This window comes from Dermacentor andersoni, chromosome 3, assembly GCF_023375885.2.
Source record: "Dermacentor andersoni chromosome 3, qqDerAnde1_hic_scaffold, whole genome shotgun sequence".
Classification (NCBI taxonomy): Eukaryota; Metazoa; Arthropoda; class Arachnida; order Ixodida; family Ixodidae; genus Dermacentor; species Dermacentor andersoni.
Genome location: NC_092816.1, coordinates 58,300,630 through 58,569,180, shown reverse-complemented (window position 1 = coordinate 58,569,180; position 268,551 = coordinate 58,300,630). Strand labels below are relative to the sequence as shown.

At 48.9% G+C, this 268,551-nt stretch overlaps 1 protein-coding gene, 1 long non-coding RNA gene and 4 other non-coding genes across 7 annotated transcripts; 2 read left to right on the top strand and 4 right to left on the bottom strand.

Annotated features, from left to right (window-relative positions):
* The first annotated feature begins 95,492 nt into the window (after positions 1-95,492).
* On the top strand, positions 95,493-262,926 carry LOC126547409 (calmodulin-B-like). 2 transcript variants are annotated; one of them, XM_055063080.2, is made up of 5 exons: positions 95,493-95,610; positions 238,215-238,248; positions 258,101-258,244; positions 260,864-261,106; positions 262,610-262,926. In XM_055063080.2, exons 3-5 carry the CDS (start codon positions 258,118-258,120, stop codon positions 262,639-262,641), a joined length of 402 nt encoding a protein of 133 aa, XP_054919055.1. In that variant the 5' UTR covers positions 95,493-95,610; positions 238,215-238,248; positions 258,101-258,117; the 3' UTR covers positions 262,642-262,926. The 2 variants fall into 2 exon arrangements, with proteins under 2 accessions (XP_054919055.1, XP_050051354.1); XM_050195397.3 differs by lacking the exon at positions 95,493-95,610 and adding an exon at positions 112,228-112,791.
* On the bottom strand, positions 101,912-101,983 carry TRNAE-CUC (transfer RNA glutamic acid (anticodon CUC)). Its single transcript has one exon. It is a non-coding gene; the product is annotated as a tRNA-Glu (tRNA).
* Positions 105,609-105,680, bottom strand: TRNAE-CUC (transfer RNA glutamic acid (anticodon CUC)). Its single transcript has one exon. It is a non-coding gene; the product is annotated as a tRNA-Glu (tRNA).
* Positions 110,211-110,282, bottom strand: TRNAE-CUC (transfer RNA glutamic acid (anticodon CUC)). The gene has a single exon. It is a non-coding gene; the product is annotated as a tRNA-Glu (tRNA).
* LOC129380889 (uncharacterized) lies at positions 179,480-181,548 on the top strand. Its single transcript, XR_008609089.2, has 3 exons — positions 179,480-179,801; positions 180,609-180,702; positions 180,897-181,548. It is a non-coding gene; the product is annotated as an uncharacterized lncRNA (long non-coding RNA).
* LOC126520979 (U2 spliceosomal RNA) lies at positions 205,980-206,163 on the bottom strand. The gene has a single exon (XR_007597168.1). It is a non-coding gene; the product is annotated as a U2 spliceosomal RNA (small nuclear RNA).
* Positions 262,927-268,551: the final 5,625 nt, after the last annotated feature.

Genomic DNA, 268,551 nt, shown 5'->3' with positions numbered 1-268,551 from the left:
CATCCCGTGACCTTCCTTCTGGCCCGCGACGCCGAGAGTATAAGAGCAGCTGCCCCCGGACGCCGAGGGAGAGGCTCCGATTTCTTCTGTTGAGTTACGTGCTCTCCCGTCTCTCCACTTCGGTCGACCTGACCGGCCGCTCTTTTGCAATGTTAGAATAAACAAGTTGTTCTGTTACCAGTCTACTCTTGCTTCGCCGGGACCTTCGGATGCTTCCAGTGCCCCAGGCCGCCAGGCCAACGCTACCCTTGGGGCTTGCGACCCATTTGCAATAACGGGCGTCAGCACCGAGACCCCAACAGCTGGTTGCCAGCGGTGAGATCGCGACAACGGAGGCCAGCAGCGAAGAGATGCGGTTGAATGTATGCTGAGCAGCACAACGACCATCCGGGAGCAGTGCAACGAGCCCTGTGTGATGACTGGTTGCCTGCAGCGGAACGACTGCGCTGAATTCTTGGCTGCGAGGTTTGGTGAGTGCGGGACTTTCTTCTTCTGAGTTTTGCCAGGCTTTTGTTAGTGTCAGAAACAGAGCTGGTAATTGTGGTTGTCGTTGCTGCCGGGTTAGTTTGCGGCAAGACAATAGTAGGCAGTAGAGAAAGCAGCATTCAGAGCAGCCATGGATTTGAAGTCGTTGCGCAAACCGAAATTGCTGGAGCTTGCAAGAGAGTTGGGTCTGGATGTCTCAGACAAACTCAGAAAACCAGAACTGCTAAGGGCTATTCTTGAGTTAGAAGCTGAGGATGACGAGCTGTCGGAATGCCTTGAGACCATTGAGGTGAGGGAGACGGCAAAAAGACAGGAGCGCGAACTTAAAGAGCAAAAAGAGAAACAGGAGCGCGAACTAAAAGAACAAAAAGAGAAAGAAAAAGAAGAGCGCGACCGTCAACACGCTTTGGAAATGAAGCGTCTCGAGTTAGAGATGGAACGCGCTCGTAATGGAAGTCAGGCACACGGTGCAGGAGAACGAGTATTGTTCAAAATGACTGACCTGATGCGGCCGTTTAAGCTTGGAGAGGACATTGGTTTGTTCCTGGTTAACTTTGAGCGAACGTGCGAGAAGCAGGGGTTCTCTCGGGAAACGTGGCCACAGCGCTTGCTCACTTTGTTACCCGGCGAGGCGGCCGACGTAGTCGCTCGCTTGGAAAGAGAGGAGGCAGAGGATTTCGACAAAGTAAAATCGAATCTGCTAAAAAAGTACCGGCTGTCAGCGGAGGCGTTCCGTCGGAAGTTTCGGGAAAATGAGAAAGGCAAAAGTGAGTCATATACAGAGTTTGCCTACAGGCTTATGTCAAACATGCAGGAGTGGCTCAAAGAAGAGAAAGCGTTTGGTGACCACGAGAAAGTTCTGCAGTGTTTCGGGCTAGAACAGTTTTATAGTCGGTTACCTGAGAACGTGCGGTACTGGGTCTTGGATAGGCCAGACGTTAGTACGGTGGCTCGAGCCGCTGAGCTAGCCGAGGAGTTTGTGACGCGTCGGGCTCGTGGAGCTAAGGACGGTCAAAAGGGTGAATTTGGCTCCAAGTTTGAGAGGCCAAAGTTCACGCCCATGAGTGCAAAGGGGGACACACGTAGTGCGGATGCGAGTGAAAGCAGTCCGACCGAACGTAAGGAGACGGCGGCAGCCGAAGCCGAACGCAGAAAGCGGTTCGAGACGAGGCAAGCGCGCGTTTGTTATACGTGCCAGAAGCCGGGTCACTTTTCGGCGCAGGGTCCAGAAACAAAAACAAAAGTCGTGTTTTTGTCTTTATGCAGCACTGACGAGAACATGAAGCTTCTCGAGCCTTACATGCGAGACCTCCTCGTGAACGGGAAAGAGTGCCGAGTGCTTCGCGATTCCGCAGCTACAATGGATGTAGTTCACCCCTCTTACGTAGAACCCGATATGTTCACGGGCGAGTGCGCATGGATCAAGCAAGCAGTGGAAGCTCATAGCGTGTGTCTGCCGGTAGCAAAAGTGCTTATTGAAGGACCTTTCGGAGCACTTGAGACGGAGGCCGCAGTGTCATCTATGCTGCCCCCCCAGTACCCGTACCTATTTTCGAACAGGTCCGATCACCTCCTGCGCGAGAAGGGGCTTTTGTTTGGTGAGGCTAGCGTTCAGGCCTTAACCAGATCGAAGGTTCGGGAGCTCGCTGCAAAGGCGGTAGTTGCGGGACCGACGTTGTTGAACGATGAGAAAGGGTCAGAGGCGCAGCAAGCTGGTATTCAGAGCACGCCCGAACTGAATAAAATTGAGCCTGTAGCGTTAAAGGCACCAGATACTGGAGAGGAAAATCCCGACACGGGAAAGTTAGAAGAGCTGTCTCCAGATTTGCTCATCGCGCCTACGTCAGACGGACTTAACAGGTTGCTAAAAGTCAGCCGGTCGGCTTTGATAGCCGAGCAAAAGAAGGATGGCAGCCTAGAAAACATACGCTGCGTTATCAAGGAAGGTATCGCCAAGAAAAATGCTCGCTTTGTGGAAAGAGGTGGGGTCCTGTACCGGAAGTATCTAGACCGCAGGGGAGTGGAGTTCGATCAGCTGATCGTGCCTCAATGCTATCGTCAGGATCTGTTGCGCTTGTCGCATGGGGGTTCGTGGTCCGGACACCTAGGAGTTAAGAAAACTAAGGACCGTCTCTTGCAAGAGTAGTATTGGCCAGGGTGTTTTCGGGACGCAGACCACTTTGTGAAGACATGCGACACCTGTCAGCGGGTGGGCAAGCCAGGGGACAAATCGAGGGCGCCGTTGAAGTTGGTACCTATCATTACGGAGCCTTTTAGACGGCTCGTTATTGATACAGTGGGACCTCTGCCGGTAACAGCCACGGGGTACCGACACATTTTGACTGTGATCTGCCCAGCGACAAAGTTCCCTGAAGCAGTGCCGCTTAAAGAACTCAGCTCAGTTGAGATAGTCAATGCACAACTGTCCATATTTGCGCGAGTTGGTTTTCCTGCAGAAATCCAGTCAGATCAGGGCACAGTGTTTACTAGCGCTTTGACGACAGCCTTTCTCGAAAGGTGCGGGGTAAGGCTGTTACACAGCTCAGTGCACCACCCCCAGTCGAATTCCGTTGAGAAGCTCCACTCCGTCATGAAGCGCGTGTTGAGAGCATTGTGTTTTGAACATCAAACTGACTGGGAGCTGTGTCTGCCTGGAGTGATGTTTGCATTAAGGACCGCGCCGCATGCGGCTACGGGGTTTTCGCCAGCTGAACTGGTGTACGGTCGCTCGCTGCGATCTCCGCTTCGCATGCTTCGAGAATCATGGGAGGGCAGGGGCGACGACCCAGTCGTGGTAGAGTACGTGCTTAAGCTCCTCGAACGCTTAAGAAGGGCACAGGAGTTGTCAGGTGAAGCAATGGCAAAGGCCCAACAGAGGGCCAAGGTTTATTATGATCGGACAGCCAGGGCCCGTCGTTTTGAGGTGGGCGATGAGGTCATGATATTGCGCACATCGCTAAAGAACAAACTCGACGTGCAGTGGGAGGGCCCAGCACGGATTGTTCAAAAACTGTCGGACGTTAACTACGTGGTGAGTCTGCCAGGAAAGCGGAAAGCACAGCAAGTTTACCACTGTAATCTGCTGAAACCCTATAAGCAACGGGAAGCAGTGGTGTGCATGATGGTAAACGTTCCCGAAGAGCTTCCGCTCGAGCTTCCGGGACTAGGCTCAGTGACGAACAGGAAAGACACCGATCAAGTCATTAGTGACTTAATAAGTAAAGCATCGCTGTCGCCTGAGCAGAAAACCGAACTACACCAGCTCTTACAAGAGTTTCAAGGTCTGTTCTCTGAGAGGCCTGGTAGGACTTCTGTCCTTACTCATGACATAGAACTTACCTCCCCAGAGCCAGTACGATCCAAGGCGTACCGGGTGTCACCCCGCCAGAGCGATATTATGGAGGCTGAGGTAAAGAAAATGCTACAGCTCGGTGTTATTGAGGCGGGTGAGAGTGATTATACCTCCCCTTTGATTTTAGTTGAGGTACCGGGCAAGGAACCTCGTCCTTGCGTCGACTACCGCAGGCTTAATTCCATCACTAAGGATCAAATTTATCCGATCCCTAACATCGAGGAGCGCCTTGAGAGAGTGAGTAGCGCTCAGTTTATTTCCACCCTAGATCTTGTCAGGGGTTATTGGCAGGTTCCACTTACAGAAGAGGCTAGTAGGTATGCGGCGTTCATTTCACCAATGGGGACATTCCGTCCTAAAGTTTTGAGTTTTGGTTTGAAGAACGCGCCATACTGCTTTTCAAGCCTCATGGATAAAGTGTTGCGGGGACAGCAAGAATTCGCTTTACCGTATCTAGACGACGTAGCGATATTCTCCGCCTCCTGGCCTGAGCATATGGCGCACTTGCGGGCAGTGCTAACCCGCCTGCGCGATGCGGGCTTGACAGTCAAGGCTCCCAAGTGCCAGTTAGCACAGGCCGAGGTTGTCTACCTCGGACACGTGATTGGTCGGGGTCGTCGCCGCCCCTCTGAAATAAAGGTGGCCGCTGTGCGAGACTTCCCGCAACCGCGCACGAAGACCGATATTCGGTCGTTCTTAGGTGTCGCCGGCTACTATCAGAGGTACATCCCCAGGTACTCTGATATCGCGGCTCCCCTAACGGATGCTCTAAGAAAGACAGAGCCGCAAACAGTCGTCTGGGACGAGACAAAGGAAAGAGCTTTTAGCGCCCTAAAGAGCGCCCTAACAAGCCAGCCTGTGCTACGATCGCCCGACTACACAAAAGGGTTCGTTGTTCAGTGCGATGCTAGTGAGCGAGGCATGGGCGTTGTACTGTGCCAACGGGAAAATGGAGAAGTAGAACACCCCGTCCTGTATGCTAGTCGTAAGCTGACGAGTCGTGAGCAGGCGTATAGCGCCACCGAGAAAGAGTGTGCGTGTATCGTGTGGGCCGTTCAGAAATTGTCATGTTACCTAGCTGGCTCGAGGTTTATCATTGAGACGGATCACTGCCCTCTCCAATGGCTGCAGACCATCTCTCCCAAAAATGGCCGCCTCCTGCGCTGGAGCCTCGCTTTGCAACAATATTCCTTTGAGGTGCGTTACAAAAAGGGGAGTCTCAACGGTAACGCCGATGGCTTAAGTCGAAGCCCCTAACGTGGGAATCAGCCTCAAAATTGCTTGTTACTGATGTTTTTCTTCCTGAGGCAGGATTTTTAACCTATTGCTTTCGTGTAGTGTTTCAAAGTGATGATGTGCTTTCTAGTGCAATTTTCCGATTTGTGGACGCGTTCTGAGTGCTGCTAAACTACTGTAAGGAACTAGGCAGCAGTATAAAAGGGGAAAGAGCCTGGCAGGGCTTAGTGAGGGTTGTGCCGTGCTTGCTGACTGAGCGGTTGACTTTCGGCGTAGTTCTAACGCTTGCCGGAAACGAGAACAAAAATGTCAACTCTCCCGAAGTCACTTTGCAGTGTCCTGTGTGAACCTGAACGTGAGAACGAGGCCTTCTCTGTGCGCTGCGCTCGAGAAACGCCAAAGGACGCCCGACTTCGGTTATGAGCATCATCGAGCGACATCCCTCCGGACAGCGGATGCAGTCCCCTGACCATCGGGATCTCCTTCCCCCGGCGGGGCGGTCTGTTACGTTTCGCCTACAACGCGCGGTAATGCCGGCGCGGATGCAACGGACGCCGGGGCTTCGTTCAAAGCGGCGGACATTTTGGCCCGTTCGACGCCGCCGCAACGCCTCCCCGCCAAGCGTGTCCAGGCGTGTTTCAGTGCCACGTGTCTTCGTGTGTGCGTGTGTGTGTGTGTGCCCACGCTTGTCAAAGCGCGGCAGCCGGGGAGCGGAGCTCCCCAAGTGAGGAGCCAGGAGGTCTGTTCGTCGGCGGGTTGGCGATGCGTCACTACACTCGTCTCAACATGTCTCTCAGCTCGTCCGTGCTCCGCCGTCGCGTGGGCTCCGTGCTCCGCCGTCGCGTGGGCTCCGTGCTCCGCCGTCGCGTGGGCTCATCCCGTGACATTCCTTCTGGCCCGCGACGCCGAGAGTATAAGAGCAGCTGCCCCCGGACGCCGAGGGAGAGGCTCCGATTTCTTCTGTTGAGTTACGTGCTCTCCCGTCTCTCCACTTCGGTCGACCTGACCGGCCGCTCTTTTGCAATGTTAGAATAAACAAGTTGTTCTGTTACCAGTCTACTCTTGCTTCGCCGGGACCTTCGGATGCTTCCAGTGCCCCAGGCCGCCAGGCCAACGCTAACCTTGGGGCTTGCGACCCATTTGCAATAACGGGCGTCAGCACCGAGACCCCAACAGGACACAACATTATCTTTCAATGGCTTCCAGGACACTGCAACATCAGCGGGAATGACCACGCCGACGAAGCCACCTGATCTGCCCATGAAAGTGGTCAACGTGTCTTGATTCCGCTTTCGCGAACAGACGCTGCGGCTGGGCTGCGATCGATGTCCCTTGAATCTACTTTGCCCCTGTGGGACTCGAACGCTTTTATCATGTGTCGTTTGCGTTCGTTGCCTCCGGACATGCAGACGCACATACCACCTGGGTTACCACGACGTGAACAGACCATGCTGTACCGTCGGTGGCTAGGCGTTGCATTTACGAACTCATATGCTTTCTTTATTGGAATGGCCAACAGCCTCACGTGCGACACATGCAACAGCGATGAGACTGTGGATGTTATCTGTGTCTGCCCGCGATATAGCGCCCAGAGACAAGTGCTGTGCAGAGTACTGGACCAGTTGGACAACCCTCCACTATCTGAACTAAAAGCTTTAGGTCAGTGCTCCCAAAGAACATCCACGCTGAAAGCATTTACTCGCGTTATTAAGGTTCCTGCGGTCTACGGGGCTTCACGGCAGACTTTAAGAACGCCGCCCCCTACCGCTCTATAGTGTACGCGGTTTGTTTGTGTTCATCTCTCTGTCTCCCCTTCCACTCTCTTTTTATCCCCCTTAACCCTTCCCCCCCGTGCAGGGTAGCCAAGCGGAACTCCCTCTGGTTAACCTCCCTGCCTTTCTATGCATCCTTTTCTCTCTCCCTCTCTTTGAATTATGTTAAACATTAGGTATTCAACTTTTTTACCGATAAACAATTAACCAGGCCCTATAGCAGACGCCATCAAAATCCAGGACGTCCCGGCGTGCTAATGCAGGAGCCTCAGACGGCGTCGCCACAGGCGTCTCCTTTGTGTGCTTTTTTCTGCCTAACTCTGCTCTACTCGCGCCAAGAGTAGCGTTTTTGGTATTATAGAAGGGTGTTTTGCTAATACAGGTGAAATCACTTTTACCTCAAGTTTCGAGATATACAAACAGGGTCGTACTCTAACCTAACGTGCTAAATAAATTGCACCCCACACTATATAAGGACAAATGTCCATGGTGCTATGAGAAGCCCAACTTATACCACATAACATGGGCATGTCGACAAACTGACGTAGTCCCAATCATATCACACCCGAGTGCGGAGCAATGGGAGGAACTGCTGACCAGCAACCGCTGCGAAGACCAGCTATAGGTCTAGTGCGGCGTACACGACGGGCAGCAGAGGCCAGCCGAGCCCTGTACTAAGGGCAGCCGACCATTGCGATAGAGGACGGACGAAGCAGCGGGTGAAGACCTCCGGGGAAGAGACAAGGAGGAAGACTCCCCTTAAGAATCCGCCCCAGCCGCAGAAAAACACAATTACTATAGCTCAATAAAGTTTTCACTCCCTCACTCGCGGTATTAATTTACAAGGTGTCCGACAAGATGCGTTGGCGTTCCAGTTACTTTCGTGCTTCAATGCATAACACAGTGTTTCCTTAAGGAAAGGAAGTCGAACAACAGTGCATTTTACCGCACGTTTGACGGCACGTATCTCGAAACCGGTGCCGTCCTCGGAATTCTTTCCAAGTCGATAGGCATTGCGAATTCGCCGGCTACAATTCGTAGTGTTACGTTTCGCCTACAACGCGCGGTAATGCCGGCGCGGATGCAACGGACGCCGGGGCTTTGTTCAAAGCGGCGGACATTTTGGCCCGTCCGACGCCGCCGCAACGCCTACCCGCCAAGCGTGTCCAGGCGTGTTTCAGTGCCACGTGTCTTCGTGTGTGTGTGTGTGTGTGTGCCCACGCTTGTCAAAGCGCGGCATCAGGGGAGCGGAGCTCCCCAAGTGAAGGCTGGCGATGCGTCACTACACTCGGTTCAGCAGGTCTCTCGGCTCGACAGTTCGCGCCGTCGTGGGGTCATGCTCCGCCGTCCCGTGACCTTCATCCCGTGACCTTCATCCCGTGACCTTCTCTTTTGGACCGCGACGCCGAGGGTATAAGAGCAGCTGCCCCCGGACGCCAGGAGAGAGGCTCCGATTTGTACTGTTGAGTTACGTGCTCTCCCGTCTCTCCACTTCGGTCGACCTGACCGGCCGCTCTTTTGCTATGTTAGAATAAACAAGTTGTTCTGTTACCAGTCTTCTCATGCTTTGCCGGGACCTTCGGATGCTCCCAGTGCCCCAGGCCGCCAGGCCAACGCTACCCTTGGGGCTTGCGACCCATTGGCAATAACGGGCGTCAGCACCGAGACCCCAACAACTCGGGCCAGCGGTGCGATTCCAACATCTGGTTGCCAGCGGTGAGATCGCGACAACGGAGGCCAGCAGCGAAGAGATGCGGTTGACTGTATGCTGAGCAGCACAACGACCATCCGGGAGCAGCGCAACGAGCCCTGTGTGATGACTGGTTGCCTGCAGCGGAACGACTGCGCTGAAGTCTTGGCTGCGAGGTTTGGTGAGTGCGGGACTTTCTTCTTCTGAGTTTTGCCAGGCTTTTGTTAGAGTTAGAAACAGAGCTGGTAATTGTGGTTGTCGTTGCTACCGGGTTAGTTTGCGGCAAGACAATAGTAGGCAGTAGAGAAAGCAGCATTCAGAGCAGCCATGGATTTGAAGTCGTTGCGCAAACCGATATTGCTGGAGCTTGCAAGAGAGTTGGGTCTGGATGTCTCAGACAAACTCAGAAAACCAGAACTGCTAAGGGCTATTCTTGAGTTAGAAGCTGAGGATGACGAGCTGTCGGAATGCCTTGAGACCATTGAGGAGAGGGAGCGTGAACTTAAAGAACAAAAAGAGAAAGAAAAAGAAGAGCGCGACCGTCAACACGCTTTGGAAATGAAGCGTCTCGAGTTAGAGATGGAACGCGCTCGTAATGGAAGTCAGGCACACGGTGCAGGAGAACGAGTATTGTTCAAAATGACTGACCTGATGCGGCCGTTTAAGCTTGGAGAGGACATTGGTTTGTTCCTGGTTAACTTTGAGCGAACGTGCGAGAAGCAGGGGTTCTCTCGGGAAACGTGGCCACAGCGCTTGCTCACTTTGCTACCCGGCGAGGCGGCCGACGTAGTCGCTCGCTTGGAGAGAGAGGAGGCAGAGGATTTCGACAAAGTGAAATCGAGTCTGCTAAAAAAGTACAGGCTGTCAGCGGAGGCGTTCCGTCGGAAGTTTCGGGAAAATGAGAAAGGCAGAAGTGAGTCATATACAGAGTTTGCGTACAGGCTTATGTCAAACATGCAGGAGTGGCTCAAAGAAGAGAAAGCGTTTGGTGACCACGAGAAAGTTCTGCAGTGTTTCGGGCTAGAACAGTTTTATAGTCGGTTACCTGAGAACGTGCGGTATTGGGTCTTGGATAGGCCAGACGTTAGTACGGTGGCTAGAGCCGCTGAGTTAGCCGAGGAGTTTGTGACGCGTCGGGCTCGTGGAGCTAAGGACGGTCAAAAGGGTGAATTTGGCTCCAAGTTTGAGAGGCCAAAGTTCACGCCCATGAGAGCAAAGGGGGACACACGTAGTTCGGATGCGAGTGAAAGCAGTCCGACCGAACGTAAGGAGACGGCGGCAACCGAAGCCGAACGCAGAAAGCGGTTCGAGATGAGGCAAGCGCGCGTTTGTTATACGTGCCAGAAGCCGGGTCACTTTTCGGCGCAGTGTCCGACCGAACGTAAGGAGACGGCGGCAGCCGAAGCCGAACGCAGAAAGCGGTTCGAGGCGAGGCAAGCGCGCCTGTGTTATACGTGCCAGAAGCCGGGTCACTTTTCGGCGCAGTGCCCAGAAACAAAACCAAAAGTCGTGTTTTTTTCATTAGGCAGCACTGACGAGAACATCAAGCTTCTCGAGCCTTACATGCGAGACCTCCTCGTGAACGGGAAAGAGTGCCGAGTGCTTCGCGATACCGCAGCCACGATGGATGTAGTTCATCCCTCTTACGTAGAACCCGTTATGTTCACGGGCGAGTGCGCATGGATCAAGCAAGCAGTGGAAGCTCATAGCGTGTGTCTGCCGGTAGCAAAAGTGCTTATTGAAGGACCTTTCGGAGCACTTGAGACGGAGGCCGCAGTGTCATCTATGCTGCCCCCCCAGTACCCGTACTTATTTTCGAACAGGTCCGATCACCTCCTGCGCGAGAAGGGGCTGTTGTTTGGTGAGGCTAGCGTTCAGGCCTTAACCAGATCGAAGGTTCGGGAGCTCGCTGCAGAGGCGGTAGTTGCGGGGCCGACGTTGATGAACGATGAGAAAGGGTCAGAGGCGCAGCAAGCTGGTATTCAGAGCACGCCCGAACGGGATAAAATTGAGCCTGTAGCGTTAAAGGCACCAGATACTGGAGAGGAAATTCCCGATGCGGGAAAGTTAGAGGAGCTTCCGGTCGAGCTTCCGGGACTAGGCTCCGTGACGAACAGGAAAGACACCGATCAAGTCATTAGTGACTTAATAAGGAAAGCATCGCTGTCGCCTGAGCAGAAAACAGAACTACACCAGCTCTTACAAGAGTTTCAAGGTCTGTTCTCTGAGAGGCCTGGTAGGACTTCTGTCCTTACTCATGACATAGAACTTACCTCCCCAGAGCCAGTACGATCCAAGGCGTACCGGGTGTCACCCCGCCAGAGCGATATTATGGAGGCTGAGGTAAAGAAAATGCTACAGCTCGGTGTTATTGAAGCGGGTGAGAGTGATTATACCTCCCCTTTGATTTTAGTTGAGGTACCGGGCAAGGAACCTCGTCCTTGCGTCGACTACCGCAGGCTTAATTCCATCACTAAGGATCAAATTTATCCGATCCCTAACATCGAGGAGCGCCTTGAGAGAGTGAGTAGCGCTCAGTTTATTTCCACCCTAGATCTTGTCAGGGGTTATTGGCAGGTTCCACTTACAGAAGAGGCTAGTAGGTATGCGGCGTTCATTTCACCCATGGGGACATTCCGTCCTAAAGTTTTGAGTTTTGGTTTGAAGAACGCGCCATACTGCTTTTCAAGCCTCATGGATAAAGTGTTGCGGGGACAGCAAGAATTCGCTTTACCGTATCTAGACGACGTAGCGATATTCTCCGCATCCTGGCCGGAACATATGGCGCACTTGCGGGCAGTGCTAACCCGCCTGCGCGATGCGGGCTTGACAGTCAAGGCTCCCAAGTGCCAGTTAGCACAGGCCGAGGTTGTCTACCTCGGACACGTGATTGGTCGGGGTCGTCGCCGCCCCTCTGAAATAAAAGTGGCCGCTGTGCGAGACTTCCCGCAACCGCGCACGAAGACCGATATTCGGTCGTTCTTAGGTGTCGCCGGCTACTATCAGAGGTACATCCCCAGGTACTCTGATATCGCGGCTCCCTTGACGGATGCTCTAAGAAAGACAGAGCCGCAAACAGTCGTCTGGGATGAGACGAAGGAAAGAGCTTTTAGCGCCCTAAAGAGCGCCCTAACAAGCCAGCCTGTGCTACGATCGCCCGACTACACAAAAGGGTTCGTTGTTCAGTGTGATGCTAGTGAGCGAGGCATGGGCGTTGTACTGTGCCAACGGGAAAATGGAGAAGTAGAACACCCCGTCCTGTATGCTAGTCGTAAGCTGACGAGTCGTGAGCAGGCGTATAGCGCCACCGAGAAAGAGTGTGCGTGTATCGTGTGGGCCGTTCAGAAATTGTCATGTTACCTAGCCGGCTCGAGGTTTATCATTGAAACGGATCACTGCCCTCTCCAATGGCTGCAGACCATCTCTCCCAAAAATGGCCGCCTCCTGCGCTGGAGCCTCGCTTTGCAACAATATTCCTTTGAGGTGCGTTACAAAAAGGGGAGTCTCAACGGTAACGCCGATGGCTTAAGTCGAAGCCCCTAACGTGGGAATCAGCCTCAAAATTGCTTGTTACTGATGTTTTTCTTCCTGAGGCAGGATTTTTAACTTATTGCTTTTGTGTAGTGTTTCAAAGTGATGATGTGCTTTCTAATGCAATTTTCCGATTTGTGGACGCGTTCTGAGTGCTGCTAAACTACTGTAAGGAACTAGGCAGCAGTATAAAAGGGGAAAGAGCCTGGCAGGGCTTAGTGAGGGTTGTGCCGTGCTTGCTGACTGAGCGGTTGACTTTTGGCGTGGTTCTAACGCTTGCCGGAAACGAGAACAAAAATGTCAACTCTCCCGAAGTCACTTTGCAGTGTCCTGTGTGCACCTGAACGTGAGAACGAGGCCTTCTCTGTGCGCTGCGCTCAAGAAACGCCCAAGGACGCCCAACTTCGGTTATGAGCATCATCGAGCGACATCCCTCCGGACAGCGGATGCAGTCCCCTGACCTTCGGGATCTCCTTCCCCCGGCGGGGCGGTCTGTTACGTTTCGCCTACAACGCGCGGTAATGCCGGCGCGGATGCAACGGACGCCGGGGCTTTGTTCAAAGCGGCGGACATTTTGGCCCGTCCGACGCCGCCGCAACGCCTACCCGCCAAGCGTGTCCAGGCGTGTTTCAGTGCCACGTGTCTTCGTGTGTGTGTGTGTGTGTGTGCCCACGCTTGTCAAAGCGCGGCATCAGGGGAGCGGAGCTCCCCAAGTGAAGGTTGGCGATGCGTCACTACACTCGGTTCAGCAGGTCTCTCGGCTCGACAGTTCGCGCCGTCGTGGGGTCATGCTCCGCCGTCCCGTGACCTTCATCCCGTGACCTTCATCCCGTGACCTTCTCTTTTGGACCGCGACGCCGAGGGTATAAGAGCAGCTGCCCCCGGACGCCAGGAGAGAGGCTCCGATTTGTACTGTTGAGTTACGTGCTCTCCCGTCTCTCCACTTCGGTCGACCTGACCGGCCGCTCTTTTGCTATGTTAGAATAAACAAGTTGTTCTGTTACCAGTCTTCTCATGCTTTGCCGGGACCTTCGGATGCTTCCAGTGCCCCAGGCCGCCAGGCCAACGCTACCCTTGGGGCTTGCGACCCATTGGCAATAACGGGCGTCAGCACCGAGACCCCAACAACTCGGGCCAGCGGTGCGATTCCAACAGTAGATTGAAATATGTGGCGTAAAGTGATTACAATAGGATAGACAGTTGGGCGAGTTGGATAGACAGTTGGACGAGCGCTCGTCCTCTCTGCTCCTTTCTGTGTCCGTGTTCACTTCGCGCTACAAGCCAAAAAAAAAAGTAAGGTGATTAATTTAGAGATAAAGGATGACGAAGCTGTAATGACGACGATGGAACAACCACGACAGCATGACGATGGTATGACAACGGACGCATGATTTCGCCAATATGGCGACGACGCAGTCATATCTAGTAGCACGCGCTGGTCGATAACTTGGGCCATGGGGTTGGCCTAAGAGGATAGATAGATAGATAGATAGATAGATAGATAGATAGATAGATAGATAGATAGATAGATAGATAGATAGATAGATAGATAGATAGATAGATAGATAGATAGATAGATAGATAGATAGATAGATAGATAGATAGATAGATAGATAGATAGATAGATAGATAGATAGATGCTCAAAACGCCTGAAGTATGCAAAGAATGCTAATCACGTTATTCTGAGCAGCGTTTTGCGCCGTACCAATTACGAGCCTACCAGTGGAGACGGCAGTACGCTGAGACTCCACGTGAACGTGCACCGGGATCGGGCCCCTTTGCTATGACACGGTAGAGCGGGCCGATCCTGGAGATTGTGCAACAGTGAACTGTACTTCACTTGAGAAAAGACCGACCAATGCAGATGCTCCGAGGGCCATAAGCCTATCTAGAAAAGTAGGCTTAGAAAGGTTCGCCTAATTTAATAAAGGAATATTGCTCTTTATGACGTATGTTTGTTGCAAGGAGTATATTTGGGCATCATTTATTGTAATCGTCAAACAGTTCCCTATAAAACAAGGCCGACAGCCAGGACACCTGTAAAATTCGTTACAGTGTTACGTTTGTCTTGCGTCCATGTTTGGGTGTGCGCGCCGCAGTATCATAATGATATAGCTATACCAACTCGCCCAACTTTGAGTACTTTTACACCTTCACGAGTATAGTACTAAAGATGCTGTTCTGCGGTGGGAGCCATTCGGCAGAGCAGCAGCAGCGCCGTGCAGCCGCGCTCACAAAAGCCCAAGAGGGTTGAATGGATGGATGGATGGATGGATGGATGGATGGATGGATGGATGGATGGATGGATGGATGGATGTTATGAGCGTCTCCTTTGGAACGGGGCGGTGGGTTGCGTCCCCGAGCTCTTGCTATTATATTACCTAATGCCTTAGCTTGGTTAAAAAAAAAAGCACGATGAACTCCCACAACCAAATTTCCTGACTCCCTATTGTGAACTGTGCTTTTGTAGGTCTCCATTTTTTGTCGTTTCCCTGCTTTTATTCGACCAATCTTCCAATCGCATCTTACTAATCTCTATTGCGGACATGTTTACTTTTCTTCTGCTCTCGCTGAAACCAAGGGCTTCAAGGAGGCCAGTGGTGCCTAAATCGACCGCTGGGCAGACGTCTTCACATTCTAACAAAACATGCTTCATCGTTTCCCTAGCTTTGCCGCAGCCCAAGCACATGCTTCTTCTTCCTTCTTATATATCTGTTTATAGGTGGGTGTTCTTAGGCATCCTGATCTCGCTTCGAAAAGTAATGAGCTTCCCTTTGAGTTATCATAAATTGTTTTTTTACCTGATTTCGTTTTTTTTTTCTCTGAAGTAGTTGCTCATGGCAGGGTTCGCAAAGGAAGCTAGCGCCCCCTATCGGCCGCCGTCAAAATCCATGACCCCACGGTGAGTCGCGGGGCATGCGGGAACTGCAAAGGCGTGATCACATTGCGCCTAAACCCCCTTAAACTTCGTAAAGTAGTGCCACGCTTTGAAGAATGCCGCCTCCTCCTCGCGCGCTCTGGCCGACGCCGCGTCGCTATTGGCCTAATAGCATCATGTGGGCCCTCGAGCCGTGCATCAGCGCCATTTTTGCTTGAGAAGCGTCTACGGAGTGGCGAGGAGCCCCTGCTGCCACCGTTGCTACGCTCGAGCAGTGTAGGCGGCGCCACGGTCGAGAAGACAGCGTGAAAGACAGGAGAAACGAGGAGGAGTGAAGTGTCGCTACTTCACGAAGTCTAAGGGGTTTTAATTGCGCACGTCTTTCCCTTCTGCGCTTTCCATTGTTTCTTCCCTATATCATTTTTTTTTATGTGTAGAAACTTTCCTTCTCTGTAAAAGTGATTTCCTTTTCTTTTTCATGTGCATAACGGTAATTTACTAACACACCTCAAATATTCTTTTATTTATTTCTTTAGTGTCCCTGAAAAGGGACACTGAAAAGAAATACGGAATCAGTTTAGATTGATAAATTATTCCCAAGAACTCTACTTTAGTTGATTGCGCGGTAATAGGTTGATTATCAGACTAAAAAAAATTGTCGTCAACGTTTTTTTTTTTTTAATTTCGCACCAAAAGCACAGGGCCGTTACGTCAGTATTACGTCAAGGATTGCAAAGTGAAATATTGCAAAGGTTCAGTAAAAGTTCTCGAAACTTCCTACGTTTGGTGATTCACTCTTTTCGAATGCAACGCAATCGATGACGTCACGGCGAGGTGGTGCTGGACCACCACCCGTTCTTCGTTCTTGCGACTTTTGTGGTTTATCAGGCGTCTTCTCGCGGTAAGAGAAAGGAGGCTCCCCCCGTCGCGAACTTAAGTTGGGCTCAAAGGGGCCGCTGAGGGCAAGGTCCGTTCTTGAAACGCGTTAAGGAGCCGAAAAGGTAAGGAACACTAAAGATAAGGGTGAGGTTGGTTTGTGAATACGGCGGTAAGAGCAGCCCCTTTTTTTTTAAGTGGTGAATATCGCAGAGTAACGTCAGGGGATACATGAGAACGCCGTATATGTCTGGAGTGGGTGGGGAGAGGGGAGTGCTCCGGATTACCTTGGCACACACAACTTTCTTTATGTAAACCCAAGTACGCGAGCGTTTTAGCATATCGCGCCTACCGAAATATGGCCGCCGCGGCCGGAAGTCGAACCCGCTACATCATCCTCAGCAAGCAGAACGCCGCCGCCACTGGAGCAGGTGGTGGCGTGATATACTAGGGGAACTATACAGAATGGGTTCGGAGCAGGCGGACGCCTAGAAGATATGCTTGTACTAACTCAGTGCACAGTGATTTCAGTAGCTCGGAATAGACCTTGATGAATAGCATGTCTAGATATTAAGGGAGCCTACGACAACGCAGACAGGAAATTGTTACTGGATATTCTAAAGCACGAAGACATATAGATGCCGATTAGGAAGCGATTTCCGGAAGCTGATCGCTGAGCGAGTTATACGCTAGAGCAGAAGACTGCTCGACTGTGCCGAAAACGCCAGGATTATGCGGCCATTCAAGAAGGCGACAACGCCGCCACGGACTACGGCCACCTGCGGTCGTTCATTTGCAGCCAACCATTTCGACGAGACAAGAAAAAGTAGCGACAGACGCTGAGCGCGCTGCACTGTTGGAATAAGAAAATCGGTCGAAGGCTGCAACACAGGCAGCAAGATAGGCCATATGGACGCATTTGTTTCCTCCTACTGTCGGTGACCGGAAATCTTAACAGTCGCGTCCATATAGACCAGCGCGCAGTATACGGCGTGGTGCGGTGTGGTGGGGTGTGCCGTTGCCAACATACACTGCACCCATTTTAAGATTGTGGCTAATATCATCAACAAATCTACTTCCCCTGTAGCCATTCCATGCTTACATCTGCTCTCCATTACGCGAAAGCGAGCATCCCCCCCCCCCCCCCCCCCATATTTCACGGGCTTTGTCAAGCACTCCTACGTCACGCTACTTTACCCGACTGCCATAGAATCTAATGGCGATGTCCCCAGCAAGCCGCAGTTATTTTGACGTCACCGATTTCGGCGTGTTGCAGGCTTGACAGTGGAAATTTCGGTCCAGTGGCATTACGTCCTAAAGCAGAGTGCTCAGGCCTGCCGGTTAAGAGACGATAGCTTTGTTTATTTGCCGAAAAAAAAAAAGGTAAACTAAGCACGCGATGCGTGTATCTTGCCGGACCAAAACTCATTTGGACGCCTCTTGCAATTTTCTATACGAGCGCTCGTGTTTCGCGGTCCTTTTCTTACATCGTCTCTCTCTGTTTCATTTGTGATGTGTCGGTGAAAAGACGCAACTCTGCCGTCTCGCCCAACTAGCTACGGATGTTCTATACAGACGCCTAATTGACGTCTCGATAATAAGAAAAGCAGTTCGGAAGTTAGACAATTACTTTTACCTAAATGATGGCATATCCCTCAACAAACAATTACTGGTGGTTGCTCAAGAAGAGACTGAACTAACATGCACTTGGTGTCCTTTTTGTTGTTGTTGTTGTTTTCGAGCAGATTAAGCCGTAAGTTCTTTTTGTAAACTCGGTGCACGATAGGTGGAAAAGCCGATATATAAAGGGCATTTATACACAAACATGTGTAACTTCTTTCTTTCGCGTGCCGAGAACCCAATTCCATACACACTCGAAAAAAAAATAATTTTTCTGGCTCTGGACTCATTCACTTCCGCAGCAGCCGGCTCCTAAACACGGCACACCGCCATTTTGTCAATGATGACAACCGCTCCCTTGCAACGCGCGCATCGTATCATCTGTGGGGTTCTCATCCGTGCTCTTGGAACAAATGAACGACAACACAGTAGTGTAAACAATCACAAGGACATTTATTGCACCTTTCATAGATCAATGCCTGCTAGCCGAGTTGCTATCCACAAAACATGCCGATGGGCGCGCGACAAATCTAGAAGTCCGACTCACCGCGACCGGATAGCGAGCGAATATGTTCGCCCCATGCTGGATCCCAACGCCTGGTCGTTCGCGCGTACGGTCGCGCGAACGGTGGTGCGTTCGAAGGAGGCCACGCGAGACGGTCTCGCAGAAGCATGGATCGGCGCACGCGCGGGACATCCGCGGCACTCGCCGGCCCGCAACCCAAGAGGAAGCGCGTTCTCCCTTGCGCCCCCAAGTAACCCTGCCGTGAGGCGGCGTTAGCAGCGCAACACTCGCGCCATCTCTCGTACTGCGCTTCAACCACACCGACCGCCGTGGGCTCCAGGCGACGCGGCGAAGCCGCACTGCAGGAGACGGAAGCTATGCGGGAAAAACAGCATATCAGAGGACGCGCGAGGGTCGCGCATCCCCACACATCCGATATACAGCATTGGCCACGACGGCCTCCGAAACCCACGCAAGACGCCACCATTCTCACAGTTTACGTGGATAGCGAAACATCGCGCAGATAAACTGAAGCGAAAATGCTGCGCCCTATACATATAGTACAACTCAGAGTTTGGTAGCGCGTATGGATGTGAACTTCACGTTGTGTAAATGGCTGGCAGAGTTCTTTCTCTGTCTCTCTCTATCTCTTTTTTTTTTTAAGCAAAGCTTTCTTGACCAGTCCTCCTGATCTTTGATGACAGCGGCTACTCCTATAATTATCTTTCAAAATAAATCTACACAGGCGATCACGGATGTAACAAACCGGCTCATACTGGGTGTTCCAGTGGCAAAATTTGGAATTCTGGGATTGTGCCAAAACCAAGATGCAATTATGACGTACCCCATAGTGGAGGATTGCGGGTTAACTTTGACCAGCTGGGGTCCTTTAACGTGCACCCAATACCCAGTACACGATTTTTTTTTTTGCGTTTCTTTTTCATCGAAATGCGGCCGCCGGAATCGCGATTTGAACCCGCACCTTGGGGCTTAGCAGTGCCATGGCAAATCATGTACGGTTACATGGCGGGTGCGTTAAAATTTAAATATAGGCAAGTTCCACGTAGCTGGACAGAACAAAACTAACGTTGTTTGCAGTCGGTTGGAGGAAGTCCTAGACTTTGTTTTTCTCTTTTCCCTAATTGCATAATTACATAAATATTATATTGAGACAAAAGCGTCGATGAGAAAATTACTAATCCATCCTGAAACATTTCTGATCCAGCTTTCTGTTGCTTCATACGTGTTATAGAAAAGTTTTTTTTTTCCAATGCTGAAATGCAAAAAGAAGTACTGCGTCACTATTCGAGCGGTGCTTTTATCGCTGAATAGTGGGAAGGAAGCGCACGGCCTTCCGTCGCGCGCGATGCATCGGGGTGAGTGGAGGGACAGGAAGGGGGGGGGGGGGGGGTCTAGAATTCTGTGAATGTGTGAAACAAGGCATATTTATTTGCCTTGTTTGACGCATTATATACAGTGACTTTTTCTTAGATACGTAGATTTATTGTAGACTTATGCGTATACTTAAAGATATTGTAGAGCGGTTTTGTGTATACGTGAGGTGAACTTTGTTTCCAGTGACACATTCTTGCACTTTATCAATCTGTATCTTCGCATTTGTATATTCCATACCATCCTCGCATTTCTAATGTACGAGAGCGAGTCAAATGAAAGTGAGCCTGCCCATCCCGCGCAATAACGGTTCGGTGCATTATCTGCGAGCAAGCGCGTGGGACACAGACATCTCTCATTTACAAAATTGACACACAGGTGTGAGGATAAATGTTCTTTAATGCTCTCATACACTGCGTTGAACAACGTGGTTTCGTGAAGTGCTTCACAGCTGAAGGTGTTTCCCAAAAAGAAATTAGTCGCCGTACGCTGCCGTGTACGTTCAACATTGCATTTCATTAGCCACTGGGAAGCGTTGGAGCAAACTGTTCGAAGAAGGACGTGAAAGTTCCAAAGACGATCCCAGACCGAGCCAATGTCCAACCAATTGCAAAGGTCCAACCAATGTCCAAAACCCCCCAAAAATTGCAAAGGTTGATGAGCTGATCAGACAACAATGGAGGATAAGCATCGATGAACTGGCATAGCGTGTGAACATCAGTTCACACGCTAACATCCGTTTACACCACAACTCATGAACATCTCGGTTATTGGTTCTTGTGTGCGCAATGGATGCCCAAGATTTTGAACCACTGCCAGAAGGCGGAGAGGTTCGGCGCTGCCTTGTCTCATCTGATCCGGTATCACAATGAGGGTGACGACATTTTGCCTGCAATGGTGACCGTGGACGAATGATGATTTCACTACTACGAGCATGAAACACCACGGCAAAGCTTACAGTGGAAAAGTTCGAATTCACCCCGAAATTCACCGCAAAAAGAAAGAAAGTGCCGTCATTTCCGCCGGGAAGGTGTTGTTGACTTTTTTTTGTTTCGACCGTCAGGGGCCATTACTGATCGAATTTGCTAAACCTGGAGAGACGAGCAATCGTTTCCGATATGGTGAAACGCCGGATCGGCTGCGTATCGCAATCAAGGACAAACGACGTGGAAAATTGACGAATGGGGTCATCTTGCTCCCAGACAATACCCGTCCCCCCGTCGGTGTTGTGGGTAACACAAAACTGGTAATGTTCAAGTGGGAAACGCAACAACATCCGCCATACAGCACAGATTTGTCGCCTTGCGACTTTCACAATTTGGGGCAATTGACGAAATAGCTCAAGGGAACCAGATTCGTGTCGGATGAGGACGTGAAAGAGTCACTTACAGACTTTTTGAAGCAGAAACCCAGGGAATTTTATGGGACGGCAATCACGCGGCTCGTCAGTCAGTGGGACAAATGTGTAAATGCTCATAGAGACTATATTTAAATAAAATACTCGGCTTGTCATATATTCGCATTGGCTCAGTTTCATATGTCTCGCCATTGTATATTATGCATAACTCCTGCTTTTTATATCCTGCAGCTCTCTGTTGCGACCATAATTTTGTTGCAATTCGAATACACGACCGGTGACAGCTGCTCCTGCGGAATACATTGGAACAAAGGACAGCGTCATTGAGATTTTTCCCTGGCCGTTGCATATGTACAAACATATAAAGAAGGTTCTTGAATGACAAAGCTTCATTAAAATATTTGTCCACAAATTGTTCATTTCACGGCCTTTACATCTTTGAAACCAGCGGCATGCACTGCTTTGCTGGTTTCGAACTTATATAGTTCTAAAGTTCGTGTGGTATTTTCTTTACCTATTAAATAGACAAAAAACCTGGAACCACTTACATAACTTTTTTCGGGCGCAATTTTTGGGGCAGACGAGTATATTCTTCTCCGAAAAAATACATATTTGACTTTTCTTGACATTGCGTAGTGTTCAAGAATTCGTTTACAGCATCTTTGGCAATGACAATCTAGTTATTAGTCACATTTGATCCCTCGACAAATTCTATAAGGAAGAGGCCGAGTCATGCGAGAAATGATACAAGGAAACGTGAAAACAATGCTATTACGTTTCGTAAAACGAGTCGTCAGCAGGAAGACGTGGCAATGCATTCTCATTTGTGCACGTAGAGGTACCGAAGCGGTACTGCAGCACAACTTCAACGTGAGGTGCTCATCGCTAATGGAGCCAAGTTTTCATTGATTGCGAACGTACGATATTTTGGAAAGCCACCGCAATTGCTCTGGCTAGTCAGTAAATTTCATCTTCATATCTTATTGGCACTGCAAACAACATTGATGTAATAATTTCCAGAAAATAATTTTTGCCATTCCTTCATGTTGTTTAATATAACAACTCCAGAAGCAAGTCGAGTATGCCTGCAGATATATGTTTTAACGAAAAACGTCTATCAGCATGATCAGCAAGGCGTCGCTTGCTGAAACCGCAAGTAGCGAAAACGTAATACTGAGGCAGCCTGTACGTGCACGTCTCGGCTCCCTAGTTATACTATTGGTACGCACTTTTCTTTATTCAATCTAAGGACTCGAATGCATTACATAAAGAAATATAGGGCGCAGGCACGTTCGCGGGATAAAATTATTTGTTAAAAAAAAAAATATCTGAAGACTTAGCTTGGTTAAGCCTGGACGATTGCGAAAGCCAAGCGCCGTCGCTTGGACGCAGCAGATCGTTCCAGCCTCGCCTTGCACACATCATCCGACATAGCGCAAGGCAGCGCGCCGACCACTGCGAGGAGCCGTCCTAGCGTCCTAGCGTCCGTGCATGACGTCCTAGCGTGACGTCATGCCAGCGAGCGCCCTCTCTCGGTAGCACCGCAGCAGCGGCGCGCAAGGCTTCGCCTCCACCACGGAGGAAGGAAACTAAGGAGAGGCCCTACCCCCTCCGCGCGCTAGGAGAAAAGTGTGGCGGAAATGACGTAGTAGGTTCTCATTTTTTTTGCTGCTTTTTTGTTTTTTTTGTTGTATAGCCACGCCTTTTGGGCCACAATGGCGGCGTTGTTATGGTTTTGAGCGCTCACACGTGTTGCTCTGGTAGGTTTCGGGCCGTGGCAAAGGCGCTGAGTGGGCGGGTTTGCGTTAGTCACCGTGTCTTGTTGCGCTGTGTTACCTGCACCGTGCTCTGCCAGATGTTGCGCGAGCGCGCGCGACACCACGCGCAACGCGGCGTGGTTTCGCGAAAGATGTAAACAAGAGAGGAGGGTGGCCCAAAAGGCGGAGCATCGCCATGAGCAACGCCAAATTCCGGCTTCACTTTTGCTTCACAAAGAGTGACGTCAGGGCCTCTCCTTAGTTTCCTTCCTCCGTGGCCTCCACCATCGATGCCGCGAGCTGGGGCCCCGTGTCTCGGTCTGGCGTGACGTCACATGGTCACGTGACGCGCAGCTGTGTAAGGAGGCGCCACGACCACCGTTGGGCCGAAAATGCGACCAGCATTGCTTTCGCAATAAAAAGAACTAAAGAAACAATCAGAAAATAAAGTATAGGGAACACAAGGAATCCCGAAAATATGCGGAGTATTCCCAACATACAATTTATATATCTACTGTTGCGGGTGGAGGTGCCGTTTTGGACACGAATTGATCAAGCCCATTGACGAGTTCGTCCACCAGTAGGAATGAATATATTGGATATATTGACGGCATACGACAGCCGTGACGGAATGTGAAATGTTACCTTGCCCGCTCCGCTCGAAGCTTTACGCGAGCCTTCGTTTTGTCGGCACTTAGTGCACGCTTCGGCTTTGTAGCGGTGTAGCTCACAAAACTGCTTCTTCTCGCGCTCATTGTAATCCCTCGCTAACATTCTCCCCACCTCCTCCCTCTACTGTCGTTGCTGTTGCGGGTGAGCACGGAGACAAGCGGGGGAGCTCGTGCACAGCACATGATAGGGGTCACGCGTAGTTAGAAGTCCAGAGGGCATTCTGCATATGCGACGGGGCGCAAATCTTGACACGAGCTTCTTTGGTCCTCTCTCCTTTGTGCCGCACTCCTGTCGTGTACTAGCGCGATGGCGTTAACGTCCCCGTGTCGCAGGAAATCCGGCGTCGACGCCGCGGGCTTCGCTTGGCGAATAATCATTCTGAGCCACAACCGCGTATGCCCTCCACGTGGCGCGTACCTTGTCGTATACGTTCTTTACAAAGTTATTCCTCGGAATTTTGAGACTGACAGCTCATAAACGAATGTCACGAAACCGAGAGTTTTTGTGACATGGCCACGTCTCGACCACTTTGCGACGCGGCCGGCGTTAGCGGCGTGGCGGACGCCAGCAGCAGCAGCAGTGCGAAAGTCGAAGAAAGAGGCAAAGAGAGTTTCGCTTTAAAATGAAAGTCTGTGGTTTTACGGGCCAAGGCCACGATCTGATTATGAGGCATGCTGTAGTGGGGAGCTCCAGAAATTTGGACAACCTGCGGTTCGTTAACGTGCACCCAACGCACAGTACACGGGAGATCTTTTTTTTTTTTTTTGCATTTCGCCCCCATCGAAACGCGGCCGCCGGAGCTGAAATTTCAACCCGCACCCTGGCGCTTCGCAGTGAAACGCCAAAGCCCCTATGCGCTTCAGTGGCGGGTGCGCTAAAATTTTAAAATAGGCAAGTGCCACGTAGCTGGACAGAACAAAACTAAGGTTGTTTGCAGTCGCCTGGAGGAAGTCTTACAGAATTTTCTTTTCTCTTTCGCATAAATACATAATTACATAAATATTATATACAGACCAAAACGTCAATGAGAAAATTGTGAATCCCTCCTGAAACATCCTTGATCCAGCTTTCTGTTGCTCCAAGCACGCTATATAAAAGTTTTTTTCCGGTGCTGAAATGCAAAAAGAAGTTCTGCGCGTCGCAAGTCGAGCGGTGTTTTTGTCGCCCGTGAAACGCGAAGGTGGCCTTCACGACGCGACACGACCGCGTGCGGAAAAACACACACTGCAGGCTCGAGCACCGAGCCAAGAAACCACCATTGCTCCAGCCGCCCGAGTACGGAGCTCCCTCCGAGGGAAAGCCGGACGCCTAGTACATTGAAAGCATTTACTCGGTAAACTCGGCGCGAAAAAAGAAAAAGGCTGAAGTTAAACTAACGTGAACCTCGTTATCACGAGAGAAAGGTCGTTTGGCTTGGTTTTGCGAAGACTATTCACACAAGGTTTCATTAAACTTAGGTCATAATCTTTGACACAAGTTACATGCGCTGCCGAACGGGTTGTCCGTGAGGTGGCAATGAAACCTGGCCGTCGCAGTCGAGCTCAGCACCATCCGAGGGATGTGGTTATTCAGAGGTTCGTGGGTGCCGTCGTTTGCATCGACACTTTCGCCTCCTTCGCCTTGTTGTTCGTATTGCTGAACGACAGCGGCGGTTGCAGTAGCTTCGATCTTGGCACGCTTCCGCGCATGGTGAGCTTCTCTATAACTTGCTAATCTGGCCTGCCTTTGCTCCGGTGTTTCAGTAGACAACTTTACCTTGCCTTGAGATTGCGAAGCCTGCCTTCTAGCTATGTCTATCGAATGATTGGATTCAGCCTGTCTCTTGCGCTGAAGTACATGTACAGACGACTCAGCCGGCGCGCGATCCATGGCGAGACTGAGCGACCAAGCGCCGACGAAGCAGCCGTTAATAATTAACGCTCGCCTGACCACGTGGTACCGCAGCGGCGAGGCCCCGAACGAGCGCAGCTGCGGTGCCCCTCCTAGCCCCTCCGCAGCGGATCACGTGGCCTGACGTCATACCTGCCACACTTGCGCTACGGTGGCTCAAGGTCATTGCGACGCGATGAATGACATTGCGAGACATGGCGAGTAGAGCTTTCGCTTTAATACAATTAACACGGCAATATGATGCACGAAGCACACAACTCAGCGCCCGCTGCTCCCAATGGCGTAGAAAGGCAGGTGGTACGTCACGTCGGGGCTTAGATGCGGTCACAAGCTCCTATAGCTATAGAGCCTGCCGCCAACGACGCTGGTAAGCGACGGTTCGGACATAAGGAAAGTGACGCACCGAGCGCCTGCGAGGATCACCAAGTGCGACGCGCCGTCTGAATCAGCCGGCCACGTTGACGCAATCTGGCAAACCACACGAATCGCCTGGGGCCGTAGCCTTGAGGACAGAGCCCTGAGCGACCGAGATGGACCCTCACACATACTTCGCCGCTCGCATCTCGTGTCCTGCTTTCGACCCTGCCGCCGCTCGACCATCGCTACTACGCTAAGGGCTCCTTTCCTACGTCACCGCCCACGACCCAATCAGAGCGTTGCGTGGCGTGAATTCTCGAATGCGTCCGCGACGCTCTCAGAAAACAGCATGGAGCTGAGAGATTGACGATGGTTCGGGAGTTTCTTTGTATAGTCGAAAGGGTTCGGATTCGGAAGGCACCGCAATTCTGGGCCCGGCGGAACGAAGAAACCTCCACGCAGTTCATGCGGGCATTCTCGTGCCTGAAGTTGATATTGTGGTGAAGCAGATAAAGTTCAACGTTCAGGGGACAGCCGCCGTCTTGGCCTCCGCTGCACGAGGCTACAGAGCTCGAGCTGTTGGTTGCCCCGCGTGCGCGTGACAGCCGTTGAAACTGCGGGTGGTTGATCGCTGGTCATCGCGGAAGGTACTGTGCGGCTGCGCAGCCAAAGAACCTCAGTCTTGACTGCGGGGCCCCGCACCTCCACTAATTATAATGAGCGTTTTACTGCCAGAGTTCAGCCGGCGAATATCAATGTCTAAACAGTCAGCGAGGACCAACAGCTCGAGCTCTAACCTCCTGCAGCGAAGGCCAAGGTGGTGGCTGTCACCTTTAGCATTCAACTTCATCTGCTTCACTACAGTGTACTTACATTTCAATCGCAAACTCGTCCCAGACCCTATTTGAAGTACGGAGATATATACAGGGAGATATCCGGTGGCGTGGCTGGAGATGGTACAGAAAGTCACGTGGTCACAGAGACGCGCTCGTGGCACTGCTCGCGCGTCGGTCGTCATCGTCGTCGTCGTCGTCTTCCACAGCTGGCTCCGATGCCGCTCTTCATGCCAGCGTTCCCACACTGCCCCTCCATCTGGAAAGGCGCTGACTGCACTGGCTCACTGCAAGTTGGGGCGGTGATTTCGGTGAGTTCTGTCGTGGCGCTCCGATTGACGAACCTTCGATTTCTCATTCAGTAGCTGCGCCCGGCTCCTTTGGACGTCCACGCAACTACGCGAACGCGGCCGAGGCACGTGATCTGAGAAATGATAGAACGAAACGTGAAAACAATAGTGTTACGTTTCATAAAACGAGTCGTCAGCAGGAAGACGTGGCAACGCTTTCTCATATATGCACGTAGGAATACCTAAACGATACTGCAGCGGAGAGAGAGAGAGAGGGAGAGAGACAACTTTATTTATCCCATCTTCAAGGGAAAGGGGCTGCGAGGTCATCCTACTCGCGGTAGGCCTCCATTACAACCTCTGCCCACCTCAGGATAGCTTCCTGAAGGTCGAGGTTGTGGCTGCGCATGGCAGCCTCCCACAGCTCCCTACTACTTAAATCTCTACAAAGGTTAGGGGGAGGGGAGTGGTTCTTGCATTGCCACATAATGTGGTTAAGGTCGGCTCTGCTAGCAGGACTAAACTTGCAGGCTGAAGTAGGGTATATTCCCGGGTGAATTTTGTGACGTAAGGCAGGAGATAGAAAAGTGCGAGTCTGTAGTTTACGCCATAGTACCTCGTGTATGCGTGACGACCGAATCATTAAAGGAGGAAGGGTTAGGCGACCCAGGCGGTAATATCCGCAAATATCATGGTATGTAAGTAATCTGTCTTTGGAGGTGAATGCTTGAAGGAGATTACTGGCGCTTGAACCATCCCCTAGTCTAGCCTGCGCTCGGTTCGTGAAAGCTCGAGCACTTAGGTGGGCCGCTTCATTGCCGATTAGGCCTGCGTGAGCAGGTGTCCAGAATAAACTCAGAAGTTGGGTTGGTGAATTGGGACATAGAATGGCTAGGGCTGTGCTGCAAACCCTACCCGCTCCGAAGTTGTGTATGGCAGTTTTAGAGTCACTTACTATGAAGGAGTAATTGGGTATTGTAGCGGCGAGTGCCACCGCCGCTTCCTCTGCCTCCTCCGAAGAAGAGGCTATAACGGATGCTCCCGTTGAAACACTGCCAGTGGAGTCAACGACTGATATGGCGAATTTGTGCACACGGATACTCTGCGGCATCGACACAGACCACGTATTTCTAGTTAAATAACTTTTTCTGCAGGGCTTTAGGTCGTTGTTGCCTTCTATGTTCGTGATGAACAGGGTGCATATTCTTAGGGAGAGGAGGGATATGAAAGTGCTGATGTATCGGCTGGGGAATATTGAATTATTTCTCATTGGTCATGGGTGCTGGGGCAATACATAGGGAGTTTAAGATGTGCCTACCAGTGTGGGTATTCGATAAGCGCTGGTATTGAGCGGTCAGGTGGGCTTCTGCAAGCTCACTGAAAGTATTCAAGGTACCTGTAGCCAAAAGTATCTCAGTGGAAGCTCTACTTTGCACTCCAAGGGCAAATTTGTAGAGTCTGCGTATCAGCGAGTTAACCTTGTCTTCCTCGGCCCTAGTTAGGTGGACAAAAGGAAGAGAGAATGTGATTTTACTTACAGAAAACGCCTGTACCAGTCTTAGCAATTCTGCCTCGCGGAGACCTCCGTGCCTATTGTACACCCTTCCTATAAGCCGTGTGGTGCGACCTACGCTGGCAGTAACTGTTTGAAGTGTATACGTATTGAGTCGGTCAGATTGAATATGCATGCCAAGTATACGGATTTTGTTTACTACGGGAACTTGCTTCCCTTTAATGGTATTCTGAAATTTGGGCGTAACGCGTTTATTTGCGGATAGAAGTAACAGCTCAGACTTGGCGGGCGAGCACTCGAGGTTCATGAACCCGACTCTCGTAATCACTGCATCTGCAGCCTCTTGTAAGGTAACTTGAATGTAGCCATCCGAGTCACCCTTAATCCATGGGGTAATGTCGCCTGCATATATATAATATTGGAGATTCGGTATTTCTGCCAGCTGCCGAGCAATAGACCTCATTTCTAGGTTAAATAGAAGCGGCGAGGGCACAGATCCCCGAGGAGTGCCAAAGCTACCTAGGATGATTGAGGAGAAGTTTGAAGGGAAGATATAGATTTGTCGTCCAGATTTCGGAGTAATTTATTATTTACATTATCTATACCGGGAGCAGATGTAGTTTTAAGGGAAGCTAAAGCATGTCGAGCTTCTGTCTCCGTTATTGGGGCGTCGAGAAGTTCATTAACCTAGCCTGTATAATCTGAATCCTCAGGAGTTGTGGTAGAAGGGAGGTGTAATCGTGCAAGCTCCTGAAAAAGATGGGGAATATTATCCTTGTGTTTGTGCAATAATTGAGTGATGTAGTGACTGTCTTGCTCGCGCGAGGGATCAAGCAAATGTCTCAGCAGTTGCCAAGTCTTTTTACTACTGAGATTACCATGCGTGCTCTCACCTACCTGGCCCCATTGTTGATTAACTAGTTGGGTCGCATATGCTTGGATGTTATCAACAAGTCTAGCTTCACGGATGCGAAGCTGCGGTTATGGCGGCGTTTTTTCCACCGTTTTAATAGTGATTCCTTCGCTTGCCACATGTGTAGTAGTCTGGCATCAGGAGGCATAATTGTAGTATGTTTGTCAGCGGATCGCTGCGGGCATGGTCCACTGCAAATGGAGCCAAATTTTCGCAGACTGCGAACATAAGACACCTTGAAAAGCCCCTGCACTTGCTCTGGATATAGTGCGCAAATTTCTTCTTCATATCTAATTAGCACTGTAAATAACGTTGATGTAATAATTTCCAGAAATAATTTTTACGATTCCTTCATGTTTTCAATGTAGTAACTCCACAAGCAAGTCGAGTATCCCTGCAGCATTATGTTTCGACGAAAAGCGTCTATCAGCATGGTCAGCAGGGAGTCGTTTGCTGAAAACGCACGTAGTGAAAACGAAATACTGAGGCAGCCTGCGCATGCATGTTTTGGCTCCCTAGTATGGTGTCTGACCGATGGAGGCAGCGTCAGCGGCGGAGGCAGCGTCAGTAGCCATAACAGCGGAACCGATGTAACGACTCTGCGAAGATCCAGGGCCGGCTTGTGGCGAGAGTACCCCGCACGTCCACCAAAATGTTACGGGGGAATAAAATATTTGTATTTACAATATGTACGGTTATGAGGTTGTAGCTCAGTAGTCAGGGTACCACCATCTGACGAGACACTGCAACCTCCTCTCCACCTGGGAATGTCCTTTCGCCCACAGCGGCACAAAATCGTACGTGACAATTTTGCAGCACGGTTTTGTGTACACGTGAAGTAAACTTTGTCTCCAGTGACACCTTTTCGCGCTGTATCAAGCTGTATCTTCGAATTTGTATATTCCTTTCAATCTTCGCATTTGTAATGCACGAGGGCGAGTCAAATGAAAGTGAGCCTACCCATCTCACGCAATAATGGTTCCGTTCATTGTCTGCGAGGCGCGCGCATAGCAGACAGGCATATCTCATTTACAAATGTGACACACATGTGTGAGGATAAATGCTCTTTAATGTTCTCATACACTACGTTGAACATGGTTGTGTGACATAATGGACGCTCCAAAAGTCGAACAGCATGGTGTCGTGAGGTGTTCGACAGCTGAAGGTGTTTCTAAAGAAGAAATTAGTCGCCGTATGGCTGCGGTGCACGTTGAACATTGTATTTCTTTAGCCACTGCGAAGCGTTGGAGCAAACTGTTCAAGGAGGACGTGAAAGTTCCAAAGACGTTCCAAGACCGAGCCAAAGCCACCGTGCAATCACCCCCAACACAATTTGAAAGGTTGATGAGCTGATTAGACAAGAATGGAGGATAAGCCTCGATGAACTGGCAGAGCATGTGAACATCAGTCACGTTTCAGTTCACACCACAATTCATGAACATCTCGGTTATCGGTTCTTGTGTGCGCAATAGATGCCCAAGATTTTGAACAACTCCCAGAAGAGAGGTTCGGCGCTGCCTTGTCTCATCTGATCCGGTATCACAATGAGGGTGACGACTTTTTGTCTGCAATAGAGACCATGGACAAATCATGCTTCCACTGCTACGAGCCTGAAACACTGTGGCAAAGGTTACATTGAAAACGTTCGAATTCACCACCCCTAAACGAAAGCAAGTGCCGTCATTTCCGCTAGAAAGGTGTTGTTGACTTTCTTTGTTTCGATCGTCAGGGGCCATTGCTGATCGAATTTGCTAAACCTGGAGAGACTATCAATCATTTCCGATATGGTGAAACGCCGGATCGGGTCCATGTCACAATCAAGAACAAATGACGTGAAAAATTGGCGAATGGGGCCATCTTACTCAACGACAATGCCAGTCCCCCCGTCGCTGATGTTGGTAACAAAAAACTGCTAAAGTTCAAGTGGGAAACGCTACCACATCCGCCATACAGCCCAGATTTGTCGCCTTGCGACTTACACAATTTGGGGCAACTGAAGAAATAACTCAAGGGAGACAGATTCGTGTCGGATGATGACGTGAAAGAGTCACTTACAGACTTTTTGAAGCAGAAACCCAAGGAGCATTATGGGACGGCAATCACGCGACTCGTTAGCCAGTGGGACAAATGTGTAAATGCTCATAGAGACTGCATTTAAATAGAATACCCTGTTTGTGATATATTCGCATTGGCTTAGTATCATTTGACTCACCATTGTATGTTTTGCACAACACCTGGTTTCTATATGTGCTCTCTGTTCTGTTGCGACTATAATTTTGATGCAATCACAATGCACGACCGGTGACGGCTGCCCCTGCGCAATACATTGGAACAAAGGACAGCGTCATTGGGATTTTTCCCTGGCCGGTGCATATGTACAAAAATATAAACATGGTTCTTGAATGACAGAGTTTCATTAAAATATTTGTCCAACAAATTGTTCATTTCATGGTCTTTACATCATTCATACCAGCGGCATGCACTGCTTTGGTGGTTTCGAACCGATATAGTTCTATAGTTCGTGCGGTATTTTCTTTACTTACTAAATAGACAAAAAAAAAACCGGAACCACTTAGATAAGTTATTTCGGGCACAAATTTTGGGATATACGAGTATATTCCTCTATGAAAAAAATACATATTTTACTTTTATTGACATTGCGTAGGGTTCAAGAATTCGTTTACAGCATCTTTGGCAATGGCGATGTGGTTATTAGTCAGGCATTTGATCCCTCGACAAATTCTGTGAGGAGGAGGCCGAGCTGCAACTTCACAACCGATCTGCACTAATCATAATGAGGGTATTAATGCCAGCGTTCAGCCGGCGGAAATCGATGGCTAAACTGTCAGCGAGGAGCAACAGCTCGAACTCTAACCTCCTGCAGCAAAGGCCAAGGCGATGGCTGTCCCATTTAACATCCGACTTCATCTGCTTCACCCCGCTGTACTTACTGTTCTACAGAATACTCGTCCTGGACCCATATTGTTCGAAACTCTATGCTGGACCCTGCTAGATACAGGGCGATATCCGGCGGCGTCACCGGAGTTGGTACAGAATGTCACGTGGTCACACAGACGCGATTGTGTCACTGCTGGCGCGTCCGTCGTCGTCGTCTTCCACAGCTGCCTCCGATCCCGCTCGTCATGCCAGCGTTCCCAAACTGCCCCTGCCTCTGCGAAGGCGCTGACGGCGCTGCCCCACGGCCAATCGGCGCGGTGATTTCGGTGAGTTCTGTTGCGCGCTTCTATTGACTAACCTTCGAGATCGCAGTCAGTAGCTGCGCCCGGTTCCTTTGGAAGTCCACGCAAGTACGCGAACGAGGCCGAGGCGCGTGATGTGAGACATCACGACACAATGAAACGTGAAAACAATGGTATTACGGAAGAGTACAGGTTTGTGCTGGTAGGTAATACATAGTTACACTGGAAGGGTAGCGCGGTAAGGACGATAGACAACTAGACAGGACATGTGCAAGACAGACAGGACATTGCGTTTCGTAAAACGAGTCGTCAGCAGGAAGACGTGGCAATGCTTTCTCATTCATGCACGTAGGGATACCTAAGCGGTACTGCAGGCGAAACGTTACCCGGTAAATGGCCAAAGGATCCAAATACATAGTTACACTGGAAGGGTAGCGCGGTAAGGACGATAGACAACTAGACAGGACATGTGCAAGACAGACAAGACATTGCGTTTCGTAAAACGAGTCGTCAGCAGGAAGACGTGGCAATGCTTTCTCATTTATGCACGTAGGGATAACTAAGCGGTACTGCAGCGGAAACGTTACCCGGTAGATAGTCAATGAATTGCACACTGCAAATGGAGCCACGTTTTCACTGACTGCGAACGCACGATATCTTGAAAAGCCCCCTCACTTGCTCTGGCTAGATCGCAAATTTCGTATTCATATCTAATTGGCCTTATGTATAGCTACAATGTAATAATTTGCAGAAAACAATTTTTACGATCCTTTCATGTTGTTTAATATAACAACTCCACAAGCAAGTCGAGAAAGCCTGCAGCTATATGTTTCGATGAAAAACGTCTATCAGCATGGTCAGCAGGGGGTCGCTTGCTGAAACCGCACGTAGCGAAAACGCAATGCTGAGGCAGCCTGTGCGTGCACGTTTTGGCTCCCTAGTAATACCATTGACACGCACTTCTCTTTATTCACCCCAAGGATCCGGAGGCATTACATAAAGAAATATAGGGTGGAGGCACGTTCAGGGGTTAAAATCACTTGTTTCAAAAGAAAAAGAAACTAAAGAAACAAACTGAAAGTAAAATTGGCTGTGGTTTATCTCTGGTCAAACCTGGTTGAATTGCGAAAGCAATATCTGCATGGCTACGCTTGTTGTTCTGCCTGTGGTGTAACTTGTAACTTGGTGTAGCTTGGACTTGCTTTGTTTAGTTTGGTTATACTGATGTTAAACTATGTTCTCTATTAAAGACAAAGACTTGTTTCACTCATGAAATCACTTTTTATTGACTCCAATGAAGACGCTTTTATGGTACGTGAAGAAGTGGGACTTGGTTTCCACGTTGTTGACGTTGTATTTAGTGTCTGGTGTGAGTCTCTGTATGACTAAGTCCAAGCTTCTTCTGTTCCTCTGTTTCCTGTGCACGTTGCAACCTCTTTCTCTCATTCTTCCTAGCTTGCTTAGCTTTCGCCTTAGAATTTAACTGTTCCAAAGCAGTAGAGCAACTAGATTCAGATATAGACTCTTCGTCGGTAGCTTCCATGGCGAGACTGATAGCCAACGCGTAGCGCACCGCTATATATCCCAGTGAAGCCGACACGGAGCGAGCGCAAGTGGAGGAGGTCGTCATATCGACGGGGAGACCACCTGTTAGGCGCGGCGCCGGCTCGGGGGCCACGGCACACGCAACGAGCGGTTAGACCTGGAGTAGTATTGCTTTCGCAATGAAGTATAGGGAACCCAAGGCGGGGGCGTTTTGGACACGAATCGAACAAGCCCATTGACGAGTACGTCCACCAGTATGAATGAATATATTGGATATATTGAGGCATACGACAGCCGTGACAGAATGTGAAATGTTACCTTGCCTGCTCAGCTTGACGTTTTATGCGAGCATTCGTCGCGTCGGCACTGAGTGCACGCTTCGGCTTTGTAGCGCTGTAGCTCACGAAACTGCCTCCTCTCGCGCTCACTCTATTCCCTCGATAAGATTCTCCCCACCTCCTACCTCTACTGTCGTTGCTGTTGCGAGTGAGCTACTTTAGAGTGAGCACGGAGACAAGCGGCGGAGCTCGTGCACGGCATTTGAGAGGGGTCACGCGTAGTCTGGCGTCCAGAGGGCATTGTGGAGAATGCGACGCGGCGTAAATCTCGACACGAGCTTCACTGGTCGTCTTTCTTTTGTGCCGCACTCCTGTGACGTACCAACGCGATAGCGTTAAGGGCCACGTGTCGCAGGAAATACGGCGTCGACGCCGCGGGCGTCGCTTGGCGAATAGTCATTCTGAACCACAGCCGCGCAAGCCCTCCACGTGGCGCACACCTTGTCTTACATTCTTTGCAAAGTTATATTTCGGAATTTCGAGAATGACAGCTCATAAACGAATGTCAATGAAACCGAGAGCGCGTGCCTTTTGTGTTTTAAAGCGAAAGCTTTACTGGCCACGAACTTACGATTTCGCCGTGGCGGTGCGCCGAGGAGCCGCATGACGCCACAACGGGCGCTTCGCCGCGGATATTTCTCCCTCTCTCGCTCGCTAGTCACTACTGCGCATGCGCCACTAGTAGCACCGAGCCGCAGGTATTCCGCTGCCGCGCAGCGTCGCGCCTTTCCACCGCCGCCGTTTGGTATGACGTCACACTGCATTCTTCGTCGTTGCGCTCGCCTCCGCTCGCTTCGCCAGCTGCGTCGCATGCCTGATAACATGTCGGAGGATTGAAAAGGATAGCTCGCGCGCGCCGCAACCACAGTTGAGGCGGCAGTATGAACGGCGACAATTCTGATAAGCAGGAGGAGGCCTGGAATCGACATCGGAACGAGATGAAGAGGAAACGAATCGCCCAGGAAACAGACGAACAGGAAACGCTGAACGACTGGCTAAACACCGCAACATAGCTAGACAACCAGACTAACGCGGACTTGCAATCAAGATTAACCAAGGCTAGCCATGCTATGCATTAGCTTTCACTACGTATATTCTGGCATAGCCGAACTAAGCCACTGCCAATTTTTTTGTGACATGGCCACATCTCGACCACATCCCCACGCGGCCGGCGTTCGTGGCGTGGCGGACACCAGCAGCAGCAGCAGTGTGAAAGTCGACGAAAGGAGGCAAAGAATGCTTCGCTTTAAAATGAAATTCTAGGGTTTTACGAGCCAAGGCCACGACCTGATAATGAGGCATGCTGTAGTGGAGGGCTCTAGAAATTTGGACCACCAGGGGTTCTTTAACGTGCACCCAATGACGGGAAAGTTCTTTGCATTTCTCCCACATCGAAATGCGGCCGCCGTCGCCGGGATTTGAACTCGCGCCCTGGAGTTCAGGAGTGAAACGCCAAAACCACTATACGCTTATCTGGCGGGTGCGCTAAAATTTTAAAATGGGCAAGTTCCACGTAGCTGGACAGAACAGAAGTAAGGTTGTTTGCAGTCGCTTGGTGGAACTCTTACACTGGTTTCTTTTTTTTTCTCTTTCGCCTAAATACATAATTACATAAATATTATATTCACACAAAAGCGTCTAAGAGAAAATTGTGAATCCTTCGAGAAACATTCTTAATCCAGCTTTCTGTTGCTCCATGCGCGCTATATAAAAGTTTTTTTTTTTTTCTGGTGCTGAAATGCAAGAAGAAGTGCTGCGCATCGCTAGTCGAGCGGTGCTTTTGTCGCCCGTGAAACCCAATGGTGGGCTTCACGACGCGACACGACCGCGTGCAGGAAAAACGCCCACTGCAAATTCAAGCACCGAGCCGTGAGGCCAGCCAGCATGGCTCCAGCCGCCTGAATACAGAGCTCCCTCCGAGGGAAATATAATACAATACAATACATTTTTATTCGCCCATTTTTTCATACACATGATTCGTCTGGCCACCCTAAGCGCATAGCGCTTGTCGGCTGACCTGGCATCTGGTGGATACATCGGTAGTTACAAGGCTCAATGATATACTATACAAAGACAAGATTGCAGGATCCCGTCCTGCGCGACATAAAAAATAAATCTAAATAAAGAAAGGAATCGATGAACAGAAAAGCAAGTATGACTTGACAAGCTGCGATAAGTAGACTAGACACATGACGTAAGTGTAAACATGGTCTGGATCACGGCCCTAAAGCCACACAGAATTGTCATTCTTGCATTGTTTCTAAGCACCACTTTCTTATCTTTTCCACCAGTGTTCTTCTCTTTACAATATTGCATGAATCGTCAATGACATCCTTAAGTACCGCTGGGACATAATGCTTCCTCGTTTTTTTACCATAGCTTGTGAAAACTCTTGGCTTAACGTATCTGTCCGTTTTCCTTAGTGTCACTTCTTTGTGGACAGCTACCCTGTAATCTCTTGAAAAATAGTGACGCAGAACCACTGAAAACCGAAACATTTCGCTTACCTTGAGTATGTCTACTTTAGAGTATTTCTCTTTTGCAGAAGCCGTGTGTAAGACTGTTCCATAAGGTATACTATTTAATATTCGTTCGATAAGGTTATTAACCGTTTGCCTTTTGTTTTCTGAGCATGTGCCATATAAAGTTATTCCATAGGGCAAAACGGATTCCACTAATGCTTTGTATATTGTAATTCTTAAATTGAGAGGACATTTCCCAAGCAAATTATAAATTAAAGCTGCCAATTAAAGCCAGACGCGTCGGACATTGAAAGCATTCACTCGGCAGAACTCAGCGCGAGAAAGAAAAAAGAAAAAGAAAGGCTGAGGTTCAACTCTCGAGAACCTCGTTATCACGAGCCTTGCGAAGACTATGCACACAAGGTTTCATTAAAGTTAGGTGCACAGTCTTTCACACAAGCTACACGCGCTGCCGAAACGGGTTGTCCGTGAAGTGGCGATGAAACCTGGCCGTAACAGTCGAGCTTGCCGAAATCCGAAGGCTGTGGTTATTCAAAGGTTCGTGAGTGCGGTTGCTTGCATCGACACTTTCACTTCCTTCGCCTTGTTGTTCGTATTGCTGAATGACAGCGGCGGTTGCAGTAGCTTCGATCTTGGCACGCTCCCGCGCATGGTAAGCTTCTCTGCAACGTACTAATCTGGCCTGCCTTTGCTCCTGTGTCTCAGCAGACAACTTTGCATTTGCTTGATATTGGGCAGCATGCCGTCTAGCTATGTCTACCACATTATTGGATTCAGCCTGTCGCTTGTGCTGAAGCGCACCTACAGACGACTCAGCCGGCACGTGATCCATGGCGAGACTGAGCGACCAAGTGCCGGCGAAGAAGCCGTTAATAATTAACGCTCGCCTAAGCACGTGCTACGGCAGCGGCGAGGCTCCGAACGAGCGCTGCTGCGACGCCCCTCCGCCGCGGATCACGTGGCGTGACGTCATACCTGCCACACTTATGCTCTGGTGGCTCAAGGTCATTGCGACGCGATGAATGACTTTGCGAGCCTAACGACACTACTGCAAATCACCAACGACACTGGTAAGCGACGGTTCGGACATACGGATAGTGACGCACCGAACGCCTTCGATAACCGCCAAGGGCGGCGCGCCGTCTGAATCAGCCGGCCACGTTGACGCAATCTGGCAAATCACACGAATCGCCTGCGCCCGAAGCCTTGAGGACAAAGCCCTGAGCGACCCTCACACATACTTCGCCGCTCGCCCCTCGTGTCCGGCTTTTGACCCTGCCGCCGCTGGAGCATCGCTGCCACGCTAAGGGCTTCTTCCCCGCGTCACCGCCCACGACCCAAGCAGAGGGCTACGTTACGTGAATCCTCGAATGCGGCCGCGACGCTCTCGGAAATCAGAATGGGGCTGAGAGATTGTCCGTGGTTCGGCAGTTTCTTTGTACGATCGAAGAGGTTCGGAGTCGCGAGGTACAGCAATTGTAGGCCCGGCGGAATGAAGGATCCGCCACATAGTTCATGCGGGCATTCTTGTGCCTGAAGTTGACATTGTGGTGAAGCAGATGAAGTTGAATGTTCAGGGAGCAGTCACCGCCTCGGCCTCCGCTGCACGAGGCTAAAGAGCTCGAGGTGTTCGTTGCCCCGCATGTCTCGGCGTGTCGGAGCAGCGTGTAGATTAACCGCCGTTGACATTGCGGGTGGTTGATTGTTGGTCATCGCCGAAGGTAGCGTATGGCTGCGCAGCTAAAGAACCTCAGTTTTGAGTGCGGGGACCCGAACCTCCACTATTCATAATGAGCGTTTTATTACCCGAGTTCAGCCGGCGAAAATCGACGTCTAAACAGTCAGCGAGGGCCAACTGCTCGAGCTCTAACCTCCTGCAGCGAAGGCCAAGGCGGTGGCTGTCCCCTTTTGCATTCAACTTCATCTGCTTCGCTACAGTGTGCTTAAATTTCAATCGCAAACTCATCCCAGACCCTACTTGATGTACGGAGAGATATGTCCGGCGGCGTGGCCGGACAAGGTACAGAGATTCACATGGTCACAAAGAAGCGCTCGTGGCACTGTTGGCGCGTGAGTCGTCGTCGTCGACTGCCGCAGCTGGCTCCGATGCCGCTCTTCATGCCAGCGTTCCCATACTGCCCCTCCCTCTGCAAACGCGCTGACCGCCCTGGCTCTCTGCAAGTTCGTGCGGTGATTTCGGTGAGTTCTATCGTGCGCTTCGATTGACGAACCTTCGAGTTCTCATTCAATAGCTGCGCCCGGCTCCTTTGGATGTCCACGCAACGAAATGATAGAAGGAAACGTGAAAACAATAGTATTACGTTTCGTAAAACGAGTCGTCAGCAGGAAGACGTGGCATTGCTTTCTCATTTATGACTCATTGACCGAAAGGGCTCCGGCCAATTGCAAATGGAGCCAAGCTTTCCCTTACTGCGAACACAGGATATCTTGAAAAACCCCTGCACTTGCTCTGGCTAGACTGTAAATTTCGTCTTCACATTTAATTGGCACGGCAAACAACATTGATGTAATAATTTCCAGAAAACGTTTTTTATGATTCTTTCATGTTTTTTTAACATAACAACTTTACAAGCAAGTCAAGTATGCCTGCAGCTATATGTTTCGACGAAAAAAGTCTATCAGCATGATCAGAAAGGGGTCGCTTGCTGAAACCGCACGTAGCGAAAACGTAATACTGAGGCAGCCTGTACGTGCATGTTCTGGCTCCTTAGTAATACTATTGACACGCACCTTTCTTTATTCATCCTAAGGACCCGTAGGCATTACATAAAGAAAAATAGGGATTGGGGTCTCGTTCAGGGCTAAAATCATTTCTTTAAAAAAAAGAAGAAGAAACAAGAAATAACACAAGGAATACGGAAAATATCCAGAGTGTTCACAGCTTCTAGTTTATATCTACTCTTGCGGCTCGAAGTGGCGTTTTCGCCACGAATCCAACATGCGTATTGACGAGTACCTCGGCTAGTAGCAATGAAGGAAAAAAAAAGAGGTTTATTACGCATCATTTACACTGGCTTCAGATACGGAAGCCCACTCCACGTAGGAGCATAATAAACGTCCGAGTTCCCATCAGGACACGTCATCACCTCGCACTGCACCAAAAATATTCGCTTTTAATGCCGTCGTCTTCCGTACGTTACTAGACAATGGAATATGTACTATATCGCGGCCGGTCAAAATCATCGAATGGGTCGCAATATCCCGCCCACGATATCGCGCCATTCCCCCGAAATGCGCCTCCTATGTTGCAACTTCGGCGCCGCATATTTAGCAACCTGGGAATCCGAGGTTGAAGCCGTTCCCACAGTAGCATTCGAAATTGGTACTTTTCATCAATTAGTTCGGGTTGTGAGTTTCATGTAGAGGGGTCTTTTGTTGACCCGTCAACCATCGGCATCAACACTGCGCTGACTTCTGGATAAACGGTGACGAATTGGCGGGGTTGCATCGTGCTAAGCGTCTGCTTAATGCCCTTGGCCGTGTTGAGACGTAACACTACTGTAGGGGATTTTCGCTCGCAGCAAATGTGAATTGTAAATTCAGAACGCGATATTTATACAGTAGCAAACGTAATAAAGACAATGCAGCAAATAAATAGATAGAATGCGCTGCATGTGATTTGTGATCAATGAGCGATGCACCTATGTTTAGTGTGTGTTACGAAAGATGATAGTTTAGCTCGGCGCGAGATCTTTGACAGTCAGTGCATGAGTATGTTAATATAAAAAATGGCTGTGGCTTAGCTAAGGTTAAGCCCAGGATGCGAAGCATACTAGCCTTTATTTTAGTTGTTCAAGCACTGTTTAGCCTGGTGAACTGCTGTTGCTTGGCTATATTTGGTTCGACTAGTAGAAGAAACAACTCATGCGTTACTCTGCTTCGCCTTCAAGAGTGGAACGCGACAGCGTTCCCGTCGACCCGCCAAGGGGTGTAAGACAATGGGCTACGGCGCAGCGACTACGCGCCCCACATTGGACGCGGTGAGCGTCGAGCAACGCAGCGTTCGGCGCGGCAACGAAATGTGCGCCTGAGCAAGCGACGCACGCCTGAGCCTTAGAAACAGCTGGTTTCTAAGGCAACACCGCATTCATTAGAGGCGCTTTTGTACCGCTTCGAAGCATCGTACTCGTGGCTCAGTGGTAGCGTCTCCGTCTCACACTCCGGAGACCCTGGTTCGATTCCCACCCAGCCCACCTTGCAAGAGTTGCCGCGACGCCGCGAGCGACGGCGCGAGTTGGAGCCCCGTTTCTCCTCTGTCGTGACGTCATGGTGTCACGTGGTATTGAAGGCGACACCGCCGCGCCTGAGGAGCTGGGTTCAGCTCTAGTAATATGCTTCGCATAAAACTCACTGCCCTTCCACCATGTGAAGTCGGATGACCGACGAAGCCTTGTGGGCCCCTCAATGGCCAATTGCACCTCCGCCGCGGGTCAACCCGTCATTGCACTATCTTCGCGATCGGCCCACGTAATGACGTTTTATTCTAGTAGGGCCGCGGCAATCACGGCGCGTACTCAATGGCACGAACGCAGTTGGCGTCTGACGCGGATTCCGGAGGAGAAGACCCGGCGTTTGCTGGATAAACAGGACACGATCCTGGAGGAACTAGCCCTTAACAGCTTCGCTGCAAAGCTAAGATTGGCTAATTAAGTTTTCTTATTCTCAACGTTAGGTAGTCAATGTCACTAGCTCGTTTGTAGGTAACGTCGAGCTCACACCACGATCCCCGGGAGTCCTAACTATGCGTTGCCTACCCATAGCGTTTCTGCAACAACAGTGAAATCAGTTTCTAGGCTGGCTCTTTTATATACGAAGGGCTAGTGACGTCACTCACCGCGTTGCAAGCTGCCCTCGCCGCGGCAGATTGCGCAACACTAATCTTCAACCGGCAGAGGTATGCCGGAAGCGCTACGTGCTTCGCATATTGACACGTGTACTTATCTTTATCGGGCAACCACGTTTCGCCGCTTAACAACTGTAATCGCACAGCGAGGGACGCGCCTGCATGTATCCGACGTTTCTGGAAAGTTATCGACGCTTCTATCCGCGTGTCTGTTGTCGCCGAACCTTGTGTTATCAGATTTCATCGCGTGACACGAATGGTGTAGAACTTTGTGGAAGACACGCGGGTCCCATCAGTTAATCTGGAACATTCGACGACTGATCTATAAAAGCCGACGCGCTTGACCCGCTAATCAGATTTTCGACGATCGCCGAGCGTGTTCGCCGCTATCGTTGCGCTATAAGTGTAGCCTGTTTTGTGGGCACAGGTTCGCCCAATAAAAGTTAGTTTTCTTGTTCACAGTATTGCTACTGTGTTCTTTCTCCAACGTCACCACCACGTGACATCTGGTGGAGGTGCTTGTGCGTTCATGTACCGAACGCCCCCGCAAAGCCGCGATCCAAGCCCGAAGCCCGAGGACAAAACCGACACCGCCGAAGACCAGCGTGCTAGCCGCAGACTGCAAGGCCTGCCCCCAGAGCACGGACTTCTACCTGAGGCGACAAAGAAGATCGTGGTCAAGACAACCTCAATGGCTGCCCCAGCGTCCCCCGTTATCCTACAACAACCCCGGGACCCACCGACCTTCCATGGAGCAGCGACTGAAGACCCGGAATCTTGGCTGGAGACCTACGAGCGAATCGCGACATTCAACAACTGGGACTCCGACGACAAGCTGCGGCATGTCTACTTCGCCTTAGAAGACGCCGCCAGAACGTGGTTTGAGAACAGGGAGTCGACCTTGACTACGTGGGACCTGTTCCGTAGCGGCTTCCTGTGCACCTTTACAAGTGTCGTGCGCAAGGAAAGGGCCGAAGCTATGCTGGACGCCCGAGTGCAGCTACCAAACGAGAACGTTGCCATCTTTACGGAAGAAATGACCCGTCTGTTCCGCCACGCCGACCCGGATATGGCCGAGGAAAAGAAAGTTCGCCTACTCATGCGTGGTGTGAAGGAGGAACTTTTCGCCGGGATGGTAAGAAGCCCACCGAAGACCGTCGAAGAGTTTCTTCGTGAGGCGACGAACATCGAGAAGACACTCGAAATGCGGAACCGGCAATTCAACCGCCGTACAAGCTCTACCCCCTACGCAGGAATTCAATCACTGGCCACGGACGATCTGCGCGAGACCATCAGGGCCATTGTGCGCGAAGAACTGCGCAAGGTCTTGCCTTCGTCGCAGCCTCAAGTGGCTTCGATCGCCGACATCGTAAAAGAAGAGGTGCACCGATCGCTTGGAGTTCCTGAGGTGCAACCAGAACCACCGCAGCCTCAGCCGCAAGCGATGAGCTACGCCGCCGTCGCCCGCCGTCAAGGTCCCTTTCCACTACCGCGCCAGGGCCCCGTAACGCCGCAATTCCGTCGACCACCACCGCCGCCGCCAGCACGCCCACCCGTCGCCCAACGCAGCTACCCGAGGAAGACTGACGTTTGGCGCGCTCCTGACCACCGCCCGCTCTGCTACCACTGCGGAGAGGCAGGTCACGTCTACCGACGATGCCCATACCGAGAGATGGGACTGCGAGGTTTCGCCGTTAACGCGCCGCGTCTACAGTTTGGAGAGCGCCCACGTGACATCGCCGACTACCTCGCCGCTACTCAATGGAGCTCTCGACGACCGTCGCGTTCGCCATCACCAGGCCGCTACCTGTCGCCGCAGCGCCGACCATACAGTGGCCCAGCCCGGGGTCGGTCAGCGAGCCCATATCCGGAAAACTAAAAGCAGCAACCGATGGAGGTGCGGTTGCTGTTCGTCGAACTGACGAAGATCCTCCGCCGCCGACGAAAGCGCCGAAGAAACCATCTCGACGACATAATGACGACGCGCCGCCGTCCCGAGGAATTCAGGAAGCCAAGACTGCACCGACGAAAGACGACTTCACGACGCGACGTACTAGCTTCAATTCAACACGACGCAGCCGTGATCCGACGCCAAGACCCAACTGCAACGCAAGACAAAGAACCACCGACCTCGACGTGCTTCTAGACGGCCACGCAGTCACCGCCTTAATCGACACAGGCGCCGATTACTCAGTCATGAGTGGACACATCGCCGTCCAGATGAAGAAGGTTAAGACTGCATGGGAAGGCCCTCAAATTCGGACCGCTGGAAGACACCTGATTACGCCGACAGGAATGTGCACGGCAAGAATTACCATTCACGACCGGACTTACCCTGTCACCTTCGTTATCCTCCAACAGTGTTCACGAGACGTCATTCTCGGTATGGACTTCCTGGACCAACACGGCGCAATCATCAACCTGAAGTCGAAGTCAATAACGCTGTCGGAAGATAAAACGATACCGCCGGAGAGCCCTCGTAGTCACCACGCCTTGAATGTGCTCGAAGACCAAGTGAGCATCCCGCCCCGCTCCAGCATTGTTATTTCGGTCGGCACCGAAATACCCGCTGACGTAGAAGGCGTCATCGAAGGCGACCAACGTCTACTGCTAGACCGTGAAATTTGCGTCGCAAGAGGGATCGCTCGACTGCATGGAGGGAAAACTGAAGTGTTGCTGACAAACTTCAGCCAGGAGTTCAAGCACCTCAACAAGGGCACGACGATCGCGTACATCGAGGAAATTCTGGAAACAAGTAATGCGTTTGTCCTCTCGGATTCCGCCGCATCTACCCCGACGACCATGGTTCCCGAACCAGACTACGACATTAATCCAAGTCTCCCAGTGATTAAGCAACAGCAGCTCAGAAGTCTGCTCCGACGATACAAAAGCTGCTTTTCGACGACATCGAGGATTCGACAAACACCAGTCGCCAAGCATCGCATAATCACCGAGGAGTACGCTCGACCACTCCGCCAAAGCCCTTACCGAGTTTCGCCGCGAGAACGCGAAGCTATAAGAGAACAAGTCGACGAAATGCTGCGCGACGACATCATCCAGCCGTCGAAAAGCCCATGGGCATCCCCTGTTGTCCTGGTGAAGAAAAACGACGGAACCCTACGTTTCTGCGTCGATTATCGTCGTCTGAACAAGATCACGAAGAAGGACGTATACCCCCTTCCACGGATAGACGACGCATTGGATCGGCTCTGCAACGCTAAGTACTTCTCCTCGATGGACCTCAAGTCTGGCTATTGGCAAATAGAAGTCGACGAAAGAGATCGCGAAAAAACCGCCTTCATCACCCCAGACGGCCTCTACGAGTTCAAGGTTATGCCATTTGGACTGTGCTCGGCGCCTGCAACGTTCCAGCGCGTGATGGACACGGTTTTAGCGGGATTGAAATGGCAGACCTGTCTCGTTTACTTGGATGACGTCGTTGTATTCGCCGGAAATTTCGACGATCACCTTAGGCGGCTTGCCACAGTACTAGAGGCCATCAAGTCATCAGGGCTCACTCTGAAGCCAGAAAAATGCCGCTTCGCTTACGACGAGCTTCTGTTCCTAGGCCACGTCATCAGTAAATCCGGAGTACGCCCCGACCCCCAGAAAACAGCTGCCATCGCAAAGTTCCCGCAGCCCACCGACAAGAAGGCAGTGCGTAGATTCCTTGGCATGTGTGCCTACTACAGGCGCTTTGTCAAGGACTTTTCACGCATCGCCGAGCCGTTGACACGTCTAACTAAATGTGATGTTGAGTTCAAGTGGGAAACGCCGCAGGCCGACGCATTTGAAGAACTCAAACGACGCATGCAGTCGCCGCCGGTACTTGCGCACTTCGACGAGTACGCCGATACAGAAATCCATACTGACGCCAGTAGCCTAGGCCTCGGTGCCGTTCTAGTCCAGAGGAGAAACGGAGTCGAACAGGTGATAGCTTACGCTAGCCCGTCGCTGTCAAAAGCGGAAGGCAACTATTCTACAACCGAAAAGGAATGCCTCGCCATCGTTTGGGCTACAGCTAAATTTCGCCCTTATCTTTATGGCAGGCCATTCAAAGTCGTCAGTGACCATCACGCGTTGTGTTGGCTAGCGAGTATAAAGGATCCTTCAGGACGACTGGCACGGTGGAGCCTCAGACTACAAGAATACGACATCACTGTAACCTACAAGTCAGGACGAAAACACTCAGATGCCGATTGCCTATCACGCGCCCCCATTGACCCGCCGCCGCAAGATGACGAAGATGACGCCTTCCTTGGCATGATAAGCGCGGAAGACTTCGCTGAACAGCAACGGGCAGACCCGGAGCTAAAAGGCCTGGTGGAATATTTGGAAGGGCACACCGACGTTGTCCCCAGGGCATTTAAGCGCGGATTATCTTCCTTCACGCTTCAAAACAATCTCCTCGTGAAGAAGAACTTTTCACCAGTCCGCGCCAACTACCTTCTTGTTGTCCCGTCAGGACTTCGTCCAGAAGTATTGCACGCCCTACATGACGATCCGACCGCTGGACACCTCGGTTTTTCCCGGACACTATCGAGGATACAAGAAAAGTATTATTGGCCGCGCCTGACCGCCGACGTCGCCCGTTATGTCAGAACATGCCGAGACTGTCAGCGACGCAAGACACCGACGACAAGGCCAGCCGGATTACTACAGCCAATCGAGCCTCCTTGCCGACCATTCCAGCAGATCGGGATGGACTTGCTGGGACCCTTTCCGACGTCAACAACCGGAAATAAGTGGATCGTCGTGGCGACAGACTACCTCACCCGCTTCGCTGAAACTAAAGCACTGCCGAAAGGTAGCGCAGCCGAAGTGGCGAAATTCTTTGTCGAAAACATCCTGCTTCGACATGGCGCCCCAGAAGTCCTCATCACCGACAGAGGAACGGCCTTTACAGCGGAGCTCACCCAAGCCATTCTGAAATACAGTCAGACAAGGCACAGGAGAACCACGGCCTACCACCCGCAGACGAATGGTCTTACGGAGCGGCTGAATAAGACCCTCGCCGACATGCTAGCGATGTACGTCGACGTCGAACACAAGACCTGGGATGCCGTCCTGCCGTACGTAACATTCGCTTACAACACGGCGGTGCAAGAAACAACACAGATCACGCCGTTTAAGCTGGTTTACGGCAGGAACCCGACGACGACGCTCGACGCCATGCTGCCCCACGTCACTGACGAAGAGAATGTTGACGTCGCTAGCTATCTCCAGCGAGCCGAAGAAGCCCGACAGCTCGCCCGCCTACGGATCAAGAACCAACAGAGGACCGACAGCCGACACTACAACCTCCGACGACGCTTTGTTGAGTACCAGCCCGGCGACCGTGTTTGGGTTTGGACCCCGATACGTCGGCGAGGACTCAGTGAGAAGCTGCTGCGACGCTATTTCGGACCCTACAAGGTCATCCGACGTATTGGCGCACTAGACTATGAGGTCGTGCCAGACGGCATTTCGCACTCACAGCGGCGCCGCGCACGATCTGAAGTGGTCCACGTGGTGCGCCTTAAACCATTTTACGGACGCTGATGAACTTCCTTAGTTTGTTGTTTTCTTTGCTACGAGTGCTTTTCTTTGTTACTTTCGTTTGTTAGCAGCATCGGGTCGATGCTTTTTAAGAGGGGGGTAATGACACGTGTACTTATCTTTATCGGGCAACCACGTTTCGCCGCTTAACAACTGTAATCGCACAGCGAGGGACGCGCCTGCATGTATCCGACGTTTCTGGAAAGTTATCGACGCTTCTATCCGCGTGTCTGTTGTCGCCGAACCTTGTGTTATCAGATTTCATCGCGTGACACGAATGGTGTAGAACTTTGTGGAAGACACGCGGGTCCCATCAGTTAATCTGGAACATTCGACGACTGATCTATAAAAGCCGACGCGCTTGACCCGCTAATCAGATTTTCGACGATCGCCGAGCGTGTTCGCCGCTATCGTTGCGCTATAAGTGTAGCCTGTTTTGTGGGCACAGGTTCGCCCAATAAAAGTTAGTTTTCTTGTTCACAGTATTGCTACTGTGTTCTTTCTCCAACGTCACCACCACGTGACAGGTAACGTCGAGCTCACACCACGATCCCCGGGAGTCCTAACTATGCGTTGCCTACCCATAGCGTTTCTGCAACAACAGTGAAATCAGTTTCTAGGCTGGCTCTTTTATATACGAAGGGCTAGTGACGTCACTCACCGCGTTGCAAGCTGCCCTCGCCGCGGCAGATTGCGCAACACTAATCTTCAACCGGCAGAGGTATGCCGGAAGCGCTACGTGCTTCGCATATTGTAGTCAGGAGCACCTTATCATCAATTATGTGGTTCGGATGCTTGTTTTGTGCTTCTTCATTAGTGAAAAAAATGTTCTTCTGTATGTTTTAAGCGTGATTCCAAAGAATGCTTGCGCTTTTCGCTTCATTTTACAGAGTGATTGAGGCATGCCTCACCTCCACCTCTTGTTGGCCCGGTATTACATTGGCTCTGGGATCGGCCCAAATTTATACCCACGGACAGCGACACGAAAAATGCCGACCTACGAGAGGCTAACAATAAAATTCAAACAGCGCTAGACGACAGGACCAGAAAGAGGAGGAGACAGCGCCGTGTTTATCTCCTCCTCTTTCTGGTCCTGTTGTGTAGCGGTATGGTATGGTATGGTATGGTATGGTAAAACTTTAATGAAGTCCTGCAGGTCGTGAGTCTTCACGAAGCGGGCCGCTTCCACGTGGGAACCGGAAGGCCGAGCCTCTCGGCCGCATCGTGGGCCTGCTGGACAGCCCAGAGTTGGTCAGCCAGAAGAGGGCTGCGGAGAACCGCCTTCCATCTGGCCGAGCTGTTAGCGATGATAGAGTGTGACCGGGCACACCGCCAGAGCATGTGGTCTAACGTGGCTATTTCTCCACAATCGTGGCAGGTAGCATTGGTGTAAATATCCGGATAGATTTTATGTAAAAGCGACGGATTGGGATAGGTATTCGTTTGTAGTAGACGGAGCGTTAATGCTTGAGCTCTATTGAGGCGCGGATGAGGAACAAAGTAGGTTCTACGGCTGAGATAGTAGTGTTTAGTAATTTCGTTGTAGGAGGAGGGCGTGTCCCTGTTCTCTGGGAAGTCGGCTTCCGATGGGTCGAGGGTAGCGCGGTGGGCAAGTTCACGCGCAGCCCCGTGAGCCGACTCGTTGAGGTTGGGAGGAGCACCCTTTATCTGACCCTGGTGTGCGGGAAACCAATAAATGAAGTGGTGCGTGATTGCCTTGCCCCCAATAAGTCTGAGGGCCTGTTTGGAAATGGTGCCTTTTTCAAATGCTCTGACTGCAGATCTTGAATCACTATAGATGACATCCCGTGAGCTATCCAGCAGGGCTAGTGCAATAGCCATTTGTTCAGCTATTTCGGAGTCCTTCGTCCGAACCGACGCAGCATTGGTGATTCCTTGCCGACCATCAACAGCGACGATGGTGAACGCCCGACGTTCCTTACAAGAAGCGGCATCCACAAAGCTGACCTGTCGCTGATCACTGTATATTTGCTTAAGGAGGTTGGCCGCCCTTGCCCTCCTTCTACCGCGATTATGATCGGGGTGCATGTTCCTAGGTATTGGCGCGACCGTAATGTTCTCACGAATCGACGGAGGAACGTCAGAGAACTCCTCCGCTACTCTATCGGGGTGATATCCGAGTTCCTCCAATATGGATCTCCCTGCCTTCGTCGTTGTGAGGCGAGTTAGCTGTGCGCGCTCCTGGGCCTCTGCAATTTCTTCAAGAGTATTATGAATGCCAAGCTGCATTAAGCGCTCTGTACAAGTGTATACGGGTAACCCGAGAACCCGCTTAATAACCTTCCTAAGCTGTGCATTCAATTTATCTCGCTCTGCCCGTTTCCATCGATGCATGGCTGCCACGTATCTAAAGTGGCACAGAACGAAGGCATGCATTAGTCGAATGAGGTTATCCTCCTTGAGTCCGTGATGCCGATTTGATACCCTCCGAACTAAACGAAAAGCACTTTCAGTTTTAGCAATTAGCTTGCGTATAGTCTTGCCATTTGTACCCCCTGACTCAACGATCATGCCCAAGATTTTGATTGAATTGACTCTGGGTATACGGCAACCGTTTCTTGTATATAGGTTAATGTCTCTGTCTTCCAACGATGTCCACCCCTTGGGCCTTGGACCGCGTTTCTTGGGACTATACAGCAAAAGTTCCGACTTCAAGGGGGAGCATCTGAGACCGCTGGGTTCGAGATAGGTTTCGATAGTGTCTATGGCCTCCTGTAAGGCGCCCTCAACCTGACCGTCATTGCCTCCTGTGCACCATATAGTTATATCGTCAGCATACATAGTATGTTTGATGCCTTCATTCTCGAGAAGTTTTCTGCTTAGGTCGACCATGGCTATATTGAACAAACAGGGGGAAATGACTGACCCCTGTGGGGTGCCCCTCTCGCCAAGTTCCAGTAGTTGTGATTCGAGATCGGCTACCCGGAGGGTAGCCTTCCTATCCGAGAGGAACGATCTAACGTAGTTATGAAATCTCTCACCCAGATTGAGTCGAGATATCGAGGCTAGGATATGCGAATGTAGAACGCTGTCGAACGCCTTCTCAAGATCAAGTCCCAAAACGGCCCGAGTGTCGCTAGAGTCGTTGTCTATGATTTGATGCTTAATCATTTTCATGGTATCCTGTGTGGATAGGCCTGGTCTGAATCCTATCATACTATAGGGGTAAATGTCGTTATTCTCCAGGAACCGGGAGAGTCGATTCAGGACCGCGTGCTCCGCTACCTTACCCACACAGGATGTAAGCGAGATGGGCCTCAAGTTGTCAACACTAGGTGTTTTGCCAGGTTTGGGGATGAGTACTGCGAGAGCAGTCTTCCAAGGTAATGGCACGGTTCCATTCCTCCAAATTTCATTAATGTCCTCTGTGAGGTATGCGATTGATTTTTCATCCAGATTTCGCAACGCCTTGTTGGAGATGCCATCAGGTCCTGCTGCGGATCTACCATTGAGTCCATGTAGAACGCTACGAATCTCCTCAACGCCAAACTCTGCATCCAGGTAGGAATTGGCCTGGCCCTGGTAATAGAGATGTACAGGAGACCGCCCTGAGCCGACTGGAAGATATTTGTTAGCAAGCGTGCGGATTAATTCGTCCTCAGAGGTCATTCGTGCGGCCTCATGTATGGTTCTACCAATGACTTGCCTCTGATTAGACTTAGTATTGGTCTCGTTAAGCAGATGGTTAAGCAAGCTCCAAGCTTTACCGTTGCGCATTTGGCCGTCTATCGAATTGCAAACCTCGTCCCACTGCTGTTTAGAGAGGGTTACACAATGCTCCTCAATGTGTTTGTTAATCTCAGATATCTTTTTGCGTAGCCTACGATTAAGCCGTTGACACTTCCATCTGTTGAGAATGGACTGTTTGGCTTCTAACAGATGGGCTAACCTGCTGTCCATTTTCTCAACAGGAAGGTCGGTGCAGACCTTAGAGGTTGCACGCCGAACGTCCTCTTGGACCTGAACCATCCATTGCTCGATGGTAGGTCGGGAATCTGGGGGAGGCCTGTCCTCCCGAAGCTTGCGGAATTTATCCCAGTCCGTGTACGAGAATTCGCGCTGTTTTTTACCCACGATAGGAAGCTGGGTCTCACAAATATAGTGGTCACTAGCAAGGTTCTCCGCCAAGTTATTCCATTTGGCTTCAGTCACGTTCTTGACGAAGATGAGATCAGGTGTAGAGTCTCTACACGTGGATGTCCCGATTCGTGTTGGAAAGTTAGGGTCAGTGATCAGCGTCAGGTCCAGATCCATGACATTCTGCCAGAGATGCTTACCCTTATTGGTATCATATTTATAACCCCAGACATGAAGCGGGGCATTAAAGTCCCCTGCGACAATAAGAGGGCTTGAGCCTGCCAGGTCTACAGCCTTGCGGAGCAGAGTCTTAAATCGTTGCCTTTTTTCATTGGGACTACTATATATGTTAAGAACGTATATGCTGCCTCGGTTGACCCGACCAGGTATGATCTCAACCATAACATACTCAATATTACTACTAGACAATTTAAGATCATGTGTCACATGAGTGAGTTTCTTATTAACGAGAGTACATACCCCCCTTCCCCCCGACTGCACGGCGACCGAGCAGAACCCAGTCATCGAGATGCCAGGCGACAGAGTTTCCTGTAACAAGATAACCTGGGGGCTCTTTTTACAACTGCGTAGATATTGCTGTAGGGGAGCCTTCTTTCTAGAGAAGCCCCTACAGTTCCATTGCCAAATTCGGAATGTCTCAAGGGGCGGAGCCATCTCTTACGAGCTGGACACCGACCTTAGGCGGGGCTAGAATCGGGGCTACGTTGCTAGCTGTTGGGTGTAGCGGTGTTTGAATTTTATTGTTACCATGGAACACCAACTCGCCCAATCCGCTGCCCATCTCGAGAGGCTAACTACTGCGCTGTAAGGTATCGCAGTTTCCCCATAAGGTCGAAGCGACGAATGTGACAGCAACACATTATTTACACGAAGTGCAAGAGTCGTAGCTGTAGTGGCAGCATGAATTGAAGTAAACGTAAGCTGACTAAGTAAAAACGAGCTGTTGTGCTAGGTGTCCTCTTTTTGAATCCTGTCATCGAACAGGCTTCACGCATTAGTCAACTTCCTGGCTGGATTCGGGCCTTGGTTGCGTACGCTCTGAGTGCTCTCGCCTAAGACGGAGCCCCCTTAGGAGCCCGCACCACGTCCAGGCGGACGTGTTTCTCTCTGCCGCCGCCCGATGGCGGTTTCCTGGCATCGATGGGCGGCCGCAATCTTGAGTCGTCTCGATGGCCTGGGGCAGCGCCCTCCGATCGTGCACGTTAAAGAATCCATGGAAGTTGGAAATAATGAGAAGTCGCCAATTCCACGTGCCTCATTAAAGATTGTGTGTTTGGCACGTAAAGCGCCATAGTTTAATTAAATTCGAACACTTCTGCCATGATTGGATGATGCGATGCGCCGTGTGAGGCAATGACTGTGCTAATCTTCGCATGGCGCAATCAACAATGGAGCACAACGACGCCTCAAGCAAACACGTCTGACTGTGTGTTATGTGTGTGACGTACACAAAGACAAGTGGCGGACGCAAGGTAACGTTTGTGGGGAGGCGCGATTATCACACCGCCACCCGCCGTGGTTGCTCAGTGGCTATGGTGTTAGGCTGCTGAGCACGAGGTCGCGGGATCGAATCCCGGCCACGGCGGCCGCATTTCGATGGGGGCGAAATGCGAAAACACCCGTGTACTTAGATTTAGGTGCACGTTAAAGAACCCCAGGTGGTCGAAATTTCCGGAGTCCTCCACTACGGCGTGCCTCATAATCAGAAAGTGGTTTTGGCACGTAAAACCCCATAATTTAATGTTTTAATCACACCGCCCCTGATAGGTTGTTTTCCCCGCACGTCTCGCGTCTCCTGTAACCCAGCTTTTCCACGTAGCTTAGTGCCGGTGCAGTAGGTCTGTTTGCAGCGCATTACGAAAGATGGCGTGATTGTGGCGCTGCTAGCGCCAACTAACGGCGGGGTTGGTCGGGCGCGACAGACAGTAGGCCTCTTTGGCGGTTGGTCGGAAAGCGGTAAGGGACGTTCCGCGCGTGCGCCGATCCATGCATCTGCGAGGCCATCCCGCGAGGGCTAGGAGCAGGAGGGCGGAATGGATGAACACGATCGTTTGAACGCGCCACCGTTCACATGACCGTACACGCCAATAACCAGGCATTGGTGTCCAGCGTGGGGCGAACATATTCGCTCGATATCCGATGGCGACGAGTCGGACTTACTGGATTTGTCGCGTGCCCATCAGCGTGTTTTGTGGATACGTTTTCCTTCATAATCCTTGCTGTTTTATAAAGCAGATATTGCCCCAGGCCTCCCGTACATCGGGCGGGAGGCCCGGTACTTCCTCGTGGCCTGATACCCGGGCGCAGGAAGTATCTCTTCGGAGGTTTCGGGGTGAGCAGCCCTGCACTCAAGGACAAAAGCAAGCTGATCATCGCAGAATCACCGTTCAGTGGTCAGCAGTTCTTTGTTGTAGCAGAGTATTATGTCGGGCGAGTTGATGCAGAGTTAATTCGATGTGTACGGTGGCGCAAGGTTCAAAAACCAGCCTCGTTTTTTTTCCCTAGGGTGTTATACTTTGCACCACAGCAATTCCGATTTATTTGATCCTGATAGATGCAATAATCGCCGGGAAGCTATTCGCGGGACGTGGAAAGAACACGCGCTGTGCAATCGCCGCGGCTGGGCCCAATAACAGAAGTAGCAGCTTGCCTTCCCACTAGAGTGTATTCGACTCTACACTGACACCTTTTGATGGTGTGTGCTTGCCCGTGCGCACGGGTGCGCAGTCACGCGGTACTTTTTAAAAGTGTCAGCATTTCTACACTTCCTCATCGGAAAAAACGTCCCTGAGGATACTAAACATGGGCATTTCAAACACCCTAGAAGAGTTGATCGAAGCCACACTAGTCTCCCAGCAACAGAGACTAATGCGAAGCAGAGGTGGTCTGAGAATTCTAGCGAAACTAGGATACAAAACTAACAACAAAGTAAGAAACACGGGAGCCATCCCGTCACAAATCAGAGACAGGATACGCATACCACCACTCCCGAAGAATATGCATCCCAGTCACCACCAGGACAGGAGGAAAGACAGGGTTAAAGCGTTACAAAAATCACTAGATAAACAGCAAGGGGTGTTCTACACGGATGCAGCAGAATATGAAAGCAGACCAGGTTTTGTCTCAGTGACGACACAGGCTAACGGTGAGAACTCAAAGAGCTGCAGTACCCCGCAAAACAGTGTGGAGGTTGCAGAGGAGGTGGCCATAGCTCTAGCTTTGACTCAAAAAGGGGTGAAAATCATAGTGTCAGATTCCAAAACAGCTATCAGGAATTATACCGCAGGGAGAATCTCCAAGGAGGCGCTCAACATATTGGAGAAAGGACCAATTCCAGAAGAATTAGTGAACCTTATATGGACTCCTGCCCACGAAGGCTTGCCCGGCAATGAGAAAGCGCATGCATTGGCCCGAGAGCTTATTTACCGGTCCACCAATGCAGCCTCTACAGCCAGGGAGCCCCTACAAAAAGAGGAAGGTATAAACACTTACAGCGAAATTCTCGATTATTATAGAATGGGAAGGAAAACACTGCCAGAGGCGCATAAGAACCTAAGTAAGCAAGAAGAGATAACATGGAGGCAACTCCAAGCGGGGGTGATCTGCAACCCCTACATTCTGAAGAGATGGCACGATAGCATTGAGGTCATGAGTTGCAAACACTGCGGGGCAAAGGCGGACATGATCCACATACTATGGACATGTCCTAGATACAATAAACCAGATAGGGATAGACAATCCTGGGAGACTTTAATGACCAGCTCGAAGGAAGATGACCAAAGAGAAGTCATCCGCATGGCCCTGGACACCGCTGAGCTCCAAGGAGCATCAGCCAGCTGAAAGGGGAGGAGTAAGCCGAAGAGACAGGAAGACTCTTGCCTCCTCGGGGCTCTTTTTGCGGGTGCAAATAAACGTTATTTCTCTCTCTCTCTCCCTGCGCCCGTCCGTCCAGCAAAACGATCGCTTTCAACATAGCGCCCGCAGCAGCGAGCGAATTCACCTGCATGCTGGCTCTCGTATCAACGCCAACGAAGCTGCGAGAACATTGGGCCTGAGCCTATCAGCAGTCGGCACTCTCTGTCGGCATCGCGCATCGCTTTAAATATAGCGACCGCGCCGCCGTACCAGACGTAACCGCCGCCGCAGCACGGTTCGTAATAGTTCAGTGTACAGTCGACCGATTATTTAGCAGTACCGCGCGAGCCTCGACTGGTCAGCCGGTCAGCGCCTACTAACACCACCGCTAAGACCGCGAAACGACGAGATGATCTCGTCGTTCCTCGGCGCGAGTCAAGTAAGTACGTAAGTAAGTAAGTGGGGCTGATCCCTTTTGGCTCAAGGCAGGCGTTTGCCAACGCCCCAGGAGATGTCGAAAACACGAAACGGAATTAAAGTAAGGCATAGAAAGTAAGGAGAAAGAACATAAAACACAGTTTCGTCACAGTCGCAATCTGCGAGTCCGTCTGGTTGTTCCGGTTCATTCTACTCTAGGTCCCAGTCGCTTCGAATTTCACCAAAGCCACGACCATCCAATCCGCCAGCCATGCCGGTTCAAGTCAGCGCGTCCCAGCCGCGTCGCTGCCTGACCGGGTGTGATCTGTCGCAGTAGCTCGCGTAGCTGAGGTGGTCGGCGTCGGCGGCCGCTCGCTGTCGGAGTTCACTGTTACTGCGATGGGGTGGCTCTAGCCGGACGATGTCTGACTGAGGTTTTCCGCCAGAATTTCGGCTCGCCTGCCCCGTCGTTCCCACTCGTCTAGCCGGGTCTTCGTGGTTTCACGGCGTGCACTTCGGTCCTCCTCGGTGAGACCAGTCAGCGCCAGGCTCTCGGCCAGGGGGCACGATCGGGGATTCGCGGGAAGCCTCGGACGTTGTTGTAGCACGTGGAGAAGGGCTTCTTCTGCTGCATCGCACAAGCGACACGTCGGATCCGCGCCGAATAGTTCATGGCGGCGTTGGTTTGTGACGAGAACGCCAGTGCGGGCTTTAAACATTAAGCAGGCCGCGGGCTCGAGAGATGACGCCACGCTGCGTGACAGGGCTTGCCAGATGGCCCCAACAAAATATAGCCAAATGATCTGAACATGTAGCCCGAAAATAGCCAGACCCAAATTTTTCGTGAGGCAAAGTAGCCAAAAACATAGCCAAAACGTTTGATGATGTTCTTCAGGTGTCTTACAGATGGTGCAAATGACGTCGAAATCTCACCACATATTTCCAGCTCTAAAATCACTTCCGCCGCATGCAACCAGCACAACACTGGCCTCAAGGTCTGCGTAAAGAATTCTATTGAGAGCTGCCACTCCGACGTGGATTTCGACACCACTTATTGTTACAATGAACCGAAGGGTTTCTTTCCCGAATTACTCATGACGTTATTGGTACTTACTGGGCCACGTTCTCAGCTAACGTTTGTCCACGCCTCACTGTACCCGGAACATTTCAAGAGTCGGGCAAAATATGGCCAGCTCCAAGCTCGAGCATTAGCTTCGACTGTTCACGATCGTCTGCCCAAGAGGCGGCCCGAGTCTAAGGCATTAAAATATGGATGCCTTTCCTAACCCTAATTCATGAAATAAACATGTTGTTTCCCTCCCGCTCTCTCTCTTTCTTTTTCAATATACTCGAAAGCAGCTCTATGCTGAGGTAAGCAAACGCTGCCACTTGGAGGCATAATGGACTCTGGAGAAAACTTGAAACTTTCTCGCATTTTCCTCGTGTGAAAAAGCGGCAGTTGTGACTGCAATTCGCCTTTCAGTGGGAACAAACAGAACGACTTGCAGGCCCATAGCAGAAGAGGTGAATTAATGTTCATACTTTTAAATGCCACCGGGGTTACGGCACCGGCAATGATCCAGGTGGTATTAGTATCGAAAGGAGTTGAACTGCGCTATGTCTAAGCAGGTATTCGGTGGTAAGATTCGTGCAGTAGGAAAACGTGTACTTTAGTTTCTATGAATGGAGGCACGAATGCGTGTGTTTCTAATTTCGGAGGGGGCTGTGTACCTTACTCTCAGGGCGACTTGAAAAAAATAATAAATGTACTTCCGCTAGGGAATTCACAAATTCCATTTATATGGGCCGCGCACGGCTGTCATGAAGTTCAATAGAATTAAAGGAAAGCCCTTTGTATAAGAAATTCAAGCACACTATATGAGAATCGGAAGTCAGTAGAACACTACATATATCTTTACAAACTAGGATGAACATTTTGCCCAACCACCACTGCGAAGTATGAAGAAATAATAAAATGTGGACGTAACAGTACCGCAAGCACGTTTTCTACTCTAAAAGAAGTTTACACCCTTTGGGGTGTATATCTGCCACGCAACAATAATCGTCATCTGCCTTGCTTGCGTTTCCTTTCTTGAAAACGCCGCGCCCGCCACTACTTTCCTGTCGGCACTGCTACGTCATGCTGATAACGCGCATGCCGTTCGTTACTGAGAAGTACCGGGCTCGCAGAGTTAAATAAAGGAAATGTGGACAAGACAGATAACGTTTATTTTTGTTGAGGCAAGATACGGCTCAAACGGTGTAAACTTTTATTAGAGTGTACGTACACTCTAAGAACAGTTTACACCCTTTTTTTAAAGAGCTTGTCATTGTAGTAATATGCTACGTTGAAGAAATACAATGAAACAATCACAACTTTCACGTAATACGTAGCTGCTTTACTAAAAAACAAAGTACAAAGAAAAAAACATTGCGTAGAGTCCCAGTTAATACTTCTCACACTAGGGATTTGCGCAAACGGAATAAATATACAATCTAGCCCCATTTGAATTAACTCCCATGGCCACTTGGACCATATAAAACTTCAGAGTTGAAACGCCACAGAAATTGTTAATCTGGCTGAAAATCTTTGCAGCAGTCCCCATTCTCTGCCAGACCAAACTTAACGTGAAAGAGAACTTGCAATGTCTCATTCGACACGCGGTTTGTCAAATCATTCTTTGTCAGCAAAACCTCGCTGAATACGTGTTCGACGGCTGCGTTCGAAAGATACAGTGCAAGGGGGGACGAAGCAAGCTCAGACCAGTACGGGGAACGTTGGATTTCTGGCACTCTTTTTGCATTACTAAGGCTCGATGATACTAGACTAGAATGCTTCGTTCTGATCGACAGTGGGGAATACTGCGCTTCGCTGAGCATGTACATAAAGACTCGAACCGTCACGTTTCTCGTTTAAAGGAACTTACGAATTTTCCCTAAAGTTACCGGGTAAACAAATAATGCGGTGCTTTGCCAGAAAACGAAGCAATAGGCATCGAGCAACCCTTGATAAACATTGAAGGACCACGGGCGAGAATGACTCGCCATGACATGCGTTTGAATAATTCAGCGGTTGTGTTGAGTTGCTGTGTAGCAGCCGCCATGGAACACGTTACGCGACAGCTGTCAGCCCCACAGTTTTCCTCACTGACCCAGGCGTGAACCGGCCGCCGATGCCGCCGAAACCAAAACAAAAAGAAGAGAACTTAGCGCTTGAAATGACGTATAAACATGGCAGCCATGACTTACCGCTATCCTCCAAGCGCCGACATTGCCTAAATACACAGCTTTCGAGATTGCTCACATATTTTTGTAGCAGCAATGAGTTTTGGGTCTTCATGAGCTGGTGTTCGCGAATTTTGTCAGCGTTGGCCTGTCCTCGGGACTCGGAACTTCTTAAGACAAAAAAATAGCCCAAATATTGCCATGTAGCCAACTCGGAATTTTCGACGCCAACCGCATAGAAGTAGCCCAATCTGGCAACTCTGTGGGTGACCAAGCCGGCGGCGTCCCGCGCGCCACGGATGGTTGTTTGAAGCAGACGACACTTGCAGTGAGCTTCAGTTCAAAACAGCTTCAATTCGACCCAGAACGCTTTCAGGTATGCTTCGCGTCGTGGCCACATACGATTGTGCATCGTTCTTCATTTCGTTGAGGTCGCCATCGCGTGTGCTTAACCCCAGCAATGCAGAGCAATGACAACAGAAGTAGGAAGCGATTTCCGGAAACCGATCGTTCTGCGAGTTATACGCCAGAGAAGTAGATTGCTCGACTGTGCCGACATCACGAGGATTATGCGGCCTTTCACGAAGGTGAGAATGCCGCCACGGACTACGGCCACCTGCGGTCGCACATTTGCAGCCAACCATTTCGACGCGACCAGAAGAAAAAGCAGCGACAAACGCGCACTGCACTGTAGGCAGAAGAGAATCGCTTGAAGGAGGCGGCAGACACAGGCAGCAAGGTAGGCCACATGGACGCAATTGTTTCCTCTCACTTTCGGTGACCGGAAACAGTCGCGTCCATATGGACCAGCGCGCCGTCCGGTGTGGTGATATGTGGTGGGGTGTGAGGTTGCGAACATACACTAAACGCATTTTAAGATTGTGACTAATATAATTTCCAACGAATCTTCTTCACCTGTAGCCATTTCATACTCACATCTACTCTCCATTACGCGATAGCCAGCATTGTTTTCCCCCCATATTTCGCAGGCTTTGTCAAGCACTCCTAGATTGCGTAAGGCCTGTCCACTTCGATCCAGTCGTCACGCTGCTTTACCCGACTGCCATAGAATTACAGACTTTTTGAAGCAGAAACCCAGGGAATTTTATGGGACGGCAATCACGCGACTCGTTAGTCAATGGGACAAATGTGTAAATGCTCACAGAGACTATACATTTAAATAAAATACCCGTTTGTCACATATTCCCATTGGCTCAGTTTCATTTGACTCGCCATTGTATATATTGCAGAAGTCCTGCTTTTTATAAGCGCTCTCTGTTGCGACCATAATTTTGGTGCATTTACAATACACGACCGGTGACAGCTGCCCCTGCGTAATACATTGGAACAAAGGGTAGCGTCATTGAGATTCTTCCCTGGCCGTTGCATGTGTACAAAAATATTAACAAGGTTCTTGAGTAACAAAGTTTCATTAAAATATTTGTCCACAAAGCTTTTCATTTCACGGCCTTTACATCTTGCATACCAGCGGAATGCACTGCTTTACTGGTTTCGAACTGATGTAGTTCTAAAGTCCGTGTGGTATTTTCTTTACTTATTAAATAAACAAAAACACCTGGAACCACTTGTTTAAGTTATTTAAGGCACAATTTTGGGACATTGGAGCATACTCTTCTATGAAAAAAAATAACATATCTTACTTTTCTTGACATACGTAGCGTTCAAGAATTCGTTTACAGCATCTTTGGCAATGGCAATGTAGTTATTAGGCATTTGATCAATCGACAAATTCTATGAGGAGGAGGCCGAACTGCAACATGAGCATCCCCCCCCCTTCCCCCCATACGAAATTTCTCCGTACACCACTGCCTCTCGTGTCCGGCTTTCGACCCTGCCGCTGCTCGACCATCACTGCCAGGCTCCTTCCCTACGTCATCGCCCACGACCGAATCAGAGGGCCACGTAGCGTGACTCCTCGAATGCTGCCGCGACGCCCTCGGAAAATAGCATGGGGCTGAGAGTCTGAAGATTGTTCGAAATTTTCCACGTACAATCAAAGGGTTTCGGATCCGGAAAGCGCAGCAGTCGAATTGGGCCCGGCCGAGCGAAGGAGCCCCCACGTGGTTCAGGTGGGCATTCTTGTGCCTGAAGTTGACATTGTGGTGAAGCAGATGAAGTAGAACGTTAGGAGGACAGCCACCACCTCGGCCTCCGCTGCACGAGGATATATATCTCGAGCTGTTGGTTGCCCCGCATATATCGGCGTGTCGCAGCCGCGTGCACGTGACAGCCGTTGACATGCGGGTGGTGGATCGTAGGACACCACCGAAGGTTCCGTGCGGCTGCGCTGCTAAAGAACCTCAGCCTTGATAGCGGGGTCCCGCACCTTTACTAATCATATTGAGGGTCTTACTGCCAGCGTTCAGGCGGCGACAATCGATGGCTGAACAGTAGGGAGCACATACAGCTCGAGCTCTAACTTCCCGAAGGCCAAGACGGTGGCTTTCCCATTTAACGTTCAACTTCATCTGCTTCACTCCATTGTACTTATTGTTTGATAGAAAACTCGTCCTGGACCCATATTGTTTGAAACTCTATGGTGTACCCTACTAGATGGACAGAGAGATATACAGGGCGATATCCGGCGGCGTCACTGGAGACAGCTGGCTCCGGTCCCGCTCGTGATGCCAGCGTTTCCAAACTGCCCCTCCCTCTGCGAAGGCGCTGACGGCACCGGCCCACGCCAAGTCGGCGCGGTGAGTTCAGTGAATTCTGTAGTGCGCTTCGACTGATTCACCTTTAATTTCGACTTCTCATTCAGTAGCTGCGCCCGATTCCATTGGACGTCCCGCGCAAGTAGGCGAACGCGGCCGAGGGGCGTGATGCCAGAAATGATATAAGTAAACGTGAAAACAATAGTATTACGTTTTGTCAAACGAGTCGTCAGCAGGAAGACGTGGCAATGCGCTCTCATGTACGCACATAGGGACATTTAAGCAGTGCTACAGCGAAATTTTACCCGGTAGACGCCACGAACGGTTGTTCACTGCACATGGAGCCAAAGTTTCGCTGTCTGCGAACACACGATATCTTGAAGAACCGCCGTACTTGGTCTGGCTAGTCTGCAAATTATAACTTCATATGTAATTGGCCCTACAAATAAATATAATGTTATAATTTGCAGAGAACAATTTTTAGAATTCCTTTATGTTTTTTAATATAACAATTCCATAGGCAAGTCCGATATGCATGCAGCTATATATTTCGACGAAAAATGTCTATCAGCATGGTCAGCAGGGGGCTCGCTTGCTAAAACCGCACTTAACGAAAACGTAATACTGAGGCAGCCTGTACATGCACGTTTTGTCTCCCTATTAATACTATTGACACGCACCTCTCTTTATACACCCTAAGGATCTGAAGGCATCACATAAAGAAAGATGGGGGTGGGAGGCACGTTCATGGGTTAAAATCGTTTGTTTCAAAAAAGAAAAAATAAAGCTAAGGAAACAAACGGAAAAAGTAAGGAACGCAAGGACTACCGAAAATAACCGAAGTATTCACAACTTACAGTTTATATACCTACTGTGGCGGCTCCAGGTAGCGTTTTGGCCACGAATCCAAGAAGCCCATTGAAGAGTACGTCCACTAGTAGGAATGAGTATATTGGATATATTCACGGCATACGACAGTCGTGACGGAGTGGGAAATGTTACCTTGCCTGCTCCACCCGACGCTTTATGCGAGCCTTCGTCTCGTCGGCACTGAGTGCACGTTTTGGCGCCATTCTGTGTTGTAGCGCTGTAGCTCACAAAACTGCCTCCTCCCGCTGCAGGCTTTTCTAGCGCTGTGTGGCTTCAAGAGGTGACGGAGACAGACAGGTAGACCAGGCCGCAGGCGTGCTACAGTCAACCGTGGTTCCCTATCAGGCCACTTCCAGCGTGGCGGGGCCTTCTGCGCAACCGTATAAGCGGCGCGGATTCCCGGCGATTCATCAGAGTGGTTCGGCAGCCGTGTCAACAACACGACGTGCTAAAAGCACCGTTTTTTCATCGCTGCAGTTCGGCCAACGGCCATTTTATTTACTGTTTCTACTTAGAATATTGCGGCTGCTGAACGATGTCGCTGAGCTCTCTCTCTCCTAGAATAAATGAATTCACTACTGGATTAGGAGCGCGAGGAGTCTCACTATTTAGCTGTAGTAGTTGAGCGGCTAGTGCTGGACGTACAGAAGTAAAATACGTGTGATGTGAGTAAAATACGTGTTGAAATACGTGCAGGGGATGCCTTTCAATTCGATTTGTTTCTACGACTGTACTGTTTCCATTCGGACGATTCAATGGGCCAACTTCAAATCTGTTATGAAAGATGCCTGCCGCGAGGGCCTACCCTCTGGGTTAGAGCAAACAATTAAATATACGATGCAATACGCCACTCGCATGATGACGATCTCTTACACGCGAAACGACTTCGACATAGAATTAGAGCCACTTCGAGCACTTCGTCGCCGGGCGGAACGTCGATACCAGCGTACAATATCAATCCATGACCTTAGGGCAGCCAGGAGGATGCAAAAGAAGATTCAGCGTCCTATGGATGGATTAGCGTCAGAACGCTGGGCAACGTTTTGCCAGACACTCGTTCCCCGGAAGCCAATGTCTCACATTTGTAAAACGGTGCAGGGTCTGCGTTGCCTTCCGGAACAGCGTTTTCCATTCAAGGCGCTCTCGCTTTTCCAAGGGCGGTGTTGGAATCTCAGCGCTGACGCCTGTTGTTGCAAATGGGTCGCAAGCCCCAAGGGTAGCGGTGGCCTGGCGGCCTGGGGCACAACTGGAAGCATCCGAAGGTCCTGGCAAAGCATGAGTCGACTGGTAACAGAACAACTTGTTTATTCTAACATCGCAAAAGAGCGGGCGGTCAGGTCGACCGAAGTGGAGAGACGGGAGAGCACGTAACTCAACGGATGAAATCGGAGCCTCTCTCGGCGTCCGGGGGGGCAGCTGCTTTTATAGTCTCGCAGCTGAGGGCAAGGAGGAACGTCTCGGGGTGAGACCACGTGACTCTGGGCCCAGACAGGCTGAGAGACATGTTGAGACGAGTGTAGTGACGCATCGCCAACCCGGCGCCGATCAGACCTCCTCGCTTGACACTTGGGGAGCTCCTCTCCCCGGCTGCCGCGCTTTGACAAGCGTGGGCACACACACACACACGCACACACGAAGACACGTGGCACTGAAACACGCCTGGACGCGCTTGGCGGGGAGGCTTTGCGGGAGCTCCGAACGGGCCAAAATGTCCGCCGCTTTGAACGAAGCCCCGGCGTCCGTTGCATCCGCGCCGGCTATACCGCGCGTCGTAGGCGAAACGTAACAGACCGCCCCGCCGGGGGAGGGAGATCCCGATGGTCAGGGGACTGCATCCGCTGTCCGGAGGGATGTCGCTTGATGATGCTCATAACCGAAGTCGGTCGTCCTTCGGCGTTTCTTGAGCGCAGCGCACAGAGAAGGCCTCGTTCTCTCGTTCAGGTTCACACAGGACACTGCAAAGTGACTTCGGGAGAGTTGACATTTTTGTTCTCGTTCCCGGCAAGCGTTAGAACTACGCCGAAACTCAACCGCTCAGTCAGCAAGCACGGCACAACCCTCACTAAGCCCTGCCAGGCTCTTTCCCCTTTTATACTACTGCCTAGTTCCTTACAGTAGTCTAGCAGCACTCAGAACGCGTCCACAAATCGGAAAATTGCACTAGAAAGCACATCATCACTTTGAAACACTACACAAAAGCAATATGTTAAAAATCCTGCCTCAGGAAGAAAAACATCAGTAACAATCAACTTTGAGGCTGATTCTTACGTTAGGGGCTTCGACTTAAGCCATCGGCGTTACCGTTGAGACTCCCCTTTTTGTAACGCACCTCAAAGGAATGTTGTTGCAAAGCGAGGCTCCAGCGCAGGAGGCGGCCATTTGTGGAAGAGATAGTGTGCAGCCATTGGAGAGGGCAGTGATCCGTCTCGAAGCATGCGAAGCGGAGATCGCAGCGAGCGACCGTACACTAGCTCAGCTGGTGAAAACCCTGTAGCCGCATGCGGCGCAGTCTTTAATGCCAACGTCACCCCAGGCAGACACAGCTCCCAGTCAGTTTGTTGTTCAAACCACAATACTCTCAACACGCGCTTCATGACGGAGTGGAGCTTCTCAACGGAATTCGACTGTGGGTGGTACACTGAGCTGTGTAACAGCTTTACCCCGCACCTTTCGAGAAAGGCTGTCGTCAAAGCGCTAGTAAACATTGTGCCCTGATCTGACTGGATTTCCGCGGGAAAACCAACTCGCGCAAATATGGACAGTAGTGCACTGACTATCTCAACTGAGCTTAGTTCTTTAAGCGGCACTGCTTCAGGGAACTTTGTCGCTGGGCAGATCACAGTCAAAATGTGTCTGTACCCCGTGGTTGTTACCGGCAGAGGTCCCACTGTATCAATAACGAGCCGTCTAAAAGGCTCCGTAATGATAGGTACCAACTTCAACGGCGCCCTCGATTTGTCCCCTGGTTTGCCCACCCGCTGACAGGTGTCACATGTCCTCACAAAGTGGTCTGCGTCCCGAAAACACCCTGGCCAATAGTACTCTTGCAAGAGACGGTCCTTAGTTTTCTTAACTCCTAGGTGTCCGGACCACGAACCCCCATGCGACAAGCGCAACAGATCCTGACGGTAGCATTGAGGCACGATCAGCTGATCGAACTCCACTCCTCTGCGGTCTAGATACTTTCGGTACAGGACCCCACTTCTTTCCACAAAGCGAGCATTTTTCTTGGCGACACCTTCCTTGACAATGCAGCGTATGTTTTCTAGGCTGCCATCCTTCTTTTGCTCGGCTATCAAAGCCGCCCGGCTGACCTTTAGCAACCTATTAAGTCCGTCTGACGTAGGCGCGATGAGCAAATCTGCAGATAGCTCTTCTAACTTTCCCGTGTCGGGCATTTCCTCTCCAGTATCTGGTGCCTTTAACGCTACAGGCTCAATTTTATTCAGTTCGGGCGTGCTCTGAATATCAGCTTGCTGCACCTCTGACCCTTTCTCATTGTTCGACAACGTCGGTCCCGCAACTACCGCCTTTGCAGCGAGCTCCCGAACCTTCGATCTGGTTAAGGCCTGAACGCTAGCCTCACCAAACAAAAGCCCCTTCTCGCGCAGGAGGTGATCGGACCTGTTCGAAAATAGGTACGGGTGCTGGGGGGGCAGCATAGATGACACTGCGGCCTCCGTCTCAAGCGCTCCGAAAGGTCCTTCAATAAGCACTTTTGCTACGGGCAGACACACGCTATGAGCTTCCACGGCTTGCTTGATCCATGCGCACTCGCCCGTGAACATATCGGGTTCCACGTAGGAGGGGTGAACTACATCCATTGTAGCTGCGGAATCGCGAAGCACTCGGCACTCTTTCCCGATCACGAGGAGGTCTCGCATGTAAGGCTCGAGAAGCTTCATGTTCTCGTCAGTGCTGCATAATGACAAAAACACGACTTTTGTTTTTGTTTCCGGACACTGCGCCGAAAAGTGACCCGGCTTCTGGCACGTATAACAAACGCGCGCTTGCCTCGTCTCGAACCGCTTTCTGCGTTCGGCTTCGGCTGCCGCCGTCTCCTTACGTTCGGTCGGACTGCTTTCACTCGCATCCGCACTACGTGTGTCCCCCTTTGCTCTCATGGGCGTGAACTTCGGCCTTTCAAACTTCGAGCCAAATTCACCCTTTTGACCGTCCTTAGCTCCGCGAGCCCGACGCGTCACAAACTCCTCGGCTAGCTCGGCGGCTTTAGCCACCGTACTGACGTCTGGCCTATCCAAGACCCAGTACCGCACGTTCTCAGGTAACCGACTATAAAACTGTTCCAGCCCGAAACACTGCAGAACTTTCTCGTGGTCACCAAACGCTTTCTCTTCTTTGAGCCACTCCTGCATGTTTGACATTAGCCTGTAGGCAAACTCTGTGTATGACTCACTTCTGCCTTTCTCATTTTCCCGAAACTTCCGACGGAAAGCCTCCGCTGACAGTCTGTACTTTTTTAGCAGACTCGATTTCACTTGGTCGAAATCCTCTGCCTCCTCTCTCTTCAAGCGAGCGACTACGTCGGCCGCCTCGCCGGGTAACAAAGTGAGCAAGCGCTGTGGCCACGTTTCCCGAGAGAACCCCTGCTTCTCGCACGTTCGCTCAAAGTTAACCAGGAACAAACCAATGTCCTCTCCAAGCTTAAACGGCCGCATCAGGTCAGTCATTTTGAACGATACTCGTTCTCCTGCACCGTGTGCCTGACTTCCATTACGAGCGCGTTCCATCTCTACCTCGAGACGCTTCATTTCCAAAGCGTGTTGCCGGTCGCGCTCTTCTTTTTCTTTTTGTTCTTTTCGTTCGCGCTCATCTTTCTCTTTCTGTTCTTTAAGTTCGCGCTCCTGTTTCTCTTTTTGCTTTTGCCGTCTCCCTCTCCTCAATGGTCTCAAGGCATTCCGACAGCTCGTCATCCTCAGCTTCTAACTCAAGAATAGCCCTTAGCAGTTCTGGTTTTCTGAGTTTGTCTGAGACATCTAGACCCAACTCTCTTGCAAGCTCCAGCAATTTCGGTTTGTGCAACGACTTCAAATCCATGGCTGCTCTGAATGCTGCTTTCTCTACTGCCTACTATTGTCTTGCCGCAAACTAACCCGGCAGCAACGACAACCACAATTACCAGCTCTGTTTCTGACACTAACAAAAGCCTGGCAAAACTCAGAAGAAGAAAGTCCCGCACTCACCAAACCTCGCAGCCAAGAATTCAGCGCAGTCGTTCCGCTGCAGGCAACCAGTCATCACACAGGGCTCGTTGCACTGCTCCCGGATGGTCGTTGTGCTGCTCAGCATACAGTCAACCGCATCTCTTCGCTGCTGGCCTCCGTTGTCGCGATCTCACCGCTGGCAACCAGCTGTTGGAATCTCAGCGCTGACGCCCGTTGTTGCAAATGGGTCGCAAGCCCCAAGGGTAGCGGTGGCCTGGCGGCCTGGGGCACAACTGGAAGCATCCGAAGGTCCTGGCAAAGCATGAGTCGACTGGTAACAGAACAACTTGTTTATTCTAACATCGCAAAAGAGCGGGCGGTCAGGTCGACCGAAGTGGAGAGACGGGAGAGCACGTAACTCAACGGATGAAATCGGAGCCTCTCTCGGCGTCCGGGGGGGCAGCTGCTTTTATAGTCTCGCAGCTGAGGGCAAGGAGGAACGTCTCGGGGTGAGACCACGTGACTCTGGGCCCGGACAGGCTGAGAGACATGTTGAGACGAGTGTAGTGACGCATCGCCAACCCGGCGCCGATCAGACCTCCTCGCTTGACACTTGGGGAGCTCCTCTCCCCGGCTGCCGCGCTTTGACAAGCGTGGGCACACACACACACACGCACACACGAAGACACGTGGCACTGAAACACGCCTGGACGCGCTTGGCGGGGAGGCTTTGCGGGAGCTCCGAACGGGCCAAAATGTCCGCCGCTTTGAACGAAGCCCCGGCGTCCGTTGCATCCGCGCCGGCTATACCGCGCGTCGTAGGCGAAACGTAACAGCGGCAAGACATCGATGTCGTAGAAGACTTTTGTGCGCGGATCGCAGACTAAGCGACTCGTCCAGATCCTCCAGCCCGAGGTGACATCTCCCATTCCCGTGATTGCCGCATGGACCTTCCTTTTACAATGGAGGAGCTCGAGGCGGCACTAGCTCTCTGCAGGCGCTCATCATCTCCGGGTCCAGATGGTATATCATACCGAGCCTTGTGCTATCTCGGAGAATCCGCTCGGATAAAATTGTTGAGTCTTTACAATACCTCATCGCAGGAGGGAAATGTTCCTGACGAATGGAAAGTAAGCCGCCTGGTGCCATTCTTGAAGCAGGGCAAATCTCCGCTAGAGCTCACCTCTTACCGCCCAATAGCGCTGGCCATCAGCGTAGGAAAGATAATGGAACGGATGATCCTTGGCCGCCTGGAATGGTGCCTTGAACACTACAAGATTTATCCGAATTCCATGGCTGGTTTCCGACGTGACCGCTCTTCCATCGACAATGTAGTTGATCTTGTTTCATATGTCCAGCACGAAAGGTCCCGTAAGCGTTTATCTGCAGCTTTATTCTTAGATGTGAAAGGGGCATACGACAACGTATTACATGAGGCCATTCTCGACGCTCTTGTGATGGTTGGCGTAGGTGGTCGAGTCTTTTTGTGGAGTGCAAGTTACCTATCTGCAAGATCATTCTATGTGTTAACTGATGATGGCCCAACTACGCGACGCTATACCAGCAGGGGCGTTCCTCAAGGCGGTGCTCTCAGCCCGACGCTATTCAACCTCGCTCTTATCGGACTTGCTGAATACTTGCCAACTACCATCAAAATTTCAATATACGCAGGCGACATCTGTGTCTGGACTTCGGCAGTCACACGTCCTCAGATACGTGCACGGCTTCAAAGAGCGGCTACTTTGACAGCGAGCTGCTTGTGTAAACAAGGTCTCAGCATATCACCAGAAAAATGCGCACTAGTGGCATTTACTCGCAAACCAATGACGCCTTATGTAATCTCAATCAATGGGCGGACCATTTACTATGTCAGAACCCACGGATTTTTTAACTTAATTATCGACCGAGACCTCTGTTGGAGCCCGCACGTGGCCTACATGAAACGGCGCCTGACAGCAACCTCCCAATTGTTTAAATACTTGACAGGAAAGACGTGGGGGATGTCAGTAGACGCAATGCTGAAACTCTACAGAGCTCTCTTTCTCGGTTTTTTAGGATATAGTCTACCTGTACTGAACAACACCTGCCAGACAAATATTTGTGTTCTGTAGGCAGCACAAGCTCAAGCACTCAGAGTTTCCCTTGGTTCGCCCAGACTCACATCAACAGAGGCAACGATTGCGATTGTTCATCCAATGCAAACTCACACTACGGTGGAAGCCCTGAGAACGCACATCAGACATTTTGCACGTGCCTCCTATCACCACCTTGCAACACTACCTTCAGACAGGCACCAAGCATTATTCTCCAGAACTATCGTCAATTACAACGACAAACTTCCCTCGGGCTTCACCGCTGCATCTAAACCATCGATACCCGCTTGGTGCCTTATCAGCCCCACAGTCCATCTCAGCGTACCAGGAATCGGGAAGAAGTCTGAGCCGTCGTCACCTGTGCTGAAACAACTGTCTCTGCTACTTTTGGACGAGAGGTACGCGGACAGCGTACATACTTATACTGATGGTTCCACAAACATCCAGTGTTCGTTTGGTGCTGTGTTGTCTTTCTTTCTTTCTTTCTTTCTTTCTTTCTTTCTCTGTATTCTCTCGCTAACAGCTCGTGCACATCACTTGAGAGGGGTCAGGCCTAGTTAGGCGTCCAGAGGGCATTGTGGAGATGCGCAGATCTTTACACGAGCTTCCCTGGTCGTCTTTCCTTTGTGCCGCACTCTTGTCATGCACTAACGCGAAATCGTTAAGGGCCCCGTGTCGCAGGAAATCCGGCGTCGACGCCGCGGGCGTCGCTTGACGAATAATCATTCTGAACCACAGCCGGGGAGGCCCTCCACGTGACGCATAGCTTGTCTTACATTCTTTACAAAGTTATTCCTCGGAATTTTGAGAATGACAGCTCATAACCAAATGTCATGAAACCGAGAGCGCATGCCTTTTGTGTTTTTGTGACATCGACACGTCTCGACCACGTCCCGACGTAGCCGGCGTTAGTGGTGGTGAAAAACTTTTACTGCTCTCAGAAGAGAAGCACATGGAGATACACATAAGCGCCCCGCCCTTAATATACTAAGTGGAATCCCTAGTACGGGACCCCAGTGGCGTCGGCCGCTGCCCGGGCGCGCTAGACCAAGGCCCTTAGGGCCTGCAGGTCACAGCAGCCGAGCAGGGTCGCCTCCCAGTCGTCCCGAGTGGGGTTGGGGTGAGGGGAAATAGCTTGGTTAGATGGGCAGGCCCGCACCATGTGGTAGATGTCCGAAGAATTCTCCGCACAGTGCGGACAACTGCCCGTGAAAGAACGATCAAAATGTTTGAGTGCTGCCGGGCACAGCAGTGTGTTCTTATAGAGACGGAGTAGAAGCCGCTCCTCCGTCTTAGATAGCCCTTTACTCAAGCGAGGGTAAAGTCTATGGCGAAATTGATAATGCAGGACAATGTCTTTAAACAATACGCGGGATCGAATTCGAGATCCTGATGTAGGGGGTCGAGAAAGGAAGCACAGAGATAGAGCGCGCGGGCGGCAGCATTGGCTGCCTCATTCCCCTCGAGACCCATATGAGCAGGAGGCCATACTATGCTCCGGTGAGCGGGGTCCCCGGTGTAGGTGCAAGTTTGAAGTAGTGGTAGGCTAAGTATGGAGCCCAGCTTTGCTCGACGTTCGGACAGGCCCCTCGCGAGTCGGAGATAATTGTTTTGTAATCAGAGTGGGTAGCAGCCACTGAAACGGCGACTTCCTCCGCATGTGTTATGTCGCGGGCGCGAAATGTAAGCCCGTTAACTGTTTTGGACTGGTGGACGACTGCGGCCGTGTAGCATCCCCCACGGTGGGGGCCGGAGACGTCCACGTAATAATTGCCGGGTTTTACCCATAATGGCGGCCCAGGGCTTCCACCCGCGCCAACCGCCGACCATTATGGTCCTCACGTGTCATGTGGTTAGGAAGAGGGCGTACGTGGAGGGCGCCTCTCCGCTCGAAAGGGAGTCGTACTCGCTCTTCCATAAGGGTGGTGTGTTGGATGTGTAGTCGGGCAAGGAGGCGGCGACCCGACCGTGTCTTAGGCGTGTGTATTGGTTAGTTAAGTGAGCCTCTCGGAGCTCCCGGAACGTGTTCACCATGCCTAGAAACAGGAGACGCTGGTTGGAGGTGTTCGCGGGGAGATCGAGGGTTCTCTTAATAATTTTTGCTGAGGATGACTTCGAGTGCATACTCGTCTTGTTTCCGAAGGTGGAGGTAAGGAGTCAAATATAAGATTCGACTGGTCACGAATTCATGCGCCAGCCGCAAGGCGTCTTTGCACCGCAACCCCCCGCATTTGTTGGAAACCCGGCGGACCATGCGGCCCACCTGGTCCCCCACCTTACGGAGCTTGGCCAGGGTAGTGTCCGACCGTCTATGTTGATCAATGAAAAGCCCCAGTACTCGGACTTCTGTGCGTTCAGGAATTGGTCCTGTCTCCAGAAAGAGCTCAATTTTGGCAATACACTTTGGTGAGGGGCGTATGTGTGGCTTTTGAGGAGAGCATAGCAGGCCACAGTGGCGAGCATAACGGTCCACTATGGTCGCCGCTTGTTGCAGGTTGGCCTCCATGTCTCCGAGTGAGCCCTGCGTGGCCCACAGGGTGATGTCGTCGGCATACAGCGCATGCTATACACCAGCGACGGCACCCAATTGGGCCGGCAGGTGCATCATAGCCAGATTGAATAGGAGAGGAAACAGCACTGCACCCAATAGGAGAGGAGACAGCATTTGAACCCGCACCCTGGCGCTTAGCAGTGAAACGCCAAAGCCACTATACGCTTCTATGGCGGGTGCGCTAAAATTTTGAGATGGGCAAGTACCACGTAGCTGGACAGAACAAAAGTAAGGTTGTTTGCAGTCGCTTGGAGGCAGTCTCACACTATTTTTTTTCTCTTTCGCCTAATTACAGTTGCTGGCACGGCACGCATGCAAGCATGGTTTCCAACGTGTTCGTATTTGCTTGTCTGTAGGTGAGACACGAATCTTCCTCACTTAGAAGTAATCATTTGTCACCGATCATCGTGCCGTGCCGCCGCGCTCTAGCGCTGCGTGCATGTGATTGTTGGTCTGTATGTCTCAAGCTCATCACAAGTGGTGATGTCGAGTTGAATTCGGGTCCCGGTTGACTACAGATGAAAAACTTGAACAGATTTTGCAAACGTTGAAAGACCAGAGCAAGACTTTAAGTTACATTAAACGTGATCAGAGAGTAGTTCAAAAAAAAAAGTGAAAGTAAATGGTGCCGCCAGAAAACTTATCGAAGTCCGCTTAGCTAAACTTGACTCTTCTTTTTCGAAACTTGATGACAAACAGCGGGCGGTGTCTCGTCTGAATGAAACAGTCATAGTGTTATCTAGAAAAGTTGACGATATGGAAAATCGCCAGCGCCGCAATCGCCTTATCATCTTCGGTTTGCCTGAACAAGACAATGAAACACAGGCAGATTTATCGAAGCTGATGCAGGACAAAATATTTTCTGTGATTGGTACTTCTCCCCACAGCACTGAGCGCATGCACCGTCTTGGAAAAAAAAACTGTCAAAAGCACGACCAGTTATTTTCCGGCACTATGACTTGAAGGAAAAACAGGAAATTATGCGCAATTGTCCTCAGTTGAAAGGCGTGATCGTTTCGACAAGCGATGACTTCTCAAGGAGCGTTGGTGCACAGCCGAAAGTTCCTTTGGGAAAGCGCTAAAAATGAGAAGGCGGGTGGAAAGCGCGTGCGCCTAGTTTACACTCTTAGGCAAAGTTACACCCTTTGGCTTGCCCCTTCTGCCACACAACAATAATCGTTATCTGCCTTGATGCGTTTCCTTTCTTTAACGCTGCGAGCCCGGAACTTTCCAGTAGCGAACGGCACGCGCGTTATCAGAGGGGGCACTCCAAAGGGTGTAAACTGTTCTATGCTGATAACGCGCGTGCCGTTCGTTACTGGAAAGTTCCGGGCTCGCAGCGTTAAAGAAAGGAAACGCATCAAGGCAGATAACGATTATTGTTGTGTGGCAGAAGGGGCAAGCCAAAGGGTGTAACTTTGCCTAAGAGTGTATGGCGGGCTTTATGTGGACGACAAGGCGTATTACTGGGATGACCACACCTCCACACGTATAGGACCTGTCGGGAGCGGCGTCGTCATGACAAAACTAGCAACATAGGCGGCAGAGAAAAGTCCTACGAGAGCGGAAGCAACTCTGACGAGAGCAGTGAAGAGTGTCCCCGACAGACTAGTAGTTTTAAACGTCAATCCACGGAGCATATGCAACAAATCTTCACTTTTGGAAGCTGTCCTCTCGGAACATGAACTGGATGTCGTAATTGTAACTGAAACCTGGTTAAATAAATTAATAGAGGGTGCTGATTTCCTTCCTCCTAACTATACGGCTTGTCGCAAAGACCGAGGATCCAGAGGAGGAGGTGTTGCTATTGTTTATAAAACTTCAATGGTCCTCGTTGAACTTTCATCCCCTCCAGAACTGGATTGTATTATGGGTACCATCGAGATCGGTGGTCTGTATATTGTAATTGTAACTATTCCTGAATGATTTCTTGCTTGAAAAGTTTGGCAACAGCAACTGTAAGATTATAATGGCCGGAGATTTTAATTTACCGCATATTGACTGGGTATATTATGGGAAAGGTCAAAACTATCAGGCCGTGTCTCTTGTTCTTGTGAATCTGACTTTTTCCCTTGACTTAACGCAAATAGTAACTATGCCCACAAGAACCCACGAATCAGGAGAATCACTACCTTATTTGGTGTTCTTGAGCAGATCCGTCACGCAAACCAAATACTGGTGTGAAGTCTTAGAAGGAATTTCTGACCACAAAATGGGGCACACGTATGTCTCTACCACATAAAACCGAACCGAAAAGAATAAAACTTTGCTAGTCTCTAAAGCAGATGATATTCTAGTATTGGACCATTTAGAGGAAGGTTATGGTGATTTCAGCCATTTTATTTCGCTAAATACTACGTCAGTAAATGGTGCTTGGGAGAAGTTTAAAAGTGTGGTATTGGAATCAATAGACCTATTTGTCCCCAAGCGCATAGATTACCCATAGATTATGCGGAACTCATAGATTACGCGGAAAAGAATTCGTATAAAGCGTCTGCTGCAACGAATGAGGTCTAGAAAATTCTTCTCTACAAGAACACGTCATTGTATTCATTCCGTTTCACAGAAACTTAAAATGGAAATTATTAAAGCGAAACATTGTTATATAAATGAAACACTTACCAATTTCATTAAATCCTCTCCGGGAACACTTTGGAAGTACATTTCAGGGCCCAAATCCGGCATACAATTTCTGGCAAGTGAAAATAAGTCTATCACAAACAGCTCTTAAATGGCTTGCCTCTTCAGTGAATATATTGAATCAGTATTCATATGGGATGATGGTTCTACACCCCAAACACCGCTTTCCATTACGCACTGTATAACTGAACCAACCATTAGACAAGACGGCATTTTGAACATGCTCCTTAAACTAGATGAGAAAATATGTCCTGGCCCTGACCAAATCCCCAACGCTTTTTTAAAGAGATACACCCAGAGGTGATCATGTTTTCTTTCGGATATCTATACTAAATCTCTAGAATCTGGCGACGTTCTGAGAGACTGGATTTGGGCTAAGGTAGTACCGATTCACAAACAGGGTTCCAAACATGATATCACTAATTACCGACCAATCTCTTTGACAAGTACATGTTGCAAAACGCTAGAGCACATCGTAACTACCCACCTAACTAAATTTGTGGAAGAAAACAACATTTTGCGTAAAACCAGCATGTCTTTCACCGAGGTTACTCCACAGTCACTATCCTCACTGAAGTTGCACATGAAAACGGGTCAATGTATTGGTGAGAGGGGTCAAATAGATATTATCTTTATCGATTTCCGCAAAGCATTCGACGGATTATCCCATAGAAAGCTGCTTATGAAGCTGTCTCATTTCTTAGGTAATACTCAGCTATTAAAATGGATTGAGTCATATTCGTCAGAAAAGCAACAATTTGTTTCATTAAATTCTGTTTGCAGCACCAATAAATCAGTTCGATCGGGTGTGCCGCAAGGATCTGGTATAGGCCCCTAACATTTTTCCATTTATATTAGTGATATGGGAGCAGGTTTTCGCCACAAATTAATCAAATCAAGCATTATGCAGATGACACCATTATATATGCTAAAATATACACTCCTAATGGTCAACAGGAGCTTAGTAACCATTTACAAAAAGTCACTCTCTGGTGTGACGAGTGGCAAATGGAACTGAATGCATCAAAAACTGTTTGTATGCGTATGACGCGTAAAAAGCATCCTTTAATTTTCCCCTACAGCATCAAAGGAACCGAATTAGCTGAGGTTAAGGAATTTAAATACCTAGAGATTCATCTCACACATGATTTGAACTGGTCGGTACATGTCGACAACATCTGTAATAAGGCCATGAGATAACTTTGATCATTACGACGAAAACTTCACGACGCCACCCCAGAGGTTAAAACAGTGGCCTACAAAATGACTGTACTTCCTGTACTGACTTATGCAAGTCAGGTTTGGGAGCCGTACACTCAACAAAACACACTAAAATGTAAGCGCGTACAAAACAGGGCCTTGAGGTTTATTTTTAACACATCCGCTAGAACCCGGTCCGTCACCGAACTTAGAAATAGAGCTGGCCTCATGACTGTCAAGTAGAAAATGCAGCTTAACAGGCTAACACTCTTTTTTTCACATATTAAGCAGAGTATATAAAGTAGAGTCAGGTAAACACATCACATTAGAGAGATCTGCTAATCCCAGAACAAAGCAATCAAAACACATTAAACCACTTCATTATAGAACAGAACCATTAAAATTCGTTCCTGGTTCGAAGCATAGACGATTGGAACAACTTGCCACAAGATATAATAAAATGTACTGATTTACAATCTTTTGTAAAGGCTGTTACCAATTATTTGTAAACGGTTGAGAATACGTTTTATTGTTAGGTATTTGTCGGTTGAAGTTGTTTTGGCGCATTGCTTTTTCGTTAGGCCCATATAGTGATATAACTTGTTAATTTTAACTCATGTTGTTTATTGCTTCATATTTGTTTATATGCTGTGCCTTCCTATCCTGATTGCTTTCTGTTGAATTGTTTAAACATCTACTATGTCTAGTTTGATGACAGCAATGTAACCGCAACTCTTATCTTGGCTTTTGCTGACAGAATGAATAAATAAATAAAATAAAAATTACATAACTGCATAAATTATATATTCAGACAAAAGCGTCAATGAGAAAATTGTGAATCCCTCCCGAGACATGCTTGATCAGCTTTCTGTTGCTCCACGCGCGCTATATAAAAGTTTTTTTCCGCTGCCGAAATGCAAAAAGAAGTGCTGCTCGTTGCTAGTCGAGCGGTGATCTTGTCGCCCGTGAAGCCCAAAGGTGGGCTTCGCGACGCGACACGACCGCGTGCGGAAAAAACCCCACTGCAGGTTCAAGCACCGAGCCGAGAGGCCAGCACGGCTCCAGTCGCCCCGAATACGGAGCTCGCTCCGAGGGAAAGCCAGAAGCGTCGGACATTGAAAGCATTTATTTACTCGGCAGAACTCGGTGCGAAAAAGAAAGAAAGAAGGCTCACGTTAAACTCTTGACAACTTTGTTATTGCGAGCGAAAGGTCTGTTTGGCTCAGCTTTGCGAAGACTATACAAACAAGGTTTCATTAATGTTAGGTCACTGTTTTTAACACAGGTTACACGCTCTGCCGAGCGGGTTGTCCGTAAAGTGGCGGTGAAACCTTTCCGTCGCAGTCGAGCTTGACGCCATCCGAAGTGTGTTGTTATTCAAAGGGTCGTTGGTGCCGTTGCATGCATCGACACTTTCGCCTCCTTCGCCTTATTGTTCGTATTGCTGGACGACGGCGTTGGTTGCAGTAGCTTCGATCTTGGCACGCTTCCGCGCTTGGTAAGCTTCTCTATAACGTGCTAATCTGGCCTGCCTTTGCTCCGGTGTTTAGATAGACAACTCTGCGTTTCCATGAGATTACGAAGCCTGCCGTCTGGCTATGTCTACCGGATGATTGGAGTCAGCCTGTCGCTTGCGCTGAAGCGCACGCACAAACGACTCAGCCGGCGCGTGATCTATGGCGAGACTGAGCGACCAAGCGCCGGCGAAGAAGCCATTAATAATTAGCGATCGCCTAAGCACGTGTTACGGCAGCGGCGAGGCTTCGAACAAGGGAAGCTGCGACGCCCTTCCTCCGCGGATCACGTGGCGTGACGTCATGCCTGCCACACTTGCGCTCCAGTGGCTCAAGGTCATTGTGACGCGATGAATGACCTTGGGAAACATGGCGAGTAGAGCTTTCGCTCTAATACAATTAACACGGCAATATGATGCACGGAGCACACAACTCAGCGCCCGCAGATCTCAATGGCGTAGAAAGGCAGGTGGTACGTCACGTCGAACAATGGCTCGTACGTGCGGAGCTTAGATGTGGTCACAAGCTCCTATAGCTGTAGAGCCTGCCGCCAACTACACTGGTAAGCGACGGTTCGGACATAAGGAAAGTGACGCACCGAGCGCCTGCGACAACCGCCAAGAGTCGTGCGCCGTCTGAATCAGCCGGCCACGTTGACGCAATCTGGCAAATCACACGACTCGCCTGGGGCCATAGCTTTGAGGACAAAGCCCTGAGCGACACAGATGGACGCTTACACATACTTCGCCGCTCACCTCTCGCGTCCGGCTTTCGACCCTGCCGCTGCTCGACGATCGCTGCCACGCTAAGGGCTTTTACCCTGAGTAGCGGGAATCCTCGAATGCGGCGGCGACGCTCTCAGAAAACAGCAGGGGGCTGACGGATTGACGATGGTTCGGGAGTTTCTTTGTACGATCGAAGGGGTTCGGAGTCGGAAGGCACATCAATTCCGGGCCCGGCATAACGAAGGAACCCCCACGCAGTTCATGCGGGCATTCTTGTGCCTGTGGTTGATAATGTAGTGAAGCAGATAAAGTTCAACGTTCAGGGTACAGCCACCGCCTCGGCGTCCGTTGCACGAGGCTAAAGAGCTCGAGCTGTTGGTTGCCCCGCATCTTTCGGCGTGTCGCAGCCGCGTGCACGTGACAGCCGTTAACTCTGCGGGTCGTTGATTGCAGGACATCGCCGAAGGTAGAGTGTAGCTCCGCAGGTAAAGAACCTCAGTCTTGACTGCGGGGTCCCGCACCTCCACTAATCATAATGAGCGTTTTATTGCCAGAGTTGAGCCGGCGAAAATCGATGGCTAAACAGTTAGCGAGGACCAACAGCTCGAGCCCTAACCTCCTGCAGCGAAGGCCAAGGCGGTGGCTGTCACCTTTAACATTCAACTTCATGTGCTTCACTACAGTACACTTACATTTCAATCGCAAACTCGCTCAGGACACTACTTGATGTACGGAGAGATATTCAGGGAGTTGTCCGGCGGTGTGGCCGGAGATGGCACAGAAAGTCACGTGGTCACAGAGACGCGCTCGTGGCACTGCTCGGGCGTCCTTTGTCGTCGTTGTCTTGCACAGCTGGCTCCGATGCCGCTGTTGATACCAGCGCTCCCATACCGCCCCTCCCTCTGCAAAGCCGCTGACCGCACTGGCTCACTGCAAGTTGGTGCGGTGATTTCGGCGAGTTCTGTCGAACCTTCGACTTCTCATTCAGTAGCTGCGCCCGGCTCCTTTGGATGACCACGTGACTACGCGAACGCGGCTGAGGCACATGATGGGAGAAATGACAGAACGAGTCGTGAAAACAATAGTATTACGTTTCGTAAAACGAGTCGTCAGCAGTAAGACGTGGCGATGCTTTCCTCTCATTTAAGCACGTATAAAGGAACGTTACCCGGTAGATAGAAGATAGTCTATAGGGAAAATCTCAATCGCAAATGGAGCCAAGTTTTCGCTGATTGCGAACATACGATATCTTGAAAAACCTCCGCACTTGTTCTGGCTGGTCTGCAAATTTCATCTTCATATCTAATTGGCACTGTAAACAACATTGATGGAATTATTTCCAGAAAACAATTATTGCGATTGTTTCTTGTTGTTCAATATAAGAACTCCACGAGCAAATCAAGTATGCCTGCAGTTACAAGTTTCGACGAAAAACGTCTATCAGCATGGACAGCAGGGTGTCGCTTGCTTAAATCGCCCGTAGCGTAAATGTACTACTGAGGCAGCCTGCACGTGCACGTTTTGGCTTCTTAGTAATTCTATTTGACACGCACTTTTCTTGATTCACCCTAAAGACCCGAAAGCATTACATAAAGAAATATAAGGTGGAGGCACGTTCAGGGGTTAAAATGATTTGTTTCAAAAGAAAAAAAAAACTAAAGAAACTAACTAAAGAAAATAAAATATAGGGAACACAAGGAATACCGAAAATATCTGGAGTATTCCCAACTAACAATTTATATATCTACTGTTGCGGCTGCAGGTGGCCTTTTAGACACGAATCGAACAAGCCCATTGACGAGTACGTCCGCCAGTATGAATGAATATATTACGGCATACGACAGTCGTGACGGAATGTGAAATATTACCTTGCCTGCTCCGTCCGACGTTTTATGCGAGCCTTCGTCTCGTCGGCACTAAGTGCGCGTTTCGGCTTTGTAACGCTGTAGCTCACAAAACTGCCTCCCCTGGCTCTCTCTGTATTCCTTCGCAAAGATTCTCCCCACCTCCTCCCTCTACTGTCGTTGCTGTTGCGGGTAACACGGAGACAAGCGCGGAAGCTTGTGCACAGCATTTGAGAAGGGTAACGCGTAGTTAAGCGTGCAGAGGGCATTGTGGAGATGTGACGCGGCGTAAATCATGACACGAGCTTCCCTGGTCGTCTTTCCTTTGTGCCGCACTCTTGTCATGTACTAACGCGATAGCGTTAACCGCCCCGTGTCGCAGGAAATCCGGCGTCGACGCCGCGGGAGTCGCTTGGCGAATAAGCATTCCGCACCACAACCGCACAGGCCCTCCACGTGGCGCATAACTTGTCTTACATTCTTTACAAAGTTATTGCTCGGAATTTCGATAATGACAGCTCATAAACGCACGACGTGAAACCGAGAGCGCATACATATTGTGTTTTTCGTGACGCGGCCACGTCTCGACCACGTCCTGAAGCGTCCGGCGTTAGCCGCATGGCGGATAGCAGCAGCAGCAGCAGCAGTGCGAAAGTCGAACAAAGAGGCAAAGAAAGCTTCGCTTTCAAATGAAATTCTGGGATTTTACGGGTGCAGGCCACGATCTGATTATCAGGCATGCTGTAGTGGGGGACTCCAGAAATTTGGACCACCTGCGATTCTTTAAAGTGCACGCAATGCACAGCACACGGGATATTTTTTTTGCATTTCTCCCCCATCGAAATGCGGCAGCCGGAGCTGGGATTTGAACCCGCGCCCTGGCGCTTAGCAGTGAAACACAAAGAAACTATACGCTTCTATGGCGGGTGCGCTAAAATTTTAAAATAGGCAAGTGCCGCGTAGCTGGACAGAATAAATTAAGGAAGGTTGTTTGCAGTCGCTTGAAAGAAGTCTTACACTATTATTTTTTTCTCTTTCGCCTAATTACGTAATTTCGCAACTATTATATTCAGACAAAAGTGTCAATGAGAAAATTGTGAATCCCTGATGAAACATTCTTGACCCAGCTTTCTGTTGCTCCATGCACGCTATATAAAAGTTTTTTTTCCAGTGCTGATATGCAAAAAGAACTGCTTCGCGTCGCTAGTCCAGCAATGCTTTGGTCGCCCGTGAAGCCGAAAGGTGGGCTTCACGACGCGACATGACTGCATGGGGAAGAAGACCCACTGTAGGTTTGAGCCCCGAGCCGAGAGGCCAGCATGGCTCCAGCCGCCCGTAAACGCAGCTCGTTCCGAGGGAAAGCCAGACGCGTGGGACATTGAAAGCATTTACTCGGCAGACCTCCGTGCGAAAAAGAAAAAGAAGAAAAAAAAAGCTGAGGCTTAATTCTTGAAAACTTCGTTATCACGAGAGAAAGGTCTGTTTGGCTTCGCTTTGCCAAGACTATTCAGACAAGGTTTCATTAAAGTTAGGTCACAATCTTTCACACAGGTTTCATGCGCTACAGAACGGGTTGTCCGTGAAGTGGCGGTGAAACCTGGCCGTCGTATTCGAGCTTGCCGCCATCCGAAGGGTCTGTTTGTCAGAGGTTCGTGGGTGCCGCTGTTTGCATCGACACTTTCGCCTCCTTCGCCTTGTTGTTCGTATTGCTAGACAACGGCGGCGGATGCAGTAGCTTCGATCTTGGCACGCTTCCGCGTATGATAAGCTTCTTTGTAACATGCTAATCTGGCCTGCCTTTGCTCCGGTGTCTCAGTAGACAACTCTGCGTTTGCTTGAAATTGCGAAGCCTGCCGTCTATAGCTATGTCCACCGGATGATTGGATTCAGCCTGTCGCTTGCGCTGAAGCGCACGCACAGACGACTCAGCCGGCACCTGATCCATGGCGAGACTGAGCGACCAAGCGCCGGCGAAGCAGCAGTTAATAATTAATGCTCGCCTAACCACGTGGTACGGAAGCGAGGAGGCTCCGAACGAGCGCAGCTGCGACGCCCCTCCGCAGCGGATCACGTGACGTGATGTCATGCCTGCCACACTTGCGCTCCGGTGGATCAAGGTCATTCCGACGCGATGAATGACCTTGCGTGACATGGCGAGTAGAGCTTTCACTCTGATACAACACGACGATATGATGCACGGAGCACACAACTCAGTGCCCGCTGCTCCCAATGGCGTAGAAAGGCAGGTGGTGTGTCACGTCGAACAACGGTTCGTAAGTGCGGGGCTTAGATGTGTTCACAAGCACCTATAGCTATAGCGCCTACTTCCGAGGTAAGCGACGATTGTCGACGCGCCGCGCGCCTTCGAGAACCGCCAAGGGTCACAATCATCCGGCCATATTGACGCAATCTGGGAAATCACACGAATCGCCTGCGCCCGTAGCCTTGCGGACAAAGCCCTGAGCGACAGAGGTGGACCCTGACACATACTTCGCCGCTCGCCCCTCGTGTCCGGCTTTCGACCCTGCCGCCGCTCGACCATCGCTGCCACGCTAAGGGCTTCTTCCTCACGTCACCGCCCACGACCCAAGCAGAGGGCTCCGTTACGTGAATCCTCGAATGCGGCCGCGACGCTCTTGGAAATCAGTATGGGGCTGAGAGATTGACCGTGGTTCGGGAGTTTCGTTGTACGATCGAAGGGGTTCGGAGTCGGGAGGTACAGCAATTGTAGGCCCGGCGGAACGAAGGATCCGCCACATAATTCATGCGGGCATTCTTGTGCCTGAAGTTGATATTGTGGTGAAGCAGATGAAGTTGATTATTCAGGGGACAGTCACCTTCTCGGCCTCCGCTGAACGACGCTAAAGAGCTCGAGGTGTTCGTTGCCCCGCGTGTCTCCGCGAGTCGGAGCCGCGTGCATGTGACAGCCGTTAACACTGCAGGTCGTTGATTGCAGGACATCGCCGAAGGTAGAGTGTGGCTCCGCAGGTAAAGAACCTCAGTCTTGACTGCGGGGTCCCGCACATACACTAATTATAATGAGCGTTTCATTGCCAGAGTTGAGCCGGCGAAAATCGATGGCTAAACAGTTAGCGAGGACCAACAGCTCGAGCCCTAACCTCCTGCAGCGAAGGCCAAGGCGGTGGCTGTCACCTTTAACATTCAACTTCATGTGCTTCACTACAGTACACTTACATTTCAATCGCAAACTCGCTCAGGACACTACTTGATGTACGGAGAGATATTCAGGGAGTTGTCCGGCGGTGTGGCCGGAGATGGCACAGAAAGTCACGTGGTCACAGAGACGCGCTCGTGGCACTGCTCGGGCGTCCTTTGTCGTCGTTGTCTTGCACAGCTGGCTCCGATGCCGCTGTTGATACCAGCGCTCCCATACCGCCCCTCCCTCTGCAAAGCCGCTGACCGCACTGGCTCACTGCAAGTTGGTGCGGTGATTTCGGCGAGTTCTGTCGAACCTTCGACTTCTCATTCAGTAGCTGCGCCCGGCTCCTTTGGATGACCACGTGACTACGCGAACGCGGCTGAGGCACATGATGGGAGAAATGACAGAACGAGTCGTGAAAACAATAGTATTACGTTTCGTAAAACGAGTCGTCAGCAGTAAGACGTGGCGATGCTTTCCTCTCATTTAAGCACGTATAAAGGAACGTTACCCGGTAGATAGAAGATAGTCTATAGGGAAAATCTCAATCGCAAATGGAGCCAAGTTTTCGCTGATTGCGAACATACGATATCTTGAAAAACCTCCGCACTTGTTCTGGCTGGTCTGCAAATTTCATCTTCATATCTAATTGGCACTGTAAACAACATTGATGGAATTATTTCCAGAAAACAATTATTGCGATTGTTTCTTGTTGTTCAATATAAGAACTCCACGAGCAAATCAAGTATGCCTGCAGTTACAAGTTTCGACGAAAAACGTCTATCAGCATGGACAGCAGGGTGTCGCTTGCTTAAATCGCCCGTAGCGTAAATGTACTACTGAGGCAGCCTGCACGTGCACGTTTTGGCTTCTTAGTAATTCTATTTGACACGCACTTTTCTTGATTCACCCTAAAGACCCGAAAGCATTACATAAAGAAATATAAGGTGGAGGCACGTTCAGGGGTTAAAATGATTTGTTTCAAAAGAAAAAAAAAACTAAAGAAACTAACTAAAGAAAATAAAATATAGGGAACACAAGGAATACCGAAAATATCTGGAGTATTCCCAACTAACAATTTATATATCTACTGTTGCGGCTGCAGGTGGCCTTTTAGACACGAATCGAACAAGCCCATTGACGAGTACGTCCGCCAGTATGAATGAATATATTACGGCATACGACAGTCGTGACGGAATGTGAAATATTACCTTGCCTGCTCCGTCCGACGTTTTATGCGAGCCTTCGTCTCGTCGGCACTAAGTGCGCGTTTCGGCTTTGTAACGCTGTAGCTCACAAAACTGCCTCCCCTGGCTCTCTCTGTATTCCTTCGCAAAGATTCTCCCCACCTCCTCCCTCTACTGTCGTTGCTGTTGCGGGTAACACGGAGACAAGCGCGGAAGCTTGTGCACAGCATTTGAGAAGGGTAACGCGTAGTTAAGCGTGCAGAGGGCATTGTGGAGATGTGACGCGGCGTAAATCATGACACGAGCTTCCCTGGTCGTCTTTCCTTTGTGCCGCACTCTTGTCATGTACTAACGCGATAGCGTTAACCGCCCCGTGTCGCAGGAAATCCGGCGTCGACGCCGCGGGAGTCGCTTGGCGAATAAGCATTCCGCACCACAACCGCACAGGCCCTCCACGTGGCGCATAACTTGTCTTACATTCTTTACAAAGTTATTGCTCGGAATTTCGATAATGACAGCTCATAAACGCACGACGTGAAACCGAGAGCGCATACATATTGTGTTTTTCGTGACGCGGCCACGTCTCGACCACGTCCTGAAGCGTCCGGCGTTAGCCGCATGGCGGATAGCAGCAGCAGCAGCAGCAGTGCGAAAGTCGAACAAAGAGGCAAAGAAAGCTTCGCTTTCAAATGAAATTCTGGGATTTTACGGGTGCAGGCCACGATCTGATTATCAGGCATGCTGTAGTGGGGGACTCCAGAAATTTGGACCACCTGCGATTCTTTAAAGTGCACGCAATGCACAGCACACGGGATATTTTTTTTGCATTTCTCCCCCATCGAAATGCGGCAGCCGGAGCTGGGATTTGAACCCGCGCCCTGGCGCTTAGCAGTGAAACACAAAGAAACTATACGCTTCTATGGCGGGTGCGCTAAAATTTTAAAATAGGCAAGTGCCGCGTAGCTGGACAGAATAAATTAAGGAAGGTTGTTTGCAGTCGCTTGAAAGAAGTCTTACACTATTATTTTTTTCTCTTTCGCCTAATTACGTAATTTCGCAACTATTATATTCAGACAAAAGTGTCAATGAGAAAATTGTGAATCCCTGATGAAACATTCTTGACCCAGCTTTCTGTTGCTCCATGCACGCTATATAAAAGTTTTTTTTCCAGTGCTGATATGCAAAAAGAACTGCTTCGCGTCGCTAGTCCAGCAATGCTTTGGTCGCCCGTGAAGCCGAAAGGTGGGCTTCACGACGCGACATGACTGCATGGGGAAGAAGACCCACTGTAGGTTTGAGCCCCGAGCCGAGAGGCCAGCATGGCTCCAGCCGCCCGTAAACGCAGCTCGTTCCGAGGGAAAGCCAGACGCGTGGGACATTGAAAGCATTTACTCGGCAGACCTCCGTGCGAAAAAGAAAAAGAAGAAAAAAAAAGCTGAGGCTTAATTCTTGAAAACTTCGTTATCACGAGAGAAAGGTCTGTTTGGCTTCGCTTTGCCAAGACTATTCAGACAAGGTTTCATTAAAGTTAGGTCACAATCTTTCACACAGGTTTCATGCGCTACAGAACGGGTTGTCCGTGAAGTGGCGGTGAAACCTGGCCGTCGTATTCGAGCTTGCCGCCATCCGAAGGGTCTGTTTGTCAGAGGTTCGTGGGTGCCGCTGTTTGCATCGACACTTTCGCCTCCTTCGCCTTGTTGTTCGTATTGCTAGACAACGGCGGCGGATGCAGTAGCTTCGATCTTGGCACGCTTCCGCGTATGATAAGCTTCTTTGTAACATGCTAATCTGGCCTGCCTTTGCTCCGGTGTCTCAGTAGACAACTCTGCGTTTGCTTGAAATTGCGAAGCCTGCCGTCTATAGCTATGTCCACCGGATGATTGGATTCAGCCTGTCGCTTGCGCTGAAGCGCACGCACAGACGACTCAGCCGGCACCTGATCCATGGCGAGACTGAGCGACCAAGCGCCGGCGAAGCAGCAGTTAATAATTAATGCTCGCCTAACCACGTGGTACGGAAGCGAGGAGGCTCCGAACGAGCGCAGCTGCGACGCCCCTCCGCAGCGGATCACGTGACGTGATGTCATGCCTGCCACACTTGCGCTCCGGTGGATCAAGGTCATTCCGACGCGATGAATGACCTTGCGTGACATGGCGAGTAGAGCTTTCACTCTGATACAACACGACGATATGATGCACGGAGCACACAACTCAGTGCCCGCTGCTCCCAATGGCGTAGAAAGGCAGGTGGTGTGTCACGTCGAACAACGGTTCGTAAGTGCGGGGCTTAGATGTGTTCACAAGCACCTATAGCTATAGCGCCTACTTCCGAGGTAAGCGACGATTGTCGACGCGCCGCGCGCCTTCGAGAACCGCCAAGGGTCACAATCATCCGGCCATATTGACGCAATCTGGGAAATCACACGAATCGCCTGCGCCCGTAGCCTTGCGGACAAAGCCCTGAGCGACAGAGGTGGACCCTGACACATACTTCGCCGCTCGCCCCTCGTGTCCGGCTTTCGACCCTGCCGCCGCTCGACCATCGCTGCCACGCTAAGGGCTTCTTCCTCACGTCACCGCCCACGACCCAAGCAGAGGGCTCCGTTACGTGAATCCTCGAATGCGGCCGCGACGCTCTTGGAAATCAGTATGGGGCTGAGAGATTGACCGTGGTTCGGGAGTTTCGTTGTACGATCGAAGGGGTTCGGAGTCGGGAGGTACAGCAATTGTAGGCCCGGCGGAACGAAGGATCCGCCACATAATTCATGCGGGCATTCTTGTGCCTGAAGTTGATATTGTGGTGAAGCAGATGAAGTTGATTATTCAGGGGACAGTCACCTTCTCGGCCTCCGCTGAACGACGCTAAAGAGCTCGAGGTGTTCGTTGCCCCGCGTGTCTCCGCGAGTCGGAGCCGCGTGCATGTGACAGCCGTTAACACTGCAGGTCGTTGATTGCAGGACATCGCCGAAGGTAGAGTGTGGCTCCGCAGGTAAAGAACCTCAGTCTTGACTGCGGGGTCCCGCACATACACTAATTATAATGAGCGTTTCATTGCCAGAGTTGAGCCGGTGAAAATCGATGGCTAAACAGTTACCGAGGACCAACAGCTCGAGCCCTAACCTCCTGCAGCAAAGGCCAAGGCGGTGGCTGTCACCTTTAACATTCAACTTCATCTGCTTCACTACGGTACACTTAACATTTCAATCGCAAACTCGCCCCGGATCCTACTTGATGTACCGAGATATATTCAGGGAGTTGTCCGGCGGCGTGGTTGGAGATGGCACAGAAAGTCACGTGGTCACAGAGACGCGCTCGGGCGTCCTTTGTCGTCGTCGTCTTTCACAGCTGGCTCCGATGGCGCTCTTCATGTCAGCGTTCCCATACTGCCCCTCCCTCTGCAAAGCCGCTTACCACACTGGCTCACTGCAAGTTGGTGCGGTGGTTTCGGCGAGTTCTGTCGTGCGCTTCGATTGACGAACCTTCGACTTCTCATTCAGTAGCTGCGCCCGGCTCCTTCGGATTTCCACGCAACTACGCGAACGCTGCCGAGGCACGTGATGCGAGAAATGATACAAGGAAACGTGAAAACAATAGTAATACGTTTCGTAGAACGTAGGGATTATGCTCGGAACGTTACCCGGTAGACCAAATGCACGGCGTGCGACTGCGTATGGAGCCAAGCTTTCCCTTACTGCGAACATAGGATATCTTGAAAAGCCGCCGCACTTGCTCTGGCTAGTCTGCAAATTTCGTCTTCACATCTAATTGGCACAGCAAACAACATTGATGCAATAATTTGCAGAAAATATGTTTTATCATTCTTTCAAGTTTTTTAACATAACAACTCTACAAGCAAGTCAAGCATGCCTGCAGCTATATGTTTCGACGAAAAACGTCTATCAGCATGATCAGAAAGGGGTCGCTTGCTGAAACCGCACGTAGCAAAAACGTAATACAGAGGCAGCCTGTACGTGCATGTTCTGGCTCCCTAGTAATACTATTGACACGCACTTTTATTTTTCACCGTAAGTACCCGTAGGCATTACATACATAAAGATAGGGATTGGGGGCTCGTTCAGGGGTAAAATCATTTGTTTCAAAAAAAAGAAAAAGAAACGAGAATGAACACAAGGAATGCAGAAGATATCCAGAGACTTCACATGTTGTAGCTTATATCTGCTGTTCCGGCTCGAAGTGGCATTTTGGCCAGGGATCCAACAAGCCTACTGACGAGTACGTCCACTTGTAGGAATAAAGGAAGAAAGGTTTTATATGCATAATTTACACTGGCTCCAGATGCGGAAGCTCACTCTATGTAGGAGCATAATAAACGTCTGAGTTCCCATCAGGACACGTCATGACCTCCCACTGCACCAAAAATATCCGCTTTGAATACCGTCGTCTTGCATAGTTTACAAGACAATGGAATATGATGACTGTATCGCGGCCGGTCAAAATCATCAAATGTATCACAATATCCCGTCCATGATATCGCGCCATTCCGCCAAGCTGCGCCTCCTATATTGCAACTTCGGTCCCGCATATTTAGCAACCTGTGAATCCGAGGTCGAAGCCGTTCCCACAGTAGCATTCTACGTTGGTCCTTCTCATCAATTAGTTCGGGTTGTGAGTTTCATGCAAAGGGGTCTTTTGTTGACCCGTCAACAGTCGGCATCAATACTGCGTTGACTTCTGGATAAGCGGTGACGAATGGGCAGGATGGCCTCGTGCTAAAAGTCTACTTAATGCCCTTGGCCATGTTGAGACGTAACACTACTGTAGGGGATTTTCGCTTCCAGTAAATATGAATTGTAAGTTGAGAACACGATAATTATACAGTAGCAAACGTAATAAAGATAACAGAGGAAACAAATAGATAAAATGCGCTGCAGGTGATTTCCGTTCAATGCGCGATGCACCTATGTATAGTTTGTGTTACGAAACATGATTGTTTAGCTCGTCGCGAGATCTTTGACAGTCTTTGCATGAGTATGGTAATATAAAAGAACCCAATGCCCTTTCACTCTGTGAAAAAGGATGACCAGCGATGCTATGTGGGCCCCCCAATGGCCAACTGCACCTGCGCCGCGGGTGAACCCGGAATTGCACTATCTTCGTCATCGGCCCAGGTAATGACGTTTTATTCTAGTAGGGCCTCGTCAATCACGGCGCGTACTCGATGGCACGAACGCAGTTGGCGTCTGACGCGGACGCCGGAGGAGAAGGCCCAGAGGTTTGGTCCTCGGAGAACTAACCCTTAACAGCTTCGCTGCAAAACTAAGATTGGCTAATTAAGTTTTCTTATTCTCAACGTTAGGTCGCTAACGTCAGTAGCACGTCTGTAGGTAACGTCGAGCTCACATCATGATCCTCGGGAGTCCTAACTATGCGTTCCCTAACCATAGCGATTCTGCAACAGCAATGAAGTCAGTTTCTAGGTTGGCTCTTTTATATACGACTGGCTAGTGGCGTCACTCACCACGTCGCAAGCTGCCATCGCCGCGGCAGATTGCGCAACACTAATATTCACCCGGCAAACGTACGCTGGGAGCGTTACGTGCTTCGCATCGATGCCAGAAGCACCTTATCATCAATTATGTGGCTCGGATGCTTCTTTTGTGCTTCTTTAGTGAAACGAATGCTGTTCTGTGTGATTTAAGCGCAATTCCAGAGAATGCACACACTTTTCGATTCATTTTACCGAGCGCTTGAAGCATGCCTCGCCTAACCCTCAGTTCGGCCCGGTATTTCACTGGCTCTGGGATCGGCCCAAATTTGTCCCCATGGACAACGACACGAAAAAAATGCCGACCAACGAAGAGGCTAACCACTTCGCTGTAAAGTATCACAGTTTCTCCATAAAATCTAATTAATGAATGTGATAGCAACATGTTATTTACACGAAGTGTAAGACTCGTAGCTGTAGTGGCAGCATGAATCAAAGTAAATGTAAGCGAAGTAAAAGCGAGCTATTGTGCTAGGTGTCCTCTTTTTGAATCCTGACATCGGACCGGCTTCCCCCATTAGCCGACTTCCTGGCGGGATTCAGACCTCGCTTGCGTGCGCCCTGGGTGATCGCGCGTAAGACGGCGCCTGAGGAGCCCACACCACGTCCAGGCGTACGTGTTTATCTCTGCCGCCGGCCGATGGCGGTTTCCTGTCATCGATGGGCGGGCGCACACTTCAGTCATCTCGATGTCACGAGGCAGAGCCTTCCGATCGTGCACGTTAAGGAATCCATGGAAGTTGGAAATAATCAGCAGTCCCCAATACCGCGTGCCTCATTTGAAGATTGTTCGTTTGGCACTCAAGGCGCCATAATTTAATTAAAGTCGAACACTACTGCCACGATGGGATGATGCGATGCGCCTTGTGAGGCAATGACTGTGCTAATCTTCTCGTGGCGCTATGAGCAGTGGAGCACAACGATGCCTGAAGCAAACACGTATCACTGTGTGCTATGTGTGTGACGTAGACAAAGGCAAGTGGTGGACGCAAGGTAACGTTTAATACCAGCTGACAATTGCGGCACTGCACTAAATGCTTAAGAACTTAAACATTCGCCATAAATATAGAATCGGTCTGCTCCAGAAGAGTCGTAGAAGACGACGGAGAGGGATAAGAAGATGAGGAAGATGAAGACACTAAGGCGGAGGAGATTTACATGGGGGACGACACCCGTCATGTAATGAGGGGGCGAGAGTAGTTCTTGAATGTCAAGGTCACAGCATTCAGACAGACGCATTAGTCTTGCCGGGTGTAAGTTATGACTTTCTGTTGTCCCGCCACGACATGAAAAAGTTAAAAATGAGCATCTACTGGGACGATAGCCTCGGTGGAAGACAACTTAACAAGAAAGAACAAGCTAGAGGTAGCTGGACGCCTAAACAAATTTGCTGTGAGGATGACATAAAAACGGCATTCCCAGAGCTTTTCTGTCAAGGGAACTACCCACCATCGATAAACTTTCATGCGGTTCCTTTCGACGTCGCAGACAAAGCAGTGCTTAGAAGTATTCCGTATACTATGTCACGAGAAAAGAAGATATGGTTAAAAGCAAAGCAGAGCTACAAACGATGGTGGACGATGGCATTATTCGACCGTCAGTGTCACCATTTGAAATCGCCTATAACTATTGCCCCGAAAGAAGACGAAAGTTTCCGTCTTTGCACAAATTACCGAGCTCTTAATCAGCAAACTGAACTGATACCTTACCCAATGCCGAGAATTGATGACATAATTGACGAGACCAGTGGTTGTCGTTTGTTTTCAATATTAGACCTTTGCAAGGGCTTCTGGCAAATTCCATTGACTGAAGAAACGAAAAATTACTCTTCCTTCATTACACCATTCGACTTATATGAGTATAATCGACTACCTTTCGGCTGGAAAAACTCCCCAGCGGTTGTCTCAGAAAATTATGAATGAAATCCTGACCCATACCTGGGCACGTTTTGCAACGTTTACATTGATGATATTATTGTTTATTCAAAAACAAAGGAGGAACATCACAAACACATTTCACAAGCTTTGAACGCTCTGTCTTGCAGATCTCAAAGTGAATTTCAAAAACGTGCCTTCTTCCAAGAAAATGAGGTGTTGCTTGGAAGAGATTTTGACGGGTCCACGAAAAGTACAAAGCAGGAATCGGTTGAAAGAATTTCAAAATTGGCGAAGCCCTTTGATATACACTCACTGCGTCGTCTAGCCGGACATTTCAGGCACGTGCCTCGTCTTAATGGCATAGTCTTTGATGAAGCACTTCATCAAAGACTATGTCATTAAAACGAGATGTCTCACACGTTTGACGCAGAAAGGTATACGTTACCGGTGGGATGACGAGTGTAAGACTGCGTACGGTGAACTTGCGAAAATGAATATCGTCGGACCCTATCCTACGGATACCAGACTTCCCCTTGCCATTTGTGCTGAATGCAGATGCGTCATATCATGAGACCGGCGCCGTTCTCTACCAGAAATCATCCGAGTCTAACCACCAAGAGCATCATGTAGTCGGGTACTACAGATATACACTGAATCCAGCTAAACTAAACTCTGCGTCCAAGCAGTGTAATGGCTAGCATTATGCGGCGAAACTACCGCTGCTTTTAGGTGCCGGAGCCTCGTCGGTTTCAACGTATCGGCAAACCACAGCAGATGGTAGATGTCGGCTTCAGCATTGCGTGACTTACAGACTGAACACCCAGGGCGGGGATAATGGCTTGGGCAGGCTCGTATTTGTATGTCATTTTCGAAATAAATAAATAATTTATATATATATATATAAACTGGCGGAAGTGGCGGCCACTGCCTAGTCACGACAGGAGTGAGCGCAACCCCGACCCGGATCCTCGGTAGCACAACCTCCTCTGCACGGTTAAGACTGAGGGCGAGGGTTACCGCACATGGAGGTATTAGAGCAGGTGTGCGGCGCCGGAGGTGCTTCTTTCCTGTTAAAAGGAAGGTGGCGTCATCTTGGTGAAGGAGCTGAGGCGGTGACGATGGAGAGGCCGCAGCACGGGTCGCCGAATCCCCACGCCTTTGTAAGCTCAGAAGGTCGCGTTGGATCCACTCCATGCATAGATATTTGCTGCGGGATGCGTGCTGTCGGAAGATGGATCTGCTGACATATTGCAGGGCTGCGACTGACGCGAGTACACCTCGCCTTTGATCTTAGTTGAGGTGCCAGGCAAGTATCTGCGTCCATGCGTCGATTACCGCTGTCTAAACGCGATCACTAAAGGTCATATTTTTCCTATTGAAAAACATCGGAGAGCGCATCGAGGAAATTAGTAGCGCCTGATTCATTTCTACCCTGTACGAGGCTACTGACAGGTTCCGCTCAAGGAGCGGGCTAGCAGATATCCCAAGGTCTTAAGTTTCGGTTTGAAAAATACACCGTAATGTTTATGAAGCCTTGTGGACAAAGTGTGGTGAGGACAGGAAGAGTTCGCGTTGCCTTACATAGATGATATCGCGATATATTCTGCATCGCGGTCGGAGCACATGCAACATCTGATGGCAGTGTAGACCCGCTTGCGTGAAGCAGGTTAAACCGTCAAGGCACCAAAGTGCCAAATGGCGCGAAGAGAAGTTATGCATCTCGGTCAGGTAATCCGACAGGGCCGTCGCCGTCCCTCTGAGGTAACGCTGGCTGCGATACGAGATTTCCTGCAGCCGCCCACAAAGACAGACATCCGATCTTTCTTGGGGGCCGCCGGGTACTATGAGCGGTACATCCCTTGAGGTATTCTGAACTAGCTAGCGCTGTGACTTATGCCCTTCGAAAAACGGAGCACCTACAGAGTATCTTCTGGCACGAAAAAAAATAGGAATCCTCTTTCAACGCCCTGAAGAGCGCGCTGACAAGTCAGCCCGTGCTAAGATCGCTGGACTAAACAAGGGGATTTGTGGTTCAATGCGATGCGAGCAAGCGAGGCATGGGTGTCTTATTATGCCATAAGTGAGAGAGCGACGAGGAAGACCCCACCCTTTACGCACGTCGGAAACTCACGACTCGAGAACAGGCGTACAGCGCTACTGAGAAAGAGTACACATCACTCGTATGGTTTGTTCAAAAAATGTCTTGATATCTTGCGGTCGGTAGAGGTTCGTCATTGAAACGGATCCTTGTCCCCACAAATGGTAGAAGACAACGTCTTCCAAAAATGGCCGTCTCCTGCGTGGGAGTTTCGCTTTACAGCCGTATTCTTTTGAGATACGCTATAAAAAGGGAACCCTCAATAGCAATGGCAATGGCTTGAGTCGAGGCTCCCAGATCGAGAATCAGTCTCAAACGTTTCCAAAAACTCGCGTTTTTTTTCCTCACATAGGATTCCAAGGGCCTTATTTTGGTTGAGTGATTTCATATGAAGCATATAACAAGTTCATGAATGTATTTAGTGTTGCTGTAAGTTCTGTAAAACCGTCACGTTTGAGTGGGAAATAAGCCTGGCGAAGCTCGGCGAGAATTTGTCTCGCGCTTGTTGACTAAGCAGCTGAGTCTCGCTGTAGTCCTGCCGATGCGCGTGCTATGAACGAGTAACTGTTACAGCCCCTTGTGAGGCATCTAGACTCGGACCGAGAGGTTGAGTGACGTGGGAAAGCGCCCACAGTGTTTCGTGCTCCAGAGACAACCGACGTCGACTACAAGCATCGACCTGCGACATCCCTTTGGCCAGCGGATGTCGTCCCCTGCCCATCAACATCTCCATCGGCGGCGCGGGGCAGTCTGTTACGGTTCACTGTGTGCGGCGATGAAGGAAACGGATTCCAAGGGCCCGAGACTCGACGTGCCTCATCGTCACGCTCGTCAACACGAAAAGACTTGTCCGCCGGGTGTGTGCGACGGGATTCTGCACCTGTGACATCCTACTCTCGTTTGTCCTACGTTCACCCACCCTACGCCAGAGAGCGTTTTCTCACCGAATTGCTGCGTGCGGATTGAGCAATGTATTGACCCGACGTGACCTACGCTCCCCACTTGGTTCTTCAAAGCAATGCACCAACTAGCCCAGCAAGAAGTTCTTCTAAGCTCCCAACTTCTACACCGGCGAGTGGTTTTTCTCCGTATACCTCTGTGTGGATTGCAGGGAGCGGTTTTCCTCCGTATTCCTCTGCGTGGGCTGACCAGTGCGCTGACAAGGCTCTCTACCAGGCAGCAATAGAGATTTGAGGTTGCCCGAATAATGGAGCGTATAAGGACAGTGAGACGCCACGTGGATATCTTCTCTGCCCTTGCGTGTTTCTGTACGAAACAACGAACGTTTCTGTACTGTTTATCTTGCAGCGCACTGCTCACTCGTAACGATGTAGTAAACGTCTGTTATTTGTTTCTACATCATCTAGTCTTCCCTGACAGACCCTCTCCGATGGTTAGTCTGGTTCGTGCTCCAAGTCAGCGCTGTTGAAGGTCGCCGAAAGCCCGTCCCCGTAACAATTAGTGGCAGCCATAACAATCGGTACCAGCCGTATAAGGACCAACAGCTCGAGCTCCAGCTTTGTGCAGTGAAGGCCAACGCGCTGGCTGTCGCCCTTAACATTCATCTTCATCTACTTCCCTCCATTGTATTTACTGTTCAATCCCAAACTCATCCCGTACCCTATCTGATATAGAGGGCGCTTTTTTTTTAAAATGCAATTATACGGCACATAAAACAGAAAATGCCGCGGCGTGGCCGCAGATGGTTTGAAAAGTCACGTGTCCACAGAAACGCGCTCGTGCCACTACTCGAGCGTTCATCGTCTTCGCGTCCCACAGCTGGCCCCGATGCCGCTCATCATGCCAGCGTTCCCGTACTGCCCCTCCCTCTGCGAAGGCGCTGATGGTACTGGCCCACTGCCAGTCGGTGCGGTGATTTCTGTCGTGCGCTCCAATGGACGAACCTTCTACTTGTCAGTCATTAGCTCAGTCCGGCTCCTTTGAACGTCGACGCATGTACGCGAACAAGACCGAGGAACCTGAGCCGTGACATGACACAAGGTAATGTGAAAATAATGCCATTACGTTTCGTAAAACGAGTCGTCATCGGGAAAACGTCGCAATGTCCATTCTGCCACGGAGGGATACATAAGTGCCCTTTTTTTTTTTTCGAATCCTTCTGTATCTACGGAATTCGGCATTTCAGCGGGAACGTTACCCGGTGCAGAGAAAGAGAGTACTTCGTTTAATACCGCGAAGATATCGATATGTTCCCATGGTTGTTTGCCAATGGAGCCAATGAAGGTCTGACTGCTAACAAACGATATCTTGAAAAACCACAGGACTTGCTCTGGGTGAGTCCTCGAATTTCACCATCATATTTAATTTTCAATATAAACAACACTAATTTGAAAACGTATATATTGAAATATTCATTTTTCTTTGATATTCCTTTAACTAAAAGCTCCCCAAGCAAGCAAAATGTATCTGCAGTTTTGTGTTCCGACGAAAAGCCTCTGTCAGTAAGGTCAGCACAGGGAACCGCATGTAACGAAAACGTAATAGTACCATGGTAATGCTTAGGGAGCCTATACATGCATATGTTATACGCTCCCGAGTAATACTATTGACACGCATACTTTCTTTTTCACCTGAATGGCCCGAAGGCATTACATAAAGAAGGGGGGGAGAGGGGTTCGTTCTGGGCTTAAAAAACATTATTAAAAAGAACAAGAAATACAGAAAAGATCCGGAGAACACCAGAACAAGGTATATAGTAAGCGAAAAACGATTACAGTAGATATAAATTATAAGTATGAACCAGGATACTTATGCAATAGTAAACGTAATAAGTGTAACACAGCAAAAAAGTCGCAGTTCCACCCGAAAGGCGGAACACCGATTGCATTAGCAAATTAGTAGATAGCTGTATGAAGTAAGGATAGTAGTTTTATCGGCCCTATCAATTTCGGAACATTCGCTTGCTAACTAAAGTAACAGTGATAGAATGCGTAAGCGTGACTCAACGGGGACGTAGAAAAAAAGCGGACAGACAGAGACAGCGCCATCTTTGTCTGTCTGCTCCTTTCTACGTCCTTGTTCAGTCGCGCTTATACATTCTATCGTGGATTCAAACGAACTAGCGTGCCAACGCGTTTTAACTAAATTAACCAGCACGGTGACACGCGCGCACAGCTAAACATGAACACATCTCGCTCGATGAGGGCGGTCACTCGGCGTGAAAATTCTGGAGTGAGGAATCGCGGAAGCAGCACGCGAATTGACCTGCATGCACCTCTCGCTTCAGCGCGAACGAAACGTCGAATGCACATCGCATACGAACCTACCGCCACTACGCCCACTCTGCAAACTAGGTCGCTTTGAAGATGAGGCCCGCGCGGGCGCGCTCTTTGTGCACGTGGCACACCACTTTCAAGACACGAGCGCCGGCAACGCGTCTTTACGGCGTCCGCTAAAAAGGCGTCCGCGATTCGCGTGGTGAACGCCGTAGTAGGCGCCGCGGTTGTAGAGCGCCGTAGAGCGCCCCTCCTCACTCACCTCACCCCCTTGCCTCGCTCGCCACGTGAGAGGGCTCGGATCCGGGCCGCGTTCCTCGCTCGCGCACGCGAGATTGAACCGCGCTTGCCTTACGTTCGCGACTCACGCTCACATGCTTTCACTCATACGGAACCTCACGGCGACGGCGACGCCGACGGCAGAAATGCACCTGGAGTGTCTATATGATTGCTATCGCCCAATAAAATCCCCCAAAAGTGTAAACCCCATGCAAGCGATCTTGCATGCGACAGCGACAAGCGACGCGATGGAGATGGCTGTCGCGTTCGCTCGTTGCCTACAAGTCGCACGCCATGCGAGCGATGACTTCGAGCGACGTCTCCCCGGTGTTGCCGGGATGAGGGCAGCAATATAGGCGCTGAAACTAGCGTGACGCGTGCTCTATTAACTTAAAGGGACACTAAAGCGAAACAATAAATCAGTTTAGGCTAATAAAGCATTGTTTGAGAACCCTGCAGGCAGTCATTTCAAAACAATCGCTTGATTATTAGATGAGAAAATGAAGGTCCAAGTATCAGTATTTGAATTTCGCGCCGAAACCCCAGCGCCGGTACGTCAGCGTGACGTCATGGATTCCAAAGTGTGTTTTCGCATTTGGGCCGCGTTGGCTGAATAAAGGTTCCCGAAACTTACCATGCTTAATATTTGGTTCCTTTAGAACGCAATGTAGTCAATCTCTACCGCTATATATAACTAGTAGGCCCTAGAAGATGCCATAAAGATCCATGACGTCACAGCCCCCAGGTGCGGGAACTTAAATAGGCGTCGCCACCCGTATTTCGTTCTTGCGCTTTTTCTGGCTTACCAAACGTCTTATCGCTGTAAGAGTGGTGTTTTTGGTGTCGTAGGAAGGTAATTTACTGATGCAAAAGAAATCATTTTTCACTTTAGTGTCCCTTAAGTTGACGTGTTTTGCTGTAAAAAGCAGCATAAAATATTTCTGAAGGTCTTCTAGTAGGTTCTTACCCTTGCACTATAACAATTCAATCGTTTGCTCGTTCCGTGCCACAATCGGTAGTACTTGAGTGATGTACATCCAGTTCCGGCTTCGCGCTATTGGCTAGTCGTTCATAGCACTTCCGGGCGACGAGCGACGAATTCTAGATTTGCAGAACCGAGCGATCTGTTCAAGCGACGGCCCGATCCGTCGCTCGAAGCCGTCGCTCGTCGCTGTCGCGCACAAAATCGCGCTCATGGGGTTTAAGCCTTAAAGGAGGAGCGACCAAACGTCTCAGCAGAGCTCGATTCTTGCTCCGTGATGTCGACGCAAGAGGTCACGTATAGGGCCGCCATTGAGAGAGAGAGAGAGAGAGAAAGAGAGAGAGAGATTGTGAAGAGGAAGAGGCGCTATTCAAAGGGCTGCAGCTTCACGGAGCGTTCACTTGCCAAGGCTGGCTGCGTGACGTAATGCTCTCTCCAAATTTTTCCTTCTTCTATGAAGGCATGAGACGCGTCCGGCGCCACGTCACAGAGAAGCTGGGCGAGCGAAGTCGACACGCAGCATTTCCATTTCCCAGAATTTAAGTGTATCTGCCGTTCGAACTTCGCTATTGGAAATAACAAATAAAACTACTAGAAGATTAGAGTTCTAGAAGTTACAGCTTGACTGATAATGTGAACAAACATTTGGAAGGATTCGGAAACAATATTTTTTTTTTAACTTGTTTGGGTGTAACTACCGTATGCAATGCGGTCCTGTACACCATGTACGATGCGGTGGGGGGGATCTCGTTTTATTCTCGCAGCTTGCCCGAATAACGGCTCTGGCTTTCGGCTCAAGGTCACTTGAAAGTCGCTGACTACGGAAGCTAAAAGCATTTCATGCTTATTACGAAAGTAGAGATCGAGATTAGATAGGAAAAGGACTAGATAACAATGTATGTAGTAAAACATATAAATCAAGCAGGCTAGACTATTTGGGCCCGCCCCGTTTCGAATTGGATGTCAATCATCATCGGACATTGACTTAATTTGACTATGTAGCTTCTTTACAGACCGTGTGACAGCTCCAACACAGACTAGTTCTACATCGTTCGTTCTTTCCTTCGTTGTTTTTTTTTCTTTTCTCTTTTCTTTCACTATTTCATACCTTATTTTCCCTCCCCCAGTAGTGGGTAGCGAAGCAGAGATCCTCCTATGAATTCCTCTTTTTCCTTTGCTTTTCTCTCTTTGATAGCGCGTCTACTCAACTCCAGTTGTTTTTTGTTGGTAAAGAAAAAAAAGGCTACGCATTGCAATCGATTGAAGCAATTGGACTCGACCGCCAAGGAAGTTTCTAGAACGTCTGCTGCACTAAACTGGTTCAAAATGCGAGAGAGTACACTGAAATCCATGACGTCGCACTCACGTTCTGACGTTGAGGTTCCAGGGCAAAAAGGGCACAGGCAGAAAAATTTAACTTCAAGTAATCAGCATCTTCTCGTCAACTAAATAAAAATAACGTTCTGAAAAAATTTGGTTTCTTACCAATCTAAGCTTGTTTCATGTTGTCCTTTAATGTTCATTTAATTACAATCAATACAAGCTTATTGGTATTTGTCCGGTCCGCCTTCACTTCTGCGTGGACGCGCGCGCGCGCGTGTATGTGTGCATGTAAGTTTTCCTTGTGCATATATGTGTGCCTCTGTGCGCGTGATTTTCAGATGATTGCCACGGACAGACGAGAATAAACGCCAGCAGCGAAACTCTGCAGTAACCGAATAGAGCTCGTGTGGCGAAGTCACAAAGCCGTGAATGTTTAACAAAGTTTCGATTAAGTTTGACCGAGCGAGCGGGCACACCGGCAGTTTGCGGAGAGCCTTCTGCAAGCTTCTAATCATTTTCATGTAAAACTCTGCAGGCTTCAGCAATCACTTGTAATACGTACTCCTGTTACAGCTGTAGATAATATTCGCCGAAATATGTTATATTATTATTATTATTATTATTGTTATTGTTGTTGTTGTTGCTGTTGTTGTTGTTGTTGTTGTTGTTGTTGTTCATTGCTGCCGCGACATTTACCTCTATATTTGCTGTGTTCACCATCGCGGCTTTGTGACCCCGATTTTATTCAGAAGTCTGGTTTCCGAGCGGAATACTAAACGGGAATTCAAAATGTCTCTTGAAGCGGTGGGGCTCGTACCAACGTTGATCAACCCGAGAGAGAGAGAGAGAAATAACATTTATTAGTGCCAAAGGAACTAAAGCCCAAGTCTGAATCTCTTGGTAGGCTCATGCGTCGCGGCCCAGCATGTTCTTGACGCACTGCAGCAGAAGCGCCCACCATAGCTTTTCAAACTTTCGTGGGGGAGTGGTCCGCTCCTCCCAGCTGCAGGGAAGCTGGTTGTGTGGTAGTTTAGAAAGTATTTTCTTTCTGAAGATGGCGTTGGCAGGGCACTCACACAAGATGTGTTTATTTGATGGATATGCGGGAACAACAACAACAACAACAACAAATCTTAGCGCATGACGAGATTTTACGAGAACGCGTCTTTGACGTTAGCATGTCCTCCCGCATCCTAATCCTGAATCTCGGATGCCGCACGCTTGGTGACTTGGTGTAATTTGCTGCCACTAGATGGAGCGCTGATCGCGTTCGGTTCGACTTGGCCGCTCAACGGGTCAACTGTTCTTACGAAACACAACAGTTAATTTTCGAAAAATCGCTAGTTTCGTGAGACACATACTGAGCATTGCGGAAAACTCCTTCGTGACAATCGCTCTTTTTTTTCTTCTTCTTCTTTTCTTTCTCTTTTCTGTCCTTTCCTTTTTTTCTTTTTATTATTATATTTCCTTCTTTATTTTATTTCATCCCGAGCTATCGGTTTTACATGCAATGAGCTTGTGTTGGAATGAGAAAGCTTCACCTTTGGTTGCGTTATGATGTAGCAAAGCAATCTTTACAAGCAATTTTTGGCTGGTGGAGGGGCACTTCCGAACGAACCAAACTTTTAATAATTATAAGCCCTCCGATGAAGTTACTCGACGTTACATGAATGCACATATTTCTGGTGATATATATATATATATATATATATATATATATATATATATACCTTTGTTGAAAGCACTGCTGTGAATATAAATTCTTACACGCTCTATCACTCTTCGAATGTTCTGGTTGGTTGACCAACTTCTTGGACGAACAATGCACACGTGTTACGTCGTGACACGTGACTTCATGTTGTGTTTCGCGTTCATTTTTTAGCCAGTACAGGCTTTGAACAGATATGCATCCCACTTCATGCACTAGCTAGGAAACGGGTTAAGGCGAGGAATGCTTAAGCTCCAATGTTAAAAACCCACGCATTTATAGTTTTTCAACCTATCACGGTTTTTCAACCATACAACGCCTTCAGCTACTCCATCATGTCTCGTTCATGTGCAAAGAATAAGTAGCGGTATGAACAGAATTAGGAGTTTGATATTGAATCCGTGTTTTCTTTAGGCGAATGGCGCCAAGAGCAGGATGTTAGCATATTTTCACATCCTCCCCCTCAAAAGAAAGAAAGATAAACACATCGCATTTAATTGGTGGGACACGTCAATATTTTAACGTCAAACTGGCCTGGCCGTCGTGCTCGCATCATTATATCACTGTGTGGGCACATCAAAGACAATTAAGAGATGAATAAGAATTAACAAGCAAGACGAATGATTGAACACGCAGCGCGAGTTGTCCTTTAATGCGATATCGCTCCTCGACTTGATGTTACATCGACTGCGGATGGCTGTGTGGCCGCATCTGTTGTGTACACGCTTTGTATTTAAAAAGTAACAGTAGTAAAAAAAAGCGGGGAAAAAATAATTCCGACACCGGGAATCGAACCCGGGCCTCCTGGGTGAGAGCCAGGTATCCTAACCACTAGACCATGCCGGAGATGCTCCGGAGGTTTGTTTATATTGGTTCGGTCATTTCAGTAGTTTTTCTAAAAGTATTCCGATTCGTTTCGTTATGTAGCAGAAGCACAATAGAAGATAAACATAAATGTCTCTGCCAGCGCTGACGTCAGTATGATCACTTAATATCATAGCTTAATATCACCTACCACCGTCAACATGGAGACAAACACCCAATACCACGCGAAATTCAGCAATGGATACACGCCGACCCTATTCCGAAAAACATGCACCCAGACTACAACAAAGAACGCAGGAAGGCACGAGCTACTTCCCTCATCAAAGCTTACGCCAACACAGCGGGCGTCACCTTCGTCGACGCAGCTGAGAACCAAGATGGACGGCGCTTTGCGGCGGTTACCACAGCAGGCGGCTTGCTCCGACATGCTGCCAGCATCATTACAAAAAATGCCGAGACGGCCGAGGAAGTGGCCATTGCCCTGGCCACTCTTGACCCAACCTGCCACACCATACTGAGCGATTCTCGCGCAGCAGTCAACAACTACATCAAAGGTCGTATTTCTCATCAATCACTCCGTATCTTACGACAAGCCCCGCATTCGTCTGAAAATCAAATCACCCTCGTCTGGATCCCAGCACACGCCGGCGTTGTCCACCCTCACCTCACCAACCTCAACGAGGTTACACACTCCGTAGCACGAGGACTAGTCAACCGTGCCGGAGACGGTGCAGGTGCACCCGCAGGGCGCGACCGCCTTACGAGATACAACGACCTTGTAAAGTCATTTTACCTCGCAAGAATAACCTTCCCCACCCCTCACCGCAAGTTAAACAGGGCACAGGCAACCACCCTTCGCCTGCTACAGACGAATACATACCCCTCCCTCACACGCTATCACACTATATACCCCGACATCTACCCGAGCCAGACGTGCAAGGTCTGTAAAACTGAATCGGCAACACTGCCCCACATGCTATGGGAGTGCAAAGATCAATACGAAGAGCTTAATCCCGTGACCCTCTCGTCGAGATGGCACGCCGCCCTGCGCAGCTCCCATTTCGACGACCAACTCTGGGCGACCCAGCAGGCCTACGAAGCGGCGAAGAGGCATGACCTCGACGTCCCATCGTGGGAGGTCTAGGCCCAGCCGACAGAACTGCTGGTATTCATTAAAGTTTACTCTCTCTCTCTCTCTGGATACGAAAATGTCTTTGCAGTGCTAATCAGTTGCTCTTATGAGCTCTCTTTCGATTCGTGTAGTACATATACAGGGTGTCCCAGTTAACTTGGACTAAGATTTTTAAAAAACCCAAGAGCTCTAGAGAAATCGTACCGACTGCATAGTAGCGGCAGTCGTATGTACTCACAGCCAGTATTTTTTTCATCATGAAGTATTAATTAGTTAAGTGCTTTGAATTAGTGAACTTCTTAATTACTGCTTGAATCGCAAACATATTAATTACAGTGTTGTAGGGCACCTTAAATCACCTCCGAATCAAGCACTTATTTCGTGCTGAAGTGATCCTGGTTCTTTTTTTCCAAGAAAAAACAAAAGCCCGCGAAATACGCGAAATACGAAATAGAGGCGCACTTGCACGCCGCTACTCAAGCGCCTACAAGCAACCATTGAAGTATATACGGCTGCATTCTCTCATCGCCGCATCGTACAAGGCTCCGCTACGCTTATCAATGCGTCAGCGGCGTGTTCTCTTGATGTCGCGACCATCACATAGCGTGAAGCCCTGTATCGAGCTGCAGCCGCTGTTAAAGCCGTGTATCCGTGGCTACTCGCTTGGGAGCGCTTGAGTAGCGGCGCGCGAACGCCTATCTATTTCGTATTTTGGATGTTTCACGCGCTTTTGTTTTTTCTCGGAAAAACCAACGAGGCAAAGCTGAGCACTAAACAAATGCTTGGTTCGGAGGTTATTTGAGGTGCCCTACAACTTTGTAATATAGATGTTTGCGATTCAAGCAATAATTACATAGTTCACTAATTCAAGGTAATTAATTAAGCAACACTTCGTGATGAAAAAAATACCGGCCGTAAGTACATACGACTACGGCTACTATGCAGTCGGTACCATTTCTCTAGAGCTCTTGGTTATTTTTAAAATCTTGGTCCAAGTTAACTGGGACACGCTGTATATAGCCGTCTTATCATAATCAAATCCATTACATATAATTTGTGTTTAGCGTAATAGCATCGGTAATATGGACAACTATTGAACCTTCTTATCACTTATTATATCGTTCGTTCCTTTGTCTAGAAAAGAGAGTCTTTAATTGAGCTATGCTGACGGGTAACTTTCTTGTAAAGTTTGGGATCCGCCCTTCACTATTACTTGTTTTTTTTTTTTTTCCAACCAAAAGTTTATTCAAACTATGGGATTGGACGTTCAGTAGCCACACAGTGGGTCATTAGGGACGCCGCAGGGAAGGACAGTTCCGAATTTATTTTTGAACATTTTCGGATTGCTTAAACGTGCGCCAAAAGCACGGTACGCAAGTTTCTTCGCATTCCGTCCAAGCTAGGGTCTAAGTGCGCCTCGATGCCAAACAGTTTGCCGTCGAGGCACTCTAGTCCGGCTCGAGAAAGGAACCGGTGAATTCGTGCGAATGCCGGACTAGAGGGGGGGAGAGGGGGGAGAGGGGGGGGGGGGGCGATGGACGCTCGCGGCGGGAGTGTCTCGTATAAAACACGAGCCGTGTTCGACCTGAAATTGACGGACGAGGGATCGAAGTGGCGTGTGTATCTACAGAATCGTCCAGATTTAGAAGGAACACATAAACGCGTCATTAAAAAACAATATATATGACTGCGACTTTTTTTTTTTTTTTTTTCATATAAGACAAGGAACGTCTCGTACGATACTTCGGGCAGACGGTATTAAGCTTCACCTTTTGTTTTGATACAATGCAGCAAAGCAATCTTTACAGGAGCATTGTCAGTTCATACGAGCCGTAGCCCTAATAAACTGTCTACCTCGGGGTTATTTAGCTTTACATGTCTCCAGCGGCAGAAATATTGCAGGAAATATATATGACATTATAACTTCAAGAGAAAATTCCTAAAAAAAATATGCTATGTGCGTAACGCGCTATGAAATTATTTGACTGTACTAAAGACGAACATGCAAGATTTTGTGTTGCGTAACACATATCCGTTTGGTGTTTCGCGTTGCTCTGCGCGCCTTGGTACAACTTTTTTCATCGTATAGTGTGTAAGACGTACTCATAAAACATGAACATAGAAGCGATCAGGTGGGAGCTAGCTAGCGTGCAAAGAACAAACGCTCGTTCTCCGTACCCTTCAATGATTCGATGTCGACGTACCGAGCAACACCACGGTAGTCCTTATCAGAACCATGCGCTTTTAACTCAACAACGCTCTAAACTACGGGATAATGTCTCAGTTCAAGTGCAAGGGAAGAAATGCCGCGCATTAATCAAACGAGAAGTTGTACAATGAGTCGACTTCGCATTTTTTCTTGTAACGACATGGTTCAAAAAAGCAAATTGTTAGCATATCAGGCCGACCCCGTTTCTTTTACCTTGCGGTCACATAACTTGTCTACGTGTTATGTGGTAACAAAATTGTTAAAAGATGAGGAACAATAATATAAAATAAAACGAAAAAAAATGCTTCCGACACCGGGAATCGAACCCGGGCCTCCTGGGTGAGAGCCAGGTATCCTAACCACTAGACCATGCCGGATACGCTCCGAAGGGCCGCTTGTATCGTTTCAGTGGTTTTCTAGTGGGAGTATCCTGGCTGATTTTATTGCTTACAGGGGCCCTGAACCAGTTTTTATCGAAGTGGAAAAATGCATTTGAAATGAAGCTATTTTGGAAATACTTTGCAGCAAAGAAAGTACTGCAATGCATTCAGCGGAAGCGGAGTTATTGGCAATCAAACACGGCCTCCGCTGTGCTCCCGATACGCCCGTTCCTTCTGCAATGCTTTGCACTGCGAAGGCTACGGAGCCGTGGGGCGTGCCCACAACGCTCCGTCTTCTAAATGTTTCCGTGGCGCGCAGTTCAAATTTCACTTCGGATGTTAACGCGGACGCCTTTGGTGCCTACGACGCACCAAACATAAGCCAAACGCGGTTGTCCTCAGCGAGTCTCAGCGGGCTTAGCCAGTGGATTCGTGGCGGCACCCCGCGGCGGCCGCGGTAACTATGCCATGTAGCCGACCGCAGCTCGATGTCAGCTGTCGGCCAATAGCAGCCGGATAAGTGAATGACGAAATAAAACGTCCAGAAGATAGTGAGTTCGGGGCCTTCTGTTGAAAGGAGAGCGTTTGAGAGAAAGGCGACTTCGCTATCCGCCTGCGAGCTCCACGCACCGCGTACGAGATGAAAACTTAGCTGAGATGTTCGCAGCAGCGTATATGCTACCCGCGGTCTACGCTATTTCACCATGCCCCAAGGGTGGTTCAGGGCGCCTATAGCAGAAGTGCAATCAAAAATATAAAAGATGGCACTGCCAGAGCGGTGACATTCATTATCACTTGCAGCGAACGGGAGGGAGGAACGGTTACTTGGATATGGAAGTCACCTTGTAGTGATACAAGTAACTCGTTCGATTCATGCCAATATAATGCACGCTGTATATACCGTAATAACGTTAGTACTTTAGGATTCGTCAAGCAAGGCTGCTGCTGTAAGCTGCTGCACCGTCGTGTTGATACCAAGCTCGCTTTAAAAACGCAAGAGGAAGATCACCGCGAAAATCTTCGACTGGGCCTTCCAAGATGTCGTTCACGTACCGCGGAGCAGTGACCATAGGTTCAAAAAATATGGGGCCAATTATTCTTCCGTCAAATATACCGTACCACACACTGAATGACCACTGGTACTGGTGCCTGGTCTGCGCAACCCAATGCGGGTTCTTATCGCTCAATTAATGCGCATTATGGATGTTGACTTGAGAATTTCTGGAGAAGGTTTTCTGATCTGTCCAGAGCACTTTGTCAACAAAATCCTGTATTTCGTCCCTGTTCACAAGGATCCAATTTGAGAAATGAAGCCGCCATTGAAAGCCTCTTTCTTGCAGCTTTTGATGCAGTTGGGGGTGATACGGATGCATTTCAGCCTTCCTAAGAACTCTTGACACTGAAGACTTTGAAATGCCGACCTCACCACTCACATCACGCGCGCTGGAATGAGGGTTTGCAGTCATGAAAGCCAAAATGTCTCCTTCAACCTCTTCACGGATGGTCCCCTTTCTGTGCCGCTTCTTCCTGAAGCTACCTGTTTCTTTCAGCGTCAAGTAACTCTTCATGATTGTGTTCGCGCAAGGTCTTCCCCCACATTGCCAATTTTGATATACCTTGGCAGCTTTCCTCTTGTCGCCCCGTGCCACTTTCAAGGCAAAGACCATGTTCGCCTTCTGCTCGCTTGAGTAGGGCATGCTTTAGGCATTGCAAACAAATTCTTCGAAATGGTTGCGCGGCACGACAGTAATAGACAGTACAGCTCACATGAATCTAGCCGCTGGCACAGCTTGGAAGAAAAGCGGCGCTGTAACAAATGATGCTCTCTCTCGCACAGGTTCCAGATGTATGACGCATGTTTTGTGTGTATTTTTTCTATTCCGCATCGACTTGAACGCTGGAAAAAAATTGCTCTTCTCGTCATATCGGAATAAACGGCTGATGACGGCGCGTTCTTCGGCGACAGGCGCGAGCGGCTGCTCTGAGCGCCGTCGCCAGGCGCTACGGTAATGTCAGAGCCGAGCAAAGGCTGAAGCCCTTTCTCGTAAGTGAAGGGAAGGCGCTGCGCTGGCGATGTTTTTGCAAATCACTCATGAGAGCACTGTAATCGCTGCGCATTCGGGAGCACAGAGCGCGCTGTCACGTGGTATTTTTGTTAACTCCGCGGGCTTTCATTTTTCCCAAATAAAAACGGCCCCGCTATCTCGTTGGAAGTACCTGGGTTGGGCAATATTTGTGAAGCTCCACAACTTTCCTAGTGACGCCTGAACGTTTCAAGCTATATTTAAGAAGTTAATTAATTTATCTCGGCTAATTACTCAAACAAAGACGAGCAAAAAAAAATGGTACTGTAAGTTTAGATAAACGCTAACAACATCCACGTGATTTCTGTTCTAAAGAACGCATAGCTTTTTTTCAAAATCTTGATCCAATTTAGCTGGGACACCCAGTGTATACAGATATGAATGACTCATACCCGCGAAAACGCGGCCTCCCCATTATGACGACAATAGAGAAGTGAAATTCTACGCTGGAATGACGAGCGGCAACGGAGCTGCAGCTGTGGAAGACGACGGCAATGCTCGAGCCATTGCTGATGGTGATAGTTTCCTGCACAGAGGCGCGGACAGACGCATTTTCGCTTGAATAAACGCATCGCATTTCACTGGACACGTCAATTTTATAATAACAAACTGGCCTGGTTCGCCTGTGCTCGCATCATTACATCGCAGTTGCGTCGGCACCTCAAAGACAATTGATAGATGGACAAGAATTACCAAGCAAGATGAACGATTGAACACGCAGCGCGAGTTCTGCTTTAATGCGATCACGCTCCTCGGGTCGAAATTTCACCGAGTGTGGATGGCCGCGTGACCGCACCTGTGTACACGCTTTGTAGTTAAGTATAATAGTATCTAAAAAAAATGCCGTGAATTAATTCCCACATCGAAAATTGAACCCGGGCCTCCTCAGTGAGAGCCAGGTATCCTAACCACTAAACCATACCGGATATCCTCCGGAGTATTGTTCATATCGTTTCCCCCTGTTCAGCAGTTTTTCTAAAGAAAGTATTCCGACTCATTTAGTTATTTAGCAGAAGCGCGATGGAAAATACAAAAGAAAGTGTCCCTGCCAGCACTGCCGTCTACAGATCACTTATAGAAATAGTATATGTGAGGTTACTCGGACACGAAAATCTCTTAGCCGTGCTAAGCAGCTGCTTTTATGACCTCTCTCTCGATTCGTGTAGTACATATATAGCTGTCTTACCACATTCAAATCCATTGTAATTAATTTGTGTTTAGTGTAGTAACATTGGTAACATATTGATAACATGGACAACGCTGGCACGTTCTTATCACGTATTATATCATTCGTGCATTTGTCTAGAAAAAAAAATATTTATTGAGCTATGATGTCGGATAACATTGTTGTAACATTTGGGATCCGCCCTTCACTATTACATTTTTTTTTTTCAATCCGAAGTTTATTCAAACTATGGGATTGGACGTTCAGTAGCCACACAGTGGGTTATTAGCGACGCCGCAGGGGAGGACAGTTCCAGATTTATTTTTGAACATTTTCGGATTGCTTAAGCGTGCGCCAAAAGCACGGTACGCAAGTTTCTTCGCATTCCGTCCCAAGTAGAGTCTAAGCGCACCTCGATGCCAAACAGTTAGCCGTCGAGGCACTCTAGTCCGGCACGAGAAAGGAAGCGGCGAACTCGTGCAATTAAGGGCCGGACTAGAGAGGGGGTTGGGGGGAGGGGGTGGGAGACGCTGGCGCGAGTGTCTCGTGTACAACACGAGTCGTGTTCGACCTGAAATTGAAGGACGAGGGTTCGAAGTGACGTGTGGATATACAGAATGGTCCGAATTTAACAGGAGCACATAAACGCGTCGATTAAAAAAAATATATGTTACTTAGACTTTTTTTCTCTCTCTCTTTTTTTTTTTCATATAAGAGAAGCAATGTCTCGTACGATGCATCAGACAGACAGTATTAAGCTTCACCTTTTGTTTTGATATTATGCAACAAAGCAATCTTTACAGGAGCAATGTCAGTTCAGACGAGCCATCGCCCTAATAAACTCTCTACCTCGGGGTTATTTAGCATCACATGTCTCCATCGGTAGAAATATTGCAGGGAATACATATGCCATTATAACTTCAGGAGCAAATTTCTAAGAAAATCGTATACCTGTAACGCGCCATGGTAGCATTTATCAGGAGAATGCGCTTTTAACTGAACAACGCTCTAAGCTACGGGATCATGTCTCAGTTCAACTGCAAGGGAAGAAATAGCGCTCATGAATCAAACGAAAAGTTGGACAATGAGTCCGCTTCGCATTTTTTTCTTGTAACGACATGGTTCAAAAAAAGCAAAATGTCGGCATATCTAGCGCGACTCCGTCTCCTTGACCTTGCGACCACATATCTTATCTACGTGTTATGCAGTAACAAAAGAAAAAGAAATGAAGAACAATAATATAAAAATAATGCGGCACATGGGCAGGAAACAAAATATTTCCGACACCGGGAATCGAACCCGGGCCTCCTGGGTGAGAGCCAGGTATCCTAACCACTAGACCATGCCGGAGACGCTCGAGAGCGCCGCTTATATCATTTGAGTGGTGCTCTAGTGAGAGTATCCTGGTTCACTTCACTATTTAAAGGGTGCCTGAACCACTTTTTATCGAAGTGGAGAAATGCATTTGAAATGAAGCCATTTCGGAAATACTTTGCAGCAAAAAAGAGTACTTCAATGCGTTCAGCAGAAGCGGAGTTATTGGCATTCAAAACATTGGCCTCTGCTGTGCTCCCGTTCCTTCTTCAATGCTTTTCACTGCGAAGGCTGCAGAGCAGTGGGGGCGTGCACGCACCGTTCCGCCTTCTAAATGTCACAATGGCGCGCAGTTCAAATTTCATTTCGGTTGTTGACGTAGACGCCACGACTTCTACCTTTGGTGCCTGTGACGCGCGTGCCAAACATAAACCAAACGCTGTTGTCCGCAGCAAGCCGAAGTGCGCTTAACCAGTGGACTCGTTGCGGCACCCCGCGGCAGCCGCGGTAACTACACCATGTAGCCGACCTCAGCTCTATGTAAGCTATCGGCGAATAGCAGCCGGATAAGGGAATGACGAAATAAAGCGCCCAGAAGAGAGTTAGAACAGGGCCTTCTCTTGGGAAGAGAACGGCTCAGAAAAAGGTGACTTCGCTATCCGCCTGCCAGCTCCACGCACCTCGTACGACAACAAAACTTGGCTGAGACGTTCACAGCAGCGTATATGCTACCCGCGGAGTATGTTTTTCACCAAGCCCGAGGGGTAATTCAGGGCCCCTTTGAGAGAAGTGCAAACAAAAATATTTAAAAAGCGGCACTGCCAGCAGTGACATTCATGATCGCTTGTAGCAAACGGGAGGGAGAAACGGTTACTTGGATATGGATTGTAGGGATATAAGCAACTCGTTCGATTCAGGCCAATATAATGCGTGCTGTATTTACCGTAGTAACGTTAGCAGTTTAGATAACGCAATAATACCTTTAGTACGTATTATATCCTTCGTGCCTGTGTCAGAAAATATATTTTTATTGAGCTCACGTTGATGGCCATCTTCCCTCGAGAGTACCGCACACGACAGTCCCTCCACAAGGTATAGATGCACTACTCTTATGTGCAGCCAGCGGTTTTAGAGGGAGCACATGCACGGCTATCAAGCTATTGCGATTGCAAAGATTATTCAACTCCATAGAAAAAAAAGGTGCCTCGTATAATGCACTAGATTTCTTCCACACACACACACACACACACACACACACACACACACACACACACACACACACACACACACACACACACATATATATATATATATATATATATATATATATATATATATATATATATATATATATATATATATATATATATGGTATGCAGACTTTCATGTCATACTTTACGCGCGGTGTTAATTTTTTGCTGGGCCGTACTGGTACGTATAAATTATTAGATCAGGGTTAGGCAGGTGGGGGTGCTTTCAATGTGCACGATGTTTGTAGTTTTGCGGGCTTGTTTTGCGGGTGTCTCAGAGAATCATGGATCAGCATTTTCTTTCCGAAAGGCCGGGATACCATTTCAACCAAGGCTATGTCTCACTGGGCTTTCAACGGATATACGCACTCCCGGTGTCGGTGATGGAATTATTTCGTACAACCTGCTGGTGCGATTTAGCAGTTGTGCAAGTTAGTAGAGCTAGTAGTTAGTGCAAGTGAGTAGTTGGCCACGTTCTAGCCTCATTCCAGCGTGGAGCGTACTGTTGGGCACCGGAAGATGAGAGCATCGCCTCAACCGGTTGCGCTTAACCCGTACTGCGAGCAGCTCTCTATTCCACTCAGTACCGTGGATCCTCACGCGAGGGCGCCGCGGTCGCGTCACCTGCCAGTAAAAACGAAAGCCTTCGGCCGGCGTCGCCGCGGCCGCCGCGGCGGCGCTGCGTCGGCGCAACTTTTTTGTTGGCGCTTCGTAATTGGATGCGAAAATAGAACTTACTTTGAAAGCCCGCCGGGGGTGTCAGCCAGGGAGAGCGGGGGCCCGCGAGAGGAACTGTTCCGTCCCGGACGAGGGGAGAAACAAACAGCGAGGCCGTGCGCGAAAAAACCATCACCCCGAGCCCGAGTGTGTGTGCGCGCGCGCGTGCGTGTTGTGTGTTTCGACATAATGCCCGTTTCCGTCCGCCGGGTATGACCACCACCACTGCGGGACGCTGACTTCTGCAGCGAGCGCTTGTCGTCTGCTACCAGACTGACTAGGTAGGCAATGTGCCGGCTGCGTCGTTCCCTGTCGTGACCGTGGTCCTGCGCGACGAGGCACCAAAAATCTCAGCGCTTGACTTCTCCTCTAGTGTTTCTCTTTCTTCCTTAGCTTGGCTCGTCTCCTTTCGGAAACGGTTCGCGCAGCTAACGCGCAACGCGTGGCTCGAGTGCTGTGAAAATCGCGCCGTCGACAGGCTTGACTGTGTTTCGTCTGCATCGTCTGCGAGCAGGATTACGCCCTTGGCATCGTCTGCTGAACAATCGAAAATCAAGAGAGATACAGTACTCAGAATGGTGAGTGAAATCGACTCGTTATAAAGAGTTTGTGACCTTCATCTTCCAGTATAGACCCCCGCTTTGCTTTCTGCATATTTACATGAATGATTTTCTTCTCTTGCGAACACACTTTTGCCAAAAATATTTGTTTTACATTTACTGGTTAGTTTATATCTCTTACGGTGCTGCCAGTTGCCAGCAATAGTTTTCAAACCACCAATGACGCGATTTGATGCGTGGTCGCTGCGTGTGCCTTTTTAACACGGTGAATACGTCCATGCATGCAGTTATTCCCAGCGCTTCGAAGCGATGTAGATGCTGTATAGTTACGAAAGTTTCTTGAGGACCGTACAGTAAGACACGTCTAGACGCTAATCTCAAGTAATGAGATTAGCGATCGAATCAGTGATAATTGCATTTATCGCCGCTACAGAGCCTGACGCGATCTACTCGGGCTTCCAACTTTCGAAACGCATTTTTCGTAATTGAATTTCGCATATTTTAATACAGCTTAGAAGACATTAACGCGCGAGCGATTAACCCGTTTCACGATAGACAAAACAAATTGCACACATTCTGCTGAAAGTGGCCGACTTTCTTGCACTTCAAGCATTTTCAAGAGGTCTAGAATGCGTTTTCCTTTGCCGACTTTTGATTCACCTTGCCGTCTACACAGCGAAAGGGGCCGCTCGCTCGACAGCTTTCCAGAACTATACAAGCCTGTTTACTTTTTTATTTTTTTTTATTTTAATATACTGCAGGCCTTTCACGGCCCGAGCAGGAGTGGTACAACAATGTAATGATAAAAAAAAATGATCATGATGAAAAGTGAATACACTGAATGCGGTTAATAAATAATAAATAAATAAAAATAATACAAGTTATTGCAACACACAATATCGTTAATTAACTTATTCCACTGCGAAATGGCCGACGGAAAAAGGGAATGTTTGTTAACATTAACACGACTTGGGGGAAGATAGGTTGTTTTAGAATGATTTAGTCTGGTTGAGCGCTATTGGAGGATCTTGCAGGTAATGAGATCGTGTTATCTGGAAATGACCATGGTATAATTGATAGATGAATTTTAGTCGTGAAATTGCTCTTCTCTGCGAGAGGGATTTTAGGTTTGCCCTTGCGAGCAGACCTGAGATACTGGACTGTCTTTTGTAATCCGAATATACAAACCTAATGGCTAATTCTTGTATGTCTTCTATTTTATATATAAAACATTTTTGATGAGCATTTGATGATTTCTTGTTTTAATGTATATCGGAAATAGAAATTCTACTCTGTTAGCAGTTTTCTGTTATTTTTTTCTTACGAATTCGCAGTAAGCTGATTCAGAGACCACGGAAAAGTATTTGTTGTATTTGTCCGATTTGGTAGAATTTTATTCTGCGGCAGAAAATTTCCTTTCCTCTCCCTCTCTTCCACTGCACTATGCATTCCTCGGGGTTACCGAAGAAAGGAATGCCACAGCGCTCACGCAAAGGATTTTGAAGGTTCATGGACACTCGGCGTAGTGGCTCAGCTCCACTCAGTATAATCTGGAATACATCGGTACAGTAAAAAAAAAAAAAAAAAGAAGACTTGATAATACACTGGGCTGGGTGCTCATTGATTCAGCCATAATCTGGGTGCCTGAAGGTCTTCAAGAGACAAGTGTCTCGAATTCGTTTTAATACATGTCTTGGGTATTAGTCTGCAATCGTTTGTTTATTAAACACCCGCCTGGCGTGTTGTAAAGGTGCGTGTCCCGCTGAATGGCACGAAGAATATAGAATTCCGCGGTCAGAATCGTGTAGCCAAAACGACTAGACCGACTACACAAGTATGTAATTTTCACGCAGGGTCAGGTTTCAATAGTTATTTCGTAATATATGTCGTGATGTCGTGCTCGCGATTTAATTTCATTCGTTTCAAACAGCGTAAGCAGATCTATAGAGCAACATAACGTTTGTTTCATTTTTTTTATGGCCCACCAAACGCGTCTCTGGAATTTTATCGGTAAAGTGAACGTCCCTTTTATAGGCGCGTCTTTCGTGAGGCCTTATGATGTCCGTCGGCTGCTGTGGCATGTATACACCTCATCCTGCGTCTTCGGTTTTTCAGTTATAGTAATTTACCATAGTAAACTTGAAACGTCAGCCTCAACCCTGAAACATGCCAGTCAACTTGCAAAATCTCAACAGGGAACGAAGCGTGTCTATAAGAAAGCTGCACTTTTACAAATAAAGGGCTTTAGTGCAACCAAGAAGAGCGTGCGTCTGTATGTTCAAACTTCTCTTTTTTCGCTGTTAGCCGCTTCTTCTCTTCCGAGAAAATTCATGCCACAAGAGTCAGTCAAAACGTAACCGCTGTAGCAATAACGCGACACAACCAATTTCGACCATTTTCATCGAGAGCCATTTTCACCTCTACAATGACCAATGCCCTCCTGCGCGTGCTGTTTATTACGATGTAGTTAACCTTCTGAACAACGGCCTATAACGACCACGACGCCAGCAATGCTGAAAACCAAAGATTCAAGAGGAAGGGAGAGCCTCGTACTCCACCTGTTGGGGCGCAAGAAGCTATAATGATGGCCAGACAACGCAAGTAGTCGTGGCAGCATCCTTGGCGGCTTGGAAACTTCTGTGCTCTCCCTCTCTCTCTTTTCATCCCTGTATACCCTTTCCCCCAGTGGAGGGTAGCAAACCGGACGTGCGTCTGGTTAACCTGCTTGCCTTTACTCTCTCCTATCTATCTATCTCTCTCTCTCTCTCTTGAGCAGTGCCGCGCGCGTTCCACCTGAACTTGCCGTTATTGCGGCGAGAAGCATTTACGTAACAGAAGACGGGACTTGAAGGTAACGAAGCGCCAAGAAACGAAAAACAAACAAAACGGTGTTACAGACAACGGCATGGACTGTTGGTAAATAGGAACTTTTTTAGTGCAACGAAGAGAAATGGCAATCACGAACCGCTTCGCCCATCTACAATAGCGCACGAGCAGTGGAGGGAAATAAATTGTGTGAAAAGCAGCTAGGACTGAGAGAGAGGAGCAACAGCACAGGAAGCACATCTTGGTATATCTCCTGGAATGTCGCCAAGAAGCGCAGCTGCTTGCGCGCTCTTATGTGCAGTACCGCCTCCCTTGAGCCGCGTGTACCATTTCTTCTTTTTTAGGACGGCATAATCACCGATAGGGGTAGGTCGCATACCGGCCGCATCTCTATGAATAATCACAGATCCCGAGGATATTGGCCATGTTTGTCGGCATCCCCTTTGAAACGGGGTGGACAGAGGGTCACCTAGCCTGCTTGATTTAATCACGTTTTACTACATCTATCGCCATATATATAGCCTTCGGCCTATCTGACCTCGACCTTAACTTTCGCATTTGAAGCCTCTATCACTATGTTGTACCATTACGTACGCTTGCAATGACCCCGGTTCGATCAATCTCACCTTTCGTACTTTTTTTCCCCACCAATACTCTAATCGTCTCTTACTTATCTCGACCGATTACCAGTTAACCCTTCGATCGTCTTTCAATCCCAATGCTTCTGGAAGGTGGACACTCCCCACGGGTCTCGCTGTAAGCGAATATCTTGGCATTCTATTTCGATGTGAGGGCTCGTTTCCGGGCTCTTTTTGTTGTTGTTGTTGTTGTTGTTGTTGTTGTTGTTGTGGTTGCTGCTGCTGTTGCACACACATGCCTCAACCTATGGCGCATATTTGCTCCGGTATGTTTTTCTTTTCTTTTTTTGTTGTCCCCAGGCAGCCCGCTCGGGCCTCAAATAACAAGGCGCTGCCCTTTGCGTTGTCGTACATAAGGACCACCACTTCCACACCAAATAGTACATGTGGAGAATAGCCCAACGCCCTTCATACACTTACTGGGAAGAGCCCCGAAATGTTCTCTTCCTCGACCTTAGCTAATTCGCTCTGACACCCCAACCGCCTTTTCCTGTATACACCTAGAGAGAGCTGGACCGCTTCATCCGCAATAGCTACGCCATAAGCTTTGGCCACTGCTGGCGGCCCGCATCAAACACATCGATAGGTCCGGGCAAACGCACTCGCCACTAGGACCTAGGACTCGGCCCTCCGACTTGCAGGTGGACTCAAAAATTACCTCGGATAAGATTACACATAAAACGTACATTCCGGATGTAACGCCGCGGTGGTTCGTGTGGGTGTGTGCAGAGGTGGTTTAGTCACATTATATTACCGTCAGCTCTTGTGAAAGTTGATCTTAATTCGGCCTATAGGGCCGTCGTGTCGTCACAGGTGGTTAAAAGTGTACGTGAAGTGCGCTTAGAATTGTACGAGTTGCCATAACACAAATCCGGGGTACGACATTTAACACACCTACTATGCCACGCCTTCAGCTTGTGCTTAGGCAATTTTTTTTCTTTCTTTCTTTCTTTTACAGCGTCAAACTTGAGACGGTTTCTTTCACCACGTACGTCTTCGGCATCCAACCATGTGGTCTAAAAAAATATATTATGCAGAACCAACGCACATGTTGGCGTCTCTGTGAAGCGGTTGAGTAAATGCTATACATTTGCTATACAATTAACAGCCACGCTAACAATCGTGTTTACTTTCATCGTACCCAACGTGTAATCTCGTGCAATGATTATGCTTATGCACCGCGAAGGACGCGAAGGACACAAGTTTCCTCGTGTCACAATGACACAGCGGCCCTTTCGTAACACAGCAGCCGGTATTAGGGTAATAACTGCCTTGAACAGCAATTATATTCCTCGAGTCTGAGGGAGAGGTACTTTTGTTACGAGGCAATACAGATTCGAGTGGAAGAGAGTCAAGGAGATATAGGATGATGACGTGTACATTACTTTTCCAGTGAGTTCTCATAACTACAGCGTAACTAAATTTCTATATATCGTACACTCACTCGGTAGGGCGGGGGGGGGGGGGTCTTTTTTTCACACAAACACACAAAAATTGAATCACTTGTTCAACACATATGCACAACGTAATTATTGGCAGCGTGTATTCCGAGAAAACGAAACAAAAAAATCTATTTGTTCGTCACAGAACATGGCAGCAGAAGGATGCACGTAGACCATCCCCGTGAAGTATGGTGCCATAATGTTTTCGTCAAAGTGGGACGTTTGTAGTAAAACTCAGCATGCAGTAGTAAAATGGAGCTACATTGAGTATGCAGGGGGTTATAGTTACCCGAAGCTCACCTATGTCATCACTTGACAGAATTGGCAGAAGATAAAAGATGAGAGCCTATATCAGCCTATATTATGTCCACTACAGGACGAAGGCCTCTCTCTGCGATCTCCGATTACCCTCCTCCTGCGCCAGCCGATTCCAACTAGCACCCGCGCATTTCCTAATTTCATCGCACCACCTAGTCTTCTGCCGTCCTCTACTGCGCTTCCCTTCTCTTGGTGCCCATTCTGTAACCTTAATGGTCGAACGGTCATCTAACCTGCGCATTACATGAACTGCCCAGCGTCATTTTTTTCTCTTAATGTCAATTAGAATATCGGCTATACCCTAGCATTCTTCGTTCCTTCGCTCTTTGTGCTGTCCTTAACTTGTTCTCGAGCTTCTTTGTCAGTCTTCAAGTCTCTGCCTCATATGTCAGCACCGGTAAAATGCACCGATTATAGACTTTCCTTTTCAATGATAATGGTAAGCTTCCAGTCAGGAGCTGACAATGTCTGCCGCATGCGATCCAACAGATTTTTATTCTTCTATGAATTCCCTTCTCATGATCAAAGCTCCCTGTGATTAATTGACCTAGGTAAACGTACTCCTTCACAGACTCTAGAGGCTGACTGGCGATTCTGAACTCTTGTTCCCTTGCCCGGTTGTTCATCATTATCTTTGCCTTCTGAATATTAATCTTCAACCCCAGTCTTACACTCTCCCTGTTAAGGTCCTCAATCATTTGTTGCAACTCGTCTGCACTGTTGATGAATAGAACAAAGTCATCGGCAAATCGAAGGTTGCTGAGGTATTCGCCGTCGACCTTTACACCTAAGCCTTCCCCAGTTTACTAGCTTGAATACTTCTTACAAGCACGCAGTGAATAGCATTGAAGAGATTCTGTCTCCTTGTCTGACCCTTTTCTTTATATGTATCTTCCTACTTTTCTTGTGTAGAATTAAGGTAGCTGTGGAATCTCTGTAGATATCTTCCAAGATATTTACGTGAGCGGTCTGTACTCCTTGATTATGTAATGTCTCTATGACTGCTGATATCCCTACTGAATCAAATGTCTTCTCGTAATCTATGAAAGTCATGTAGAGAGGCTGATTGTACTCTGCGGATTTCCCCATTACCTGATTAAGGACATGGAATTGATCCATTGTAGAGTATCCCTTCTCGAAACCTGTCTGTTCCCTTGGTTGACTAAAGCCCAGTGTTGTCCTTTGCTCTCTATTGGAGATTATCTTGGTGAATATTTTGTATAATACTCGGAGTAAGCTAATGGGCCTAAATTTTTCAATTCTTTTTGTGTCTCCCTTATTGTGGATTAGTATAATGTTTGCATTCTTCCATTAAATTTAGTTAAAAGTACAGTCAGTAGAACTTTGCCTTGCGACAGTTGGTCGGACGTACTGAGAGAATGATTAGGGACCGAATTATACGGGGACAAAAAACACGTATCGACAGGACGGGCTTGGCCAATCCCCCAGTGTGGGCACGCGCCATTGCTGCACAAGGATCTTACATTTACAGCTACATCTTAATAGTGCTCTCAAGAGTTAGTGCTCCTAGAAGCACACTGAAGAACTACTAGATCAATTTATACTGATAATTTCTTTTTTAAATTTCCTTTACCAAGTTGTGTCGCTGGTTTCTTTACAGTGCAATATGATCCCTTGTTTGCCCACAAACGATTCACTATATATCTTCGTTTGCGCAAGTCGTTTGCAGCACTACTGTGGAAGCTGCGGGGATGCTTAGCCAATGGGAAGGCCGAATGCTGCTCGAGATGTGTTCATCCGCGCCACGTCGTCTGCTCACCGTCGCAGTAATTCGCGGTACATCACGTGCGCATGCGCAAAGGGTCTTGACATGTCACGTATCGCTGTATAACGTATCAGGTCATCGAGAAAAAAAAATGAAACTCTCGAAACCTGCCAATATAACCAGGCATTTACGCTTGGAACTACATTCTCCTGCGCAAGGATATTACTTGTGTACGCCTCATACTTCCGGCAGTGCTGCAAACGACTTGCGAGATGGACTGTAGTTCCGCGTAGACGCCGCCAAAAATTCGTGGCGTCATGGTTAACTAGTGAATGATGAGGTGACGAGGGCGGCAACCATTTTTTCTTCTTTTCGACTCTTTACTGGCGTTATACCAAACTTACTGTCACGGTGTGCAACAGCGGTCGCTTTTTTCTGTCGCGGAAGTGTGTATACTACTAATATCGCTCAAGTCAATATTTCTCGTCCCTTTAAAAGCACACTATAGAGAAATGCTAAGACAGTTTATAGTGATACAACCTTCGTTCAGCACCCTTTATTCTTGAATTTCGCGGTAGTTGGTCGACTATTTGAAAATGAAATGAAGGCCAAGCTTTCACCTTTTTTTTTAAAATAGTATATCACGTCACGGATCTCAATATGTCTTTCTTTTTTTCTTTTGGTATGTCGGCAATCTGCGACGCAATAGATGTTCTTGAAATTTGCTAGGTTCCTTTTTTTTGTTTTTAAAATGCCATGTAGCCCGTCTTTATCGATAAAAGAGAAACTGTAGGAGCAGAGACCGTAAGAGATGCGTGACGTCACGCGTCTGGCAACAGTGCTGGGACTTCAATGCGGCGTCGCCATCCGTTCTTATAGTGTTACGTGTTCTTTCTGTTTTCTTTTTTTTTTTTTTTTGATGCACCGGGCCTCATCTTCGCGGTTAACGTGGCTTCTAAAGCGATGGCTTTTCTTTGCCTCTTGCCCTCAATTTATACGAGCGTTGGCCGCGACTTTGTTGTCAGAGGGAGAGAGAGAGAGCAAATGATAAATGAAAGGCAGGGAGGTTAACCAGGACTGAGCCCGGTTGGCTACAACTTTCTTGTAAATTATACACGAACTTAGGCTCCTGTGTATATACCGCTGGGTTGCCTGAAAAGAGAAGCAGTCAATAGATGAAGCGCAAATAGTGACGGCACACTAGGAAGGAACAAAGACAGGACTCTCTTCGTTCCTTTCTAGTGTGCCGTCACTATGGCGCTTCATCTATTGAAAGCTATGCACCAAATAGCCTCACAACGTGTTTTATTGCAAGACAAGCAGAACAGGAGGCCGTAAGTCGGCAACGAAAATATTGAAGAAGCCTGCTACAGAGAAGTCAAGATGAAGTTTGAAACAACAGAAGCCGAGCTTTAAGAAGAAGCGAAGAGGAAGACGTCCAGTGAAAAAAAACATATGTATACATAGTGACGGGATTTTTCAATGGGCCAAATGTATTTAGAAGTGTGAGAAGCACAACTTCCCGATTACCTTAGGTTTATTTGCCCAGCCGTCTCGCTCGGTGGACCTAACTTTTTCGAGGGCTTGAAAAAGGTCAAGCCCTTGGAAAAGGTCGGTTCACTGCACGAAACTGTTGGGAAACTAAACCGAAGATAACCCCGCGAAGTTGTGCTTCTCATGTTTCTACATATATATAATATTCCCTGGTTAGGAACGGAAGCAGATAAAGATTAAGACGGATAACAAGTCTGTCAAGGAAGGGAAGGAGAGAAAGACAGAAGAGAGATATTGAATATGGCGATTATGTTAATAAATGCTCGAAGGCTCCCAACTTACAGGGTGATCATTGTTAAGTTTTATGTAATTTTTAAACATCGCCTGCGGCTGATTGCATAATTCTTGTCCTTTAGCTGGATTGTTCGAAGAGGTGGACATTACTAGCACGAGAAATCGAAACACGTAGTCAAATAATTAATAAAAATTCACTAATTAACTTCATAAAATGCATAAAAAAGCGTTTTGCTAAAAAAAAGTGGAACAACAGTGCGTTTTTAGGGCAAGTTTGGTAGCGCTTATCTCAAAAATGGCGTCATTCTGGAAATTCATTCCAAGTGAATACGCCTTGCAACCTCACCGTCTACAATTCGTAAATTGCAATTTGTGCCTTAAAATACTTACGTAATTCAAAAGATGGTTAGTGGATTTTTGCAAATTAGACGAATATGTGTTTTGATTTCTAGTGCAAGTAATGTCAGCCTCTCTGAATAATCCAGTTCAAGGACTCGGTGATTAAATATATACATATATACATATATATATATATATATATATATATATATATATATATATATATATATATATATATATATATATATATATATATATATATATATATATATATATATATATATATATCACCGAGTCCTACACATGCACGGGACCCGCGGATTTCATTTTATTGTAGATAGATAACTTACTAATAACGCTCAAACTATTCTTCCTATTTAACGTCCATTTAGAACAGTGTTCCTGAAACTATTCCAGTTCTTGAGTCACGACCTTTATAACCTTTCTGAAAATTTACCTGTTTCGATGACATCCAGATACGTTTACAATTCAATTTATTTAAAATAATTTACCCGGAGCAGAGAGTTACTTTCAACTTTCATATTTTGCATTTTCCTTTGTAGTTACAGAAAAACAAAAATGCTTTTTCATGATTTGTGAAGAGGATTGATCCAATCACGTATCTGAATGAGAACGATCTAGTTTAACCCCTGTGGCCCGAATTTTAAATGCCGTAGCATCTCTTTGCCTACCTCCTATGTAAAACTTGCTCCTCTCGCACCGACAAGCAAAGGGGCACGAAGAGGCGAGGGGACAGTTCAAAGCTTGACACCGACGGAATTCGCAAGAGGCACTGACGTCATTGGTGATAGCGATAGTTGATCCTCCACGACCTTCACCCCCCCCCCCCCTCCCCACCCCAAGGATACAAAAATTCTCACGACCCATTCGAGGGCCACGAGCCCGCAGTTTGAGTAACACTGATTTAGAAGCTGATCGACGCTGCGAAAAAAAAAAAAAAAGCTGGTGGCAGCAACCGGCTCTCGTTCCAAGCGCCGAGGGCCTTATAGAAGGAGGAGGGAGAGACTCACTCGTACGCGTGGGTGTTTTTCTTCCGGTGTTGGCTTTGGCCCGAGGCTTTCACCTGGCAGGCCTTCGCATCTTGCGTCGTGCCGCTCATTGTTTTGACGCGAAGGGCGTATTGACGAACTGGGACGACGAAGCTTGGCCGCAAGGCAAATACGGGACGCGCGCGCGTCTTAGCTGTCCTTTGCCGTACACCACGCCGAGCTCCGACGAGTCGTCGTTTTATACTGCACGTGCAGGCAGTACGCACGCGGTACAATCGTAACGCAAAGCAATATCGTGATATCACAAACGTTCTTCGTTCAGGAGTCACGAGTGGTGATGTCGGCCGGTAGATTAAAAAAAGAAACTACAAAAAAAAAAGAACGTGTCGCAGTACTTTCGGGGTTCGCGCACGAGGTCCCGGTCCCGGGATTAATTAATACCTGCGGTTTTACGTGCAAAAGACTAAGATATGATTATGAGGCACGCTGTACTTGGATGGTACTCTCCGGGTTCATTTTGACCACCTTGGGTTTCTTTAAACCGCGCACCCAATGCACGGTATACACGGTCGTTTTTTTTTTTTTTTTTTTGCGTTTCTTGCGCTTCGAAATGCGGCTGCGCGGCCGGAATTTTGACCCGGCGTCCTCGGGCTTAGAAGCGCAACGCCAAAGCACCCTCTATACGCCACCGCGCCGGGTGGTCCCAGGGTGCTCTCATCTTCCTGTTAAAGGGCTGTCACCTAATTTCTCAAAAGTACTCTGATATTCGTATTACTGGCATTCGTGCAATGTGTGCAGCAATGGTTCTTCTCGGCCGCGTGCGTTTCAGTTGACACTGTCCGCCGCTCCAATTCGCGTGGCGTCATCGCTTTACAGCTACAAGCTACGTATATTTGGCTCACACCCGACCCCCCCCCCCCCTCCCTCCCTATGTCATTTTCATGTCCACCCGTGAAAGTCGTACGAATCCCAAAGCTCTTTGTAAAAGACGTGCTTTGCACAAACTGAGCATTTAGAAGCGGTTGATGCGCACGGAAATGATTTTCTTCTCTTTCGAGGTGAGGAGCAGAGTCCTCGATCGTCGACGTTGTTGCGACTTAATTGCGTGCAGCGTCACTCAATCAACGCTCACTCATCGAAGCAAGGAAGTCAAATGAACGCAACTTGTCGCACGGCGCACTCCGGCGATTTTCTACGGAGACGCGGGCAGACAACAGAGCCGTTTGAGGGAAGTCAAGGCGAAATATTCTTTGGAGGGAAACGAGAGCCTGACGTCATGCCGGACTCGGGAATTCCGACAAATTTTTCAGAATTGTATTTGATTGAAATTTTGTGTTTATTGTATATTTATGTTTGTAGACTATATAGTTTCCGTATCGCTGTCTCTGTTTACGTCAACCAAGAAAGGAAGTGATCCGATAAGGAATTAAGCGAGACTTTCGCATACCCTTAGCCTTCGGGTTTTCCAAATATGCATTCACATTCAAGGACCTCGGTGGCATGCTTGCTGAATGAACATTTCCAGACTGTATGTAGTTACAGTGGCAAGTCAATTAAACAAAAGGCGCTCGGTCCCCTAAATATATCTAGCTACGTTTGAGGATTCCGTACGTCCTATATGTCGCGGTGCCACATGCCCATTCTGGAGGATTGGCCCAAGAACCGACGCAGGTATACACACTTGGGGGCACGTAACGAGTCAACAGATCAATGAAAATCAAGTAAATAGAAGAATCCATTGGATATACTGCGCCATTCCGTTAGGTGTACTTTAGGGATACCAGCCAGCCGACATTATTTGTTCAGGTGTTATGTAGGAATGTTTTTTTTTTTTTTTTTTTGCTACGCAGGACCGGGGCCCGGGGGTGAGCTAGCTGCGCTTACTCGCACTGCTTTGTCGGTCAGCCGTACAACGGTTCAAGGGCATCAGGGTCAGAGGGCACAACGGCCAGCTGCGCAAGCCCGTTCGCTGGTGGTGTATGCTATAGCATTCGGCGCACATATGACTTTTGTATAACGTATCCACAAATATATCCGCCATGTTGCTGATCGACACGGCAGAGAGCAGCGGTGCGAAACCGTGGGAAATCGGCACAGAAATCTTCGCTTTCCAGCAGCTCACAACACGAATGGGTGGTTTAAAGCCTTTAGGTGGTTTTACGTCTAACGCTTCTTCGTTACGTGTTACGCGTGACGTTTTATCTGTGCAAAATCCGACCAGAAATTTTCTTGGTGTTTTGATGTTTTGAGTACTTGTCTGGAAAGCTTCCATTTCCTTTGCTATATCTTGGCAAGCTTTCTCGTGTTCCATCGATTCGTTTTGCTACATCAAATAAATACTTGTTGCCTAAGCCCAGAACAAATTACGGCAGGCTCACTGCTATTATTTTTCATCTTTTTTAAATATGGAATGCATTGCCCGCAGGTGTAGAAGAGGGTCCCGTCGATTCACTTAAAAGGAATTTGCGTTTATATTTAATGAATAGATAGTTAATTTTTCAGAATTGTATTTGATTGAAATGTTGTTTATTGTATATTTATGTTTGTAGACTATATAGTGTGTTTTTCTTAATTTTGTCTGTTTGAAATGTTGTGCTGTATCAACTGAAACTTGTTCTACATTGTATGATGATATTGTGAGGCTTATAGCGCGTGAAAAGACAAGGACGAAAGGAAGACGTCACACACACAGCGCCTGTGTGTGTCACGTCTCCCTTTCGTCCTTGTCTTTTTCACGCGCTATAAGCCTCACGATGTCTTACCAACAAGCCCAAATTACTGCATTACAATATGATGATAGTTGTTCTGCATAACCTGATGCTATCACTCTATAGTTTTTTTTTTCCTTCTTTATGTGCGTCTTAACAAGAGCTCTCGCATTCAGTCTTGACAACGAGACCTCTTTCTTTATCTATGCCTTCTTTGAAATGTCTATACTTCCGATTTGCGAAAAATAAAACTGAAGTCGAAATTGAATAGGGAATCGGGAGGGATCTCGCTGGAGCTTTTACAAAAAAAAGCGACTTCTCGCATGAATAAATCGTCCGAAATTCGAGAAGCCCATACATCGCTAAAGGGCTTAATAAAGTACGGCTAAATGCGCTCGAAAAAACACCCGCGTACTTAGATTTAGGCGCACGTTAACGAACCCCAGATAGTCCAAATTTCCGGAGTCCCTCTCTACGGCGGGCCTCATAATCAGATCGTAGTTTCTGCATGCAAAAACCCATCATTTAAGTAACTTTTCTTTAATGCGCTGTTCTTGATTTCGTGCGTATACCCTCCCACAACCAGCCGTGATTGCTCAGTAACTATGACGCAGCGCTACTGAGCACAAGGTCGCCGATCCGAATCCCTGCCACGGAGGCCGCATTCCTATGGAGACGGAATACCGTCTATACTATACCATATACCGTTTATACCATGCTATATACCGTCTATACTATATTATATACCGTCTATACTATAACTATATAGACGCCTATACCGTGCCTCGCGTTCGCGTTGAGGGATCCCAGTTGGCCAAAATCATTCCAAATTCTAGACGCTACGGCGTGTCTCATAATCAGATCGTGGTGCTGGCACGCAAAACTCCAGAACTTAATTTAAGTCTTAATGCCTTCCCACAATAATTAATACATGAAAGCAGCAACAACTGACCAAACGTACCGGATTCAAAGTAACGTAAAGTGAGTAATGCAGGTAAAGTAACAGCTCAGTCAAAAGGCACAGCGCTCAAGTGGTGACCCACTTATTCAATAAAATCGAAATCCCTAGGCTCGAACGTAATTATAAAAGGCGGGCAGCAGGGGCTGACGACGAGTTCGGCGTATCTCGTTTCTACTTCCTAAATGATCTTTCGCAATACGCTAATGAAGTTTATAGCCGATATCGCTAGGTTGACCCTAATGTACTGCTTGATGCTATTATTGCCATGGCCGCCTTTGGCTGTGCTTCATTACAGTTCTCTGTAAACGTTTCCTTTCTCGTTTCGTTTCGCTTGATTAGCAGATGCAGCGCAAAAAAATAATAAATCTGAAGTCGTCGATTTATTTCTTCATTTGCAACCGCGAGCGAATTGGCTTAGACGTTTCAATAAACAAATACCTATCCATGTTCAGGTAACCTTGCACTCATTTACTGCCTGCTTTTCTTTTACTACTTTCGTGTGTGAAACACCTCGATTATTTCCCGTGTGGCTTGGCATTTGTGTCTTCAAAGTATCTTTTCGGTATCTTCACAGCACGTGTGTTAATCTCATGTACTGTCCTTTTGTTGTTTGCCTTTTGGCTTCCCTACCTCTTGAAATGTTTAACTGATGTCATTAGACCTTGTCATGTTCATATGCTGCGGTATTTGCAATCACCTATATATATATATGTTGTTAGTTTCAATAAAAATTTAGTTGAGAGTTAGCGCTTGTCCTGTATGCTTCTAGTCTCTGTCCGTGTCACTTCGCGCTACAATCCAAGATCATGTTACCGTACCAACTCGCCCAACTTTCTATCCCTTCGCTGTTCAGGTTTTGCATCTCTAAACTATGACCCACACATGCCGTCTCATCGAGGCTGTTATGTCATTTCCTTTTGCCCTACCCGTCACGTTTTCAGTGGATTACCCATATTCATCGCCTTGGACATTTATTCTGCTGCCGACAAAATCCCAGACCTGAACTGTTCTTCCCCCCCCCCCCCCATCCCCCACCTTTTTTTTTTTCGTCTGCCCACCTTCTTCTCCTTCCTGCATTACCTGAACATTTGAATGTATATATATAGGCGAAAATGCCCTGGCTAATCACTCTGCCTTTTTCAATAAGGAGCTTTCCCACTCTCCACACTGTACGCCTTCCCGTTGACGCGTAACAACGCGTTCAAATCACAATCCTTGGTGGAAGTCTGAAAAATTCTTCCGCGTAAATTTACCCGCCGTGGTTGCTTAGTGGGTATGGTGTTGGGCTGCTAAGCACGGGGTCGCGGGATCGAATCCCGGCCATGGTGGCCGCATTTCGATGGGGGCGAAAACACCCATGTACTTTGGTTTAGGAGCACATTAAAGAACACCCGACGGTCCAAATTTTACCACGGCGTGCCTCATATCAAATCGTAGTTTTGGCGCGTAAAACACCACAATTTAATGCATTTACTTTTTTTCGTGTAATTTTACGCTCGCATAGTTTTACAACGAGCGTAGCTGTTGAAGTCTCAATACAGACCTCTGAATTGTCCTTACGTGTGTAACGCAGGGTTTGAGGCGAAGCAACGGCAATTTGCTGTGTATGATTCTGTAACCGCTGACGTGTACTGGTATATGCGCATGCGGGTTCATTTTTCGTTCGCGTATTAGCGAATCTCAGATGTTGTCAGTGCGAGATATGCGCATATCTATTAACGAGCGCACGACCAAGCTCCGACATTAAATTGTGAGCGACACATTTTCACGAAAAACACGAGTGGGGTGCGGGGTGGGGGAGACGCGAACAGAGAAAGACTGGCAGAATAATGATTCTGCGACGCATGTATCGAACTTGTCAGTCGGCGCACCCGGCAGGTAGTCCTTAACCTGTCCATGCGACTAGACGAGAGACGCTGATGCATTCGTTTTCACTGCACCTATGTATTATGTTGTCCGATGTATGCTATAACCACAGCTTCACAAAGCGTTGTCTATGCTCCAGGGAGGGGTGGGGGTGGGGTGGGAAGTACGGTATTCTGTAAGTGTCCACCTAGATGTCCGTATCGGCCGCCGCTGATTGGCTGGATCTGTACGAGAGAGAAGCAGTTTGGCTGTGGGCACCTGTTTCTTTCTCACCGGTACTCCAGCCTAGCTAAGCAGCACTTCAGCAGCAGTCCAAATGAACAGCGCATTAGGTCGACTATCAACCCTCCCCCCTCCCCCCCTTCCCTTCCCTTCCCTTCCGCCAGGCCAGCAAAGCGCGTCGCGTTTGAATGAGGAACCCTGTGTGGTGGTGCAGACGAAATGTCACTTTTGCTGGATTGAGCGCGTAATGGCTACAAGAAAGAAAAAAAAAAGAAAAAAGAAAGGAAGAGAGCGTGTTATGAAATTTGTACCATTATTCCACTGCCGTTGACCAAAACGAGGGCGGTTCTTCGCTTGAAATTAAACTCTGATGTATTGCGAGATCCGTGCGAAATATTTAAATACTAAGCTTCCGTGTTATTTGGACACTGTTGATCGGATATTTCTGCGCAGGCGGGACGATATAGCGTGTCTGTCCTTGTCTGTTCGGCTCTGTTGAGGTTCCCAGCTCGCGGGAGCGAATCTATATTTGTGCCACGTTGTTGTTCTTGAGTAACACGTTCAACAATTACCGAAGCTCATTTGATGACTCAACTGGATACGATGTAGATTTTTTTCATAACGTTCACGGACGACTGCGCGCGTAGCGGAGGGCGCGCTAACTGAAGGTCCACGGTGCGCTCCACTGAGCCCCGTTATAATATACGGCGGTTTAAGCCGTGCCGACGTGTAAACAAGTCTGGCTTGGTTGTAATTCTCCCGTGAAATTTCGTCAAGGCGAGACCGATTTCGTTTGTTTGAAGATTTCGACGCAACGAGAAGCGATAGTGCGCAATCCACGCTTAAAGCCAACCGGCTGTTTTTTATCTGAGAGGAAAGGAGGAGTAAGTGCTGGGCAGACGGTAACAGACGAAAGCAGCAGACGACGACGACATGTTAGGCAGACGGCAAGCACCCGAAACCATTTAGGGTTATCTACAAAAATTGCTACAGTAAACTGTGGCCACGCGATCTTTGTGAGTTACGCTTGAAACGATTTGTTCTACGTGGACGTATGTCTTCGTACTTATGGTTTCAGACGTTTCTTTTTTTCTTTTTCGCTGTGGTATTTATTACGCTTCATCTTTCTCAATTTCCACGAAATCGTATTCCTCTAAACTCGCGACAGCCCCTAGCTTTATGCGCACGTTCCGCTCAATTGCATACAAGTTTCTTTTATTAATTTATTGACGTCTAGGATCCTCGGCCATCGTAAACTGAATTTTATAGAATTTCGTAAAAAATATTATTCCGATGTTACCGTGCGTGTGTGTCAGAAAGGAATCGATCTAACACGCGTCAAATGTGGATCGACAATTAAAGAGTTAAAAATATCTTGACCGCTCGCTTCCTCTGGCTATGCTGCCACCGCTACAAAGCGAAATATATATATATATATATAGCTTTTTCTTCCTCTCCTTCAGCTCCGGAATTACTAGTCTGGCTCTCCTAAATATTAATCAGTGACAACAAGCCCTAAACAAGACACGGCACTATGAGGCGCCGGAAGGGAGTATTTATGATTACCTCGGGAAAATGCGGGAAAGTACTGGCACACGCATGTTCAATGTAAAGAAGAAATAAAAAAAAAATGTTAACGCCACAGGTTGGTAGAGAAGTGAGTACGGCCAGGGAAGCCGCCGCATCGAACCAACTCGTCGAGCGCCACCTCGCAAACAGAACACGCAGCCAGTTATACTGTAGGCATATCGGCTCAACCTCACGCACACCTGTAATCAATAGCGACCGTTAGCTTGCAGCTCGCCGAAGGTTCGCCTATATACACGCAGAGAACGGCTCGAGCCCTGGCCTGTCCCTCATGCAAAGCTCTTTAGATGAAACGTCTGATTGCTCTTTTTTTTTCGATTTTCCTTTGTTTCTTTCGGGGGACATATTTCGTGACGTACGGCTGACCCCGATAGCGACCGTCTGTCATGCAAAAAGAAAAAAAAGAAAGAAAAGAACTCCTTCGATCAACAGTCGGACGTTGCAGTTCGTCCGACGTCTACGACTTGCATGTCGTCTATATAGCTTCCAATCAATAGCTAGCTAGCTATAGCGTCTCTTACCCCCCCCCCCCTCCTCCTCCCGACTCAATTACCCTCCCGCATTGCCTTTCCCCTCCACTCCAAGCACACGCAGACACACACACATACACACACACACATGCACACACACACATGCACGCACATACACACACACACACACACGCACACACACACGCACGCACACACACACGCACAAGCACACGTACCCTTCCACGCGCCGTTGCCCTTTCTTATCCGATTGACGACGGCCGTGTTTCCAGGTCGCCTCTGAAACCTGGAGAACAGGCAGTACGCGCTCGAGCGACACTCAGATGCGCTCGATGATAGAAAGTCCTCTGCTTTATTATTTTTTTCCTCCTTACTTTACTCTTGTTTTCTCTATCTTATTTCTTCCGCTCGGTGGTGGTGCCGTCAATGTACTCGCACGCTGAACGCTAATGGAGCGCACTTAACGGCGACGTCACTGGTTTCTGTGTAGGTACGAACTTCCCTCACTCTTATATCGCCGTCTGAAATGGCTCACTCCGCCACTGTCGCTTACTACCGTAAGTGCATAACAGTTAGTTTCATCTAATGAAAATTTAGAATAGTCTTCCTTTTTTGGGGGGTTGGGAGGAGGAAGGGCTTTTCGCTTACTTATTTAGACGCCATTGTCTATGCTAAGAACAAGAATAAAGCGCGTTCCTTTGCGAAAATGTAGCGAGTTGACCCTGACACAAATAAAAACTTCAAAAGTGGAAAACTAACTCGTGACATGACATGACAAGAACTTTATTTGAGTCCTGAGGGACTGAGACCTCGGGGAGCCAAACCGAAGGCTCCCGAAGATCAAGTCGGTGGCTCCGCCCACGATGGAACCGGGAGATCAAGTCCCGCGGCAATGTCGTGGGCCCTCTGGACAGCCTGGAGTTGAATGTTGAGATTGCTGCTCTTGAGAGAGTCCTGCCATTGTTCTTTCGTGATGGGTGGAGAGGCGTTAAGGGCTGGGCACAGCCAGAGCTATAGCTCGTGAGCCGCTATATTTTACAATGCGCGTATACACAGTTGCGTAGTTAAGGTCACAGTGGCTGCACGTTCACTTGTGGGTAGCCAGGGAGTATTTTCAACAACTTTTTCCCGGTGTGAGATTAAAAGCGTGGATGAGAAAAAAAAAAAAAAGAAGATAAGGAAACGAAAAAAGAAACACGTACTTATCTAGCTTAATTTAAGTGGCAGAACGACGTGAAAAAGTCTAACGCGCTGCTTCGTAGTTTCACAATGCAGTAAATCTTCGTTTTCTTTTCAAGCCAGGATATTCAATGCATAATTTCTTTTTAATTTTAGGGTGATACAGTATGGAGACCATTTCAATTTCTGTCTTCGTGGGATGGCAGGAATTAAGATTGCGCGCCTGCGAATTGTCCAAAAAAACGTTTCTACGATTATACTCCCAGCGCTTACAAATCAGCCGCCTAGTATAACACAACGCGCTAACATTACAATAGGTTTTGGCACGTAGAACCGCATAATTTATTTTAATTGTTTTAACATTACACGTGATAGCGCCCACGACACGGGCATGCGATTACCGTCCACGCACACGCGCAGAGTTTCTAAAAAATTATGTCGTAGATGATGCGAGTTTCATACTGGCTGCGTGAGCGGTTAATGGGTGGCTGATGCCTGCGCCGCTCATTAGCAAGAACTTGCAAGTAACAGATCACGTGCCTCCCCCGCACACACGCACACACACACACACACACATACATACATACATACATACATACATACATACATACATACATACATACATACATACATACATACATACATACATACATACATACACACTGAGGCGAAAAAAAGAAAGAAGACGCCTCACCTCTTTTTTGCATAATGAATCCTTACCGACTAGCTCAGCTTTCTGTCGTTCTCTGGCCAAGCCAATTCTTTTACCTTTGGGCTGCGCAACTTACGAGCATTGTGCAACGAAGGATAACGAGCTTTAATTTTTGTCATGTTTAAGTGCGTAAAACCTTTAAGTATTGATTATATTCTACAAAATTACTTTTTATGTCCCCTTCCTCTCTGAAGTAGTACTCCAACTAAAGCTTGTAAAGTTCGTGTTTCTTTTTTACATTGAATATTTATAATTTGCCCCGTTGACGTAGTGCGCAGAGTTGACGTAGTACGCACCTATATTTAGCCCCAGATAGTGTCATAAATGTACCGAGGCTTCCATCACGACTCTCCTTTCTTTCTCTTTTCTTTCACTCTTTTTGGTGCCTCAAACGCAGTTCTTCAAAGCGCTGCTCAAACGAAGTGGAACCAAAGTGATTGCACGAATGAACCAAACGGTATAATTAGGCATTCAAGGCATTACGTGTGCTACATTTATGGTCGTATGCCAGTATATTTGTTGCCATTGCTGCGTCAAGGACACCACCCCGTACATAATGGAGAGAACCGTGCAATGTGTACGTCTGGAGACTCTTGAAGTTGACGGGTTTTTCTGTTATTTTTTTTTTCTCGACCGCCGTAAGGGAACGACGAGACGCTTGACGTCATTGGTCGGGCGGTCGTTTCGTCTTGTTTTGGTCCCCGAGCGTGCGCGCACTGTATTGCTCGGCGCGTGCCCGACAACTTTAGCTTAATGCCCTCGCGACGGCGTCTCTTCGTTCGTGACTGAACGGCCGTCCCCGGACGCAGGTCTGTTGTATCCATTTGCCTTTTCTTTCTTCACTTTATTCCTTTTATTTATTCTTTTCTTTTTACTCCTTGCAACTGGAAATCTTCTTCCCGCCGGAACATTGCGAAAGAAAAAAAGAAATTGTACAGATGGGAGAACTGGGACGTTATTCTGGGTTGTAAGCATTTCGGTGGATCGAATTCGATGCACTGGACGGCAGAGAACAACAGTCGCAGACAGGAAACGGGAGATCGCTAAATGCTGACGGCAGAGGTGCTCTAATAAATCATAACTGCGACTGGACTGCTGTTATTTGCGCTTACGGCAGGATGGCCCTTTTCTTCTATTTGTATGTACTATCGTGGTGTGCGTGCATGCGCACCTGTGTGCATTATCTATCTATCTATCTATCTATCTATCTATCTATCTATCTATCTATCTATCTATCTATCTATCTATCTATCTATCTATCTATCTATCTGTCTGTCTGTCTGTCTGTCTGTCTGTCTGTCTGTCTGTCTGTCTGTCTGTCTGTCTGTCTGTCTGTCTGTCTGTCTGTCTGTCTGTCTGTCTGTCTGTCTGTCTGTCTGTCTGTCTGTCTGTCTGTCTGTCTGTCTGTATGTATGTATGTATGTATGTATGTATGTATGTATGTATGTATGTATGTATGTATGTATGTATGTATGTATGTATGTATGTATGTATGTATGTATGTATGTATGTATGTATGCATGTATGTATGTATGTGTAGCGTCTGTCGCTCTCTTTCCTTCCGTCGCCTTCGTCGTTTACACGGTCATTTTTGATCTCCATGCCGTCATCGTCGCTGTCGTGACGCCATCGCCATCATCGTTCCACCGGCACCGTTGCCGTAGTGCCGCCATCGTCGATGTCGTTGTCATCATCGTCGTGAAGTTGTCGGCATCCCTCTCAACGAGCTATCTACCGCATGTCGCGCCAGAATCATTTTGTCCTTTCAATAAATGCCAACGCGCGTATATAAGAGTGTACACGTCCGTGTGTATGTGTTAGACCTCGCTGCCTCACGTTAACCTCAGATCCCTTTATTAGGCGAAATCCATCCATTTCCTAAAATTTTGCAGCAGATGGTACATGGCATGTTTATCTGCAGTGGTTACTGCACGATATGACAGCCTGACGAGGAAGTCGCTAATTCAAGCAAGGAAACTAACACCGACATGTACGCGTGACATGCATGACGCTGCTCTATGGGACAATTATGCCTAAACAATTCTCAGAAAGCAACTGCGTGTGTCAAAAAAGAACGTTACCGGGGGATTCCCAAACAGCGTTTGGAGATGTGTCGTGGGGAGTCCGTGCTTGTGTACGGCATAGTTCCGCAGCGCTAAAGAAAGGAGAGCTTTTCTTCGAAGAGGCCACGTTCCATATTACAAGTACATACGCGACGCGCGCGTCTTTTTTACTTCGAAAGGTGCTTCGCTCAAAGCAGGCTCGGGCGCGCGCAGGTTGAAGCGTCGCCGGCTTTCCGAGAATAGGTCGGTGCGTCTACGCACGTGCGTGGACGACGAGTGTGGGCAGCCCAAGTGTACACGTGTGTGTATATTTGCATGTGTGTGTCGTAAGCTCGAAGTTCGCGTGTATGTGTATCTGTTATGTGCGTGTGTTTGTTCAATTCGTGCTTGTGTGTGTGTGTGTGTGTGTCCGAGTTCGTGCGTGTGTTTTGGGTTTGTTCAGTTCGGGCATGGGTGTGTACGTGTCAGAGAGAGAGAGAGAGAGAGTCCGAGTTCATGTGTGTGCTGTTCGTGTTCAGTTTTTTTGCGTGTGTGTCTATGTCTCCTCGAGCTCGTGTGTGTGCGTGTGTCTTTCGCCGTAGCACGCCACCGCAGCAATCACCTGTCAGACCCTGCCCTCCCCCCCCAATCTCCTTCTCCTTCCCCTCCGCTGCCTGTGTGTTCGCGTACGGCACGCCACACAGACTTGCACTCCTGTGCGCGAATGAGTGCGGGCCTGGATAGGGCAGCGCAGTGTTTTTCCTTTTGTTGTCTTGCAGCTGGAGGTTGCTTTCATGCGATCATTTTTTTTTGTCTCGCTCCTCTCGGGCGGCTTCTGTAATTACTCCCCGACGAGCGGCAGCGCGCATTGCGACCGAAGTATTTATAGTGGACGCAGAGAACTACAATGTGGAGGTCGCAAAGGACTGCGACGTTGTACTTAAGATAGCTTTTTTTTTTTCTTTCTTTCGTTGTCTTTCTTAGCTATGGGTCAACTCGGAAGAAGCTGGGCGGGCCGAGGCAAGGACAATCAACGCGAAAGGAGTGTTGCTGCCCTTGTTTCCGTCCGGGCCGCCGCCGTTGGCCGTCTCGAGCTGATAGCAGCACTGTCGGGTGGTACGAGTCGAAACGTCCGAAAGCTCCTGCTCTTTTATTGTAATTTCTTTTTTCGTAATGACGGTGCTCTGCTCGAAGCTACGTACAGCATTATCAGCTAATATGTCGTTGTGGCGCGTGCGAACACACTCAGTACTTCGTGTAGGCGAAAACCTCGACCCAGCTGGATCGCAATGAATGACACCACGCTCTTACGCGGCACGGCTGCTCACTTTCTCACTCACTCACTCACTCACTCACTCACTCACTCACTCACTCACTCACTCTTATTAGTTCCTACCCTCGCCTATACTGACTCACTCAGTCATAACCTGCACTCGCTGACCACCTCCACGCATGGCCGTTCCACGGTTTTGCATGGGCCTCTCTGTTCGCTTTCTGTTCGATAGTGGAGGCAGTATGCGGGCAGTAACATCTCGCACATTGCCACTTCGCTCCCAATTCGCACCTGCTGTTCCTGTCCTCTTCGTCAGTTTCGGTGGCAGTTGACGCGGGACGAGGTTCCCAAAGGGTACATGTCTTCTTGTAGAGCGAAGTCCTTGAATCGATTCTCGGTCTAGCAAATGACACTGTAGAGACGACGTACCCGCAACTTGCTTACGATCTACGGCGAACGCTCATACTTCGGTTGCGTTGGTGTTACATGCGTCCGTTGGCGACTACAAGACGGCCCTTTTCGCGGAGCACTTTGCTCTAGAGGAGCCAGATGGCGCTTTCGGCGGTGCGCCGAACGGTGCCTCAGCGAAAGCGCGCGAATAAGATACCATTGCCGCTTCTACCTTGCTGCTGTACGACCACCTGTCCGAAATGAAACTGTGTGCTCGCTAACACACTGCGCTCCATTCATGCTGCATGACGCGGAACATTAGAGGGAAGACGTGTGAAGTAGCTGGCTGCAAGAATAGCGGCTGGCATATTAAGGAATGAAATGAATCCGTGTCGCCAAATTTACGGAACGCTGCTACATGAGGACTGCCTGTGTTGTGAGCATTTCGCGATGCACGGACTTCGTCGAGGCTAATGAAGTTCACTCATCCGCCAGCGTTTTATCACCAACCTTCAAAGAAAGGACTTCAACTCTGAACGTTGGCAAGAGTCTGTACCGCTCGCCACACAGTGACAGAGGGAGTAGTGCCGCTTCCCGACATTGTAAGTTTCTCGCATGATAGCTACACACATCCACCCCAACTCGATATACGTACGCAGATATACGCTACTGTATATCTTGTTCTCCTGATCTTTTCTGTATTTCCTGTGTTCTTTCTTGTTTTTCTTTTTTTTCTTGTTGTTGTTGAAACAATTAATTTTAAGCACTGAACGAGCCTCCCCCCCACCCCTTCTTTATGCAATGTCGTCGGGTCCTTAAGGTGAAAAAAGAAGTATGCGTGTCAATGGTATTACTAGCGAATCAATAAGGCATGCATGTGTAGGTACAGATATACGCTTCCTAATTATTACCAGGCTATTGCGTTTTCGTTACATGCAGTTTTAGCAAGCTAACCTCCTATGCTCACCATATTGATAGACGTTTTCTGTCGAAACATATAGCTGCAGGCATATTTGTCTTTCTTGTGGAGTTGTTAGTTTAAAGAATTTGTAGGACTCTTAAAAAATACTTTCTGTAAATTTTGCGTTAATGTTGTTTACAATGTAAATTAGATATGAAAGCGAAATTTGAATACTAGTCAGAGCAAGTTCGCGGGCCTTTGGAGATATCATATGTTAGCCGTCAGTATATGATTGGCTCCACGGACAGCGTTCGATAATTGTTTCGGCAGCTAAGAATTAAAAAGTGGCGTGCGACATCAGTTTCCAGGCTTTGTGAAATGTTGTGTGAGACAGTTGTACCTCCACGGACAGCTACTAGACAAACTTGGACAGCTGTGCTTTCACCTGATTTGCCCTCTCAAGTGAAGGATTTTCATTGGCAATATCAGTGGGGCATTCTACCTACAAGAGACAGGCTTGAACGCTGGCATATGGTAGCGAATGATAAATGCATATATTGCGCACAGAGACCAACGCGCATGTAGTAAAGGACTGCGTTGTAGCACGCACCTTCTGGAAGCTAGTTGCAAGAATGTTCGGAATATCCATCGTGCGGCCACCGCAGCGCCGAGATCGGTTTGCGAGTCTCGTCTACTACAGCGCTAGCTACATTTTGTGGTGCTTCCGTAACATCGCAGAACGATCTCGGCAGTCAAATAGAGCAATGTACCCCAGAATGCGAAAACTACGGGTGATAATATGGGGTTATCTTGAAGAACAGTTGTTCAAACTCGGTGAAGCCGAGTTTCTTCGCCGCTGGTCTACGCGGTACATAACCGTCTCCCGAGGCAAAGTCTTTCTACAGCCAGAATAATGCTCAATTCTGTTGCCTGAGTTCAGACTGTATCTGTATGTGCCCCGGGTACCTTTCATAAATTCGAGGCCGACAATAATGCTTTTGCGTGGATGCGGTAATGAGTTTTGTTGTTGTTGTTGTTGTAGTTGTGTGTGGCAAAGCCAGTGTCAAGTAGACACCATTTATTATTTCATTTGTTAATCTGTTTTGTTTACATCAAGTATGATGTATTACATGTGATGTACTTTATATTGTACTTTTCTTTCATACCACAGTTGTAAGCGTGCCTACGGGTCAATAAATTTCCTTGTCAGCAGATAACGTTACCACTGCAATACCGAATTCTGCCGATACACAATGTTTCGATAAACAGGCAATGACGTTTAGGTGTTTCTTCCGTGGAATTATTTTGCGGTGCGTGTTCTTGCTCGAGGCTAATGAAATTCACTAATCCTCCAGCGTTTTACCGCCAACCTCCAAAGAAAGGCCTTCAACTCTGGAACGTTGGCAAGAGTGTGTACCGGTCACTACACAGCGACAAAGGAGTACGGCCGCTTCCTGACATTGTAAGTTTCTCGCACGCTATCTACACACATCCAGCCAAACTCACACACAAACTTCCGCCCATTCTATCGCCAACGTATAAGGAATAAGTGAATGGGCGTGCTCTTGAAACAGTGAGCCGAAGAATGGGTGACAGCGACTGCATCGAATGCAGACAAATATTCAAAGCTGAACGTTTCGTGACGGTCCGCGGAGAAAGCCAGCGATAATACGTTTTTGCTACAAGCTATTGCAAAGCGCAGAACATCTACATTCCAGGCCCTGTGCGCAACAAGAACAAGTATATCGCAACTGAGCACACCCCTGAGTGTTTAGGAAGAAAATAAACAATCAGACAGCGACCGCAATGAGGGAGTCAGAAACATGAAAAGCCGCTTCAATGTGTTCGCCAAATGAAAACGAATAGAAAAACACACTGATCCTGATTTGACATATAAGCGGAACGTCTGGACAGCTTGAAAATATATTTCTAGCCCCGCTTCTAGCAGAAGCATATCGTATACGCTGCTCACGCCGTTTGGACCAGGCGTAATGAGTTCTGAAATCACTTACACGTTTTCTGAAGCTGCAGCGGCCAAAGCTTCGGGTGTCGTCCACCCAGTCGCCGTCTACGATATATCCGCTGAAACCCAGGTTTGCTGAGCCGCAACAGCATCATGCGCATCTGCTGTGAACACAGAGGCAACGGAGGCAAGCAATGGACGCGTCCCCACGTGATCAAACATGGCGGCGCCCACGGGATCGCCTTGAAAAGGATCTATACCTCTGATCTTAATGGTGCGACTCGGAGGCTCTGTGACCACCGACGAGGGCCACGTACTCGTGCCATTCGGCTTCGCACTCCGAAAATCGAGTTGCAATGCGCCCATGCGCACAAATTTTTGTGCCCGTGACCATGCCAGCGAGTCCATTTTTTTTAGAGCGCAGCTCTTTGGCGTCCGTTCCTGGGTTTCGCGTCGTCGTCGGCGTTGTCGTCGGCCTCGTAACCAGCTCCGCCCCCCTTTCATCCCCCCAGCGCTAGCAGCGACCGACTGATACCGCTGGATGCCGCTGACGCCGCTAGAGAGTCAAGATAACGTGACTGCATAGAACACCGTCGCCGCCATGCAGAAAGAGGAGGAAAGGGTCCCCCCCCCCCCTGTTCTTGTGTGGCGGATAGGGTGCTCTTCAGTTGCCGACGCGCCGGTTATTTCACGTAGGCCCCGGCACGTCGACGAATACGTGACCACCTTCCCACGGCTAGACCTGGTTCTTAGCGCTGCGGAAGCGAGGGTATCATATTGTTTGTGTCGGCATCGGCGGCGTTGTCCCTGAAACCAACTCCGCAGCTGGGGTTGACTCACTATCGGCGTCAGCGGCATCAGTCAGTCGCTGCTATCTCTTCCCTCCTCCCTTTATCGTGTTCGGCGGGAGTCGCTATCTACTTGCGCACAGGTCTCTCTGCAATACCAGTCGAAATGTTTGGCACGTCACATGAAGTTGGCGAACTGTGCGCCGCAAAGTTGCCCAACGGCTTGCTGGTAGTAGCTGCCTACTTCGCCCCTACCGCACTCGCGAAAGACGTCGTGCACTTCCTGCAACTCGCATTAACCGTCCATCGATCCACACCGATGTTAGTAGTGGGGGACTTTAATGTTGACATAAAGACAAACAGCAATTTCCTAACACTTATGCGGGAGAACATCCCGTTCCTCTCGCTCGTAACGCGTCCCACGGCTGTGACAACCTCGCGAGGCACTTGTATAGATCTCGTCTTTGAGAATCAAGCATTGGTGTACCAAGTCGAACATATATCAGTCTATTTCTCCGACCACAAAGCTTCCTTCATGACTGTCAAGAACTGTTAGTGGAGTGTTTGTTAAAGGAATACGTGTGAAAAATAAAAAAGAAATTCTGTGATAGCGCATACATGTGTTGCTCGATTTCTTTGCCTCAATCTATCGAAAAGGTGAAACAGCTTATTTGCTGCGCTCAAATTTCGCATTACGAAGTAACGTAATCGTCGGTAATTTTTTGTTTAATGATGCATACGGGCACACTGATCTGCCTGCCCATACACAAGCACTGCGGTCGCGGGTGGGGCAGTGCGCATGAGCCAGAATGATAGCAATAAAATAATCTATCAATTAAGGAATTCGTGAAGAACTCATATCTACGATGACTGTCCGAGCATGCGAATAGCATTCTTTTGAGACGAAACTGAATTCGGAGAAATTCTAAGGGGTCCATCGAAAAGCGCCGAGAACGTGGTTAGGCCCGCATTTTTAGACTGCACTACCTTCGGGATCGGCCCACGTTTTTTTAAGCTACACTATCTGTGGGAATGGCACACATCTTCAGACTACTCTATCTTCGGGATCGGTCCACGAGAACGGTTGAATACACAGTCGGGAAGTAAACTGGTCTGCGATGTCGACAACGCTATTTGAACTAAAACGTAAACTTTGCAGTCAAGCACCTTCACCGTTGCTGCTTCTTCGCCGTTAATTAGGAGGATAAACCGATTCTACCCCACCTGCTAAAATGATCATCGCCCTCTCGGCAACCGAAAACGCGAAGAACAACGGTAGGCTCAAGCACTCGCGTCCCCCATTTTGGTTCCTTCTTTCTTTTTCATTTCTCGCAGAGCACCTCGTCGTCGCAGCACCACATCCCATACTAGAGCTCGTCATCCATTTCACTTGTCCATGCTTGTCTCAAGTGCACTCGATCAACGCAGTCCGGCTATATATATATATATATATATATATATATATAGTCATATCTTGAGAAGCCAACAAACACTGACACCAAGGACAACATAGGGGAAATTACTTGTGCTTAATAAATGAAATGAAGAAACGATAAGTTAATGGAAATTAAAGTGGATGAAAAAACAACTTTCTGCAGGTGGGAACCGAACCCACAACCGTCGCATTTCGCGTGCGATGCTCTACCAATTCAGCTACCGCGGCGCTGTTTCCCCATCCACTTTCTTGGGTATTTATGTGTACTAGTAGAACCTTGGGAGTGTTAGCCAGCGCCACCACTCAGACCTTGGCCTATATATATGTGGGTGTGTGTGTGTGTGTGTGTGTGTGTGTGTGTGTGTGTGTGTGTGTGTGTGTGTGTACCGACCAGCGCTCACAGCTGTCATGCCTCTCTATAGCCACCGAGTAGTCGCATGTAGCCTACGCCTCTCTCTTTCTCTCACTCTCTGACACATACACAGACAGAAGCATGCACACACGCACGCACACCCCAATACGCGCTCACTATACATACATACATACATACATACATACATACATACATATATACATCCTTGCAAGTACACTAGCACGTACAAGCACGCGCACGAGCACAAACACACACGCACAGACACTAATATTCGAGCAACGACAGGGCACCGGACACACACACACACACACGCACACTGGTCCCATAGCGTGACAGCTCAGTTGACGCACGGACTGCCGCCGCCGCACGCTGACGACGCGTGCCAGCGACCACTCATTCGCGGTTCTCACGCCACCGACGGCGGCCCCATAGCTCGTCGCCCGCGTCAGATTTCGCGCGAAAATCAATCGATCCCTCAAGCGCGGACGCAGCAGTCACGACAACCGCCACTTCTGTCGCGCGATGTACGCATGCCAGACGAGAAGGACTATAGACATAGGGGGAGGGGACACGGACGCGCGTAGTATACATGCATGCGGCAGGTATGTATACTTACACGTTGCTGTTAGCTCTGCCAGGTACGTACGTGGCCACTAAATGGAGGCCATTAGGAGCTGCGCTCGCCCAACGCACGCCTGGGCACGTTGTGCTTTTGTGTATGCGTGCGCGTGCGTGTAGTGTGCAAATATAGCGACAAAGCACGCACGCACGAACGCGTATCGAAACGTAGCGTGAGCTGTTTCATTTGCATATTTCGCTGAAGTTTGTCGTCTGTTACGGAAGTGGCCCGCGCCGCGGTGGCTCAGTCGATTGTATGGCGTTCGGCTCGCTGAACAAAGAGGTCGCGGGTCTGATTCCCGCGACTACGGCGGCCGCTTTTTCGATTGGAGCGGAATGCAAAAAACGAATAAATAATAATAATAATAATAATAATAATAATAATAATAATAATGATAATGATAATAATAATAATAATAGTATAAAATAAGCTCCCCTGGCGTATCTTTAGATTTTGGAGCGAATTAAAAAAAAAAAATTCTAGGTGGCGAATTTTAATCCGGAGTCCCGCAATCGACAATCTGCCAAATTCGGCGCGACCTGCGCGCTCTACCGCCAGGAGTGGGGAACCTCGTCCCCCGCCGCGTGGTTGGGAAACCAGCGTCCCTCGCAGTCAGTATGCGGGCGCTGAGCGACACAGTGACAGCTTCGTGGTGTCTTAATTGTAGTATACAGTGACGTTTGAGCGTGCTCGCTTATTTGCTGCAGTTACGCGACTTCCGCGATCGGTCATTATGGAAAACGATCCATATCCCCGCGTCCCGTTTGGGTTTGTCAGAGTCGCGTGCCGAGAAAAAAAAATTCGTTCACAAAGAAAAAAAAAGTAAAGAAAAATCTGTAAGTCGGTTTTCACACGGGGCTCTGTTTTCCAACGAAGACCTCTCGCGTACACAGACATTTCTCACTCAAGTGCAATCCCAAGCCTCTGGTCGCTCGACTTTCCGGAGGTTGCGCAAACGGCACGACACGGGTGGCAGCGTTTTAGGCGGGGACCGCCTTGTCCATTCTTTTGTTGCTTCTCCGTCAGTGTTCCGGACAATGTGGAGAGAGAGAGAGAGAGAGAGAGAGAGAAAAATGGTCACGCGCATGTAAGATCCTAGTTGACCCAATTATGATCGCTTGTTGATTGTAATTTGCCGTGAGGCGGATCGGGAGGCACAACCGAGGTGTTGAAACCAAGATGCCGACCCCTCCGGACATAGGAGCGGTGTTCCGCGTCTTTCGCTCCATAGTCGCCTGTAGTTTTCCGAGTATAAGCGTTCACATGTGGTTTCCCGTTTCTAATGGTCAGAAGCAACAATACAATGGCAGCGGCATCATGTGAAGACAGTAGTTTCTTGCCCGATGTATGCCGTTTATGTCGGCCTGGGAGGTTGTAGCATGGCGTGAGGGGGGGGGGGGGGGGGGGGGGTGCAGAACCTTTATTATCACATTTCAAGTTCATAAGCTAGAACACAAGCCCAGTTTTTTGCCTTGAATCTACTGTTATTTTTTTTTCTTAAATGGTAGTCATTGTCGGCATGACTGCTGCAGAAGTTCTCTCTCTCACACGCACAAATGCCGAAAATAAGCGTGCAAATTCAAATTTAGTCGAGCGAGTGGTCTCTAAGCATAGCCTCCGAGATCGGGCTGCACGGCCGCGCGCACAGATCGTTTTCAGCGGTTGTGCGAGAGCTTGAGCATGACGGACGCATCTATCAGCATTAATGGCGCTGGTGCACGAAGACGGGTCGTAGTCTGGCGTTGACGAAGTGTGCGAGCCTCCCCCTTCTTTGTTTTTCTTTTCTTCAATTCACTGCAGCTTGTTTCCAAAAATAAACCAAAAATGTACAAGACAGTGATGTTGTGGTCAGTGGGTACAAAAAGACCATTTGCGCTTGCTCCAGTGTATACGGGAGCGCCGACACGGGACGAGCGAACAATGCAGTCAGACGCGGTGGTCAATCAGAGCGTTAGGTTTGTCCAGCGTCCTCTCGCCTCACGTATATCACACACTCTCTCGCTTAGAGGCACACTAAAGCGGAACACTAAATCAGGTAATTCAGACTGATAAAGTATTGTTTTGAGAACTCTGATATCGTTAATTTATTCGCGATAACAGATTGATTATTAGAAGAGAAAAAGTAAAAACTTCAATTTCTTTTTTTTTTCTAATTTTGCGCCGGAACTGTAACGCCGGTACGTCAGTGTGACGTCGCTGATTTCAAGGTATATATTATTTTGCTTCGCATTCGGACCGCGTTGGGCTCAGCAGAGGTTCCCGACACTTGCCATTATTTAGTCCTTGGCTCCTTTAGAACACAACGTGGTTAATTTTTCACACATAAAGAATTAACTATGGCCTATAGCATACGCAATCAAAAATCCATGACGTCACGGGCGAGCCGGTGCGGGAACTTCAGGACGGCTTCGCCACCTGTCTTTACTTTTAGCGCCCTCTTCTGGCTTACCAAGGGCCTTATTGCGGTGAGAGTGGTGTTTCTTTTTTCGGTATTACAGGGGAGTTAATTTTCAAATGCAGGTGAGATAGTTTTTTTTTTCTCGCTCTAATGTCTCTTTAATTCTGTCTACGCACCACCCCCAGTGTGGAGCAGTACTCCAGAGACACGCTCCGCCGGCAAACCTCTCCACTTTCCACAGCTGTTAACACACTCTATTATCTTTCATTCGATTCGTTGTCGACGGCGCACACGACGATGCGCGGTGGCGTATCCGTCGAAGCTTTACCGAACGTGCGTATACAATTCAACGGCTATTGCGCCATCCGAGTCCAACCACCGCGGGCAAAGCGCTGGCGTCAGAGTCAAGGCGCCCCCTCCGTATACACACGTACCTGACTGAGCCGGCAGGCGAGTTTTGTACAGGCACCGACCAGCGGCGGGAACAATTCTCTCGGACGATTGGCGGCCACGCCACATAGGCCGGAAATTTGTTTCGCCGCCGGAGCAGGAAGTGGAGAAACGCGGGAGCCGAGCAAGGGGGTCGTACACTTATAACCTAAATCTTTGGAGCCAACTGCCGCTCGTGTCTCCGGGGGTTACGCGACAGTCTCGCCGGTGCCTTGCGCGAGGCGGCGTAATTCCGGTCTGGATTACGTTGGCCAGGCGCAACTATAACGTGTACCTGACGTGATTGCAACCCTTTCATGTAAAAGCGGCCCGTGCGTCAGCGCGGTACCCGCGGTAGTCCCGGAATGCCAGCAAATAAAGTCGTTATTGAGATTCCGTTGTGCTTCTGTTTACTTTCTATTGTCCTCAACTCAACGTCTGTTGAGACGCAATTGAGTATCGTGAATTTTTTTCTTCAAGGAACATGGAGTCGTCCGTGTTCATTATTATTATCATTGTTTTGCGGCATCAGTTATCTCCCTTGTTTCCCGCCTTCTTTTTCGTGCATATTTCTGTTCCTCGAATAAACCAAACACTCGATAATCAGCGGCCGTGTTGTCTTCCCGTAGTGCTATTGTCCTAAAGCGCTGTCGTCACCCGCCGTTTTCTTTTTTTTTTTCATCTTTTCTTGAAGTTGAAGTTTATTTTACCACATAAGTACACTATGTATACAAGCGGCGGGGATGGCAGAATAAAAGCTGTATAACGGCAGCTTGACTGGTCCCACCTCCCCGAGGCTTGCTTATATACCAAGCTGCTTTTTCTCGCGGTAAGAGTGCCTTTTCGGTAATGTTTTATAACGGCAATTTACTAGAACAGCTCTAGTACTGTGTCAAAATGTACGGCCGTTCGCTCCGCCGGGCATGTGTGTGTTTGTTTTCTTCTCTCCAAGTGGAACTGCATGGGGGTTATGAGCTTTCAGTTTAGGCTCCGCTGGCCTCCTTGAAGCCCTTTGGTTCAGGGATAGCAGGGGAAAAGTGAACATGTCAGCAATCGGGAGAGAGTGAAGCCATAAGGAAAATGCAGGGAGGTTGTAACCAGGCTGAGCCCTGCAGGGATTAGTAAAAGACGATTGGAGGTTTGGTGGCAGAAAAGTATGGAGATCACAAACAACGGAGGTGTAAAAAAGCAAAGTTCCCAATAATGGTTCAGAAAGATTGATGCTGGCAAATTTTCGTCTGTTAAAAAAGGATAGGTAAGACATTAGGCAAAATAAGAAAGAGAGGTAGGTGGCGCAACCCACGGTCCCGTTTCAAAGAGAACGCTCATACCATCCATCCATCCGTCCATCCATCCATCCATCCATCCATCCATCCGTCCATCCGTCCGTCCGTCCATCCGTCCATCCATCCGTCCATCCATCCGTCCATCCATCCGTCCATCCATCCATCCATCCATCCATCCATCCATCCATCCGTCCATCCATCCATCCATCCGTCCATCCATCCATCCATCCGTCCATCCGTCCATCCGTCCATCCGTCCATCCGTCCGTCCGTCCGTCCGTCCATCCGTCCATCCATCCATCCATCCATCCGTCCGTCCATCCATCCATCCATCCATCCATCCATCCATCCATCCATCCATCCATTAAATTAAATTAAATTAAATTTAGGTAAATTAAATTAAATTAAATTATGGGGTTTTACGTGACAAAACTACGATCTGATTATTAGACACGGGGTATCGGCGGACTCCGGAAATTTGTACCACCTGGGGTTCTTGAACGTGCACCTAAATCTAAGTACACAGGCGTTTTCGCATTTCGCCCCCATCGAAATATCTATCCCTGCTGTCGTGTCCAGACCTCACTGCGCGGTCCTTGTTATCGTGTCGACCCGCGCTCCCTGTGCGTGCAAGAACTCAGTGACGGCTGTGGAAGGCAGCAGCGGCGCCTCTACATGTGCGTTCAGTGCAAAGCAACAAATGAGTCGTCGAGGATGCCTAAATTCCTTCATTTCGTAAACGCAAATTGTCCTTGCTGGCTGTCCTTTCTTCAGAGGCGTTCATACTGCGTGCGACAGGTAAGAATTCGCCCGGAACCTAAGGGATCCTTCGTTATACCCGTCATTTCGTTGTAGAGGCGCGCACCGCGACAAGCGTCCGACTTAGCTTTTCGCGCCCGCCTCTTAGCTTTTCGCGCCCGCCTCTTTCTTCCGCCACCTCGCCCAATGACAGCTACAAGATGCTGTGGCGACCAGTATAAATTGCACTTCGGGTGCAGGGCACAACATTCTCAAAAAACATTCACATGCGCTTATGCAGTGAAGTTGGGCTATCTGCGACACCTTTGCGTGTTCATTTGCGAGCGGTGGTTTGCGTGTGCCTCTGCGTGTGTTGGGCGCAACATTCTGCGACTCCCGGTGTGCCTGTTTAGTGAGTGAATGAGTGAGTGAGTGAGTGAGGCGAGTGCGTTAGTGAGTGAGCGAGTGCGTTAGTGAGTGAGCGAGTGAGTGCGAGCGTACGTGTCAAGCTTGCGCGTGTGCGTTTATTATCTTATTAAGAGCAAGGTGGCAGCATTTGACATCGACCATCCGCGACAGGTCAAGTGATATTTCTGAGCCAAAGAAGCAAGCGTAGTGAAATTGTGGAAAGAAGTAGGCTTGGCAGCAATATTTCTGTCTTCAAATCGTTATTTCGCTTCACTAAATGACAAACAGAAATTTCCACGCTCATATGCGGCAACCACATTTCTCACAAAAGACTGCGCTGTCGTTCAACGTTATCTTCACATCAAGTCAAGGTACATCGACAGACGACCAGTAGCGTATACTTTCATTAAAGGTGTGATACGATGATGACAGCTGTACAGTTCTCACTGCTTCGAGATGCCAATCGAAGCCTGCGAGGAGGCATCGCGTCGGTAGTGGAGACTGTGCCCCATCGCGGTTTTCGCCAATGTTAGGATTGGCCTGCAGGGGTACCGCTCTGCAAAGCTATTTCAGCCCGTTGCACGTGCTTCGATCAACCGGGGTGGGGGCGCCCTACAGTGAACCAGCGAGGACAGCGCTAACCAACCATGAACTTGCTTCAGAGAACTGCGGACTACGGCAGCTCTGGAATTTAGAGGCGCCGGCTGGGGTCGGGCATGACCAGCTGGCTACGGGGACGCAGGACAATGGACCCCACGACGGCCGCGTTGCGAAGGTCAGCTCCGAGTGCTGCGAAGGTCGTCTGCCCTCGGAGTGGGGGGGGGGGGCAGTGAAAGTGTGTACGTGTGTGTGAACCCTCCTCCTCCTCCTCCAAAAGGGCGGGTAGTCTACGATGACGTCGAACGATGACGTCGAACGGAGTGTTTATAAGCAGCTGTTTGTCGCTGCTACAGTGTGCTCGTGAGCTGTGTGCTCGTATGCTGTATGCTTCGTTTTGTGGGCTTCATTTGGGAGCCACGCTAGACTGTCGATGTATCTCTTGTTTAAAATGTAAATACTGTAAATAAACCCTGTACGCCTAGTTCCTCCCAAGTTCCTATCTACGACCTACAACCCCTTCAACTGGTGGCAGTGGCGAGATCGTCCTCAACCTTTACACCGATCATTTGTATAAATGGCGTTCTTCTCGCTCGTGGTGTATACGAAACACATTTTAGTAGTTTTGTTTTTGTTTTGCCGGTGAAGGAAATAAATTTGCGTCACGTGGCGACGTGAGGGACACGTGACATACCATGGGGCCAAGCTTATATACGCGAGGCAACCTCGGCTGGCGGGCCGCCCATGCTTAGTGCTTTAGCAGCCGAAAAATGGGAACCTGAGTTAACGATCATCGGTGCTGGTCGACGGCTGGTTCGCATGACGGTGCATCGAAGGCCCGTTTTTTCTTTCTCCTTTTTTTCCAATGGCATGTAGACGCCGCATGCTTTTCTTGCTTTCGTTCTATGGATTGTGACATGGGGCGTAATATTAAGGCGTGGTTACGTGCGTTCCTGACGAGCTTGGTTTCAGTATCACGTTGAAATTAAATCGCAACTCTTCGTGTCAGCGTGGTTTAATTAAGGGTGCCTTCGATTAATATTTAAAGCCGATCTCCTATGAGCTCGACGTTACCTAGAGACGTACAATGGGCACTGGCGGCCTAATGTCGATAAAGAAAAAAAACGGCAATTGTAAAATCTTGGTTAATCATGTTAATACTCATGCCATAACCGCTAAACATCTCGTGCAAAGCTAAGTGATCATCTTTCGTAAAACACACTAAAAATAGGTGCACCGCGCATTGAGCATAAATCACGTGCAGCGCATTTTATCTATTTATTGGCTGCGTTATATTTATTACGTTTGCTACTGCAGGATTATCCTATTCTCAGCTTACAATTTACGTCTACTGTAAGGATTTTTCGCTTACTGTATCTCTTCTTCTCGTGTTCTCCGGATCTTTCCTGTATTCCTTGCGTTTCTTGCTTTTTTTTCCTTCTTTTCTTGTTGCAAGAATTGATTTTAAGCCCTGAACGATACCCCCCTCACATTGTTTACGCGTGTACGCGTGTATACGTGTCAATAGGGAGCCAATAAGACATGCATGTAAACGTACATATATAGGCTCCCTAAGTATTACCAGGGCATTGCGTTTACTTTACATGCGGTATTAGCAAGCGAACCCCTAGGCTGACCATATTGATAGACGTTTTCCGTCGAAACAAATAACTGCAGGCATATTTGCCTTCTTTATGGAGTTGTTAGTTTAAACAATATGAAGGACTCTTTAAAAATATTTCCTGCAAGTTCTTACGTTAATGTTGTTTATAATGAAAATCAAATATGAAGACGAAATATATAGACTAACCAGAGCAACTTATCGGGCCTTTCAAGATACCGTATGTTAGCAATCAGTAACGATTGGCTCCATTGGTAGTGCGAGGCGGCAGCACTTCGATACCGTTTCCGCTGCAATGCGGAATTCTACCCGTCTTCTCTACAGAACGCAATGGTATTGTTTTCAATGCGCCTGTTGACTATATGCATCAGGTAACGTTTCCGCTGCAATGCGGAATTCTGCCGATGATACACAGTGTTTCTGTAAACAGGGAATTACGTTTAGGTATCCCTACGTGGATGAATCATTGCGACGTCTTCTCGATGACGACTCGTTTTACTAAACACAATGGTACTGTTTACGACCCGCAGTGGTTGCTCAGTGGCTATGGTGTTGGGCTGCTGAGCACGAGGTCTCGCGACCGAATCCCTGCCACGGCGGCCGCATTTCGATGGAGGCGAAATGCGAAAACGCCCGTGTACTTAGATTTAGGTGCACGTTAACGAACCCCAGGTGGTCAAAATTTCCGGAGTCTTCCACTACGGCGTGCCTCATAATCAGAAAGTGGTTTTGGCACGTAAAACCCCGTAATTTAATTTTTTGTTTACGCGTTGCGTTGTATCATTTCTTGCATCACGTGCCCCGACCTCGTTCACGTACTTGCGTGAAAGTCCAAAGGAGCCGGGCGCATCTGTTGACTGAGGAGTGAAAGGTTCGTCCATTGGGGCGCACGACAGAAACCACCGCATGCACCGACTGGCAGCGCCGCGACGTGCGGCGCCATATATAGACCGACCACCGGCGTGGTTGGTCTCTGCGACCACGTGACTTTTTGTACCGTGTCCGCCGAAGGTTCTTCCATTGGAGCGCATGGCAGAACTCATCCAAACCACCGCACGGACTGACAGTGGCCAGTGCGGTCAGCGCCTTAGCAGGAGAAGGGACAGTACGGGAACGCTGGCATTATGTGCGCCATCGGAGCCAGCCGTCGAAGAAGCCCACGAACGCGTGATCAGTGGCACGAGCGCGTCTCTGTGACCCCTTGACTTTTTGTACCATCTACGGCCACGCCGCCGGATTTTCTGGTTCATGAGCCAAATAATGCCCTCGCATTAATAAATTAAGTGATATATAAAGGATCCAACTGGGAGGATTTCCTTTGTCCGCCGTTGTTGCGAATCTTTTGCTAGGAAAGGTATAATTGTGCCTCGAATGTCCTACTACTACTACTACTACTACTACTACTACTACTACTACTACTACTACTACTACTACCATTATTATTATTATTATTATTATTATTATTATTATTATTATTAGAGAGAGACAGTCGTCGCTGAAGTATCCGGTACATGCTGCTATGGGGAGATAGAGGAGTACTTTACTGAGGAAAAGCAGAGAAGTGTGAATGAGAGAAAATTCACCGAAGACTACAATACTCCCTAATGCGAAATTTCAGTGATATATATGCTGGCGCGGACAATCTGTCCCGTGCAGCACGTTGCAAATGAAGCGAAGCGTGGTGCGATTGCCTCTCGATATTCTGTAGATCGCGAGAGGCAGCGCGTGGGGGACGCGTGGGCGCGATTCACGGCAGCCGTGGCCGACAGACCTCCCCTCGAACACGCGCACTACTCTGGTGTCCTCTCGTAGGCAACATCGCCGCACTACTCTGCTCACGCCCATACCCTCCTCCACTTTCCGCCTCATTGTTCCGCTGCACCCTCCTCTCCTCTTTCCTCCTCGCGTCTTTCGTCTCCCGCTGCGCTCCGCAGCGAGAGACGCCTTCGCTTTCATCAGCGTTACGTTTTGGGCGAGTTGGTTAACAGTCTAATAGACTAATAAGAATCGCTTTCATCTTGCGCTCTGCTCGGGTCCTTGGTTACGCCGCCGCCGCTCGCAGCATGAACGGGCGCCTAGGGGCTGCGCTCTAAAAAAAAAAGAGAAAGAAGAAATCAGGACGGCGACGAATACGTCACTCGACAGAGCAAACGTTTCATGCACCACAGCTGCCCATTCAGACCAACAGAAAAAAAAAACAGCAAATAGCTGCACAACTATACTGACAACCGTTCTGGCGGCTGTCAGAGGAAGCGGTGACACCGCAGTTGTGAAATCAGCGGAATCGCTAGCATGCAGCGCGCAGAGGGGCGCGCGTCTCCTTTTTGAAAGCACTGCTGCTGGCAGCGTTCCTCCCGCAACGTGGGCCTAAATAGGCGCCGCTTATAAACGCCGTCGACTCTATTATGTCATCTCTCCGAGTCTAGCCTTTGTACCGCAGCGACAGTCTTGCGCAAGCCGCAACAATGAGGCGCTCAGTTCTTACGTCACAACTTTGGTAATGCCGTTTCGTCGCGAGCGACGTGTCGCCGATGACACGCTAGCGACGTTTGCGAAACGAGCATGTACTTAACGCGAGATATATCTATACTTACAGTATACCGTTTCCTGTATGATCGTCCCGCTGGAGAAGACGCGTCTGGGAAGTTGCTATATTTTGCTAGCGCGTCTGGGACTCGAGTGCTGTGCTGACCATTTCAAGTTGTGAAGGAGACTCGTTGCAGAACGGCACAGCGAGTCGTTGCGTGGTGAGCTAGGGGATGAGCGTCTGTTTCTATGCCCATATCTTGTTTTCCTTTTTCTGTTATTCTCTTTCGGAGAAGCCCACCGAAAAAAATTGCGAAAGATGGGAGCGGCTTAGAGCCGAAAGTTGGAGGCAGTAACACCGACAGCTTTTTATAGTGCACTCTGTCAGGAAACGACAAACGAGATCGTATTTCGCTTATTTTTTTTTTTTCCTCCGTTTCAGTTCCTTCTCGAGGTTTCTTTTGTTCTTTTCACCTCTGCCGTCATCGTAACCTTTCTTGTTAGCTTCTTGTTTTAAGTAGAGGTTATAACCCTTCACGCGACCGAATGACAATTCGATTGAGCATTATTTCACTCATTTTCTTTCTTTCTTCGCATGCAACTGCTCATTTGTAATGATCGTCACATTTCACGAGGCACTGTCGCTGTTTGCCTTCCAGTGTTAAACCAGCGCGTTTTTTGACACTATCGCACTGGGGACGCTGGCGCTCGCTGGGAGTCACTGGGACACCAGTGAGAACGCTGGATAAGAGCTGGGTCACACTGGATGAGACGCTAGTTCCACGAGCATGACGCTGGGGTGCACTGGTTTGTGCTGTACAGGCGCTGGTTCTCGCTGCAGTTCGCTGGTTCGCACTGGAAACTGCGCTGTTTGTGTTTGTGCCGCGATGGTTACAGTACGCAAGGAGGAGCGCTGCTGAATATTAAATGCTTTATACAACTTCATCGTTCGATACTAGTCTCTTGTCCGAAATAGAGCTATATCTTTGGGTCATAAAATTCTACTTCGTGTAATAAAGGTGCGCGAGTTGCCTCGTTTATGCATGCACATTTGACACTGAAGATCACTTTCTTCTTTTTTTTTTTGCGTTTTCCCTCTTGACTGGGCGGATAGCTAAATTCTTGAACGAAACCACGCAAACACCGAGGACTCCGCGTTTCTTAGTAGTTTTTATGTAACCTGTGACTGGGAGTTGTCGCCGTTGTCGCAGTGTTGTGGGGTCGACACGAAATCCAGAAGTCGCTCAGACGCGCTGGAACGGACCCCGAGTTGATTCGGGCGCTTCCTCTTTATCTAGTGCACTTAAAGAAGGTTCTGAGGCTCAAATACACTCATTTTAGCTTTCGCCAGGGACCCGCGCCGAGATCGGTCCCCACCGAAGCTTAGGCATATAGCGCATCCACCGAGTCCGCCTGCACGCTATCGGCGCGTCTGGGCTCAGGAATCAACAAGTCTAACAAGGATAAATCACTCTACAGTTCAGCTTTCGCATCGGTCTTCATAAGTAAACCATTTTTTCGTGTCTACAGTGTCAGCACAAGAAGCGATGAGCGCCGATGTGACGCGTCATAAACACAAGTATATGTGCTGTCGCCGAATGCTGCCAGCACTAGCCTATGCTTCTCTGATGAAGATATATGACTACACAGACGTGGCCGACTGAAACGCATCACTGAACTAAGAAAACGTTGCATATCCCTTGCGTGAAGAACAAGAAACGGCTATCGAAATCGGCCGTAACAGCCCATACGGCGTCCCTAGTCGGTGGTTCATTTAGGACTTTTTTCGAAGTTAAAATACCAATCGCAAACGAAAATCAATGTTGTGGCACTTCCAAGCATACCACTGAATACGAAGAGCAGCTTTTTCTTTCTGGTACAGGCGTAAGTTGCTGGGCGATAGCACATCTACCATGTCTGTGCGAGACGTATCTCTGTGAAACTAAAACTGCTTCTAGATATTGTCACGGCAAATTATCCAGCCATGTCCATCTGCTGGGGTGGCGTAGTGGTAAAGTACCAAGCTTGGGGTCTGTAGGTACGACGATCGAATCCTGTTCGAAGCGTCCTTGTCTTCCCTTTTCTAATTCTTTAATTGCACTAAAATGCTCTCTGTTGCTCTCTGTATTCAATACATATATACACGGTGACAAGGCACCGCGTATTTAACGTGCTGGAGCTGTTTTTCACACCAGTACGCCGTGCCTGCCCAGCGCGCGACACTGGGCGCATAATCCGGCATGGCACTGGATACTGGGTTTCGAAATATGGGAGGACCAGACCCAGACCTTCTATCTTCATATAACTTCATATCGCATGGACTGAAAAGGATCGGCCAGAGGGCCAATGTTAAAGTGGTTTTGCCCGCTCCCGGTAAACTGCAATCTTGGTCCAGATTGACCAATGCGCGTGCCCCCTAAGAGCCTGCATGCACAAAGATGCATCAGTCAAAGTTCGTTGACCGTGCAGAAGGAGTAGTTTATAATCTGCCTTTGAACTGTGGCTTCAACTATGTTGGTCAGAGCGGAAGTTGTCTTAATGTCAGGCTACGAGAGCATCGCTACAATGTGATAGAAATGAGACGGGGGCTTTTAGATGCCCGCTGTAGAAACTGCATGCGTAATCAGGCAGACGCCACGAGTACGGTCTCGTGTAAACCGGTACATAGTGCATGCTCAGTTGTCGGCAAGAATCGCAATCAGTCAATCCGAGAAATCATTGAAGCGGAATTTATTGACAGGTGTGGTGGTGGCGCCTGTGTGTCAAAACCGTCCGTCGCCCTTTCCAGCAAGGAGCTCTCCTTCTTGCGTAGAGATAGAAATGTTCTGAGGGCGGCGCACACGTGACGTGTTACAGATTCTGCTGCGTACGTGGTCACTTTCTTCGAAATAAAACACTGTTGTAAGTCTGCGCTCGCGTGTCTCAGCCTCTTCCTTGTCCTCGTCCTGTGCGCAATAAAGCTGCATTCATGCATTTGGTACTTCGGACGCGAGCTAGCTCTGCTGCGCGGTCTCCTTATTCGCGCGCGCGCTCAGAAACACAGCGTCGGTATAAGTAGGATATAATCGGTAACTCTGCACTTTAACTACTACCTCCCTATCCACTTTTTTTCTTTCTTTCTTCGTTCTATCGCCGGCTGCTGCGCCAGTCTCCTGTTGTAGATAGGTACCAATGTTTGGGATTATTGTCATCATCATCACCATCATCATCATCATCATCAATTAAGCACAGGAAAAACTTCATAGCAGCTTTCCCTGTGAGCCACGTTTCATCGTACTGTAGCATTTAAGAGGAAGAGAAACGTTTTTTTTTTTTTTTTTTGTCTGACTTACCCATCATCGGCAATTCTTTTGCAAATCTGAGGTCCTGAATGAAAATTACGCTTGCACGGGTTGTTACATTTTGACATTTTCTCTCAAATGCAGCAAATTTAATCCAAATCGGTGAAGCGGTTGTCTTATAAAAGCATTTCTGCGTTTTACATGTATTTGAATAGAACAAAGGCAACAACATTCCTCTTAAGAATACGCAATCCGTCGGCCTAACCTAACCCAACTTAACCTAACCTGACCCTACTTTGCCCTACCCAACCTAAGCTAACCATAACATAACCGTCATCGGAGGTAGCACAATCATTGACGGGTCAGCTGGAACCTGTGGTGCAGCTCACGGCCAGCCGCGATCAATCGTGGTGGTGGTCGTGTTAAAATCTACTATATATAGTAAAGATAAAAAGCAACGGCTGTTTGGTTCTAGTTGAGACCAGACATTGTACTAGTAAAAGAAGGCACGGTCGTGCGAAGAGAACATGACAGGATGCGCATCAGGCTTTCAGCTAGCAAAAAGTAATAAAACCAAGAACGGAAGAGAGGACACATAGATTACCTCACCAACATGCAAGGCAGGCAATTTGATGAAAATGAAGGTAAAAGGTAATACTTTTTTTCTTTTTTAGATCAGTGAGGCCGACCCTTTTGTCTGTGGTCATCTTGGGTATCAAAGGACCATAGGACCCTCGTATCGAAAGCGCACTGCCTTCCCCATATGCTGGCGTATCAGGTAGAAGGGGTCACAGGAACACTCCTAAACATGACGCGAAGCCCATGGGACGCTGAGCACGCCTTGCGTTTTTTACTTGTTCGCGACCTTCGTACTGCGCAACGTATCGATGTTTCTTATACTTCAGCTACAGGATGCCGCATGAGTACGGGCTTCGAAGTAGTTGTGACCTCACGCGTGAAAGCAGGAACACCTGCGGAAACAACGGTTTGCAAGAGAACGTGCTCGCGATAGGCGTCGCCCGCGCGTTCCCTATAGAAATGCACGGACTCCTAAGCCTCCGGGCATGAAGTTACGGCTCGAAGCGTGCGCACATTTTGTTATCTTTTGGTCGTGTTGCTTCGTAGCGTCAACAAGCGTGGTATCATGTCGATGAATATGAAAGCCTCCATTGGGCTGCTATCGGAAGGCTTCTTTGAAGAGGACAAGTGCAGCTTATATGCGAGGCGTATCGGAAGAAGCACAGATGAAGAGATACGCGGCATGGTCTCACATGACTTACCGAGCGTCGGATGCGACTCATGTGCTGAATTGGCTCTGGTTGAGAGCGCTTGCGAATGCGTGGGTGAGAGTATAGGAGCAGGCGATAAGAAAAACAACACCCGACTTCGCCGAGAGATGCTATACCGAGCCGTTTCACGTAAAGCTAGCGAATGATCTTGTAGCTGCTCTAGCCGCCGAAACGATGCGCTCCATACCGTAGATATGTATGGGGTTCTATGGGGGTATATATGAGAATGCCTTGTAGTTACGTATGAATACAGAGATTACAGACACTGCTGTCCGTCTGTCTGGCTGTCTTGTTTCTGAGTTCACAGGGTTCAGTGTGACTGCAGCCTGAAGACAAAGTTTGTCGTAATTGCTGCTAGCTATGCTTACCGCAGCAACAGGGAGTATCGGTACGTGCATGCACGTCAACCCGTAGTTTTTGAAATGCTATTTAGGGGGGTGGGGGAGGTAAATGGCGGAGAAAGGTGCGATTGAGCGCGCGAGAAATCGTTCGGCGTCGCGATGAAGCCATAACGCTTCCACGCCGAGCCACGCCGCCACTGCGGTAGCATTCAGCCTACTCGTGCGAATCATTTCGCCACAGTTGCCTCCGGGATCAGCCATGCGGAGCCCCGCGCCGTGCCTCCTTGGAACTCCCCGAAGCGCACGCATGCATATTCATCGGACCTGGCATGCCGTAATTTGTCAACCTGTACGCCGGCGCCGTCGACACGGAAGGTCAGACGCAAACCGGAACTGTCGATGGAAGCGTCTGCACGTGCGTGCAAGAAATACAACTCGAGGAAGTGTTGCCGGCAAACAATTAAGAAAGGGCGCGGGGACCGCTCACGACGCGGCGCCTGTAAAGCTAAGTTTTCTTCGAACAACAGTGTTGAGTAACGAAGCCGAATGACAGCGCGAGTTGCTGCCGCGATGCAACTGGGGAATCGGCGGGGGGCCGGGAGGCGCTACGGCTGTTTGAGGGTGCGCGACTAAGACGAGCGCTTATGCCGTTCGGCAAGGGTGCCACACAATATGGCGCGACATCGTTCACAATAACGAACATGCGCCTGTGTGAACGCCTGCTTCAGCAGAATGCATGCAGCGAAGCAAAAGTCCACGGCTAGCGTAACGGCGCGAAGTCAGGTCGGCACCTCGACACGTGCGTCTCCGTAATACACGAACGCGGTCAACTTACCTGCACGAAACCGCAGTATGTCCAGCTGAAAACGTTTTTTTCCTCCGCTGGGAGTCTGCGCGCTACGGCACTGCTATTCGCAAGCGAAGTTTCAGAGCTGGCGAATCTCATTGGTACAAACAGAAGTCAGTGAAATAATTGGGACGGCGCGAGAAACGGGGACCTAGAAATAGGCAACAAACATGGTGTAGAACTACAGGAAATGAAAGATTGTAGTAAAAAAAATTGACCGCCCTTTCATTGTTGTGAAAGGGGTGCAAGCGAAGCTCGGCATCCGCGGCTCTTCGTTGTCGTAGCACCTCGGCTTCGCGATCCCTCACGACGAGGTCAGCACGCTGATGGCGAGCCCTTTCTCGCGCGAGTCCCCGGCAGCGTTCATCAAACGCCGTTTGTTCTCCGGCCGAACGCACGACGCACGGACCGCTGCCGTTCCTTCAACGCAGCCTGCTCTTCGGCAGAACGAACCAAACGTGACCTCCCCATCTGACTGCCAGGCCTGAACTGGCGGGAAACGGCACGCGATCACACCCGGAGCAAGGAGACACCTGTGATTGGCTCGCACCTTGCGCTGCGTCTACTTCTTCATGCATATAAAACACCGCTCTAAAGGTCATGTATGATGAACCGACATTGTTGAATCGGTTAGCGTGGTGGTCTCGCAGCCTGACAGGCAATCTTTATTTTCGCGTGGCTTGGATTTTTTCATGCGGTAACACCGACGCCGACACGAGTGAGGCAATACAAGTATCGCTTGAAAAAATTCGCCGACGATTACGATACTCTCTAATGCAAAATTTGAGCCAGCTATACGTGTTTTCATTTGGCGATATATTTGCTGGCGCGGATAATCTGTCTCGTGCAGCACGTTGTAAACGGAGCGAAGTGTGCCGGGACTGCCTCGCTAATCGGGAGATCGCCAGAGCCAGCGCGTGGGGGATGCGTGGGCGCGATTCACAGCTGCCGCCTCCGACAAATCTACCAGACGACACGCGTTACTCTGGCGCCATCCCGGATCCATAGTCGCCGCACCTTCCTCTCCGCTTGTTTGTTCGCTCGGTTACGCCTACGCTCGCCGCAGTAACGGGCGCCTGAGCTGCGCTCTAAAGCAATCGCAAACCTTGACAATCGAAACAAGCGCGAACGAGACCAAACCAAACGAGCGCGAGTGAGACCTGGCGCGAGCAGACGATAGTACGAAACGACGGTCCGGCTGAGACCAGATACGAGTACACATCGAGTGGTCGGGCGGGCTCGCATGACACCAGTTTCCCGCACACACGTCACTGAAGTGGCCGCTCTCATTGGTCTCCACCGCTCTCGGCCATTCACGTCCCGCTCCGCGTTCGCTCTTTCATCTTTTGCTGTGCTCGTTCACTCGGCTACGCCGCCGACGCCAACGCTAGTCGCAGGAACGGGCGCCTTAGAGCTGCTCCCTAAAAAGCACCTATTTGATCAAGACAGCAAGCAGATCGAGTTTGCAGGTTAACGTCTTCGAAATAAGCAGGCCCTGGGTATTCCCATAAATTCATCCACGACAAAATTACTTCAAATGGCAGTCCACAACACAATAGCCGAGCTCGTAGAAGCCCACCTATCCAATCAAAGGGTACGCCTTAGCCAGACAAAGGCGGGCAGAAGCATCCTCCGCAAGATCGGATGGCAAGAATCGCACTTCACCCACCACGGCCAATTACCCGAAAAGTGGAGTGAGAAGCTGGAATGCAAACCACTACCGCGCAACATGAACCCCACAATGCATGCCGGACGACGCGACGCCCGGGCAAGAGCCATCTCCAGGACCCTGGAGGAAGACGACACTGTCCTATTTACAGAGGCCTCTCTATCCAAACGCTCCACGAGGGCAACAGTCGTGGTCCCCACCTGCGCATCAATCAACACTGCGTATTCGGAGGAAGCAGAAGGAGCAGCGATAGCGCTCGCACTCCTGCAACCTAACGTCACCAAGATCGTCACGGACTCACAAGTTGCATACAAGAACTACAGATATGGCTGGGTGTCCCTTGGGGCACTAAAAATCCTCGGAAAAGCTACGCCTTCTAAACAAACAATCCAACTAGTTTGGGTCCCGGCTTACTCTTCAGTTGAGGGCAACGAATATGCTCATCAACAGGCCCGGGCGTTCAACTCCCGGCCCACCGAGGAGGATCGAGGCAAGGGGATGGCAACCCATCACAAGTTACATAGATATAGTCAAATATTACAGGGATGGTAGGAAGATATTCCCGCATCCTCACCTCTCCTTGACCAGAGCCGAACAAACAATATACAGGCAAATCCAAGCAGGATCCTTTCCCCACCCCTGCCTCCAGAACAAAATATATCCAGAAAGATACAAGAACACATGTCCTCACTGCGATGCACTAGGCACCCTTCGGCACGTCATAGGAGAGTGCAATTTTCCCAAAGACTACCCCCCACCTATACCGATAACTAACCCCCTACTATCCCCACCCTTTACGAGCGATGGGAGGTCATGCTATCCAGCCCCGCCCTGCAAAACCAGCTCTGACTGATCCACAGGGGCCAGGCGGCCCTGGAAGCATATGGAGCCCATGAAGAGGGAGCCACCCCATCAGACGCTTAACGCGTTCCATTTCATAATGGACCACTAAAGTTGTTTTTCTCTCCCTCTCTTTTCGAAATAACAGCGCGAAACGGACAACGGACACTTTCAGGCAACACAGCTTTGCACAGAGACAACACGTTTGCGCTAAGCGCAGTCATGTGCCTCACAGGCACAAATGAAGGTCAGCAACGATAACTGTCGGAAAAAGCAAAGACAAGCATCAGCATTATGTTTTCATTGAAAGGACAGATAAATAAAGACAGCGAAACAATTGCGAGGTAGCACGGCATAGCCATCTGAGTCTTTGGAGCTCAAACAGACTGACGGATGATTAGTGCATAATGAACCTTTCTTTCCTACGCCTTAACTGCAGAGCTTCCTAAAAAAAGATGCATATCCAGCATCGTTGGAATCGGTCAAGCGAAGCTTTGGTGAACCGGCAAGGCGAAAAAGCTCTTCCCGATAGGCGACGCGCGAGTGTCAGCGGTCATCGAGTGTCAGCGGTCATCGAGTGTCAGCGGTCATCGAGTGAGATCTGTTCGCCAGCGCACGCGGGACACCGCGTGCTTGTTAATTTCGTGGGATTGCGAAGCAATGGATCCCAGCTTAGAATACCAACATAGGCTGGTTCTTTCTTTCAACAAATAACGCGCGTAAAACGCATTACAGCAGATGGAGTCTTGAAGCAGCAGCCGTATAGCTATCCGCAGTCGCCCTGCGATCGATGAACCGTGCAGAAAGTCCGGTCGAGTAGTAGTCCGTATGGCGAGCAGTGGCTTTATCGTGGCACGAAGCCTATCTTATATCCATATTTGAAAATACAGCGCGAAATCATGCGATGTATATTCGCATGTTGTCGCTTGTCGCATGTTGTTGACTTCACGGATTACCACCACGCCCATTATATGGGTTTCTTCAAGGTACTTGCATCGTTTCCAGTTATCGAGGCCGGTTATGTGCGCAGGAGTGTAAGGTGTGCCTCGCCGAACGAAGCGATGACGCTGCCAAGATTGGGCAGAGCTATGCGTGTACTTGTGGCCATATTGTATCGGCCAGAATTCAATTAGCAAGCGAATGTTTGCTGCAAAAAAACTACGAACCTTAATTTGTGTAGTTGTATAATACTTTGCTATTGCTGTTAATTCTTCACATTTCGGGCGAAACTGTGAAATTGTTTTTTCTTTTTTTCTTTTTGTAATATTTTCACATTTTTGGCAACCTTTCTGAAATATTGGGCTGCATAAATCAAAAGTTTGCTTCACCCGTCGCCATTGCTAGATTGCCGTTGCTAGATGATAGATTGTATACAATCCTCGTGTGTTTTATGTGTATTTGTCATCGTTAATGTGTGTATGTGGGACAGTTCGTTTACAAGATACTGTGTTCGCGTTCTGGGCTGTTTTACTATAGAAAAAACACGCAAATGTCGGGGTGTACGTTTACTGTATGCAAATGGCTTCAACAAAGAAAAAAAAACTTTTTTTTTACATTTCCGTTTTTACAAGAGCTGGTGTTACATACAGTATACGGTGCACGAGCTGGTGTTAAATAGTGTACGACTGTATATGAAACGTATGGCTCATGGACTCGGAGATTTTTGTGAACTAACCCCAGCCACGTATGCATATGATACACAGCCGAGGGTGCATTATCGTGCGCGTGGCATTGTGGAATCGTCGTGTCTTGCAAGATTCCCCGTCGTCATTTCTATAGATATAATTTTTTTTTTTTTTCTGAAATCACCTTTCCGACGTCATACAACGAAGGCTCCGCGCAGTGCAGTTACCGCCACACTTAATCTGAACACGCTTTAAGTGCCCTTTTTTTTCTGTGGAGACTGCTGTATATTTTCTTTCGTTTTTTTTTTTTTTTTTTTGGGGGGGGGGGGGGGGGTTGAATGCATGCTTCTTTTACGCGTTCTCCTCCCAAGCGTACGACTAGAGACTTACTCCTTACGAACCATGTTTGTCAAAGTTGAGCCGCCGCGTGCATCTTCATTGTTAGGGTCAAGTCTGACGGCGTCTGCATACGCTGTTGACTTCTACTTTGCTGCTGTTGTTTCGCAGATTAGCTTACACACGGAACAGCACTCGTATAACGAATCGGCTCATATGTGCATAGCCCCATTTGTCCTACTCGTACAACTGTGCCGGTGGCTGCCTCTGGTCTCTACGGAATTACGCAGTGAAACAACAAACGGTACTCCAAATATCCTCCTTGCAACAAGTATGCGCCATTTCAAGCGCATAAATCTTGCCAACAAAGCGACGCTTTCTGCGACTTCTTTCCGGGAGTTGTGGGCGTGTGCTCGGTTGGCTTGTTGCCGAGTAAGTTGGAATAGTGCACTATACCCGACTGCAACTTTCTGTGGTAGCAAGAGCCCAAGATATACGCGCACGCGCTCGCACGTGCGGAGTTTCTGCTCTGGTTTTACTGCGCCAAGTAGTGCCGACGTTTTGCTGACGGCTTACAGGACCTGGAAAACCAGCATGGACGTCAGAAAGCCATAGAACTAGTAAGTGGGAAAACGGAACTCATTTCTCCTAAGCAAACTTTTTTTCTGTTATGAAATAAATGATGACGAAAAATTGCGCAGCAGATCCACGTGCACGCACAGACACATGCACGCACACATAAATTATACTGAGCCTCTTGTAAAGCGGAGTTGCTGACTGCTAGCGAGTACGACGGACGCCTTGAATGCATCAAGTTTGAGGCAGCATGCGCGTACGTATATTTACTTCCTCATTACCGTGCAGCCGCGGATGCGCGAAGGCGAGCTTTCTGCTTCTCTTTTTGCTTACCCCCGCACGGCCGGCGCCGCCGCGGCCGCGGATGCGCGGAGGTGAGCGCCAACTGGTGGTGGTTCAAGGAATCCAGCGGCGCGCGTGCTCCGCTGTGACTGGTTGGCCCGTTCGGCAAGAGAATAGCCGGGCCTCAGCCACGTTCATGAAATCCGGTGAGGTTCGCAAAGTTTCGCTTTTGAAATAAGCAATAATTGGTACAGTTTGCTTTATGCTATGTAGCTTTCAGTTGCTTACATTAGTGAACTACATGCAGATGCGGAGCAAAAAAGAAAAAGTGTGCTTCGGCTTCGTAGCTTTGGCTGCGGTGCCACAGAAAGTGGTCGCCGGGTGTAGTAAACTGAATCGATTCCGGAGACAGCGCGTTCCGCTTTCACGAGAGGGACTTGGTGGAGGTTTCCGCTAATTGCTGATTTGCCGGGCAAAATCGCTATGCTGCAAGAGGCCAACAGTTTTACCGCATTCGATTAGATTCCAAGATATGTTTCAAAATGATCCTTGGATCTGCTCATATTCCTTGCGTTACATGTTTTCTAATGCCTGCTTCAAGTAGTGTCGTCTGCTCCGCGCAACGGCGTGCGAAGGATGAATTGAGAGGAGCCCCGCGCGTTCCACGGAGCATGCGCACGAGACCGAGAATAAGGTCTTGGTTCCGAAGGCCTTGTCTATCCCCTACGACGAATCCTGCTCTCTATATATTGAAAAGAGCGTCGCCTTTACACCGTGTCTAGCAAGGGCAACATATGTTCCGGCCCACGTAAACGCCCCAGCGACTCCTTGCGGCCGAATGCAAAAAGCAGGAGGCAGGGACGCCGTCGCGACCACTTTGACGCTTCGGCGCTTGAAGAAGAGCGCCGAGCCTCCTCGACGAATGCGACGCAGTCACGGTCACTGCCAAACGCGCCGCATTGCAGGCAAAGGGGAGGAGAGACCGGCGAAGTAAGAAGTTGGGGAGAGAGGGAGGGCGGGAAGGGGTGTCGCGAGTGGTGGCGAGCGCGCGCGGGGCCTATTCTAACCTGGCCCGAGGCCTCTTTTCTCCGTGCCCGAGGCGCACGACAAATGCGGATGCCCGAGTGCGCACTCCGGAAAGCTGGCTAATTTCTCGGCTTCTTTTCGACTTCTCTCGTCCTCGGTTCCGTCTTGTTTTTCTTCGCCTCCTCGTCCTCTTCTTGTCGCGAGTTCCTTTGTGCATGGCTGAAGAAGGAGCACACAGAGGGAAAGAGAGGGACGGGGAGAAAGGATAGCCTCTAGAAAGTGAACACGGTTCTGTCTTCAGTCAGAAGCGTGCAGCATTGCCGAAGCTGGAGCTGCGCGTATTCTACCAGCCACGACATGCAGAGACGAATCCGCGGGGCTGTTCGAACGGCGAGGGACGATTCGCCGGTTAGCGCTTATCCGGGAGTTACCGGCTGTCATTGGAGAGCCGTGACCCTTATAGATGCATGTTTTCGTCTCTCTTTAAAGATGCTGTAGGCTGTCGATATAATTAATGTCCTTAGACTGCCGCCTTAGACGATCCCGTTGCAAACTATATATGGTGTCTTCTTTTTTTTTTTTTTTTAGCTGCACCAAATTTTTAACAATTGCTTGTGACAGATAGCCCACTTTTAACCCTTGATCTAAATTACTCGATGAGGCGACCATTACTTCTACGTGAAATCAAAATGCTTAATTAAGTAAGGCTATCTGCCACAGGCAACCATATTAAAAATCCTGGTGCAGCTAAAACAAACAACTTATACAAGCATCCTAATCCATGCATTATTTCATTGGCGACCATATGCTCTCCACGAGGGGCCAAACGTTCGCAGACAATCAGTAGACTTCTTAGCCATCGTTAGCAGGCAGCCACTGTCAGAGTGCGCTGTTCTCGGTCCATGGCCGGATTCTAAGGTCAGTGAACAAAACCTTCACCGGAATTCATTCATTCGGTAGAGCCGTTGGGCAGTGTACATGCGCATCCCATCGCTCTCTTTTCCTCATCGTCAGCCCCCATCCCTATACTTTCGCTCCTCCTTCCTCATTGCAGAGATGCAGGCTATAGACCACACCCGCTCGCGTCGACCAATCTGCATTTACGGTCCCCAATAGACTTTTTTTAACCTTTCATAAGTGGTCACGAGCATACGCACACCGTCCACAGGAAGTCAGTAGACTTTCTCAATTACGCCATTAACCGAATTTTGTCTGTAGGTGGTGTATAGAATGTAGCTCAAATTTGTGGAACGCCAAACTAGATTACATTAAAAAGAAACTAGATTACAGATTGTATAATATCGACAATCGAGTTTGGGTGGACTGTATAAGCCTATATTTATGACAGCAGCGCGCCTGTACAAACTGAACGGTCCCCAAGTGCTAAAGGGTTTTAAAACACGCGTTGCAAGGCTGGCTGACGCCAATATCCACAGCACGGCGTAATTTTGATGTGGCGGATAGTAAGGGTCTCGGCTATTGCGACCTGACTGGCCAGCGCACGGGCGCGTTAATCAATTGCCGACCGTTTCCGAGCAAACTCGTGGATTGAACGCGCTTCTGCGCTTTTTCTTTTCTTTTTTTTTAGAACTATTCGTCCGCGAGAGAGCATTTGATTACGTGACGTCGAGTTTAAGCATGCACTGCTTGAGCAGGTCCTCGCACTCTTTCTCTATTCTACCTGTCTCTACACAGTTACCTCATGCTCCTGTGTAGGGCAGCCAACCGGACGGTCTTCTGCTTACACCAACCTTCCATATACCTTTTATTTCGCTCTCTTTCGTCGCTAGAGCTCGTCATGAGCCTCTTTTATGCACATAGGTTTTTTCCCCATGGGTCTTGAACTATCCCTGTAGTGCTTCAGCTAACTCCATGCTGCGCCTGCAAATTTGTTAATGTCATAGCGTAATCTACATCTTTGCCGCCTATTGGCCTCGAGCTCCACCACTGGAAAAGCTGGCGCCACTGTCGGCGTGACGTGCTAGGAGGGATCACGTGGACATAGCGGCCGCGTCGGCTGCTTCGGGCGCGCCGAAGCGAGCTGAAAACGAGTTTAAATTCCCTCGTATGCTGCGGTCCTCATTTAGTGGCGAAATTTTCCCGCTTCGAGTGTCTCCTTTACAACGCTTGAAAGCACTACAATAGGTAGTGGCGGCCTTTGAAGGCGCGCAACATGGTAGGCTACTGCTCAGTTCCGCAGGGCCGGACGCACGTAACGGAGGCCGGTGTCAGCCTTATTCACACGTAGCCGCAGGACAAGAAGCTGCGTGAAGCTTGGCTCGCGAAAGATAAAACCGGCAAACAGTCATCGGCTACAACTCGGGTATGCAGCAAGCACAGACGCGAGGAAGATTTCTGCTACGGCGCCCGGTCTGCGATGTTCTGAAAACACGCACTGAGACGCTCGCCCCGAGTCCGCTGCCCGACTAATGTCGTGACGGTTTGGTCTATGAACTTGTCGATGCTATAGATACTGGCAAGTTCAGTGGAGTGGAAAGGCAGCGGTAAGAAGCACATTTAAAGAAAGCATGGCATATGGTCATGTTTGTGTTATGAATTAATGCGCTAAATTACAAGAAAGGAGCAGCGGGAAATTGCACGCTGAGAACACCGATAAACATACAGTGCAAAGCAACTCGAGAAATAGTATTGAAAGGTCAAAGAATTTAGAAGAAAAAAAGGAGATTGAATCGTCGCGACGGCACATCACAGTCCCCGTAGGCGTCGAAGTCTCTACAATGAAATTATTTTTGAACAGCTGTGATAGCGCCCACGCAACAATGGTTGCTTGTATACTGTCAAATGCTCATATTCTGCGGCCTAAAGCTCATAGCACGGTGCGGAAACGCGCGCGCGGTGAAAACGAAACAGTGCGTGGACAAGCATGCAGACGCGCAGTCGGTCGCTGCGAATCTGCGCGATCGCTGCATTGAGTCTTCGTTCTATTACACTCCATTTAGTTATACAAATACTATAAGAACATATTTCACATAGTTTGCTCTCAGCGTTTACCTACTTTTCACGCAAGAAGCCGGTTCGGAAGACTCCATCGCGGCGACCGCGCGCAGTGGCGTTCACTGTACGTATTCGGTAAAGAGATAGCGTCTGTAAACGATTGTGTGCTTTCAGTTTGTCCAAGATTATTATTTAGACAGTAATAAACTTCTCTCGTTTCGAAAGTACTTACAGAAATGTCCGGGAGAGCTCGCGCGTGGTGTTTTCAGTGAGCGCTGACAGCAAAACCTGTGAGGAGCGCGCCACGTGATCCCTCATAATACGCCAGCGAAGCGCTTCCGATAGATGGCGACTCCGTAACTCCTCGCCGCCAATAGACTGTGACAGCTAGATTGCTGGCAGAAAATTCCTCCGGAGTGAATTACGTTACTCTTTAATAGACCGTCACTGGTTATCATCTCTGCGCATTGCGCGACCGACCGAAACTTAACGAGTAGAGTATCCATTGTCCGTGTGTCCTTCCGTCCGTCCGCAGTTTTGTTTCCACCGTAGCCGTCACGCCGCCGTCTTAGTCGTTACTGTGTCGGGCCAAGCCACCACTTCATCCTCAGCTTTTCCGTCACCATAAGCACGAATCTGTCTGTGTCTGTCTGTGTCTGTCTGTCTGTGTCTGTCTGTCTGTGTCTGTCTGTCTGTGTCTGTCTCTGTGTCTGTCTCTGTGTCTGTGTCTGTGTCTGTCTGTCCGTCTGTCCGTCTGTCCGTCTGTCCGTCTGTCCGTCTGTCCGTCTGTCCGTCTGTCCGTCCGTCCGTCCGTCCGTCCGTCCGTCCGTCCGTCCGTCCGTCCGTCCGTCCGTCCGTCCGTCCGTCCGTCCGTCCGTCCGTCCGTCCGTCCGTCCGTCCGTCTGTCTGTCTGTCTGTCTGTCTGTCTGTCTGTCTGTCTGTCTGTCTGTCTGTCTGTCTGTCTGTCTGTCTGTCTGTCTGTCTGTCTGTCTGTCTGTCTGTCTGTCTGTCTGTCTGTCTGTCTGTCTGTCTGTCTGTCTGTCCGTCTGTCCGTCTGTCCGTCTGTCCGTCTGTCCGTCTGTCCGTCTGTCTGTCTGTCTGTCTGTCTGTCTGTCTGTCTGTCTGTCTGTCTGTCTGTCTGTCTGTCTGTCTGTCTGTCTCCGCTCGGAAAGTCTGCTGATGGCGTAGCAGATAAACTCATGGAGGAGTCTGCCGATGCCGTTGTTTCCTCAGATCATTTCTCCACACTCCATATTACCATCCAATGCCACGGAAAAGCCGACGACGAAAGTCGCCAACCGTTTGCAGGCTCACCAAATTATTAACTAAATAAATCGACCACGGAAGAAAGGTGGAGAAGCGCGTGAGGACGACTATCCAAGGAGGACGACTGGCGGCGCTCTTTCCAGTCTTCGTCTTGGCTTTCAATCCTTCGTCCGTTTGCGAGCCGGTATAAAGGCGCCGCTGCACAGTTTAAAAGTTACCGGATTGTGCGACTGATTGTGAATGTGTGGCGCTGTGCACTGTGTGACGTCGTGTGTCTCGTCGTGACATTGATACGGTGTATGGCCATGTTGCGCCTTCACAGACTGCGAGACAGTGCCCGCACAGATAGTCTTACATTGTTCCTTCGTACGTTCCTTTTCTCTCATCCTTTGTGCCCTCGTTCCTCTTCCCTAATACAGGTCAGCAAACCGAAGTTATTCTTTGATTAGCCTCTCTGCCTTTTCCTTCTCTCTCTCTCTCTCTCTCTCTCTTGTAGTTTTCCCTCGTCCGTTTTCGCGCTGCTTACAATAAATGAACCACCTTCTTAGTATTAATCTCAAGTAGAATGTCAGCCGCTTCGCGTTTTCACTCCAATTCATACTACCGACTTCCTGCTTCCTAAGACTACGCCCAGGACTTAGGACATTGCTCGTTTCAACGGCCTTCGCAGAGTCCTTATCCTCCTTTCAAGTTTATTCGTTAACTTCTAAGTCAAGGGCTCGCAGGTTAATACAGTCCAACTTCGCTATTACGAACAGAACTAATTATGAGATGTTGCGAAGTAAATATCAAGAGTTTCTCGCCTGTATCGGCGTGTATCAAATACTCATTTATAACGAACATCACGTATAACGAAGATATTCTTGTGTTGGAGGCGATTTCGTTGTAAGGAGGTTCGACTGTGTTTGTACATCTGGTTACTAGATGTTACGAAGTAAATCGAAAGAGTTTCTCTACTACATCGGTGCTTAACGAAGACACGCTCACTACGAATATCGCGTGTAACGAAGGTATTTCTGTGTCGGACGCGATTCGGTTACGAGGCGATTACGACTGTACTTTCACTAGCTGACGACGAAGCTCCGGGTTGTGCAACAACGCACGCAATTAGTGAGACAAAGTATAGGTGCGTGCGTGCAGGAGGAGGGAATTCAGCGTTGATGAAAGCTTGGGGTCGGCTGGCTGCACCGAAGCGACGCCAGAAGCAGGCCGAGGAGGAGGAGGAGGAGGAGGAGGAGGAGGGTGTGGTGGGGAGAGGCGCGCGGACTCCGGGTGCTGCTACACCGAGCCAGCCAGCCAACCAGCCGCGCCGCGGATCCTTGAAAAACAAGCCGCGTGCGCCCCTGGCAGGGTTCTCGCTCGGCGCCCTATAACGACCCTAGAGAGCCCATCCCCCCACCTTCCGCTCACCCCTGTGTTGAGCCTTATTATTCTCGGGTATACTCCCCCGTTTGCCTCCGCGGTTCATTCTCTTTCTTTCCCGTGGTTCAAACGTCTTCTTTTCTTTCTTTTTCTGCGTTCCTCTCTCCCGCACTCTCTGGCTGGGTCGAGGTGTCGTGCGGCGACGTTCTTTGTCCCACGCAGCGGCAGAGTGAGAAGCCCGCAGCTCGGCAGGATATCCCTGGCCCCCGCGGGCGGCGTCCCATCCCGTGAAGGTTGACACACTGGCATTGTGCTGCGTCGCCGTAAATAACCGCTGCTTTCCTAGCTTGCTGCTCCCTTCGGTGCATGCGCGCGCGAGCGGTGTCTGCAGTCGCCACGGGACATATTTGCGGTTTGTTTTCTCGCAAGTACGCGCAACTACCTTCTCCCCCCCCCCCCCCCCTTTGTACTCAGCTGTCTCTTTTTTTATCTCTTCCTTTTATTGCGATAGCAATTATACGGGCACTGCAAGGGACATATTCCGGTCGCGTCGCCGTGACGTTCCGTATATAGTTAGGTACACGTGCATGCTATATGACATGCGGGTCTAATGAATACATTGCTGACAAGGAAATTTATTCACCCGTAGGCACGCTTACAACTGTGGTATGAACGAAAAGTACAGTATAAGGTACAGCACATGTAATACATCATACTTGATGTAAACAAAATAGATTAGCAACATTGCTGCGCCAAAAAGAAAAATAAACTTAGGACAAGTTCTACTCATATGCGGATCATATTGCCCCACCATGCTACCACCAAAGTTCCTCCCACCAGGTCTTAAGTTATTGACAAAATTATTCCTCGGGATATTGAGAATAGCAGCGCACAGTGCGTGGCGATATAGATACGCATGCACATTCACGTGTCACCTCTGTTAATAAATGTGTCCATCACGTAAGACAATGAAAGGCTCATAACCCCTTAAGCAATGTCTCATACCCCCTTAAGCAATGGCTCATACCCCCTTAAGCAATGGTTCATACCCCCTTAAGCAATGGCTCATACCCCCTTAAGCAATGGCTCATACCTCCTTAAGCAATGGCTCATACCCCCTTAAGCAATGGCTCATACGCCCGTAAGCGCGGCCTCCCCATTACGACGATAGGTCATCGTCGTCATCATCATCATCATCAGCCTATTTTATGTCCACTGCAGGACGAAGGCCTCTCCCCGCGATTTCCGACTACCCCTGTCCCGCGCCAACCGACTCCAACCAGCACCTGCAAATTTCCTAATTTCGTCGCACCACCTAGTCTTCTGTCGTCCTCTACTGCGCTTGCCTTCTCTTGGTACCCATTCTGTCACCCTAATGGTCCCACGGTTATCTACTCTACGCATTACATGACCTGCCCGGCGCCATTTCTTTCTCTTCATGTCAATTAGAGTGCCGTCCATACCCGTTTGCTCTCTGATCCAAACCACTCTCTTTCTGTCCCTTAAAGTTACACCTAGCGTTCTTCGTTCAACGGCTCTTTGCGCAGTCCTTAACTTGTTCTCAAGTCAAGGACGACAGAAGAGAAGTGAAATTCTACTCTGGGATGATGAGCGGCGACGGAGCCAGCTGTGAAATGCGACGACGCACGAGCCATTGCTGATGACGATAGTTTTTTGCACAACGGAGCCAGCTGTGGAAGAACACGACGACGACGAATGCGCAGCAGGGGAACTAGTGCGTTTTTTAACAGTCCTCCTTTTTTAAAAAGCTGTACAAACACTTTTTTTTTTCAAGAGCATCTGTTCTTACCCTTGTGCCTGGAACCTCCTTGGGTCCCACGTGTGTCAAAGATGGTACAAGGGCGCGTTACAGGTGCCCGATCGAGCACACAGGGGTATGTGCCATTGATCGTGGACCCTGGCTGTAGTATCACCAGGATCGGCCCACACGATGATTTGTTTTTGTCAACATCTCGGGGAGGAGGGGGGGGGGGGGGGAGGGCACGTTTTTTTTTTTCCAGGTCCTAGCCAGAGACAGCTTGGCTGTAAAAATTCGACAGAGACACTTAAGACTGCTATACGCGTGGGAATGCGAAAGCATTAGAACACGTTTCATCAAGCGGAACAAGAAGTAACTTTATTAAAAAAGAATGGTCTGGCAGCTTTCGTGAAATGTTTTTTTCTTTTTTTCTTTCTGCGCGTTCCTTGTCGGCGCAAGCTCTCGCCTGCGTTTTAACTGCGCCTCGGTGAGGCCTAATGAAGACCTGCGAACCTTCTCAACGAGCTCGCTTGCCCGATAGTTCATAACTCGAAGGATGCTGCGTTTTTAAAAAAATCACGGCACATTTGCACGAGAACGATAACATATGCGAAGTACGAAGCATTGTATACAGGGCACGCTTTCAAAGCAGTGGCTTCCCGTCGAAAAAAATCCGATATCGGCGTCGGAGGCGCTAGGCGAAAAATCATTCCGAACCACAACCACGCAGGCCCTCCGGGTGGCGCAGGGGCGTTAATGAACTAACTGGATTCCTCAAAGTAACATGCGTCAGAAAAATCGTGAGGTAACAACTTAAACGCAGCCTACAGAAATGATAGCGTCGGACTGTAATTTGAATTTACCAAAAACCATCATTCCGTTACGCGGAAACTCAAACATAAACATGTTTTCCGGCGTCTGTACCATTCCTAGAGTGCTCGGGTCCTTGCAACAACAGCATCCAGATGGCGTTCGCTTCCGCGGCCTATTTCGAGTGACTCTACGGCCCACGCAAGAGGCCGCGTTTCAACCAGAAGGCTCGTCCGCTCGCCTTCGTGCATAGCGTTCGCCGCCAGCGTTTCCCGTTAAACATTACGGTTACATAAGCTGCAGTTGTCGGGAAGCGTGAGAAGCAGTCAGGGATCTTTGAATCCTACCGCGTTCCACTCTTAAAGGCGTCCTCCAAGTTTTATTTCATACATTCACTTTACTCACTCATGACGTGGCGCCACATCCTACCCATTGGCTGCGACGTGACGCGCGCGATGACGCTCGCGATGGGCGCACATTAAGTCAACCTTAACCATGTCGCCGCCGTGGCGTCCGAGAAGAGTGCTTGCCTCACACCCCGTGGGCCCGGGTTCGATTCCCAACCAGACCGAATTTAAAATAATATTCATCTCAAAGGCATTAATTTACTTGGATTACAAGAACCTCCCTGAAAAATCTGACATCAATTTGACTTGTTTTACGTGCTTTCAATCTTTGCCAACGAGCAAGATAAGCTATTGAAATCTGGAACGTCACGGCAAGCTGGCACCAGAAAGCCAAGGTGGTGTCGGCGCTTGTCTTCGCTCGCCCTCGATATGCCATGAGAATCATGCACATCCGAGCATCACTCCCGTGGGGGTTGAACGCCGGCAGCACTAGCATCGTGCACTAGTGCATCTGCATAGATCCACCGGACGGTTCAACGACGACTGTCTCTATTTATTAAATAACTAGGTAGGGGGTCCGAGACGCAATATTCTTCTTGCCAGGCAGGGCTATAGATTCGCAATAAGCGCGGACCAAAAATAACGCGTTGTATAATCTTGCACCTTATATAATTGAGATTCGCCAATTACTTTCTCATTGATAACGTTATGCCGCCAATACCAGTTGGACATTTGTGGCTAAGTGCGGGCTCGAAACAAATCGGCTTTTAAGAACACGCTGGCACGAAAAGCTTTGACGCATTTTGCGTGAGACCGAAAACTGAACGCGTCAACAGCGCGCCTAACCACGAATCAGTTTGCGTCACCTGGTGACGTGAGGAACACGTGACATACCAAGCTTCTCTACGCGAGTCAATCTCGGCTGGCGGCCTACGCTTTGTGCTTTGTGACCAGAAAAACGGAACTTTGAGCTAACCATCATCGGTGCTCGTTGGCGGCTGGTTCACGTGGCGGTGCATGGAGGACCCGTTTTATTTTTTTTTTTTTTTCATCCAATGGCATCTAGACGCCACATGCTTTTCTTGCTTTCGTTGCATAGCTTGCGACATGTGACGTAACTTTAAGGCGTGGTTACGAGCGCTCTCAACGCGGTTGGTTTCAATATCACGCTGAAATCGAGTCGCAACTCGACGTGCTAGCGTGCTTTAAATAACGGGCTTTTGATTAATATTAAAAGCCGACCTATTATGACCTCTGCGTCACCTACAAACGTACAATTGGCATAGGTGGCGTAACGTTGATAATAAAGAGAAGTTAATTAGCAAATCTTAGTTAACCATATCCATACTCATGCGCTGTCCACGAGACATCTCGCGTAAAGCTAAATGATAATCTTTCGTAACAGACACTAACATATCTGTATCGCGCATTGAGTGCAAATCACATACAGCGCATTTTCTCTATTTGCTGTGTTATCTCTATTACGTTTCTTACTGTACAACCATACTGTTCTCAAGTTACAATTTATATCTACTCTAAGGACTTTTCGCTTACTGTATATCTTGTTCTCGTTTTCTCCGGATATTTGCTGTATTGGTTGCGTTCTTTCTCGTTTTTTTTTTTAATGCAATTGATTTTAACCCCTGAATGAGTCCTCTCCCCGCTTTATGTAATGCCTTCGGGTCCTTAAGGTGACAAAAAGAAGTATACGTGTCAATAGTATTACTAGGGAGCCAATATGTTTTCATTACAGGCAGCTTTAGCAAGCGGCCCCCTATGCTGACCATACTGACAGCCGTTCTGCGTCGAAACATGTAGCTGCATGCATACTTGGCTTCCTTGTGGAGTTGTTATTTTAAAGAATATGAACGAATGTTAAAAATTATTTTCTGCAGAACTTTTACATTATTGTTGTTTGTAATACAAATTAGATATGAAGGCGAAATTCGCAGACCAGCCAGAGAAAGTCCGGGGACATTCGAAGATATCCTATGTTAGCGGTCATATCGCAGTCGGCTCCATTGGCGGTGCCCCTCGGCAGCTTGTCTCCTTCGGGTACCGTTTCCGCTGCAATGCATAGTGTATCGAAAAAAAAAAGATTTGTCCACTCTTCCTGCGAATCTTGTCATGGAATAAGTATTATTGTGCCTCAAATATCCTATCATTATTTTTCTAATTATTAGAGACAGTCGTCGTTGAAGCATCCGGTATATGCTACTATGAATAGAGAGAGGAGAACGCTAATGATGAAAAGCATTAAATGTCCTATTATTATTATTATTATTATTATTATTATTATTATTATTATTATTATTATTATTAGAGACAGTCGTCGCTGAAGTATCCGGTATATGCTGCTATGGCTAGAGAGAGGAGAACGTAATTGAGGAAAATCAGAGAGGTTTGAGTGCCTGTGGCCTGCTACTCTGCTCAGAAGGAAGAGGGGAGAAAAAATTCACCGACGACTACGATACTTCCTAATGCGAAATTTGAGCGCAGCTCTATACCTGTTTTCATTTCGCGATATCTTGGCTCGCGCGGACAATCTGTCTCGTGCAGCACGTTGCAAATGAAGCGAGGTGCGGCGCGACTGCCTCGCTCATCTGGAGACCTCGAGAGGCAGCGCGTGGGTGACGCGTGGGCGCGGTTCACACCAGCCGCCGCCGCCGACAGACCTTCCCGACGAGACGTGCTACTCTGGCGCCATCTCGTAGCCATCGTCGCCACACTACGCCTTTCTTCTCACGCTTTCGCCACACCCTCCTTCTCCGCTTTCCTCCTCGCGTCTTCCATCTCCCGCTGCGCTCCGCGTTCTCTTTCTTTTGTCGCTGGGCTCGTTCGCTCGGCTACGCCGACGCCGCTCGCCGCAGGAACTGGCGCCTAGGAGCTGCGCTCTGAAAGAGGGGGAGCGAGGAGTTTTTGGTTGGGAGGAACAGCACGGGATGCGACTATATGCACGTGGCGTCCAGAGGGCCTATCTATAGCCACGAATCTAAGCCTGCGTTAGTGAGAAATTCAAAGAGAGGCTCGATTGTTCGCTTTGTGCTAGACTGGTGCCGCTTTCGGCATCGACGCACATTCCGCAGTACCATCGCCTCTTCTATTTTTTTTTCAATGACAGCCAAATGCGCCCGACCCAACCGTTCACCACCCTCTCCTACCGTCCTTTCCTACTCTCCCCCCTTTGGCTAGCGTTCGCGACTGCTTTAGGGTCGTAGGGGAGAGTGCCATCTGGGTGGCGCCTCACGACGGAAGTCGGGGGAAGTCTGACAGACGCGTGATAACCGGACACACGCGAGGACGAGGTACGAACCGCTTGTCCACCGGAACGGCAGCGGCGCGAGCTCGGACGCTCGCGTTACGCTCGCAGTCATGCCATCTGGGTAGCGTCGCGTCGCGGCAACTCGCCGATCTAAGGCGCACCAGCGGCTCCCATTGGGGAGCGAGCGATTGCGCTGGCATTGAAAGAAAGAATTAGAGGAGGCGATGCCATTATTTCTCTCGTGCAGCAGCTATAACGCTACGTGGAAACAGTGCGACGCGACACTGTGCGCTGTTCACGGTCTGGCCAAAGTCGGACGTTCTAATGTTTCATCGCCGGATTGTAAATACCACAACACAGTCGTCACCGTCGTCTTGCTTCTGACGTCACACACACGCTCGCACAGACACATCACCCGCAGCGCGGTGGCTTTGCGGATGCGGTGTGGCGCTGCTTAAGCTCGAGGTCGCGCAATAAAATCCCGGCCGTTGCGGCGGCGTTTCGACGTGCTCGAACTGAAAAAAAAAAGCTCCGTGTCTCGTGCATTGGTGGCATCTTAAAGATCCTCTTGCGGTACAAATTAATCCGAAATTCCTCCGCTACGGCGTGCCTCATGATCAAATCGTGTTTTTTGGCATCTAAAACCCGAGAATTCAATTCGTGCAGGCACATAGCGGCTCGTCTTACGCAAGCACGTTGGTCCCACCTTGTAACGCCTTGAATAATACCAAACGATGTTGCAAATTGCTTCGCATACCATTGATTCCCACTGTGCGTGGGATCTGCTTCACTTTTTTAAAGAAAAATAATACGTCACGGACTGTACTGTACATTGACATTTAATTAATATGTAATTACGAGGACTGACTGGAAAAAATGGACAGAAGCAACATCCTACCATCTTGACTTCCAGTAGAGCTTACTGCCCCATTGGAGTAAGGTTACGCAACTTTTACATGCTCATATATAGAGTGTGCGAAAAATGAGAAGTTTAATATACTAAGCAGAGCATATCAAATCAACAGAAGTGCAATTCACGGCAGTGACATGACAAGAGACATGAATCATAGAGAGTTTTTCGATCGGGGACAACTTATCTTGGCGGTGAAGCGAAGGTCGTTAGAGGGTGCGGAGCTTCTGAACAATCGTCTTGCTCCGCCAAGAACTGCAGCGGCTTGCACCTGATTTTGGTTCCACTTTCCGCGGCGTTTACGTGCTGCGTACGCCCGTTGCCTACCTTCATAACCCCCGGAATAGCCCCGGGTGCTTGATAAAATTTGATGAAGTAATTGTTTTGATGCTTAAAACTTCTATCTATATCTCATACGCTTGTGAGGACTACGTTCTCATAAGTTCTCTTATTTTTAAATTCCGATATGTTTACTGATAGCGTTTGGCGACGAACGTGTCTTTCAACTCGCTTGCGCGGGAGCATGCGCCATATTTACTGCGCGGAACATGCGTGCTCAGAGAGCGAGCGTGGTGAAGTCCAAGAAATAATAATAAAAAAAAAGAACGGAAGAAATTTTATACCGAAGGGCACACGTTTTCCATTATGTACGACTTCCCGTGACGTAGTAATAAATCAAGTATAATTTATTTAAGTCAGGGCGGTGTGAAAATTACTAATAAATTTAGGGAACTCTCTCGTGACGCGTAAGTTGAACAGCACTGCCAAAATATGTTGTATCTGAGTATAATAGAAATGAACTTGTTTAGAAAAAGTTTCTTTCAACAAAAGACGGTACAAACACTATGAGCACGGTAAATGTAGTACCTGGTAGATAAGCTTCCAGCGAAGCCTATACGTTCAAAACATGGCGGCTTGTCGATGGTTCATGGGTCAGAGCGCCACCTGCGTGACGAGGGAACACTTCCGGCTGAACAAAAAAAAAAATGGGACGCCGTTAAAAACAGAATTTCCGTTCAATAACATAAATGACGGCACTTTTGTTGTTAAATGCGCGAATTTTGTTACGGCGGCCTGCCACTATAGGTGTATCTTCAGATGTCCCGCAACGCGACTCGATGGCCGTTTCGAGCTTTTACGGCGGAAAGCGATCCAGCAAAACGGTCAGCCGTACGCGCGTCAAAATCGCACCCGCGCACAGAGCATCATTTCTTTGCAGGCCGAAGAAAGCTTTGGGCGTTGAGTGCTGGTCACATCGTCGGACGCCGGGCCCGTGGGCCAGCACAGCCACACGAAGGCAGCTAAAGTTCACAATTATCTCGCGGTCGTAGCACACTACTTTTGACTGAACGCGTTGAACAATGATGAAACACACCTCGCAAGCACCGCGCCACAAGAAATTAGGCAAACGTTGACAAGCAAAGCAACCCAACGTGGGGACGAATAGTAGCACGTGAGCTTTACTTGCGCTTCTGCAAGAGCTCCATTGTACATTTGATGGCGGCGCGAACGCTCCCTTTTAAAACAGGTGATGTACAGGAAGCATTTATTGTAAATGTTAACGTAAAAGAAAGGTGTCTGCTTTCCTTGCCACACGTATATAACAGTAATCAGTAATTTTATTCTTGTTGAATGAAAGCAAACTCTGGCTCACTTTGATTAAACAATGGTTTTCCATTCTCAATGTCTGTTCCTTCCTCACATAGTCGCGCTTCAATCGCTGCTCCCATAACCGATCTTGCTGATGTCGGTGACAACTCATTATGGCCCGCTTCTGGCCCGAATCTCCGCGACCGATTTCGATCGACGTTGCCATGAGTCACAATGACGGCGCAATTCCACCTGGACGAAAGCGCATACAAAGTACCGAGGATTGTAAATGGGGCACGTTTTCAAAGAAATACAAACGCTGACAAAACAGACTGTCATGAGTCGCAATGACGGCACAATTCCACCTGGACGATAACGTATACAAACTACTGAGGATTGTATATACGGCACGTTTTCAAAGAAATGCAAACGCTGACAAAACAGCTTTACGTGCCAAAACCACAATTTGCTTATGAGGCGCGCCATAGTGGGGACTCTAGATAAATTTTGGCCACCAGGGCATCTTTAACATGTCCCCAACACACGAGACGCGGGCGTTTTTAATGCGAAAGCATTATATGGCTCAGGAAGCGGAAAATGCGGCGGCGACGCCGGAGATGCTGCAAAGGTCACGTGGTCACAGCCAATCAGCGGGGGGCGCGTGCCGCGTGGGCTGCTGGGTTCCTTGAAGCATCACCAGCTGGCGCTCACCTCCGCGCATAGTTAGGGTGCCTCGATGCGCGCGCCCCCGCTTAGGGTGAGGTCACCCTTTGAACCAGCCGGCGCCGCCTAAACCTGTTTTCGCGCGCTCCCTCCGCCATTGCGTTGCCCGCGTCGACTTCGCCGCGCTGCTGTGCGGGCGTCCTCGAAACGCTGCTGCGTTCGCGCGGCTTTCATCGGCGTAGAATGCCTGGATGTTGTGTTCCTCAGTGCTCCAACCATTCGAGAAATGGTTGGAGGATGTTCCATTTTCCAAGGGACCCAAAAAGGCGGCTTCTGTGGCTGGTGCGAGTCAAGCGTGACAAGTGGCAACCGACGAACTCCTCGTGTGTCTGCAGCGTAAGTGCCACATGTTGGTTCAGTGCTGTTTTTGTTGCGATTTATTTGTATTTTGTTGCGTTTGGGCAGCTAAGTGTCGTTCAATATTCTTCTTGCTCGGCTTAAAAAAGCTGCGTGAAACACTAAAACAAAGTAAATGAGTTTCACTACAGCGCGGTACAGGCCATTGTCTGCCGCTTGCTTGTTCGCATCCGAAATTGCACGACACGTGTCCGCTGGGGAATACGTACCACGCGTGCTTTCGCCGCTTCTTTTCATTCAAAGGTAATTGCCTTTACTAGGCGCTTGCCAGCGAATTGCGGTCTGGGCCCAAACATTGCATCAAGGCACAGAGCATGAGGACAAGCAAGGGCACATAAGCTGTGGCAATTACTGTGCAAATGGATGGTCCAGGAACCAATTTTGATTAATTCACTCACGATTTCTGAAGTTGTTTTTGACATGTGTGCGGCGTTGGGTAGCTTCCGCTGCCTATTAACCGGACGCTTCGTCCTACGACGCCGCATTATGTCAGTAAATGAGATTAACAGAGATCGTTGTTATGTGCAGATTGAGGCGCTCATTCGAGTAATTCGCCTGATATTTCGACTAATTTGTTCTTTGGCCTGTTAACCCGACGCTTCGTTCTGCGATAGCGGATTAAGTCAGTGAATGAGATAGACAGGATATGTTATGTGCAGATTGAGGCTCTCATTCGAGTAATTCGACTGATATTTGGACTACTGTGTTCTCTTGCGTGCTGCCTTCATTGTTTTCATTATCGAGCCGGAAATGCGCCGCTAATTTCAATATCAAATTCATCTGCAGGCTCATTTCGAAGCCAGCAGCTTCGAACAGAACCGCGCGGATGGGTGGAAGAAGCTCAAGCCTAATGCTGTACCAACGGTGTTCCCATTCAAAGGTGAGATGCCTCCTGACCCTGGTATTTGTTACCACGTTGCTTATCGGCTCATTATCTACATTTGAAAAAGTTATGTGAGGAAACGATTCATGCGCATACATATTAAATTTTCTGGCGCGCCTTCTATTCTGCTTTTAGTTAACACAATCTTAAATATATGTAATGGGCATTTTTTCTTATTTATCTGTTTCCAGAACTTCCTAAAGAGCGAAGGCCACCAAGGGAACGAAATGCACACGTGCCTGCATTATTCAGTGACGACGCAGCCGCACACAATTCTTCACGAGAAGTGAGAAACGTTCTTCCCTCAACTACGCAGGAATTTTCTCCCGCTGATTCTTCGTCAGACGGGGAGATAAATGAGAGATTGGCGGCTACGGAAACCAACAATGCTAATGGGCAACTTACTTCGACCCCCAGGGATGCACGGCTTCAAGAAACTGCAATAGTTACTGCGACCCAACCCCTCGATTCTGAGGCAGCTGAGCTTAGGAAGAAGATTGCAGATCTCACAGCAGCCAATAATAAGCTTAGACAACATCATAACGAATCTAAGAACACTGTCAAAAAACTACAGATGCAGGTACGCAAGCTGCAGAAAGAGGCAACTAATTTCTCACGAAATACGAAGTTTTTAAATGAAGACCAAATTCGTGCTCTTTCTCGGAACAACAATCATGGTAATTCGTGGTCAGCGCAAACAGTAAAGCAAGGTCTAAAAATTAAATTTGCTTGTGGAACCACCGGGTATGAAACACTCAGAAAGATTGGCTACCCTCTTCCATCCAGCAGAACGTTAGCAAGAAGAATTCAGGGCCTGAAGTTTCTGCCAGGTATCCTACATGAAGTGATCGACGTCATGAGGTCGAAAGCAGAGGGAATGGAGGACGTGGAGAAAGACTGCGTTCTCTTTTTAGATGAAATGGAGATAGCACCCGGATTTGAACTCGACCGTGGCGAAGACGTGCTTCTGGGAGGAACGACGTTGCCCTCAAAGCCTGAAGAGCCAGCCAATCATGCTTTGGTGTTTATGCTAGGTGGGGTAAACCAGAGATGGAAGCAAGTGATAGCCTATGAATTCACTGGTAGGCACGTGGACGGCTCTGTACTCAAGGCATATGTCCTGGAAATAGTGCAGATATGCAGCCAGATTTCTCTAAGAGTCCGTGTTATCACATGTGACATGGGTGCAGCAAACCGCGCTATGTGGAGAGAATTTGGCTTTTCGAGCCACCGCCATTCGACAACTTCGTGCTCAATACCTCACCCAACCTTAAAAGGGAAGGAACTTTTTTTCATCTCGGACCCGGCACATGTCCTTAAGAACCTGAAAGGACAGCTTCTAAGCTCAAAAGTTTTCACACTCAGTGATACTACAGTAAGCAGGAACGGACTGACGGCCTCGAAGGTGAAATTGGAGCATGTACAGGCCGTCTTGGATTATGACGCAGCCAACGAACTTAAGGTAGCACCAAATTTGTCAGAAACCCACATTAGTTGTGGGCACTTCACCAAAATGAAAGTAGGAGTCGCTGTCCAGCTCTTCCGTGAAGCCCCACCAGCTATTCGGTTCCTAATAAAAGGAGTGATTGAGCCAGAGGCCGAAACAACAGCGTGGTTTATGGACCTCGTTTCTAGGTGGTATGCCCTCATGTCATCGCGTCATCCCACCATGGCGCTAAGCCGCAGGAACATTACTAAATATCATGCCGCCTTGGACACACTACGCACGGCAACAGACACCATCAGAGAACTGAAAATGGGCACTGGATCTCAGTGGAAGCCATCGCAAGCAGGGGTCCTAATTGCGACAACGGCTGTCCTTCGCCTTCAAGAAGTGCTTCTTGGCAGTGAAGGGTATGAATTCCTCCTCACGAGCAGGCTGTTGCAAGACTGCCTAGAAAACCTTTTTTCTGTGGTGCGGCTCATGAAGCCAGTGCCCACTGCGTATGACTTGAAGTGTGCACTCCGACTCGTCAGCGTCAGCCACTTTCTTCACACTCCGAGATCAACAAGCTACGAACTTGACGACCGCGAATACCTTGTCGATCTGCTTGCACATAGCAAGAAGGAATGTGCAGAAAGCGAAGTCGATGAAATCAACGACACGGAAATTCTGTTCATTGAAGAGCTCACGTCAACCGAGTGCCGCATCTTGTTTTACCTTGGCGGTTTTATTTTGAAAGGAATTTTGAAATCTATAACTTGTCCGCAGTGCAAGGCTGCTCTCCTTGGCAAGCCTGACGATCAGTATGCTTCCCTGACTGCACTCAAGGAATACGTCAGGGATGGGCAAAACCTCGTATATCCAAGCGCTGATGTCATGAAAACTTTAAAAAACTACGAGGAACATTTCACCGCTGTCAACTCATGGTGCACAGGCAAATTTTTCACCATGAAGTCGCCACTTCGTTCTCTGATAGCCTATCTCGAAGGCATAGACAAACCCTCAGTGAACACATGCATGGCTCACAAAGAACGAATAAGTAAAATGCTGACTGCTGCATATGCCAGAGTGAGGCTCCGAATTCATCTCCGACAAATTCCGAGCACTCATCCTAGTGGCCACGGAAGCAAGACTTGTGCAGGGGTCAGCCTTGCGTAAGCAAGCTGGAATCTGCAGTTCTGCGAGCCTTTTCCTTCAAAGTCTGAAGTCTGCATCTATATATATAGTGATCACAACTATTTTATCAATTACGGTCTATTTAACATAAATGTCGACTTCTAAAAGGTGAAATAATGTTCAGTGTTCACGTTCCCATTAAACACAAATCTCTAACTTTGTGTGTTTTCATAAGCACTGAATAAATGATTTCATGTTTGCTTGGGTAACAGCTTTTGTATTCATCTGGCTGTTACCAGACGAAAAGGGGACTTTATATTTTATTACCGTTGCTGATGCTGTTTCTTCAAAGCGTGCAGAACCAAGACGTTGTTGCATTGACCGCGTCGGCTGAATTTTCTTACCGATCAAATTCACTCACTTGCATTGGGACATCAGTGAGGTTTCCCATGCAATCCTGTTTACCGCGCCTCCGTTCACGAAGAAAAATGCCCATTCAGCCTTTTAACGCCCTCCGCATAACAGCGCGGGAGAAAGGGGGTTAGCCCCAGTCGCTGCCGAGCGTGAGATAGGGAGCCGGAAAGCGGAGGAGTCCGTTCTCCGCGAGAACGAGCATGCAGTGGGAACGAGAATGGCGGCCGCCGTAGCAGACGACGCAGATGTCCTCACCCTAAGCGGGGGCGCGCGCATCGAGGCACCCTACGCATAGTTAAAGCCCCTCAATCTTTCAAAACTAGCGCCATTCTTAGATCTTTCCGCCACCCCGCTCACCCTAAAGCCCCTTGATAATTTGAAAGTAACGACACTCTTTGAACTCTGCCGCCGCCGCGCGACCTCCTCGCCTCCTCCTCGCCCTTTGCGTGTCCCCCCCGCGGCAACCAGTTTTGCCCCCGTTTTTCTGCACGACGATTGGTCTCCCTGCCGTTGCCCTTGGAAACGTGGGGATCTTGAGTTTTGCTTGTGTTTTTCTTTTTCGTTCGCGCCATTTTCCTCCTGAGCACGGCTGGCTCGGTGCTTTAGCTCGGCGTAGTGAACGTTGTACGCTGTGTTTCCTGCTCTATGTGCTAGCGCTATGCCGGGCTGTCGCGCATATAACTGCAGCAAGAATCCTGAAGATGGTTATGCCGTTTTTATGATACCACAAGGAAAGCGTGACGGCTTGCGCAGGAAGCAGTGGCTGCATGACATTGGCCGAAATAACTGTGTTCCGACAAAGAACAGCGTTGTTTGCGAGCTGAAGCGTCTTATAGCTTGTAGGAAAGCATCCCGTAATGCTGCCTTTTTTTTCATTCTTCCGGCCTGCTCACCAGCGTTTTTGTTGTGGTTGTCCTCAGTATGCTTAATATTCTGGGGCGGCTCCATCACCTCGCACGTCGCTAGCTATTGTTATTCAGTCGGAAGTGCAGCATTATAGATTCTACTTTGCGCCCTGAAAAAAATTAGTGGCAAGTATACCCGTGGTATTGCAGGCGATGAGCGTTAGCTAGTCAACATTGAGCGTTTTTTTTTAAGTTTTAAGGCGAAAGCCTTTAGATCTCTATGTTGCAAGGTCGCGTTGTAAACTGGAAGTATCACGTGACCCAAGGAATGCCAGAGGTGACCCAAAGCATGTCCAACCCTGTATAAGAGATTGATTACCCAAGTTAATTTATGAATAATTAATGATTGACATAAGGTGGATTAGGGAGGATTAACGTTGATTAGAGTGCATTAAGGTGAAGGGTTGATGAAAGGGTATTAAGACCGATTAGGGTGGATTAGGGGGCATGAACAAAATTTAGGGAGGATTAAGGTCGATTAATATGGATTAAGGTGAATTGGGGTTGATAAAGGAGGCTTAAGACCGATTAGGATAGATTAAGGTGGATTAAGGACCAGGGAGCTGGATTAAGTTTGATAGAGGTGGATTAGGGTGTATTAAGGTAGAATGGGACTATTAAGCAGAATTAAGTTAGATTGAGGTGCATGAATAAGGATTAGGGCGGATAAAGGAGGATTATGGTGGATTATGGTTGTTAAAGGAGGGTTAAGACCGTATAGGGTAGGCTGAGGTGCATTAGGGATGATGTAGGTTGATTAGGTTGTATTAAGGTTGGTTGGTAATATTAAGGTGGATGAAGGAGCATTAAGGTGAATTAGGGTTCATTGAGTATTAAAACAGATTAGTGTACCCTAATCCTCCTAATGCACATTAATCCACCAAATCCACATTCATCGACCTTAATCCTCCTTCATTCACTTTAATCCACCATTATCCACGGAAGTCCTCCTTAATGCACTCTAATCCACCTTCATCGACCTTAATCTACTCCAACCCTCCTTAATGCACTTTAATCCTCCTTAATCAACCCTAATGCTTCCTCATTCCCTTTAATCCGCCCTAATCCACTATAATAGTCCTTAATTCACCTTAATCCACCCGAATCCACATTCATCTACCTCATTACACCCTGATCTTCCTTAATCCATCCTAATCCTCCTTCATTCACTTTAATTCACCCTAGCCCACCATAATCCTCCTTAATGCACCTTAATCCTTCTTAATCCACCCTTATCCTTCTTCATGCACTTCAATCCACCCTAATCCACTATAATTGTCCTTAATGCACCTCAACGCACCTTCATCCGCCCTAATCTACCTTCAGCGACTTTAATCCAACCTAGTCCTCCTTTATGCACCTTAATCACCTTCATTCACCCTTATGCACCTTCGTCGACTTTAATCCACCTTAATCCTCCTTAATACACCCGAAGTAATTTTAATGCAATCACGAATCAATCATTACTTTGCTAATCATTAACCATCTCTTATACGCGGCTGCACATGCTTTCGTTCGCTTCCCGCCTTCCTTCAGTCACGTAGCTCACAACGGGACCTTGAAACAGAGGTCTAAGGCTTTCGCTTAATAAGCCACACACAAAGCGACGTGTCGCAATCAATACTAGATCACACGCACGAAGTAAAGGATCTGACCATGTGGCAGAAAAATCGTCTGGAGTATAGAACTCGCCTCAAAGCTCCCTTTACATCGGTATACCCCGTTCATACGGCCTTAAGAAAATACCAACCTCCTCTTAAACGTTGCCTCCAGCATTATTGATGCTGTTATTTGCATTTGTCAAAATTTTCAACCCCACTGGGGCGCGCAACTGGCCCAAAATAACAAGCCTCCATAGAATCATGCGGCCCGTCCGCGGGAGCCCAGGAGGAAAAGCGCGCCGTGCGCAGCCGGCGGGCGAGGAGAATTGAGGAGGAAAGCGCCGTGAGGAGGAGAGTGTCGCTACTTTCAAATTATCAAGGGGCTTTAGCTCACCCTGGCGCGTCCTCCTCCACGCCTCCTGTCGCCCCAGCCTCCTCCGCTCCCCCATTGGCCAATCTGTGTCACGTGGAAGCGGGCGCCACGCTTTTGTATATTTTTTCTTTCCAGCGCGCGCCGACCTCCATTGTTGGGCCTGCGCGACGAAAGTACTGCAGGCGGACTGACGGAGTGCGTTAGCGTAATAGAATGTGCAGGGCCGAGAACTTAATTGAGATGCCATGCTGCTGCACCTTCGGTTGCCGCAACAGACACAGCGAGAGCAAAAAGCTTTTTGCTTTGCCGTCCGGCGGGCGCAACGCAAAAAGAAGTGTGGACTCGCAGGATCGGGCAGGCTGACTTCGAGGAAGTGGCAAAGAGCGCACGGCTTAGTGATGTAAGGGCCACGGCTACTCACAAACTCTTATTTTGAGCCTACTTCACGCCTTCCGCTTCGAAAAATTGGGTGTTCATGCTCTGCGTGGTTTTTAGCGCGTTGTTTGACTTTCTTTTTTCGAATGTGCTCTCTTTGTTTCATGTAGTATCGTCTTGCGGTGAAATGCACGCATCTGCAGCTGGCCTGTGACATAAAAGCGACATTATTCAGGGTGTGTTTTGAGCTCCACCAAAAGTTAGCACATTCTCAACGCTATTGCAAGGCTCACCATTACTTACGATGCAGTCTTTTAGCTTCGAATGTACGCCCGCATGTATTGATTTGGTTTGCGGTGATTAATGTTTTTAACGTTCCGAAGCGACTAAAGCTAGGATGGAGGTCGTAGTGGATGGCTCCGGATAACTTTATCTAGCTCGCCTGGGGATGTTTAACGTGCACTTTGATCGTAGAGTCGTACGTGGGCCGGTAAATTCCTCGTTGGCGTTTCATAATACTCGTGCGCTAGTGCTGCTTTAGAAGTTGGCGCCTCGGCGCGATTGTATTTCTTCAATAAATTTTATTTACTAGTGTAAGAACTTGTCATTATTTCTAGTTATTGACGGCGCCGTCAGGGCACCAAAGCGGCAACGGCAACACCAAAGCTAGAACCAGCGCTAGATGGGGCTCGCCGAAGCCTGTGCATGCCACGGGGGTATAAGATCGCGGACAGCCAATTTTGTATGCGAACACTCCCTGCGACGTCTGCATTAGTGTAATGTTACGTGCTCTTCAGAGGCTTCCGTTAGCCATTACATGTGCCCTCCTGGAGCAGTACTTCTAAAAAAACAAAAAAAAAAAAAACAAGATATCGTCACGATTACCAAAGCACCCCGCAATGGAAAAACGGCCCTGTTGCCAGGCATTGCTGACCGCACACAGCCGGAATCTCTCACGCGCCGACCGAACAAAAGTGTCCTGCAGGTACGTGAATGAACCTACGAAACCACGTACGCATACTTTCACGCTGTCAACACCTGAAACATTGGTAATTACGCGCGTGTTTGAGTACACCGCGTGCTTGCGTCGTGTTTCAGCAACACGAACTCTCAACGTCGCGCGCTTTACGCCTTAAATACGCCTTGAATAATGGTCCTTTTCTCTATTTCTTCCGCAATTCCAACACGAAATTCTAAAGGCCAGTTACCGACTGACGAAGAAAGATCTCGATTGAAAAAACTGCTCCGCAAGGCTCGAACGAACTTTTCTGCGGATTTCCTCCCGTAGCGTGTTAGCCGTCGTCTGCTACGGTAGGCCCACCACCGGCGGCGCCACCGTCGAGGCCGCGCCGAGCGGAGGAGGAAGGAAGCGAATGGCGCTACTTTGGGAGATTGAGGGGTTTTACACATAGTCGGCGTCGTCGTCGGCCGTGCGGGGAAAAGAAAAAAAAAGAACCAGAAAGCTCGCCTTCGCGCACAGCGTTCGCCGCAAGCGTTTCACGGTAGTTTACGGTTACATAGATACAGTTGCCTAGAAGCGGCAACTGTGGTGCCGGTCTATATACAGCGTCGGGCGTCGCGGCGCTTCCAGTCGATGCGGCGACTTCTGCCGTGCGCTCCGATGAAAGAACCTTCGAGCTTCCTTGGGCGTCTACGCAAATATACGCGACTGAGGCCGAGACGCCATCGAAGAGACGTCGCAGTTCACATTATACAAGCTTAAACCTTGTTGCACACATCGAAGGGTAGCTGTTTGACCAAGAGCACTTCCAATGGAGCCGAAACACTCGGTTGTTGCTCCTTCTATCCAATCTCTGAAAGCTTTGCTGGTTGCTCTGCCTAATCTGCAGCTTTCTTCTAAATGTCTCAGTTACCATTATATACAGCGACAACACAAGGAACTAATGATAAAACACTTTTTGCCCGCTTCATAAGCTTTAGTCAAGCTTTGGCAACAGTAAAAAAAGTTACGAAGCGTCAACGTTTGGGCTCGAAATAAACGCCTTTAAAGCTGGATTCACGCCACGCACGAGATCGCAGGCGAGTCAGTCAGGTGACCACATGGCAAGCGTCCCGGTGCATCGGGTAACATCGAGGCATAGTTGGCAATCTCACGACACGGGAGCAGACGAGAAAGTGGGCTATAGCTAATAAATCGAAATTTTCGCTCCCTCCCCGAAACATGAGCGAAGGCTCAAAGGCGCTGGAACGCTGCGATATTTCACTCGCGACCATCCAGCCAACAGTGCGAACCACGTGTTTGACAGCCAAGCTCTCAGGGGTAGTTCCATAACGTTTCTCGTGCGACGGCTGGCGCAGTCGGTGTCAAATGTCAACCAGAGAAAGTGCCGGCACCGCAGTTTACATCATAATCCCGAGGTGGCCATGCGACGAGGGCATCGGTGAGCAGGCACCGGACGCTGGCACCGGTATAGAGCAGGAGAAGCACACCGGTACACGCGTCGGATGTAACGAAAACATATAGGTGCGAAGCTCAGATACAGCGAAGTATATTGAAAAGCTCGGGTATAACGAAATAATGGCACTGGATTGAATAGATTTCGAGCAGTGGCGAAAGAGACGCCCTATAATACTTCCGTAAATAGGGTGTGAAAACTTCGGTGTCTTTTACGTACGAGTTGCTAGGATAGGCATACACCTGCGTATCCGTCCTTTCTGAAACTAAGGTCCACTGCTCGCTGTACGAGTCTCTATGGGCACTCTCATGGTGTCTGTAATGGCCCTCTAGTTTCTCTCTCTCTCGCTCTCTCTCTCTCTCTGTGGGTGTGCTTCACTTTTCCGCTTTCCTTTTCATCTCGCTGCCCCTCCTATAGACCTCCCCGAGTTCAGCGTAGCAAACTGGAGGTTTGCCTCTCGGCTAACCTCCCTGCCTTTCGCATCCCTTGTCTGTTTCAGCGGCATCTCTTCACCTAGGGACCTCCGCTTCGATGTTGAGAAGTAGACCTTGACTTGGCTTCACTCGACTCGTTTACTCGCGTTATTCTGGCTGCCCTTCGAACGACTCTCCCCAACGTGAAAGCTCTGTCCTTGGAGAAAGAAAAGAGAGAAGAAAAAAAGGAAAGACAAAAAGACTTTCCTCCATACGCCAGCCTTTTCGACGAGTCCCCCCGTTCTCGATCTATTGCTCAAGCACCGGCTCTCACCTTGGGTTTGGGCTGCTTCGCTTGGCTTGCTACTTCACACCCGTGCTCGAGACACCTTGTCGGGTGACGAAAGAGTGAGGGAGAGCGCTTATTTATCGAGATTTTTTTTTTTTGCTGGCTCTGCGCGCGAGAGGCCAAGGCTTTCTTTCACCACGGCACACGAGTCGACGCGTTGTCCCTTTGTTAAACGAGAGCTCTCCTTCCTCGATACTTTTTGTGTTCTGCCGCTAAACGCAGCCTCCCCAACTCGTCCACAGCGAAGGCGTCAGAAGCGAACCAGGAAAGAGAATCGGAAGGGTTCCTCCATTGCGTATGCTCCGCCTGTATTGACGGGTTACAGAATCAAGCATCCTTCCTTCCTTCAGATCATCATCATCATCATCATCATCATCATCATCATCATCATCATCACCCACCTCCATTTTTGAGGAACACGCAGCATGCAGCTGTCGTTATACTGGAGAGTGTTCGAAGCAGCGTACCCAATCCACTTAGAATACGCGAAAACCCAAACTCCACTAGGGCCTTTGCGTTAGCTCGTGCTCGCTTCGCGTTCTTACTTGCGCCAGGAGGTTCGAGTTCCCCCCAACGCTTGGGTATGTCCTAATCTTGAACGATCTATTGTTCGGCTGTCGCGAAACCCTGACAGCCTTATCTGCACTGAAGCCAGCAGCAAGACGTAAGCCGCGGTTTGGCTGCAGCATCTGTTTCAACGACTGCGGCTCTGCCGAGCACCAGGTGGCGGCCTTGATTTCCGGTCGCAGCTAACACGTTCCTCACAGAGTGCGGTATGCAACAGCGCTCGTGCCGCAGAATTTTGAGTGCGCGTTAAGAAGAGCTCCGCCTTCGTCGCTAAAAAAGAAAAAAAGAAAAAAAAAAGACGCGCATATAGGACGTTCGATTGGTGCCAAACAAGGAAGTCGTCATTTGGAGACAAGCAGAAGTCAATGGAAATACAGCTGAATTTCTGTAATGCCTTATTCAAAAGGAAAAAAAATTATCATCTGAAAGAAACTAGCACGAACCTACAAAGAAAACCCACATGGGATTTTACAAAAAGCTTCTTTTGCACAGCTTTTGTAAGGGCAGGTGGCCAAAACTCACCCGGAGCTTTCCAACTGTAACGTTTCTCCCAACCTGCGCGTTGATTATGAGACGTCAGTCAATCGAAACCAAGGGGAGAAGTTAAACATTATTGTGGTGACGACGACGAGGATGAAGAAAAAAAATGCCATCATTCCTCGGAGTCGGGATGGGCACTGAAACCTTGCAGAAATCGCCAAGCGCCGAAACTGGGCAATAGCTCAGTGGCATAGACCGCGTTGGGGCTCCCGGCTGCACATTGCGGCGAGGCCACCAGTTCAATACTTGGCTTGACGCCAACGTCACAACTTGGAATCGTGGGATGGCGATGATCCCCCATTGCGATGAACTGCTGTTCGCCGTCTCATCGCCCGCCAAAGGTATACCGAAGGTGCCACTGTCGATGTCGCGCGTGCATTCTTCGATTCGCGATGGCTATCTGCGACGTTGTAGGGGCTCACCGCAGTGACAATAAAGCGAGGGAAAAAAAGCATCCAATGAACAAAGGAAGGTTTTATTAAGTCTGCCGAAGGTCGCAGTAGACCGACGCATGCGGACAAAGTGCCTAAGCGAAGACTACGCAGTTTGCGGCTAGCGCAGATAATGTTTGCGAATTTTTTTGACGCAGAGAGCCCTAACGTGCAAGGTTTTGGCGCACGATTCATAACGCGTAAGCCCGTAAGAAGTCTCCGCAAACTAGGTGACGTGTAAGTCTGTGTAAGTGCAGTTAAGGTGAAAGGCGGGCTTCATTTTGATACAACGCGAGGAGCACTTTCGTCATAATTGCAGGGAGGCTGTCGAATCTTTTCGAGGATAATCATACGGACTGGGCCCCGACCCTTCGACTGTGCCACAGCACTAACCCCAAAAGTTCCGCGCGCAACGAACGCCTGGAACGTGACATGCCCCAAGAAGCGCACGGCCATGGTAGATGCGCTTGTAGAGAACACACAGATTTTGCTCCGTTGATCGATAATGGAACAGATGCTGACAAGACATTGCACAGAATTCGCTCATGAAGGTTCGAATTAAAGGAAAGCTTCAGCCCCCATACCTCTCCAAGAAGAAGTACTTTATCTTCCTCGAATCGTGCCCCCCCCCCCCTCCTACACACACACACTTTTGCTCCCCACTCTCTGAAATGGGGGGGGGGGGGGTGGCAAAGTAGGCCATTACTCGCACCCACACACACACTTTTGAAAGCCGGGAATGCGACGCCTGGGGACCCGACCAATCTCGCTCGAGCCTACGGAAAGCCGCATTAAAACGTGATAGTTGTGGTCTGCCCTATCCACCAGCTGCACGTGGGGCCTCGGTCACATTGGCTCTTCAAGGCGCTCATCGCCGGTATTTATCTAGCACACAGGGTCTGCTCGATTCCAGCTGGTAAATTTCCCCACCTCTACACGTCTGCAGTGGTCTTTCAGGGCTTGGTCTAGGCATTGATTCGAGCTGCTTGGTCTTTCATACTAAGAACCTCAATATCGCAATTGAGGTTCGCAGTATTTCAAAACTGCTTTAATTTATTTGGCCGTTAAAAGGTCTTGCTCGCGGTGAAACGAGAGGCAGCGCGAAGGCGTTCGTTTCTCGCTGCCGGCGCTCTTCATCACGCCAGCGTCGTGGGTGCGAGTGCGAGTGGTCATCGAGTGAGATATGTTTGTATTTGTCTCTGCGTGCGGGGACACCATGCTTGTCATAGGCGTATCTACCAAGAGGGGGGGGGGGACTCACACTCAGAAGTGAAAGGGCAAAGTAGGCCATTTGCGCCCCGCCTGCCTCCGTGCATTCTCGACTGCACACTGACAAATCCAACAAAACAACAGGTGTTGCCAAGTTTTCTCTCAGAATTGCACCCAAATATGCACGATTTCTTTATTACGTATCCCCTGCTTGAACAGCTAGAATTGTCTGTCAGGCCTCACCGCCTGGTGCTGTAGCAGACGACACTAAGCAGGGAGCCGCACTAAGCAAGAAGCCGCCTGCGAGACGTGCCTTGTAAGCCTGCACTGCTGAGAAAACTGTTGCTGGGCAGTCCAACACAAGTTTAACCTACCATCCCTTACCATGCCGTGTTGGTTGGGACCGCTTAATCTAACCATCTCTGAAAACACAAATTGAGATTTGCTTTTCATGATATGCCGGCAATTAATCAGTGTTGCCATTTTAGCGATTTTGCGGCTAGATTTGGTGACTTTTTTGTCTGTTTAGGGCAGTGTTTTCTATTTTGTAATCATCGCCAAGTTCAATGCCTTAAATAAACAGTAGCCGATATTTTAACGACTTATAGGTTGGAAACGTTGCTTGAAAAATGGCCTTCTAGAACGCAGTTTAATATTCAAAAGGTAAATTTAAGTGGCCGAAACTCGCTGTACGACGCATAGGCTCCGTGACCACGACGAACCAACAGTTGCCGTCACATTGCGACTGTGTTTCACGACACATTGGTCATCACAGCCTTCACATTGCGCTCACAAAATTTGTGTTTCTTTAATATTTATAAAACCTATTTGAATGGGTTCGAGCGGGGCGGGTTCAGCGGTGTCACTGAATCCATTCGATTGGTTGACGTGCGCAGGCACCTCAGATTACCCAGCCGTGTCTGAGAAATTACCAACTAAATGGAATAAATTTTCTTTTGAGACTTAGAACACAGCAGGCGAATAAGACATACTGACTGCGTACAGAAGGCGTAAATATCGGAATTAAGACGGCAAGCTGGGCGAGTTGGTGATTGAACATGTTCCTATGGTGGGCAGCGCAACCCGGACGAAGGACGAGAGGAAGTACACGCGCTCGTGTTGTGTACTTCCTCTCGTCCTTCGTCCGGGTTGCATAGGAGCATGTGCAAATATCGGAACAGCTGAGCTCGTTCACGGGCAAATTAACAAATAGCTTCCGTTTCTCACGGCTTTCGGGCCAATCAGGGCTTCACGGCGCCTTACAGGTAGGTCAAGGGCGAAAATGTGGTAGTTGACCTGTACAAAGCTCCGGTAATTGTCATCGCATTGTTAACAACGTGCGGCCCAAGCGCGTTCCACAGAATATGTAGTTCTGCTACCGCGAACGTCGAGAAGTTAAAAAAAAGGGGGGGGGGGGGAATAATAGGTAGACGAAGTCATTTTTCTTTCGCTAAGAAAACTACGTTGCTTGTGTTCTTTTTAATCGTGCTGCATTTGGAACCTTCTAATCTGAGGGTCATAAAAAATTCAAGCAGTCATAATTCGTTATGTAAATGTTAGAGGTAGGCAATCGATTATCGACTCTTACGAATCGAATGCGAATAGTAAATAGCGAATATCGAATAGGCAAACGCAGACGAGCATGTTTACAGCAGGAACATTTATTTCGGTATTATTAGTAACTAGTTCGTACTGAATAGACAACCAACTGTCACGGACAATTAGGATCGTCTGGAACAGAAGATCACTTCCACCGCCATGGAAAGAACTGCACGAATAGCCGCTTGAAGCCTGGAGGGCCTGGTGGCAAACAAGCTTCCCAAGAATGACAGGCTGCTGTATGACCAGCTTTCCAAAAACGCTAAGTAAACAGTTCTTTGGAAAAAAGAACTATCAGATGTTATCGGAAAGGAAAAGTAAAAGGAAAAGAAAGAGTTAATGTTGTATTTGTGTATCCCAGACACAATAAAGGACCCGTTACAAGCAAAGCATCACTGGCTGTAACATAAAAGATAAAACTACTACATGACCTGACTGCAGGAATGGCTAATTGGCAGACCTGAAGCAAAAGTAACCGGGTGTTATGTAATGGACGAATACAAGGAGAACCGAGGGGCCCGATATTTTGCAGGAACGCTCGCACATTTTCGTTTGTCACAACCACGCGAAACCAACAAATAATGGACAAAAGGAAAGCATCGGGGAAATTACCTGTCGGTTTTCATTGAAGCGCAATAATGAGAAGCTAAAGGGAAAGGGAGGAAAGAAAAAACTCGCTGACGGTGGCAGTCGGACCCACAACCTCCGCATTACGAGCGCGTTGCACTGCCAATCATGCTACGGCGATTGCAGCTCGCGCGTCCATGCATTCCCGTGTATTAATGTTTGTGTATACAATGCGGCGGCGAGGAGACTATAGAACACGCACTTTGCCTCTGTCCTCGACACAGGGCGCACCGGCTGTCACTAGCGGCCGTGTTGGCACGCCTTGACGACAGGCCACTTGGAAAGAACAGACAGTCTTGGAATGCCGACATGAGCTGCCGTCGCACCGAAAGTCGGTCAAGGCTTTGTCGACCTTTTTACGCGGCAGTGACCCGTTAGAAAGACTATAATGATCCCCCATCCCTTCACCCACCCACCCCCTTACTTTTATCGCGCCTATCTTTTTGTCCCCGCTCTTCCTTTTGTCTTTAATTCCCCTTTCCCTTCCCCTAGTGCAGGGTAGCAAACCGGAGGCTTTAACTCTGGTTAACCTCCCTGCCTCTCTCGCTCTCTCTTTGTCTCTCTTTGTGTACAAGGTCTAACCCAAGGAGTGTTAACCAGAGTCACACTTCCAGCGTAAAACTGAAAAGAAAGCATGCATTACGATTTCGTTTCTGCATTGCTTCAAAAAGTTTATCGCTGTTTTGCTACTGATGAATATAATTCGTTATACCTTGTTGAGCAGGTGGAGAACGGTAACACGATTTTAACAGTCGGTTGTTGCGAAGTATTTGGTTAGTTTCGATATTCTAAAATACCGAATAGTTCGCTTGCAAGTACGAATAAGAAACGACGCACCGACTATTCGTATTCGAAACTTCGAATATTCGCCCAACATATATTGTAAATAGATTAGTAAAGTTAAAGGCCCTCTATACCCTGCTGCTGGTAAATTTACTGTTTTCCTTCAGCTGCACGTACATCAGACAAACATGTCTAGGTAAATGGTTTACTTCACGTAAGCTTGTATTAGAATGTTCCAAAACACCTACGTTATTAAAATCCACTTCAGAGTTCTGGCAAGAATTTTATCGACTTTTTTTTGTCTCAGTTCAGCGACACGGTTCAGAAAACACTGGCAACGCCGGACTATAACCGTTCATAATGTGCGATTGAAAATCAGATCTGTCAACGCCAAAGATAACTTTCACTGGCGTATTTTTCAGCCTTCTTTATTACAATGGCAATCGGGTAATCTCCTATGGAGGCGATATTTACAGTACATGTCACGTGGACCCGCTCTGAGCATGCTCCGCCCAGTCATGAACGTGAACTTGTGTATAACTTCCGATGGTTATTTTACAATAAATCAACGTGTCGTTAGCACAATAAATAAAAAAAAACGTGACATTGTTTATTGTTCTGCGGCCGCTAAAACGGCGTGTATATATATCTAACCCCCATCCCACCCGCGCTACCCGCCGAATCGCTCCGCTCGCGAGGAGGTTTTATGTATTCTTTATTTAACATCTTTAGGAACCCGCTGTTTCATGTGGTGAAGCACAGAAGTAACTGGAACCCCAATGCACTTCGTCAGACAGTTTGAAAATTAATATCTCGAAACTGGGGCAGTCCAGAAACTTCGTTCCAAGTGGACACGCCTTGCGAGCTCATAAGCTACAATTCGTAAATTTAAATCTGTGCCGCAAATTGTTTAATTAATTAAAACGGTCATTAGCTCAATCATAACAATTATTCAGTTGAGCATTTTGATTTCTCATAGAATTAAGGGCCGCCCCATCGAGTAATTATGTCAAGGATTAGAATTGTGCCTTTTGCCAAAGGCAATTTCTAAAAAAGTTTGGTCCAGCTAAAATAATAATAATAAACACGCTGTATTGGTTCAATGATAAACGGATTACCGTCGACAGCCAAAGTGACATGGGTCCTGCCCAGTTTTTCTTCTCTTTTCTTTTCTATTCTTTTCTTGCTTTAAAAGAAGGTCCGCTCTCTAAACCATAGAAAAAATTGCTGATAAGCTTCAGCACGCCCCAAATAATTTACTACAAAACAAGATTCAATGCACCAGTTTCGGTTTGAGTACCCAGCAGGTGGATTTGTGGCGGCGTCACAATGCACCAGCTCGCACTATCCCTGCGGTCGCTGGGGCCCCCACACGCGATCACAGCGACTAGAAAAAAAAGTAGCAGTTTCGCCCGCAAGGCGAAGCATCGCTTGCGGTAGCAAAGTAATAGGCAGCTATTACTTGCAAGGATATATAGTATATCTATCGGCCATATAAAGTCGTAAACATTTGCTTACTAACTAAATTAACAAGCATCCTGCAACGCGCGCACAGGCAAACATGAACGCGTCACACTCGATGAGCGCGGAGACTCGCTGTCAAAACACTGGAGGGAGGAAGCGCGGTAACGGCAGCGAGAGAAATGACCTTCGTGCTGTCTATCGCTTCAACGCAAACTGAGCTGCGAGAGCGCAGCACGCACAAAGGTATGAGCTGTCGAAGCGCCTAGACTTGGGCCTCGACGCAGATCGCTTTCAAGATAGGGAATGCCGCCTCCCGGAACCTAGCGCGCGACGGAAGACGGCGCGCTTCCTGTCCGCTTCCGTCCCATGCGCGCGCGATATTGAACCTCGATCGTCGGCTTTCACTCGCGCATACAGCATACGGCGCGTGGCAATGGTTCCATCGCCCTTGGACTTTTTTCCGGAACATCACGGGTACACCGACGGCAAAAATGTGCTTGGGGTGTCTATATACTTGCTATCCCAATAATATTAATATTAATAATACGATAGCCGAGGCACCAGGCTTCAGGCACCAGGCTTGGAGTGGCGCCTGTCACCGGCAATAGATGGCGAGAGCGAGTGGGGCCATACTAATTCAGGTACAATCAAATTAGGAAGGCCCACAAAGCTTCAGCAAGACACTCCCTCACCAGATCAGGAATTGGCCTCCCTGGTGCAGTATTCGGCCACCCCCTCCCTGATGGCTATCGCAGTGATAGGCCTTCGTCCTGCAGTAGACATAAAACAGGCTGATGATGATGATGGTGATGATCCGAGGCAACATAATACTTATTCCAGGACAAGATTCGCAACAAGGCGCACAAAAGAAATCCTCCCGATTGGACCCTTTATGTCGTTTAATTTATTAATGGAAAAGCATTATATGGCTCATAAAGCGGAAAATCTAGCGGCGTGGCCGGGGATGGTAAAAAAAAGTCACGTGGTTACAGAGAAGCGCTTGTGGCACTGCTCGCACTTCCGTCGTGGTCGTCTTCCACAGCTGGCTCCAGTGCCGCTTATCATGCCAGCGTTCCCATGCTGCCCCTCCCCCTGCGAAGGCACTGACGGCACTGGCCCACTGCCAGTCGGTGCGGTGATTTTGGTGAGTTCTGTCGTGCTCCCCTGGTGGACGAACCTTCGACTTCTCAGTCAGTAGCTGCGCCCGGCTCCTTTCAACTTCCGCGCAAGTACGCGAATGAGGCCGAGACGTGTGATGCGAGAAATGATGCAATGACAAAACAATGCCATCACGTTTCGTAAAACGAGTCGTCATCGGGAAGATGTCGCAATGATTTCGCATTCGTACACGTAGGCAGGCCTAATTGCCCTTGAATTTGGGTAAAGAGCACGACTGTTACGACTGCCAACCAATACTGACTGCTACAAGATGATACCATGAGAAGCCCCCACACTTCTTCTGACTAGTCTGGAAATTTCGTCTTTATATCTAATTTGCGTTATGAATAACATAATGTAAAAATTATAAGAAAATAATTTTTGTGGTTTGTTTACATATTTTAAAGTAAGAGCTTCAAATGCAAGGTAAGTATGCCTGAAACTATATGTTTCCATTCGTAGAGATACCTGTACTCCGTTCCATACATAGTAGTCAACGCTGTGGCGGCTATAGAGAGACTTCTTGCAGTGGCTTCGTTTGCACTTGGATATAGTTCGATGTTTTTTTTTTCTTTGACCGCAATTATGCGCAACTGTTTTGAAGCGAAAAGCTTCACTACGCAAGTCAACACCGCGCTTCGCGCGAGCCGGCGTATGTCGGAATTGGCTCCGTAAGCGTGTTCGGAGTCGGCGCAGGTGGCCGACTCCGTCGCCTGGCCTTTCGCCGCTGCAGCGCGTGACGTCACTCGCAGCACAGGTGGCTACTGCCGCGCGCTATGCGTCATCGTTTGACGTTCGCCGCAAGCGCGTGTTCATCGCGGAGGTCGACTATATAACCGCTTGCCAGAGAATAGGCGTGCGCATTCAACATGGGAGGAGAAGAGAGTGACATTACCGATACAGAGAGCTGTGTCTATGGCTGTACAGAAATCGCAAGACAATGTGCCCAACAATGACGGATAAAGAAGTTTAATAATCCTGCATAACTTATGGTATATATCATTGATGAGCAATTTGCATAACTACACAAGGCACACGTATAGCATAACCATAACCTAACCAAAGCATATCCATAAGTTAAACCGTAAGCATATCCATAGGCTAAATCATAAAGCATAACCATAAGCGAAACCATAAGCATATCCATAGGCTAAATCATAAAGCATAACCATAAGCTAAACCATAAGCATCACCGAACCTTTTCGCTTCGAGATATCGAGGCTTAACCTTAGCTAAGCCCCAGCCTTTTTTTAAAGTAGGCTCAATATTGAATGAGACAAGTTTTAACCCTGAGAAACAAACACACTTCGGTGTACGGCTGCTGGTGCGTTGTTTCAGATCATTTTTATTTTCTTTGTTCTTTTGGGTTTTTTTTTTTATTTGCAACCTGTAGCGAAGAGCCTCACGTGCATGCTCGCGCGAACTAATGCTGCTAGCGCGTAGCGAAGCATGTACGGAACGCGCGGAGTGATAAATTTTCTTGACCGAACTTCTTGCGTAGCTTCCGCAGCGTTGACTGCTACATATGGAACGGAGTACAAGTGCACGTGACTTTGTGTATCTGCAGAATTCGCTACTGCAGCGGAAACGTTACCGGATGCCTGCAGAGAGGAAGTATACTGCCAATAACATTTCTTGACCGAACTTCTCGCGTAGCTTCCACAGCGTTGTATGGAGTGCTCTTGACAATGTGTATTCGCAGTATTCGCTACTGCAGCGGGAACGTTACTAGATGCCTGTGGAAAGGAAGTACTGCCAATAACTTTTCTTTACCGAACTTCTTGCGTAGCTTCCACAGCGTTGACTGTTTTTGTGTGGAACGGAGCATACGTGCTCTTGACTATGTGTATACGCAAAATTCTCTACTGCAGCGGGAACGTTACCGGATGCCTGTGGAAAGGAAGTACTGCCAATAGCTTTTCTTGAACGAACTTCTCGCGTAGCGTCCTCAGCGTTGACTGCTTTGTACGGAACGGAGTATAAGCAGACTTGTTTTTTCTCTATGGTATGAGCGCTTTTGACTATATTAGCCGCAGAATTCGCTATTGCAGCGGAAACGTCATTGTATAGCAGTAGATGTGGTGGTGGTGGAAAACTTTATTAATTATTGAGAGGGAAGAGGGGAGTAAGGAAAATGGTAGGGTGGGAGGGAAGCGGTTGGGTGGGTCCCTATTCCAGGACACCAGTGATCCTGGCTACTCTCTCCGCCTGGTCCAAGAGGCCCCTTTGGGCCCCCAGCCCCGGCCGGGTGAGGAGGATCTCCCACGGCTCCCTATTGTAGGCAAGCATCTCAGACGAGTTCGCTTCTCGTGGTCTTTTTGTACATAGAAGAAGCACTGTCCACGGAGCCAGACGCATACCGACTGCTAACGTATGATATCATAAAAAAAAAACCCCACACTTGCTCTGACTAGTCTGCAAATTTCGACTTTATATCTAATTTTCATTATGAACAACATTAATGTAAAAATTTACAGAAAATAATATTTAAAATTTATTTATGTCCTTTAAACTAACCATTCCAAAAGCAAGGCAAATATGCCTGAAACTATATGTTTCGACTCAAAACGTCTATCGATTTGGGCAGCATAGGGGGTTGCTTGCTAAAACACAGCGCCTCCTAGGCACTGCTAAATCCGCATGTAACGAAGACACTCTTAAGGAATGCATATGTCTTCGCTCCCTAGTAATGCTACTGAAACATACTTCTTTACGAGTTCCCCCACTGTACGTTCGGTTTCATGCCACCACCTGTCTACTCAAGACGCACTCCTTCAGTTAAGGTGGGTTCAGCATCGACACCGGAATCGGCGAGCGTCCGTCAGACGCTCGCCGATTCCGGTGCCTCCTGGGCCTCGACCTGAAGAAGGCCTTCGACAATGTCGGCCAGGCAGCGGTGCTCGAGGGCCTGACCCAACTGGGGGTCGGAAACCGAGCGTACCAATACTTTCTCACCGATCGGAAGTGCCGGATCAAAGTCGGCGAACATGAAACTGACATTATAGAGCTGGGGAGCCGAGGCACGCCGCAGGGATCAGTCATTTCCCCTTTTCTCTTTAACTCAGCGATGCACGGACTCCCAGACCTGTTGGGCTCTGTCCCCAGGCTTAACCACAGCCTCTACGCTGACGACGTGACGTTGTGGGCGGCGGCGAATGATCCACGAACTCTTCGAGATGTCATGCAATGGGACATCAACTTCGTACTAGCTTATGCGGAGTCAAGGAGCCTGACCTGCTCACCGGGGAAATCCGAATACCTTCTGATCAAGCCCAGCAGAAGGAGCTGTTCCGGAGGAATACCACGGGGGAGGCGCTTCCTTGACCTTAGGGTTGGAGGACTCTCCATCCCGGAGTGCCCCAGTATCAAGATACTGGGGCTAAACTTTCGGAACACGCCGCGCTGCGGGCTCATGTTACAGAAACTCCAAAGGGCTATCAACTACAGACTACACCTCATTTGCCAGGTGACTAATCGGCACCACGGCACGGGCGAGGGCGATCTGCTTCGACTTGTGCAGGCATACATAACCAACAGAACCATGTACTCGACACCATATGTTATCTTCCTAAGGGCGGGCAGCGCAACCCTTCTATGACGAACTCGCCCAGCTTGCCGTGTTAATTCAACCATATGTCAAACTCGCAGCCACACACATAGCTAAATTAAACACAATGATCAGAAGAGCCACAACGGCAGCCCTGGGCCTTCCGTGCCACGCGGCCACAACAAGGCTAGAGGCTCTAGGCATGCGCAACGCTACCGAGGAGCTCTTAGACGCTAACCACACAGCCCAAGTATGTCGTCTCTAGCTAATCCCTGCGGGCCGCACAGTCCTCCGGAAGCTCAATCTTGAGGCCATCCCCGAGGTTACAGAGCACGTTAGGATTCCACGAAGCGTCAGGGAGCATATTTACGCCCCGCCTCTATCCTGCAACATAGACCCCGAGTTCCATCAGGGCCGCCGGCAGGCCCGCAGTAAAGCCATTTGGAGGCTGGAGTGGCTGGAGTGTAAACCACTCGCTGGCTGGAACGGTTTACACGGACGCGGCGCGACACCCTCGCGGCGACCTCATGACCGCGGTGGTAGCGGATAAAAAAAAAACGGACGATTGATAGAAGACATATCACGGCTGGCCGAGTGGTGAAAGCGGACGAAACCGCGATTGCCATGGTCATGCATGCGGAAGCGACTACCTTCATCAGCGATAGCAAGCAAGCAGGCCATCGGCAATTTCGTCCGCGGTAGAATTTTCCAACATGCCTACCGTGTTCTGACGCGGCGCCCACTGAGCGGCTGGAAAACCCTCGTGTGGACTCCCGCTCAAGCAGATGTGCTCGGCAGCGCGTTGGCTCACAGTTTGGCTCGAGATCTCGAGCGCCGAACCTCGTCCGCAGATGCGGAAGGCACGAACGAGGAGGAGAGACGCGAGGTACCCTGCGAGACGCATCACGAAATAGCCCGTAGACATCGCTTGAGGCGTCGCACTCTCCCACCACCGGCCAAGCAACTCGATAAAACGCAAGCGGTCGCGTTTTGGCGACTTCAAACAAACACATACCCACATCCAAAGTACATTAACAAAATCACCGAGGGCAAGGAAAGCGACCTGTGTAGGCTCTGTTCACAAACAGAGACACTCACACACATATGTGGGAATGCACCTTGCTCCCGTTTTCTCATCCCCTGGTCAGCAGTGAGGCTGACTGGGCCGCCTGGCTCAGTGTCGGGAGCGTCGACCGACAGCTTGTACTGGTGGACTGGGCGGAGAAGGCAAGCAGTCCCAGGGCCTTACTTGAGCCCGATCCCTCAGCCACCTCCTCCTTCCCCCTCCCCCTTTAAATAAAGTTTATCACTGCCACCACCATCAAGCGAAGCTTGTAGACGCTAGCCTGCGCCGGTGATGTAACGCTAAAAAAACAGCTGCTATCAGAGCTGCGCACATGCACAGATTGCAATAAAAAAAAAGCAATAGACCCGTTGCCGTACCTGCACAAGACTTCACACAGTCTCAAGAAGGTAGCCAACAGGCATGGGGTGTCCGTTGTTTTTTCGGCACCCAACAAGCTGGCACAGTTATGCCCACGCATCTGCAACTCGAAGAAAAGAGGTTGTCAGCTAAAACATGAGAAGCCATTCATCAAGTGTTCCACAGGAGTGGTATACGCCATTCCCTTGAAGTGTGGAAAGGCTTATGTCGGCCAAACCGGCCGCTGCATAAATGAACGCTTGGGGGAACATGCCCGAAATTTAAGTAACTTAAAGGACAAGTACGCACATTTGGTTGCGCACGTAATTGCATGCACAAGTTGCGAGGCTCGATTGGGAGAGACGAAGATTCTCGGTAAGAGTGCAGACGCGACGGCGCGGGTCAGTTTGGAAGCGTTTCACATACAGAAATATGGCAGCAAGTGCGTAAGCACCCCCTCTGTGTCGCTTTTTGCTGCAGAGCTTCAGTTTTTGGAAGCGACCGCTTACTGATTTGTTTCTTTGTTAGTATCCATCGCCTTTCTTGCTACTTTTTACTTTTTTCTAGTTTAGTTTTCTTGTTTTCCTGCGCCTGGTTCCGTTGTCTGCCGGCACGTTCGTTCATCGATGCGCATTGTCATTTTCCCCTATTGTATCCCTCCCCCCCCCCCCCCCTTCACTTCTGCCTTTCCCCTTATATAAGGTATCCGTATTCCGTCAATAAAGTTTAGTTGACAGTCAGCGCTTGTGTCTCGTCTTTGCTACTTTGTGGTTGCATGTGTTTGCGCTGTTACAATTTTTATGTCAAGACCCATTGAACGGAGAATGCTGCTGTGCCGCCGCGCTGTGCCGCCGCGCCACTGACGTCATTCTCTCGGCCAATAGGGGTCGTGTGTCTAGGTAACATGAAAGGAACGAGTGTTTCTCACGTTAGAATGCTATCGGGGCGGTGATGGGTCGGCCGCGCGTCCTGCGTTCGGCCGATGAACAGGCGGCGTTTGATGAACGCCACCTGATGTTCTCAGAGCTGCACACATGCACGGATTGCTACAAAAAAAAAAACAAGCAATACTGCCGCGCTACTGTCCTCATTCTCTCTGCCAGTAGGAGTCGTATGTCTAGGTAACGTTGGAGGAACGAGTGTTTCTCGCGTTAGAACGCTATCGGAGCGGTGATGGGTCGGCGCTTGATGAACGCCGCCAGGAAATCGCTTGATAAAGGGCCCGTCGCCGACCTCGCCATGAGGGAGTGCGAAGCCGAGGCGTTACGACAACAAAAAGCCGCGAATCCCGACCTTCGCTTTCACCCCTCTTTACAGTAGTGGAAGGGCGGTGAATATTTTAATGCGTAAGCATCCTTTGGCGAGTAGCCTAGCTCCGTCATGCAAAAAGTGTAATGCCTTGTAGCTGCACAAAAATGCGTAATTTGCAAAGTTAAGGCATTTAATTATTCTGATAGTGTAAATATAGATAGATTGCTTTATAAGCAGATAAGGAAAAAAATTAAGCAAAAGAAAGAAATCGAATACCCATAGGGATACATAGGGCTCCATAGAACACACGTGGGGAAGCTTATACTAGGGGTGGTTCAACTTGAAATTTGGGGTTGGGCCAACTTAAATGGATAGATGAGTGACTTGAAATTCGGGAGTGGGGCGACTTAAAGTTAGGGTTGGGTCAAATGAAATTTGGGGTTCGGCCAACTGAAATTTGGAGATTGGCTAACTTGAAATTTGTAGTTGTCCCAACGTAAGTTTACGAGTAGGTTAACTCAAATTCGCCGGTGGGCCAACTTCAATTTGCGGGTGGGCCAACTTGAAATATGGAGGTGGGCCAACTTAAGTATTGTGGTGGGCCAAGTTGAAATTTAGAGGTGGACCAACTCGAAGGGGCCCTGAACCACTTTTTACCGAAATGGAAAAAGTCACCCGAAGTGAAAATAGGCTATTTCAGAAATATTTCGCCGCAAAAAGTAGTTCAATGCATTCAGAAGAAGCGGAGTTATTGGAAATCAAACAACGACCTCCGCGGTGCTTCCACTCCAATGCCTGGCACTGCAAACGCAACGGTGGAGAGGTGAGCGCCTACAACGCTCCGTCTTCTAAGTGTCACTGCAGCACGCAGTTCAAATTTGGTTTTGGACCTTAACGACTACGCCGCTTCCGATTTTGGCGTCTACGATACGTCAGACGTAACCCAAACGCGGTTGTCCTCGGCGAGCTGGAATGAGCTTGGCCAGTGGACTCGCCGCGGCGCCCCGCGGCGGCCGCGGTATCTACGCTACGTGGCAGACTGCAGCCACACGCAACGGTAGTGCGTATTCGCAGCGTGTGCTTTGTGCACGACAAGGCTTGAGTGCGTGCTCGCCCTCACATGAAGCAGCTTGACCACGCTACGCGGTGCGGACCGGCTGTGTGCTTCGCCAGCTTGAACGACAGATAGCAGCCACATCCAACTTGCGCGTTTTACAGCGAAGCTGTTTATGACTAGGGTTCCGTGCATTTCTGTTCTTCGCGTGCGAAAACCGTGGGCCGATCCCGGAGTCGGTGCAATACCGGGCCAACCCGCGGCGGAGGTGAAGCAGGCTTCAAGCACTCCGCCAACTTGCAAAAATAAGTTGGATGTATCTTGGATCCAAATAGAACCCGTATTAGATATTTATATCATAAAAACAGGTACTACACTTTGACCCGCGTCGGAGTTATCTACGTTCGCACCGCCCTCGCTTTGTCGGCGTTCCAAGCGCTTGCGTACTACCTACTTTTCCCTCCGCTCTCCCGTGGTGGCGCTGCCGTCGAAACGTCACGCGTGTCTAGTTTCATCCGGCTCCTCGGGGCGGCAGTCTCGTCGTCCACGCGAATGTATATAAATATCTCGGCAAGTCGTACATTTGTTCAAAATTCTGTGTCACCTCTGTGTCGTTTGCTAAACACTGGTCATCCACCTTCACGCTAAACACGCTGGTCATCCATTTTCACAGAGTGGAATGACGCATGATTTTTTGAAACGCCACCAATTAGTCGGCCAAGGCGCCTAGTCTACCCGGAGCGGCCAGGAGTGAGCGCGCGCTGGCAAGCGTAAGTATGGTCTGACCCTAAGTTTGGCGTGGATAGAGGTTGGTTGACCGTTCAACAGTTGTCGATGTTGGCGAGACCTGACGGCTACGACAGCGATAAGCAGCAAAACAATAAGCGATGCAAAACTCTGCTGAGATATTCACAGCAGCATGCCATCCGCGGACTATGCTTGTTCACCAAGCCCGGGGGGGGGGGGGGGGTTTCAAGGCTCCTTTAAATTTGAGGACAGGTCAACTGAAATTTGTTGGTATGTTTATAGCCATACTTGGACAACTCCACTAGAGTTCTAGAGTTTCTGCATTCTTTTTCACATTAAGTACCCGAAGGCATCACATAAAGGGTGGCTAGTTCAGGGGTTAAAATCAACTGTTTCAACAACAAGAAAAGAAAAAAAATCGCAGTTTCTTTCCAAAGGTAAAGCATCGATTGCAATAGTAAATTAGTAGGCAGCCATAATAAGTAAGGATAGTAGTTTTATAGGCCATATAAACTTGTAAACACTCTCTTACTAACTAAATTAACAAGCATGGTGTCAACGCGCACAGGCAGTCATGCACACATCACACTCGATGGCCGCGGACGCTCGCTGTCAAAACGCTGGCGTAAGGAAGAGCGGCAGCAGCAGCGAGCGAAGTGACCTTCGGGCTGTCTATCTTGCTTCAACGCAAACTGAGCGGCGAGGACACAGCAGACGAAAAGCTACGAGCCGTCGGCCCACCTAGACTCTCACCAAAAAGCAGATCACTTTCAAGATAAAGTTCGCTCGACCTTGCGCGGCCCCGCCATAAGCACTTGCTGCCCGAAGCCACAACGCCCCCCCCCCCCCCCCCACTACCTTCCATGCCCCCGGTTCCCTGCGCGTGAAGGAGGAGAGCGCGCTTCCTCCCCGCTTTCCTCCCTTGTGCGCGCGATATTGAGCCGCGATCGTCTGCTCACCCTCGCACTCTTTGACTCGCACATACAGCATACGGCGCGCGGCGACGGTGTTACCGCCCTTGGACTTTATATGGAACATCACGGCGACGGCAAAAATGCGCCTGGAGTGTTCTTATAATTGCTATCGGAATAAAAACGAACATAATTATTTTTTGTTTTTATGACCGACGTTATCATACTTAGCTTTACTGCTACACGACATCAACAAACTTGATCTGCGTCATGACGTCAGCTAACGTCGGTGACGCCAAACAAGGCCTCTCGAGACCAACTTTAGTATTGAACAAATTAAAATATCCTATCAGTTTTCGCAACCATCGCACACTTGTTAGGTGTCACGTTACTGCCTGTGAAGAGCACGTGGCAGAGTTGCTACATCTATCTATCTATCTATCTATCTATCTATCTATCTATCTATCTATCTATCTATCTATCTATCTATCTATCTATCTATCTATCTATCTATCTATCTATCTATCTATCTATCTATCTATCTATCTATCTATCTATCTATCTATCTATCTATCTATCTATCTATCTAGCAGTTTAGCAGCACGAATGTTTCAAACTACGAAGAATTATACGTGATTGTAAAAAAGGTGGAGTCAGAACCAACAGCAAAAGTTGCACGGTACGTGCAGACCTTTGTCTACTGCATGAGGCAGCAGAGGCCAACTAACATTAGCGTCTACAGAGAGAGGGAGGGAGAGAGAGAGAGAGGGACGGTGAGTAAAGGACAACACGCCACATTTTCTTTTCTTTTTCTTGTCTTAAATCGCTGGTTATTAAGGGACAGAGTAAGCCAGGCACGTGTGTCAACAATCAAAACTTAAAATGTCTTTGAACGATACACAGAAATTTTAAAAAAGAACGACAATAATAAGAGAAGAAAAAAATAGAATACAGCAGAGTGGCCGAGTTGGGGGCTGAAGCGTACACAATAAACGGATCGAGGATTCGCGTGGTCACGCGAGAACTCGCGAAATAGTCTTTCGTCCTATAATCGGGGTCAGCTGAGGCCGCCACCTCGAATTACAAGAAAGAAAAGAAAGGAAAGAAAGAAATAAAGAAAGGAAAGAGAAGAAAAGGGCAACGATTTCAAATCGACCAAGAAGCGCGCTGAGTGCTTATCTTGGAGTGAATCGATGGGCCTTCCGCTTCTCTTCTGCCCTCCGACGCTCGAAACTAAATCATCGCCGTCGTTTTAAAAGTGGGCTCCTTTCGTTACTTTTAAATTTTCGTCACACCTTCGTTCTTTATTTTCTGAGGTTACATTTATTTATTTATTTTTCAGCTTGCGCCTTTCAACGTCGCGTCTTCCATCCTTGACAAACAGGGGGTGCCTGTTTCGATCTGGCACCCGGCGGGGCCCCGATATTCACCTCAGATGCTCGAATAATTGCCCCCAAGGGGACACCACGCCGCCATATGGACGTAAACACGACAGAAAGAAAAAAAAGAAACAGATCTAGCTATCTATTCTTATATCGTCCGAACTCACGAACGCTTCTAGAAAAAGAGAGCGAGATACGTGGAGCTATTTTATGAATCCACCTAGAGTTTAGCCAGGCGCTGTCAATCCTTCCACGAAACTCTATATGGGAAGGGCGAGAAATGGAAACGCAAGTACAGTGCACGTCACAGACGCGCAAGATGCACCAGACACAACGCAACGCGCAACATGCGTGTATAAATAAATCGAGGTATCTCATCAAGACGCGGTTTCCCGGGATGGATGCATGGATGGATGCAACTTTATTGTAAGTCTTTTAGAAATGCTTTTAGAAACGACGCACACGCTGGTGGAAAGCGCGCAATTATATATATATAAAAAAAAACCGTAGTTGCAGCAATTGCCGGTTCAGGCCGCTGAAACAGCTGCGGCTTCTAGTGTAATAACATCGCTCGAAGCGACACACCGTGTATATAACCTTCGGGGAAAACGGCCGCAAGTCGAGAGAGAGAGATCGTTTATTCATTTTAGCAACATGGCCGCGCGGGCGCAGCCCTGTATTATGCGTACGCAAATATAAACGACGCAGTGGCCCCGCCTGTTTGCCGTTTAAAGTTTTGTTGTTGTTGTTTTTTCGCCCCGCAATTCATCACTGCCTCGTGGAATTGCGTAATCCGCGTTTCGGTTCGGTTTGTTGTTTCTGCCGGCCCCTTCATCCGTCTCTCTCCGCGGTTCAACGCCAACCGGGCGCGACAGTGTAAACAGTGTACGCGGGGAAACCGCCGCTATACACTTTAGCTTCGCGAAGATGGGCCGAACTCACTCCCTCCCCCCCCCCCTCCTCCCCCCAACCGGCTAAGGTTGACCCGGTGCGCTCGGTAAGCGTCATTTCCGGATTGGCAAAAAAACACACACCGTGTCGGTGGCGCCAGTCGAGCTTATTATAGATTCCTTGCTTTTCGCCGGATACTTTTTCAACGCACGTATAGGTTTGTTCATATTTCGGCGCGCACCTTACGACGCCGTGACGTGTGCTCAGTTTTCTCGATTCGCAATTTCTCGTTTCGTTGCTGGATTGTTGAAAGCAGTCGCTGTAGGCATCGCCATGCTCAGTTCTCGACCTTACAGACATACAGCACGCGCAGTGAATCGCTCACTCGCTTGAGTATGAGCTAGAATAATAAAGGAGTTACGAGGGGCTCATTCGATCGATCGATCGATTGATTGATTGATTGATTGATTGATTGATTGATTGATTGATTGATTGATTGATTGATCTTAATGTTCCCAAGCCAGGCACGTACCTAGGATATTTTTTTTTTTCGAAGAGGCCCAACCCCAGGGTACCTTTTCTATGCAAATGAGACGAGGGGGGGGCTACCTTTACTAGTACAAATGTGAATGATGCCCACCATTTGCCATAAGGACGCGTAAACCCGCAAAAGAGAAATGAAATAAGCTGTATCTCACAGGTACGCCTGTGAGGTACACCTCTCCTTCACTTGGCAAACAAGAATACCGCCAAGAACAAGTAAACAAGCGAAAGTGTAAAATAAAGATTTCTATAGTAGAACACTTAAACAAAACACTTTTTAAAAAGTTGGCAACCAAGGCACACGGACCGCGCGGGGTTGTGTTACTCCGCCATCCAATCACAGCAGCAAACGAAATCGTCGTCACGCGGCCTTTTCAAAATGGCGTCGTACTTGATACCTCCGGAGCGTCTGCTGTTGTTAAAGAGTCTTTTCATCGACGGAAGCAATGAGGTGTGCAACAGACAGGGACAAAGTGTATGGAGTCTGATCATTTCAGTCTTGAAGAAAAGTCTGCGGTGCAGTTCATTTCACTGCTGAGCCCGTTTTACTCATGAAACTTCACTGCCAACTGGTGAAACTTGACGATAGTTGCCGCGAAGCAAGCATTTTATTTCAGTTCAATAAATAATTGGGCTTTCGCCATTCCACTATAATAGGCGAGGGAAAACGTGTAAGTTTATCCGCTAACAATTTTATTTTTGTGGCTACCGCCTTATTTGGGTAACAGAAAAAGTTTGAAGCAGGAATTATTTGCAGCCTCGCCGAGGCACAGTGGCTGGCGGTTATGGGGGCGTGGGCGGGGCTTCCCTGCAGACTTCAGTTGTATCCGACTACAGTAGCGTTTCTTTTAATTAGCTCTGGAAGAATTATAGAGAAATGTATATTTGCGGAACAATCAGTTCTTTTGGATCACTCGTTTACTGCTCTACCAAGTTAAGCGCCAGAAACGACCCGTATTGTTATCTGTGAAGTTGCGTAACGACGCGTGGCCGCCGGTCCAGTAGAACCGCGTAGAGCGCAGGACGCTGCGGTTCTTACGGCGCCCACCTGCGGAAGGCTAGAAAAACACCCTCATAAGCACAGCAAAGAAGTGGCTACGTCAGGCGGCTCTACTGATAACTGTAGAAATGTCATTCAAAACACGTGGAATTATGGTGTACTTCCGGCGGCGTTTTCTCTGCTTCCTTTTTAAATAAATATATGTTGATGCATAAATATTTTTAAAAACAACGGATCAATTTCTTAATTTTTGCTTTTCCTTCCTGTTTGGCTGTTGCTTGGGCTCTCTCCCTTAGTAGATCGCTTAATTTCTCAACTTATTGCGACTCTTGTTTCCAGTTGCCAGTTTTGCATAAAAAGGTCTGTACAATCGGGGGAGAACCAGACGAGGTAACGGGTGACAGTCATATTGCTTATGGGCTTAAAGGTTATTGCAGGGTTTGATGATGGACGCTGTTTCGCAATATTTTATTTTCCACCTTATCTAACCATATCGCGGGTATATGGTTCCGAGGATCAGCCAGCATCGCTGCGAGCCGTCACTCGAGGAAATAATGAAGCAAAAATAAAAGTTAAACGCAACTGGCATTTTCTCCGGTCGCAACTCGTTCCATGAGCATACAGATCAGCTGACTAAGAACCGAATCCCTTTCATGGTCCCTGGATCCGTCTGAACAAAGAAGGTTGAACTAACGAAGAAACAGCGATGCGCGTTACTGTTGAATAGACGGTGACAACTGAATGCATATCGAGCTAATCGCGCAGGCACCGAAGCTATGAGAAAACTGGTCTTCACACCCCAGGAGACGCCGATAACTACCCCCATCCAAAAGGAGTGAAAATGGCTGCAAAATGTTGACCAACGCATAGCTGTCGAGACTCAACATTGATTTGGCGGCGCTTTAGGAATGTGTGTGAGGAGTGGTGGCGTGGATGGGGGTGAGGGGGGGGGGGATGGAGCGTATGCCGCTTAATTTCGGTGCCCCCCCCCCCCCCTCTTGGGTACGTGCCTGTCCCAAGCAGCACTGCATCTATGAGACAGGCCGTAGTGAAGGAATTTGGATTAATTTTGAACACCTGAGTTTTGTTGGAATTATACAGTATACGTTTACTCTTTTTACAGCGATATCTGCTATGCTCACATTCCGTTAGTCATTTGGATGCCAGCCGGCTGGGCCGGTGTCCACGGAAGGAATCCGGAAGTAATTTAAGAGACATCTATTTAGGAAAACATGAAGAAAGAAGTAAAAGCTGCGCAGTGTCCCACCTGGATTCGGTGAGCATTGGCAGTCAGAACGTTAACTGCATGATACAGTGCAAGATTCATTGCGCATAATATTGCGCTGAATCGAACCCGCCAACTCGCACTCGGCGGCAGAATGCCATAGCCAGTGCGCCACAACGGCGGGTACAATTATATGAAAAGAAAAAAAAAAACACTGCCCAAGCACTCCGTACAGATGGTTAACCAGGGAACCTGCAACGTGCGGTCCCGGTGTTTATCACTGGATTAATCCCGATGTTTCAATAGGCGACGGCTTGGTATAGGCTGCCGGATACTCGGTACGCAGTTGCCACTTGCGCTCGGCTGTAGGAGCCTGTATCTTGTGGCCGGGCTGCAGCAACGGCACGGCGTAGACGAGCTCATTCCTGGTTCTGCTCGCGACGTTGCTGATCGAAATCTGCCTGCTCCTCAGGAATACGCATCGTATGACGTGTGGCCTGCGCATTTCGGAGCCGGGGAGGAAGTGCTGCGCGCGCACTCGACTGCGACGGAGAGCAACGACGTCACTACTGGCGCAGCCTATCGCGTGCCTCTCTTTCTGTCCTTTCTTTTTCTCGCGCATGCGCATGGGGTTGCGCCGGAGAAGTTTTCGGCACACAGGCGACAGACGGATGAATCGGCTAGCCATATACGTCTTCGCTGTAAAATAGACACGTGCTTCATTGTCTGTTCTCTTCATATGGCGTGTCGCTCCACCGAGCATGGTCTCCTACTCACTGAAAGTCGTCGGCTCTCGACAAATTCCAGGGCTTTTTGTTGTATTCTGCTCCCCGTTTCCCGTTGATAATCATAGCTTCTGTTCTGTTACTATTTACCCATTCATGAAGCCATCTCAAGCTGAAGCTTTGCAGGAATAACCGAGCAGACCTTGCATTCCAGTGAGCGGGGCGAAATGTGTCTTGTAAAATTCTCAGACAAGTAAATTAATATCATTGTTACAACAAACATTCGTAGTGCGAAGAATCTAAATTCGGGCTAATATTGGTACAGATTCCCCCCAGCTGGCGCACGTATATAATGGGCGCCAAACAGAGAGAACACGAGAAAAGGCGTTGTGGGGTGCGCGCGATGCGACTGTCGCGGGGGTAGGGATCGAGCCCGTGACCTCACGTCCAACCACAGAATGCCGTATCCACTGAGTTACTGCCACGGCGCATGATGTATGGTTAAGCAAGAGTTCGAATAGGAATCGTAAGGGTCTTTCTTTCCTTCCTTCTTTCTTTCTTTCTTTCTTTCTTTCTTTCTTTCTTTCTTTCTTTGCATCTTCACGTGGATAACCGTTCCTTTCTCGGTTGCAGTAAGCGCGAGAGGAGGCCCGGCCTGCTCGTGCACCCCTTGCACCCAACTCTGCGCACCGACTTTCCAATCCATTCCGCAGACCGTGAGAGACCGCGCATGGCGCGTCATAAACGACGCCATCCCGCGCGCCGGGCCGACGCGCGCGCTCTTGGCACCGGCTCAAGAGGGGACGCCGACGCGCTCCCCGCAGCCCGCGCAACGCGGCGCATAATCCAGCGAGGAAGACGGCACGGCCGGCAAGGGTCCGCGCACCCCACCCCGCCGTGCATCCCAGCCGGTGTCGGCGTGGCCAACGCGCGTACGTGCCAGCACCGCCAGCTGCAGCAGCAGTGCGTTGATGGCTCCAGGGTGCGACGCCGACGCGCGAGAATCGACGTTGGTCAGACATTGCGGAGGCGTTGAAAAAGAAAGAAAGGAAGGAAATGCGGCCAATTAGCGACGTCGCGCGAATCCTCCCGGCGAACCTTCGCGCCGTATGGCGCAATCGAAGAAAGGCGACTTTCAGTTGTTTCTCTGTTCGCTGTCGAGCATTGGCCGTGACATTTCGGTTCGGTAATGTCATCGCGAGGACGAATTCTTCCCACTCTGTTTTCTCTCTCTCTTGTTCTTCTTTCGGGGTTCGGTTGTGTTCCATATTTACCACGGTGTCACCCTGGTCGCAAACTGCACTCCTTTCACCCCTCCCCCCCCCCTCCACCGGGCTATCGTTTTATTCGTTTTAGCCTCGAGGGCAATCTCCGCAATTAATTTTGCCATATCCGCCGTGTCCCCTATGTGTAATATATATATATATATATATATATATATATATATATATATACCTAAGATCACGTGTTACGTGACGCCATCGAACAAAAAATGGTTCTTCCATATCCGCCCACCATAGCTCTGAATGGCGCGGCCGGCCGGTATCTCTGTGATAACGCAGGCCTGGAGGTCCGCTCGTACCATTGAGAAAGCGTGAAAATGAATAGCATGGGAATATAGAATCGTTGCGTTATCCCCGTCTTGGTTTCGTCGGGGCTCCGAATGTATAAGGCAAGTCGCCTTGTCGAAGCTTTTCCTTCACTCGGAGACACATCCTTCGTTCGAGAACCGCTGATCACGTAAGAAATTCGTGGAACGGGGAAGTATGTCTCCTGGGCAAATGTTGAGCATTGATTATGGTCATGCATATGCCACCTTCGTCTGAATGCTCACCGAACCGTGCTATTCAGTGACGCTTATATACTTCCACTCTTAGACTTGACAGCCTCATACACCGTGATGTGCGCAGACGCAAGGATTCCGGAAGTGCGCTCCTTCTGGGGGTTGTAAGACTTCAACGGGTGCAACAGTTCTTGCACTACATCTGCTGCAATGTGAAGTAGCTTGACGAGATATAGTACATTTGTTGCTTTACCGTCGTTCGTCGTATCTTTATACGCTGCATTAAATTCTGGCAATGGTCGGTCGAAATCTCAGCAGTCATGGAGGCATTGCGGAATCAGGTTGTAGACGAGCCGTATGTAAAAATACTGAAAGATATCTATAGCGGCTCCACAGCCACCGTAGTCCTCCATAAAGAAAGCAACAAAATCCCAATAAAGAAAGGCGTCAGGCAGGGAGATACGATCTCTCCGATGCTATTCACAGCGTGTTTACAGGAGGTATTCAGAGACCTGGATTGGGAAGAATTGGGGATAAGAGTCCGCGCACGCCTTAGTAACTTGCGATTCGCTGATGATATTGCCTTGTTTAGTAACTCAGGGGACCAACTGCAATGCATGCTCACTGACCTGGACTGACTGCGGATCCGGATCATGAGACTGAAATAATCAGAAGAATAAGAATGGGCTGGGGTGCGTTTGGCAGGCATTCTCAGATCATGAACAGCAGGTTGCCATTATCCCTCTAGAGAAAAGTTTATAACAGCTGTGTCTTACCAGTACTCACGTACGGGGCAGAAACCTGGAGGATTACGAAAGGTCCTACTTAAATTGAGGACGACGCAACGAGCTATGGAAAGAAGAATGATAGGTGTAACGTTAAGGGATAAGAAAAGAGCAGATTGGGTGAGGGAACAAACGCGAGTTAATGATATCTTAGTTGAAATCAAGAAAAAGAAATGGGCATGGGCAGGAGACGTAGTGAGGAGGGAAGATAACCGATGGTCATTAAGAGTTACGGAATGGATTCCAAGGGAAGGAAAGCGTAGCAGAGGGTGGCAGAAAGTTAGGTGGGCGGATGACAGTAAGAAGTTTGCAGGGACAACATGGCCACAATTAGTACATGACCGGGGTAGTTGGAGAAGTATGGGAGAGGCCTTTGCCCTGCAGTGGGCATAACCAGGCTGATGATGATGATGATGACGATGATGATGATGATATTTTGTGGACACGTTTAGACTGCGTGCCTGTCACCGTTGGCTTCCGCAAAACCCGATGACTTGCATGGTCTCTGCATGACACTATGATTGGTGTGACAGAGTATAGAGAACTGATGGCCCGAAAAAAGAAAAGAAAAAACGAGAAAAACGTAATCAGACTGAACATAATCACATTTCACTTCCATATAACTCAGTGTTATTATCACTTACGCCGTTAGAAACACACTCGCGCGATAGAAACAAATTCAGTTAGGAGTTCACGACTGCTTCTCATTTCTCTCGGTTTACAGAATGCAAAACTCTCCCCTAATCAAGTCTTTCTGCAACGTCGGTACCGACGGCTATGTGTTTCATTAAGTGACCCGCTTGTAGTAGCATTCTAGGCTAACCGCCGGGTTAACCTCTCCAGGTTTTACAAAGAAGTCCGTCCGTCCGTCCGTCCGTCCGTCCGTCCGTCCGTCCGTCCGTCCGTCCGTCCGTCCGTCCGTCCGTCTGTCTGTCTGTCTGTCTGTCTGTCTGTCTGTCTGTCTGTCTGTCTGTCCGTCTGTCCGTCTGTCCGTCTGTCCGTCTGTCCGTCTGTCCGTCCGTCCGTCCGGCCGTCCGTCCGTCCGTCTGTCGGTCGGTCGGTCGGTCGGTCGTGGTTAATACGCATTCATCAGGAAAGCAACGGCGCCGTTTTTTATTAATACCATAGTTGCAATCTCGCGTGTCTTCTTTACCGCTTTTCTCGTTTTCCTCCTTTGCCTCAAATGCCTAGTTAAATGGCAACTCACCTCACATCACATGCCCTCCTAGACAACATCGACGGCGGATCGAGCTATAAGCGTCGGGTTCACTTTTCTACTATTTCGTCATCCCTATCGCGGCTGGTGTAACTAAGACGTCCTCGACCCGCGTCTCCTTAAACGGGACCAATGGCGAGGCTATGCGTCGTCATCGTTGACTCGGTTGGCAGCGACAACTATGCACGTCGTATAAGCACCACCACCAGCGACCTTCGCAAGCGCCGCGTTTTGCTTATAGGCTTCACCCAACCCGTTCTACAGTCCAACGAACTTATCTTGCACAAATCTATACGCGTTCTTACAACGCCTACGAACGGGGACGTAGCGCCCTTTCCGAACAAATCCAAAGAGCCGGACTGCAGACCGCGCTGCTGCAATGAGTCTCTTTCGCAGCAGGAAAAGGAAACATGTGGTAAATTATCCCTCGGTTTTCATCGAAGTGTAAAAATGAGAAGCTGATGGGAAATGAAGGAAAAACACAACTTGCTGATAGTGGGAGCGGGACGCACAGCCTCCGCGTCACAGCGACTAGAAAAATGTAGCAGTTTCGCCCGCAAGGCGAAGCATCGCTTCGCCTATTACTTTGCATCGAAGCATCGCTTCGCCTATTACTTTGCTATCGCAAGCATCGCTTGCGATAGCAAAGTAATAGGCGGATATACTGGCAAGGATATAGCTTTATCGGCCATATAAGCTTGCAAACATTCTCTTACTAACTAAATTAACAAGCGCGGTGTGAGCGCGCGTAGGCAAACATGAACACATCACGCTCGAGGAGGGCGGACGCTCGCTGTCAAAACGCTGGAGCGAGGAAGCGCGGCAGCAGCAGCGAGCGAATCGACCTTCGTGCTGTCTGTCGCTTCAACGCATCACGCACAAAGGCACGAGCCGTTGAAGCACCTAGACTGTGCGCCTCAACGCAGATCGCCTTCAAGATACGGAGTAAAATGCCAGCCCCTCTCCCCCTCCACCTCCCCCATCCCGAATCTAGCGCGCGACGGGAGACGGAGCGCTTCCTTTCCGCTTTTCTTCCTTGCTCGCGCGAAAGTGAGCCGCGGTCGTCGGATCACGTCGCACGCTTTCACTCGCATATACGGCATAAGGAGTGCGCGGCGACGCTTTTATCGCCCTTGGCCTTTGTGCGGAACGTGACGGTGACGCCGACAAAAAAAATGCGCCTTGAGCGCCCATATAATTGCTGTTGTAATAATAATAATAATAATAATAATAATAATAATAATAATAATAATAATATGATTATGAATGTAAATAATTACATTAATATTATTCACAACACTTATTCCAGGACCATATAGATAACAAAGCGGACAAAAGAAATCCTCCCATCGGATTCTCTATTTCGTTTAATTTGTTAATGCCAAAGCGTTATATGACTCGTGCAACGAAAAATCCGGCGGCGTGGCCGGAGACGGTACAGAAAGTCACGTGCTCACAGAGACGCGCTTGTGCCACAGCTCGAGCGTCCTTGGTCGTCGTCGTCTAGCACAGCTGGTTCCGATGCCGCTTATCACGCCCGTGTTCCTATACTGCCTCGCTCCCTGAGAAAGCGCTGACCGCATACGCCCACTGCCAGTCGGTGCGGTGATTTAGGTGAGTTCTGTCGCGCGCTCCGATGGACGAACCTTCGACTTAGTATCTGCGTCGGGCTCCTTTGGACGTACAAACGAGAACGCGAATGAAGCCGAAGCACGTGATGCGAGAAACGACGTCAGGCAACGTGAAAACAATACCATTACGTTTTGTAAAACGAGTCGTCATGGTTTCGCATGCATACACGTCGGCAGGCATTAGTGCTATTTGAGTATCCGCAGAATTACGAAAGAACACTGGCGACAGCGTCTGCCAATGGAGCCGAAAATAAATTGACTGTTACAATACGATATCATGAGAAGCCCGAATACTTGCTCTGGTTAGTCTTCAAATTTCAGCTTTATATCTGATTTGCATTTTGAATAACAATAATGCAAAAGCTTAGAGAAAATAATTTTTAGGAATTCATTATATCATTTAAAATAACAACTCCAAAAGCAAGGCAAGTATGCCTGAAACTATATGTTTTGACTCAAAACATCTATCAGCCTGGTCAGCTTAGGGGGCCGCTTGCTAAAACCGAATGTAACGAAAACGCCATACTTCCATTCCCTACATAGCAGTCAACGCTGTGGAGGGTAGAGAGACTTCTTGCAGTGGCTTCGTTCGTACTTTGATATAGATTGATGCCTTCTTTTTTTTTTTTTCACAATTGTGCGCAACTGTTTTTATTGCGATAGCAATTATATGGCCACTCCAGGCGCATTTATGCTGTCGGCGTCACCGTCGCCGTCGCCGTCAGGTTCTGTATGAGTGAAAGCGTGGGAGGGTGAGCCGCGAATGCGATTCAATCACGCGTGCACGAGCGATGAACGCGGCCCGGATGCGTACCCTCTCCTGTCGCGCCCGAGACAGGGGCGTCAGGCGAGGAAGGAAGGGCGTTCGTTTCCGGTGGCTGCTAAGGTGCCTCCATGTCCTCCTCGCACACCGCTCCGTACAGAGTGGAGACCAGTGGAGACAACCGCGGCGTCTACTACGGCGGTGGCCACGCCGTAGTAGGCGTCTACTACGGCCACCGCCGTAGTATACGCCTTTGGCGGACGCAGTATGGACGCGTTGCCTGCGCTCGTGAGGCTTGAAAGCGAACAGCGACGCGGCCAAAGTGTAAGCCCGCGCTGGCCTCATCTTCAAAGCGATCTCCGATGTTTGCAGAGTGCGCGTAGTGACGGTAGCTTCGTATGCGCTGTGCTTTCGACGTTTCGTTCGCATTGAAGCGAGAGATGCATGAAGGTCAAGTCGCTTGGTGCTGCTGCGCTTCCTCACTCCAGAATTTTGACAGCGAGTTTCCGCGCTCATCGAGCGAGACGTGTTCATGTTTACCTTTGCTCGCGTGACACCGTGATGGTTAATTTAGTTAAAACATACTGGCGGGCTTGTTGGTTTGCACCCACGATAGAATGTGTAAGCGCGACTGAACAAAGACGTACACAGAAGCAGACACACAGAGACAGCACTGTCTCTGTGTGTCTGTTTTTTTCTATGTCCTCGTTGAGTCACGCTTACACATTCTATCATTACTAATATAGATAGTAAGCGAATGTTTACAAGTTCATACGGCCGATCAAACTACTATCCTTGCTTCGTACAGCTATGTACTAATTAGCAATTGCAATCGGTGCTTGGCCTTTCGGGCGGAACTGCGAATTTTTTTCTATAGGCTGAGGAATGAATGAAACAAGTTTTAATCCTTTAATACAAACACACACTATTGTATACGGTTGCTAAGGCGTCGTCCTAGCTCACTTTTTTTTGTTGTTGCTCATTTCGGTATCTTTTTTTTGCAACCCGTCGCGAGGACCCTCTGCATGCTCGCGCGAGGGAACGCTGGTTGGCGCGCAGCGAAGTATAGACGGAACGCGCGGTGAGGTAACTTTACCGAACTTCTTGCGTAGCTTCCACAGCGTTGACAGCCATGTGCAGAACAGAGTATAGGGAACCTGTACATGCATGGTCCTCGCTCGCTAATAATGCTATTCGCACACATACGCTTTAATGAGTAGGCATCCTTTGGCGAGTACCCCAGCTCCGTCACGTGAAAAGTGTGATGCCTTGTACCTGCACAGAAATGCGTAAGTTGCGAAGTCATTTAATCATTGTAATTGTGTAGATATAAATGATTGATAGCTTTATGAGCCATGTGGAACAATTTAGGCAAAATAAATAAAAAAGAAGAGAATACCCGTAGGGATACGCAGAGCTACCTACGACATGCGTGCAGGGAGGCTTATACTAGGGGTGGGCCGAATGAAATGTGGGGTTGGGCCTACTAAATGTAGGGGGTTAGCAACTAGAAATTTGGGGGTGGACTGACTTAAATTTCGGAGTGACCCAATGCGGCTGATTAGCGATGTCGCGCCAATCCTCCCGGCGGACCTTCGTGCCGTGTAGCGCGACCAAGGAAAGGCGATTTTCAGTTGTTTCTCCGTTCGCTGTCGCACCTTGGCCGTGACATTTTAGTTCAGTAATGTCACCCGGAGCACCCCCGAATACTTTCTGCTCTGTTTCTTCTTTCTCTCTCTCTGTCTCTCTCTTGTTCATCTTTCGTGGTTGGGTTGTGTTCCAGATTTATCACGGCGTCACCCTCGTCGCAGAGTGCGCTGGTCTCCCGCCCCCCGCGGGCCATCGTTTTATCTCCGAGCCTCTCGGCCTTGAGGTCAATCTACGCAACGGATGTCACCATATCCGGATATATATTTATATATATATATATATATATATATATATATATATATATATATATATATATATATATATATATATATTATATATATATCCATTTCTCATCACGTGTTACGCGACGCCATCGAACAAAAAAGGATGTTCCACATCCGACCACTGTGGCTCTGAGTGGCGTTGCCTCACACTCCTGTGGCTAGATCAAGTAAACATAAATACCCAAGTTTGTGGACGGATCGATAGCCTTCGCCGTAACACAAGTGGTGCTGCAACGCGCGCGTAATGCGGAAGTTGTGGGTTCGGCTCCCACCGACGACAAGTTATCTTTTCGTCCACTGTCATTTCCCTTCATTATTTTCCACATTTTAATTTCAACTACGGCTAATTTCCCCGGTGCATTCCGTGGCTTCATTGTCTGTTTGCTTTACTGCAGTTGTACTGCAGTTGTAGTATTATTTGAGCGACGATAGGGGTCGAACTCACAAGGATATGCGTTCCCCTGCTGTCCGAGCGAAGCTGGAGTCCAGTTTATTGGTCGGTGCTATCCAGACCGCCGGCGGCCCATCAAAAACCAATGCATTATTTATTCGTTCTTTTTTCTTGCTTGATTTGACGATAGCGCCGTGAATTTGTGCCATGATGGCGACGGGTACGGTGTACGCAAGGGTAACTTCACGACTGTTTTAAATGGCAATAACCGGATGATGCGTTGCGCCCGAATGCTTCGCGAGTTACATAGGGGGTCCTCGTCGTATCAGCTACACGTTCGAGCCATGCTGCGTAGCTTGTATATATGAATAGAGGCTTAATTTGCGTCGCAATTTTGAATTATCACATCGCTACGGTACGTATGTTCAAGTGTTGAACATTGTCGTCGGGGACTGCTGGGAATGCAGTGCGTCATCGTAAACTGCTGACTGTACACCGCGGGTTACCCTGCGTCGCTTGGCTCCTAATAACGACCGGCGAAGTAGCGGGTCAGGAGCGCTCGCGTGACAGCAGCCGTTGCCGAAATACCATCGCGCACACTCGAGGGCGCACGGTTTCGCCAACCCCCTTTCGCTGAAATGACAGATTTCGCTTTCGGATCGGAGCGCCAAGTGGATTGGCTCAGGGAAGGGAAAAAGACAAGACTAATACGAGAAGCGAGACGAAGTCTTCTTGACAAGAGTATCGCGCAAGGCCAGACCGAGCCAAGTCGTGTCCTCGAAACGAATACTATATACCACGCAAATGCTGCACGCAATTGAGGTTCTTGTCTCGCCAAATTTTGTCTTGGAGTTATTCTCAGTGAGTAGGTCTGCTCGTATACGAGTCTAACCAGAACTACTAGCGGAACACGATTCGTCGAGATAACTCGATTTATGTTCTAACCGAAGTAACTTAAACAGGACACAACAGTTTCAAAGGAAGACAGAGGCTTGAAGTTAAATTAAAATAAATTGGGTAGCTTTACGTACGAAGACCACGATCTAATTTTGAGAAACGTCGTAGTGGGGGATTCCGGAAATGCGGACCGGCTGGGGTTCCTTAATGTGACCTAAGTCGAAGTACACTGGTGTCTTTCGCATTTCGTCCCCATCGAAATGCTACCGCCGTGGCCGGGATTCGATCCCGCGACCTAATGCATAGTAGCCCAACACCTTAGCCACGAACCAACCACGGGTGGTTGGCTTGAAGTGATCAACAGTCGTAGAACGACGGAAGCTTTAGGTATGTAGAAGGAGATTCGGGCGGGCATGACGAAAGGAATCGTTTCAATCGATGCTATCCCTTTCTCACAATCAGCCTCTCGAGCGTCCGGCCGGTACCTCGGTGATAACGCAGGCTGGAGCTCACCGATAAAAGCGAAAAAATGAATAGCATGGGAATATAGAATCGTTGCGTTATCCCCGTCTTGTTTCCGTCGGGGCTCCGAATGTATGAGACTAGTCGCCCTGTCGGAGCTTTGCCTCCACTCGGAGATACATCCTTCGTTTGAGAACCGTTGATGACGTAAGAAATTCGTGGGACGGGGAAGTACGTGGTCCTGGGCAAATGCTGAGCATTGATTACGGTCACGCATATGCCACCTTCGTATGCTCGCGTGAATGCTCTCCGAGCCGTGCTATCCAGTGACGCTTATATACTTCCACTCGCAGACTTGACAGCCTCGTACACCGTGGCGTGCGCAGACGCAAAGACTCCTGAAGTGCGCTCCTACTGGGGGTAGTAAAACTTCAACGGGTGCAACAGTTCTTGCATTACATCTGCTTTATGAAGTAGTTTTACGGCATGTCCTACATTGGTTTCTGTACCTTCGTTCGTCATATTTTTATACGCTGCACTAAATTCTGGCTCTATTTCGTGGACACGTTTAGACGGCGCGCCTGTCACCGTTGGCTTCCACAAAACGCGACGACTTGCATGGTCTCTGCATGACACTATGATTGGCGTGACAGAGTATGGAGAACTGAGGGTGCCGAAAATAAGGGAAGAAAGAAACGAGAAAAAGGTAATTAGACTGAATGAATCACATTTAGCTTCCACAAAACTAAGTATTATCATCGCTGACACTGTTAAAAACACACTCGCTGATGTAAACAAATCTATCTATCTATCTATCTATCTAATCTATATATATATGTATATATATATATATATATATATATATATCCTGTGGTTAATACCCATTCATCAGGAAAGCAACTTGGCCATTTTTTATTAATACCATAGTTGCAATTATGCCTGCCTTCTTTACCGCTTTTCTCTTGTCCTCCTTTGCCTAACATGCTTAGTCAAATGGCAACTTGTTTCACATCATGTGCCCTCCTACACAACATCGACGGCGGATCGAGCTATAAGCGTCGGGTTCACTTTTCTACTATTTCGTCTTCCCTATCGCAGCTCGTGCAACAAACACGTCCTCGATTCGCGTCTTCTTACGGGACCAATGGCGAGGCTATGCGTCATCCTCGTTGACTCGGTTGGCAGCGACAACCATGCACGTCGTATAAGCCTTCGCAACCTTCGCAAGCGCCGCGTTTTGCTTATAGGCTTCACCCAACGCGTTCTACTGTCCAACGAACTTGCGCAAATCTATACGCGTGCTTACAACGCCTGCGAACGGGGACGCAAGCGCCCTTTCGGAACAAATCCAAAGAGCCAGACTGCATACTGGGATGCTGCGATGAGTCTCTTTCGCAGCAGGAAAAGGAAAGCATACGGGAAATTATCAGTTGTTTTTCATTGAAGTGTAAAAATGAGAAGCTAAAGGGAAATGGAGAAAAACACAACTTGCTGACGGTGGGAACGGCACACACAAACACAGCGACAAGAAAAGAGTAGCAGTTTCGCCCGAAAGGCGAAGCATCGCTTGCGATAGCAAAGTAATAGGCAGCTATGCTAAGGAAGGATAGTAGCTTTATCGGCCATATCAACTTCCAAACATTCGCTTACGAACTAAATTAACAAGCGTAGTGTGGGCGCGCGCACGAGAACGTGAACACATCACGCTCGATGAGCGCGGACATTCGCTGTGAAAACGTTGGAGCGAGGAACTGCGGCAGCAGGAGCGAGAAAATCGGCTTTCGTGCTGTCTGTCGCTTCACCGCAGCACGCACAAAGGTATGAGCCGTTGAAGCGCCTAGACTGACCTCAACGCATATCGCTTTCAAGATATGCAATACGCCGCGGAATACGCAGTACAATGCCGCCCCCCCCCCCCCCCCCCTTACCGAGTGAGCGACGGAAGACGGCGCGCTTCCTTCCCGCTTCCTTGCGCGCGCAAGACTGAACTGAGCCGCCATCGACGGCTCCCCTTCGCCCGCTTTCACTCGCACCATGACTCGCACATGCAGCATACAACGCTCGCGGTGACGCCTTCGGCGGCCTTGGCCTTTATACGGAACATCGAGGTAACACCAACGGCAAAAATTTGCTTGGGGTGTCCATATAATTGCTATTGCAATAATAATAATAATAATAATAATAATAATAATAATAATAATAATAATAATAATAATAGTAATTATAATAATAGTAATAATAATTAGTTTATGCATTGACATCTTTTTACCGATTATATCTTCTGATAAACTGCACCATATGCCCCGCTCACGCTGCGCCTATTCGTAGGCCTGTGAGGTCTTTCTTAAAAAAATAAAAATAATGACAGGATATTCGAGGCACAATAACACTTATTCCAGGACATGATTCGCAACAAGGCGGGCAAAAGAAATTTTCCCAATTGGCTCCTTTATTTCGTTTAATTTATTAATTCGAAAGCATTATATAGCCCGTGAACCAGAAGATCCGGCGGCGTGGCCGGAGATGGTACAGAAAGTCACGTGCTCACAGAGACGCGCTTGTGCCGCAGCTCGAGCGTCTTTGGTCGTCGTCGTCTTCCACAGCTGGCTCCGATGCCGCTTATCATGCCAGCGTTCCCATACTGCCCCTCCCCATGCGAAGGCGCTGACCGCACTGACCCTCTGGCAGTCGGTGCGGTGACTTCGGTGGTTTCTGTCGTGCGCTCCGATGGATGAACCTTCGACTTATCAATCGGTAGCTGCGCCCGGCTCCTTTAGACGTTCACGCAAGTTCGCGAATGAGGCTTCGTCACGTGATGCGAAAAATGATAGAAGACAACGAAAAAACAATATTATTGCGTTTCGTAAAACGAGTCGTCATCGCGAAGACGTCGCAATGATTTCGCATTCGTACACCTAGCCAGGCATAATTGCCCTTCAGTTCGCTGACAAGGAAATTTATTGACCCGTAGGCACGCTTACAACTGTGGTATGAACGAAAAGTACAATATAAAGTACATCACATGTAATACATCATACTTGATGTAAACAAAACAGATTAACAAATGAAATAATAAATGGTGTCTACTTGACACTGGCTTTGCCACACACAACAACAACAACAACAAGACTCATTACCGCATCCACGCAAAAGCATTATTGTCAGCCTCGAATTTATGAAAGGTACCCGGGGCACATACAGATACAGTCTGAACTCAGGCAACCGAATTGAGCATTATTCTGGCTGTAGAAAGACTTTGCCACGGGAGACGGTTATGTACCGCGTAGACCAGCGGCGAAGAAACTCGGCTTCACCGAGTTTGAACAACTGTTCTTCAAGATGACCCCATACTATCACCCGTAGTTTCCGCATTCTGGGGTACATTGCTCTATTTGACTGCCGAGATCGTTCTGCGATGTCGCGAGGCCAGTGAACGGCTTACTGCCAATGAAGCCGAATCTGTACTGACTGCTACAATATTATTACGTAACACGTAACTTTCTACACGTAACAATATCATATCATGAGAAGCCCCCACACTTGCTCTGACTAGTCTAAAAATTTCGTCTTTATATCTGATTTGCGTTATGAATAACATTAATGTAAAAATTTGCAGAAAATAATTTTTAAGGTTTGTTTATATCTTTTAAATTAACAACTTCAAAAGCAAGGCAAGTATGCCTGAAACTATATTTCGATTCAAAACGTCTACAACGTGGTCAGCATAGGGGGTCGCTTGCTAAAACCTCATGTAACGAAAACTCAATACTTATAATCCGTTCCATACGTAGCAGTCAACGTTTTCGAGGCTGGAGAGACTTTTTGCACTGGCTGCGTTCGTACTTGGATATAGTTCGATGTTTTTTTTAAGGCGAAAGCCTTTCTAGGCTCATGGTGAAGCTTGTGTCAGTAAACCTGACCGCCGGAATATAGCCGGAGTGTCCGCCGAAGAATCATCACGCCATATGAAGACAGATTAAAGAATGAAAAATGATTGATAAAAACAGTTAGTGAATGATAACGTTAGACTAGAGATTGGTAGAGGTTAAGAATGACTAGTAATGACTAGCAATGACAACTAATGACTTGTAATGACTACTAATAACTTGTAATAACTTTTAATTACTCCGACATGAGCAATATGTCTAACGACGGCTTGTAATGACCACAATTGATTAGAAATGACTAGAAATGTCTGGTAATGAGTACTAATGAATAAAATGGCTCCTAATGACTCGTAATGACTACTAATGACTATGAAATGACCAATATGACTAACGACGGCTTGTAAAGACCACAATTGATTACAAATGACTAAAAATGCTTACTGATGAGCGGTAATGACTAGTTATGACTGAAATGACTTGTAATGACTAGTAATCACTATGAAATGACCAATATTTCTAACGACGGCCTGTAATGACCACAATTTATTAGAATGACTAAATATTCATAGTAACAACCAGTAATGACTACTAATGACTAAGAGAGAGAGAGAGAGAGAAGAATACAGGAAGGCAGGGATGTTAACCAGTCAATAGTCTGGTTGGCTACCCTACACTGGGGGAAGGGAGAAGGGGAAGAGAAAGAAGGGAGAGAGAAGGTGTAGGTACGTGTACGGACAGCACTTCAGTTAAAGTCGCTCGAGCAAACCAGAAGTTCTGAGAAAACAGAAAAGTGTCTTCACTGCCTTCTGAGCCGATGATCGGTCGGGACGGTGCTCTAATATTGTCTGTTCACTCAGAGGACGATGGTCTAGTTTCCTCAATGTGTCGGACAAATACTGTCTTTGTGCTTGAAATTGAGGACAATGGCACAATATGTGGTCAATGTTCTCCTCGCATGCGCAAACATCACATGCAGGACTATCAGCCAAACCAAGAAGACCGCTGCGTCCCCATTCCGCTCTCAAGGACCGACGCCGCGAGACAACTTGGCATTCTGGCACGCACGATCTCCTTAGCAGAGTGGAATACCGTACATACAAGGCGCACAAGACTGCACCGACTAAACCCATCACTTCAACTCAGACCTCCAGCCGGTGTGCACCGGCGTGAAGCGTCTCTTCTGTGTCGGTTATGGCTTGGAGTGGCTTTCACGAATGCCTACTCAGCACTAATGACTAAGAAATGACCAATATGTCTAACGACGTATTGTAACGACTACAATTGATTAGAAATGACTAAAATTCTCAATAATGACGAGTAATGATTAATGAAGCATGAAATGACTTGTAATGACTATAGTGATGACTTAGATATGACCAACATGTCTAACGACGCCTCGTAATCACCATAATTGCTTACAAATGAGTAAAATTATTACTAGTGAGCAGTAATGACTAATAATGACTGAAAGAAGCGAATTATAAGAAGAGGAAGAGTAGGCTTTCGCCGTTGACCTCTTAGGAGTGATCATAAGAGACCCTGCAATTTTTTTTACCACATTTGAGCGCAACTGTTTCTTATTGCGATAGCAGTTATGTGGCCACTGCAGGCGCATTTCTGCCGTCGGCGTCACCGTCGGCGTCGCCGTGAGGTTCTATATTAGTGAAAGCATGTGAGCGTGAGCCGGCGAATGTGGCTCAATCTCGCGTGTGCGAGCGAGGAACGCGGCCCAGATGCGTGCTCTTTCCTGTCGCGCGTGAGGGAGGGGGGTCACGCGAGGAAAGAGGGGGCATTCTTCTCCGGCTGCTGCTAAGGTACCTCGACGTCCTCTTCGCCCGCCGCTCCGTACAGAGTAGAGACAACCGCGGCGTCGTCAACGGCGTTGGTCACGCGAATAAGCTGTTTCACATGGCGCGATTTTCAGTCAGCGACAGAGCGAATTCCGTCGCTCAGCGACCGCCGCGACGTCGCGGGCTCGAAGCGACTGGATTCCAACAAGTTGGTCGCGCCGTCGCCGAGTCGCGGTGATCGGCGCGATGTGGGAGGGGCAATGTGTGTGACGAAACAAAGCGCCGTCAAAATAGGCGCTTTCCTGTTTTACCGCGCTTTGGTAGCTGTGTCGGACAACGTCGCGCGCCAGTTTTAGTTATGCTTTAATAAGGCGTACCCACTAGCGCATGGGGCTTAGGAGCTTCATGAACTTTTTTCTTTCCTTCCGCTTACACTATTCGTTTAAAAGGAGAAGCTGCACGCTATACAGGTCGGGAGAAGGACGCCGCTTCAACATAAGGCACGTACCCACTTGATGGCCACCGTCGTAAACCTCTTCACCGCTACAAATTGTGCCAGCTGCTTATACATGCGAACTCAATAGTAACTTGTTCTCCTGCAAAAGCAGAAGAACAAGCCTTTACATTGTGCGCCTGTCGCTATTGGCTTCCGCCGAAGCCGACGACTTGCATGGTCTCTGCATGACACTATGATTGGCGTGACAGTAGATGGTGAACTGACGGTCCCGAAAAAGGAAATAAAAAGCGAGTAAAAGGTAATTAGACTAAATATGTCACATTTAGCTTCCACAAAACTTAGTACTACGATCACTGACACCGTTAAAAACAGACTCGCTCGATAGAAACAAATCCAGTTACGTGTTCACGACTGCTTCTCATATTTCTCGGCTTAGAGAATGCGAGGCTCCCAGCTAATTAAGTCTTCCTGCAACGTCGATACCGACGGCCATGTGTTTCATTAAGTCACCCGCTTGTAGTAGCATTCTAGGCTAACCGCCGGGCTAACCACTCCGGGATTCACTGTAGAAGTATATGATCCATCCGTCCATCCGTCCGTCCGTCCGTCCGTCCGTCCGTCCGTCCGTCCGTCCGTCCGTCCGTCCGTCCGTCCGTCCATCCATCCATCCATCCATCCATCCATCCATCCATCCATCCATCCATCTTTTTTCTTTCTCTCGTGGTTAATAACCTTTCATCAGGAAACCAACGGCGCCATTTTTATTAACACCATAGTTGCTATTATAGGTCCTTCTTTACACCTTTCCTCTTGTTGTCCTCCTTTGCCTAAGATGCCTAATTAAATGGCAACTCATCTCACATCACGTGCCCTCCTACACAACACCGACGGCGGATCGAGCTATAAGCGTCAGGTTCACTTTTTTACTATTTCGAAAGTGTTCCCTATCGCAGCTGGTGTAACCAACACGTCCTTGATCCGCGTCTCTCTAATGGCGAGGCTAAGCGTTATCATCGTTGACGTCGTAGAAGCAACACCACCACCGTCCTTCGCAAGCGCCCCGATTTGCTTACAGGCTTCAACCAACGCGCTCTAAAAGTCCAACGAACTTGCAGAAATCTATACGCGCTCTTACAACGCCCGAGAGGGGGTACCCAAGCGTGCTTTCGGAACAAATCCAAAGAGCCGGACTGCAGACCGAGCTCCTGGGTCTCTTTCGCAGCCCGTTGCGTCAGACCCGGGACGGCCTACAGCACGGCTCGCCCCCATTGATCAGAACCCCGGCCCTACCACCTCCCTCCCTTCGCCGAGGGAGCCGCCGCAGAGTAATCAGAAACACACCCAGACGAGCGAGCACGAACTGCAAGTAAACGTACACGCTCGAACGAAGACACCACGCAGCGAGAGAGAGATCTGGGGCCAGCGCATCTGCATAACGCATAAGTAAAGATGACCCCCTGCCGCTAGCTATAGGTGAGAGACGGTGGCCCGAGACGCAAAGCCCGGGCACACGTACCCGCCTGCACCCCGCGGCGCGTTTACGTCGAGATTAGCGCGCCGCTTGCCACCACCGCCGGGGGCCCGGCTTCGATCAGGCGTCAAAACCTCGTTAGTGCCGAGGGTGTGCGGGGAAGCGGGCTCTCCAGGTGTGCGTGCGTGTGTATCGGCTTGCCTTTGAGCGCACGCACCGCAGTCGAGCCGCGTGTTTGCTTGTGCGTGATGAACGAGGACTGGTGAAAGGCTCTCGTCGAGGCGGTTGCAGCAAAGAGAGCGACGGCTCACGGGCGTCCGTTTTTCAACAACCCCAGGGCCGCGCTGGCTGCGCTTTCTTTTCTTTTTCTTTTCTTTTGCTGTTCTGTAGTTGTTGATTCGCAACAATGCGGCTATAACCACGACCCGCAATCGCACATGCACGCGCACAAAATTGTTATTACGCTATAACTGTCCGTTAATTAAAGCAGGCATGCATCAGCCTATCGGGATTCGGACATTTATTTTACAACACTGCGTAGCAGTTAGGTCGTCCCAAGCAGGAGAGGTTATTCAAGATACATTTGTGAGCACTTTTCAAACAACAAAAACATTATTGCACTCAGTAGACGCAGGTATAGAGAATCCCGTAGCTCAACAGTGCTAGGGAAAAAAAATTTGGGGGGGAAACGATTTTTTCTAGCATGCAAGTACGGGCGTGCATCCATGCTATCTTTTTAAAAAAAGATATTTATGCCTCAAGGGTCGCAATGGGCGTCAAAACCATGAGAGGTACGTCCATGATCTTTCCGCGACGACTATTTTGGTGGAACAGGCACTTATTCCGTTCCAGACATGTTTTAGAGTGATATAGCTGATAAAGAAACATAAGCTACGCTATATTACGCTGTACTTGCTATGGTTGCGACATTAATTAGCTAAGGCGGACGAATAATGGCGACCGGGCTCTTGCGAACTGGAAGCTTTGTGAATTCGGCCCTAGCTTCACCTATACTGCGGGAGGCATTGACACGTCTAGAGCTTCCGAGATGCGTGTAAAGGGAAAAATTTAAGTAAATAGAATGAGAAACCCACGTGTGACTGTTTAGAGATAGAGAGCAAGGAAACATAAACCACACTAAGGACGACGTCGTAGTCGCGCAAAGCTACGCACTTGTAGGCGATGTATCGTCCTACTAAATGACGAGCGGAAGGCGTGCAACGGAATGGCCACACGTGGGGGGACGCGTCGACGTTGTATGCGCTTCTGTATACGCAACCAAAGAAAGGAACTCGCAGCCCGCTTTGCCTGTCTTTGACAACTCGTATACCTTCCTTGCTGTTATGGCCTACAGCCCTATACGTCGCGACAAATGCAGCCATGACGAGAAGCTCGCACACTTCGTGTGTGTCTGCTCGTGCAGAGAGGCAAATGATCTGCGCAGAGCTGGTCAGGCCGCACAGTCGTAAACGCTGTCAGAAGTAAGTGTTCAAGACCGGTGCTCCGAAAGGAGCTGCTGCGCAGAAGGCGGTATTTGCGCTGTCCAAGTTCCGAAGGTACACAGGCCTACACTATAGACTTTACAGGGCCCCTCACCAGGTCTGGCCATTTTGAGCTGAGAAGCGCAGGCCATACAATGCGCGCTAACGATCGTTTCTGAAAAGTATTACACCATCACGCCCCGCGGAAAGGTCTGAAATTTCAAACCGAACGCCGTTTTCCCTTCTCCCCGCGGCCGCCGCGCTCCAAGCCGGACGGTGACGTAGTCGCATCCCTGCGCCCACGTAGTCGTGTCCGCAGTGTGACGTCGCTTGTGGTGACACGTGACTTTGGGAATTATTGAAGGCAACATCTGTTGTTTGTGTGATCTGTTGCTTGAATTGACGAATTGCAGTTTAGAGAAATAATAAAACACACAAACGGAATGTCTGCGTGTTTTTTGCTTTACTTCGTGCCGCAGCAAGTGAGATGGTACTTCCGCTTCGTCTGCTTGTTCGCACGGTCGTGCAGTCACCTGCGCAGGTGCCGAAACTGTGCCATTTTCTACCGTGTTCCAGCGCGTGATCATGCTCTGCGATCCGCTTGTTCTGTCTCAGTATTCGCGTAGCACTGAATTACACTGCTAGTCATGTTTCCTTGTGCACAGCGCGCAAAATCGTGCGCTGCGCGAACGAGACAACAGCTCGCGCTTGACGCCGTCAGCAGAAATGCATAGCGCTGGGGGGGGGGGGGGGGGGAAGCGAGGAGAAAAATAAAATGAAGGCGGGGCCCGTGACGTACGCGTTACGCGATCCTCGAGGTCCGGTATGGGAGAACGCAGGGAAAAAATTTCGCTTGCGGAGGCTAGACGAGGAGAGTGGAGAGAGCGTCTCGCTTCACATTTGAGTCCGCCTACTGAAATCATGGGTTGCAGTGCTCACACATTTGCAGTGCTCACGCTTTCGTCCTACCGCGCTAAGAAACAGAGAGCGATAGAAAGAGGAGCGGCATTAACGGGTTCAGGGCATCAGTCCTCCAGGTCGATTGAGAGAAAGGATACTTCTGTGGCACTGTAGATCCAAGCGCGCAGGTACATATATAGCGTTACCTAAGAGTTGTTGATTCGTTTAACGATCTGATCGACCGATCGCAATGGCACGCGCCTATACCAGCGGGCACTCCCGTCTGCCTAAACAGCGCGCTGGTCGCGGCCGTTGTTCAATCGACCTTTATTATGTGTACCACGAAGAGCGCCGACGCCCGCTTCCGTTTTTACCGTCCACTTCGCCACGTTCGAATGCGGGTCACGCGACGAGCTTACACATATCGTGACTATACGAGAACGCGAAGCGGCAATTTGCAAGTGGGCCGGCCACGGCGAACACGCCCCGTATTTTCTGCCTAAAGTGACGGCGCGCGCCAACAGCGTGTCGCGCGGTCGTGAAGAAACTCTCGTGCGAAATAAACACGAAACGTCCCGAGCCGAGCAGCAGGCCGCGCGAAGGGGGGGCACCGGCGCTTTCAATTCGCGCCGCCTCCTTGTCATGGCGCGCGCGTCGCTCACGCGAAGGTGGCGTTCCGTCGACACCGCTGGTTGGCGCGACCCGAGCTCAAACACCAAGAGTGGGGTTGGCCTCGGGTGAGGACAAACAGAACAAAGGCAAGGCAAACGAACGACTCCTCAAAGTCGCTCGAAAGAAGTAGCGAAACATGTGCTCCAGACTAGAAAGTAAGAAAGAAAGAGCTAAGACAGTCAGGAAGGGAGAGAACTTGTGGCGGGAATGGGAGGTGATAGAGAAAGAAAAGAGCCAGAGGTGGGCGAGAGTTTTGAAATTAACAACGGTAACTACATCAATCACGTATTAAAAGAGACCGTGACAGCTTTTTTGGGTGAAGATTGGGAAAAAGAAGTTTATGAAGAAAGGAGTGACAAAGGCACTAATGAACACCGCAAGAAAGCACAGAGAAGAGTAAAAAACATCAGCGGTGCGGGCGATGGAGCTAGAAAAAAAAAAAGGAAAGGAAGGAAAACGGGAAGGGGTGAGAAGAGGCGCGATGCATGGACTACGAAAACAAGAAGATGCGACGAAGAGAACGAGAGGCAACGAACAAAGTTTGCAGAACCGAGGAGGAGGATGATGCAGACGGAGGGGAAGGGGGGGCACCATGCCGCCACGTTTCTGAAACAAGAGCCGAGATTAAAAACTTGCCAGGAATAAGCGGCGAGCAAAAAGCCTAAGCGAAAAACAAGACACTCGCAGTCGGAGAAGGGGGAGAGTCGGGCGCGAAGGTGCCACGTGGGTGAATTGAAGAAGAAACAAGGAGGAAGGGGACGAGGAGAGGGTGGTGGTGGTGGGGGGGGGGGGACCGTTCCGTGTTTAGCAACACGCAGCCGCCGTCGCTGCCACGGTCGAAGGGGTTTTGAGCCACGGCCGAACGGCGAGATGCTGCTGCTGCTGCTGCTGCTGCTGCTGCAGCGAGAACCAGGGACGAGTTCTTGCAGAGCTATAGTTGCCGCGGTGCCCAAGAAGTGCCGCCGCTATCGCCGGTGTGTGCTCGAATAAAATTAAAGAAAATAAAGATCAGCGATTGCTCCGGCTCTGAACCCGTTCCTTTCTCATTCCCCCATCCATCATCGTACTTCTTCTCCCCTTTCCTCTCACCCTGTGCAGAGCAGCAGGCCAAAGCGCAACAGGACAGGCCAGCCACCGTGCCTCGTGGAGACTCCTATAAAAATTTACCGGAGGAACTGTGGGGGCGCTAGTAACCACGTGTAAGCTGCATGCATGGCTGGTTCAGCCGTGTGGGGACGGGGGGGGGGGGGGGGGGGGCGTTGCCATTCCGGACATTAATTAAACTAAGTTAAATTAAATTTACGAGCAGCTAGCACGTTCGGTTGGGGCACCGTTTCTCTGGCTGTAATCTCGAAAAGGCTCCTCATGGCTGCAAACCGAGTTGGAACGCGGTAGGAGCCAGTCGAATGTACGTATATGGTCTGTCTGTGTCTGTGCGTGCGTGTGTGTGTGTGTGTGTGTGTGTGTGTGTGTGTGCGTGCGTGCGTGCGTGTGTGTGCGTGCGTGCGTGCGTGCGTGCGTGCGTGTGTGTGTGTGCGTGCGTGTGTGCGTGCGTGCGTGCGCGCGTGCGCGCGTGCGTGTGCGTGCGCGCGTGCGTGTGCGTGCGCGCGTGCGTGCGTGCGCGCGTGCGTGCGTGTGCGTGTGCGTGCGTGTGCGTGCGTGTGCGTGTGCGTGTGTGCGTGTGCGTGTGCGTGTGCGTGTGCGTGTGCGTGCGTGTGCGTGTGCGTGCGTGTGCGTGTGCGTGCGTGTGCGTGTGCGTGTGCGTGTGCGTGCGTGCGTGTGCGTGTGCGTGCGTGTGTGCGTGTGCGTGTGCGTGTGCGTGCGCGTGCGTGCGCGTGCGTGCGCGTGCGTGCGCGTGCGTGCGCGTGCGTGCGTGTGCAAAGGTCCGCGCCGATAATCTTTCCAACAAAAAAGTCTACAAGTGCTTATAGAAGATCACATCTTAGGTCTCTAGGTCGGACATTCGACGTTGTACGTTTCTGGCGAAATTCGCAGGCTTATGTCTATGCGTAGGAGAGATCTACTAAGATGCCCATTGAATAGTGTACGGAAAGTATGGACCTACCCACCGAATTGCCAACGATAACGGAAAAGTAAGAGGTCTATGGGAGAGCCTGCGACTCTTCCCATCTAAATCTACCTGTTGGTAACGTCATAAACTCTCTGAGTTGTTGAAGGAACGCGCTGAAAAGCAGAAGGAAAACGAGAGCACCTCTTTTTCACTCCTGCTTGCAACAGTACTGAAAAGCGCCTCCGAGCGCTTGCTTGCAAAGTGAGCGTACAAAGAACCACTGAATTCCCGCGGTACGCGCACGGCGACGGCATCGGTTATGTCTCTCCATTTTACAATCCAATGCCTTTTTTTCTTTATCAGCATTAAAGCGCGAAAAGTGAACTGAACAACACGCGCCTGGTTCTATGAAAGGAAGACTCAACGAGCGCTGGCTCGCAATTTTCTTTTTTCCTCCAGGAGAGAACAGCGACTTAATAAGCTGAGTAAATCACGCACTTCTACAATCAGCTGGCTGCAAGCAAAACTAAAACGTAGGAAACGTACGAGACTTTATCGACCATGAAAGCACATTTACATGTTTGCTACGCAGTACAGCCGATGGTCGAACACGCGTCCATTCCTTTTTATGTGGTATGTGCCTCGATGACAAACCGTACACTTGTGTACCTGGTAATCGTACATCATCTGTACCCTGGTTTGGGCACCGTAACCTTTTCCGCGAGTCTTTGTAAACGGATACACCGCTGCGTCTGCGCAAGACACGAACGATTTCGTGCGTTGAATCGAGAAGCCAGGGCCTTCGCTATATTTGTTTAGAACAGGAAACATCACCTCCATATATAACGAACCTAGCATCTACACATGCTTCAAGCCGTGATAAAAAGGAAGATCATTTGGCAATCAGGTAAGCACACTTTTCCAAACATCACCAAAAAAAAACGAAAAAACAAAAAAACAGATTCGTTACTTTTCGCAACTTCGTCACAAGCGAATTCGCAGTTACGTCGCTCGAGTAACCCGCTGTATTTAACCCTGGTTACACTTGGTTACAGATATTTTGTGATAAGGCGGGAAGACAAGATTGTATCTAGCTGAGCCAATACCAGGGGCTACGGCGCTATTCTTTTTTATCACGTTTGAATGACCTGAAGCAAAGAACACTGACTGCAGGCTTGACATACTACAGGTTATACATCTTACATCTTACAGAAATTTAAGCTTATCGTATAAGTATTGCAATTCATAATTCCTTGGACTATTTCAGGAGAACTTCAGTCCAAAGCGTCTTTGTCTGGAGATTTTTGGCTATCAGTCATTCTGCGAGCTGACTTGCAAATGTCGGCTAGCCATACATAATCATCGATTTAGCTAAAAAACTTCGCTCCACATCAATCGCGTCTGGCTAAATCGACTGGCTGACTCTGCTAAAAAAAAATGTTGCCAAGAACTGGCGCTATACTTTTGGACGGATGTATAAACGCCTGATCTTTTAAGTGAAAACGTTCCTGTTGTAACCAATGACTGTCGGTATTAGATATAATTTCAGAAGTCCTAGGATTTCTTCTACCAAGATGTTGCCCCCTTTTTTTTTTTTTTTTACAAACATTTAGTCCGTAACGTACCTACTCACGCCTTAACAAGGCTTTGTATTGAAGGGAATGGAAACACTCTTCAAAGGCCAAAATAGCCTACTGGGTTTCGATTATTTAGGAACTCTACAGCAGGATTTGTACTTCATACTTGGAGCCGATCGACTGATCCGCTATATTGAAGATTTCGTGGAATATTTCCGTAAGCAGCGAATAACTAATTGACCATGCGAAGTTGTTATATGGTGGACCACATTTTCGTTCTACAGCGTTTTTTTGTATTTCCAACTGGAAAAAGTTAGTGGCCACAAATCATGGCGAGAGTTGAGGTTAAGCCGAACACGTGACACATCGAGTTCGCGAGTAAGAAGTCCTTGACTGTGTGTACATGATCATATTGCAGAGAAGCACATCGTTATTACGGGGTGCGCGAATCGTATAATTTTTTGTCAGCGAAATATTCGCTTCCATCCGCTCGACATGAATAAGGGTTGTCTTTTGAGTTATAACGTGTTAACCTCTCTGCCAGTAATCTCCCAACATCTCATCAGATTACCGGTAAACAAACCTGGCCATTTAGGCGACGGTGATGCTCATCGGGTTGATAAGGAGTTTTAAACACAGTGAACTCGATGTTAGCGTAAGCTACGGGCTCTGTGCACAAAAGTGGCTGGATCCAGGACACGCAGCGAGGGCCTCTTAGTGAACGCAAGCCGCTTTCAATTTGGCAAATTATCGAACTTCTCAAATGGTGTCCCTCTCACGTTTCCTGCTGGCATTCGCCCTGTCTTGTTCACCACATAATAACAAATAAGTTTGCCAATTCTGTCTCACAAAATATGCCGAAACACCATAATTTCGCACAACTGACCTGTTGTCTTTTGCATGTTTTCATTTTGCAGACGGAATACGGCCTGACGGAAGAGCAAGTCGCAGGTAAGCTGCAAAAATGCCCTGTGCGTGCGCTCTGTCTGTATGTCTGCTCAGTGAGTGAGTGAGTGAGTGAGTGAGTGAGTGAGTGAGTGAGTGAGTGAGTGAGTGAGTGAGTGAGTGAGTGAGTGAGTGAGTGAGTGAGTGAGTGAGTGAGGCTATTATTATTCTAGAAGAGGCAGACGTTCACGAAACAATAAATAAACAAACAAATAAATAAAAAGAAAGAAAAATACGTGACACTCTGTATTCTGACTAAAACTAGCTCAGATTGTTCAGTGACAAAAAAAATTCTGCACTGTGACCTTATATCATGTCGTCGCAACTGGATCAATTCTGACGTTACGACACCAAGTTTTTGTCGTAATTCCTAACTCCTCGTTGGTGTGCCAAGGCCAGTTCTCTCGTGACGGCAGAAAACGTAGTCACTTTAATGCGCAGCTACTATACGCCAAACGAGTTCTTCACTATAGCATGAGAATGATTTCGTAATAGGCGGCGAACGTGCTTCTGACAAGCCACGGCAGTCAGCAGTCACTCCCGCGGGCCACTCGGGATTGGTGGGTGCTCTCTTTGCAGGAGGCCGCAATGGTTGATCGCCCTGGCACGTCCGCGCCAGCGTATTTGTACCAGACCTCTTTCACATCGTCCCATTGTCGCTTATCGAGAACCAAACTGGAGTAAGAACTGCTGCCACTGTGTGATGCGAAAGTTGCCATAAACATCGCGCATAGAGCGAGAGATTGAGTTGGAAAGAAAAAATCATTTCCAAGCGAGGAAAATGAAATAATAATAATAATAATAATAATAATAATAATAATAATAATAATAATAGTGCAATGCTGCTCTGATAACCAAAAGATGAAAAATATGAGATACATTGCAACGTGTACTCTTCATCTGTTGTTCAGCTGTTGTTCGGCTTGACGCACTAAGCTGGCAAAATAGAAAAAAAAGAGATAGCAAAAAAAAAAGCTGCACTGCGCGCGCGGAACTCGGCGCGTATTGGGAGTCGAGCAGCGCGTATAGCAAAATAAATATACATTTTACATCGAGGACGTTAGCTGCAGACGCAAAAGCAAGTTTCCGAGCACAGTTCATGGGTCCTCGTAAAAAAGCGTACTGCAGATGAACACGCCGCAAGGGCTCTCTCTCTCTCTCTCTCTCTCTCTCTCTCTCTCTCTCTCTCTCTGTTTCTATCTTCTTTTTTTTTCTGTAAGGAGGAAAATTTAAGAGCTTTTTGCGAGTCGAATGCGCCATCGCGCGCTGGCTTTTTCTCCACAGTCTGCAGCTGACGTCTCAATCACTTCGTGGGCTCTCATTTTTTTATTCTGTGGGGTCGCGTTGTTTCATAAAGGGCGCGCGCGCGCGCGAGATCTGGCGTTTTACCGCGGGCCGCGGCGAGCAATAAGCGAGATATTCGCTGCACCGCCTTCGAAGAACAAGCGTGTAATATGGATGAGGCCCGCCCACATGTACAACAACGGAAAAGTCAGCGGGGTCCACGAGCCTGTAAGATACATGGAACGCAGGCGTGCGTGAGTACACGCTTAGCGAGAACGCCCGGCGCTGCCGCCCCGACCCGTATAACCACGGCGGCGAGGTCGTAACTTTGAATCATTGAACAGGAGGAGGAGGCGGCGCGCGGAAAACTCGCTTTCTCCGCTCGTCTTTTCCGCGTCTTGTCGGGGTGATTCGCTCCCGCCCTCCCTCCGCCCCCTTGTTTGTCCCGTCTGAGCATTAATCTCAAACGGAGCCGGCTTCTGGAATACATTGACGAAGGGGGCCACGAAGAAAGTGTGAAAAAAAGAAAAGAATGTTTGCGATGTTTCGTCGTGTCGACGCGTGACCTTTCTGGTACCGCTGTCGGGTCCAATAGTAATCACGAGGATGCGCGGTCGACTTTCGTCAGCATCGCATAGTTCGCGCGCTACAACTGGCAGCTGCTACGCCCGCGTCTGGCAGGGACGACGGAAAGTTAAACTTTTGGTATTGCGTGGATCCGTTGGTGGTTGCGCCATAGAATAAAGAACCATGGTTCCGCGTTGGCGAGGTCGCCTACTGCGCGGCAAGAACATTGGCGGAAGTGGGGCGAAATTGGTTCGCTGCAGAACAAACAGCAAGAGGGGAAGATCTGTTCATGTGCCGCCTCGAAGCGCGACGGTGGCGACAGCTGGCGGCGTGTTTTGAAGCGGCGCGTTTTTCGCGAGGCCAGAGACAAGGCAGAGCGTGAAAGCTTCTCTTTTGCCTACGGCCGGCGCGACAGACGGGGGGTGGGGGGCATCCGCTAAATGCACCGCAAGTCGCCGTTCGCCGCAAAAGGCGACACGCTTGGCTTATCATATATGTCTGGGATATCCGCTATCGTTCGGGTTTGCCGGTAGAAAGCGAATTCGAATCGCTTGAGTATGCCCACGTCCTTCAGAGAATACGCTGAAAGCTGCTCGCGCCCGTCTACGCTACCAAAGTTGCTATGCAGAAAAAAGAAGAAAACGAAAGAGAGGAAGGAGGAACGGCAGAAATTAGATTGTTTGCAGAGAACCCCAGCCAAACAACATGTCATTTAGAACTTGTTAACGACCCGGAAGCGACGGTTTGGCACTCTCGTCGAGCCTACGTTTTCAGGTCTGCTCCAAAACCATTAGACGGCTGGGTCAGGCGCTGCTATTGCAGAGTAGCCTCCATGGTTCCTCGTCTCCCTTGTTTTCTCATTCAAACGTATATACGCAGCGTCGAGAAAGGCTCCGTTTTGGCAGCGAGATCCGTTTCGCGCATCATTTTTCGCTCATACCGTCTCCATTTTTTTTTTTTTTTTTTTGCATCTTCACCCAATTCCTTTTCACACATCCCCGGCTTGCGCAGGTACTCTAAGAGACCGGTTCCTTGAATTGCGACTGCTATACGGCTGCTTGCAGCTAATCATTCTCTGCCCTGTCTTCCTCTATCTCTCTCGCTATCCCCTTATCTTCCGGTTTCGCCATTCTAACACCAACTCTTTGAATACCAAACGTCAACAGGACCTAAAAGCAGCGTCATAACTCTTTCCATGACTCTGTTTTTCTTTATTTCTCCAAATACTTTTTTTTCTTAATTAAAAAGCAAGCTTCCTCTTCCGCCTCAAGCTCGCTCTAATCTCTCCAAGAGATCTTTCTGGCTGGGTCCTTCGGCCTGGGCGGAGGCTGGGGCTGCTGCTTTTCTTGGAACGAACTCAACTTTCTCTCATCCTCGTCGCCTTTTCTGCTCACTCTCCTTCCGCTTCCCTATCTACATAAGCTTACGTCACTGACTATCGTCATACAACGTCACGTCGCGCGGTATAAGCCGAGCTAATTCACTTTAAACTGACCTGTCAGGTCGCTCGACAGCAATGCTTTTTCGCATTGCATTCATGTCAAAGGTGAAGCTAGCTTTACAAAGACAAGTTAGATTTTTTATTATTATTATTTATTTGTAGAATTTCAGGCTGTTAGGCCAGCGCGTCCGTTCGAGTTTTCTTCAACGCTCTCGCAAGACGCCGAATGGTAAGTGAAAACGCGCGAGCGGTACGTCCTATCAGATTACGGAAGCAGACACGCCAAGTGCAATGTAAGCGCGACGGCTTCACTTAGCGTAATGCAAAATCGACAGTACTGGGAAACGGTAAGTCAGGTTAGGCTACTAGGTTGCCTATCCGCAATCATAAATAGGTTATATTTTCTGCGGCCAGAGACCTTGTATAAGCTGTAGAAAGCAGCCCTAACGTGATCAAATGTACGCCGACGCACCCCACCTAATTTTGCGCGTTACATTTTTGCGATGTCACAGGTTTCAGAAGCGTTCCGCCAGCGAACGGCCCGCAAGCATATTTCTTGCTGTTCGTAAAGGCATAAGATAAATTACATTTTAAATCACTGAAAGGAACATATTTGGTAATTTTCTTTTGCATTTTAGTGCAAGACAGAGAGGGAAGAAACGGCAGAATGGTTAACTAGTATATTTTTTAAAAGTTTGCTACCTTACACGTGGAAGGAGGGTAATGAAATAAATCGAGGAAACAGAAGTTCGGCTTATGCGCCTGCACAAGACCAGGCCCAGCGTTTCTACAGTCGGGCACTCAGGTTCTTTAGCAACTGAAGATTGGTACGCGTACGCCTTTTTCTGGGCTGATATCAGCGGTGAGGCCTAGCAGACGTACAAACAACTTGGCCTATCAGCTCCTGAGTTACACTGATCCGTGGTATTTTGTTGCATCTGCTACGTCTGAATGCTTACTCCTTGCGTGGCTCTAAAAAAAAAAAAATCCGTCATTAGTACGTTTCCGCGTTTGTTGGGTCGATTCGCCGCTCCATCGGCGAACATGTGAACAGAAGTGGGCAGCACGCTTACTGGAGAGCCGGGCAGTTGCGGTTGAATAATTTTCTGACTAGCCGGGTTATGCTCTATTTCTTTTAATTATGGGGTTTTACGAGCCAAAACCACTTTCTGATTATGAGGCACGCCGTAGTGGAGGACTCCGGAAATTTTGGCCGCCTGGGGTTCTCTAACGTGCACCTAAATCTAAGTACACGGGTGTTTTCGCATTTCGCCCCCATCGAAATGAGGCCGCCGTGGCCGGGATTCGATCCCGCGACCTCGTGCTCAGCAGCCTAACACCATAGCCACTGAGCAACCACGGCGGGTCAGGTTTATACTTTAATGGGTAATATATTTTTAGCCGTTATATTTGGATCCACAGGGGACACGTGAGACAATAATGTGTTCGCGCTATGTGTCGGCGAACAGTTTGCATGTTCAAGTAGACTCATCATCACATTACATTGGTCGCGGTTATTTATTTATTTATTTATTTATTTATTTATTTATTTATTTATTGCTATTTATTGCTATTTATTGCTATTTATTGCTATTTATTGCTATTTATTCGTGTGTTCTCACTTGTAAGCAAGACGAAGGGGTTCACAGCAAGCAAGGTGGAGACACTTGACGTGATCAATGGTGCGCGAAGTAGACGAGCCTCGGCGCAGAACCAACGTACGTTTCGACAAGAAAATTCCGCGCTCTGTATAAGCCAGAACATCCGGTTGTGCATACCAGAATGGTGTGGTCCAAATGCCACAAATCAAAAGGAGAGTTCGAATACCATGCGCTGTTCTATTAAATGGTATGTGCGTCTCGGAAATACGTATGAGCCGACATGAGTCTTACGGGGATTTACTGTTTCATTTGGCAGAACAGACTTCCGCTGACTCGTACTGCATAGTCAGTCAGAATTCTAGCATACTACACAACCGGCTCAGCATATATACCAAGAAACTCGAGGATCTAGCCCAGCGAGGCTGATACGATAAAATGGTGACAGTCGTTGCTTAAGCTCGCATTAGGTGCTGAAAAAAAAGAACACTTCGTTCGGCAGGACAACGGGAGGTTTACTAACATGCGCACCACGGAACGTATAGCGAACCACTCGCTAATTCAGTCATTAGCCAAGTGATCTCGCACCTACCTCCGTCCAAGTCTGCGCGTTCGTGCGCTTTTATTGTGCCCCATTCTGGTTTGCGCTACTCCACCCTACACTGTACGCTGCCCGAAACTGCGCTAGTCAACGTCGTAGTATCACATGGTGAACCGGGACGTCGAATTAGCTCGCAGTATACCTGTAGCTTTCGCAGTACAGTGAAACCTCGATTTAAAGTGGCCCCGCAATGCTCTTTGAGCATGGTAAATAAATCGTACTAGACGTGACAGGGTGGAGGATGGAAAGGAAGGAAGGAAAGGCAGGGAGGTCAACCAGACGCACCTCCGGTTTGCTACCCTACACAGGGGAAGGGGTTTAGGAAAAAAGAGCGGTGGGGGAGGAACGCTTTCTTGAACACCTGAGCCAAATGTTACTCATATCCATTCAGCGGGGAAGGCACAACGCCTCCGTAAAGAGGCATTGCGTAAAGTGCGTAAATATTGGTCATGCTTTTCTACGCCTTTCGTCAGACCACCGCTATCTAAACGGCACATGATGACGTCACGGCGCCCTCATACGACTATTGCGTAGACTTGTGAAGCGTCACGAGAAATATTAACTTTATCAACGGCCACAAAAGTGCCTGCAATGGTGACAACGTATGGTGACACCTGGCATATATGCAAATAACTTATCCATAACGCTTGCCGCACCCATAAAACACACACACACACAAGACGCGATCGACGGGTTCGCTGTCTACGATAAGTGAGTTAAATTCGTACGCTTGCTAAAAAAATATTTGTTTTCTCTTGAATCAATATATGTTATTCGCAAGAATGTTTAAGCGTTTTCGACTCAACGGAGTTCTCAGTTTATTTTTTTATTTTTTGTAAGATACCTTCCAAGGCCCCTACATGAGGCATTGAGGAAGGGGGGTGCATAGAACCAAGTAAGCACATAAAAGTGGCGATCTCATCACACTATGAAGGCGTGAAAAAACTACACCAGCCAGGTGTACCGTCTAAACATCAAAGAAACGTATTAGCGACATACAGCTGTGTATCAGAACAATAAAAAAAAAAGACGACTCGATAAGTTTGTAACAAACGTGCATTACAGTGCAAGGAGAAAAGTAGGAAAAAGAAGACCAAACAGTGAGTACAATAGCATGCGTTAACGAGGATTATTAAGCAAGTTGAGTGTGTGCCTGAATTTTTCGCGGTCAGTCTTCGCAACTACGTTATCGGGGAGGCCGTTCCAAAGACGAATATGGCACGTGCACAATTCTCGGGTCCCATCGACATCCGGTTAAATCGAGGTTCAGCTAACTGTACGACACGGTCCGGGCGAGACGGCCATTTATGTAATCAAACTCGGACCTGCTACTTCGCTCGAGCAGCTAGTCCTCGCCGTCAGGCAGGTGCGCGTTCACCTGTTCGAGCACGCGTAAGGCCGAGTGCATTTTGTCTTTTTTTTTTTTTTGGACGACGGGAATCACGGATACCGCAGCGCACGTAGAGCACACAGAACACGAACGTCACGTGCACACGTCGCCACCGGCTTCAAAGAGCGTAGGCGGGGTTGGGGTGGGTGGGGGGGGGGGGGGGGGGGTGTTGCGCGGTCAGCGCGGTCGGAGCGAACTGGAGCAAGCGGGCGCAGAGCCGCCGTTTCGCACGCAAGACCGATTTAGCTCGCATGAGGGGCTCCATTACGCGCCGCCGGCCACCGCCGAGGCTCGAGAGGTCGGCGGCGGCACGCCGTGCTGGGTCCGCTTCGCGCGCTGTCCCGTCGATGCCAGCGGGAGCTGTCGCCTCGTGGAATTGTGGGCACGAGGCACAAGGGGGCACGTGTTTGTGAGAGAATATAGCTCGGAGCGCGGGCCGAATGAATCACAGCCTACAGCGAGCTGCTGCTCAGCGTTCAGGGTGTTTAATTGGAAATAAAAAAAAAAAAACAGGAAGAGGAGAATGATGATGATGATGATGATGATGATGATGATGATGATGATGATGATGATGATGATTACGATGATGACGACGACAGAGAGAAGAGGAGATAATGCATTTGCAGAAAACCAGTTATGTTGGTTTGACAGAGCTAACCCTGTGCTGCTGCTCCGCAGATGAGAAAGAGAAGGAAAGTTAGCGGTGATGATGACGAGTGAAGAGCATGCGTATAATACAAGTCCACCACGTTGAGGCATCCGTAAAGCCGCGTGTCTGGTCCAGTGGCTTGTCGAAATAAGGGCTAGAACTACCCTTACAATCACGGCTGCACTGCTAGCGTCCGGCCAAGGCCACAAAAATGAAGCCTTCGGGTGATAGGCGGCCATTGACTCGTTCAATCGAAGAGACCAGACTTTGGCCTTCTCGCTCTTGCTCGAGACAAGCGTAACACATGCACACAAGCGTTTCACCACACCTCGCAATCGGCGCATATAATTCTGACCAATGTGAATGCGGCCGCTGAGGTTGCACACACAGCACATGGTGAACGCGCGACGCCAAGAATTTGTTTTGCTCAAGCTTGTGCTCGGGACGCATACGAAATTTTATTTCTGGATCGATAATCACAAAATCGTGTCTATTCACACAGTAACTAAAATCTCTTTTTACAACGTCTTATTTATGACTGATATTGCTGCGCCGTAAAAAAAAAAAAAAAAAGTTAACAGCGGGAACAGCGACACTAATTACCCGCCGCCTTCTTGGCGCGGGTTTGATTTCGAAGGATTTATGTGAAATCTTCAAATCAAATCAAATCATGCACGTACGTACATGATCTGAAATTTACAGCAGGAGCTTGAGAGAAAAAAAAAACTATCAGGGGTAACCTCTCAAGTTCAGCCCATAATTCGCTGACGAGTGGAACAAATAGCCAACATCATACAACTGTTAGAATGCAACATTACAGCCGTTATAGCGTACGTAAAGAGTGCGACAGAGCAAGGAGTGGATCAACAACAAAGAAAAACAGCCAAAAGTGGCCGCTCTCCAAAGCGGAAACGTATGACCTGTGGCCAGAGTGACGACGTACTTCCTACACCGATGAAACGCTTCTGCGTTAAATGTAATATAAAAAGAAGAAGAACAAGAAGAAGTCAATATAAATTTCCTAGGCTGGGCGCCGGCGTGTGGTCGAGGGACGCTCCAGCAATGCGTATGGTCCTAACCGCGAGGGCTTCGGAGGTGACGCATTGTGTACTTTGGTCACCTTCGTTGAGAAAGATTAGCTCGGCATGACTGACTGCTGCGGGGCAAATACGAAAATTACAACCACTTGTAGTTATTGCTCAGATAGCGGCATAGTCCAGTGACACTCAATAGCAAACTACTCGGCTAATTCGATAATCGCACTTGCGAAACTTCTTGCACGCCTGACTGGAAAAAAAGTTATGAGCCATTCCACTCTGTGAAGGTGGATGACCAGCGAAGTGGTTTAGCACACGACGCAGAGGTAACAAAATTTTGAACAAAGGTACGAACATATTTATTGTCCTGATCGGTGGTCATCGTGACGATATAGCTACGCATACGCATTCTCGTATCACCTCTGTTATTAAGATGCGTCCGCCGCATAGGACAATGATTGGCTCATACCCCTTTCAAGCAATGGTTCATACCACCTAACGAAATTCTACGCTGGAATATGTAGAACGCCAATGGAGCCACTGCGGAAGAAGTTGACGATGCTCGAGCCACAGCTACTGATGATAATGATTGTTGATGATAATGATTACGATAGCCAATGAACGGCTCATACCCCCTTAAGCAATGAGCGGCAACAGAGCCAGCCGTGGAAGGAGACGACGAACGCGTGAACAGTGGCACGAGCGCGTTCGCGCGGTTGCTCCGAGGCGTGCCAATGATCCAGTTCGCGGGTTGTTCGTGGACCACGGAAATGCCTTAGCCATGTACATCTTCGCTGTAAAAACGAACCTTCGAAGTTTCGCGCAACTCATACATCAGGGACAGCGAAGCGGTATGAGGGTGTTTCCACACTCTTAAGAAGTCCTAGGTCCTGTCCGCCATTGTGGAATAATTTTCTTGAACTGGAACGCTTCACTGTGTCCCGTCCAACTCATACGTTATAATAAAGGCCGTTGGAAACGTTTCAATGGACCTTTCTATCTTTACACACACACATCGACCTCCCGTTTAGTGGAACCACAGAAGTTACATTAGCTTATAAGTAAATAGAACTGTCCAGCTGACACCAGCCTTTCTATACAGTTAAAATGTGTAGCAAATAGATTTTACTATTTAGTGAAACAAAAGAAAATGCTGTGAGCTCGTCGCATGGAGGTACGTTTATTAAATCTGAACACATCAAGACCGCTAGCTATATTAACCTACAAGACAAAATAAAGATATTGTTGGAATCGCACCGCTGGCCCGAGTTGTTGGGGTCTCGGTGCTGACGCCCGTTATTGCCAATGGGTCGCAAGCCCCAAGGGTAGCGTTGGCCTGGCGGCCTGGGGCACTGGAAGCATCCGAAGGTCCCGGCAAAGCATGAGAAGACTGGTAACAGAACAACTGGTTTATTCTAACATAGCAAAAGAGCGGCCGGTCAGGTCGACCGGAGTGGAGAGACGGGAGAGCACGTAACTCAATAGTACAAATCGGAGCCTCTCTCCTGGCGTCCGGGGGCAGCTGCTCTTATACTCTCGGCGTCGCGGTCCAAAAGGGAAGGAGGGAAGGTCACGGGATGAAGGTCACGGGACGGCGCAGCAGGGGCCCACGACGGCGCGAGCGGTTGAGCCGAGAGACCTCCAGGCCCCTCATTCGGGGAACTCCGCTCCCCGGCTGCCGCGCTTTGACAAGCGAGGGCACACACACACACACGCACACACGAAGACACGTGGCACTGAAACACGCCTGGACACGCTTGGCGGGTAGGCGTTGCGGCGTCGTTGAACGGGCCAAAATGTCCGCCGCTTTGAACAAAGCCCCGGCGTCCGTTGCATCCGCGCCGGCATTACCGCGCGTTGTAGGCGAAACGTAACAGACCGCCCCGCCGGGGGAAGGAGATCCCGATGGTCAGGGGACTGCATCCGCTGTCCGGAGGGATGTCGCTCGATGATGCCCATAACCGAAGTCGGGCGTCCTTTGGCGTTTCTTGAGCGCAGTGCACAGAGAAGGCCTCGTTCTCACGTTCAGGTGCACACAGGACACTGCAAAGTGACTTCGGGAGAGTTGACATTTTGTTCTCGTTTCCGGCAAGCGTTAGAACTACGCCGAAAGTCAACCGCTCAGTCAGCAAGCACGGCACAACCCTCACTAAGCCCTGCCAGGCTCTTTCCCCTTTTATACTGCTGCCTAGTTCCTTACAGTAGTTTAGCAGCACTCAGAACGCGTCCACAAATCGGAAAATTGCACTAGAAAGCACATCATCACTTTGAAACACTATACAAAAGCAATAAGTTAAAAATCCTGCCTCAGGAAGAAAAACATCAGTAACAAGCAATTTTGAGGCTGATTCTCACGTTAGGGGCTTCGACTTAAGCCATCGGCGTTACCGTTGAGACTCCCCTTTTTGTAACGCACCTCAAAGGAATATTGTTGCAAAGCGAGGCTCCAGCGCAGGAGGCGGCCATTTTTGGGAGAGATGGTCTGCAGCCATTGGAGAGGGCAGTGATCCGTTTCAATGATAAACCTCGAGCCAGCTAGGTAACATGACAATTTCTGAACGGCCCACACGATACACGCACACTCTTTCTCGGTGGCGCTATACGCCTGCTCACGACTGGTCAGCTTACGACTAGCATACAGGACGGGGTGTTCTACTTCTCCATTTTCCCGTTGGCACAGTACAACGCCCATGCCTCGCTCACTAGCATCACACTGAACAACGAACCCTTTTGTGTAGTCGGGCGATCGTAGCACAGGCTGGCTTGTTAGGGCGCTCTTTAGGGCGCTAAAAGCTCTTTCCTTCGTCTCATCCCAGACGACTGTTTGCGGCTCTGTCTTTCTTAGAGCATCCGTCAAGGGAGCCGCGATATCAGAGTACCTGGGGATGTACCTCTGATAGTAGCCGGCGACACCTAAGAACGACCGAATATCGGTCTTCGTGCGCGGTCGCGGGAAGTCTCGCACAGCGGCCACCTTTATTTCAGAGGGGCGGCGACGACCCCGACCAATCACGTGTCCGAGGTAGACAACCTCGGCCTGTGCTAACTGGCACTTGGGAGCCTTGACTGTCAAGCCCGCATCGCGCAGGCGGGTTAGCACTGCCCGCAAGTGCGCCATATGTTCCGGCCAGGATGCGGAGAATATCGCTACGTCGTCTAGATACGGTAAAGCGAATTCTTGCTGTCCCCGCAACACTTTATCCATGAGGCTTGAAAAGCAGTATGGCGCGTTCTTCAAACCAAAACTCAAAACTTTAGGACGGAATGTCCCCATTGGTGAAATGAACGCCGCATACCTACTAGCCTCTTCTGTAAGTGGAACCTGCCAATAACCCCTGACAAGATCTAGGGTGGAAATAAACTGAGCGCTACTCACTCTCTCAAGGCGCTCCTCGATGTTAGGGATCGGATAAATTTGATCCTTAGTGATGGAATTAAGCCTGCGGTAGTCGACGCAAGGACGAGGTTCCTTGCCCGGTACCTCAACTAAAATCAAAGGGGAGGTATAATCACTCTCACCCGCTTCAATAACACCGAGCTGTAGCATTTTCTTTACCTCAGCCTCCATAATATCGCTCTGGCGGGGTGACACCCGGTACGCCTTGGATCGTACTGGCTCTGGGGAGGTAAGTTCTATGTCATGAGTAAGGACAGAAGTCCTACCAGGCCTCTCAGAGAACAGACCTTGAAACTCTTGTAAGAGCTGGTGTAGTTCTGTTTTCTGCTCAGGCGACAGCGATGCTTTACTTATTAAGTCACTAATGACTTGATCGGCGTCTTCCCTGTTTGTCACTGAGCCTAGTCCCGGAAGCTCGACCTGAAGCTCTTCTAACTTTCCCGCATCGGGAATTTCCTCTCCAGTATCTGGTGCCTTTAACGCTACAGGCTCAATTTTATCCCGTTCGGGCGTGCTCTGAATACTAGCTTGCTGCGCCTCTGACCCTTTCTCATCGTTCAACAACGTCGGTCCCGCATCTACCGCCTTTGCAGCGAGCTCCCGAACCTTCGATCTGCTTAAGGCCTGAACGCTAGCCTCACCAAACAAAAGCCCCTTCTCGCGCAGGAGGTGATCGGACCTGTTCGAAAATAGGTACGGGTACTGGGGGGGCAGCATAGATGACACTGCGGCCTCCGTCTCAAGTGCTCCGAAAGGTCCTTCAATAAGCACTTTTGCTACCGGCAGACACACGCTATGAGCTTCCACTGCTTGCTTGATCCATGCGCACTCGCCCGTGAACATATCGGGTTCTACGTAAGAGAGATGAACTACATCCATCGTAGCTGCGGTATCGCGAAGCACTCGGCACTCTTTCCCGTTCACGAGGAGGTCTCGCATGTAAGGCTCGAGAAGCTTGATGTTCTCGTCAGTGCTGCCTAATGAAAAAAACACGACTTTTGGTTTTGTTTCTGGGCACTGCGCCGAAAAGTGACCCGGCTTCTGGCACGTATAACACAGGCGCGCTTGCCTCGCCTCGAACCGCTTTCTGCGTTCGGCTTCGGCTGCCGCCGTCTCCTTACGTTCGGTCGGACTGCTTTCACTCGCATCCGCACTACGTGTGTCCCCCTTTGCTCTCATGGGCGCGAACTTTGGCCTCTCAAACTTGGAGCCAAATTCACCCTTTTGACCGTCCTTAGCTCCACGAGCCCGACGCGTCACAAACTCCTCGGCTAACTCAGCGGCTCTAGCCACCGTACTAACGTCTGGCCTATCCAAGACCCAGTACCGCACGTTCTCAGGTAACCGACTATAAAACTGTTCTAGCCCGAAACACTGCAGAACTTTCTCGTGGTCACCAAACGCTTTCTCTTCTTTGAGCCACTCCTGCATGTTTGACATAAGCCTGTACGCAAACTCTGTATATGACTCACTTCTGCCTTTCTCATTTTCCCGAAACTTCCGACGGAACGCCTCCGCTGACAGCCGGTACTTTTTTAGCAGACTCGATTTCACTTTGTCGAAATCCTCTGCCTCCTCTCTCTCCAAGCGAGCGACTACGTCGGCCGCCTCGCCGGGTAGCAAAGTGAGCAAGCGCTGTGGCCACGTTTCCCGAGAGAACCCCTGCTTCTCGCACGTTCGCTCAAAGTTAACCAGGAACAAACCAATGTCCTCTCCAAGCTTAAACGGCCGCATCAGGTCAGTCATTTTGAACAATACTCGTTCTCCTGCACCGTGTGCCTGACTTCCATTACGAGCGCGTTCCATCTCTAACTCGAGACGCTTCATTTCCAACGCGTGTTGACGGTCGCGCTCTTCTTTTTCTTTCTCTTTTTGTTCTTTAAGTTCACGCTCATCTTTCTCTTTCTGTTCTTTACGTTCGCGCTCATCTTTCTCTTTCTGTTCTTTAAGTTCGCGCTCCTGTTTCTCTTTTTGTTCTTTACGTTCGCGCTCCTGTTTCTCTTTTTGCTCCTCCCTCTCCTCAATGGTCTCAAGGCATTCCGACAGCTCGTCATCCTCAGCTTCTAACTCAAGAATAGCCCTTAGCAGTTCTGGTTTTCTGAGTTTGTCTGAGACATCCAGACCCAACTCTCTCGCAAGCTCCAACAATTTCGGTTTGCGCAACGACTTCAAATCCATGGCTGCTCTGAATGCTGCTTTCTCTACTGCCTACTATTGTCTTGCCGCAAACTAACCCGGTAGCAACGACAACCACAATTACCAGCTCTGTTTCTAACACTAACAAAAGCCTGGCAAAACTCAGAAGAAGAAAGTCCCGCACTCACCAAACCTCGCAGCCAAGACTTCAGCGCAGTCGTTCCGCTGCAGGCAACCAGTCATCACACAGGGCTCGTTGCGCTGCTCCCGGATGGTCGTTGTGCTGCTCAGCATACAGTCAACCGCATCTCTTCGCTGCTGGCCTCCGTTGTCGCGATCTCACCGCTGGCAACCAGATGTTGGAATCGCACCGCTGGCCCGAGTTGTTGGGGTCTCGGTGCTGACGCCCGTTATTGCCAATGGGTCGCAAGCCCCAAGGGTAGCGTTGGCCTGGCGGCCTGGGGCACTGGAAGCATCCGAAGGTCCCGGCAAAGCATGAGAAGACTGGTAACAGAACAACTGGTTTATTCTAACATAGCAAAAGAGCGGCCGGTCAGGTCGACCGGAGTGGAGAGACGGGAGCGCACGTAACTCAATAGTACAAATCGGAGCCTCTCTCCTGGCGTCCGGGGGCAGCTGCTCTTATACTCTCGGCGTCGCGGTCCAAAAGGGAAGGAGGGAAGGTCACGGGATGAAGGTCACGGGACGGCGCAGCAGGGGCCCACGACGGCGCGAGCGGTTGAGCCGAGAGACCTCCAGGCCCCTCATTCGGGGAACTCCGCTCCCCGGCTGCCGCGCTTTGACAAGCGAGGGCACACACACACACACGCACACACGAAGACACGTGGCACTGAAACACGCCTGGACACGCTTGGCGGGTAGGCGTTGCGGCGTCGTTGAACGGGCCAAAATGTCCGCCGCTTTGAACAAAGCCCCGGCGTCCGTTGCATCCGCGCCGGCATTACCGCGCGTTGTAGGCGAAACGTAACAATATTTACTACTTATTGCATGACCGGAAGTTTTCTATGGTCGTGATCACACTGCTGCCATAGCGCACCTCAAGAAACTATATACGCGAAACCTACGTCAGTATTTGCGCACGCTTCCACTATAACCTGACGCAAGTAATTCACTATAGCCGATATTTTTTTATATTTTTTGTAGACGCTTCGCTGTATCCGAGCTCGGTACTTCTATACTCTCCGTTCAATACGACCTGCATTTCTTTATGCTTCACCGGACCTCACAAAAATATTTACACAAATTCTGTTGAGTTTTTATTGACTTTTGTAGCGTGAAATATACTTTCTATTGAAATGTGATTGAATGTCATGCGTGATTCTTGCAGCTGCGCCTCCCCGATATCGACCACGCCTCCTCACGTTGCCGCTGCCGCCGCTGTAAAAAAAGAACAGATCGAATATTGACCCGTGCTTTCGTGGTCTACGTGTTGTTGCGTCACCTGTAGTCTATCACGGTCACGACGACCGGATGTCACCTCTCTTATTATTCCTTTTTTTTTTCGTGAGAGCCGCATACGTATGCCGGCTTTCGTGAACGGGTCGCGTGGGGGGGGGGGCAAGTCTTGCGACGCAGTTTCGCAACTGCGGCAATGAAAGAGAAACAAAAGAGAAAGGGAAAGTAAGACGTCGCACATATTAGCTGCTGTGACTCATCAGACAGGCCCACCCGGAGATCTCAAATCCGTCACGCTTGCTGCGGACTATGCATCGCTGTGTAGCGCGCCAAAGGGGGGGGAGATTAGACAGACAGACAGACAGACAGACAGACAGACAGACAGACAGACAGACAGACAGACAGACAGACAGACAGACAGACAGACAGACAGACAGACAGACAGACAGACAGACAGACAGACAGACAGACAGACAGACAGACAGACAGACAGACAGACAGACAGACAGACAGACAGACAGACAGACAGACAGACAGACAGACAGACAGACAGACAGACAGACAGACAGACAGACAGACAGACAGACAGACAGACAGACAGACAGACAGACAGACAGACAGACAGACAGACAGACAGACAGACAGACAGACAGACAGACAGACAGACAGACAGACAGACAGACAGACAGACAGACAGACAGACAGACAGACAGACAGACAGACAGACAGACAGACAGACAGACAGACAGACAGACAGACAGACAGACAGACAGACAGACAGACAGACAGACAGACAGACAGACAGACAGACAGACAGACAGACAGACAGACAGACAGACAGACAGACAGACAGACAGACAGACAGACAGACAGACAGACAGACAGACAGACAGACAGACAGACAGACAGACAGACAGACAGACAGACAGACAGACAGACAGACAGACAGACAGACAGACAGACAGACAGACAGACAGACAGACAGACAGACAGACAGACAGACAGACAGACAGACAGACAGACAGACAGACAGACAGACAGACAGACAGACAGACAGACAGACAGACAGACAGACAGACAGACAGACAGACAGACAGACAGACAGACAGACAGACAGACAGACAGACAGACAGACAGACAGACAGACAGACAGACAGACAGACAGACAGACAGACAGACAGACAGACAGACAGACAGACAGACAGACAGACAGACAGACAGACAGACAGACAGACAGACAGACAGACAGACAGACAGACAGACAGACAGACAGACAGACAGACAGACAGACAGACAGACAGACAGACAGACAGACAGACAGACAGACAGACAGACAGACAGACAGACAGACAGACAGACAGACAGACAGACAGACAGACAGACAGACAGACAGACAGACAGACAGACAGACAGACAGACAGACAGACAGACAGACAGACAGACAGACAGACAGACAGACAGACAGACAGACAGACAGACAGACAGACAGACAGACAGACAGACAGACAGACAGACAGACAGACAGACAGATAGATAGATAGATAGATAGAACTCTGATTTCGGGCATGCAACGTTATACATAAATTTGCGAAAGCTTGTCAGCTTAACAACAACAAAACAAATAAACATGTTGAAGCACGAAGCTTACAATTATGTGACTCTGCACCAAAACATATCTCTGTTCTGTAAATCGCATTTGTTAGAGCATCTAAAGCGGAACAATTTGTGATATGAGCACCCACAGCTCACGTAATATTGTTGCAATGCTTACAAAGGTTTTGCAAAAGCCCCATTCACAAATAAGTGGTATATAATACAGAGCAACGCACGTTACATTAACTTTGTCCACTTTAGATGTACCTGTTATAAGTTAGGTACAGTTTGCGCAATATTGATGTTCTGTGTGAGTGAGTGAGTGTGTGTGGGCGCGCGCGCGCGTGTGCGTGTGCGCGTGCGCGTGCTTGCGTGTTGAGTTAGAGCTGTAAAATTGATACTTGAGATTTCTAGTAAATTTTGCAATTTTAAACGACTTGTTATTAAAAATTGACAGACTATGTGAAAACGTCCGCTTCCCACAGTCACTGCAGATTTTAACTTCTTTTCAATTTAGGAAACAACAAATTTGGTGAAGTGTCAGCGGAGAAAAACAATTTCCCCATTTCTAAGCATTTAGATGAACGCTATCGAGCTAAAGCCATTGAAGCTTGCTTTTATAAGAATGCTATTCTTTATTGTGCGAACTTGGGCCCAGAACCACGAGGAGCACTCAGATCACAGCTATAGCGATAGGCACGGTCGTCGAACCTAAACTTACGAGTCCATGTACGTCGGCCATATTTATACATGTATCACCACGCAATTGCAGAATAATCGCTGGTGCTCCCGTACATTCGAAAATCTGCGACGCTATATTCGTGTCGTTCAATCAATCTGATTAGACAAGCTTTTTGAACACTTTAGAATTGGAGACAGCGGTCAAGAAACTTCGGATACAGAAAACGCGCAGAGCGATAAATTGATGACAGTGGCAAACTGATGGCGAAAGAATAAAAAGAGAAACTCACAGTTAAAAAACATAAACATTGCAAGCGTGGCAATACTGACACGAGTACATTGTCTTTCGTGACCGTTTCTCACCCGCCAACCACTGTTTCAAAGTTATCCATTGTTACACCAGTTGCCAGTTAACCAGTGTTAATGAGTTACAAGTTTACCGCTCGACGCAAGACGGGCCTACATTTATCGGAACTTTCCTACAAATATTGCCGCCAATTCTATAACGAAATAACTTTGTCTAATCCGATGGCGTGCTTGAAGTGAACAGTGGTGTACATACATTCTGTGAAAGCGAACGGCAGCGATTAGGCTGAAATGTGCGATAAGTCGTGCATAAAATAGCTGACGTCTTGATCCGTAGATCAGCTTTCGACGACTCGGCTCGTTGCTGTAGTCGTGCTTGAGGTTTACTTGCTTTACTGGGCACAAGTTCGCCCAACAAAAAGTCCATTTTCGTGGCTCAGAACTTGTGCTAGAGTCTGGTCCTTTGTTGTCACTACAACGTGACAATGCTGAAAAAAAAATGGCACCTCTTTTTTTTCGTAAAGGTGCTACAGCAATTCTGAGAACTGTCTATTAATGCGTAAGCGTTCTGTGGCAAGGCTGCTACTTCGCTTTTGCTTACTTATTTAGCTAGCTTATGCATGCCTACCCATCGCTACCGATCATCTACTATTACACTAATATAACGATTGTATGTGTCAGCTTGACCAAGTATGCATTTATTTTGCAGATATATCGTATCAACTGAGCCGAAACACCCCCCCCCCCCACGACATGTCTTATTTTTCTTCTTTATTTTCCTTTTTTTTTTCTTGTTGTTACGACCTTGATGCGGTGACGGCGACATAACCGGTATTTTTTTAAAAATCATTTTCTAACGTTACCGATCAATGTGGCTTACATAGACATCTGCCTGCCACGCTGCGGTCCAGGGTGCGAATCCCGGTCACAACTATTTTTTTTCTAACGCTACCAGTGATCTACTATTACAATATTATAACAATTACATTTGTTAACTTGATAAATCATGCACTAATTCTGCATACATAAGGCGTCACGGGACGGACAGATTTTGCTGGCGTACTCACGCCAAAAAATGCTTGCGCATAAAAAAAAAAACAGAACGCGCGTCGCTGTGGCATTCTATATGCTGCGAAAAATACTGGGCGACACAAGTCTCCTATGCGTGAGAATTGTTTGGGCGTGATAGAAGCAGAATCCAGAACTTTATTTTGTGAGGTACCACGAAAAAGAAAATTACTCTTATTACCGATCGAAATGATCACAGGATACAAATGAGCGCTAGCTCGAGCTTGATTCTTTTTTTTTTTCGTTGCTGTCTATGGGAAAGGAAGCGTCGACAGTTTTAATGTGCTGACTGCATGCAGTACTCTCCGCTCTCGTCAAAAAAAAGGCTGATTTGCCCTCGTTCATGAAGGGGAACGACTGATCAATTTTGTTCAACTTGTTTTCCCACTTTCACGTGCCGGTAAAGGTGGATGGAAGAAGGATGACCTACCAACGTAGCCTACAAGTTACTATAGCTTATTATTGTGCACCCCAATTTAAACCTCGTTTACACAGAAGTTTCTTTCAATAAAACTTCTCCGCCTGTATACTTAGCTCACGTTTAGTCGCAGCTATTGTAGCGGCAACTAAGCTGCATTACAATCGTGAGGCTGAAGCTCACTGCAGTTACGAAATGCAACCCTCTTTCGCCAAACTTATTTTTTGCCACAGGCGATCACTGAACGTTCTTTCCGCTTCCTTTCTGTCCTCACAGAGTTTAAGGAGGCCTTCATGCTGTTCGACAAGGACTCCGACGGCCGCATAACGTCATCCGAGCTGGGAATCGTCATGCGTTCTTTGGGACAGAGACCGACCGAGACGGAACTGCGGAACATGGTCACGCTCGTGGACACGGATGGTGAGTCGCTTTCGGCCCACGAGACTGTAGGTTGACACCTGCAGTAGCGAAGCAAATCGAAGCGCCCTTCAAACCATCTCCCAACCTTTCTTTTGTTTTACTGCGACGGCAGTTAAAATGTCGCGACTAGACGCTTGCTCTGTCAGTCGTTCCTTTCCGTTACGTTATCATCAAGTTCTTGCCAAACCACATTCTCATCCCCAGATGGCCACATGGTGAAGAAAAAAAAAGCACTTTACCCATCAAAACCTCCAAGGGTAGTCGAACTCGGGAGCTGGTATGTCTGTTCTGGGCAGTGCAAAATTACTTCGCGCTGTAACATTCTGCAACGGCGGCATTTTTTTTTAGCCAATCAAAGAAGCCGCACATGGCAGCCATCTGGGCCAAGTAGAGTCGCCAACATGGCGTATTTCTACAACGTTCAGAATAGTGACCCCTGACAGTGCAAGCCAATGAGCCATCGCGCACTAATATATTAGTGATATTGCAATATGTGCAGAGTTCTGCGCGCCACGCAGGCCCTGAGAGTGATGGCGTCTGTGCACGCATCTCGGAGGCCACATCAGGCACATGCTCTAATTAGTGGACGAAGACGACGTTGCGCGCATCTTGAGAACGCCTTGTGCTTAAGAAGGTGGCGATGTTTGGTATGACAGTCTACTGCTGCCGCAGTAAATAAATATATTCAGGCTTAACATGCTTAACTCTTTCTTTTTTTGCTCGCGGAGTCTCGGGACTAAAGAAAGATGTGTGCAGTTAGAAAAACGTGGTACTAGCAATGCAGACTGGTCGGCTGTCCGCCTCGAACAATCAGGAACAGCGCCAGCGTACGAGAAACAAAGAATTCACGCTGAGACACGCGCACAAGGGCTCACTTGTCTCTGTCTCGGTGTTTGTTATTTGTGTTCCTTGACTTGGCACCGTTCCATGGAGATTGTTCGAGACGAGAGGTACTCGCATTCGCCTGCTGATGTGCCTCTGTCCATCTGTCCTACACGTGCCCCCAACAGTGCAGTCGAATTTCATACATTGTTGTCGCGACTGCTACTGTAGTCCACAGCTTCCGATGGCTGGTGAAAACAGAAGGTGAAAGTGACGACAGTGTCATTTGCGTTTGCGACAAAAATTGTTGGCATTAGAAATCTTTAGTGTAGTGTGTAGGTAGGGGAGGGGCCAGTAAGCGCAACAATTTTTTTAAGCTGTGGCTTAACTTCCGGAAACTTCACAGTGGATTAGGAGAGACGCCGTAAGTGGAGCGCCGCATCCGGATTAGTTTCGGCAACGTGGAGTCCATTAACGTACCCCTAATACGCTATAGGGTTTTTTTTTTATATTCCACATCCGTCAAAACACGGCCGCTGAGGCCGGGAATCGAACCCTAGACCTCGTGCCCAGCAGAGCAACGCTGTAGCCGCTGAGCAACCGCGGTGGTTAAGCGTGAGCACTTTACGTTAGCGCTGGCGTCACACGCTCCACGCAGCGCTTTTGCTGCACGCAAGCGGCGCCGGAGCCCTTGCGTGCGTATGTACTATGTTTACCGCGACAACACGCCTTCGTGTCAGGTGATGGGAAATTATTCCGTCAAGTCACGAACCCTTAGAGAGAGAGAGAGTCATGCGGTTAAGTATAGTTAAGTAACAAGCACGCTTCGGGAAAGAAAGAAAGAGTAAAGCGAAGTACAGAGGACACATGAAAGTAAAAAAAAAATAAGAAGTCTCTCATTCCAACGTTAATACTGCGGTGAAAGCCGGGCGATGAAATTCGAGCAAAGCGCACAGTTGCGTGCAGCTATTTTTCAACGATAGCTTATGCCCGTTAACCATGCTGTGCACTTGCCTGCGTGGTAAACTGGACGATCGAAGTAGGCGAGACACATCCCGAACAAAATGACCGCGTTCTAATCACAGCAGCAATATACGCAGGCTATAATAACGTACCATATAAAACGATTTCGTTATAACGAGGGTTTAACTGTAACCTGGGGCTAATGTTGCTCAAATGTGCCGCAGGAGACGAAACCACCAACTAAAGAGAAGTCCAAACAACGTAGCAATATCATAATAGCAGCTGTGATACACGTCGCATGTATTGACGTTTCGTATAAAGCGACTCGTTAGCTAATGCTAATGTGATGTAGGACACGGAACCACTGACTGAAATGAGGCCGCTCCAAAACAAAGCGACGATATCCTAATCACAGCAGTGATGTACGTCGCATATTTAATGGCGCTCCCTATATAGCGACTTCGTTATAACGAGAGTTTAAGCTAATGCAAATGTGCAGCAGGAGGCGAAAGCACCGACTGAAGAGAGGTTTGTCCCTAACACGTTAACACTATCTGTTTCACCATGTCGGAACGTTATCCGAAATACTACAGCAAAATTATTCGAGCAACGCGGCACTTTGTCATTGAAAACAGTCCATCGTTAAATGACTGTAGGCCACAGTAAAGAGACAAAGACATCTTGCTTTGTGTCTTTGCACATGGGAAGACACGACCTTTTTGTCATTGTGACTTCGTTTCATGCTGAGCTGTGTTTTCCGCGCGTCATTACCAAAGAGCCCAACAGCCAAGATTGTGGCTCTTTGCTGTAACGATCACGTGGTGCCCGTCGCAGGCAACGGGACGATCGAGTTCAACGAGTTCCTGTTCATGATGTCCAAGAAGATGAAGGAGACGGACAGCGAAGAAGAGCTCCGGGAGGCGTTCCGCGTGTTCGACAAGAACGGCGACGGCTTCATCTCGGCGTCAGAGCTGCGGCACGTCATGACCAACCTGGGGGAGAAGCTCACCGACGAGGAGGTTGAGGACATGATTCGAGAAGCGGACCTCGACGGAGACGGACTCGTCAACTACGACGGTATGCTGCTGACTATAACCTAGACTGGGAGCTATAGCTGGTTCTAGTTTAGTCAAGCTGTATCAGGCTATATATGTAGCCAAAGTGTGTTTCCCGGGTTTCCCTCTCTCTCTCTCTCTTTTTAACGCAGTGTTTCGAGTTGGGCGCGTCTAGCAGAAGTGACCGAGAGTCACAGAGCTATAGGAGCGGTGACAGGATGGACTAGACGCGTTAAAAGCCGCCGCTTTCCCGTTACTAAGAAGACCTGCAAGGGTGTGGGATCGAATGTCGCGCGAACTTTTGCTCAGGAGTAATATACATGGTCATGAACATGAAGGAATGAAGTAAATTAGGATGGAGCCATTATCACGTCACGCAACAAAACGAACCCTCCGTGATTGGAGCCGTTTCCTTCGCTTTCTTCCTCGCAGTGTCGGCCCAACACGTGACCGCTGAAACTCGGCGCATTGGCCGAGAACTACCGGGAACTACCGAGTTCCCGGTAGTTTTTAAATCGATGCGCACTTGTCCCGCTTCCCTGCCGTAGCTCTGCCTGCATGCAGAGTGGGAGCAATGAAACCAACCACGCGCCCTGACTGCCCTGACGTGACGATCACGTTTTGGGCCGACTCGTATGGCTTCAATCGTGTTGCATACATGTTCACTCCTAGTTCTTCCTTCCTGCATGGTCGCGAACAATCGCCCAAATTGCTGACTTCTATAGACCGGCGCGCGCTTCCTGTATGACGTCATCGCTGACGTTAACGTACGACGAGCTGGGCCCTCGAAAGCCGCAGGTGACAGAAAGCGGTTCGTTGTGCGAGTCTACGCTCATTGCTGCGCGCAACGGAATGATATTGGGTTCACACGTTTACGGGAGCATTTGTCTGCAGATCGGAAACTTTTTCTGAGCATGCGCAAAAAAAAATCGTAACTGGCCATTCAACGTGTACATTAAGCGGCGATTGATGTGCAAGAGTACGTATGTACGTCAGTGACAACATCGCAAGTCCTTTCAGCTGCAGTTTAAGCTGCATTCTACTTATAATATGGGGAGTCTGAGAGTGCTAAAGCTTTGCATGCATCTTGGATTTCACACTATACCACAGAGAAAGGAAGTTGCGTGCATCACAACGAAGTTACAAATTTACTGAGTTAACACGTTTTTAGTACCACAGGGCTTGTGATTAACATTTAAACATTACGGTAAGTATTTCACTTTTCATTATTCTTTCTGCTTTAAACTGTTACATTATCTTTCGAAGCCTCCCCCCCCCCCCCCCCACCCGCCCACCCCAATGGTTATAACTGCCCTATAACGACTGGCTTCGTGACCATTCCGCCGTATTGATTGAGCGCGCTTATGAGAGTGTATGTTCGAGGGGAAAAGAAAAAGAATCACAAAATCAAGATGGTGGTTTTCACTGTGGGAGAGTGCTGTAGTCCCAGTAAATGTGTTCAGGGCCGAATAAATCGCTGAAGTCTGTCGTCATGTCTCTCTCTCTCCCCCCTTTCCGTTCGCAGAGTTCGTCACAATCTTGACGGCTCCGAAGTGAGCGCTGTCGCCGAGCCGCAGAGCCTCGGCCCTCTCCAGTGAGACGAATGACGAAGACGTCGACGTGTGTCCATGCGCGCGAATCTTCCAGTTTGGCAATACAACACCGCGCCCTGCGGGACCGGTCGAATCATCGAATGCCTCCCCCCTCCCTCCCCCCCCTTCCTTCGAACCGCTACAGACGCTGCCCGGTGTGGGTGGACGTACAGACCTTGATCCCTTTGAAGCCCATGTAGCCACCAACCAACTTCGTGCGATAACTCGGATTTCACTTTTCGTTATTTGTTTTCTGTTTTACTTTCCGCACTGTAACATATACGCACTACCGGAAAGGTGCAACGATTGTCCCTGGCTATAGCAGCACCCTCGTTTAGTCGCGTGCAAGACGGCGCGTAACAAAAGATGCGCAGAAAAATAATCTTCGGAGATTCGCTAAATCGAAACTTTCGTTATAACGAAATAGTTCGTCGAAACGTGAGATTCTATTTGGAAAGCAGGGTTTTCTTTTTCCCGGTATAAAGTTTTAGCAGCTTGAGCAGTTTCTTTACGGCAGATGAGAATTGTCATCCTGCCACATCCATAATGGCTTTGCACCGTTGCTCGCGCCTTCACTACTTTCTCTCGAGTCATTTTCAACTGCTTATCCAAAATCGTAATGCTCACTTCATTACGATTTGGATAGGTGACGGGGGGGGGGGGGGGGAGGCAAAGAATCTGAAGTGGAATCGCTTCACTTGTTACGCCAGGCCAAGTTAAATATACGTTGCCATGGGACAAATTGGACCCTTCGGTGTGCACTATATTGTTGCAATGCGCAGTGTGTCACCCGTGCTTTTGAGAGCGCACATTATGTGTTGTACCATTGACGCTTCCCCACACCCCTCCAACCCGTTCTTCACATCGTTTTGATCAGCACTCACCGCACTACACTCATTTTAACCGTTTTCAAACCAAAGAATAAGAGGGGGGTCAAAGAACATAATATCTATTCCGAAATTCGGCTCACGCGCTGCCCAAGAACGAAGGGCTTTTTTCAGTCCCAACTTTATTGCTAGCACACGGTCGAATGTCTTCGGCCACTGCCCCATACGTTGGGCCTTACATCGCTGGAGTGGCGGGCTATCTTCGGGCGTGGTACTCGGAAGACCCCATGCATCTAAGCGATGACTCGGAAATTCAGTGTTTTGTTCGTTTGTTTCTTTGTGGCACACTGGATTTCGTAAGACCTGCTGAGGGTTCTAACGATATCCCTGGCGACTAGCGTGCTCGTTTAGTCGGGTACAAAAGCAACCGGTACGTAGACAAAGTCGTGCAAGAAAATAATCCTCGAATTTTGTTGAATCGAAAGATTCGCTGTTATCAAGGGGGCGGCGCCCGCATATGTTGTGTACCAATAATAGTGACCAAAGAATGGCGGTATTTACCTTGAGGTTTCCCGGATCGGTGATGTATTTAGTTCTGTAAGCACTGCAGCTCCACGCTTTGTTGCATACTGAAGGCAGGTGGCACAGGTGCAAAGCGCCACAGAGTGTAGTTGGCGTAGCGGCAGAACCCTCCCGACCTCTCTTTGCACATCACGTGAGTACATCATCGTAGTGTTCAAAGTGCGCCACATTCAGCCACCATGGAGCACTGTTCGAAATACTACACATCTCGGCGTACATTGGGCCTGAGGACGCAGCTGCTTCGATGGCGGGTCACCGTAGACAGCGCGCGCCGTTCGAAAACTCTCGAAAGTGCCCCCTAGCGTACTTGTACCGGACCACGACATCGCCCGTCCGAAGTTGACAATCGCAGCACCTATGGCTGAAGCAAGCGTAACAAGAAAACGAAGCGAGGCATAAATCGAGCCTTTTCGGAGAGTCAGACCGGATATTGCGATCGTCCAAGGGTCTATAGCCACGTGCTGCAAACCGTATAGCGTTAACCGCGTAGCAGCACCTTCAAAAACGCTTGTCACACTATAACAGCGCCTGCGTAACTTGCGGCAGATCGAACATCACAGAATACGTAAAGACGCACGCATTGTGCGCTTTTCGTCGAGCCAGTTGTTGCGTCTTAACCTCTATCAGATTGTTTAGCTGAGCCACAAAAAGTTTCAAGTGGCTTCTGCACTCCGCGTGAAAGTGGAATGTCGTTCACGTTTATATATGCGCCGTTACGTTTGGCCTCCCTATGCTGAAAACAACTGAAGCCTTTCAATTGAGCATTTAAGAACGCATTATGAGAGTGTGTATATAGCAGTGGTCACATCGCAATTAGGCATAAATACTAAACATTGCAAAGGCGTACGTCATTACGCTGTGGACTTGACCGACGAAAGATGGCATGACTGCGGTGGCGAAGTAAGGTATCGGCGTTCTTGAAACTGCGCTAAAGGGATCGAAAGACACGTGGAACGAAGAGCGCAGGACGGGCGCTGAATTGACATTTTTAACAGGAAAAAAACTGCGCATAAATACAACGAAGAAGCCTAACCTGCGCGCGCATACAGGCACACTCAACCAACGGAGCCGATCTATTCCGCAATCGAATAAGGAAAACAGTGAACTGATATGCAACTATCAGACAAATATATGATGTGGAACGCTTCCAGAATTTTATGTATACCCTCTCACTGTCGCATCTCTCCCATTTCCTTGTTTGATTGCGGTACAGGTTTGCTCGCAAAGTTGCCGTTAATTGAGTGTATATATTTTCTTTTATTTATTCGCTGTTTTGCCTAATGTGATCTGTCAGTCAGCGGCTCTCCTGTGCGTTTCTTCCCGTGTGAACTATTCGCTTCTTCAGCGCTGCTTCCAGTTGCCCAATCGTCCGATTTGCCACGTCATCAACGCACGGCCGTAGGCCAGATAGCGGAGAGAGAGAGGATCGAATCGCTAGAAAATACGCCCAAGGAGCACCTGAACCGCTTTAGTGCCCGGCACGTGCGATAGAGGGCGTGTCGCGCGGCGTCTAGTAGAGGAGTCGATCGAGACGTGCACCGGAGGAGTGGACCGGCGTATGAGTAACTGCTTTGACGAGTGTGCCACGTCCAGCAGTAACCGACAGTTTCGCAGGCGAGATAGCGGAGAGAGAGATGATCGAATCACTAGAAAGTACACCCAAGAAAAACCCGAACAGCTTTAATGCCCAACGTGTGTTGTAGAGGGCGTGCCGCGCGACGTCTAGTAGATCCTGCTAGTAACAGCGCAAAATGTAGACAAGGGACGAGACAAGAAGACACTTGTCTACATTTTGCGCTGTTACTAGCAGGATGGAAAACCAACAAGCCCAAGCTGCTATTCTAGTCTAGTAGATGAGTCGATCGAGACGTGTACCGGAGGAGTGGACCACCGTATAACTGTTTTGACGAGTGCGCGACGTCCAGCAATAACCGACAGTTTCGCAGCAACGTGGGTTGTGAGGCAAAACGTCAGGGAGACGTGGACAAGACACGAAGAGATGAGACGTTAGAAATGTTCTTTAAGCGGAGGAGTCGAGAAATTTGGATGTGGTGAGGATTCTTTCGATAGTCTCGCGCATTCGCAGTTCCTGCGAAACGTCGTCAGCATTTTTACCTAGCGAGGAGCAAGATAATTTGTCAGCTCATTGGAACTTCCGCAGAGCTCGCACAATTTTTTTTCTTTTTTGCTTTTCAATGACGGTTCTCTCTCCCTTTCCCTTTCTATTCTTTTCCCCCATTCCTCCAACCGTCTTTTGCGTAGTTATACTAAGTGTAGTTCCTCCTTGACAAGCACTGCGATCGTGCTAGTTTGGTACGGCTTCGGAACTTCGGATAGCTCAGGAAGGACTAAAAACAAAGAAAGTACACAGGACAAGTTACGGTCCTCCTTTGGCGCCTTTTAGGTCTCAAAGCTTCCCATATAATTGGGATTATTTTTTCCCCTACTGAACTTGTCGTTGCTGCATGGAGTCTGTGAGACGTTATGAGAACATGCTCCATGGCTTCTCTAATGCTAAGGGCGAGGTTAGCTTCCACTTCGCTTGCCGCTACCAGCACTACTTTGTATACCTGTCCGTTGGTGGCATGCCCACTTGTGAATCTCCCAACTTTAGGCCCAACGCTTCGCAGTTTCTTGAAATATGGGGGCGATAGGCTATATGTCCAACTTGGCAAATGGCAAGGCTAGAAATCCTCCCACGTCGTTAGCGAGCGATGTCTCCATTTTGTTGTTCGTCGCCGCAACATTTTTTGATGAGCTCTGCCCACTCTTGAAAGCCGTCCTGTTGGCTGTTTTCTGCACCAGCAAAGTACCCGCAATACGAGATACAACGTTTCTTCTTAGCAGTAGAATTTATTACTTGTCCATACGTAAGCCCGTATTCGCAAGAATGTTTATGTTAAAAAAAATAAAGTAAATATTTTCCAGACTAGTTCAGAAGCCATAAAAGGACCGAGTGTAGGTGGTCAAATTTTGCTGAATCGCAACGAACAAACTTCGAACACCGAGTTTTCTTTTTTTCACAACCACACAGCGATATCACCCAATCATCCGTCACCGCGCACATTGTTACCGACATCTACCCCACATGTTGACCTCCGGTGAAACTTTTTTTGACATTCATTGCTGTGTGAAGTTTGTGAACCATCAGCTTCAAAGTACCCAGCATGCACGCGCAACCTGTGTAAGCACTGCTGCATGGTTTCTTTGTGTCAGAGAAACGAGGCTTTGGATTGTTTTCTTGATTCAATACTTCCCAAGCAAGAGGTGCCGTCGCTCCTCGCACATGTACAAACATTTTCCTCCTCTGCTTTGACTGAAGACACCCCCAAAAAATAAATGCAGAAAGTGCACGTGTGGTTTCCTCCTTGACGAGTATGCGCAGACACACGAAAGTAGGCTACATACGCGTTAAAGGCTTAAGTGAGACACTGAGTCAGTTTAGAAATATAAAGCATTCTTGAAGAAATCTACACTTCCGTTGATTTCGTGGCAGTAGGTTGATTGTCAAAATTAAAACTGACGGCCAAAGTTTCACTCTTGAATTTCGCGCTAAACACTTGAGGCTGCTACGTCAGTACGACGTCATAGATTGAAAAGTGTTTTTTCGTATTTTTGGCCGTTGTGGTTCACTAAACGTTACCGAATTTTTTTCAAGTTCACTCTTCTGTTACTGTAATAGAGTATAGCTCATTTTTAGCGCTAAAACGTTAACTAGTCCGGAGCAGACGGCTTCACGATCAGTGACGTCACGGCGAGCTGGCGCGACAATTTCGAGGTGGCGTCGCCACCGTCTTTCGTTTTTGCTTTTCTGGCTTACCAAGCGCCATCTCAGGATGTGAGTGGCCTTTTTTTGTGTGTGGAAGAGTGATTTACTAACACAGCTCAAATCATTCTTCTCTTTAGTGTCCCATTAAAGTCTATATATCCTATTAATCATTTTCTTTCAGCTCGATCTCTTTTCCCACATCAGGCTGAACACAAAGGCAAAGACACATTCTCGTTTTGAATTTACTTGATAGCCATTTGAAGGAAAACAACTTTCCAGCGACCAGAGCAGATTATTCTAGCATATAATGTTCTTCTAGTACAATAGGCCAAAATTGGGAACATTTAATTAAAACCTACAATAAAGCAACCACTTCGTGCATCCGCACGTTCCCAATAAGAACAGGTACTGTAGACGTAGACTTCCGTAACTTCGATTTCGGTTAATTCAATATTTCGGTTGATTCGATCCTGACATGACTGATGGTCCCGCAGGCGTCCAAACAAATTTTTAAGCGCCAAGACTTTCGTTATTTCTAACCTGAATTATGCACTCGTCGGATTATTCGTCCGTGCCTGACTGAAAAAGAGATCCAAATAGTGACCCCGATGGAAGCAGTGTCTGCCTTGGCGGCGCTAAGGGACAATGGAGGCGCCGTAGACCCGCTCTCGTTGGAGAGGTCGATTATCACGCTGCC

Coding starts and splice junctions, on each gene's coding strand:
- LOC126547409 (XM_050195397.3), top strand. Junction 258,245..260,863: donor CACGCTCGTGGACACGGATG/GTGAGTCGCTTT, acceptor TGCCCGTCGCAG/GCAACGGGACGATCGAGTTC. Junction 261,107..262,609: donor CGGACTCGTCAACTACGACG/GTATGCTGCTGA, acceptor TTCCGTTCGCAG/AGTTCGTCACAATCTTGACG.